General features: G+C 46.4%; 1 protein-coding gene across 2 annotated transcripts; it reads right to left on the bottom strand.

The window, feature by feature from the left end:
• Positions 1-8,515: 8,515 nt before the first annotated feature.
• HOOK2 (hook microtubule tethering protein 2) lies at positions 8,516-231,577 on the bottom strand. 2 transcript variants are annotated; one of them, XM_069231853.1, is made up of 23 exons: positions 231,303-231,577; positions 215,269-215,337; positions 175,719-175,804; positions 175,051-175,123; positions 174,310-174,360; positions 170,562-170,694; positions 161,452-161,519; positions 161,014-161,076; positions 159,992-160,072; positions 155,408-155,568; positions 117,930-118,070; positions 116,573-116,774; positions 115,260-115,370; positions 114,998-115,085; positions 91,776-91,845; positions 91,170-91,307; positions 90,895-90,982; positions 67,657-67,691; positions 67,211-67,293; positions 60,174-60,277; positions 59,450-59,554; positions 58,978-59,049; positions 8,516-13,254 (listed from the first exon to the last, which is right to left on the bottom strand). In XM_069231853.1, the coding sequence occupies exons 1-23, from the start codon at positions 231,345-231,347 to the stop codon at positions 13,081-13,083; spliced, it is 2,241 nt and encodes a 746-aa protein (XP_069087954.1). In that variant the 5' UTR covers positions 231,348-231,577; the 3' UTR covers positions 8,516-13,080. The 2 variants fall into 2 exon arrangements, with proteins under 2 accessions (XP_069087954.1, XP_069087955.1); XM_069231854.1 differs by lacking the exon at positions 215,269-215,337 and having other exon boundaries at positions 90,889-90,982.
• Positions 231,578-288,358: the final 56,781 nt, after the last annotated feature.

A 288,358-nucleotide genomic window follows, 5' to 3' on the forward strand; every position in this document is an offset into this window, starting at 1 on the left:
CATAACCTACCTCCTCCTATACAACCAGTATCGAGTATAGTCCACCCTCCTAACAAACTCTGTAATATGATTTTTATACCAAAATAAAAATCGAGGGGGGATTTTGACAAAATTAACAGAAGGACTATGTTTCATATGCTACAAGAAATCCCTTCATTGAGACACATTGTCATCTACCATTTATTCGGTCACCTTTATAAGTGCTTTAATTCCTGTGGGAAAGAATCGACCATCATTGCTCAGACAACTTATTTGCTCGCGGAACAGGTGTGGGCGGAGAAACAAGCTTTTGTCAAATGGGGAATTGAAATTTCCTTTGAGATAGAAGAAGCCTACCCCCAATATCTCTTGTCTTGTAGCCCTGGAAATGTTGCTCTTATCCAGGCCTTGTGGGGAGATGGTGTAGGTAAGTAGCCTCTTTCTAGCTTGGTTACCCCCACTTTTTGCCTGTTTGTCAGTGTGTTTGACTGTGTTCAATGGGATCCCCCTAACCAGGACCCGAGTGACTGTCCTCTCTCCCCTAAATATGGTTGCTGGTAACTTTTTCTTCCTACAATTGGCATAGTGGCCCCCCCATGTAAGTCCCTAGTATATGGTACCTAGGTACCCAGGGCATTGAGGTTCCAGGGGACCCCCTATGGGCTACAGAAGTTATTCTGCCACCCACGGGGAGCCCATGCAAAGGGTTATGCAGGCCTGCCATTGCAGCCTGTGTGAAACCGATGCATGCAACCGTTTTCACTATAGGTCACTACACCAGGTCACTATAAGTCACCCCTTTGGTAGGCCCTCTCAGCCCAGAGGGCAGGGTGCAGGTACCTGTGTGCGAGGGCACCCCTGCAAAAGCAGGGGTGCCCTCGCACACAGGTACCTGCCACCTGCCCCATTTTCCTGGACTTTGTGAGTGCTGGGACACCATTTTACACGTGTACTGGACGTAGGTACCTACCTATGTCCAGTTCCATAATGGTAACTCCGAACCTGGGCATGTTTGGTATCAAACATGTCAGAATCATACCTCAATACTGTTGCAAGTATTGGAAGGATGATTCCATGCACTCTAGGGGCTCCTTAAAGGACACCCAGAATTGCTACCACCAGTCTTGCAGGGTTTTCCAGGCAGCCCAGCTGCTGCCAACCCTCAGACAGGTTTCTGCCCTCTTGCTGCTTGATCTGACCAAGCCCAGGAAGGCTGAACAAAAGATTTCCTTTGGGAGAGGGAGGCAACACCTTCTCCCTTTGGAAATAGGTGTGACTGGCTTAGGAGGGGGTAGCCTCCCCAAGCCACTGGTTTCCTTTGAAGGGCACACTTGGTGCCCTCCATGCATAACCCAGACCACACCGGTTCAGGGAGCCCCCCAGTCCCTGCTCTGATGTGAAGCTGGACAATGGAAAGGGGAGTGTGACCACTCCCCTGTCCATCACCACCCCAGAAGTGGTGCCCAGAGCTCCGCCAGAGGGTCCCTGGGTTCTGCCATCTTGTTTCCAAGGTTGGCAGGGAACTCAGAGCATTTGAGTGGCCAGGCAGGTGACTTCAGAGCCCCCTTCTGACAGGTGCTTACCTGGTTAGGTGACCAATCCTCCCCTTTCAGGCTATTTAGGGTCTCTCTCTTGGGTGGGTCTTCAGATTCCGCCTGCAAGATTCCAGCAGGACTCCTCTGCAACCTCTACTTTTTGGAACCGCGACTGGACCCTCCAGGAACCAACAAACGCGGCTACAACAAAGAAGACTTCAGCAACTTTGTTTCCACGTCTCCTGCCAGTTTTGCAACATTTCTCCGGCCTTGAATCCTCAGAAGGCTGCAACTCTTCAGCCTGCACAAGAAGAAGGAATCTCCCTTGGCGTGAAGGAGTCACTTCCCTGCAACTGCAGGCACCTACAGCAAGAGACGACTGGCTGCGTGGATCTCCTCTCATCTTGAGCTGCGGGGACCCTGCATCACAGGAAGTGGTCCCGAGTAGTCCTCTTGGTCCTCTCTGCCAGCTGTCCTACTTTGGCGGAGGTAAGCCTTTGCCTTCCCACGCAGGACAGTACCCCGTGCGCTGGGTCTCATGCAGCTGCCAAGGCTTGTTTGCATCTCCTCGAAGGGCTCTTCAGGCGACGTGTAGTTCCAGCACTCCATTCTGCAAAGCACAGTTTCCTGCGTGGTTCTCCTGCAGAATGGGATCCTCTTTTGTAGTGCTGCGTGGGTTTCTTCTGCATCTCCTGTGTCCCCGTCCTGTGGGACGCCTGTGGGTGCTGCCGCTGCTCCTGGGGACTCTCTGCGATGCCGAGGGTCCCCTGTGACTCCCCCTCCTGGGTTTAGTCCTCCTGGGCCTTGCTGGTCCCTGGCAGCACCTAGTTTCCACCAACGGCGAGTTTGCCTTTGGCAAGGCTTGTTGGTGGAATTCCTGCAACAACACCCGTCTGCAATTTTCCTTCTGGCAAGGGACATCATTTGCATCCATCAGGAACTCTTCTACGGCTCCAGGGCTGCAGTGCTAACCTGTTCATCACTGTCAACAAACTTCTGCATCCACATCTGGGTGGGTAGTAGCTTCTACTCCTCCTGGACTCCACTGTGACTGTTGGACTTGGTCCCCCTCTCTCCACAGGTGGTCTTTCTTCAGGAGTCCACCGCTGGTTTTCTTGCCGTCTTGTCTGGGTGCCTTCTTTTTCTTCTTTTCCTCTTTTTGGGTGATTTGGGGAAAATCGAGTGTGTTACTCCTGCACTCCTGGTCACTGGGGAGGGGGGTACTATGTTACTTACCTCTGATTTTCTAGTACTCCCAGCTCCCCTCTACACATTTTACTTACCTAGGTTGGGGTACCTTATTCGCATTCAATTTTTTTTAAATATATGGTTTGTGCTCACCCTAGGGTCACTACTGGTTGCTATTTGCACTGTTTGCCAACTTTTGCTATGCCTGTTTCTGATTACTAGTGTATATATATATAATGCATTACTTACCTCCTAAGGGTAGGTTACTTTTCTAGCTTTTTGTGGTGATTTGTTCCCGTTAGACTTTCCATCCTTGGCATGGTCTCCCTTAACTTTGTGCCTCTGTTTCCCAGGTTTTTGATATGTGCTGGACTCTGTTTTTGTTACTCTGGGCACTTTGCCACTGCTAACCAGTGCTAAAGTGCAAGTGCTCCTATACAAAACGTGTCTGTAATTGGTTTATCCATCATTGGCATATTTGATTTACTAGTAAGTCCCTAGTAAAGTGCACTAGAGGTGCCCAGGGCCTGTGAGCGAATGCTACTAGTGTGCCACCCACCTAAGTAGCTCTGTAATTATGTCTCAGACCTGCCACTGCAGTGTCTGCAGTTTTAAATTGTAAATTCAACTTGGCAAGTGTACCCACTTGCCAGCCCTAAACCTTCCTTTTTCTTACATGTAAGACAGCCCTAAGGTAGGCCCTTTATAGCCCCAAGGGCAGGGTGCAGTGTATGGTTAAGGTAGGATATATAGTAATGTGTTTTATACGTCCTGACAGTGAAATACTGCTAAATTCGTTTTTCACTGTTGCAAGGCCTGTCCCTCTCATAGGTTAACATGGGGGCTACCTTTAAACACGATTCAAGTGTAGATTCCCTTTGGGAGCGGATAGACATGTGGAGTTTGGGGTCTCTGAGCTCACAATTTAAAAATACATCTTTTAGTAAAGTTGATTTTAAGATTGTGTATTTGAAAATGCCACTTTTGGAAAGTGAGCATTTTCTTGCTTAAACCATTTCTGTGACTCTGCCTGTTCGTGGATTCACTGTCTGGGTCAGTCTGACAGTTTGGCTGGTTGCACCTCTCACTAGACAGTGACACAAAGGGAGCTGGTGTGTAGTCTGCATTTCCTGATGAGCCATCTATGCTAGGAGGAAGGGGAGGAGTGGTCACTCACACCTGAAAGGACTGTGCCTGCACTCACACAATGCAGTCTCCAACCCCCTGGTGTGTGTCTGGGGCCTGGCCTGGGCAAGGCAGGATTTCACAATCAAGAGAGATTTTCCTTTGAAGTAAGCCTACTTCAAAGGGCAAAACTGGTATAAGAAGGGCACCCAAAATCACAGACTTTAGAACACTTCTGGAAAACAAGAGGAACCTCTGCCTGGAGAAGAGCTTAAGAGGTGAGGAAGAAGTGCTGCCCTGCCTGTGACTGTGCTTTTGGAGCTATCCTGCAGTTGCTACTTCTGCCTGTGCTAGAGGACAAAGACTGGAGTTTATGTTGCCTTCCTTTTTGTGAAGTTTTCCAAGGGCTTGATTTAGAGCTTGCCTCCTGTTTGAAGTCCCAGGGACAGCAAAGACTTTTCTCTGCCAGCACCTGGAGCCTCTGGAGAGACTCCTACTCTGCCAAGTGGTGCCCATCCAGATCCTGGGACCCTGAGAAGAGAAGCTGGCAGCCTAAGAGTGAGAAATCCACGCACAGACTGCTGTGTGGGGAAAAGATCGACGCAACTCCGATCTGCGTCTGAAAAATCAACAAGCCGCAGGCTTTGCAGCAGAAAATAGACGCTCGTCTGGAACGCACCCGGAAGATCGATGCCCGCGGCTGGAGAAACGACGCACAGCATCGCTGATGGAGGCTGGTGGGATCGCAACCCGCGCTGCGTGGTTTTCGGGCCATCGTGCAGCAGAATTTTGGACGCAAACACCGCTGGGTGTGTAAAAACGATGCAAGGCCTGCCCGGACCCGAGAGTGCTGACAGGATCAACGCATCGCTCTCCTGCGGAGAGAAGAAACGACGCACGCCGACCCGACTAAAGGAGAAACGACAAGGTCTCGCTTGTGAGTAAAATCGATGCATCGCAAGCCCTTTTTGACGCACACTCACCTGTGCGGGGTTATTTTTGATGCACCCATGGTACATTTTCATGCTAACAGCGTTCGCGTTATGTTTAAAATTACATGAAGACTCTTTCAAGTCCGTGACTGCTCGTTTCTGTCTAAAACACTCCCCCTTACATGAGGTGTCCCTCAGGGCTCCTCGCTGAGGCCTATACTTTTTAATATCTATCTCTCTTCTTTAGCCTGTCGTGGAACCCCATGGCCTTTCTGTGGTCTCATATGCTGATGACACAGTTAGTAGTGTCACTCTCTAACGCCGAGGGTCCCTCTCATACAAACATTTCACCCTGTTTGGCAGATGTAGCCAAATGGATGACTGAGTCCAAACTTAAACTTCATGATGGAAAGTCAGAATTAATGATTGTGGGTAATTGTGTCCCCTCCAACTTCCCTGCATTACTTCCTGAGGATTTTAATAATCTTCCACCCCCCCCCCCCCCCCAAGGATCATATAAAGAGTCTAGGCTTCTGGCTAGACCGTCACCTTACCATGGAGCAGCAATCTAAAAAGCCTGCCTCATCATGCTTTTGCCTCTTAAGAATCTTAAGGAAAATTATTAATCTCCTGCCTCCTCTTGCAAGGAGAATTCTTATCCAGGCCCTGATATTGTCACGACTGGACTATGGCAATTCCCTCTTCCTCACCTCCCCTGGCTATGTTATAAGGAGACTGCAGGTTGCGCAAAATGCGGCTGTGAGATTACTCATGAACATACCAAGACATCTATCAACTAAACCTGCTTTAGTCTCCCTTCACTGGCTACCCATAAGACATTGGATTAACGTTAAGGCCCTATGCATGACACACAAAGACCTTCATAATAAAGGCCCTAAATTTCTTAGGCAAAACACCTCATTTTACGTTCCTACAAGGCCTTTGAGATTTTTTTACTGCTTCAATTCTTAGAGGGGCCTGGAGCCAATCGATCACAGGAATAAGTGAACATGAGGTCAGTATAAATGGTCATGACTTTGCGGTCCAGCTTGAACATAAACTAGAACATGAAGCAATAGATTGGTCTTGGCTTCCAAGTGCCATTCTATCGGCTCCACACAGGAGTCTGACCAATTGACAGAATAATCAGCCCCTCAGTGGAGAGTCTTTTGCACTGTGTCTGGAACATTGAAGGATTACCAGGAAAAATTGAGGCTGAGGCCTTTCTAGCTTACGTTAAAACATTTCTTATGGTGATCCTACAAAAAACCTGGGCCCAAGTCATTACTGATCTTCCAGCTTATTTGAGTTTCAGCAAACCGGCAGTTAAAACTAATTCAATGGCCCGCCCTGGTGGCGTTCTTGCTGTATATGAAGCAGTTTAAACCTAATGCCAAAATAGAGGAGATTATTATTGACTATCCTAATTTGCAAGCAGTAACAATTTCGGAGTATTCTTCAACAAATGTATTACCCTTGCCAATAAATGCTTACATCCACCCCTCAACGGTAAAAAAGAAAGAATCCATCAACATTTTATTGGACTGACTGCCCAATTTACAGTAAATCTGGTGCCTCTTATCTGAATGACTGGTGATTTTAATATGAATTTGAGACAGGTGGTAACCAGGGATCAAATAGTGGAAACCTCTAAACCAGATCTGGCATATCCCCTTGTTTCATCCAAACAAGCAGAAGAAGAATGCAACTGGGGGACAATTTATAAGTAACGTGGAGCATCTGGGTTTAAGAGTCTTGAATGGTTGCATTGAACCTGATATACTGGCGCATCCAACTCATCTTTCAAGGACTTCCCATTCAATCATCAACTATACATTAGTGTCACTTCCTTAATTTCATGAGGTAGACTTACTATGCATTGGAAGCCGGCTGGAAAGTGATTATCAACCACAGATGTTTCAATTAAATTTGCATGTTTCCTTGCACGATCAAGTCAAACCAGATATTGGTACCACCCCCACGGCTAATTATAGAAAGCTGCAGTGGTCTATTTATTCCATTGCCAAAGTGGAATACCAAGCTAGACTCCAATGGGAAAAGTTAAGTGAAATAACTACTAACCCACTGGTACAGTGGGATCAATTCCCCAAGCAACTTCTGGAGCACCAGGATGGTGTCCACAAGGCGGTAACTGCCTTGGCCGTGATACAAACACAGCCCAGAAGAATCTCTGCTCAACCTTTAACAGTGGAAAAAAAGATGAATCCAGCTTTGAGTTCTTAAAAATAATTAAAATTTGAGCACACTGAGATACTCCCAAAATTAAGATTATTATTTTAAAAAACTGTATGAGATTCAGCTAAGTCGCAGACTGACCTATACTGGTGTAAAATTCAATTCTGCTACTTGACGAAATGATGCCAGGGATTTTAGGCGTTTGGAGACAAAGCTGCTGGGCCGAGGATGTCCCGTCAACTATGAATATTTCAGAAGCTTCCTGGTCAGCCTATTTAGAAGAAATGTATGGCAGTGCAGAAGCAACTAAGAGTTCTCCAAGAGCAGTGGCCCTAAAATTGGCTGGGGAAGCCTCATTAAAAGCAGTTTCGTTAGAAAAAGGGGAGAAAATAATTACCAGGAGTCGCTGAGATGGTGCATCTGGCCCTAATGGCTTTCCACAGGTGATATGTAAAAATAATCCATAATATTGGGGAAGAAACTGGTCACCTTATTTGATTACGTCCTTATTAACCAGGAAATTCCAGATAGTTGGTGTGGGTCTATACTGGCCCCAACCTATAAAGCAGGACAAACCACTTCCTTCCAATTCTAGGTTGACTGCTTTAACGGATGGATAAGCAAAATACTTTGCAAAATGTCTGCTGACCAGACAGATTGAGCTGATAAGTCAATTGGTGCCATTAAACCAGATGGTGTTTATCAAGAGAATTGGCACAACTACCAACGTTCAGGTCGTGGCCTTTTTAACTGAAAAGACGATAATATGATTGCTCCAGGGAAGACACCTTCCCATTTCTATTATACATTAACACCTCTTAAGGTAAATTACTGGGCTCACAAGACCTCACTCGGGTCATTTCCCTTTATGGAAGTAGAAGCCTCACACACCTCTTAGTGTCATCCTTCATCCTTGGCTTCTACTCCCCACCCTGGTAGGGCCAGTACCACCAGGGCGGACTTGACCGTCTGGCTCTGTTGAGCAGAAGGGAGTTCTTGATAAATACTAACTGGATAAAAGGACTGGGATCCAAACTTATAAAAATACCTTGTATCAAAAAGAATAGTTTTAATACGTAATTTAGTATATGTACATTTCTTTTTACCCTTTTGCACTAATTAGACTTTAATGGAAACAACGATATTAGTGGTATATCCTCATATGCTGCTAAATAATACTTGAATAAGATCCACTCCCTGCGAAAACCTGGTTTGCTAAAGCACCTTCATTTTGAATACGATTGGTCGGGCAATCTAACATGATTATAATTTATAGCTGCTGGTTTAAGAATCAGTTTATTACATTACTTATGATTAATGTCAAAGCCTTTTTGTTTCTTATACGGGTTCAGTTGTATGATGATAAGATGGGTATCCAACTAAATGATGACTGGATTTTATGATGTTATTAAATCGAGTGATGTTTTAACCAGTGATTTTATTGTATTAATATTGTACGTTTTAATTAACTGAATAAACTTACTTGCCATGCCCAACTCATGACCTTTATGGTCCAGGGGTAAAAAAAACATAAGCAGAAAAAAATAAAGACAAAGACAGTCCGAACAAATTTGGTGTTTTATTTGTAGTGCAGAAATTTGGAAAACACGTGTCACAGCCTTTCAACCCAACACAGATGTACAAATATAAAGATCTCAGCACAATGCAACCCTTGTACCAAACATTTAAGACCAATGAGGTTTTCCCATCATTTACAAACATAAATGAATCTTAATTGAGGTAACAAAGAAAAAACGTGGTTAAGACAAAATCAAAAGCAAAGGTTCAGGAGGCAACAGAATGTTGTTACACTTCAAACATCAGGCACATAAACGCCCCTCACCCTACATTAATAACGATTTTAAAAAAAACAAGAAAAATCAAGAAATGCTGACCATGACTTGTGCACAATGCACCTGGAGGGGAGTGTTTCTTCCTGGTGAGGGACATAGGGCTGTAGTAAAGAAGTCCCCACTCATTTGATCTCCTAAGTGATGGTTCCAATAAAAGACACCATAGACCCCCGTAGTCTGTGCATAATACCCACCAGCAATCCTCCAACACAGATGTTATAGGCAAATGAAGGCTCAGGGGTCCTGGTTCCCCCTGCCGCCAAAAAACCCAGAAGTTGTGAAGACCAGCCGAGCCCCTTGTGCTACACAGACTGGTCAATTGAATGATATGTATACCTACAGGTAAGTCTAACCCTTGTGCTACACTAACCTCCACTGTTGAATGATCATCCCCACTCTAAAATCAATGAGGATTCACATTCAAACGGGGAGGCTTACCCTCTTGTCTTTCAATGACCAGGACTGGTAAGTGGGGAGCTTCAGAGAACTAGTACTATACCTTTTCTGCACTATTGGATCGTGTAAATGTGAAATAGGTCAGTCTAGCTACCTGCTTGTGCCAGAGTAATTTCATAGAGTGAACTAGTACAAGTACCTGTGCATGGAGTAGTTTAGATTCCTGCATGATGCAATGTTCAAACCACTGAGAATGAGTTCCTGCATGATGCAATGTTCAAACCACTGAGGATGAGTCCCTAAATTCTGGGCTGGTCTCTAAAGCAGTCTCTGGGACCAGTGAACTAGGACCTGTAGTGGAACAGGCGAAGTTTAGCTCAGCGTGTAGCCATGCCTACAGTGGTCGGTACCTGAAAAGGCCAGTCCAGCTGCTTGCATAGTGCACTGACTCGGAGTAGTGTGAGATGCACTCTTTAGCAGATATTGAATAAAGTCAGCGAACAAATAACTTGTTCCTACAGAAGGCCCAGTCTGGCCTCTTGTGAAGCCGCGACCTGTAGTCTAATCTGCATGAAAATAATAGTGCTAAAAAAATACTAAAGTACATTGCAGACACATGCAAGTGTACCCCTGCTAAAAAGTACGCAATGTTAGCGGTTAGGGGAACTTGCCACAGGAAAATAAATTGATTTACGGACAGTACGAAGACAAGAATGCAGGTCATGCGATGAAACCCCATACTATATAAGCTCCTTTCATATTTCCAAGAGACTTGAATAGAAAGAATTTGTGCTTCCCTCAAGAGACTTGAATAGAAAGAACTTGTGCTTCCCTCAGCCTATTGCACCGAGGTTCAAGAGAGCGTGTGTGCGCAGAATGTACCACCACAAAAGAGCAAAGAGCGTGCTCTCAAGTCAAGTCAAACCGGAGTAACAAAACATGGAGAAAAAGTACCATACACAACAGGCGCATTACAGAAAGTAAATGAAATACATAAACATTCTGAATAAAATAAAAACTACTAAAAAAACTAAAAGCCCCGCAAAAAACCCAGGTTAAAAAGTGACTTGAAATTCTATATTAGGAAACTTTAAAAAAAAAAAGAAAAAAAGGGCCAGCACATGTAGGTTAGAGCGATTGATGAAAAGACAAATACAGCAGTGACAGGTGGATCCACGAGTGTCATTTATTCAGTACTCATTGGAGTGGCAGGGCTCTTTTTTGTAGTGCGCTACCTGCCCTTTCTCAATACAATTGGAGGCAGGCTAAATGTTGTGAAAATCTGTATCGTTGGACCACAACAGAAAAGACAGACTTCATACATACACGGACATGTCTATATTTGCTTATAGTAAGCTACCAAGAAGAGCAATCATTCGCTCTTATTTCCAAAGCACTTTGGAGCACAGCAGCCTGCTTTGTATGGTGCGAGAACAGGTCACCTAGACAATATGTACTCACTAGGCTCCTCTCATAAAAAAAAGCAAGTCCAATCAAATAAATACAACCATGGATTTCTTTAAAAGATTATATCTCCTTAATACATTTCATCTCAGACTAACACAAATAATCAAAAAAGGCTGCACTCATACAATACTCAGACGTGAATCCCCTTTAGATGCAGTAAAGTAACTTTACTGTCCCAGCATGCATAGTAAACCGTGGGTTCAAAAAAATGTGAACAAGTCTGTGAAATGCCACCTACACAACAACGGAGGACTACAGACCTGGATGAAGAACATGGCTTGCCAGAACTTCCCAAAATCATTCTGCGGACTGGATGTCAAATAAGCCAAAAATTATGTGGCTGTTTTTTGGGTGCGGAGGGAAAGGGTTAAACCAGCACATACTTGCCCTTTTTGTGGATGCACATAATTGTGCTTCTTGCCCTAGATAGAATGGCACCTAACAGAATTGGCCCCAAAAAGGGGGTAATCTGAGTTTATCCCTATCTGGCACCCAGGGGAAAAATGTTCACCAATTTATTTTGAAAAGGGAGAAAACGCATTTTTAAGAAGCCTTATTTTCAGATCTGTTTAAGTAAACAAACAATGCCTGTTAGAGTTTCTTCCTACTAAGGCTCATTTTGGACATTTCAGCTTCTTCATTTCCCAATTTCCACTGAAGCAATTCATCTTAAATTGGAAAGCTTGGAAACAGCCTGCCTTGAAGATTTCACAAGCTGTCAGTACCAGGAACTCGTATTGCACCAGCTGGCAGCATCAATAGTGATTATTAATTTTTAAAAAAAGTATACAGAATAACATTTCCAGAGTGTGCTTGTTGGATTTTTTTGCTACTTTTGGGCAACACTGGCAGCCTTCAGAAAATCCAATTATCAAATCACTCAAACAGCCCTTAATGAAGTCCTCGGCTTCTTGGTGTTTTAACTGGCACGACTCCCCTGGGGAGAGGACTGACAACAACATGTTGCAAGAAACTCGCCCTCTTCAATAGGAGCTTCAAAACAGATTCATTAAAATTGAAATTAAAAAAAATGAAACGACTTTTAAAAACAACTACAGGAGAAGCTGATCAGTAGTAGTTTAAAAATGTGCAAATTCCATGGAAGGCATGACAGAGTTTTGTAGTCTGTTACTCACAAACAAACCAGAACAAAGGTTACAGCCTCAACCATTTTGGCCGCAAACCACATAAGTGGGCGGAGGTCACGGGGAGGAGGTGGTTTTGGGGTAATCGCTCCCCAAACTGCAGACTTGAGAAGTGTGACCAAGTGGCACCCAGCCCTAGCTCTACAGGGTTAAGTAAAACCTAAAAAATAAAACCTACGACAGACACTCAAAGTAGACAACGGTGTTGCTCGGGGCGGCAGGCGCATGCACACCTTTAATATCCTGCAGTGCTCGCAGACTGAGTGAAGAATGGACGGCGAAAAATAGAACATTTGCAATGAATCTGCCTTCATAGAAAATTATCCAAGAGGTTACTAAAATAGCAGCGTTAAAACACTTACTCCCGCACTCCTTATCCCATTCAGTTAATTTGAATATGTTCAGATGAGCTTTTGCTTTAAGCAACAAAAGAAAACGTATTACGTATGACAAGGACGTCCATATTCCAGTCACATCAGGCTTTTTTAGTGTTAGTCAGGTGTCCAAGGGACTTTCCCAAAGATGACATCCCAAACCTGCCTGTCTGAGTTAAGCGGTTTCCCAACTTCTAGTTCTCCCACCCCCACCCCCACCCCCAAAACATACAAACATTACAATTTAGATAATGATAGACAATAAGCAACATTTTCATCTCTATAAGTCCCCCAACCTTCCTTTCCAACCGCAACAAAATGTACACACACAGGCACACCGAGCTCGTACGCACGCAAGGCACACCGAGCTCGTACGCACGCACAGAAGTACACACCATGCGCATCGTCGCACCAGCACCACCAACACGTAAAATAAACTGCTAAAAACCCAGAACGTTACGCTGTGGGGTGTAAAGATAGAAAAGTTAAAAACATTCTTTTTCAACAAAGAATTGATACTAGGAAACAAGACAAACTTGTCAGAGCAGTGACTTCGTTGTGTGCGTTCATGGCAGGACACCGAGGAGAAAGGAAACCCGTGTATTTGAGGCTTTGGTACAGGCTGCGAGAACACCATCATTGACTTTGTGCGCACAAGTCGCTATCCCGCGGGACTAGTTAGGGCACGAATGACCCTTCTTGGATGCACCAATACGTGAACTGTCTAGCATCACAGAACACTGGCTCAGTTGCCTCATTAAGATGTAGGGATGGCAGCATGAACCCCCATTTAACGCAGGAAATAGTCCCGGAGTCCGTCTGTCGCTTGCACTGGCACAAATGCCTGATGCGGGAGTCCCAGCGATGGTTGACAGTTCAATCTTGCTCCATCAGTGGGGCGCAGCTTGCTTCTCGCCAGGGGTGTACTTGAGCACCATGGACTGCGCCCGACTGAGGCGCCCGCGGCGGCCGTTGGTCGCTAGACGCTGCTGGGCAAGGAAGGACTGAGCAGGGCCGGGAGATGGTGTCCGTTCTTCGGTCGCTCGCTGGTGAAGGGCCATCCCCTGTGGAGGAAAGCGATAGGTTAGCAGGAGGTCAGGTAAAAAAGAAAGGAAAGATGCCACTCGGAAGTTAATTTTGGCTATCTTGACAGATTCCAGAGTGCTGCAGTGTGAATGCCAATGCCAGCAGGCAGAACACCCAAGCCATGGAAGGGTGAACACACTAATATAAGCAATACAAGCCTGAAGATTTGCTTCACATCCATCATTCACAAATCATATGGTACTCAAATCATAACACAATCATTATTAGTGTTCACTGTTCGAGGGAGAGTACTTTGTTATGGTTCAGTTGGTAAATATAAGCAGAAAATGCCAACCACAGACATCTTCTACAGCTGAGATTGATGCCAAACATAATACATTTTTGGGGGTATTTGCAAATGCGTAGTTGTTGAGATGGATAAGTCCCTTGTGTGATGACAGATGTACACTCCTGACCTGAGTGCCACAGCTGCTTTATTATCTGGATCAGTGGTATTGACGTTTGGACGCAGACGTACACAGAGAGAGTGTGTGTGTGTGTGAGTGAGAGTGAGTGTGTGAGTGTGATGACCTACGCTTGATTCATGGTAATTCAAACATTCGCCTGGGAGTGGCGCACCAGGCGCTACCCTGGCGCTACCCGGAAAGCGGTAGAGGGCTATTGGAGGAGTTAAGTACAATGCGCAGATACAAACCACAGACCGAGAGGGGTAGGGGTGGAGGTGGGTGCGTGTGTGTCTGTAAGGGGTGGTGGTGAGGGAGAGGGGGGGGAATCACCCCTGCCCTCCACCCCCCACAAATCAATGGTATCGGATTCCAGAAAAAGTTACCAGACTACCCCTTTGACAAAGGAAAGGGCACTTCAAAGTAGTCAACACCTACATTCTGAATTTCACCATGGATTTGGACTAAAAAGGTGGGAGGATGAGTCTTACAAGGGTTTTTAAGCACTATTCAATAGGAAAGAAGATAGTTGCTGGAACCAGGATCAGGGACTAAGGTCTGCTAGTCTACCTGTTGGGTGACGGACCGTCACCCAGGAAACCTTCTGCCTACCAAGATCAGCAAATCCTGCACAGAGGAAGAGAGTACCTGGAGGGAGAGAGGCCCAGTGGAGATCCTGCAGAAGGTATACTAGTAAGCGAGGTGTGAGGCGCCTTGGTCCGGTCAGGAATACTCCACAGAAGAAGTCAATGATTCCAGTCAGCCAGGAAAAGGGCACAGTGAGGAAAAAGACATTGGGGGTCATTCTGACCCTGGCGGCCGGTGACCGCCAGGGTCACCGACCACGGGAGCACCGCCAACAGGCTGGCGGTGCTCCCGAGGGCATTCTGACCGCGGCGGTTCAGCCGTGGTCAGAAAGGGTAAACCGGCGGTCTCCTGCCGGTTTACCGCTGCCCCATTGAATCCTCCATGGCGGCGGAGCGCGCTCCGCCGCCATGGGGATTCAGACACCCCCTACCGCCATCCTGTTCATGGCGGGAAACCCGCCATGAACAGGATGGCGGTAGGGGGTGCCGCGGGGCCCCTGGGGGCCCCTGCAGTGCCCATGCCAATGGCATGGGCACTGCAGGGGCCCCCGTAAGAGGGGCCCGCAAAGTATTTCAGTGTCTGCTTTGCAGACACTGAAATACGCGACGGGTGCAACTGCACCCGTCGCACCCCTGCAACTACGCCGGCTCAATTCTGAGCCGGCGTCCTCGTTGCAGGGGCATTTCTGCTGGGCCGGCGGGCGCTCTTTTGGAGAGCGCCCGCCGGCCCAGCGGAAATGTCTGAATGGCCGCCGCGGTCTTTTGACCGCGGTGCGGTCATTCGGCAGCGGAACCTTGGCGGACGGCCTCCGCCGTCCGCCAAGGTCTGAATCACCCCCATTGTGAAGTAAAGGCCATTGTCCTAATGCAGAAATGTTGGCGACCCGTATTAGCCAGGAAGGGGCCACTGTAAAGTTTAGACCATCATCCTTGTGCAGGTAAAATCAGTGACTCTTATGTGCCACAAGTGGGCCACTGTTAAAAAGGGCTGTTGCCCTGGATCATCGTCCCCAGGCTGCCATGAAGCACACTTACTGGTCATTGAGAAGCTGACGAGGAGGACGTCTGATACAGCCAGTCCAGAGACTGAGGAGGCCCGACATGCCGTTGGGGAAAGACCACAAGAGGTCGTGGACCCTCAGCATCTGGAGACCGGAGCTGACAGATATGCCTTGGTAGTCCCAAACTTGCCAGCTGCCATCACGTCAGGAAAGATTGTTCAAGGAAGTGAGCCTGACGACTACTCGCATGAATTTAACACACAGTGCTGCTGAAGTTGACTCTTAAGGCTACATTTAGATTTTGTCTAATGGCTGCATCTCAAAGTCACATACAGTATCGAATGGGGAATACCAGCCTCACTAGAAGTTATAGAGGGACTCTGGGATATTGTGCAGGAAAACATAAGCGCACCAACCATAATTAACTGTTGGTTTTATATAGTAAGTTCCCTCTACACTTTGTGTGCCTTGGTCAAAATACTACCTTTTCATAAAGGCAAGCAATTAACTAGACAAGGTGCCTTGAGACCGTACGGGTGATTAGCCTCGCTTTAGAAATCACTGATTGACAAAAAATACTGCGGTTACTGTTGGAACTTGGAGTCTTGTACCTGTGTATGCCTCACCCCTACGTCTCCATTCCTCAAGCAGCCCTGGGCTACTTGGCCTGCAGTACCATGAAGAGTCAAGTGCTCAACAGGGTAGTACTTGGCCCAGTTACTCTGGATCCATAGTAGGTCTGGCCCTGAGACAGGCCACAACCACCACAATTGGGCTCAGTAACCCCTGCTTGCCCTGTGGTCCTCTGAAGGGGGATCTGTCAGTAGTGATCTCGTTGATTATAGTAGTCTAAATAAAATGAGGGCACACTGAAATCACATATGTAATTAAGGGTTTGACAACAGTGGTGACCAAATGGTCTGGATTTCCAGAGAGAAAGAACACAACATACATGGAAGTTACCTAATGCCAGCATCATCCACCACATTGATATGTCCTCCTTACTCCAGTGGGGATGTTTTTTCTCTTTCTAGATGTTTAGTTCATTGCAAAATGTTTTTTAGCAGTAGCTGCGATCCTCTTAAGAGGATGCACATCTAACATGATCAATAAACAGAAACATCTCAGATACTCTAAGCCAACCAGAATTAAACAGGTCTGCAGACAGGTGCCCTGGTACGTACACTGAAGGACGCTAACCAATCAGATTTGGGAGCTCATCCATAGATCCTCACAATATGTAAACACAAACAATCCATCTGAGTACAAAATATGGCATTTTTCAAACTCTAAAATCTCCAAGCATACTGAACATAAGTACGCAAATCCAACCAAAAGGAGCAGTTGAGCTACATTCTGTCTTCATGCCAAGCTTGGTGTAAATCTGTCTAACTGTCTGAGTGAAGACTGAAAAATAACATGAGGAATTTGCATGCATATCTCCAAAAAAGATTATCTGGATTACCTTTTCAACCCATTTACTGATTTACAACTAATCTAAAACGAAAACAAAAATTACGAACTCGGGCAGATTTCCACGTCTACAAAGTTATTAAAGAAAAGGACATGGTCCAATCATATCTATACACTTCTGTAATATAAATCAACACCCTAATTCCCAACCCAGAGTTAGCTTTATAAAATCACACTAGTAAAACATTGAGTTCCAGACTTAACAGATATATATTAGAACAGATAAATAGTTGAGGAGGTGTATACTAGCATCCTTTAACAAAAACAGGCTTCAACAACTGATCTACCACACCACCGTATGATCTAATGTCTTCTCTATTTAGGTACCTCAATAAAACTCACCCATTTCACACAAACACAAAGAATATCTGTACACAAGGGGAAGGGAACACACTTCCTTTAATCCCAGCACAATTCACCCCACTGCTTTCTGGTAAATGTGGTATACTTACTTTAAAGTTGCTGTAGTTTTTCTACCAAAGTTGGGGCAGGTAGTGCTGTTATCTCTAGACTCTATCTGGGTTTAGCCCTTCATCAGTACAAAGCAGAAATAGCAGAGAAAAGTCATCTAGGGTTGCTGAAATGCAGTACAAGTCCTCACAGGTCACAGTACCACTCCACAGGCACACAGATGCATCCCATTTGAGCTTGACAGCTATTTGGCTCGAAAAGGCCTTTTGAAACACAAAGGAGAGGGGGCACACTGTCTCTCATTCCAGCACAGTTCACCACATTGCACCCTGGCAAATGCAGTACGCTTACTTCAAAGTTGCTATAGTTTTTCACCAAAGTTGGTGCAGGTAGCGCTGTCATCGTTAGACACGTGTTTCTAGTTTAGCTCCTCACCAGTAGAGAGCAGAAGTAGGAGAGAGCAAAGAAAATATATCTAGGGTTGCTGAAATGCTGCCCATATCCTCACAGGTCACAGTATCACTCCACAGGCACACAGGTGCCTCCCAAGTGAGCTTGTCAGCTATATGGCTCAAGGGAGCCTTTTAAACATAAGGTGGAGGTAGCACACTGCTTCTCATTCCAGCACAGTTCACCCCATTGCATCCCAGGAAATGCAGTACACTTACTTCAAAGTTGCTGTAGTTTTTCACCACAGTTTGTGCAGGCAGTGCTGCTATCTCTAGACACATGTTTATCCCTTCATCAGTAGAGAGCAGGAGTAGTTCATAGCAAGTAGATAGCCGAGAAAAGATAACTGCCTGGGTCATCAGGCTCTTATTCACATCCAACATATGGCCACAAGTAAAAAGTATCTAATAGCCAACATTGGACATACTATTGAGATACTGGGGGGGCGTGGCCAGCAAGATGGCCGATCGGCAGCACTAGAGGAGTGCGCTTGGCCCCGGATTCGGCATCCTGCACGATCCTGCCACCCCGGGCCCCTGCAGACCCAGCAGACAGGTCCTGGGGCAGAGAGGACGACACGAGGCGCACAAACATCCGGAGGCAAGTGCAGCGATCGTGCAGCAGGGGAGCGCGTGTGGAGAGCGCCTGACCTCAAGATGGTGGCCACGATTGCAAGTGTGATCCGAAAATCAGTCTAAGTCGACTGATTGAGGCTGTGGAGTGGCCCGACCTGGGGGGGGGAGGGTGGGGGGGAAGAGGGAGGCGACCCTGTCGAGGGGGACCTTTATGGTGTGGACACAGTTGTGCTTTGGTGCCGCACCCTCCCACATGGAGCTTGAGGTGGGCCCTCCCACAGGCCTGGAGGCCCATCAAGGTGAATTGGACGCAGCAAGGTGTAGTTGGCTGGCCTGCTGAGGTGGGCACCCGGGCTGCCGGAGACGTACGGAGCTGCACTTACAAGGTAGTTGGGGCCTGTCGCTGGACTAGTTCTGGGGGTGCACCCCCACCCCCATACAGCGGTGTTCTGACTGGGTGGCCCTGTATTGCCCAGCTCCTAGAGTGCAAGACTGGCTGGTTGTGGGACAGCTACATTGAGCTGAGAACGACGCCTGCGCTGCTCCTGCCTGAGCCGGTATTCGCCCTGGAGTGGTCCTGTGAGGGTGAGGCAGTTAGAGACTGAGCAGCAGTGCGTGGTGAGGGTATGGAGTTCGACCGCTTGCACTGTACCTGGAAGTGTGGTGCACGGCTTTGGGCTTATTCGTTTGTAGCAGGCGCTTCATCAAGTGTGCACCATGGGCAAGGACAGAGCTAATAAGGGAACACAGCAAATGCAGATGGACCAATACAAAGCGCAGAGTTCAGGAGCGAGTCTGCAAAAAGATCCCCCGGACTCCTTGGAGAAGGGAGCGGAGCCCACTGGGGCGCAAATCCTGGCTTCTATTGAGTCATCTAGTCTGGCAACGCAAACTCAGATTGTGGCCATAGCGGTCGATGTCAACCTACTGAGAGCCGATTTGAGGGTAATGGCGGAACAATCGGTGGCCACTGAGCAACAAGTGACATGCATGCAGTCTGATATGGACACACTGAAGGCCTCGGTGGCCATCCTTGAAGCTAAAAAGTGCAAACTGGAAGCACGTGTCGAGAATGCGGAGGCCAGGGCGAGGCATTGTAACCTCTGTATAGTGGGCTTCCCCGAAGGTGTAGAGGGGGCGAATGTTGAGGCCTTCCTAGAAGACTGGATCTGTAAATCGTTGGCTGATGCCCCCTTGTCGGCGGAGTTTGTGGTGGAGTGTGCACACAGGGCCTTAGCACCGCCGCCGGGGGCCCCTCCATGAACAGTCATAGCCAAGGTCCTTAACTATAGAGACCGTGACCCAATTTTGCAGGAGGTGCGCAAACATGGAGATCCTACATTTGAGAATCACACCATCCACTTTTTTCCTGATTACACCAGGGCGGTGCAGCTCCAAAGACAGTCATATGCTGGTGTTAAACGTAAGCTAAAAGAATTGGGCTAAACTTATATGTTTGTTGTATCCAGCCAAGGTGGAAGGTTCTTCATGCAGGCCACTCACATTTGTTTCAGTCTCCTGAAGCAGCGTGGGACTGGTTGGAGCAGAATGATGGGACAGGAACGTCGGAATCCCTGCATGAGGGTAGTGGCGCGAGACCCCGTGGGATTGCAGAAGTGCATACTGCAGCACGCAGAAGTACCAGACGTTATTGTGCCGGCCGTGGAAGCAGAGTGATTGTTCGCTCGGATGGTACTCAGTCTTGAGCGTAGGAGACAGGAGCGTGAGGAGGCTAAACTGCTGGTCCAAACTGTCACGTCGGAGGCATCCTCGCGCTCCGGATTCCCCTGTGTCATGGGTGGATTGTCTCCAGAAACGGAAAATGAGGACACCTGAGTGAGTCACTGGATCTTCAGTTGTGGTTTGAATCCAGTACTTTGGTTCTGGGTCTTCCCTCTGTTGGCTCTCCTCTGGCCTCTGACCCTCTCTCTCTCCTATCTACTGCTGCCTTTTGGTGCTGGGGATGCAGGGGTCTGGATTGGCGGCTGGACTGGGGCTGTGGCGGAGTGATAGGCCTGTAATACCCCCTGTTAGTTCACTTTTTGGGAACAGTGTGTGCGCAGGCTGGACGACTGGTGTGTGTGTTGCGAGTGTTGAAATGTAGTCCGGACCTGAATCTGGCTATCGAGCGCGAGCGGCGTTTGTTCCCCACTTCTGGGCACTAGAAGAGATAGCGGGGTACACACACACGATTGGGCAGACACTAGTTGTGGGACGTGTTTACCCCGGGTAGGATTGGGGAGTGTTATGTGGGTTCTAGTTGGAATTGGCATTCTGTTTTTGAAACTGTGAGCACTGTGGGCACTGTGGGCGTTCTCCTGTTGAGAAGGCATTGAATTATCGGGTTGTGTATGCACTGTGCCAGGAGGTGTTGTTTGGCGGGTAGGGGGGCTGCATGTGGGTGGGGAGGGAGCAGTTTAAGGGCTGTAGTGGAGCAGATGGAGTGGAACAGAATATGGTGGGTACCCTGACACGCATAGTTACATGGAATGTTAGAGGAGTGAATTCCTTTGTGAAGCGCTACAGAGTACATGCATATCTTAGGCAGCTTGGCGTACATATTGCACTCCTACAAGAGATTCATGTGGTATAAAATGAAGCACAAAATGTGCAGAAAATAAAGTGGTGGGGCAGTTTTATTCGGCAACCTATTCCTCCTATGCTGGGGGGAGGGCTCTGTTTGGGTTCCCCCCGGGACACCCTTTACGTTAAGAAGTCTAAAAGCGGATGTGCGAGGCTGATACATATTCCTACACAGCGTTTTAGATAGCCGAGAGCTCTGTTGTAGAAAGTTGGCTCTGTATCTGTATATACTATTTCAAAGTAAGAAATAGTGAGCACAGAGTCCAAGGGTTCCCCTTAGAGGTAAGATAGTGGCAAAAGCAGATAATTCTAATGCTCTATTTTGTGGTAGAGTGGTCGAGCAGTAGGCTTATCAGAGGGTAGTGTTAAGCATTTGTTGTACACACACAGGCAATAAATGAGGAACAAACACTCAAAGACTTAGTTTATTTTAAGAACCACAGGTTCAAGATTCACATTAAACACTTTAAATGTAAGGTACTCCACTTAGATACTTTAGGAACTTTGAATAAAAGCAATATCATATACAGTCTTTGTAAAAATGGCAATGAGCTATTGTCAAAGTGAACACAGTGCAAAAATCAACAGTTCCTGGGGAGGTAAGTAAAAGTTAGATTAGGAGGAAAGTAAAACACTTACAAGTCTCAGTTCTGGGGCATAGGCAGCCCACCGTTGGGGGTTCAAGGCAACCCCAAAGTTACCACACTAGCAGCTCAGGGCTGGTCAGGTGCAGAGGTCAAAGAGGTGCCCAAAACACATAGGCGCCTATGGAGAACAGGGGTGCTCCAGTTCCAGTCTGCCAGCAGGTAAGTACCTGCATCCTCGGGGGACAGACCAGGGGGGGGGTTTGTAGAGCACTGGGGGGTGGGGGAGATGGGGGACACAAGTAGGCACACAAAACACACCCTCAGCATCACAGGCGAGGCCGGGTGCAGTGTGCAAAGCAGGTGTCAGGTTTCAGGTAGGAAACAATGGAGGGACCCGGGGGTCACTCTAGAGGTGCAGGCAGGCACAGGGGGGGCTTCTCTGGACAGCCACCTGGGGGTCACTCCTGCGCTGAGGTTCGGTTCCTTCAGGTCCTGGGGGTGGGGGTGCAGTGCTGGTTCCAGGCATTGGGTCCTTTGTTACGGGCAGTTGCGGTCAGGGGGAACCTCTGGATTCTCTCTGCAGGCGTCGCTGTAGGGGTTCAGGGGGGTCGTCTCTGGCTACTCAAGGGCTCGCATTCACCGGGGAGTCCTCCCTGTGGTGTTGGTTCTCTGGATCTCGAGCCAGGGGCGTCGGGTGCAGAGTGTGAAGTCTCACGCTTCCGCCGGGAAACGTGCAGTCTTTGGAAGTTGCTTCTTTGTTGCAAAGAAGTAGCTGGTTTTGAACAGGGCCGCTGTTCACGGGAGTTTCTTGGTCCTTTAGTCCAGGGCAGTCCCCTGAGGCTTCAGAGGTCGCTGGTCCCTGTCTGATGCGTTGCTGGAGCAGGTTTTCAAAGTTGGAGACAGGTTGGTAGGGCTGGGGCCAAAGCAGTTGTCTTCCTCCTTCTCTGCAGGCTTGTAGGTCAGCAGACCACCTTGTTTCTTCAGGTTGCAGGAATCCGATTTCCTTAGTGAATTTAGGGGTGTGTTTAGGTCTGGGAGGGTAGTAGCCAATGGCTACTGTCCTTGAGGTTGGCTAAACCCTCTTTGTGCCTCCTCCCGGTGGGGAGGGGGGCACATCTCTAATCCTATTGGGGGAATCCTCCAAACTCAAGATGAAGGATTTATCAAGGCAGGGGTCACCTCAGCTCAGGACACCTTAGGAGCTGTCCTGACTGGTGGGTGACTCCTCCTTGTTTTTCCCATTATCTCCTCCAGCCTTGCCGCAAAAAGTGGGGGCAGTGGCTGGAGGGGCGGGCATCTCCACTAGCTGGGATACCCTGGGGCGCTGTAACAAAAGGGGTGAGCCTTTGAGGCTCACCGCCAGGTGTTACAGTTCCTGCAGGGGAGGTGAGAAGCACCTCCACCCAGTACAGGCTTTGTTCCTGGCCACAGAGTGACAAAGGCACTCTCCCCATGTGGCCAGCAACATGTCTGGTGTGTGGCTGGCTGGCAGAAACTGGTCAGCCTACACTAGAAGTCAGGTTGGTATTCAGGGGGCATCGCTAAGATGCCCTCTTGGTGTATGTAACAATAAATTGCACACTGGCATCAGTGTGCATTTATTGTGCTGAGAAGTATGATACCAAGCTTCCCAGTTTTCAGTGTAGCCATTATGGAACTGTGGAGTTTGTGTTTGACAGACTCCCAGACCATATACTCTCATGGCTACCCTGCACTTACAATGTCTAAGGTTTTGCTTAGACACTGTAGGGGCATAGTGCTCATGCACATATGCCCTCACCTGTGGTATAGTGCACCCTGCCTTAGGGCTGTAAGGCCTGCTAGAGGGGTGACTTACCTATGCCACAGGCAGTGTGAGGTTGGCATTTCACTCTGAGGGGAGTGCCATGTCGACTTAGTCATTTTCTCCCCACCAGCACACACAAGCTGTGAGGCAGTGTGCATGTGCTGAGTGAGAGGTCCCCAGGGTGACATAAGACATGCTGCAGCCCTTAGAGACTTTCCCTGGCATCAGGTGGCACCAGGGGTACAAGTTACAAGGGACTTACCTGAGTGCCAGGGTTGTGCCAATTGTGGAGACAAAGGTACAGTTTAGGGAAAGAACACTGGTGCTGGGGCCTGGTTAGCAGGGTCCCAGCACACTTTCAAATCATAACTTAGCATCAGCAAAGGCAAAAAGCTAGGGGGTAACCATGCCAAGGAGGCATTTCCTTACATCTGCCTTTTGAATATTTATGCCCCTAACACTGATGATGCGGGGTTCTATCATCAGCTCCAACATGAATTAATATCTTACACTGGGATGCCCATTCTGTGGGCTGGTGACTTTAATTGTGTCCTAGATGGAGTACTAGATAGGGACCCGCCAAAGATGAACACTAAGACAAATATGACTGCCAAATTGCGGAACGTTATGAGGAATTTACACTTTGTAGATGTGTGGAGAGAAATGTACCCCCCCTCTAAAATATTTGTGTGTTACACGCCCACCCATGGGGCTTACAGCCGCCTGGATAGATTTCTCCTTGCCAATGATGGATCACATGACATCCGCAGAGTGTTTTTCAGGTCCGGTTCTAATCGGACCATGCCCCTCTCCTTTTGGAATGTGAAACACACATACCCAAGCCTGCGATCCCCCTGTTGCTTTTGTGCCCTGACCTACTAGGTGATCCTGAATATAAAGAAGATCTTCAGGGTGTACTTAATGGATATTTTAGTGCAAAGTGGGGTACGGCTACAACCTGAGGCATAGAATGGGAGGCACTGAAAGTAGTTAGAGGGGAAAGCCTCAGTAAAACATATGGTATCAGGAAGCCCCTGGACCGGGAGCTCAAGCAGCAGGAAGACGTATTGACAGCCTTACAGTGCCAAGTAGATAATGGCAACACGTCGGAGTCGGATTGTCTTGAGGTGCGAGGCAGAATTGTGGACCTCTGGGATAGACTGGATAATTATGTCTGCCAGAATTATAGGCAGCGGCTGTTTCGGTAGGTGGACCGCTCGGGCGTATGTTGGCTTGGCTCCTCCAGCAGGGGTGTCCCATTCCCATCATCCAGATGCTCCACAGTCCTTCTGGAGAAAAGATTTTAGGACAGCTACGGGTGAATTTGCACCTGTGAGAGCACCTGGAGAATATTTATGCTACACCATGGAGTGTGGGTGTAACCCGGATACGGGAGTACTTGAATGGTCTCCGGGTGCCTCGCCATACGGAGGCCCAGACGGAGGAATTGGAGGGGGAGGCGTCTTTGGACGACCTCGTAGAGGTGCTGGGCGGTATGGCGTCCGGAAAAGCGCCTGGTCCTGACAGGCTACCAGTCGAATTTTACCGAACCTATCCCGCTGTGATTCTTCCGCGACTGTTGGAAATACTTCATGAGGCGCGTAGTGAGGGCCTTCTCCCAGAGAATATGCAGGAAGCATTGATAGTCATGCTACTGGAACCTGGGAAGGTGGTTGACGATCCGGGCTCCTATAGACCGTTATCCATGCTAAATGTTGATGTTAAATTATTAGCTAAAGTTTTGGCCTCTCGTTTGAGTCGAGTGGTGACACATTTAGTACAGGGAGATCAATGCTGATTTATACCGGGGAGGAGGACTCATGAATATACAGCACTTAACATATATACTACACGAGACTCGTGACTCTACGTTTCCCGCAGCTCTGGTGGCTCTGGATATGGAAAAAGCATTTGACACCTTACCCTGGGAATACTTATGGGAGGTGATGCGCAGGTTCGGCATAGGCCCCGTTTTTCTGTCCTGGGTGCGTCTTTTGTATACAGCGCCTCGGGCGAGAGTGCGTATGGGGGCGATAGTGTCAGAGTCCTTTGCTATCGAATGAGGCACACTGCAGGGGTGCCCCTTGTCGCCACTGCTGTTCGCGTTGGCTATGGAGCCTCTGGCCATACAACTATGGTCTGGTCTGGATAGGTGGGGCTGCCGTGTGGGGATGAGAACACATATAATATCACTATATGCAGATGATGCCCTGGTGTACGTCGCAGACCCGGAGCGAGCGGTCCCCTTCTTATTGGGTACAATGGACATTTTTGGGCAGGTGTCGGGCCTCAGCGTTAAATCGGCACAAAACTGAGTTATTCCTGGTGGCAGGTCTGTCGACTATGTCGGCGTCAGAGTTACCCCGTTTGGGTCTGTCCCGGGAGACTGAGTCCTTTTCATATTTAGGCATTCAAGTGACCCACTCCCCACAATTGCAATTTAACTCAAACATGGGAAGAGTACTGGAGGGCCTCCGTGCCTCTGTTCAATTCTGGACCTCTCTCCCATTATCGGTTATGGATAGAATCGCACTTAGTAAAATGATTGTTCTTCCACAGTTGCCTGTATGTTATGCAGAATTCACTCTGTGAGCTCCCTCTTTCACTATTCCGGCAGCTGGAAGACTGCTATTATCCCTAGTCTGGGCAGGCAAAAGATGTAGAGTTCGCATGGAACTCTTGAAGTTAGACCTGGTTAATGGGGGTCTGGGACTGCCAGACCTATATTTATATTACCTAGCTGGGTTACTACAGTATGCAGTCCGGTGGTGTGAAGATACCCCCAATTGGGAAACAGATTTGTTAGCTGGCTCTGTCTGTGCGGGGCGCCTCCCGCATATACTAATGGGTGGCTCTGGGGTTTTGCAGGGTGCCCCATACTTGGTGGAGCAGTTATCGAGAGCTTGGGAGAGTGCGGTTGTGTGGGTTCCGCCCAGGGCCCCGTACGCGCACCTGCTTCCACTTTGGTGGATCCGACCCGTTGCCATGGCAGCTGAGATGATATATTTTGCAAAGTGGCGCGCAAGGGGATGTAATAATGTAGGTGACTTATATCACAAGGGCACATTCATTACGAGGGAAGAAGCGGAGTTCCTGTCTGGAGTGGGTCAGGGGCAGTTCCTACAGTATGCAAACATTTCGCAGATGGCCAGAGAGATTTGGACGTCCTTTCCAGAGGAACCGGCGGAATCCTACCTCCTGGTGACAATTCTTGACCCTGGAGGTGACCGCGGTCTCCTGTCCCGAACTTATAAAGCTCTCAAGGGTGACAGGCTAACTGTTACGCAGGGGATCAGGGCCTGCTGGGAAGCCGACCTGGGTGGGGCACTCATGGATGGGGAATGGAATAGAGCCCGTTGATTGGTGCAGGATGCGACTAGCAATGCTAGATTTAAGTTGACGCACTTCTATTACTTGCGTCGAGCATACCAGACACCTCAACGCTTGCATAGAATAACCCCCTCAAGACCTAACAGCTGTGGCCGTTGTGGGGCGCCGTCGGTTTCATTTGATCATATGGCATGGGTCTGTGGCTCTGTCCAACCCTTTTGGAGTCAAGTAGTGAAAGCACTGAGGGAGGTGACGGCTGTGCTAGTGCAGGCGATGAAGAAACACTGTCTGCGGGGCCTGCTCCCATCCCTAAAAGGGTCATAAAATGGCATATAGATTTACACAGCTGGGACTTATTTTGGGAAAAAGGCGCATTGCGATCCGATGGGCTAGGCCGCAACCCCGCTGAACGTTGCCTGGCTGAGTGACTTGGTTGAATGGGCTACCGCAGAGGAATGTCACCTACGAAACGTTTGAGTACGCTGGCCGTGATTTGGAGCTCTGGTGTGCCATGATTAATGAGTTATCTGGTGTGCGAGAGAGCGAGGGGGAGGACCCCTTTAACAGACGCTTCTGCTAGCTGAGCTCTGGCCATAGTTAGGCCATTCAAGGAATGAGTTTGGGGGTTATAGAGGCATAGCTGTGAGTTTTGAGGTTTTATGGTGGCTGTGCTCCCTGGGTAGGCTTTTGGTGTGGGGATCGTCATGAGTGGGCCTCCTCCTCATCTTAGTCCCTGACTTGTTTATGGGATGTTGTCCAGTTGCCCCCTGGGCGTCCCCTTGGCCGCATGTGTGTAATGCCTTCGATGTCAGAAAGATATTCGTTGCAATGTCTTCTGATCTGTCAGTGCTCACTATATTCACAGTGTTCTTTTTGTTTGATAGTTAATGCATTGGAAATGTATTGCACTGAATTTGTAGGGGTTGGCGACTCTAATCAATGTGCCTGCTGAGTCTGTGGTGGTTGGGTCAACCTTGTCTAGTACCATAAATGTTTTATTTCTCTATGCTTGCTAGGTCAGAGCACAATATGTGAAATCGGTTTGGGGTCTCAAACTGAAATTGCCATCGGCCGGGCGGCTGGACTGTAACTTCCCCCTAAATGTAATCTGCTATAATGTAGTGCATAGTTGTATGTGTTCTTTTCTATGCATAAATAAACAATTAAAAAAACTATTGAGATATTGTGGAAAAGAACAATAGCTCATGCTGAAGCCTGCATAAAAAATATGCCCAAACAGTTGACCCAATCTGCATCTCTAAGATTGCTCCATATCACAGGACTGAGACAGGACATGCACCAAAATAATTTGGACAAAGATTCCGCTGCTAGCAAAAAAATTGGCTTTTGTTGGGTCTAAGTTTGGGCCAACAGAAATTCAAGCTGTATCCAAAGACAGATATGCACACTCCAAATAAAAAAAGAGAGACACATATGATCTAGATCCGTACGGAAGAAATGTTTTTAACTGCCTAAACAATGACACCTGAAACCAAAACTTCTTATAAACCTGACCAAGACTGTATCTTCAGTCACTAAGAACTAACCCTAAACCACTTAACGCCTGTGCTGTTGCTAAATTCTTGGGTAGGTTGTGGCTTGAGTAAGAAAGCCATGATAAGACAAACCTAGACGAATTACCTGCTTATAGGGAAGAAACCACTATAACCTCAATGCATCCCCTAGGATGCTTTAAGTGGTGAATTAATCTTATTGTTTACATAGCGGACCCGAAAAAAGTTTTTTGTTTAATGATTAGGTTTTGCCCTCTCTTGCAGTTCATCAGCTCTGGAGGCTGATTACAGGCCTTTAGAGAAAGTGGATGTTACATTCCTATTTGACTGATAATGAAAATGTCACTTACCCAGTGTACATCTGTTCGTGGCATCAGTCGCTGTAGATTCGCATGTTTTGCATAGCTCGCCATCTGGTGTTGGGTCGGAGTGTTACAAGTTGTTTTTCTTCGAAGAAGTCTTTCGAGTCACGGGACCGAGTGACTCCTCCTTTTGTCTCCATTGCGCATGGGCGTCGACTCCATCTTCGATTGTTTTTCCCCGCAGAGGGTGAGGTAGGAGTTGTATTGTAGTAATAGTGGCCATGCAATGGAGTGACTAAGTATGTACCTATTTAAGGTTAAAATAATATATATACAAATAGTTGAAGGTACCTTCCGAACTGCTACAGGCTCCCGGGGAGGCGGGTGGGCACATGCGAATCTACAGCGACTGATGCCACGAACAGATGTACACTGGGTAAGTGACATTTTCAGTTCGATGGCATCTGTCGCTGTAGATACGCATGTTTTGCATAGACTAGTAAGCAGTTATCTCCCCAAAGCGGTGGCTCAGCCTGTAGGAGTGGGAGTAGTCTGAAACAATGTTCTTAATACGGCTTGACCTACTGTGGCTTGTTGTGCGGATAACACGTCTACACAGTAGTGCTTGGTGAATGTGTGAGGCGTAGACCATGTGGCTGCCTTACATATTTCTTGCATTGGGATGTTTCCTAGAAAGGCCATGGTAGCACCTTTCTTTCTGGTTGAGTGTGCCCTTGGTGTAATGGGCAGTTGTCGTTTAGCTTAAAGGTAGCAGATTTGGATGCATTTAACTATCCATCTGGCTATACCTTGTTTTGATATTGGGTTTCCTGCATGAGGTTTTTGGAATGCAATAAATAGCTGTTTAGTTTTCCTGATGCTCTTTGTTCTGTCAATGTAATACATTAATGCTCTTTTGACATCTAAAGTATGTAGTGCCCTCTCAGCTACGGAATCTGGCTGTGGGAAGAACACTGGAAGTTCCACTGTTTGATTTAGATGGAACGGTGAAATAACTTTTGGTAGAAATTTAGGATTAGTCCTTAGGACGACCTTATTTTTGTGTAGTTGTATAAAAGGTTCTTGTATTGTAAACGCCTGAATCTCGCTTACTCTTCTTAGAGAGGTAATGGCGATGAGAAATGCAACCTTCCATGTTAGGAACTGTATTTCGCAGGAGTGCATGGGTTCAAAAGGTGGACCCATAAGTCTAGTTAAGACAACATTGAGGTTCCATGAAGGAACAGGTGGTGTTCTTGGTGGAATAATTCTTTTAAGGCCCTCCATGAATGCTTTAATGACTGGTATCCTATATAGGGAAGTTGAATAGGTAGGCTGCAGGTATGCAGATATTGCTGCAAGGTGTATTTTAATGGAAGAGAAAGCTAGGTTAGATTTTTGTAAGTGAAGCAAGTAACCCACTACATGTTTTGGGGTTGTGTGTAATGGTTGGATTTGATTAATATGGCAGTAGCAAACAAACCTCTTCCATTTACTGGCATAGCAGTGCCTGGTGGATGGCCTTCTGGCTTGCTTTATGACTTCCATACATTCTTGGGTAAGTTGTAAGTGTCCGAATTCTAGGATGTCAGGAGCCAGATTGCTAGATTCAGCGATGCTGGATCTGGGTGTCTGATCTTTTGGTTGTGTTGTGTTAACAGATCCGGCCTGTTGTGCAGTTTGATGTGGGGTACTACTGATAGGTCTAGCAGCGTTGTGTACCAGGGTTGCCTTGCCCAAGTTGGTGCTATTAATATGAGTTTGAGTTTGTTTTGACTGAGTTTGTTTACCAGATAAGGAAGGAGAGGGAGAGGGGGAAAAGCGTAGGCAAATATCCCTGACCAGTTCATCCATAGGGCATTGCCGTGGGACTGCCTGTGTGGGTATCTGGATGCGAAGTTTTGGCATTTTGCGTTCTCTTTTGTCGCAAACAAGTCTATTTGAGGTGTTCCCCAGAGCGTGAAGTAAGTGTTCAGAATTTGGGGGTGAATTTCCCATTCGTGGACCTGTTGGTGATCTCGAGAGAGATTGTCTGCGAGTTGATTCTGAATCCCTGGGATAAATTGTGCTATTAGGCGAATTTTGTTGTGAATTGCCCAACGCCATATCTTTTGTGCCAGCAGGCTCAATTGCGTTGAGTGCGTTCCCCCTTGTTTGTTTAGATAATACATTGTTGTCATGTTGTCTGTTTTGACGAGAATGTATTTGTGAACTATTATTGGTTGAAAAGCCTTTAGTGCTTGAAAAACTGCTAGCAGTTCTAGGTGATTTATATGCAGTTTTGTTTGATGTACGTTCCATTGTCCTTGTATGCTGTGTTGATCGAGGTGTGCTCCCCACCCTGTCATGGAAGCATCTGTTATTACGTATTGTGGCACTGGGTCTTGGAAAGGCCGCCCTTAGTTTAAATTTATATTGTTCCACCATAGAAGCGAGAGGTAAGTTTGGCGGTCTATTAACACCAGATCTAAAAGGTGACCCTGTGCTTGTGACCACTGTGATGCTAGGCACTGTTGTAAGGGCCTCATGTGCAGTCTTGCGTTTGGGACAATGGCTATGCATGAAGACATCATGCCTAGGAGTTGTAATATCATCTTTGCTTGTATTCTTTGTGTTGGATACATGCGTTGTATGATGTTGTTGAAATTTTGAATTCTTTGTGGACTTGGAGGGGCCACTCCTATTGTTGTGTTTATTATGGCTCCTAGGTATTGTTGTACCTTGCATGGCAGAATGTTGGATTTTGCGAAGTTGACTGTGAACCCTAGTTTGTAGAGGGTTTCTATGATTTGATTTGTGTGGTGTGAGCACGTTATTAACGAATGGGTCTTGATTAGCCAGTCGTCTAGATATGGGAATACATGTATTTGCTGCCTTCTGATGTGTGCAGCGACTACTGCTAGACATTTGGTAAAGACTCTTGGTGCGGTTGTTAAACCGAAAGGCAGTACCTTGAATTGGTAGTGTATTCCTTTGAATACAAACCTTAGGTATTTCCTGTGCGATGGATGTATTGGTATATGGAAATACGCGTCTTTGAGGTCTAATGTTGTCATGTAGTCGTGTAGTTTCAGCAATGGTAACACTTCTTGTAGTGTGACCATGTGAAAGTGGTCTGATTTGATGTATGTGTTTAGTATTCTTAGGTCTAGGATTGGTCTTAGCGTTTTGTCCTTCTTTGGTATTAAGAAGTACAGTGAATAAACTCCTGTGTTTATTTGTGTGTTTGGTACTAACTCGATTGCATTCTTTTGCAATAGTGCTTGAACTTCTATCTCCAGGAGCTCGGAATGATGTTTTGATAAATTTTGTGCTCTCGGTGGTATGTTTGGAGGGAATTGTAGAAATTCTATGCAATAACCATTTTGGATAATTGCTAGAACCCAAGTGTCTGTAGTGATCTCCTCCCATGCTTTGTAATAATGACCTATTCTTCCCCCCACTGGTGTTGTGTGGAGGGGGTGAGTGACATGTGAGTCACTGCTTAGTTGTAGGGGTTTTGGGGCTTTGAAATTTTCCCCTATTCCTAGGGAATTGCCCTCCTCTATATTGGCCCCGAAAGCCTCCCCTGTACTGTCCCTGGTAACTGGATGTTGTTGCCTGTGAGGTACTGGCTTGTGTGGCTTGACCCCGAAACCCCCCTCTAAAGGGTGTTTTGCGGAAGGTGCTGTAATTTCCTCTGCTCTGCGGGGAGTAGAGTGCGCCCATGGCTTTAGCAGTGTCCGTGTCTTTTTTAAGTTTCTCAATCGCCGTGTCCACTTCTGGACCGAACAGTTCTTTTTCGTTGAATGGCATATTGAGAACTGCCTGCTGAATCTCTGGTTTAAACCCAGACGTTCGTAGCCATGCATGCCTTCTGATGGTCAAAGATGTATTTATTGTTCTTGCAGCTGTGTCTGCTGCATCCATGGAGGAGCGTATCTGGTTGTTTGAAATGTTCTGTCCTTCATCGACCACTTGCTTTGCCCTCTTTTGTAGGTCTTTGGGTAGATGTTCAATGAGATGTTGCATCTCATCCCAATGGGCTCTGTCATAGCGCGCAAGTAGTGCCTGAGAGTTAGGGATGCGCCACTGGTTTGCAGCTTGTGCTGCGACTCTCTTTCCAGCTGCATCGAACTTGCGGCTTTCCTTATCTGGGGGTGGTGCATCCCCAGATGTGTGGGAGTTGGCCCTTTTCCTAGCTGCTCCTACAACGACAGAATCTGGTGGCAGCTGTGTAGTGATGAAAATAGGGTCTGTAGGAGGCGCTTTATACTTTTTTTCCACCCTTGGTGTGATTGCCCTACTTTTGACCGGCTCCTTAAAGATGTCTTTTGCGTGCCGAAGCATACCAGGGAGCATAGGCAGGGTTTGGTAGGAGCTGTGGGTGGCGGAGAGGGTGTTGAATAGAAAGTCATCCTCGACTTGTTCTGAGTGGAGGCTTACATTGTGGAATTGTGCTGCTCTAGCCACCACCTGAGAATATGCAGTACTGTCTTCTGGTGGTGATGGCTTTGTAGGGTATGCCTCCGGACTGTTATCTGACACAGGGGCGTCGTATAAGTCCCATGCGTCCTGATCCTGGTCACCTTGGCTCATGGTGGTGTGAGTCGGGGAATGTGATGGAGTTTGTGCTGGTGAGACGTGAATTATAGGTGGAGGAGAGGGTGGCGGAGTAACCTTTTTCACCATTTTTGTTTGTGGTGTTTGGTCAGTTTGAAATTCCAGTCTTCTCTTTCTCCTAATAGGGGGAAGGGTGCTTATCTTTCCTGTCCCCTGCTGTATAAAAATACATTTCTGCGTATGGTCTACATCGGTGGATTGCAGGTCTTCCTCAAACCTATGCTTTCGCATTTGGGAGGTCATTGATTGCTCTTCTGTATAAGAGCCTGAAACTGGGTCGGTTGCAGGTTGTTTTGGCACCGAAACCCTGTCTGCATCTTTTTTCGGCTCCGAGGTGACTTTTTTCTTTTTCAGAGTCGAAACATCTCGGCGTCGATCTTCGTCGGTGCCGCTGTCTCGGCGTCGAGCCGTGTCTACACCGCTATCTCGGTGTCGATGTATGTCTCCAGCACTTTCTCGGTCCCGAGAAGGCTGCGTGCCGGTGTCTCGACCGGAGTCGGACGGTCTCGGCACCGTTTGGGCCTTTTTCGGTGCCGACGGTCGGTCACCGAATTTATGGGTGGAGCCATGGCCTGGTGGCAGTGGCGTCCCCTGGGCCTTGACAATCTTCTTATGAGTGGTTTTCGACGTCTTACTCACGGTTCGTGGATCGTCGAATTCCTCGGAGTCCGATTCGTGTATCGAAAAGGTTTCTTCCTCTTCTTGTATCTCGAACTCTCGGTGGGCTGTCGGCGTGGACGCCATTTGAAGTCTTCTGGCTCGACGGTCTCGGAGTGTTTTTCGGGACCGGAACGCACGACAGGCCTCGCAAGTGTCTTCACTGTGCTCAGGTGACAGGCACAGGTTACAGAGTGTTGGTCTGTATAGGGGTATTTGTTGTGGCATTTGGGACAGAAACGGAACGGGGTCCGTTCCATCGGCGTTCTTCTACACGCGGTCGGGCCGAGCAGGCCCCGACGGGGGATCGAAAACTACCCCAAAGGGCTCCGGAGCTCTTCGATCTTCGATGCGGTGTTGATTCTAACTACGCCGATCCCGAACGCAACAATACCGACGAAAATCTTCCGAAATTTAGCTGTTTTTCCGTTCCGAAACTCGGAGCGACAGGAACACGTCCGAACCCGATGGCGGAAAAAAAACAACCGAAGATGGAGTCGACGCCCATGCGCAATGGAGACAAAAGGAGGAGTCACTCGGTCCCGTGACTCGAAAGACTTCTTCGAAGAAAAACAACTTGTAACACTCCGACCCAACACCAGATGGCGAGCTATGCAAAACATGCGTATCTACAGCGACAGATGCCATTGAACATATAATTAATTAGCAATGATGCAAGGACTCAATTGCTAATATGAACCGTGAATCAGCCAATGGCTTGACTATCACCCTTGACATCAATGCCCGATAAACTTTGTAGCATTTGATATTTTAACTATGGAACATCTGGCCAGTCTAAATCAACCTCAAACGCCATTTTGATACCAATGAACAGAAATCACTAACGCTACACTTCATATCTTATACACGGATTGTAACATTGCACTTTATACCCTATACATTGAATATGTGGAAATTACACTATTTATATTTGCCATCAGAAACTGACATACGTTGCTAAGAAATATTGGGAGTAACAGTAAAATGCAGCTACTGGTCTGGTGACTGAACTCACAATGCTTGACAACTAATGTAGTTGAACTTTAGATTGTATTTTTGTCTGAACTCTAAATGACACTTATGAAAGAGAAAAGGATATTACAAAATTGCATTCCGTACCCTATTTATGGACTGTAAGACCTGCTCATTTTTCCTAAACACCATTAGCAACAGACATACACGGACAGGAATCCTCTGGAGCATCAGCAAATCGGCAAGAGTACCACACACACATTTTAAGGCCCAAATGTAATGTATACATTTTGAGATTACTTGCGACTCAAAGTGCTAACTACAAAGCAAAGATATTAATAGAATAAAATAATTGAACTTCGGGCTACTGGGTCAAAACAGAATATAAGCTCAGTGGCACAAGATTTATAACTGGCCACTGTTCACTAATTGGTCCTGGATTCTATACATTTCATCCCAGATATTACCTTAAGGGCTACTACATTCTGAAATGTAACCTAAGAAATGTGTAGAATTACACAGCACCGCAGGATTATAAAGGTCTTGTAAACTCTTTGTTAACTTATGTTTTATATTATTTATATCCGTGATGTATTCTAATGCTTTATGTGTATTACAAAGTTGTGATTTTATTTGATCTGATTTGTTCCCAAATAAACACATTTATTAAGAAAAGGTAACTTCAGTGAAATACGTAAATTGTGACAGAGGAACGTTCGGAGACGACTTATCATCTGAAGTCGGGTTGTCAAACACTAGAGCTTCAAGGCAAGATCCAGGTCAGGTTTTCAGGATTAGCATCGCTTATGTAAAGGATTCTCATTTAGAACCATACCTCATAAAAGTATCGTTTATGCATATCTCGAACACCTGTTGTGGCTCACCAACTGTAGGCTATAAGGGGAAGATGGGAGGGTTCTCTGTTTGGTCGCAACCGCTGTCACACAATTAGAAATTCTCTAACTCTCCACTTAGCAAAATGTCTGAAGTGCTGGGTGATCAACGGATTTAAAAGTCAAGTACAGCCCAAATGATGTAGACACCATTCACACATCTCTCACACCGGGTCTAAATTCACCAATCTAAAGTGTCTAGGAAATGACTGGTCTCCTCGGAGGACTATGCCGGTACCTTTACGGCTTGTTAGGATTTGGGAAGGTAGTTATTAGAATCTACTAAATTCAGTGATGGTATTTTCAAAAGCTGAGTCACAATACTTTCTTTAAAGTGCACCGCAACTTCGCTGGATGCTGTGCAGAAGCAAAGGCTTAGCAAAAATGCATTTGGTTCTTGAAGACTTAGTTGGGCAGGGTTTTTGTGGAGAGTCGGAACATCTTTTCCAACTAATCTACTTAATAGAAAATGAGGTGACAACTGGAACCATGTAATGTTTGAATAACAAACAAAACCCAAAACTAACTGATGAATCCATTGTACTTCACAGGACATCAGTCACTTTATCTTGAAGGTGAGAGGCCAGAAACCTACTCTCAAGTGAAAGGAGTACTTGAAACTGCCTGTGATGCAAGGAGCACTGAAGGACAGGTGCATGTAGGAAATGTACTACATTGTTTTGAAAAGATACAACTTGGAAGGATTTTGTAGTCACATTATATCATGCAAAAAGCATTGCAACAAGTTACCTCTGGCGAGACAAGGTTCCACTTGTACTAAACCCCACCTTCCATCAACTGCCAAAAAATTCTAGTGACAGACTCCACTTACAAGAAGGCTGCCCCCATAAAGGACCAACCTTTAGTACAAAAATCCCAGTAATATTTACCACTTAGGGGGAATGGCCTAGAGCATCAAGATGGTGGTCGACCTCTAAGAACGCTCTGGACCGCTCTGTCATCCGCTGCCATCCACGTATCTCTGAGGGACACTTTCACCTCTTATAACAATGGGGTAAACCTCTAGAAGGTGTTTGCTGTGTGCGGCTGCCCCAACAGAGACCCCAGGGCCCTGCAGATGGTCAGTGTAGGACTGCGATCATCCCCCTGCAACATGGCAGCCAATGAAGAATTTAATTGCCCGAGTGTCTGACTGGTTATTGCGGTTGCAGAGCGGGGTGACAGACACTTCTGCAGACTCCCACTTCACCAGTGACCTCAAGCCTGTGCACAGCCTGCAAACACCCAGCGTGCCTCACCAGGGGTCTCTGCTACCCCTGACGCCATCCTCGTGGCTACCTGGTGCCGAGGTCAACATGGGTCCTAGTCTGCCTTCTGTGCCTTCAAATCTCCCACTGGAAACCCCTCTGTTCCTTATGGCGCTGGTGCCCGTCGTCTTCTGGACTGGACCTCAGCTCTTAGTCTATGTGAAATATGGAGGGTGGGGAATCCTCTCCAATGCCAATACACTCACACCTTCGCAGCACATCATACACATTCCCATTTAGACCATGTCCTTATGCTGGCCTCACAGTTGTGAAGTGTCTCAAATCCAAATTCTCCCACGCTGTTTCTCTGACCATGCTCCTCTTCTCCTTACTCTTATCTCCCCCGAGGATGGTTCTTACTCTCAGCTCCCCCGAGGATGGCCCTCACCCGATGTGGCGTCTCAACGCCTGGTACCTCCAGGATGAATCTTATACAAAAGCAATAGAGATAGACATACAAGTATACTTTCAAATGGATGATGGCACAGTCCGCTCAACTGTTACACTGTAGGTGGCAGGTAAAGCTGCCATTTGAGGCAGTGCCAAGAGCTGGATAAGAGCAATGGATAGAGCTGGGGGCCCAACACATCACTGATCTAGAAGCCCATGTCCTCCATTTGGAGTTGGATACAGCCAACACCCACCCAGACAAAACTGCCAGATGTTTAGACTTAAAGAGAGGAAATCCGCCTCTTATCCTGCAAGAGTGCAAAACAACTATGGCATGCATCCCCAGCCAGAGTTTACAGCTGAGGAGACAAAAATAGCAAACTACTCTACTGGCTGGCCTCCCACTCCCTAACAAATAGAATAATACTGGATATCAAAGACACTCAGGGTAGAGCCACCCATGCTCTTGGTGATATCGCACAAGCTTTTGCCCACTATTATCATTGGCTATACGCAGTAGGACCTAGTATGGACCCCGATACCAACCTGCACCTGCTACAGGCAATCCCCCTTCCTAAACTATCCCACATGGAGACTTTACTCCTAAAACAACCTTTTTCAGCAGAATAGATTGGGGAGACAATTCCGGCTTTAGCCACAGGAAGGACCCCTGACTCTGATGGGTTTCCCATCGAGTATTACACCAAGTTCTGAGACATCGTAACGCACCGGCTCCTCGCGCTCCATGAGCATGTTGTTATGTTAGGATTGTTTCCTACAGAGATGGATACAGCCACTATTGTGGTTATTCTGATAACATAACCCCTTTTGACCCCATGTGCCCACTATTGACTGATCTACCTTATAAATGAGGAAGTCAAGATTTATGCCATGAACCTAGCTACCAACTAAAATGGGTCATTCGCACACGCATACATCCTGACCAATTCGACTTCATGCTTGCCAGGAGCACACAGCACTGCCTTCGCCACCGCCACGTGGCTCTGGCCTACAGTCGTTTACTCCCACCTCATATAGCATTGCTTCTTCATTTTGAGAAGGAAGGCCTTTGGGCATGGTTGACTGAGACTACCTGGGGTGGATGCTGGCTAAGACCCTTATTTTTTCAGATTAGTTGGTGTAACTCTATTCCACCCCACCACCTGTGTCCAGGTCAACGTGGTCCTCTCCAAAGTATTTCCCTATTGAATGGGGATTTGGACAGGGATGCCACCCTGTCTAACCTCCTCTTAAGCTGCTAACGACTCTCGTTTGCTGCAACACTCCGATACAAAAATGGCAGTGGGAGGAGGGACAAGAAGACCAGATCGCACTCTATGTGGGTGATGTCCTGCTTTTCCTAACAGACCCTGCAGTGAGTGGCCTGCGATGTCTGAGGCTCCTTCAGCTTTTCAAGGAATCCTCAGGCCTCCTTGTTAACCCAGCTAAATCTGTATTAGTGCCTCTGGCCTCCACACAAGACTTGATATCCTGAAAAACTAATATCCCTTTGTGCCACCTCAGATTACAATACCCAGAGATGTGGGTGGCACTCCACCCCGAACTCACCTGGCTGCTGAACCACTTACCCCTGGTGCTGAAGGCAGAGGAAGACCTACGGAGGAGGCAGACTATGCTGCTTAATGTCAAGGGCAGAATCACCCTCTACAAAATGATGGTGCTACTGAGACTTCTCTACATCTTTCAAAATCTCCCCTTGCTCCTAACATGTCTGTGGTTCAGAGAAATGGACCAGCAGCATCGTCATTTCTCTGGCACAACTCTAGACCCTGACTGGCCCTCACCAACTGCCTACAAGCCCCATACGACACTGGCTTCGGAATGTCCAACCTCTATATATATTACTTAGCCTCTCATGTCCTAGTGATTAATGAATGGTTCAATGGGGGATGGTCGGACCCTGCATATCGACTGGAATTAACATGCATGGAATGCCCATTATTAGGATATACTATAGGGCTCTACGGCCCACATAACTATCGGTATAGTGACCAGGGTGCTCTTTCACGCTTAGAGAAGTGCCCTCCAATATAATCAGTGGGATCAACAAAACTCACATTTCAAACACTGCTAAGGCAGGGCACATGGCTGAGCGACATCAGCGCCCTGGCCAGCTTTCGGCACTGGGACCTCATCCGTATCTCACTATTTGGGGTCATATGGTTCGGGAACCACCTACGCTCCTTCCAAGAACTGCAAGACACTTACTCTCCCTCATCACAGTTTTACAGATACCTACAGTTGCGTCACACCTTAAAGTACAAGTTACTTACCTTCGGTAACTAAATATCTGGTAGACACATTCTAGTTGCAGATTCCTTACCTTAGAATTTCCCCCAGGCGTCAGACTGGATCCAGAGATTTTTCTTAGAGTAATACCCTTGCGCATTGGTAGGTGGCATCTGTCTACTCCGCAGGAGTCAATGGCGTCGTAGTCGCCGCAATTACATAGAGAGTAGAATATAGACGCCGCCCTTGCGCAGTGACGTCAGTTTCTTTTAACGACTTTCCACGCCAAAGTGCAGAGCTGCTAAGAACACTGAGATTGGTGCACCAGAGCTAAGGACCTGAAAGGGGGAATCGCTGTCCCTAGAAATCAGTTTGCAAGCGGAGAGGATGGGTGGGCGGTAAGGAATCTGCAACTAGAATATGTCTCTATCAGATATTTCGTTACCGGATGTAAGTAACCTGTACATCTGATAGAGACTAGTTGCAGATTCCTTACCTTAGAATAGCTACCCAAGCAATGCCATCCTCGGTGGTGGGCTGCGAACCAAGATCATACTAGGAAGTCCTGCAGGACCGAACGGCCAAAGTAGCCGTCCCGACGGACCAGACAGTCCAGGCAGTAGTGTTTAGCAAACGTGTGCAGGGACGCCCATGTAGCTGCCTGGCAGATATCCAGGACAGGAACTCTGTGTGCTAACGTAGTGGAAGCAGCAGTTGCTCTGGTGGAATGAGCATGCAAGCCCTCAGGAGGTTGCTTCTTGGCCAAAGCGTAGCACATTTTGATGCAAAGAAGCACCCATCGAGAGATGGTACGCTTTTACACTGCCTTCCCTTTTTTCGCACCCACATACCTAACGAAGAGTTGATTGTCCACCTGGAAATCTTTAGTACGAATGAGGTAGAACGCCAATGCTCTTTTTGGGTCCAGGCGGCGGAGTCTCTCCTCCTCATGGGAAGAATGTGGGGTTACGTAGAAAGTAGCAGCGTGATGGATTGGCCTACATGAAAAGGTGTGACCACCTTAGGAAGGGAGGAAGCCTTAGTGTGCAACACTACTTTGTCAGGGTGCACAGACAAGTATGGAGGTTTTGAGGAGAGAGGAAAGGAATGCTTTCAATGCAAGCCTGAACGCCTGGAGCTCCAGAAGACTTGATATGGAGCCCAGACTCTGGCGGAGACCAGAGCCCTCTGATCTCCGTCCCTCCCATGTGGCCGCCCCAACCCAGAAGTGACGCATCTGTCAATATAGAGAGATCTGGTTGGGGAAGGGAGAGGGATCTGCCGTGGACCCAATGTGGATTCGAAAGCCACCACTGCAGGTATTTCTCAGTCCCCTCCGAGATCTGGACCATGTCGGAGAGATTCCCCTGATGCTGCGCCAACTGAAACTTCAGGTCCCACCCACTGCAGAGCCAGCAAATGCCATCTGGCATGTGTTACTAGCAGGATGCAGGAGACCATGAGGCCCAGCTGGCTCAGAGTCAGTCTAACCAGAAACCCAAGACCGAGGCCGAAAGATCAGAATCATAGTCTGAATGTCTTGGACTCGCCTCTCGGGAGGATAAGCAAGAAACTGCACTGTGTCCAGAACAGCTCCGATGAAAGGGAGCGTCTGGGAGGAAGTCAGGTGTGACTTCGGCACATTTATAGTGAACCCCAGTGTGTGCAGGAGGTTTGCTGTAGTCTGAAGGTGGGAGACGAATTTCTGGGGCGAGTCTACCTTCAACAGCCAGTCGTCGAGGTAGGGGCAAGACTGAGACCCCTAACCTGCGCAAATGAACTGCAACCACTGCCATCACTTTTGTGAACACCCGAGAGGCGCTGGTAAGGCCGAAGGGGAGCACAGTAAACTGAAAGTGCTTATGACCTACCACGAATCGTAGGTAACGTCTGTGGGCAGGCAGGATGGGAATGTGTAAATAAGTGCCCTGCAAGTCCAATGCTACCATCCAGTCTCCTGGGTACAAGGCAGACAGAACCTGAGTCAGGGTGAGCATTTTGAATTTCTCCTTCTTGAGGAAGTAGTTTAGGTCCCAAAGGCCTAGGATAGGACGTAAGCCCTTGTCATTTTTTGGTATCAGAGAGTAGCGGGAATAACAACCACAAGCTACTTCGGGCACTTGGCCAAGAGAGCTGCGACTTCCTGGCGCAGAAGTGCCAAATGGTCCTCTGGAAGGTGACTGAGGGATGGCGGCATGGTTGGTGGTGATGTTTTCCCAGTGGGGCAGGTGATGGCGAATCCTGCCACCAACTGGACGGGAGTGAGGGGACAGACTAGGAGGGTTTGGAGGCTGCAGCGGGGGCAGGGGTGGACTGGGCAGACCTCTGGTTCCCTGTCCCACGGCCATGTGGGATTCCGCATCCCCAGCCACGCACAGGCTGAACAGCATGGGTGACACGGTGGTTGGGTAGAGGACGCGACAGGGAGCCCCTTCCATGGCCATGAAAGGGGGCAAAAAGCGGAATGTGGGGGGCAAGGGGCAGAGGAAAGACCAAGGGACCGAGCCGTAGCCCGGAAATCCTTGAATCTCTCCAAGGTTTGCTTTGTCTCCGAAGAGACATGAGCCATCAAGGGCCTGTCCATGAATGACTGTTGGACAACCCCAGAAAAAACATAAGTAGGCATGGTGTCGTAAGGCCACCGTCATAGCAACCAATCTCCCCAGAGTCGGTCGTGTCCAGCCCACAACGGATTGTGAGCTTTGCCACATCGCTCCCATCATTCACAGCGTGGGAGACGATAGCACGGGACTCCTCCGGTATCCGCGGCAGGACTTGCGCAACCGTATCCCACAAAGAGTGGGTATAGCAGCCCAAAAGGCATGCGGTGTTCACAGACCGCAGCGAGAGACTGGAGGAAGAAAATAACTTCTTGCAAAACTGTTCCAGCCTTTTGGATTTCCTGTCCGGGGGTGCACAAAGGGAATGCACCTGAAGAAGAGGAAGCCTGGATAAAAACTCTCTCAGGCGTGGGGTGTTGGGACAGGAATTATGGGTCGCTCGGAGCAGGCCGATGTCGACATGCGGTAGTCCTATTCACAGGAGTCCCTGTGTTGGGTTTGGACCAGGTAGCCAAAAGGACATCAGTGAAGGCTTCATTAAAACGGCAAAAGGGGTTCTGAAGTAGAAGCCCCAGGCTGAAGCACCTCCATCAAGAGATTAGACCTGACCTCAGCAGTGGGAAGCTCAAGAACAAGGACCCCAGCTGCCCTACTGACCACCATACCATAAGTCACTCCCTCCGCCATCACCACGGTAGGAGAAGACAGCAAGCCAGAGTCAGGAGAAGTATCCAGACCACTGGCGTCACCCAATTCCTGAACCCAGTCTATAGAAGGGTCATCCTGGTATTCATAAGGGTCCAGGGTCCCCTCCAATCCCTCTCCATATTCGTACCCATAAGAAAAAGGGTCAGAATCCGACCTGGGGCAAATAGGCCCCATCGAAGTCAACGCTCTGACTCAGTTATCGGGGATAAAAATCGGGTTGACGTAGATAGTGGGCCCTACAGACATCGGGAGCGTCAACGATCGAACCAGCGCTGGAGAAGGTCTCAAGGGTGCAACCGGTGCCGGTGCGGATCCGCACGCGAATACGGAGGAGACCTCAGTTGCCGGAGCCGAAGCCGCCGGCATGGAACCCGAAAGCCTCTCATCCGAACCCCTTGGGCCAGAAGGCGTCGTATCGGGGTCGGACCACCCAAAGATGAGGCGCATGGCCTCATAAAACTCTTTAAGCTGGGCAGGGGTCGCTCTGGCTCCGGGAAACTCAGAGAAGCACGGAGCCGACCCAGATGCAGGCTCAGAGGACGGAGGCCTTGTGCATGGACGCTCCTCCTGCGTCACGTCAGCCGCGTGACGGGCGAAGTCAGAGATCTATGGGATCTCTTTGACTTCTTCTTACCTTGACCCGGGGATTTGGAAGAAGACGAGTGGTGATGGTCTCAAGACCTTCCTCTCGATTGAGACCAGGACCTACGCGGAGTGGAGTGCCGGACCACCATGAGCTTTAGGGGCCGCTCCCTCAAAGACTTCGGGTGCATGGCCCGCCACTCGGAGCACAAATTTGGGTTGCGGTCGCATCGGGTTTGTCACCACAGACAAACCCGATGAGGATCCATCACCGACATCGTATGATGATAGTCCTCGCACAGCTTGAAACCGGTGTTTGGGGACATCCTCGATGCACCAAATTTCTCACAAAAACTCGACAAAACGGTCAAAGTTGGTCAAAAAGAGACCAGGGTAGCTCTTCTCCGGATCAGCGCGTGGCGCGGAAAGAAAAGAACTGACGTCACTGCACGAGAGCGGCGTCTATATACTACTCCTGATGTCATCATGGCCACTAAGACGCCAGGGGAGTTGACCGATGCCATCTACCAATGCGCAAGGGTATTGCTCGAAGAAAAATCTCCAGATCCAGTCTGACGTCTGGGGGAAATTCTAAGGTAAGGCATCTACAACTGGAAGTCTTTATCAGATCGTTCACATACCCTGCAACACCCCCTCCCTGCGTTCAGTCCCCTGTAAACTAAACTCCTCATGGGCGCACTGGGCAAGGGAGGAATATCACAAATATATGGCACCCTCATTATCAATGCCCCCGGTACACTGGACCACCTTATTAATGGAACTTGATGCTTGAACCAACGCAAACAAGTGGTAAACAAAAACTACAGTTTAGAATCATAACCCCTAATAAAGTTGACCAATTAGCAATTTGTGGGACAGACCGAGACCCTAATAAAAAGTCATGACACGAGAAGGGAAATCAGAGTGGAGAGGCGAAAGTTGATGACGTCAGGAGACGCTGGCCGAAGTGCTGAAATTTGGGCTTGCTCTCTGTGAGCCCGAGGCTTGCTGATGACTGATGACCCGGAGATGAAGACTGACTCATTGCTGATCTATCTCGGATAGGTAGCTATAAATGTTGACTGACTAATGTGTGCTTTTCCTCCTAGATACCAACTGCGCTGCTTAAAATGTTTTTCTCTCTTAGATTTTTCCCAAATTAATGATTTTTGACTAAATTGTTTTTCGCATGAAGACCCACATGCTGATGCTAATCTGAGATAGGCAGGCTGAGAAAGGGTGACTTTGACTTTGACTGAATGACTCGCATTGCTGAATTAATCAAGGTCTATGAATTTCCAAACTTAGATTGATGTCGTTTTGCTTACTAATAAAATCTTGATGAATTATTGCTCATGATGCTAATAAAGTTTGATTAACCATGGATTCATTGAAATAAAGGTTTTGATTAGACTTGTAACTAATAGGGAATAAAACAAATGAACCTTCTTGAGAGTGATGGTATTTTCTATTTAGACTAAGGGGGTCATTCTGACCCCTGGCAACGACCGCGGAAGCACCAACAGGCTGGCGGTGCTTCTGGGGCCATTCTGACCGCGGCGGTAAAGCCGCGGTCAGAAAAGGGAAACCGGCGGTTTCCCGCTGCCCCAGGGAATCCTCCACGGCGGCGCTGCAAGCAGCGCCGCCATGGGGATTCCGACCCGCCAGAAACAGGATGGCGGGAACGGGTGTCGAGGGGCCCCCTAACAGGGCCCCATTAAGATTTTCAGTGTCTGCTTGGCAGACACTGAAAATCGCGACGGGTGCAACTGCACCCGTCGCACACCAGCAACTCCGCCGGCTCCATTCGGAGCCGGCTTCATCGTTGCTGGGGCTTTCCCGCTGGGCGGGTGGGCAGCCTTTTGGCGGTCGCCCGCCAGCCCAGCGGGAAAGTCTGAATGACCGCGGTACGGTCTTCTGGCGGTTCCCGCCAGGCGGGCGGCTTCCGCCGCCCGCGGGGGTCAGAATGACCCCCTAAATCTTTTTGGTATTATACGTTTCATTGGAATTGTTGTAAATGTTTCTCTGGTTACCACTTAGCTAGGATACTCTATGCGATCCAAAAGATTCATCAACCTATACGCGTCCCCTTGTAAGTTTACTTACTAAGGACAAGGTGCACTAGCAAGAGTATATGGTCTGTGAGTTTGTCAAATACGAACTCCACAGTTCCATAATGGCTACACTGAAATCTGGGAAGTTTGGTATCAAACTTCTCAGCACAATAAATGCACACTGATGCCAGTGTGGGATTTATTGTAAAATGCACCCTGATGGCATCTTAGAGATGCCCCCTGAATACCAGTCCGACTCCTAGTGCTAGGCGGACCAGTTTCTGCCAGTCTGCCTTAACCAGTCGAGTTTCTGGCCACATGGGGAGTGCGCCTTTGTTACTCTGTGGCCAGGAACAAAGCCTTTACTGAGTGGAGGTGCTTCTCATCTCCCCCTGCAGGAACTGTAACACCTGGCGGTGAGCCTCAAAGGCTCATGCCTTTTGTTAGAGCACCCCAGCTAGTGAAGATGCCCACCCCTCCAGCCACTGCCCCCACTTTTTTGGCGGCAAGGCAGGAGAGGGGAATGAGAAAAACAAGGAGGAGTCACCCACCAGTCAGGACAGCCCCTAAGGTGCCCTGAGCTGAGGTGACCTCTGCCTTTAGAAATCCTCCATCTTGAGTTTGGAGGATTCCCCAACAGGATTAGGGATGTGGCCCCCTCCACTCAGGGAGGAGGCACAAAGATGGTGCAGCCACCCTTCCGGACATTAGCCATTGGCTACTGCCCTCCTGACCTAAACACACCCCTAAATTTAGTATTTAGGGGCACCCCAGAACCCAGGAATGCAGATTCCTGTAACCTACAACAAGGACTGGTGACCGGAAAGCCCTGCAAAGACGACGGAGACAACAACTACTTTGGCCCCAGCCCTACTGGCCTGTCTCCAGACTCAAAGAACCTGCACAGAAACGCATCCGACAGGGACCAGCGACTTCTGAAGCCTCAGAGGACTGCCTGAACCCGAAGGACCAAGAAACTCCCGTGAACAGGGGCACTGTACAAAAACAGCAACAACTTTGCAACTTTCTTGCAACTTTTAAAGACTTCACTCTTCCCGCCGGAAGCGTGAGACTTCACCCTCTGCACCCGACGCCCCCAGCTCAAGCTCCAGAGAACCAACACTACAGGAAGGACTCCCAGGTGACTGCGACCTCATGAGTAACCCGAGACGACCCCCCCTGGATCCCCACAGCAACGCATGCAGAGAGACTTCAGAGGCTCCCCCTGACTGCGACTGCCTGAAACAAGGAACCCGACACCTGGACCAAGCACTGCATCCGCAGCCCCCAGGACCATGAGGAACCGAACTCTAGTGCAGGAGTGACCATCAGGCGACCCTCTGCCTAGTCCAGTCGGTGGCTGGCCCGAGAAGCCCTCCTGTGCCCTGCCTGCACCGCTAGAGTGACCCCCGGGTCCCTCCATTGATTCCTATTGACAACCAGACGCCTGCTTTGCACACTGCACCTGACCGCCCCTGTGCCGCTGAGGGTGTATTTTGTGTGCCTACTTGTGAACCCCCCCACAGTGCTCTACAAAACCCCCCTGGTCAGCCCTCCGAAGACGCAGGTACCTACCTGTTGGCAGACTGGAACCGGAGCACCCCTGTTCTTCAGAAGGCACCTATGTGTTTTGGGCCCTCCTTTGACCTCTGCACCTGACTGGCCCCGTGTTTCTGGTGCGGTGACTTTGGGGTTGCCTTGAACCCCCAACAGTGGGCTGCCTATGCCCAGGAACTTGAAAGTGCCTTACTTACCTGAAAAACAAACCTTTACTTACCTCCCCAGGAACCGTTGATTTTTTCACTCTGTCCGCTTTTAAAATAGCTTATTGCCATTTTAACTAAAACTGTTAATGTTACTGCTCTAATTCAAAGTTCCTTACGTACCTGTGTGGAGTACCTTGCATTTTCTGTATTTACTTCAAATCTTGAATCTTGTGGTTCTAAAATAAAGAAAATATATTTTTCTATATAAAAACTATTGGCCTGGAGTTAAGTCTTCGAGTGTATGTTCCTCATTTTTTGCCTGTGTGTGTACAACAAATGCTTAACACTACCCTCTGATAAGCCTACTGCTCGACCACAATACCCCAAAATAGAGCATCAGAATTATCTAATTTTGCCACTATCGTACCCCTAAGGGGAACCCCTGGACTCTGTGCACACTATCTCCTACTTTGAGATAGTATATACAGAGCCAACGTCCTACAATAACCCCTTTTGTTCTGTATCCATGAGGCCGTTCTTGTTGAGGAGGTTCCCTCTGTGATACTGCATTGTCCTGTATGTTCTTCTCCACGCCTTAGTCGCTGAATTTGAACAGGCTGAATGCGCAATGTTGAAAAATCAATAAAGTTGGTTAGCAAAAAAAATTCAATACCACTTAATGGTCTTTTCTGAGGCGGCTAAAGAGAAAATTAAGTTCCTTTGATAACAATATTTCTGGTCGATATTACACCTTCCCACAGACTCCAGTCCTGACCTAATAAACAACCTCCAGAAGCCAGAATGGTTGTGGAAAACCTTTACTTCGCAATAGCTCTCCAGCGCTGCCAGTTGGTATCAAACAACTCAAACGATGGCTCCATCAGCCCAGGATGTGATGACTTTAGCCTACAAAAGGCACTGTTTGGCATGCTGGTGTCAGTTACTGTTTTCAGTGCTTTACTAATGAGGTTCCTAAGATCTTGGGAGTCAAATGAAATGCCTCACAATTTATTAGATTAGGTCAAATGTCACTTAAGGGCTCGGGGTTTAAATCCTGTAGACTATCTTGAAAGAAGATATTCTTGTCAGAAGTCCACAACACCCATATGTGGTGTTTCCAGCCTGACCACAATCCTTTGGCATGTGATTCCCACAACTTCAGGCACCCAAAGACCAGCAGAAACTGGGAAACCAAGGCAAACAGTTTTTTACTGTTGCGGCAGCGACATCTTGCCAGGCTAACCAACGCTGAATTTTGCAGGAAGAACACTATATAACAAACTTCTCCCAGTTTACCGCATAAACAGTTTTAGTAGAGGGACAGCCAGCTGTTAAGATGACACCCACCACTTCAGGAGGAAGATCAAAAGCCATCAACTATCACCGCTCAATAACCACGCATGGAGGAGTGGACTGTGCAAGGTTTGGATGCAGGAACCTGCCCTGTTGATGCGGCAGAAGGTCCTTCACACCAGGATTGTCCCCATTGCTGGAAGACGTCCTAGGCCACCTCTGAGTGCAACTGCCATTCGTGATAAGCTAAGTGACACCAGCTGAGTTTGTTTGCCCTGGCTTTTAAATATCCTGCCAGGTGCTACATGATCAGGGGCATGAACTGACGATCCAGCCTACTGGTGCATGGTCAATTAACCCACTTAGTCGTGTCTGTTGCAGCACAACATGACAGAAGTGTTGTCAGTAAGAACCTGTATGGGAAGAAAGCTTTCAGTGCCAAATCTAACTACTCCCAACAAATTGATGTGGAGGCGATGTTCCGTCAGAGATCAAAGTCCTCTGATCTCTACCTCTCCCCTGTCATCTTTGGAGAGGACATGTCCCTTGCAGGCTGCTAAAATTTGAGCAAACGTCTGTTAACCTGACAGAAATCTGAGCTGGAGCACCAGGTCCGCATAAGAAGGTGATGAAAGAAAGGAATCAGTGCATGGAAGTGGTGACTATGTAGGGGCCCCAATGTCACATCTGGAGCAGGATAGACCAGAAGCAGGGACACACAAGACACCATCTACAGACGTGCAAGGGGATTTCTGAAAAATATTCTCCAGATACAGTCTGACGCCTTCACAAGATGAGGAATCCGTAGTTAGAAGTATCCATCAGAAGGGCCCCTCACCACTCCTTCATGTAAGTCCCATAATAGGGAGTGGTCCCCAAAAGGCTCCTTCCATAGAAACACAAAAGGAGAAGTAATTTTCTTCCTCAAGTTCATGGCCCCTCTTCCATCATGCATCCTGGGCTGATGGTGCTCTTTCCCGATGGTCGTCTCTTCAGAGCTGACCCAAGTTCTAAAGAAACTTAATTCAGAGTCTTACGCTTAATTTGCTGACCCATCCCCAAATCAAGGCCTTTTGTTTAGTCATGCTGCATATTTCAGAACTGAAAGCATCCCTTTGGGCCAATCCCCAAGGGTTGGCCTAGTTCTGTTGTTGTGCACATCAATTGCACACCTCCACAAGGTCTGACCTTGGAGTTGCTTCCGGGGGGGGCTTTTGTCCACAAATGCACCAAAACAATTGCCCTCAATGCCAATTTTGATGTTCTTCCTGGCATCTCTCCGAGCGTTTTTTGGAGGCAATCTGTTGCTTGAATATTTATATAGCACATTTCAATAGAAGATCACCCAATATGCAAATATAGAAGATATTGCAAAAATCCCAATACCAAATACCTGGTACATATTCAACATACCAACACAAACTCCGGCTTTGGTGACTGTCTATATGACTGAAGATGAAACAGTGTTGCTTTCATGGAGTTATGCAGGTTTGTGCTATAAGAAATGAAAGATTACTGTTGCTTTCAACCAGTTTCTATAAGCTGATGAAAGCTAAGCAGTGGCAAAGTATCTCACTGCTCCTTTTGTGCACAAAGAAAAAGTTACTTACCTTTGGTAATGCTGTTTCTGGTAGATACAATATCTACACCAGCAGATTCCTCACCTTTTGAATAACACCTGCACCAAAATTCCACAGTCACTTCCTTGGTAGCTCTTCCATGTCAACAGTGGTGTTGGAATCCACATGTGTCTGCACACAGCACATGTGACGTCACTGGAGCCATAAGAAGCTCCTGTCATGGTGCCAATATCAGTTTCCACCCATTTTGTACACACCCTGGAGGCAAATGGATTAAACTAACATCACAAATCAAATTACAGTTTCAAAACTCTACATCAAAGATTTACATATGAAAACTTGTACGCATACAAAATACACAAACGGATTTCTTTTTGGTGCATGCAGACAAGCAAAGGGGGGTAAGAATTCCTCAGGTAGATAACTGTATCCACCAGAAAAAACAGTTACCGAAGGTAAGTAACTTGTTGATCAGATGGATACATCTACCATCGGACTCCTCACCTTTTGAAGAGAGTACCCAAGCAGTCCCACATTCTGAGGTGAGTGCTTGTGCAGCTATACCAAAAACTCATACAAAACAGAATGTGTGAAGTGACGGGTCAGCTTCACTTTGGAGTCTAAACAAAGGTGCTTTGCAAAAGTGTGAAGGCAGACCCAAGTCGCTGACAAATATCTGCCACAGGGACTCCTCTAGCTAAAGTAGAGGTGGAAGATTTAGCTCTAGTAGAATTAGCATAAATACCTTCTGGCGGTTGTGTGCTGCAGCGGAGCAGATCTTAATTTAAAAAAGATAATCCATCTTGACAAAGTCCTTTTAGGAAATTACTTTCTTTTGGCCAATGTACCCCACAAAAAGCTGGTCATCCAGACTGACATCACACGCCCTGTCCAAGTAAAAACGGACAGCCCTTTTGGGGTCCAAATATATAAAGTGCTCTCTCCTCCGATGGGTGGGGAGGAGAATAGAAAGTGGGAAGGGTGATGGACTGCCCCAAATGGAAGGGAGCAACCACCTTCAGCAGGAAGGCCGCCTTGGTTCTTAGAACCAACTTATCAGGGAAGAAAGTTGCGAAGGGAGGCTAAACACTTAAGGCCTGTAGCTCAACAAGCCGGCTTGCAAATGTCATAGGAATAAAAAAAAAAAATAAAAAAAAAAGGTCTTAAAAGTAAGAAATCTCTAGGGACAACTGTGTAACGGCTAGAATGGGGAACACATTAGGGAGGTAAGAACTAAATTAAGATCCCAATGAGGCATAACAAAAAAAGTGGGAGGGTATTTACTTGTAAGTTCCTTAATAAACCATAAAACTATAGGAGACATAAATAGAAAGGGTTGATCTGGTAAATAGAAACGCTTAAAGGTAAGACAAATAACCCCTAACTGTGACAACTGCATAGCCTTGCTGCACCAAAGAGCAAAACGTAAAATATCTGACAAATGGGCTCTTAAAGAATCTGTAGAATTATCACTACACCACCTAAGTTTAGAAAATCTGCCAGCATAAACCGATTTAGTGGAGTGTCTTCTGGACGATAAAATAACATGCACCACGTCAGGGAGAAGTAAAAAGGAACACAGGTTGCCCTGTTCAAACTCCAGGCATTTAGGCGCAGGCTCTGGAAGTGGGGGGTGCAGAACTTGCCATTGTGACTGAGAGGAGATCTGCCCTTAGAGGGAGATGGAGTGGAGGGCACGGCACAGAGAGAGGTGAAGATGGTCTGTGTACCACACCCTTTGCAGCCAATCCGGAGCTAATAATGTGACTTGGGTCCAGGGCATACCTTCCTCAACACCTGAGGAATAAAGGAAATGGTGGGTGTATGGGTAAAACATCTGGGAGCACCAGTCCAATTGAAACTCATCCCCTAGTACCCCCTGCACCCAATACTTACTGGAGGCTGCAGAATGACGGGCAGTGTGCAGTCTCTTAAGTGGCAAAAAGGTCTATCTAAGGAGTCACCCATAACCCAAAAACGTGTAGAACCACTTCCGGATGAAGACGCCACTTGTGTTCAGCTGAAAAATGCTGACAGACTCTCCACACACTTGTTGTGAACTCAAGTTTGATGATTCTGAGCTCAGGACCAGTCATAGAGCTTCTTTGCAGAGAGGATACAATCCTACTCCCTTCTTGCTTGTTGCTGTACCACATCACTGTAGTATTGTCTGTTAAGACTTGCACTGACAGACCACAAATGGAAATGAGAAAGACCTTGAAAGACAGTCGTATCACCCACAATTCCAACAGATTGATATGACACAACTGTTCTTCTGGAGACCAAAATTCTCTGATCTCCAGGTCAGGCATCTGTTATAACTATGGCAACAGAAGGAGGAGGGTGAAACGGCTTCCCTCGAGATAGATTGCCAGACACACCTCACCATTGACGATGCACTGCAGTGTGTCTGGAGATCTTGACAGATTGCTGGAGGTCTCTGTTGTGTTGAATCCACTGCCTGTGGAGGCACCACTGGTGGGCCCTCATGTGCCAGTGTGCATGGTTGACCAAGAGAATGCAGGAAGTTAACAGACCCAACAGACACAAGACATTCGGACTGGAACCATTGCTCCATTCTGAAACATCAGAATCATTGCCTGAATGTTCAAAATCTCCTGAGGAGGAGGGAAGTCTCGGCCTACTGTACTGTCCAGTACTGCCCCTATAAACATAGCGCACTGAGAGGGCTCTAGGTGAGATTTTACCTTGTTGAGGAACAACCAGAGTTGGCAACCAGAAGTGATGCAACACCAACTTTGGATATTTGGCTCTGATGAGCCAGTCGTCCAGGTATGGAAACACTGCTATTCCCAACCTTCTAAGATGAGCTGCGACCACTGCTATCACCTTTGTGAAGTCTTGAGGTGCAGAAGTAAGACCAAATGGGAAAACCACAACCTAAAAGTGTTGAAACCCCTTCATGAAGCAGAGGATACTTCCTGTGTGGTGCAGAATAGGGATGTAAAAGTAAGCATCCTGAGGATTAAAACTATCCAGCCTTTTTTTGCCAGCACAAGAAGCAACTGAGCTAGGTTCTGCATCTTAAACTTTTCCTGCTTGAAGAACCAGTTCAAAATCCTGAGGTCTACGTTCAGGCACAAATGACTGTTCTTGGGAATCAGGAAATAACATGAACAGCATCCCTGACCCAGTTCCTGCTCTGGAAACAACTCTACTGCAACCTTTTGAAGAAAGGATATGACCTCTTGTTTGGAGGAGCTGAAAATGGTCAGTGGAAAGCACATTTTGTTGCAGTGGAAAGAGTGGGGGGAAATTAGTGGAAGGGTAGGGCATATCCCTTTTCCACAATATTTAACACCCACTGATCCGATGGTATGGTTCTTGACTGTTGTAGAAACTAAGACACCCATCCTCCCTCCTGTAAAGCATGCTCCAAGATGAGAAAACTAGGGCTGCTTTCCTGCAACGTTGGCAGGGGAGAAGGAGAATGATGAGATAAGGAGAACAGCTTGTCGTCTACCCTTCCCCAGCACCCTCTAATTTCTATAGAGGGAGTTGAATGGCTGCTGCTGTCCATGAAAAGAAAAGCTATGGGTAAAACCCCAGAACCTCTTAAACTGTCTGTAGTCCTTGGGCTGAGACTGAAGACCCAGAGAACGAGCTGTCGCCTTGCTCTATTTAAACCGTTTCAGGGCAGAATCTGCTTTTGCACCAAAAAGCAGAGCTCCATCAAAGGACAGGCAGGTTGCGTCTGTGGACTTCAGTGCAATACTGTCTGATGAGAACACTTTTAGTGGGCTGCTCACCCTTTTTGGATTTCCTACCTGCTGGCGAAGATGGACACCGGAGTCAGACTCCATGAACACGAAGCCTGAACAACCAAACTCTCAGATGAAGGGTGATTAGATAGAAAGAGTGGATCCCCTGCAGATGGCTTGTACCTCCTTGCAACTGAACTGGAAATAGCAAGTGTCGTCGTAGGCTTCTAACATACTTCTTAAATTGGCTCGGTTAAAGCCTCATTAAAAGGCAACAAAGGTTCTGAAGCCAATGATGAAGAATGAAGCACCACAGTCAGCAAATTAGACTAAAGTTCCCTAGTAGGAAGAGGAAAATCAACACTTCTACTGACTTCCTAATAACTGTATGGTAGGAAGTGACTTTCAGAACCAAAATCACTTGCCTTTCCCAATCCTCTAAAGCTCGGGTCTTGTGTAGGCACAATCTCACCCTCTTCCAACTCTTTAGGATCCTTTTCCCCAGAGAAATACTGTCCTACTTAGAGAAGTAGTTGATCCACTCTTCTTGACTTATGATGCGATTTCGGTAATGGTGCCGGCAACAGTGGAGTCTGTAACTTTGCTGGACAGATGAGAAGAGGCACTGGAGTCGCAGCATGCAACACTGGCATCAAGCCAGGCAGTGATGCAGAAGGAATGATCGGTGCCGCGACACATCAACAGGAGGGGTGGCTAGAGGAGAAGGAATCTCTTTCCTCAACTGTGAGAAAGTAGCCCACTTTTAGCCTGTTGGTGAGTATATGTCAGGGTGTTTTCACTGTCTCACTGGGATCTCCTAGCCAGGGCCCAGTGCTCATAGTGAAAACCCTATGTTGTCAGTATGTTTTTTATGTGTCACTGGGATCCTGCTAGCCAGAACTCCAGTGCTCATAAGTTTGTTGCCTATATGTGCTCCCTGTGTGGTGCCAAACTGTCTCACTGAGGCTCTGCTAACCAGAACCTCAGCAGTTATGCTCTTTTTACTTCCACATTTGTCACTAACAGGCTAGTGACAAAATTTATCAATTCACATTGGCATACTGGTACACCCATATAATTCCCTAGTATATGGTACTGAGGTACCCAGGGTATTGGGGTTCCAGGAGATCCTTATGGGCTGCAGCATTTCTTTTGCCACCCATAGGGAGCTCTGACAATTCTTACACAGGCCTGCCAGTGCAGCCTGAGTGAAATAACGTCCACGTTATTTCACAGCCATTTACCACTGAACTTAAGTAACTTTTAAGTCACCTATATGTCTATCCTTCACCTGGTGAAGGTTGGGTGCAAAGTTACTTAGTGTGTGGGCACCCTGGCACTAGCCAAGGTGCCCCCACATCGTTCATTCCCCGGACTTTGTGAGTGCGGGGACACCATTACACGCGTGCACTACACATAGGTCACTACCTATGTGTAGAGTCACAATGGTAACTCCGAACATGGCCATGTAACATGTCTAAGGTCATGGAATTGTCCCCCAATACCATTCTGGTATTGGGTGACAATTCCATGATCCCACGGGTCTCTAGCACAGCACCCGGGTACTGCCAAAGTGTCTTTCCGGGGTCGCCACTGCAGCTGCTGCCAATCCCTCAGACATGTTTCTGCCCTCCTGAGGTCCAGGCAGCCCTGGCCCAGGAAGGCAGAACGAAGGACTTCCTCAGAGGACTTCCCTCTACCTTTGGAAATAGGTGTGAAGGCTGGGAAGAAGTAGCCTCCCCCAGCCTCTGGAAATGATTTGATGGGCACAGATGGTGCCCATCTCTGCATAAGCCAGTCTACACTGGTTCAGGGATCCCCCCCAGCCCTGCTCTGGCGCGAAACTGGACAAAGGAAAGGGGAGTGACTACTCCCCTGACCAGTACCTCCCAGGGGAGGTGTCCAGAGCTCCTCCAGTGTGTCCCAGACCTCTGCCATCTTGGAAACAGAGGTGTTGGGGGCACACTGGACTGCTCTGAGTGGCCAGTGCCAGCAGGTGACGTCAGAGGCTCCTTCTGATAGGCTCTTACCTCTCTTGGTAGAACAATCCTCCTAACCTGGTAGACAAACCTCCTTTTCTGGCTATTTAGGGTCTCTGCCTTTGGGAATTCTTCAGATAACGAATGCAAGAGCTCATCAGAGTTCCTCTGCATCTCCCTCTTCACCTTCTACCAAAGGATCGACCGATGACTGCTCAGGACGCCTGCAAAACCGCAACAAAGTAGCAAGACGACTACTAGCAACATTGTAGCGCCTCATCCTGCCGGCTTTCTCGACTGTTTCCAGGTGGTGCATTCTCTGGGGGTAGTCTGCCTTCACCCTGCACCAGAAGCTCCAAAGAAATCTCCCGTGGGTCGACGGAATCTTCCCCCTGCTAACGCAGGCACCAAAAGACTGCAACACTGGTCCTCTGGTTCTCCTCTCATCCTGACGAGCGTGGTCCCTGGAACTCAGCAACTCTGTCCAAGTGACTCTCACAGTCCAGTGACTCTTCAGTCCAAGTTTGGTGAAGGTACGTCCTTGCCTCCCCACGCTAGACTGCATTGTTGGGTACCGCGTGATTTGTAGTTGCTCCTGTGCACTCTTCCAGGATTTCCTTCGTGCACAGCCAAGCCTGGGTCCCCGGCACTCCTTCCTGCAGTGCACAACCTTCTGAGTTGTCCTCCGACGTCGTGGGACTCCCTTTTGTGACTTCGCATGGACTCCGGTTCACTCTCCTTCCAAGTGCCTGTTCCGGTACTTCTGCGGGTGCTGCCTGCTTCTGTGAGGGCTCCCTGACTTGCCGAGCGCCCCCTGTGTCTCCTCATCCAAGTGGCGACATCCTGGTCCCTCCTGGGCCACAGCAGCACCCAAAAACCTCTACTGCGACCCCTGCAGCTAGCAAGGCTTGTTTGCGGTCTTTCTGCGTGGGAACACATCTGCAAGCTTCATCGCGACGTGGGACACCCGTCCTCCAAAGGAGAAGTCCCTAGTTCTCTTGCAGAACTCCAAGCTTCTTCCAACAGGTGGCAGCTTCCTTGCACCCTCAGCTGGCATTTCCTGGGCTCCTGCCCACTCTCGACACTGTCGCAGCTATTTGACTTGGTCCCCTTGCCTTACAGGTACTCAGGTCCGGAAATCCACTGTTGTTGCATTGCTGGTGTTTGTTCTTCCTGCAGAATCCCCCTATCACGACTTCTGGGCTCTCTGGGGGTAGTAGGTGCACTTTACACCTACTTTTCAGGGTCTTGGGTGGGCTATTTTTCTAACCCTCACTGTTTTCTTACAGTCCCAGCGACCCTCTACAAGCTCACATAGGTTTGGGGTCCATTCGTAGTTTGCATTCCACTTTTGAAGTATATGGTTTGTGTTGCCCCTATACCTATGTGCTTCTATTGCAATCTATTGCGATTCTACATTGTTTGCATTACTTTTCTTGCTATTACTTACCCAATTTTGGTTTGTGTAAATATATATTGTGAATATAACTTACCCTCATACTGAGGGTACTCACTGAGATACCTTTGGCATATTGTCATAAAAATAAAGTACTTTTATTTTTAGTAACTCCGTGTATTGTGTTTTCTTATGATATTGTGCATATGACACCAGTGGTATAGTAGGAGCTTTACATGTCTCCTAGTTCAGCCTAAGCTGCTTTGCCATAGCTACCTTCTATCAGCCTAAGCTGCTAGAAACACCTTTTCTACACTAATAAGGGATAACTGGACCTGGCACAAGGTGTAAGTACCTCTGGTACCCACTACAAGCAAGGCCAGCCTCCTACATCAACACACACCTTGGCGCCAAAGTAGGCCAGAAACTCTGGTTCATCGGCATGAACTGCATAAAAGAAGCCTGTTGATAAGTCACTGGAAAGCCTCCCAAAGAAAACAGCAGACCATGGGGCCCGCAGACACGCCAGATGGAATGATCCCTCTACTGAAGATGCTAAACATAACATCCAAAATTGGGGAGGTTCTCCACCTGGTGCATGTAAGGTCTGGATACATTTGCTCCTGATGAGGCTAAGATGCTGTATCCAAGAGTGGTGTTGTATCTTGATGCCCAGGTGAAGTCGGGGGCAGCGCCGAAGGCGACGCCGGGAAAGGCACCATAGACGGCTCCAGAGTGACATCTTGTCGATCATGCTCTGAAGCCAGGTGCACAGAGTGACCTCAGTGACTCATCTTTGGAGAAACAATGTCGAGAACCATGACGCTGCTTCTACTTGTGCTTCTTCCTTGCCAACATTGATATATTGGGAGACGGTGACTTTGATTGAGGACAAGACTTTCAACATCTCTTCTCATGCCTCGCTCTAGCCATGAACAACTTCGTCTCCCTTTCTTTCAAGGCTTTCAGAGTCATCTTCTGACATGAAAAAAAGACATTAACTTCGTGATCCAACCCTAAACACCAAAGGCAAATATCATGAGGGGAACTGATTGATGTCGACCTTCACAGTCGTTGCAGGGATTGAACCCTGATTTAAGAGGTGGAGATATTGTTTCGAAAAACTATACCAAATTTAAAATATATTGAAAGACTTAGACCATTCCTTAACGGAGAGCCAACAAAAACGTTGTGTCGAAGACGTGGAAAAAAGGCAACTGATGTCAGCATGCTAACAGCTTCTTATGGTTCCAGTGAAGCCTTGCTGTGCTGCGTGCAGAGCCATGTGAGTTCTGACATCCCTGTCGACGTGGGAGCGTTGCCATGAATATTTCTGCAAAATGCAGGCACATGGGATAGTCAAAAGGTGAGGAATTTGTAGGTAAATGTATCAATCAGAATAATGGTTGTCTGAATATTAAAAGTAGTGCGAAAATGTGTGTTTATTCATATTTTGAGCCTTTATGTACAGCCAGTCTCTTGGCAGTAACTGAAGTAGTAGCAAACGGGTCCTTGCAGGTTGGTGAACCAGGGAAAGCGAAAGGAAGGAAAAAGCACCGAGTTGCCCAATATACAAGGGAAGTATTCACTCACCTAAATCTACCTTTCTTCACCCACTTTGTCCTCTCATCCAAACCAAAAGAGAAGTTTGCATCAGATTTTCAAAGATTTTTTGGAAAAAGTTTAGTTTTACGCAGTGTGTGCATACAGAACCTGGTTTCCCTTTTTTGCCAGAGACTACAGAAAGCCTGTTTCAAATGATCCCATCAGTTTTCAGATAAGCAACAACGAAAAGGGACAAAAAGTGAAGGGGATGAGGTGGTGGTATGACAGAGGGCTTCAGAAGGTGACAATTTACCCAACTTGACTAAAATGATTTTCACTAAGTAAATTATGTTATACACATCAGCTTCGAAAACATCAGTATAATCGTGATCTGGTAATTCTCTAAGAAGCAGATCAAGAGCCAACTATGCAGCCATTCCCCCACATCCCCACTCCTCCCTAACAAAACTTATCCCTTGTTTTCAACTGTCCTTCCAAGGACATAATGTTCACGATGGTCCCACGCACAGCAGCACCTACCATGTTATACCAAGCACTTATTATCAGCTTCTCCTCCTGCTCCCGCTGAGACTTTGTCTTCTCATAGTCATTCTACAAAACAAAAGAAACACAAAGTTAAAGAAGACTGCTACAAGGACACATTAACAAAACACTTCAGGACTTATTCACAAAGGCACTTTAGAATACATAAACTAGTACTACTTTCCATATTCTTATATGGCATTGTGTATTGTCCCCAAAACATATCAAATGTAAATAGTGTGGAATACTTATAGAATATTCATAAACAATTAGTAAAAATAGAAAGTACTGTGCCGTCTGCACTTTTACTAGTAGAGGGCCATTTTGGGGTAGATTCACAAAGGCATGTAAGAGTACGCAAGAGTATTCCTGTAGTACCACTTCTCCATACTCGTAAAAGCTTTTGTGACTTGGACCCTTGTTCTTCCAATTTTGTTTGGAGGCATGTGATATGTGCTGAACCGTTTACCTCCATGTACTGGATCCTCGTCTCCTTCTCATGGAGCTGGTTCTTAAGGGCCTGGATTTCTGGAGCAATCGTTGAGTGCTGTTTGGGATCCAGTGTCTTAATGACCTGTGAAAATAGAAATGCCTTGTGAAGGAGTCTGCTCAGACAGATCATTGGACACCATACATGCTTGAATCTCAGGATTAGGGTGGCAATACAGTGCAATAAAGATGGGCAACACCACATCAGCTGAAGCAAGAAACTGCCCAATATAGGTTTGTGGCACTACTGCTCCTACTCCTCACCAGGCCAATGGGACTCTAGTGCACTCATGGGAATCGAAGATGACTAGCACTAAATGTACAGGTCAATTAATGTACTTTTTTATTTTTACAAAAGGGGGCAAATAGCATAATTCTCCAATTTAAAATTAAAGTTAAACAAATAGTAACTCGAGCCCTTGTAGACCAAGGGCCAACAGCCACTCTTACATGAATTTCAGTGTGGTAACACCAAAAGTACATTGTGGTTAATGAAATCCAGCATAGACTCTTAACGGTTAGGACTGTGAGGCACACAATGCTAGCTTAAGGGCAGATTCTGAAGAAATGCACTGAAACCAAAAAAGGTAATTCTCTCTTCACCAGCACACAGGAAGGGGAGGCGGGCAGAGGCCACAAGTACTCACATATCTGGAATACCCATCCCCCCTACCAGCACCAAAGCCTGCCTGTGTACTACTGACCGTGCGGGCCTTCTCGACATATCGCTTGTAGCGTTCCTCCATCGCTCGCATGTCCTCATCCTTCTTCTTGAGAATCTGCTGCAGCTCATCAATTTTTTTAGAGGCTAGAAGGGGAGGTAGGGAAGAATGGGTGGTTGAAAATTAGTAAGGAGAAGGGGTGGGGGTAACTCAGAGATAAAGCATAAAGAAAGCAAGTTTCAGCAGAACTGAGCACTGTACATCTGGAGACAAAGGAACTTTAACTGCTGGACAACCTGAAATGTCATAACTAGTGGTTCTCAACCTGAGGTTCAGGGGATCTCTGATGGTCCACGACACCTACTCGAAGCCCATGAATGCTTCGAAAATTAACTAAAATTAACATATTTATAAGCTGTATATAAATACATAAGCAAAATGTTTAATTGAAAACATTAAAACATTGAGTAAAAGTGAACAAATTGGAAATAGTAGGCTGACAATTAAGTTGGTATACTCCGACTGATTCATGGAAGAACTGCCATTGCATTAAAATGAATATAGTATGTACAATAGGGGACCTCAACTGAATTTAGTAAAGCGCCTTTGAAATAATATGTGAATTAAACAAAACATTTCATCATTTACATGTTTGCTTGATGAATGCTTGTTTCTGTATTGTTGTGTACTGTTTTTCAGTTGAAATCATCAAAATTGCTTAAGCCGAACCCCCAAATTCCAATAATGATTCAGTGTGGATTCCCGCATTCCAATAATGATTCAGTGAGGGGCCCTGGATTCCAGTAATGATTAAGTGGGTGTCCACAGAAGTAGAAAGGTTGAAAACCACTGCTCTAGACATTGCAATGTTTGAACCAGTGAAGCTGGTGGCTGCTAACTCCAGCCCTCATTTAATTCCACATTTAAATTTTCAGAATGATCCGATTTGATAGTGATTACAGTGGAGCATTTAGGATGAGATATCTTTGGGGAACGTTGGGGGTGGTGAGGTTACTGTACACATTTCCTCCCTGATGCCACCCATGTTCATGGTAACCGCTTTATCTTACTGCTACTAGCAACTCTCTCTTTATTATCGAGGTGGTGCAATTTTACTATCAAGTGTTCAACTCTGTATCCTCCTCCCAGTTCATTAGATTCATTACAGCTGCAGGCTATGCTTCCTCTTCAATAGGTCGTACAATCTTTATTGCTGATGGCCACTTTCCTGTTACTGTCCCTGCATAGGGAATGACCGCAATCGATGGTGGTGGTGGTATAGTCTCTGCTGCTTCTGGGCAGCTACCCTCTTCTGTGAGCGAAATCCCTACTCCTGTGGAACAAGTTACTTACCTTTGCTAACGCCTTATCTGGTAGAGACACAGACTAGCCACAGATTCAGATCTTAGAATTCTCCACAGTCGTCAGACTGGATCCGGAAACTTTTCTTCAGCAGCACCTCTGCGCATCAGTAGAGGGCATTGAGCGTGGCATCACGTCAGTGGAGTCCATATATTCCCTCTTTTGACACGCTGACATCAGTTTCTTTGGTGACTTGAAGCTGCAGACCAACGTGGAGCCACAGAGAAACTGACAATGGAATAGAAAACAGTGGAATAGTGTATATGCCAACAAGAAGAAAAAGATGTCTTGAGACCTAGCAAAACAGAAAAACAACCAAAACCACTGTAAGCGAGGCTGAAGAGTACACAGTTCGTAAGCGGGGAGGATGGGTGGGTCAATAAGGAATCTGCGACTAGTCTGTCAGTTAAGCCGTTACCGAAGGTAAGTAACTTGTTCATCTGATAGAGACAATTAGCCGCAGATTCCTTATCTTAGAATAAGATACCCAAGCAATCCCAACCCATGGTGGAGGGACAGGAACAGACCACACCAGTCTCGCAAGAACAACCTGGTAACAGAGGAAGAACCAGGCTTGAGACAGAGAGGGGAGATAAAAACAGAAATTACTTATACCAGACAAGTGAACTGTAATTCCTCTTAAGAAAAGCTACGGTAAGGAAAAACTTCCACTAGAGGCTAGGCAGCAACCACCCCCTTAGGGGAGGTACACTATGAACAAACCAGCAGGATGAGTAAAGGAAACCCTGTAATGGGCACCAGAAAGACACACACACGTGAAATAAAACGTTTAAAAGACTCAAAGTAGAAAAACCAGCATAACTGTGACATACAACAATCTCACAGGCAGAAGGAGAAAGTACTCCAGTCAGAGAAGCGTATGAAGACCGGATGGTGGGCTGAGACAGAGAAGAGAAACAGCATCAGGCCCAAAAGTGAGAAGAAATTGGGAAAGACCAGGAAGGTCTTGCTCAAGTGCAAATTGTATAGACACACACCAGCAGGGTAATGAGAGAATAGGAAAGAGAGAGAGAGCACTGAAGAAGAACCAGAACGACAAGGTAAAGGGAGCAGACATTCCAGTATGAACTCAGAGTAAAAATGGAGGCCAGAAAACCAGCTGACAGGGAAAATGGAGGTAGAATAATCAAGACAAAGAACTGTGCAGTAGGAAGCTCAGAGTACAACGGAATGAGCCTACTAAAATGTAAGAGCGTTGGCGAGATGCAAACCCCTGGAGAGGGATAGCCTCTACAACAAAATAGTAGACCTAGCCACCAAGCTAGAGCTTCTTTAAATTACAAAGACACAAATTGATGGCACCCAGCAAGGAATATGAAGGGAGGAAGAAATGGCACCTGAAAGAGAAAGTGTCACCAGAAATGAAATCAGAGATTAAAGGATACCTCCGTGAAGGCGAAAAAGAGGACCGCACTGCCTCAAGAAAAGGGAGCAAGCGAAAAAAAAAAAAAGAAAAAAAAAAACACACACACATCCTGCGAAAAAGAAAGCAAGACCCCGTGAACAATAGCACGGGGAGGGCCTGGCGTAGGATGGGGACAGAGGGGGAAAAAGGGTACAGTACTAGTACAGTACGACAGTAGAAAATCAAAACGCTAGAGATTTTTCCCCCTCATAAAGTTAACTTGACGCCATAGGAGGGATATGTACCATTGATGTATAGGTGTTTGTGACACCAAGGGCACAGGACTTGACCCCTGAGCTACAGCTCCTGGATGAGATGGGGAACCAGTGCCTCAAAAGGCAGAAATCACAAGCAGTGACCTATAGCGAAATGGACCATGAAGAAACATAAGCAACAGCGAACACCAAATCCCTGCAGCCCCTAACAGCAGTGGCGGAAAAGGAACCCCTGTCTGGGGGAACCTGTGCCATCAGAGGCAGAAGACCTTGCCACCGAGCCATAGAGCTCTGATCCCAAAATACAGGGAGAGGAACCTGCAACAAGCACAATATGAGCCCAGAGCAGAGGAAAAACAGAAAATGGAATATGGAAAAGAAAACTTACAAGGAAGGGATCCAGAAGCAAAGAACATACCAAACGTAGGCAAGAATGGGCTCCAGAAGGAGTACAACAATATATGTTCACATGGGGAATAAAACAAGAGAAATGTGTAAAACAGTTTCCACTACCAAAAGCTCAAAGAGCCAATTTCCAACCCAATCTCTTAGCAACATAGATGAAGGGTAAAACGTCCAGGGTAAATTAAAGGAAAGGCAATGGGGCAGGTACCCCCAACAGAAAGATACCCACAAACCGTAGTAGTAAAAGTCCAAGCCAAGGCAGAAGTTCTGCCAGGAACCAGGCAAAACGAGAAAAGGGCACTCTGCTCGTCTCAAAAGTAGAGACACACCAATCATGGTGAAGCCTCCCCAAAGGTAAACAAAAGGGAGAGTTGAAACTCAACAAGAAACCATAGAGGACTGTAGGAAGCTGGCCTGGTGTGTGATGTGTACCTATGCTACTTACACCTTTTACCAGGTCCAGGTATCCCCGCTTAGTGAAGTGTAGGCAGTGTCCAGAAGCCAGGCTCTCTAGAGGAAGCTGTGAATGAGCAGCCAAAGGCCTATCTAGGAGACATGCAAAGCTCATGCAATACCACTGTAGTCACACATCACTTACACATATGGAAAAAAAACTCAGTTGAACAAAAATAAAGGTACTTTTTTTGGCACAGATTATCACAAATCATTAGACAAGTGACCTACCTTTACGAGGTAAGTAATACACTAAATATATACACTAGCTATCAGAAATAGGCAGAGAAAAGGTTAGAAAACAGTGAAAACAGTAATAACCAGTGGTGACCCTAGGGGGAGCACAAACCATATACTACAAAAATGGAATGCAAACAAGGTACCCCCACCTAGGTAGGTAAAATGTGTAGAGGGGAGCTAGGAGTATTAGAAAACCACAAAGGTAAGTAACACAGTACCCCCCAGCGACCAGGAATGCAAGAGTAAAACACTTTATTTTCCCCAAACCACCAAAAAGGAGGAAAAGAAGAAAAAGAAGACACCTAGAGAAGACTGCAAGAAAACCAGCAGTAGATTCCTGAAGAAAGAAGACCTGTGGAGAGAGGGGACCAAGTCCAAGAGTCACAATGTAGTCCAGGAGGGGTAGGAGGTACTACCCACCTAGCTGTGGATTCGGAAGTTGGTTGACGGTTCTGAAGAACAGGTCAGTACTGCAGCCCAGGAGCCAGTGAAGAGTTCCAAATGGATGCAGAAGATATCCCACGCCAGAAGGAAGATTGCAGACGGGTGTGGGTGCAGGATTTCCACCAACAAGCCTTGGCAAAGGCAAACTTGCAGTGAGTGGAAAAGAAGTGCTGCCGGGGACCAGCAAGGCCCAGGAGGACTCAACCCAAGAGGGGGGAGTCCACGGGGACCCTCAGTGTTGCAGAGAGTCCACAAGAGCAAACGCAGCACCCACAGGAGTCCCACAGAACAGGGACACCGAAGCCACAGAAGAAGCCCACGAAGCACTACAAAAGTGGATCCCACGCTCCAGGAGAACCACACAGAAGGCTGGGATTTGCAGGCAGGAGTGCTGGGGACTGGAGCTGCAAGTTGGCTGAAGATCCCTTGGAGGAGATGCAAATAAGCCTTGGCAGCTGCAAGAGACGCAGTGCACGGGGGTAATGTCCTGTGCAGGAAGGCAAAGGCTTACCTCCACCAAAGTTGGACAGCTGGCAGAGAGGACCCAGACGACTACTCCTGACCACCACCTTTGATGCAGGATCCACGGAGCTCAGCAGGAGAGGGGATCCACGCAGCCGGTCGTCGCTAGTTGTAGGTGCCTGCGGTTGCAGGAAGTGACTCCTTCACTCCAAGGGAGAATCCTTCTTCTTGCGCAGGATGAAGAGCTGCAGTCTTCTGAGGATGCACGGCGAAGAAACTGTTGCAAAGCTGGCAGGAACTCTAGATACAATGTTGCAGAAGAGTCTTCCTTGTGGATCTACAGCTTGTGGGTTCCTGGAGTGTTCAGTTGCAGTTCTGGAGGCCAGAAGTCAAAGTAAATGTTGCAGAGGAGTCCTGCTGGCATCTCACAAGCTGAATCGGAGGACCAACCCCAGAGGAAGACCCAAACTTCCTATATAGCCCAAACTACCCATCAGAGGTGCCTCTGACGTCACCTGCCTGGCCACTCAGATGCTGCCAGGGTTCCCTGCCAACCTTGGAATCTAGATGGCAGAACCCAGGGACCCTCTGGAGGAGCTCTAGGCACCACCCCTAGGGTGGTGATGGACAGGGAAGTGGTCACTCCCCTTCCCATTGTCCAGTTTCGCGCCAGACCAGGGACTGGTGGTCCCTGAACCGGCGTAGACTGGTTTATGTACGGAGGGCACCAAATGTGCCCTTCAAAGCAAACCAGTGGCCTGGGGAGGCTACCCTTCCCAAGCCAGTAACGCCTATTTCCAAAGGGAGAGGGTGTTACCTCCCTCTCCCAAAGGAAATCCTTTGTACCGCCTTCCTGGGCTTGATCAGATCAAGCAGCAGGAGGGCAGAAACCTGTTGGAGGGGTGGCAGCAGCTGGGCTGTCCGGAAAACCCTGTAAGACTGGTGGTAACAATGATGGGGGTCCCCTAAGAAGCCCCCAGAGTGCATGGAATCATACTTCCAATGCTTGCAACGGTATTGGGGAATGATTCCGACATGTTTGATATCAAACATGCCCAGGTTCGGAGTTACCAGTATGTAGCTGGACACAGGTAGTGATCTATGTCCAGTACATATATAAAATGGTGTCCCCGCACTCACGAAGATCATTAAAATGGTTCTGGAGTTCGTGGGGGCACATCTGCTAGAGCAGGGGTGCTCCCACACACAGGTATCTGCACCCTGCCCTCTGGGCTCAGAGAGCCTATTATAGGGGGGACTTACAGTGATCTTGTGCAGTGAACTGTAGTGAAACCGGGTGCATGCCCCCAGTTCATGCAGACTGCAATGGCAGGTCAGCATGACCCCTTTGCATGGGCTCCCTATGGGTGGAAGAATAACTGGTGCAGCCCATAAGGATCCCCTGGAACCCAAAAGCCCTGTCTACCTACGTACCATATACTCGGGACTTACATGTGGGTGCAGTATGCCAATTGTGGGGCTAAAAAGTTACCAGCAACCAAATTTAGAGGAGAGAGCACAGTCACTGGGGTCCTGGTTAGCAGGATCCCAGTGAACAGGCAAACACACTGACAAACAGGCCAAAAGTGGGGGTAACCAAGCTAGAAAGAGGCTACTTTCCTACAAGGACCATGACGTGCTGGCTGCGGAAGCAACCCCGTGAACGAAAGAGTCTGCACCAGCCGAAACACAAGACATGCTCTGGAGCCACTACTCCGGTGAATGGAGCAGCAGAAAAGGAGCTGAGCGCACCAAAGAAAGCGCAAAAAAAATCCACAGTGGATGACAAAGGCGCAACCAAATAGGAGTCCAAAACAACTTAACGAATGGAACAAACAACAGCACACTAGAGAAGGGGTAAGAATTCTCATACTTGAGACGAACATGACAGTTCCCAGAAAGTCGCAAGAGACAGGGACGTGTGATGGAAGAGGAGGGACAACCCTTCCAAATCGGACTCCCACTCACTCTGGTGACATCTTGCTGGCCAGCCTGCTACTCTTTGCCTCTACCCCTGTCTGCTAACTAGAGTGTGTCTGTACCACTGTGTCTCCACCACACTCCATACTTACTACTGTTATCCCCTTTTGGTTCCAGGTCATCAATGAATTCCTTCTTTTTCTGAAGCTCTGAGTGGGCTTCATGAAGCTTCTCTCTGAAAAACGGAGTCAGGAAGAAAAACACAAGTTAGCTGAGAAGAGAGGCGAAGGAATAAGCAGGAGAATCAAAGCACAGAGGCACAAAGCTGGTAGGAAAACATGTATCATGTAGATAGGGAGAGACAATGATTCCAGAAAGAAGAGAAAGTGAGGGACGAGGAGACCTAGACATAACATAAAAGACAGCGCGAAAATAAAATGAAGCAGTTGATGGAGGACAGGTACAGTATGATGTATGAAAGAGAATAGAAGAGAAGGCTTCAAAGTATGTCAAAGTTACACATAGGACAGCTAACAGATACGTTCCATTTCACACATTACAGTCTGATCAGAAATTAAGTAGCAAACCTAGAACTTACAAGTGCTCCTCCAGCTTACGTTTCAACAGTGATGACTGAAACAAAACAAATGAAAAAGAAAAAAAAATTGGTATGTATTATAGACATTATAGTCTGGCCTCGCTTAAAGGCATTCATTGTTTGGCAGGTTTTAGAAATTCGAAGTTCCCTTCCTGCTTGTTCATGGGTGGAACATCTCGCAAATGCCTCTTTTTTAAATATTTTTTTAGCTACAAACAATTTGGACAGCACTCACAGAATATAAGAACGTAGCATATAAATCTGTTGCAATGTTTCGAAAGTTCCGCCCGCTCCCGGAGCAACGGAACAAGATTCCATGCTTCTGCAGAGCGCATCATTCGGTATTATTGCTATTCCTAGAATCCTGAAGTAAGCTAAAAACTTTCAGTCCCTATTATTCTGGACCCTACAGAGTCACAAAGTACCATGTTCAGCCCTTTTCTATTTATAATGTATGCTCAATCGTTTGTACATGACATCCCTGTTGACTTTAGTTGTCATTGTGACTCACACAGAGAGATGGGAGTCCAAAAGGCCGTTCTGTCTCAAGGAACCCAATCTCTAGTATGGGAGGGTAGAAAACCTCTGCACTTTGCAAAATTTCACTCTTCTTGAACGGTAGCACATGACACAGTGTGTGTTATCACACTAATTGGTGGTTGAGAATTATGTTGTATTTTGTCTAACAACATCTTCTACCTTGTGTCTCTCACAGGTTCACCTACTTTGGCTATAAGTAGTATACCACTCTAAGTAAGCAGTATTTCTTCCATGAACCTGATTAGGGGATATTTTATAGCTTACGAGTTGTTGATTGTTTTTTCTTTTAGGTCCTGACGAAGCGCCACACGATCTGTAGAGACATCTAGGGCGCAAAACATGTCAACGGTATAAATGAGCTAAATTGGACATTGCCCTCATTAGCTTTGTTTTCGGTTTGGTGAGTGGTGGAACTTAATTTTCTTCTCCACTCCTGCGCGTTTTTAATATTGACCAAGGGGCCTCCACGCCAATGAAAACTTATTGTTCGGAGACTCTTGAGCCAATTTTAACCCTTTCTATCTCTCCTGCTCTCTTTTGAGGTGAGGTTTAAATCTGTTCCCACCCCCTTCAAGGCACACACTTCTGAACTCCGGCAAAGTGCCCCCCTGTGGGGCTTGTCAGACATTGCAGCGCCAGTCTGACGAGGAGCGGGCCCTATGACGAAGCATGACATCCACTGGATGTGCGAGGGCTCTTGCTTCTAAATTTAAATGTGTTTTAGTTTGAACCTGAGCCTGAATTGTTGTACTCTCCTTTTTCTTAGGAACTGTGTACTCTTTTTGACATGTTAATGATAAAGGGAGGTTTGTACACCGGACCTTGGTTAATCTCCCTGTCCCTCTTTGATTGTGATGTACTTCCTCCATGTGCCTACAAGAGATAAACATACAGGCTGCTTTGTCCCTCACACATGCATTTGTAAATACACTTTAAATGCTACATCTTATATGGAGGTGCATTTCAGCAACAGGTCTAAAAGATGCCATTTCCTTAAATCTCTGTTTGCCCAGAGCAACGATTTCTGCTTTTTCTCTAACTTCCCATCGTCCTCCTCCTCCCTTTTTCCACTCACTCTGGAATCTAACCACAGCTCTTGAATAGGAGATAACCAGGTTGTAGGAGTCGGATAAATTCATCTTCATGATGAGTCAGTTAGTCCTAGTCCGTAGGCCATTTGACATTCTCAATACCTTTTCCAGTTCTGCCATCACATCCACAACCACGAAAGGTCACATTAAACTTAAATAAAAACAACAAATGGAAAAGTTGTGCACGCGCTACCCTGGAGGGGGCTAAGTTGTTGTTGCTGCTTATACGTGCCCAAGCATGCTGTGTGAACCCATGAAATGCTGTTCCATCACTAGGCGCAGGATTGCATTGAAGTCAGAGAAGTAATTTTACCCTTTCTTTTTGATAACCTATTCCCTTTTATTGTCTATTGAGGAATTTATGGAATTTCCCATTTTGTGATTTTAAAACGTAACTTCAAATCAATGTTTCTACACGTCCCACCTGTGAGATGACGCCATAAAGCCATATCATGGAATAAGAATGTCCAGCAAAGTTTACCTTGGCAGGCACTGAAACCTGACCAATTTCCTAGAGATTTGTTTTTGTGCGCATGATGCAGTGTGAATTATTACGTTTGCACAGATGATGGATGAAATGAAACAGGTGAAAGGACTGTTTTTTAACCAATCATGGGCACAGGAAATGAAAGGAATATTCTACTTACCCTGTAGGCATCCTTTCGTGGTATGTAGTGGTGTAGATTCACCTGCGATGCATACTCCTGCCATCTAGTGTTGGGTCTGGAGTGGCGCAGGTTGTTTTTCTTCGAAGAAGTGTCTTGAGTCTCAGGATCGAGTAACTCCTCCTCTCGGTAATATTGCACATGGGCATCAACTTTTGTTAGATTGTTTTCCCACAGGCGCGTGAGAGGAGTGGCAGAAAGAAAAGAATAGAAAAAAAGATGTCCATGCAATGTATGAATACATATGTACAAATATATACAAGAGTATAGTAACTGCAACAGCCACAGGCATTAAGGCAGGAGGGAGGGTGCATGTGAATCTACAGCTCTACATGCCGCAAACCGATGTCTACAAGGTAAGTAGCATATTTCATTCAATGGCATGTGTGATTGTAGATACATATGCTCTGCATAGACTGTAAAGCAGTCCCCTCCATAAAGCGGTGGCTAGCCTGTAGGAGCTGCAGTTGACAGAGCTTGCGTAGCGCAGCTTGACCTACATTGGCTTGTTCATGTGCTCGCACATCTACACAGTAGTGCTTTGTGAAAGTACATGGTGTTGACAATGTAGCTGCTTTACAGATGTCAGCTATAGTAATGTTTCAGAGAAAAGCCGTAGTAGCACACTTTTTCCTAGTGGAATGTGCTGTAAGGGTAATGGATAATATTCTTTTGGCTTTAGCATAACATGTTGGGATACATTTAACTACACACGCCAAGGATTTGCCGGGAGTACCAGCTGACTGAGGGGGCAGGGACCCAGGCCCCTTTAATCTTCAACGCGCACCCGCTTCGCGGGACGTGCCCGGGCAAATTGAAGAAGTGGAGTTAATCCTCAATGATAAAGAGAGTAATGCTCGGAAGAGGCTGAAACCAGGAACTTTACTGCCGTTTTTAACATCTGGACCCAATCCTTCTATTGATGTCAAGCCCCTGAGAATTCCAGCTCAAGCCCTGGCCCCCACAAGCCTGCTTTGTAGAGTTAACTCTTGATCTTTACCTGTTTCTGCGTCTAATTTGGAAGCTATAGCCACCGACGCTATCCTCCATGGGATTACCTGTTCAAATCGTTTTTCTGTTTTGGACCATTTAGATGTGGCCACTGCTAAACAGACTTCTCCGACCCCTGTGCTTCCCAACTGTGATCCCCTTAGAGAAGATCTTCCAGCATTAGTCTAGCTTAAAGCGTGAAGTAGGGGAGATGAAGTGCTTAATGCTCGAAGTTCTTATGCTTCTTAAAAAACCTGAACCCTCTCCTCTGTGTGCTCTGAACCTAGCGCCATTGCAATGCAATTATCCCACGGTTTCTGTTCCTTTGCCAGCAGATCCATCAACGACCTTGGAGGCTGCACAGAGGTCCAGTTACAGGCCTCATTTTGGTAAACATACCGCTCCACTTTTGGCAAAACCCACACTCTCTCTCCTTCCATTATCGATTGGAATCCGGATTTTACATCAGTCTCTGGCCATTCCACCATCACGTCTAATCGTAATTGCATTTATATGTGTAATGCTCCCCCTCTTCCAGCTCAATCGAGGGAAGATAAATTTTCTTTAATCAACAAGGCTTCGCATTGGATCCGCCATGTTACAGGTTGTGGCTCAATTATCCAGGCAGATATTCTATCTGCTTCATGGTTGGGTGGTCGTTCCGGCGGGCAGGATATTATTAAACTCAATCTTGCAAGCCCCTCCTTAGTTATGGGCCTCCTGCAGATGGAGGCATGTAAGCTTACAAAGAGGGAACTTGATATATTTCTTAGCAACAGGATGCCCGCTTTGGGAAATAGGAGTTCGTCCACTCGACCAAGTATGGATAAGCCGATACCACCCAATACAACTGGCCTTGTTGCTTCTTTTGGCCCGCCATCTACTTCTGTTGTTGAGCCCGACAGGTTCCTTGTTTCGAAATGTGTTAGTGCATGTGATCCTGTGCTTCAGGGGGGTACTTCTGATGTTGATTGACTATGTCCTCCCAGTCTTTGTAAATCTTGTGTCGGTCTTGACTCCCAGACCTTGCCCCTACAAAGAACCTTGCCAAGTCTGGGTGCCTACATCCTATGGGATCCCCCTATTGCTTCTACTGTATTGTGAATTCCAACCCAGTACTGGATGTTGATTTTTGTGAAGACACTTGCAGTACTATACATGTCCCAGGGACATTTTTGTCCTGGAATGTGGCTGGTATTAAGAGCAAACTAGCTGATCCCGAGTGGGGCGGGACTTATATTGAACCCTTTTGTATTTGCACGTTCCAGGAAACGTGGGCCACGGAAAGTGTGTATAGGCAAGGTTTCTGCTCCTTCACAAAAAATGCTACGCAGTCTTCTATGGGTGGGGCAATAGGGGGTTTATGCACTTGGGACAAGATGATTGAGGTGGGCAAAGTAAAGGAGATCCCTGTAGATTCCTGTGATATTTTGGCAATAGCAATAATGCCAAACCCAGGTACTCCGGTCTTATGTATTAATATCTACAATAGACTAGGCCCTTCCAATCACCGGTCTGCTACTATAGATCTCCTGTATAATCTCATATCTGACTTCCGTTCCAAATATAGTATTATTATTATTGTAGGTGATCTTAACGTGCAAATTGAACTTGACTCGGCTTATGCCGAGAAAACACAGGTCGAAGACGAAGTGTGGAATATTCCCCCTCCTTTAACTCAATCAGCGTTGTTTACTGCCTCCTGCAGGGCGACGCAGATAATAGATCTCACAGTAATCCATGGCCTTCGTTTCGGAAATGGCCTGTTCCCTGCTGATGCTCCTGCTAGACCAACTTTTTTTTGGGGCCTCTATAGCAGCATTCTGGATTATGTTATCTTTGATTTACGGGTTTGGCATTCCATAATTAATGTGGAAGTGGGTCCACGGTACACTAGCGATCATGCTTCTTTACAAATTGTATTTAACAGATCTCTTTTTGCAGGACCTCCGTCTCTCTCTGCTTCTAATGCTCACGAACCTTTAAAATTGTCCAGCAATAGGCGCGCTGTGAGATGGGGTTTGTTTCAGAAGTCCAACTTGTCAAGGGATAAACTGTGCGCCTTAGTCTCTAGACACCAGCTTTTTGATGTTAATCTTGTATTAACCCCACTGGAAGTTATGTCTTCCCATGTAGTCCTTTTTGCGGCCCTTAAGGAACTTTTCACTAAATCTGCTATGAATCGAAGGAACTCCTCTCTTCCACCTAGCTGTAAATGGTTTGATAAGAGGTGTTGTGAGGCCAAGAGCCTTTTGACTAAAGCATTAAAATCAAAGAATCGGGAAGTCATTGTGAGAGCGAGAAGAACTTATGTCTCCACTTGCAAATTATGCAAACTTAAGCATGAGGAAAGTCTATGGGGAGATCTAGCTGAGGCGGCCAGGACCCGCAATGTTAAACTTTTTTGGCTTCTGGTTTCACATACAGACACAGATCTTTCACTTGTTCCAGAATGCCATATTGCTGCTGACACCTGGCTCACTCATTTTAGGGAATTGTACGGCTCTACGCCGGAAATTGTTGCCACCAGCCTTGCAGAGCCTCTAACATGTTTCTCTGTGGTGTCTCCTTTTACTCTAAAAGAAACGGAGTTGGCAATTTGTGCCCAAAAATCAGGGAAGGCTCCTGGATCAGATGGCATTACCTCAGACTTGTATAAATCAGATTTGCCCACATGGACTCAGTATATTAATAGGATATCGAACATTGCCTTGTCCACCAGGTCTTATCCGGATTCCTGGAAGGAGGCAATAATTGTGCCCATTCATAAGAAAGGAGAGAAAAGTCTTCCAGGAAATTACAGACATATTAGTTTATTAGACAATTTGCAAAAAATATTCTGCTTTCAGTTGCTAAGTAGGTTGAAACATTGGATAGTGGAAAATCAGGTATTAAGCCATCTTCAGGCAGGTTTCAGGGATAAGGTCAGTACCATCGATCAGGTCTTCCGCTTTATTACTATAAAGTGGAAGACCGTTGATGTGGAACACGGCCACCTTTTTGTGGCCTTTGTTGGCCTGAAATCCGCTTTTGCCCTCGTCCCACGTCCCAAGTTGTGGGAGGTTATGAGCAAAGCTGGAGTCCCCAGCTCCATGCTTAACACAATTAAAGATCTTTACTTTGGAAATTGTGCCAAAGTACGATGGGGCCCGGCAGGTGATCTGACCCCAGCATTCCCCACTGTCCGCGGTGTGAGGCAGGGTTACGTTCTTGCACCCACCCTGTTTCTCCCATTTATCAATGCTTGAATTCCGTACCTTTTGGATTGTCCTGGTGATGCCCCCAGTTTGGGTGGGCAGAAGTTCCCATGTCTTCTGTTTGCCGATGATACCTTGCTACTTTCCCGAACAGCCAAGGGCCTCTCAATCCTGCTTGCAAGGTTCTTGGAGTTCAGCAAGGATCATGGTTTGGAAATCAATTCAGCAAAAACGAAATACACGGTGTTTGGGGACAAAAAGCAGAAAGTGAAGAGACCTGATATTTAGATGGTACTTCCCTGGAAAGAGTGGGCACCTTTGATTACCTAGGTATAAAATTAGAAGATTCACATTTTTGGCATGCCCATCGCCAGAAATCACTAATGTGCTTGAAGCAAAGGGCGGGTGGGCATGGTGAGATTCGCTACCAGATCCCCTAGTTTTGCCATGACTCCTGCTCTTGAAATATATAAATCACAAGGCGGGGGGGCTCTGTATGGTGCTGAGCTTTGGGGCCATTGCAAGCTGGAGAATCTGGTCAGGATGGAAAACCAGTTCTTGAAGATGTTGTTAAAAGTTCCTTCTAGCACTCCATCTTTGCCTATCCGAATGGATTTAAATCTTTTTCCAATCAACAAGATTGCTGCCTTAAGGCCTCTCCTGTTTTGGGTCCGGCTATGGTCATCAAATGCCCTCATTCCATTCAGATGTGGGCTGCTCAATCTGGTGGGCCCCAACACCAATACCAAAATCAATTGGTCTGTCTACGTCGAATAGCCTCTAATGCTTCTTGGTCTGGGGTCCTATTGGAAGGATCCATCGTCTATTCCTAAAAATGCTATTCAGCCATTGAAGAATGCTTTTTGGCTTAAAGTTCAAACTGCCCAATTGGCTGAGGTTGTGCCATTTTCCATGTCTGATAGCTATTTGCAATTCAAATGTCACTAGGAGTTTGAGCTTATATGGATGCAGCACTTTCTCCATCTTCGTGTGCACTTTTTGTAAGATTTAGACTAGGGTCCCTCCCTCTGCGTTCTTTAACTTATAATTGGTCCAATTCCATCAATAAGTCTAAGTTATGCCCGACATGTTCTTTTCCAATGTCGTGCATATGATAAACAGAGGGCCTCCTGGATCAGTCCCCTATGCAAACAAATGGGTTTTAGGAACTGTTTATTTGCCGAGAGAATTTTCAAATCTGATTCATCTGTCTATATAGTTTATCCGGTGGCAAAACATTTTGAATCAATATGGCGTTTTAGACAGACTAGCGACTTTAAAGAATAAGATTGGGTAGCTGCTTTTTAGATTTAGATCTTTTTACGCATATTTATCGTATTTTGGCTTATGATATTAGCTGATATTTTCTGGGACTAGAGGTGCTGTCTTTTACATTATCGGACACAAATGGGTTTTAGGAACTGTTTATTTGCAGAGAGAATTTTTTAAAAACTTGATTTATCTGTCTATATAGTCTATCCTGTGGCAAAATCTTTGGAACCAATATGGCGTTTTAGACTAGCGACAAAGAATAACATTGGGTAGCTGCTTTTTAGATTTAGATTTCTTTTATGCATATTTATTGTACTTTGGTGTATGATATTAGCTGACATTTTCCGGGACTAGAGGTGTTGCTTTTTATATCATTGGAGAAAGTAATTATTTTATGTTTACTCTTCCATGGTTTTAATTTTTTTTCCTTTTATTGTCTCCTACTCATTTTACTGTGTATTTTTTTTTTCTTACAATTTCTTTTTCATATTGCTATGCATTGCACTTTTATTGTATGTTTTTTTCTTACCGAAATAAAGTAAATGATGATGATGAACTATCCATCTAGCTATGACAGATTTGGATATTGGGTTGTCTCTATATGGTGGTGAGAAGGCAACACAAAGTTGTTTCGTGTTTCTAAAGTCTTTGGTCCTATCTATGTAAAACAGGAGTGCTCTTTTGACATCTAAGTTGTGGAGAGCTCTTTCTGTAACCGAGACGGGCTGTAGAAAGAAGACTGTTAGCTCAATGGATTGGTTTATATGGAAATGGCAAACCACTTGGGGAAGGACATTTAGGTTTGTGCAAAGGACTACCTTGTCTTTATGAATCTGGAAGAAAGGTTCTTCAAATTTAGGGCCTGTAGCTCACTGACATGCCTGAGTGACGGGATAGCAGCTAAGAAGGATACCTTCCAAGAAAGGTATTGAAGAGCAAATTTATGAAGTGGCACAAAAGGAGGACCCATGAGCCTAGTGAGCTCCTTGTTGAGGTTCCAGGAAGGTGCAGAAGGCATACTTGGTAGAATGACCTTTTTAGGGCATTCAATGAAAGCCTTAATGAGTGTAATTCTGAACAAAGAAATATGTTGCCTCTTCTGTAGCTATGCAGCAATGGCCGCTAGATGAAGGCGAATGGAAGTGTAGGCTGGATTTGTCTTCTGTAAGTGATGCAAATAACAGACTATCTCCTAACCAGTAGCTTTAAAGGGGTCAATACGTTTTGGTCGGTAATAGCAATCAAAATGTTTCCATTTAGCAGCATAACAGGCTCTGGTTGTGGGTCTACGAGCTTCCTTAAGAATATCCATATATTCCTGAGGCAAACCCAAATAACCAAAATATCACTTCAGGAGCCATATCACAAGACAGAGAATTGGGACCAGGATGTCTGATCTGTTCTTGATTTTCAGTGAGATGATCCACCTGTTGGGAATCTTCTTGCGGGGAACTACCGAGAGGTCTAGGAGTGTTGCGAACCAGGACTGATGCGCACAAGTGGGAGCTACAAGATCATAGTGAGTTGTTTGCCTGATTCTCTGAACCAGAAATGGAATGAGCGGAGAGTTAGAAAAGAATAAGCAAATATCTGACCTGTTCATCCATAGAGCACTGCCACTGGATAGAGGGTGAGGATATCTGGTGGCGAAGTTTTGGCACTTTGCGTGTCCTGATGTGGGGAAAAGATCTATTACAGGAGTTCCCCACTATGCAAAATATGTTTGAAGGACTTGTGGGCAGAGTTCCCACTCGTGGACTTGTTGCTGCATTCTGCTGAGCAGGTCTGCAAAGTCATTGTCCATCCCTTGGAGATACTCAGCCACCAGGTGGATGTGGTGGTGGAGAGCACACTTCCATATCCTCAGAGAGTTGTGACAACTGAAACAAGTGTTTATTCCTCCTACCCAGTTTCTGTAGATAATACATGGCTATCATGTGGCCTGTGCGGACTAAGACAACCTTGTGAGATAGGTGATGAAGAAATGTTTCAGGGCTAGAAACACTGTCTGAAGTTTGAAGTAACTGATGTTTAGAGGTTGGTGGCTGAGATACCAGAGACCCTGTACTGCGAGGTCTTGAAGATGAGCGTCCCAACCCATCTGTGATGCATCTGTGGTCAGTACAACTTTAGGCACAGGGTCCAGAAAAGGACGCCCTTTCAACAGGTTGGTGGTATTCCACCATTGCAAAGAGCAGCAAGCATGGTGGTCTAACAACAATAAATCTTCCAGGTGACCCTGTGACTGAGACCACAGATGCGATAGACACTGCTGTAGCGGACGCATGTGCAGTCTGGCATGAGGAACAATGGAAATGCAGGATTCCATCATTCCCAACAGGTGCATAATAGTCCTCATTGCGTATGTGCGATTCTCTTGAAACTAGGGGAGAAGAGACGCAGGACAGGTTGGGGTATGCTATTCCCAACTCCGCAGTGACAATAGCTCTTAGATAAGGCATTATGTGTTGCAGGTGGGATTTGGAAAAGTTGAGTGTGAAGCCCAGAGTGTGAAGGAAATCCACTGTCAATTGGGTGTGATAAGGTACTGGCTTTGAAGCGCTAGTCCTCTGGGTAAGAAAACATGTAGATATTCTGTCTTCCGAGGTGTGCGGCAACTACTGCTAAACACTTTGTGAAGACTCTGGGAGCAGTAGTACCCAAGAAAGGCAGGACTTTGAACTGATAATGTTTGCATGCAGTAACCTTATTTTCGGGGTCCAGGGTGTATGGGAATATGAAAGAAGGCGTCCTTTAGATCTAGAGCCGTCAAAAAGTCACATTGTTGGAGAAGTGGAATAACATCTTGAAGAGTAACCATGTGAAAGTGTTCTGACAGATTGTATTGGTTTAGTGGCCTGAGGTCGAGAATAGGCCTGAGAGCCATCCTTTTTGGGAATGAGGAAGTAAAGGGAATATCCCCCTAATGTTGTAAGGGAACAGGCTTGATTGCTCCTTTGAGAATAAGGGACTGGGCCTCTTGTTTGGGAAGGGCGAGGTGTTTGTGGGATAAGCCTGTGAGGGGGAATATTTGGAAGAGTGGTAATGAACTCCTGACAATAACCATGTTGGATAATGGAAAGGACCAACTGGTTCGTGGTGATGTTGACCTATTCTGAATGAAAGTTTTGGAGCCGTTCCCCAACAGGTGTGGAGTGAGAAGGGCAATTTGAGGGGGAGGGAGGGGTTGATGAGGTAGTCACTATGCAGTGGAGGTACAGCCCCGGGAGGCAGCGTTCTTACCTTGCCCTTTATTATTGTTGTTTCTGCAGGACCCCCTACAGAAACCCCTAGAATAGGCTTGAGGCTTTCTGGACTGAAGTGGACGCTTCCAAGGATGTGGATTTACAGGAATCTCAGAAACTGGGGCGACAAAAAGTGCCCCTCTGAGCTAGGGATTGGAGGGCACCTAGGGCCTTTGCCATATGCGTCCTTCTTTAGCATCTCGAGGGTACTATTCACTTGAGGGACAAAAAGATACTCCTTGTCATAGAGCATATTAAGGACTGCTTGCTGAACTTCTGGTTTGGACCAGAGCAGCGGAACCAAGCGTGCCTTCTGAGGACACCACTTGTGTTAATGCTACATGTAGCTGTACCTGCAATGTCCAGGGCACAGCGGGTGTAATTATTTGACATTGTTTGCCCCTCAGCAACAATTTGTTGCCATATTTACCGGTGCTCATCTGGTAGAAACTGGAGGAGTGCCTTCATTTCGTCCCTGTGAGCCTGGTCATATCTGGTTAGTAATGCCAGGGAATTGGCGATACACCAATGGTTAGTTGCTTGCAACTCTTTTGCCAGCAGCATCAATTTTCTTGTTCTCCTCCTCAAGAGGGGAGTCCCCAGTGGCCCGACTGTTGGCATGTTTTCGTGCTGTGGTGGTGACAATGGAGCCAGGCAGGACCTAGAGACCGAATGTAAATTGGGTGAGAGGAAGCCAGCTTATATTTTTTTGTCTACTCCAGTGGTGCTAACCCTAGAATGGACACGCTCCTAGAAGATTGTCAGCATGACGAAGCATGGCAGGGAGCATTGGGAGAAATTGAATATCCCTGTGTGTAGATATCAGTGTGTCAAACAGGAAGTCCTGTTCAATGGGGTCACTGTGTAGCTCTACATTATGAAATTCAGCTCCTCGTCACTACTTGTTGGTAGGAAGTAGTGTCTTCTGGTGATGTGGAGTGTGAAGGGTATAGTTCAGGCTCACTGGAAAGATGAGGTCAGCATCAGAAGTGTCCCAAGGATCTTGGTCATGTTGTGGCCCACCCAAATCTTCCCCAAAAAATAAAGGGGATCCTTGAGGGGTGTAATTTCCAGGTTGTAAGTGAGGCAGGAGAATGAGGAGGGGATGTAGGTGGAGGAGAAAAAGGAGTGGGGTGATGGTGGAACAGAAGGAAGAGGGGGTGGAGAAGACCTGTTTGATGGTCTGGTGGTCTTGTTCTTACTACTTTTCTTTTGAGGTGGAGGATTGTCTAGGGTTTCCGGAAAGGACAGCTTCCACTGGCAGCACAAGAGAAGAAGCAACAATGCGTCCTGTGCCCTCCTGAATATGAAGGTGGCGCTTACGCGAGTCCAAGGTCTCCAGTATAGGCTCCACAGGAGAAGGAGTAGCAGAAGACTGACTAGAGTCTCTGTGTTCCAAAGTTTTCAGTTTTGGTCAGTGCAATTTCATCAGCTCCGACGTGGAGGCTGCAGGAGGATTCCTCGGAACCAAGTTTCGGACTGAAATGGAGACAATGTCTCAGTCCGAACTGCTGGAGGTCAAAGTCGAACACAATGGTTTGATCTTGGCTGTTTTTGGAGCTGGGCTGGAAGGCAGGGCAGGCGAAAACAGATTTTTGGTTCAAACCATGGCCTGGTGGAAGTGGTGGACCGGTGACCTCTTGAAGGGCCTTTTTCAGAGTCTTGGGGTGGGGAGGAACGGCCACAGTAATCACGGCTTGTGTTGATGTTATCTTGTGCATTCAAAGTCTGACTGCATATCAGAAGAGTTCTGGATGGAGAGGGCCTCTTCTTGTGCAGGTTCCTCCTGAGCATGTTCCTCCCCAAAGATGTCTGGGGTATCGTCTGGAGTCTTGTGCGCCATTTCCAGTTGACATGCCCTTTGGTCTCGAAGTATTTTCTTTGACCGGAAAGATCTGCAGGGGGATCACAAGTAGCCTCTTGGTGATCAGGGGAGGGGCACAGGTTACACACCAGTTGGGTGTTGGTGGGGGAAATTTAGCAACGGTGGGAGGAAATTTAACAAGGACAGAAGTGAAATGGCGCTTGTTCCATCAGGTTGGCATATCGTTCACTGCTGCGTGGTAAGGTAGGCGAGGACACCCTGAACGGCAGGTGCCCAGACCGACGATTCGAGGCTAGTGATTAGATGGAAAAGCACAAACGGAAACAACACCATTGAAAAAGGTAAGAAAGATTTCGAACCGGAGCAAGTCAAAAGACTGAGCGAAGACGCACACATCCAAACTTGACAGCAGAGGGAAAACAATCTAACAAAGGAGTAGATGCCAATGCGCAGTATCACCGATATCACCAAGAGGAGGAGTCAACCTAACTTGTGCCTCGAGACACTTCTTTGAAGAAAAACAACTTGCACTACTCCGGACCCAACACTAGATGGCAGGAGTATGCAGAGTATGTGTATCTACAGATACACATGCCAACGAACTTAAGGTCTACAAGGCTCGCAGAAAGGGTCTCTGCACATATGCAATATGTTCTTTCAACTTTTGTGAGCATACATGACAAACATAAGCAAAAAAAATCATTACAGTGAAACATTCACCAATAAACAATCAGGGAGAAGAAAATTTCAATTGGTAGAAAGCACAGGAAAAACAGGAAAAGGCTGAATAAAGTTACTTACAATTGCCTTGGCAGACAAGTGAAATCACCAGTCACAGAAAGGGAGAAAGAGAGAAGTGACATTAGTGAGGAAGACTCCTGATTCTGGAGCAGAAACAATAAGATCTGATTTGGCATTGTGTTAATCACTTTGATTATAAAAAAAAATAAACACAGTAAAAACTTAAGTACGTCTGTGTGTTTATGATGGATAGAGTTCTGCTGCAGGGAAGGTGCAACTGCAGGAAAGCCTATTTGGGAGTTCAAAAATCGTTAGCAGACAACCCCATATAATCTCTCAAAGGTATACTTTTAAAGAACGATTGCAATTAGAGAATATATTCTAATCAGTCCACATGAATTAGGATATTATTTGCTAACTCAGTACATGAAACATGGCTTCAGAGTAATGCAGTCATCTGGTGGTCTATCTTCCTTATAGCCAAGCAACTGCTGGTGATTCTTTCATATTTATGAGTCCTCTGCTAAGTACTGTGTAGCTTCCAGGCTTTTTAGGTAGGAGCTGTAAAAAATTGCTCTGCATTAAACTGTGCCACGAGGATATCTTTGTTAGGCCTAGCTTGACAGCGCAGCTATTTGACAGAAGTACTGTTAACTCAAATAATAAATCAGACTTTCGATTCTCAACTCATGCTATTTGGAGTATTATTCCACCCGTCACAATATATAAACAAGGTACTATATATTATATCTGAAAGGTACACTCAATCAGGACACTGTTTGTCACATTCAATTCTATATCTTCTGAACATGTTTTCTATATAAAAGGATTGTTGCTGTTTTTCCCCAGCATTGGCAAAGTCATCAGGGCAGGCTTTGTGCAAGGGACGTATGTAAACAACATTTGTGCAGGACTGTTTACATGCATTAGCACAACTGAAGCCAGACCTACTTACCTACTTCTCCTATATCTAAGCTCTGTAAAGTACATGTGTTACTATTAAGCAGTTTATTTTTACTCAATTTACAGACTTTGGAAGGGTGGAAGACTGATTGGCTCTGTCGGAAATTGAACTTGTGACCCACAGAACACTGCATCCATCTGCGGCAAGCAGTTAAGTCGCTGAATCGTCCTGCAGGCTGACATTTCTTGACACATTACATCCTATGCCTGTCATCTAGTGGCTCATCAGTAATATTTGTGGGCACCAGGAGTGTTTAAATTGGACCCCTTGTAAAGTAGTCAGAACCTTAGACTGCCCATTCGGTTTTAAAATTGTTTTGTTGAGCCATCACAGAAGATATGAGCTACCCATCTCCCTTTACCAGAACGTTTTATTAAGCAGCAGGTGGTGCAACTACAGGAGCTGAGCCAGACATCCAGTGTCTGTGCCGATAACATTCTTATCCTACTTGGGCATCTTGATTATCAGATTCAAAACAGTTAAGTTGTGTATTAAGTGACATGCAGCCGCCTTTCTTATGTCAAGACAATGTATTTGTGGGTGCCCCTTGAATTATGAGAGTCTGCTTTACCTGGAATTATGAAGTAAGATTGGATACCGGATCTTACTGTTCAGTTGTATAACAACGGTACACCAGAATCTTGGGTGTTCTAAATCTTCGGCACTTAGTGCACATGCATACTGCATCAACTGCACTTGGTAAAGATGCCCTTGCATCACAAGCCAAAGGAATTTTCTGAGAAGGCAATGGATGGATGTGATACACATATCTGCTTGAGTTCACTTTTTGGGCAATATTGGTTCCTTTCAGAGAAGGCATAATTTCCTACAAGGAGAGAATGCAGAACTCTACAACACATTTGTACAATGACAGAGGCTCAACGTGGTCAGATTAAAAATGGAGGAAGCAAAGTTCTTTATTTTGACCTTTGAGAGATTCTCATCCACCAGCTGCGATCACCAAATGGGGGTATGCTATTAGCTTATTAACCTTGAAGATGTACTTCTCTTCTAAACACAAACATCGTGAGCAATAAAAGTCTATAGAGGGCATCTCGGGTCACTAACCTCTGTCTCTTCAACTGTTCAAATCTGAACTTGTGCAACTTTAGGATACATTCCCATCATAAGAATCTGTGGGAGCTTATTGCTCTGTCATGTCTAGGGTGAATGCCATGCCTTCACAGACTGAACACTTCCCAGCTTTCTCATCGTACATTAGGAGTGGAGGTAAAGGGTTGGTCTCAGTTCTATTTCCCTTGGTGTGGAGGTACAGGCTATTGAGTCAGCACTATGGACAGGCACACTTTTCATCCCTTCACATATATACACTTGCTCCTTTTTGGAGTTTGAGGCAGTGGGTGACAACCAAGAGAAGGTTTAGAGAACGCCCACAGCTGTGCATACAACTGAGCCCCAACTGAAAATACACAATTAAAAAGGAAAATGTTACTTACCCGGTAAGCTTCTGTTCGTAGCATTTAGTGCTGTAGATTAATATGATCTGCATTCTCCTTCCATCTAGTGTTGGGCTTCGACGTTTGCAAGTTATTTTGCTCCAGAGAAGTCTTTTGAGTCATGAGGTGTAGTGAATCCTCCCTTAGTATGCAACACTCAAGGGCATAGGCTCCATGTTAGACTGATTTCCGCACAGCAGGTGAGAATAGTATGGAGTGGTGAGGGAACAATGTATGATGTACATCTGTACTGCACAAAGGCAAAGAGGGTAGAACTGAAAGGGAAGAGAGATCTATTATCCAAGCCGCACTTGTCCTGGGAGAGTGGGCGCATATTAATCTACAGCATTGCTTGTCAGAAACAGATGCTTATAGGGTAAGTAACATTTTCCATTCATAGCATGTGTTGCTGTTTGTATACATGTTCCCAACAGAGTGTAAAGCAGTACCCAACAAGCGGTGGCTAGTGTAGGGGGGAATGCAGAAGTTTAGAACAAGGTCCTTAGGACATCTTGCCAACCATTGCCTTTTCTCTGGTTAGAATAACCATACAATTATGCTCAGGAAACGTGTTGGTTGACCATGTAATCGCTTTGCGTGTGTTAGCTGAGGGAAAGCTCCCTAAGAAGGCCATGGTTGCAGCCTTCTTGCAAGTGGAGTGAGCCCGTGGGGTAACGACGAGGGCTCTCTTGGCTTTTTAAAGGCAAGTCTGAATACCCATATTGATCCATTTAGCAATCCCTGCTTTACATATTGGTTGTTTCTTAAGAGGCTTTGCAAATGCCACAAATCGTTGATCTGTGTGAAAAGTTTTAGTTCTGTCTATGTAGTACTTAAGAGTACACTTTACATCTAAGTTATGAAATGTTCTCTCTGCTACAAACTCTAGTTAGGGAAAGAAGACTGGGAACTCTATGGTCTGGTTGAGATGGAAGGGGAAAACCAACCTGGGAAGGAACTTACGGTTTGTCCTGAACACTACCCCGTCCTTGTGAATTTGAATGAAGGGTCGTTGCAGTGAGAGGACTTGCACCTCACTAATGTAGCATAAAGAGGTTACTGCAATCTGGAAGGCTACTACCTTCCAGCAGTTACTGGAGTGGGGGTGGGTGGAATGACTCTTACTAGCACTTCATGAATGCCTTGATTACGTGGATTCAGAAGAGGGAGGAATGTTTCCTGTTTTGCATGTATGCGGCTGAAGCCACTAAGTGAATGCATAATAAAATGTAAGGTGGGCCTGACTTCTGGAGGTGGAGCAGGGAAGTTAATTATGTCCTGGACTGCAGGTGTGAGAGGCTCTATCATTTTGGTTATGCTGCAGAGGATACATCTTTTCCACGTTGCAGTATAGCATGTCGACCAAGGTTGTGGGTACCTGCAGGTGAAGTTTGGGCATTTTGCATTCTCTGGGGTGGCAACCAGCGATACTTCGGGAGTGTGAGGTTCTGGTGCAGGACCTGTGGGTGGAGTTCCCACTCGTAGACTTGTTTATGTATCCTGCTTAACAGGGCTGCCATGTTGTTCTCCAACTTCGAAATGTACTCCAACATCAAGTGAATACAATGGTGATGGGCCTAATGCCAGATTCTGAGTCAGCAGGGAAAGGGAGAGCGAGTGAGTTCCCGCCTCCTCCCCTTCCCACGCTTCTGTAAGTAGTACATGGTGGTCATGTGGTCTGTCCCGGCCAGGACTACTTTGCCACGAATAAGCAGTAGGAAGGAACGGCAGAAGCTAGAGGCAACTGATATGGTGACCCTGATGTTAGTGAGTCCACAAACTCTGGACTGTGTTGTGTTCTAGGTGATCTCCCTTATCCAGCTTGGGAGGCATCCGTGGTAATGGAGACTTGTTGAAAGGAGTATAGGGAAGGCCTGCAGCTCAGATACGTTGTGGCTGTACCACCACTGCAGAGAGCGATGGACACTGGCAGTTACCAAGATTAGACCTTCATTCTGGCCTTCTGCATGTGCCCACTGTGCTGCAAGGCACAGTAGCAAATGATGTGTGTGTAGCCAGGCTTTGGGGTACAATAGCCACACACAAGGTCATCATGCCCAACAGACATATTATAGTTATTACTGTGAAGTCGCTTGGATGAAAAAGAAATATCAGTTTGCCAAAATCTGCAAACTTTTGAAGGCTTTGTAGGCTTTGCCCGTGACCAAATGTAGGATCGCTCCCAGAAAGGGTTTGAAAGGGCTGGGGATGGGACTTTGGCACATGGTAACCCCAAACTGTGAAGAAATGTGATGCCACTTGTGGGTCTTGTAGGCAGTGGTGGCTGCTTGTGCTCCTGATCAGCAACTGTTGACATAGTGGAAAACGTGGATGCTTCCCTCTCGCTAAGTGGGTGGCCATCGCTGTAAGGCACTAGGTAAAGATCCTTGGGACACTGGTGACACTGAAAAGTAGTACCTTGAACTTGTGGCCACTCAACACGAAACACAGGGAGTGTCAGTTGGCGGGATGGATGGGGATGTGGAAGTGGGCGTCCTTGACATCTAATGCGGCCATTAAGTCGCCTTGCTAAAGCAGCGGTATCGCGTCCTGCAGTCACCATGTGGAAATATTCCAAGAGAATAGAACTGTTGAGGGGCACAGGCCCAGAAAGGGTCTGAAGGAGCTGCCCTTTTTCGGGATAAGGAAATAAAGTGAGAAAACCATGCCTCCCTTGGCAGATAGGCACTGGCTTGTGGTGCCCTTTTTGAAACAGCGCTTTGTCCCCTTCCTCTAACAGGTGGAGATGTTCTTAACCAAGTATGTGCTCGCACGAAAAAACGTTGGTTGGGGTGTGACGATCTAGGCACCAGTTGTGCTGAACTACTGCCAATTCCCACTTGCCTCGTGTGATTTCCCGCCAGTGTGAGGAAATCCTGAAGACTTACCTCAACAGCTCTTGTGATCGGGAGTGGCGAGAAGGGGACACCCGGATGTGGAGGCCCATCTGTCAGAGCCTCCTCTGACCCTACCCATTATTGGTGTTTCTAAAGGCCCCTCAGGAAAGGTAGGCATGCTGCTGTCTGATAAGATGAAGGGGTATCTGGGGAGGTGGTCTTGCTGTCTTGCCCAATACTGCTGCCTATGAAACGACTCCACTCAGAATGGATTTTGGAGGGCACTCATAACCTTTGCAGTGTCCGTGACCTCCTTCAGCTTTTTGAGCATCTCGTCAACCTGCAGGCTTAAGAATTGTTTGCCATCAAAAGTCAGGTTGAGCAGATGTTACTGCACCTCTGTTTTAAACCCAGAGATAAGGAGCCAGGTGTGACTTCTCACTAAGATGCTGGTGTTAAACCCAGGAGCCACAGTGTCCTGGGGCATCCATGGCCCAGCAAATTATGACGTTGGAAATGTTTTTTTTATTTTGCCACCATTTCTTCCCACCCCTGCATAGACTGCTTAGGGAAGTGCTTAAGGAGGTCTTGCATCTCATCCTAATACACTCTTTCATACCAGGAGAGCCGGCCAACAGAGTGTGGACCATCAGGGAACCAGGGATGCCTGCCCACTTATATAGGTTAAGCCAGTGGTTCCGAACCTGTGGTCCGGGGACCCCTGGGGGTCAGCGAAGCCTCCTTAGGGGGTCTGCGACTGCATAGAAAATTAAATATTATTACATGATTAGGTCCCCAGCTTTCAGTAATGACTCAGTAGGGGGTCCCTGGGTTCCAATAATGATTCAGTGGCAGTCCCCGGGTTCCAGTAAAGATAAAGTGGGGGTCCACAGATGTCAAAAGATTGGGAACCACTGGGTAAGTCATTAAGAGAGGGTTTACATTTCTGGTCCAACCGGGGTGTCAACACATGCTTTAACAGGATTCTTGTTTGTAGTGTTCTTTAGGATATCCTTGACCAAAGAAAGGAATTGCACTGTGTGTTGGGTCTCGAGTAGCAAATCTACCGGGAAGTCATAGTCTTCCTGTAGGCGTGAATGTCCACCTTATGGTAAGTAGCTTCCCTCACAATCACTTTGTAGCAGGCTGTAGTGTCATCTGGTGTGGTGGCCTTGCTGGGTACAGATCTGGGTCTGTCTCTCCCAGGGGCTCAACACTGCAATCGTCCTATGGGTAGTCAGTAGGCATTGGGCTGTACAGTGCGTCAGAGGGTGGCAGGGTGAAATGGGCTGCTTTCCTCTTAAGATGACTAGAATAAACCCTCTGCTGAGTAAGGCAAAGGAGAAGTGTGCAGTGCAGACAGTAATGGTGGAGGAGATGTTGGAGTTGTAGGTGGAGGAGATGTTGGAGTTGTAGGTGGAACAGTAAGAAGGCTCGTATCCCGGTCCTTGAGCATCTTGATCTTAGGAGAGAGAAGCGGCTCCAAAGCTTTCCTCTTTCCTGGCAAAGTCTCTTGTTGGCTTTGAAGGTAGTTTGAATGGATCTTGCCTGTCTGAGAATGGAATAACAGGCGTTTCTGGGGAGTACAGAGCTCTTCATGCAACCACTGTAGGGTGGGTTGCTCGGACTCCTCGAAGCCAGTCAGAGAGGGCGCTTTTGGTGCAGAATCAACATGGGTTTCGGTGCCAGCACTGAAGGTCCTTCCAGCTTCAAAGGTCTTTGTAAAATGTTCAAGCTGGAAGGATGCGCCAGTTTGGCACCTGAACGAAGGAGCGTTGTCAGCTCCTAAGACTTGATTCATGCTGACATGGGCCTGAAGGCAGTAGTGGACCAGGTGTTTTTTTTTTAAAAATATACCGGGCTAGACACCCTACCCCCTCGGGGTGGAATCCCTTTCCTTGAGTCAGGGCAGTTAAGCTACCCTTACTTGTGTTCCAGAGTCTTCACCAGTGTCTGAGAGACACCGGGGTCCTGCTGTTCTTTCTCCTCGGACTCTGAGGAAAAGACCACCTCTAGGCTGGGAGATGAACGGTTGCGCTGTGCCCCTGAGGGGCAGGCTACTTCTTCGGTCTTGATGTAGTGTAGCCCGAAGAAGTCAGGTGTGTCATCTGACTCCTTCCTCTGCACTGTCCAATGGGCTCATCTCAGCTCTCGTTGGTACCCAAGGGTCTTCATGTAACAGAAAGTGAGGCAGGCCTCACACCAGGTGTTGTCGTGGTCAATGAAAGGCAGAGATTGCAGCCCTGATGATGGGTGGTCCGCGGAAATTTAGAGGGGCAGTGAGGGCAGTACTGGAGGGGCATCCTTTCCATCACTGCTTACGCATTCTGGGTGACAAAGTCCTTGAGGCAAAGGGTACAATGCCCTGAAGAGCGTCCAAGGCACAGACACTAAAGGGTCGAAGGAAACCGGTGTCCGCTGAACGTAGTAGCAGGAAAGCTAAGCAACTGGTGAGTAGAGTTTCTTCCAGGGCCATAGGAGTGGAAAATGAACCAAATGGAACTGAAGACGAGTGCTTCAAGGGCCTAAACACTAAGCCTTTTTGGTACACTTCTGAACCAGATCACGGAAGAAAACAATCTAACATGGAGCCAGTAACCATGTGTATTGCCGATAAGGGAGGAGTCACTACACATCTTTGAAGAAAAACTTACAAACTTCCAAGCCCAACACTAGATGGCAGGAGTATGCAGAGAACATGTAGCAACAGCAACACTTGCTACGAACAAATATATATATTTCAAAATGAAAAGGTCCTGCTAAGACCTCGATTATCAAAATGTATTGCAAATTCAATTCATAATGCCTACATAGCCTTTCACATTCAGCCACAGTCCTATGAGCTCCCCAGTGACCTCTATGTTCATTGTTCTGTTCCCTCTGACCAATCAAGACATGTTGAAATCACACTCCAAAGAGACGGCAATTCCTAGACTAAGCACCACAGACCGAAGAACACAAACAGGTCAATGAATAAGAGCAGACTAGGACACTTCCATTTGCATACCATACTCATGCAATTTCTAAATGAAATGCGCAGTAACCAATAATCGGTGCTTATTTGTGCCTGTGTTTACTAGTGCTCAGCACTGCACTTACTTTTAGACACCAGCGCATATTTATGAGAGCACGGCATACCGTGGCACTCTTGGCCCATGTTTTGATCTCCGGAAGCGTGATTAGCAACTTAATGTATTAAAAAAATTAAACTCTGACTTCTAGGGCTTCCCCACAGCATGAGGGTCCTGCAATACCCCAAAACATCACTTTTTTTATTTTTATTTTTTAAGAGCGATTGTTTGTATGTAGTGGTTGCAGTGCCATTAGGCAGCACTGGGAGGTGTGGGTGATGCTGGCTCTAGTGGAAAACTATTGGACTTGGCACTTACATGTTTACAAATTAAGCACTGCCAATAATGCAAAATCAAAACACTATCACTCTGTCGAAAGTGATCGGCAACTTTTTGCTGATGTTAATCACTATCCAGAAAAACAACTTAACATTTTTTAAGATGGTGGAAGAGGTACAAGCCCGTCCACTCACCCACCACCCAGTCCACTTTGATCCACTAGTCTGCCACATCAGCAACCGACACTAGGGATGGAGTGCCAGAAACTCTGTGGAAGAGAGCGTCATAGGGGGCAGCATCCTCATCTTCCCTTTGACACCTTAACAGTCTCAAGTGAGCGTAGAGTCCACTCTGAGGGACACCTTGGAGCAGGCTTTCCTGCAGGTACTGAATACTGCATATCACAATTTGTCAACCACTATATCCTGCAGTGATGTGACCCGATGAATAGCTTCCTCTAGCAGGGAGGACTGGCCTGTTCTATGTGCACCTGCTGCTCCATTGAATCCAAGATGCTGAGCAGTTAACACTGCTCATATACGGGAACTCATCCTCTCTTCCAAACAGACGGAGTTTAGGAAACAACCGCAACCCAGACCTAAACAAACTAAATATGGAAAAGGGAATGCCCCCAAACATTTCATACAGAGTCTTACTCAGAGCGACTGGATTCAAAGTTCCCCTCCATCCGGTCACATAGCTATTTTTCCATCTATTAAACTCTCTGAAGTAACCCCCAAGAACTACGTAGCGCTTTATCAAATGATTTAATAACAGCAATGGTGCATTCGATTACTACTGTCCAAGTCTGAAATATTCTAGTTTTTACCACTAGATGGCAGGCAAGCGCAAGGATTGATTTAGGCAGCAGACCCTGTCACCTCGACAAACACTGCACACGTGTGGGGCGTAGGATCTAGAGGGGTAGTACTTGCTCTAAGACAGTTGGCGTTTTGGAAGTCTTAAGCAGGTACTTGTGTTTCACTTCAGAAACGCTATTTTCGGTGGGGGCGAGGGAAAATGGGATGAAGCATGTATGAGGAATGATTATGAAGAACACTTACATCCTCTGCCTTGCTTCCTTGTTCCTGAAGGGTCCTCTGGAGTTCCTCGACCTGTGCCCTCAGCTCTACGAGCTGCTGCTGATTCAACCTATGTACAACGGGTAGAAAGATAAATAAAAAAAATAAAAAAAAAGTATTAGGTGCCGTCGAACTCTAATCAATTCTCTAAACCCCAGGTCCTTGCCACCACCTGCCTGCAGGATGTACCGGTCAATCCAATCCAGGCCCAACCTGGCCTGCAGCAACCAGTCAGCCAGCCACCCACCCACGCTCACCTGTTCTCAGTCTCTAGGCGGTTCTTGGCCCGGTTAGACTCCTCCAACAGGCCCTGCAGCTCCGTCAGGCGATCCCGGTACGTCGCTTCCTGCACACAAAGCATCTTGTTCTCGTGCTGCATCCGGACGATGGTCTCTCTGAAAGGAGAGTTGTTGCCCTGGTGAACATACAGTTCGTGGATGACAGAACCACTCCCGGCCTTCCCCGCAACTCAGGCATTCCTGGCAGATGCACAAACACACCCGCAGCTAAAACGTCCAAGACAGGAGCACACCTACTATACTTATCGGAACAGACTCGCCAAATAAAAAGCTAATACTCGTCAAAACTGTACAGAGGACTGGTTTGCCAGAGGACGCACTCTGTCTTATTCACAGTCTCTAGGCTAAACAAAGGAAGCCATTGGTATCACCTTCTCAAAAGTTTTAAGAGTCAACCGGTTCAGGGCAAAATAAGCACCTGTGACACAGTACTGGGCACCACAACATAGAGAGACCATTTTAATTCACATCAGCCACACCATGACCTATTCATCAAGCTATGTTGTCAGCAGCACGTACTGTAAGTTATAACTCAATCACTCATACTTAAGGACACAAGGTTACCTGAGCTCGGCAGGGACAATCTCGGATGCCAGATTTTCGACAGGAGAGGTGGTCACTTCGTGCACTGCATCTGCAAGAAGTTAAATGGAAACATCAACCAGAGGTGTTCATGTCCCAGGCCCAGCATACATACCTTCAAATACTTGTGGTTCACACACAAGGAATGGAGGGTAGCTGAGAGTGCCATGTCTGAAACTAGTGACTGATCAGTACCATTAGCAGAAAGTGATGGAGAATGTGTCCTACCCGGGGTTGCATGCTTCTCCTATGCAAGACTAGCACAGAAAATGCCATACCATCCGCACACCCATCCTAGCGTCTGACACCACTCCAAAAGGGACCCTCCGTTCAACAGATGTCCAACAAAACGGCGACTACCAAGGAGCAGTGTCAGAAGGCATTGCAAATGCAATTACAGACCAGTTAAGAAAATTATCTGTAAGCAGTTTAAGATTCCTTTGCATCTGGGGTTGGGAGGTTAATTTACAGACTGCACCATCATCTTTGCGGAGGATGCAGGCGGAGCCGCACTAAAGGCTTCTAGCACCCCAGCCCGTGGTCGTACACTCAAACATCTAAGCCTGCTTGTACGAAGATCTGAGGTTCCTGGAGTAGACCATAAACCCTAACAGTCAAACTCTTCTCGCCCTGGCTGCAGACTCCACTAAAACTGGAGGCCTATCCACGTTCTGCACTCGCGTGCTTACAGGTAAATAGATAAACCTGCGTTCATGTGCTCGTGACACTGGTTACAACACTGGCCTACTGGTGTGAGCACAAGGTCTTCAGCTCTACCTAATGACACCAGCGTTATTTAACTGGTGAATAACACTCAGACCGCTCCTGCGCAACAGAGCAATGCTTTTAACACAAACTGGAGATGTGAACTGGACATAAATGCTAAATTGCCAACATTAATATTTCCTGCCATTCTGTAGTGTTGGCTCTTGTTAGCAACAGGGTTGATAAAAACCTACTGGCCAATATATATCAATGCCCATGCGCAATGGAGCCTAAGAGGAGGTGCCACTGGATCCTGTGACTCGAAAACACTTCTTTGAAGAAAAACAACTTGTAGCACTCCGAGCCCAACACTAGATGGCAGAATATGCATAGCATGTGTATCTGCAGCTACACACGTCATCAAACACACATATATATATATTAAAAAACAGAAGTATAGATTCAGATCTTCCTGATGGAAAAGAATAACCTGATGAAATTTGAAAAGCATGTGTAACCTTCAGGCTCTGGCACACATCTGGCAATACTGCGCTTCCAAAACTTAGGCGGTCATAAAATAGTAATTAAAAAGTACCCAACCCTCAGCCACATTAATAACCGCCTTGGACTGCCTCGCCTTTCACCGAGTGGAAAGCACAGAGGCAGTTACATGCAAAGGACTCTTTCCAGTAAAAGGTCGACTTGAGAGCCTTTATATCTCGGATTTTTCCAAAAAAGGCAGGTTGGCATCAGTCCTTTGTTCAGACTGGCAGCAGGATGGGTTTGATAGATTCATGCCCACCTTTTTGAGGCTACTCAGTGTGGCCTGCTACCTTATACGAGATTTCTTTTAAGTACAAGGTGACGGACAACATAGAGAGGAGCTCTTGCTCAAAAGGCAGGCACCTGCTCTTGGAATTACAGAAAATACAAGCCTTCCAGCTTATCGAGAGCGATTCTCACCAGAAACCGGTGAGGTAACGGTACTATAGAAGTGACAGTTACGTCATAGGTGTGCGTCAGGCTAATGAAATTGGCCAAACAAAGTACACATTTCCTTTATGAAGTGTTCTGCTGTGAGCAACTTACTGAAGAAATACAGGAACCTAAAGATTCGTTCTCTAGTGAGGAAAAATAAGCATGTCCTACTCGGTCAAAGTGCTTGTTGGCCTGAAGATGTCTTAGTTGGTCCTCGGAGCGCTTCAATTTACTCCTGAGAGTGAAGGGCTATGCCTACTGCTTTGCCCTATTATCCTGCTGAGGAAGGCTCAAATTCCTGGTTTGCTGCGGACTTTTTGGCTATAGGAGTCAATGAGAGAGAGAGAGAGAGAGAGAGAGAGAGAGACGAAAGACTGCAGTGGACATTTCTGAAACAAGAGAATGTGTGAACTGTGACTAGTAATGTTCAATGAGCAGCAAGAAGCAAGATGTATGCCTGAACGTTGAGGAATCAGGAGAATTTCCTCAAGCAGTAACCAGTATCATGGCAAAGCAAACCCTCCATTTAGCGATGAAGATTCGGATCTTCATCAGTTTCACAGAGATCTCGCTAGCGTGTTTCAAAGCAATTCTACAAGCAGAAAGCCTTCCTGGTGGCCACTTTGGTTTCAAGCTCCCGTAAGCTCTATTTGAGGATGCAGAACCCTGCCCAGCCTAAGCTTGTTGGCACCTTCACATAAATGGCATAAAACCACCCAACATTACCAATGACCTTGTATCCCAGCACTTATCAAGGCACAACCTTCTGTTACCTCGAGATTGACTACTGATTTCTAATTTACTGTGTTGATGCACAAAAATATCAGGCTTCGTGGGGGCCTGTGTACGTTGAAGTCTTGTAGCCCCATCTGGCTGGTGAGAAAAGACTACAACCAAACGGTTACTGGGCATTACCCACCTTTCCAATCATACAATGTGCACCCAAGAGTACAATTCCTTCACGCAAGTTCCACTGAATAGCCCCACAGATACATTTTTTTCTAAAATGTGCTCTCCTTCTTCCTCACAGAGAGAGATGGATTTTGAATGTTTTGTAGCCATTACATTTCTGTTTTTTATAAGCCTTGCTTGGTCTTTCTGCTTTTGCTATTCATCAGTTCAGTTGCCTTGTATCACGTCCCGAGGGCAAGGCCTGAAATGGGTCTATGCTGCTGAAGGCACAATAGTTTCAACAAGTCTTTGATTAACTTCTTAAGGGTCTTGTGATTCAGTTGTTGTGGGAGTTTACCCACATCGTCACCCACTTATGGTTGCCTGGCAGGTATATTACATAACAAGTGGCTCAAAATGATACTTGAAAAATGACAGAGCATTGTTCCTGCCAATACACATCCCAGCACTTCATTATAGTGAGGTGTGTGATCTTTACTCCCGTGCACAAATATAAACGCAAGTAAATTATAGACAATACAAAAACAGACCTGTACGAGTATCTGTACAGGAGGAAACATTTTTCTGGAGAAACTATAGATTCATAAATAGGCATTAACAGGACAATAATGTTGCTGTAGCCCAGTGTCTGCCAGGCGTGTGGCTTCCAGGTTTCAAAGCACTTATCGACTGCAACATCAACAGAAAGAGCACCACGTGAACTGTGGCCTGGGTAAGGCATCGTAGGGAACTGCATCACGATAGGTGATCCAGAGCAGCGGAAATGACTGCGCTTTTTGACCCTGATGATATTACTAGAAACATGTAACAAATACTAGGGATGGTTAAAATAAAATAAAAAAAAGAAACAAATGTCAGCAATTGGAAGGTTTGGAAAACCTAGCTATCATGGTCTACAATGAATTTCTCACCAAAAGCAACTTAACATTACCCACAAGGTCGGGGATGCAGATTGTGCAAAATAGGAATCTTTAAATCTGACAGTGTGTGAAGGTAAATGTATATGATTGTTACTTCTCCAAATATGCTTTGGTGAATATTTTGCTTTTACATTTATTAAGCAAAAAGGATAACGCCACTCACAAGATTTATAAAACAGTTTAATGAAATGGGAAACCTAAATCTAAAAAAATACTCGTAAGCATACTTAAAAAGAAAATTAGATTGGCTGGTTTTGTGTTTCTGAAGCTTAAAAGCATTACAGTAATTTTTTTGCTGCAAGCTTCTTTTAGCTGGTTTCAAACTAATTCGAGCCAACAGCCTACATCAGAGGTCTCCAAACTTTTCATTATGATGACCACATCGCATCTTTTACAAATATTCCGATGCCGAAAAAAAAAATGTTTTACATGAATAAAGTTTAAAAAGCTGAATACGTTTCTTTGATTTTTTTTTGTAATCAGCATACTATATAATTCACAACAAAAGAGAAATGTGACAATTAAAAATAAGCAATACTGTGCTTAAACTGAGAAATGATATACAATGAGTAAAAATGTCAAACATCAGCAAATGCGCTGACAAAATAATCACACCAGAAAAGCAGGCTATTCATTTTTAATGAGTTTTAAATACTGAAAATGTACAATATAAATTTTTACATGAAGTGAGAATTTGTCCAATTTTGTGGCACGCAATATAAAAATAAACACTTCAAGAATGAACTTCAATAAAACAAAGCAAATTAATTCATAATAAACTTGAGCCAGTAGTAAAGGTCAACCAAACAAATTCAGTCTGCACCTTTCTACATGATTATGGCGACTGGAGTTTTCAACCATAAGCAATAAAAACACAAGCTTTATGGGGATGATGGAACTGATGTTTTAATTGAAAAATATACTGAAGTTTCAAGCTTGAGGAAAACATTTTTAGAAAGGACTTCAAATGCTCGATATTAGGTCCTGACATACTTCATTCTGTAAAATGTTTGCTCACACAGGTATGTTGTACCAAAAACTGATACAAATCCACAGGCAAATCGCTTCAAATGTGGAAACTGCTCAGGCTGCAAAGATTTATAAAATTGGATCAGATTTCCTCCTTTCTACTTCTCTTTCAGCAAGTCATCTGATTGGAGATCAATAATTTCCCGCTGTAACTGTTTTGGGGGTGTTTCAACATTGCAGTCAAATGGATTTTGAAACATCTTAATTTCTTCTGTTTTACCATCAAGATCCGAAAAAATCGTTCCTGAAATTGCTTTTGAAAGTCTTTAATAATTTCCGTTGCAAGTGAAAAACGAAATTCTGCTTCACTTTCTTCATTAAACTTTTCACAATATGGGAAATTATGAACTTTCACCTGTCCTTCATATAGCATCTGTTTTGTCCTGAATTCATTTACATGCACAAATAGACCAGAAATTAAATTGGTTTCAGCTTGGAACTTCAAATTCAATTGATTTGTATGGCCTGTCAAGTCTGCAAACGTGCCAATTTTCGAAACTAGTCAGTGTTTGATAAAAGTGGTTTGTTCTGGATGATGATTCTCTGCGAGAAATGAATCGATTTCTTCTAGGAGCAGAAAGAACAGTGATAGAATTTTTCCACAACTAAGCCATCAAACAGCTGTATAATAAGACAACCAACGCAGAATCAGCTCTTTTCAGAAAATCACAAAACTGGTGATGATAAAGTCTGTGACAGCGAATTAAATTCTCAGCTGAAACAATAGGTTTCTTAACGTAAGCCATATCCACATATTTTCCACACAAAGCTTGTTGATGGATAATGCAATACGCAAACATGGGCTTTGAGAATCCACCAACCTCACAAGCTTTTGCGATTTGTCCAACCAGACCTTTCTTCACCTCACACGTTTTTTCCTCCATCAGTTGTCACACACTGCAGTTTATTCCACTCCAGGTTATATTCTAATAGTTGTTTTTTTTTGGCAATTCTTTGAAGGGGCCTTCTCCAGTTACTCTACTGTGCATGGAATGCACTGATGCCAATTATTGTGTGGCATTAAATTTACTATCGACGTCACGGATGAATATTAGGAGTTGTGATGTGTCATACACATCTGCCGATTCATCAAGAGCATTAGAACAGAAAATGTATTTCTTTGTCTGCAATTTGATGAACTATATTGATTCCTGTATCCTCAATTCTATGAACAACAAAATTTGGTGCAAGACTGATATTTTTAACAGACTTGCCTTTTCAGGGCATAACTCTTCCATTGCTTCCATCATACACTCTTTGATGAGTTCTTCGTCAGTGAATGGCGTCCCTCTTTTAGCCAATGCATAAGGATTTGTAAATTGCACTGGTTAAAGCTTCATTTTCACACGTCTTCCGTGCTAATAAAAAAGCTTGTTGGGAAAGCAAACTGCATCGCATTGATTAAAAGTTTTTGGAATGCTGTGATCATGTGAATAACTGTTTGTGTTTGGTCTTATAGTGCCGATGCACACTGTACTCCTTGAAAACTGCAACAGTTTTGCTGAAGGCAAGACACAAAGATTTATCACCTGCTTGTACAAAGAAGTACTTTATGCTCCATTCTTCATTAAACAGGTGGCAGTCGCTGTCCACACATTCTTTTTGCTTTCTATTACTGAAGCCGCTTATTTAGGGTGGAGGTGAGCGGCGCAGGGCACAGTGTCACAAAAGTCTCCCTCTTTTTTTTTTTTTTTTTTTTAATAAAGCTTCTTTGCTGGGTCCACCTGTTGTCTCCTTTTTCTCGGAGACCCTTTTATATCTCAGTATATAAACTGATGAAATAAAAAGAAAGAAAAAAATATATACCTCAAAACTAAGGTATCAGAACATAAAAAATCAATTAAAAAGGGAGAATAATTTGAGGGTTAATTCTACAACCTCCTCAATTATCAGTAGGGGGGAAATAACCGCGAGTAAATACACGAGAAGTCCTCGCCCCACTTCCTGCCATCAGTTTACAACTTACTTTACACAAATCAGAGCACTAGTCCTAAAGGTATCATTAATAGATTCTCATAATACATTTAGTGCCATAATGTATTGTATGTTGCCATAGGATATGCCGGGTATAATGCACTATCCCCGAATCACTGCATATGAGAGCTACCACCTACAGATACCAAGAGGATAAAAAAGCTCTTAGATCACATAGTTATAACTACGTACCTGAACATGGCAGATGTGTAGCGACTTGTATCTCAAGGCTACTAGGATTTATTTATGATGTCAAAAAAAATACGTCATGATTACTTGCATCATACTAGTTTATAGAAGAGGTGCCCTGTATTGCTACATGGGGCAAAATGTTATTGTTTCTGGGTTTTAATGAAGTGTTCGATGTTATTCCTTCACAAGCACATTTAAGCATCAAAGTCATCTGGTTGGCAAAGCAATGCTTTTCAAGCAACACCCCCTGCCAGTAAAATCATGCCTGATTGGTCAGAACTTCAACCACTCTTAAGTATGCAGCATCAAACCATAAACATCTCACTGCCAACGAGTGGCCTAGTCACAAATCCCGCAAATGAAGGATGGATGCTGCTCACTGAAGATCATGATCAGCCTAACCCACACCATCTCCTAAAGAAGCTACTTTGCTGGCAATATGTAATGCCTGTGCCCTCCTGGCTAAGAAGATTGAAGCCCTGCATGCCTACAGGGAGTGTTTAATCAACAAAAGCAGTCCAGGAGAGTCACTCAAAGATTCCTAGCCCCCCCCCCCCCCCCCCAATCACCAGAAATGGAGGACAGACGAAACTGTTGTAACACTAACTGCAAGCAGGCTATCCTTTAAACCAGCAAGCAGCTGGGCTGCAGCACGCTGTGTGAATATACATACGCGGAGTTAGGATAAAGTTAGGGTGGCTGCCATTTTGGGACTCAGCCAGTTGCAGCATTCAGGGAGGCCAAACGCAATCATGTCTGTTCACGGACGTCTGTGCCGATGACCTCAAAAGTCGTAGCAGGGACCAACCATGTTGGCCTAAACGAAGGGCTCCCCAATGAAAGATTCCCTGAATAATAAGACAGAGGGGACCCTTCTACTCCTGTGGCATCCCTGGTTAACACGAGTCCTCCGTCTGCTGTTTATGAGCACAAAACCATCACCACAATGGTGCCATACTTGAGGCCTCCTGATACTGCAAGCTGTAAACTGGTGAACGAACCATCAAGTTATCTTCTGTGCCTGCCAGAGCTCACTTTTGGAAGTGTGCCCCTTCGTGCATCACTTTTGCCACTTGGAGGTCAGGATGTAACTCAACCCCGTGCTTTTAGCCAGTCCTGGCAGCTTTCAGTGATAATGACTCCTCTGTTGACTAAACGAGCACGGAAAAAGCACTGGCAGCACAACTGTACCAAAGGGAATTACAGACCTACCGTTCAGCTTCGCTCTGGAAATGGATGATGGCGACTCCACTATAACAGTTTAACAACGTGCTCACAGCTCCTCCCCAGGCCACGGTACTCTCCCCTGTCCTTCTCCTCTTTTATTTACAATGTAAACCTAAGAGTCTGGGTGTTTTTGTATTGCAGGTGAAGCTGTGGTTGGAGACCAGTGGCATATTGGCAAGTAACACTTCTACAGCCAGGCTGACATCACTCTGCTGGCTGGGTAAAATCTTGTAGATGACCGGGGGTGGCCTGCAGGCCGCAGATTGTAGACCACTGCCCTAGATAATGCAGAATAATTAACAACCCTCCAAGTTTCTACACGAAAGCTCTTTAGTGTCTTGCAGACACTTCCCTGTGCAGAGGCCAAATGTCAGGCTTAGTCGCATTCATCTCAGTTTTGCTGAAGGATAAAGGCTCCGTCTGCAGACACTCTGCAGCTACGGGGCAAGTATTATTGCTCATATCACCAAAGGACAACTCAAACAGAGGGTTCAAACTAACAAATAAAAGGGTTAACACAACTTTGGAGAATAACTAGTAAAAGGGGTCAGGGTGAGTAAGGCAAAAATGAAAATTAATGTACATGCCAACACCAAATGTATGTCTGCCACGGACAACATAGCCATAAAGGCCCAGGCACTCTGACGGCCAGTACTCCGGCCACTGTTATAATGCCATGAACTCAAGCCTCTTACAAAGAGTTCTTGAGGAGCGATTCCAGAATAGTATGTTAGTTAGCTTTGGGAGTTTTCTTACTAATGGATACTCCATTGTCATGCAGATTCATCATCTCTGAATATGCTCCAGGTTCCAGACTGGATCTTTAAATGTTTTTTTCCACAGCTGTAGCTCCCCAGAGGCACTAGATAGTCCCAGAGCAGCTCAGCTCTTTTCATTGCTCTACTCCATCAGATATGACGACACAGTATCATAAACAACCTCACCCTGTGCGCGGACATTAGTTCTCCATCCTCCTTCCGTGCCCCTCCGAAATAAGACAAAAGTATAGGAACAGATCTACTAACTTCTAACTTGGGAGTCCAAACATGCTTTGTAAGTAAAAAATTGCTTTACTTCCTACCTCCTGTTCTCTAGCATGGACACATTTTATACAATCACATGCTTGAATTATTCCCAGTCATCAGACTTGGAACTCTTTGTAACAATGTTAATACAGCAGTGTACATTTACACTCAATAACATTGAACATAAAACTAAATGTTTTCTTCCTAGCCACGCCATCGTAAATGATGCAAACTATAGTTATATAGCATCTAGGCTGTAGACCTCTCTAATTAACTATAGCCAAATACAGGCCTGGACTCTTCTCCTGACAGACATCCAACTGCCAGACTATTCTCAGAGTTGATATCAGAAAAATTAAGCCTTATGACAAGGGAAGACAGGTGGGTTGCACATGAAAGAGTCCAATGCTGGAGAACCTGAGTTATAGTAGGCAACTTTTTTCCTTCTCTGGCATTGGATCGTTCACAGATGTACATGTCTGAATCAGAATACCAGAGCAGTACAATACAGAGTCAAATTCAAGAATGAGGCTCACAAATATGTTAAGAACAGCTTGTCCCACTGCAGTCTCTCTGCTGATTTGTAATAAATGCAGTAATGCTTAACAAAAGCATGCAATCTTCTACGGGTTGATTCTTTAAAAATGTCTCTCACAGTAATCTATTCAAACAGGTCAGTAGTCACTATGGCCTGTGTGGAATGTTCTGACTGTCATGGTCAATGAACTGGTCATTGATACATGAGCTGCCATGATAATGCTTTGCCTTTATTTAATTAACCAAAAGCCATGAGTTGTCGACCTATTCTACGGAATTCTTTCAAGCACATAGAATTTAAGACATCTCTTTATATCCAATTAATGTACGGACCTCACAGCCACTGTGCTTGGGTTTGCAAAGAACGTTGGCAACTACAATTCATGTTTCATGGGAAGAGAGATAGGAACCTTAGAAATGGAGTTTGGGTTTATTGCAAGAGTCACCTTATCCTTTGAAAAACACAAAAAGGCCCCTTTTCACGAGAGGGCTTGGAGCTCACTTGGCCTTTTTGCACACATAATGGCTAAAAATGAATGCTGACTTGCAAAGCAAATGCTAAATCAAAGCTTTGTAATTAGGTTGAAACGCTGCTTGCATTAAAGCTGATAAAGTGTTCAGCTCCCATTTTAAGCCAATTGGGTAGAGATAGTCTGAATATCCCCTTCTACTTTTTTGGAATACAATGTCAACTTGTTAGGAATTCTTCGGAATCTAGATCTTGCTGCTAGATGAACCTTTATTGACATATACAACAACCCAAATCACCCAAAAGTAAGAGAAGATAAATACTGATGTAGCGACATCGTTAGTAGATTTAATTTTTCGTTTCCAGTTTTAAGGTTTTATAACTGCCAGAGGTTTGGCTGCTTCAAATTTAGTTTACACAAAGCAGAAATGTAGCATATGGACACATTCTAAGTCTTGCTGAGCCAGTCAGTTAAATGAAGGGACTTCTGGGTTGCAGTGAAGTAGTTTTTCTCTGTTCCTTGAAAGCAGTTGCACATCTAGCTTGAATTGGTTCTCCAAGCACAACTTTGTATACCAATGATCACTTGCCCATGCCAGGGATGGAAGGATTACTTTGCCTTGTTCCCTCTTTATTCTGCAGACCACAGAATAGCACTCTGGAATTCGCTAACCTGACCGCCCTCCACCCCAGAAGGTTTATGCGCAATTGAAATTCCATCTTAGACCATATGCTTGCGAATTTCAGGGTTGTGCCTGTTGTCAAGAAGAGATGAGACTTAATTGGTTCCAGTGGCTGGCCTTTGAAAATGTTTTCTTTTTTGATCCAACACTGAAAAGTTTTTGTAAGTTGAGGAGTTATCTGAATTATGTTGTCTCAACTCCACAAATTTGTTTCCACTGCTCGTTTAGTTGCTCGAGTATCCTTCTCATATGAAGATGAGTTATTGGCGAAATGCATGATGAAATTGCACTTAGCACTGCTGTGAGTACACTTACTGAAGCTCCTTTCCTGACATTAGATATGTTGATTGACTTATTCATTTGTTGCCTCGTTCTCGAGATATGAAACACTGGTTCATTGGATGTGTATATTTTTGTTCCTAAAAATATTAAACCCTTGCATTGCAATAGGTTTGATTTCTTCTAGTTGATTGCCAGTCCTAGGTTTGAAAGCACTTTCACTGTTCAAGTCGGTTAAGTGCGGGCCTTCCCATTGACTTTTTGTTCTTATCCCGTCGCCGAACCATGGGTGAACCAATACCGCCTCTTCTCCTCAGAAAGGCTGCAATTGGAGACATGCATTTGGTAAAAACGCAAAGCACCAGCTTCAGTCCCAATGAAAGCGCCTTGAACTGATAACGACTACTATCACTCCAAACTTAAACAAAACTGCTGTGTTTCATGTAAATCGAGATACTGAAGTAGTTTTTTTTTGGGTGCATAAAACACCCAGAATGCCCTTTGATAAGTATATACAGCCATGGTATGATGGGGCCTTGGGTTGTCAGACATAGAATTGCTATATTGGGCAGCACAATTAATAGTACTAAATGATAAGCCATTTAGAAAGAGAATCAACATACATGGCTACAGCTGTAATGTAATGGATAGGCGACTGTTGTCTGAGACAACTCGTGGCACGAGGCATGGCCGAAACATGTCAATAATTAAAAAGGATTTAAGGGATAGGGTACAACTGGGATTTCAAAGATCGGGCATGCCTGGGTCATATTAAACCCTATCAGAACACAGCCAAGTGCTCGGAGTGAAGTAAAACTCAATAATAAATACCTAAAACTAAGACAAGCATTAGAGGTCTATTGGGAAGCACCTAGGTTCAATCCACTGGAAGCCAGAATAAATAAGTCCATTTTTGCGGGAAAAAGATTTAGCAAGTGTGCAGCTGTTTGATAAACAATGCCCTGGAAGGGCTAAAAAACCTATGGTTGGCTTGGGAGGCCAATGTGATCCACTTGGGGGATAATTGGATAAACCAAGCTTCGGATCATGTAATTAAAATATATGCATAGAGTCTACTTTACACTTTTGCATCTTTGGCACATGGAGAGACTTCCCTCCCCCAGTTGGTTTAGATGTGGGGTTGAAAAAGGAGGCTTCTTCCATGTATCATGGGCCTGTCGATCAGTGCATAGGTATTGGTCCACAACAATGTACACTTGTCCGCCGTTTTATAAATCCTGAACGCCTTTTGCCCTTAAACCCAGCAAAATCACTTTTGGGGAGAGGAGGCTTCCTGAGATATGCTACTTTAATAATTGGATTGAGGTTTTTGCTGCCCAAGCAAGCTACAGCTAAACACTGGCTTTCACCACAGTCCTAATCCACAAGTGAGGGGCATGGATAGATGTGTTATGGAAAAGTCAATTTGGCATGAGGATTTCCGAGACCTGGGTCACTCACTTCATTCTGTGTATATGAGACCAATAAAAAGTGGTTTAATAGTATTTACCAGGTTATAGCGAGATTGTATTTATATGCCCTTAGGAGTAAAACAAGTGTCATATATATGTGTTGCAGTTGGTTTGCTCTGGATTGAAAAATGCTGATGAAAAGATTACAAAAGAAAAAGAAAAATCAGCAGCCTTTAAGATGAAACAAAAGTGGTTTTGTATGGGTGGCTGCAGTAGAAGAAAAGGATGACTGCTGTTGCAGTATTCTCTCCTGCTTCATTATTGCTGCATCCTGTCTTAAACGTTCTTACTTATGCCTATTATCCCTCCTGGGGGTATAGGCCATCAACCAGGACTCTTCAGCCACCTCTGTCCGGAGCTTTTCTTGCAATTTGACTCTAGATGTAACCTATTTCCTTGCAGTTAGCCTTGAGGCCTTGTCGCCAGGTGTTTCCTCACCTTCCTTTTCTCAGGTCAGGACTTACCTGGTGGTGTTCAATGCTGGCTTGCATAAGGTGCGACTTATCCAGTCCCAGCACCTTTTCATGATTTCTTCAAGAGCGGGGAGATGGAAAGTCTGCTGCTATAGGTTGTTGTTGCTGATGGTGTTTGGCCAGCGGATTGGGAGGATTTTCCTTAGGCAGGTGTTGATGAAGGTCTGGACTTTATTGGGGAAGCTACTGTTGTCCTCTACGTTTCTGCTCCATACATAAGGGCCAATTTTAACTTGAATTTACAAGCCTGACCTTTATTTGCACTGTTAGGTCCTTGGAGCTCCAGATCTTCTTTAGCTGAATGAAGGCAGCCCTTGCTTTTCTGATTCTTGCCTTGACGTCAGCGTCTTTGCCGCCCGGTTAATCTATGACACTGGCCTGGTAGGTGAAGGCCTTCCAGTGCATTGCCTGCAGGAGTGACTGTAGTTGTGTTGGCAGTGTTAGCCTTCAGGATTTTGTTTTTTCCGCTGTGAATGTTGAGGCAAAGATGTGCTGAATTTGGCTGGCATCTTCTCTGTCTGTTCGCAGAGATGGGAGGATGGAATATGCAATTAGACACAGTCTGTACCAGATAAAGCGTTACTGAAGGTAAATAACTTGTTTATCTGATAGAGGCTTCTAGCCGCTGATTCCTTACCTTAGAATAGATACCAAACCAATACCTCCCCAGAGGTGGGTCTGCAAAACAATTTCACACCAAAAAGTCCTTCAGGACTGAATGGCCAAAGTGCCCTCCCAACGGACCCGACTGTCCAGGCAGTAGTGCTTAGGTAATGTGTGCAGAGAGGCCCACATTGCTATCTGGTAGATATCCAGGACCGGAACTGCGTGCGCTAACGCGGTGGATGCGCCCTGCCTCTGGTGGCATGAGCATGCAAACCCTCAGAGGGTTGAATCTTGGCCAATGCGTAGCAGATTTTGAGGCAGGTCCAATGGGAGATGGTCTCCTCTGTGCAGCCTTTCCCTTCTATGCTCCGGCATACCCACAAAGCATTGGTCGTGTTAGATGTGTCAGTTTTAGGGTGGTTTTCCCCCCAATTTGTTTACTTGCTAGACTCAATTTTTCAGGATTTTTGCTGTTGGCCTTAGGACTGCTGCCCAGTGCTAAAGTGCTTGTGCTCACTACCCAAAACACGGTATGATCTGCATATTTAATTTACTTAAAGCCCCTTGTAGAGGGGTATACCATGTACCAGGGCCTGTACATTAAATGCTACTAGTGGGCCTGCAGCATCTATTGTGCCACCCACTCAAATAGCACTTCAAAACATGCCACAGGTCTGCCATTGCAGTCTGAATTCAGTGTCCTACTACCACTTCAACTTGACTTTGAAAAAACCCGTTGCCAAACCTTAAACTCCCCTCTTATTACATAAGTCACTCCTAAGGTAGGCCTTAGGTAGCCCATGGAGCAGGGTGCTGTGTATTTCGAAAGGTACAACAAGTACTTTTACGTTTTACACGTCCTGATTATAAAAAAACTCCTAAGTTGTTTTTTCACTACTGCAAGACCTACCCCTTCCATAGGATAACACTGGGGTTTATTTATACATTTAATAAGCTGTAACTCCTAGATGAGAGGAGGTAGATATATCATGTTTGGTATCTATGAACTTGCAATGATAAACCTTCTTTAATGACAAAGAAAAATTTATCACTACAATTTTGAAAATGCCACTTTTAGAAAGTTGGCATTTTCCTACCCTTAGCCCTTTGTGTCTGCAGTCTGTCCTGGGTCACATGAGTGTGTGTAGCTCAGAGTTAGGACTTTGTGAATTCCTCCCAGGCAGTCACACAAAAGTGGGATTGGCAGAGCCTGAATGGGCCATCAACTGTCAGTGTTGGGGGAGGGGCTCCCACCATCTTGAAATCACACCTGGACCCAGCCTGAGTGAATCCTGGACCCACAACAGGTCTTAGTCAACACTTGAACCCTTCCTTGTGGTGCTACATTGCCCAGATGGCCAATTTCCAAACTTAGGACTCAGACAAAATTTGGCCAAAAAGTCCTCTGAAAACCAGGGGGACACCGGGACCAACCTGCTTGCCTATCTGCCTGAGGTGCATAGCTGGTCAGATCGACTTTGGGGCTTCTCACACGACATTCTTCACTGTAGCAGCAAATCCACTTCAGCAGCCCTTTGCCAAAGAGGTATCCAAGTCCGCTGACCGGGCCTAATCCACTTTGTGTGTCCGAACCATGCTCCATCATGGTCAGCATTAACTTTTGACTTTGCCCTGGTCTAGCACGACCAATGTTCGTGGTTGGCCATTTTCTCTTTTAAGTGCTATTTCAAACCTTTATCTTTAAAAATTCATAACTTCAGTTCTACTGATTGTATTGTTGTCCTTTTGGTGTCAAATAATTTATAAAAATGTACTCTATTGTTCTAAATTGGTTTTGGCCTTTCTTGTGTTTTCACTTTATTACTGCTGGTGTGCTGCAAAAATACTTTACACATTGTCTTTACGTTAAGACTGACAGCTTTTTGTTTCAAGCTACCCATGGTTAAACACAGGTTAATTTAGTGACTTTGTGGTTCACCCTGCAGGGGACTGTGGCTTTTGTTTGAATAGAGCTCACACCCCAGTCAACCAACAACCTAATTTCTCACAGTCCTCCGAGAACTCTTCTGTGAGGTCAAAGTAGAATGACAATGCTCTTTTTGGGCCAGACAGTGGAGTCTCTCCTCTTCTTTAGGAGCGTGGCAGAGCGAAAAAAGTAGACAAGGTTGTGGAGAGGCCTACATAATAGGGAGTGACAACTTTCAGTAGAAAGGAAGCTCTAGTTAGCAGAACCAGCTTGTCTGGGTAGATGTTTAGGTATGGAGACTTAGATGACAAAGCCTGAAGCTCATTGACCCTCCAGCAGATGTTACTGCCATCAGGAAGACCATTTTGATGGAAAGGAGCCTGAGAAGATAGTTGTGCAAGGGCTCAAATGGAGCGCACATCAGGGGCGTCTGGACTAGATTATGGTCCCACTGTGGCATGAAAAAGGGAGAAGGAGGAAACCTATGCTGCAAACCTTTTAAGAACCTATGTACAATAGGGGAGTTGAAAAGGGATGGCTGGTCAGGCAACCGCAGAAAAGCAGATACAGTAGAAAGATAACCCTTCACAGTGCCCACAGCAGAGCCCTCAGAGCAAGATAAAGAATAAATAGAAGAACTTTAGAAAGGGGGTCAACCTGTTTGTATGCTCACCATGCCACAAACTTGCTCCAATGGAAGCGCATACCATTTTGGTGGAGGGATGCCTGACTGCAAAAATAACAATGCAGACTTAGGGCTGAAGGTCAAAAACTGTCAACTGTCGCTGCTCAATCTTCTAGCAAGAAGGCAGAGCGCTGGTAGATTCGGGTGGAGAAACCTCCCCGGCTGTTGCAACAGAAAATCCTCCCGAAAGTGCAGTCTGATTGGAGGACTGTTAGCTATGCTCAACAACTCAGGGTATTAAACTCTCCAAGCCCAGTCTGAAGCCACACAGATTACTTCAAAAGCCTGGGCTCAATGACTTGGGCTCAATCGTTTCTCATCCTCTTGAGAACTCTGGGCATGGGTGCTATGGGTAGAAAAGTGAACAGGAGGGCTGAGGTCCACTCGAGATGAAAAGCATCTCCAAACCAGAGCCGCCTTGGAAACTCCAGCACACGGAAATGCAGAGACTGCGCTTTTTAAGCAGAGGTAAACCGATCTAACCAAGGCTCTCCCCCCTGCCGAAAGAGACCTTACACCCCCCCTCCCCCCCACACAATGGGAATCTCATTTGCGATTTGGTAGGCATTTTTGGCTAAGTTGATCCACCCTGGCTGTCAGAGAGCCCACCAGGTGGTGAATTACCAGGTAAAAGCCCTGACGTTCCATCCACATCCAGAGATGCAGTGCCTCTTGACAGAGTCCACAACCCACCTTGCTGCTTTTGTTGCAGTACCATATGGCGGTGGTGTTGTCCATGAACACCTGCACTATTCTTCCCTTGATGGAGCATAGAAAGGCTTTGAATGTCAACCGGATCGCCCGGAGCTCCAGAAGTTGCTGTAGAGTCCAGATTCCACCGGAGACCATAGGTCTTTGATCTCCACCTCTCACAGATAGCCAATCCATCCAAGGAGAGACGCATCTGTCACCGCTGTTACCTCTGGCTGGGGAAAGGAAAGGGGTGTACCGCTAATCCAATCGCAGTTCGTTAACCACCACAGCAGATCTTTTCCAGTTTCCTCCGAGATCTGAACCATGTCAGAAAGATTCCCCTGATGCTGCAGCAACTAGAACTTCAGGTCCTACTGCAGAGCCCGCATATGCCAGCGGGCATGTGTCATAAGCAAGATGCAAGAGGCCATGAAACCCAGCAGCAGATATCCAGGATAGAGGCTAAAACATTGGTATCATAGCCTAAAAATCCTGAACTCGCTGTTCGGGAGGTTAAGCCTGAAACTGCAGCATGTCAAGAACAGCTCAGATGAAAGGGAGCATCTGAGAGGGAGTCAGCGGTGACTTCATCTTATTTATAGTGAACCCCAGTGAGTGCAGGAGGTCCGCCGTAGTGTGGAGGTGGGAGACAACAGTCTGGGACAGCCTGTCTCCAACAGCCAGTCGGCGAAATAGGAAGACTGGTACTCCTGATCTCCGCAGATGAGCTGCAACCACTGCCATCACCTTAGTGAACAACTGAGGGGCGTTGGCAAAGGCCAAAAGGGAGCACTGAAAACTGAAAGTGCTCGTGGCCGACTGTGAACCATGGATAACACCCGTAGACTGGCAGGATCGAAATGTGGAAATGTGTTATACAAGTCAAACGCTACCATCCGGTCTCCCAGGTGTAGGGCAGACAGGACTTGAGTAAGCATGAGCATTCTGAACTTCTTGAGGAAGAAATTGAGAGGGCGCAGGTCTAGGTTAGGACGAAGGCCTCCGTCCTTCTTGGGCACCAGAAATCAGAGGCAATAGCAGCCACTGTCTACTTCTGGCGGCGGCACTCTTGCTATGGCTGTCTTGGCAAAGAGAGCTGCTCCTTCATGGCAGAGAGATGGTCCTCCATTAGCCTGTCGCAAGCAGGTAGCATGGGTGGAGGGGTAGACATGAAGGGGAGGAAGTATCTCCTCCGGACAATTAAGATTACCCATCAGTCTTCCATGACAGACCTCCAGTAGGGCAGGTGATGGCATATCCTGCCTCCTACTGGGTGCCCTTGATGGTAAAAAGGGAAGACTTTAAGAGTTAGGAGGCTGTGGCTGCCGGGGAGGTGGTGGACTGGCCTGACCTCTGGCTGCCAGACCCACTGGATCTTAAGGTACCATGTCCTCAGCCACGCAAAGGCTTGGAAGCTTGCGCACAGCGGTGACTGGGAGAGTATAGACGCAGCTGGAAGTCCCTTCCGTGGCCACAAAAGAAGCGAAAGGCGGACTGTGGTGGCAAAGGGCCATGGAAAGGCCCAAGGTCTTGGCTGTAGCCCTGCCGTCCCTAAACCCGCCAGTGCTGGATCTGCCTGGTCTCCGAAGAGAGGAAACTATCAATTGACATGTTCATAATTGATGCTTGGAAATCCAGAGAAATGCCAGTTATCCTTAACCAGGCTTCGTGCTGTAAGGCCACCATTGATTTAACCAGTGGGTTGGTAGTATCCAGTCCACATCTGATCCTAAATGCAGTTGCTTCTCTCCCATCAGCAATAGCCTGGGCGAGTATGGCTCGAGTCTCCTCCAAGACCATGGGCAGCACTTGTGCCATCGAATCCCATACAGCATGGGAGTAACGGCCCAAAAGGCAGCACACTGTGTTCACAGACCACAGCGTCAGGCTGGTGGAAGAAAATATCTTCTTCCCTAAGGTGTCCAACCTCTTGTAATTCCCTATCCAGTGGTGTGTGTCATAATTTACGTGGAAGACAGAAGCTTGGACCACCAACCTCTCAGGGTAGGGTTTTGTGCAAGGAAGTTGGGGTCCCCTTGGGAGAGCAGAGGCTGCGGGCAATCATCCTGTTCACGGGGGCCCCTGTGCTGGGCTTCCACCAGGTCCCAAGCAGGACATCTGTAAGAACTTCAATAAATGGGAGAAGCGTTTGTGAGGGGGGGTGGGTCACTCCTGGCTGAAGCACCTCAGTCAAGACGTTCATCTTGACTGTCACAGAGGGCAGGCTAAGGTCCAGGACCCTGGCCACCCTTCTCAACACCATTCCAAATGATGCTCTCGCCTCCGTAGCCACGGTAGGGGGAGAAAGCATGCCAGTATCTGGAGAGGTGTCCAGTCCGTTGGCTTCCACCAAATCCTCACTCCAGTCCATGTTTCGGTCAAAAGGCTGGTATTCTTCAGGGCCCAGCGATCCTTCCCATTCCTCCCCTAGTCCTAGCCCATAGGAATAGGGCTCATGCTGTGGCCTGGAAGGCATGGCTCCAGTTGGTGCAGGAGTTGGCATCGGGTGAACCCCTCCGGCTCAGTGTCAGAGTAGGGGATGAGAATGAGGATGGCACCTCTGATGGGCGTTAACGTTGCCAGCAGCGTCTGCATCCGGAGCAGCACCGGGGAAGGTCAAGGTGGTATGACCAGCACCAGTCCAGATCCATCTGTGGATTCAAGGGGGCCAACCGGTGCTAGGGCCGAAGCCACAGAATCAGCAGGGCCCCTCCTGAACTTGCATGGCGTGGAAGTATGCCAGCGAGAGGAGGTCACTCAAATATGAGGTGTATGGCCTCAAAACCCCAGACGATGATTGTGGGTCGCTCTGGCTCCCGGAAACTCAGGGAGGCATGGAGATGGCTCAGGCGCTGGCTCAACAGTGGAGCTAGGCCTCTAATGTCAACACCGTCTGGTCGGCCGACAGACAAGGTGGAGTCGAAGACCTCTTCGACTTACTGCTCTTCTTCTCACGGTGGGACTTACCCCGATGATCCAACGACTTCAAGTGCAACGAAGATCTTGGGCTCTGCGACCAATCCCGGGACCTTCTTTTCAACCAGGATAGAGACAGTCGCGGCAAAGCACTTCGAGCCGCCAGGAGCTTGAGGGACCGCTCCCTCAAAGCCTTCGGGCTCATCATGCGACAGTCGATGCAGATCTTCACGTCGTGGTCGCGTTCGAGGCATCGGAGAAACAAGCTGCGGGACCATCACAGACATCGAGCTGTGATTGGTGCTTAAAGGCTTGAAGCCTGCCTTCCAAGATGACCTCCACCTGCCACAGTAGGAGAAAAATTCTCTCACAAAAGCTGAAAAAATGTTAGGGAAAAAAAGTACATAATGAGTAGCTCTCTCAGGATCTGCTCTGACTGGCGGGGAAAGAAAAGATGTGATGTCAGTACACTGGGATGGCACCTATATATGTACTGTACACGTCACTTCTGGAGCAGAAAATGCCATGCTGAGCCGATCGTTGTCACCTACCGGCGCAGGAGGGTTCGGCTCATGAAAAAGTCTGGCTCAAGTCTGAAGGCTGGTGATAATTCTAAGGTAAGGAATCTGCTAGAAGTCTCCATCAGACACTATCCTACTGAAGACAGCCACCAAAAAAGGTTTTTTTCCTAGGCCACTATAATGAGGGTGGGGGGGTCCAACAGTGCCTCATTAAGTGGAAGTAACAGATCAGTAGTGGTCACTATACATTGGGGATCTCAAAGCAATTTAGATTTTACCTCCAATTCCAGCTAAGAAATCCAGAACCTCTTTCATCTTTCTAGAATAAAGGAAAAAGCAACAACGCACCTCTCTAATGCTCTGAAGAAGTATCAATGCCACTTGTATTCTGGAGGTCAACTATATAATCCTACATCAGTATACTCAGTATGCAGCTAATAGTTCGCTTTCTTGACATCATTCACAAGCAACAGGCTGATCCTCAGAAGAGGCCAATCTCTTTACAGCTGGGGGATAGTATCTGTTCTGTTATGGGCAGACAGATGCGTTGAAATATGTCAGCTCCTTTGGGCTTCAGGTAGTGTCACATGCTGATTAGGCCTGGGCGGAGTTTGTAGAGTCCTGCTATGCAAAACTCTGAAGTGCTGATAAACATAGTCGCCCTCTGAGGAGTTCTGCGAGCGACAGAGTGCGGTAAGTTGCACAAATCAAACAGATTTTTACCACTTAGAGTTTGCCCCAAGCTGTAAAATCAGCGCAAACAGTAAAACACACAGTACAAGAGGGCGCTGCTTCTTTCTGCCGCTAGAGTAGATTTTCTACTTGAGCGGCAGCTTCCTCAACATGAGCCACAGGTTTCTCAACACGAGCGGTAGCGTTGAGAAATGTACCCCGGAGGTGGTCTAGTGTGATTTTTCTAGCTGGCGCTCGCCAACCTAACATTGGTAAGTTGCGAGAGAGTAAAAACTCTGCTCCGCTGACTTTTTCGGAACTCCACACTCTGTACGGAGTGGGCAAAACTGCCGGAGTAGCAGAATTCATATCCCACCCCCAATACTGATGACACTCAAATAGTCCCCATTCCAAAGGATGCTTTCGCCACAGCAGTTTATTTCAAGAACTGTATGATAGCTATGGCCTCATGGATGAACAAAAACTGCCTTACACTCAAATGGGGGAAAAACAGGAGGTACTGATCTTTGAAAGTCTCTCACCCATTTGGAGTCAGTTGGTAGTCCGACTGCTTAAGGATACTGCCCAGACACACAAAGTCAGCTAAAAACCTAAGAGTTATTATGGACAGTGATCTGTCCTTTGACCATCAGATTATCTGCATTGCATCCACCCGCTTCTGGATCATCAGATCTTGGCCAAAGATATTTCCTTATATCCGCATAACAGCTCGAAAAAATGTGGCCCTTGCCTTAACTTCATCCAGAATGGCTTACTGCAATGCCCTCCTCTTAGAAGCTAATATGAACTCTCTAGCCAAACTCCAGCTGGTATAAAATGCAACAGCAAGGCTGGTAGAAGATATTCCTAAATAGAGGTCTGCCACCAACAGATTACGGCAACTTCACCGGCTCCAGATTCAGAAATGGGTTACCTTCAAAGCTATGTGTATTGTGCACAAAGCAATTTACAGGGTCACCCCAGAGGAGATTAAAACTATGTTCCAACCGAACAGATCGGGTAGGTCTCTCAGATCAGCATCTCTCGAATCAGCATCTCAGAATTTTGTTATCATCCCCACAGTGTGCAAGAAGAGATGTGGAGGAAAAGTGTTTTCAGTGGCTGCGGCAAAAATTTGGAACTTCCTTCCCTGTCACCTCTTCAAAATTGAACTGCACCTTCCTTTTAGGAAAACATTAAAAATCTGTTTTTTTCTTCATAACTATTACTTTATCAGGCCCTCTTGATAGTTTTTAGTCTTCCTGGGAGATAGCCCTACTACCTTGGACACACACTCAGCTCCTTGACGCATTTGGGTATAGCTGCAATCTATACATTTTTAACTTATCTATCTTATCTTTGAGAAACATCGAGGCAGTGCCAGAGAGAAAACTCAATCAGTACTGCTGGCTCCATGTGTTTCTCATTCTTGGGAGGCCTGATCTGAGGAATAGACGCAGGTGCTGCCTGCCATTACAGGGCTTGGCCGCTGCTTAAGCCTTCAGTGAGCAGCGTTGGGGAATCCAAAGTCAAAGGTTCTGCACTCACCCTCAAGGCAGCAAAAGAGCAGCCTTAAATGTCCTCAGTATGGATTACCTAAATAATGTAATCTAGGTCAACCATCTGAAGAAGGGGTGGGTCAGGGAAGCGCATCTCTAGCTCAGGTACTATTGTTGGGAAGAGGATCTCTTGTTCTTGTGCTGCACTTTGCGATGTGAAAATCTGTCCTTAGATCGTTCTTGTAAAGGTTTATCTGACATGAGCAGCAACACTTGACAGGCTGGCACCTGTTCATACGCTCTGCCTCCCTTTTCCTAATTTTTGAGGGTGCAGGAAAGCAAACTTAGCACACTTGGTAGGATTATGTGGTAAAGTGAAGCACCACATATTATCCCTATAGCGTGTCAAATGAAGAACGGCAATGCAGAAGAGGACAATGTAAACACTGACCAGTCTCATCAGTGTAGCAAAGAAGTTCATGACAAATATGTCTCGTACTCGGAACTAAAAGAAAAAAGTAATTTTTGGGAACACCGAGTGAACTCCGAATCCATGTTTGAAGGGATTAAAAATAATAATAATTAAAACGACACCAGCATAGAGAGTAGTATCTTTATTTTCCAGTACTGGAAGAGCGGAGTCAAGGCCAGAGCTACTCTCGTCTAACTGGCTATTAGAGACTGCCATGAAAAAGGTTTCTGGATTCCCTCTGTAGTCTGGAGGTTATTCAAAGAATAGCTATTTACAGGAAAAAGTGTCAAACAGAAGTCCGGACGGACTAAAATTCTCCTCATAGCACCATCACTTACCAGCCTGGGACAGGCACGTTTGCTGCACCTGGGCGCATCGTAATTCATTATTGGCCTCTCGCAGGGCATCACGTTCTAGGATTAGACGCTGCAACGAGAGGAGGGTAAGAATTGTGAATTAGAAGCTTGCTCCCAGTACTGCAGGAAGTCCAGGAAACAGCATCACATTCACTAAAGATGTCTTTGTTTCTTCTCCACAAACCTAACTAATTATTTCCACCCACTCCCACTCCCATTCACCCTCAACCACAACCAAGCTCACCTCCTTTTCCTTCTGCAAAGCCTCAAACTTCTCCCGCTGATTCAGGAATTCAAACTGCCACTTCTCAGCTTTCATGGCCTCATCTGAACGTTGCGAAAGTAGCTCCTGCACCTGCAGGCGGGAGACGAAATCACAAATGGACATTTGCACTGACTCAAATCCTACATACAACTGCAACCCCCAGACAGTGGTTCCAATACACTTCATTTGTGAGAGGCAAACCTACACCATTTTACTACAAGCAGTATGACAAGCCTGAAACAGTTCCGACAATGCATGTTCTGCCTGCAGCATGGACTGCTTCTCCAACACTGGGAGCCCGACGCAGCCCAAACCTAACCCCTAACATTCTGCAATTTTGTGTACTTATATGGAGCTCACAGTGCTGAAGACTACCAGAAGAATCAAAAGAAGAAAACCAACAAGGGGTAAAAGATGGTGGGCCACAGATGCTTATTCAGCACTTGTCTGAACTACATAAACTAAAGATTTGGGGAGTGACCGAACCAAGCACATAATGTAGCATGCAAATGGTACATTTTAGACACTCTTCTGAACTTTACACTGTAACGTTCGAGACAACAATTGATGGTAAGGGAATTCCAGGTGATGAAGGTAAGGTATGGCTTTCCCACCCACTTTTTCCCCAAATGTTTGTAATTTGACCTCAAATAGTCAGAAGGCTTTTCTAGACTTACATGTCTGGTCAGGGGTATAGCAGGAACACTCATCTAAGGTAAAAGGAAGCCCATGAGAATAAAGCTTTGTGGATAAATAAATTGATTTCTTATCTACCTGGGCAGTAATGTGGACTTTCCACAAGTGGGGCAGCATAATTTTTAGCAAGTTGTCTCTTGTTTTATCAGGCCACAAGCTAGAGACATCTCCCTAGAAATAATCAAACCGTGACATGGTGCCTGTGAGAGCAGTATAATTCTTAGTGGTGGTAGTAGAAGGCAAGATTCCCAAAACCTCTTGCTTAGATGGCTGAAAAGCCAACTTTGAATCCATATTCATTTGGGGTACCTAGATAGCTTAGTTGGACTAGAAGAAAAAAATAACTCTGAGGTACATATTGCTCTGAGAGAAGGACATGGAATAATTTCTTATTACGCAACACTTGATTTGGTACTTGCCTCAAACTGAAGCAAAGTAGTCAGATATGCCAATGTGTCTAGGCAGGGGTGTGGAATATTGTATTATTGTGAAGGGAAGATGCCACCAATTGGTACTGTAGCAGAACTGTAATCCACACAGTTCTACCCCCATGCACCTCCACCAGGACAGCTTATTCCAAGACTAATTTCCCTCACCTGTCTTTTGTGAGTCTCCAGCTGATTTCGCACAGTATTGGCCTTCCGCAGTTCCTCCTCCAGTTCACATGTCCTTTGCATGTATACAGTATTTCGCTCCTCCAGCAGCTTCACTTGCCTTCGCAGATCTCCAAGGTCCTCTAGCCTCTTCTTGTAGGAATCCACCATGGCCTCCAGCTTGCTCACCTTGTCGGAGGAGTGGCTGCAAGGTCAAGAACAGAAGATGGGAAACTTAGGGCCAACCACAGATGAAAAGAAATGCCCATAAGTCAACATCAGAGGGAAAAGGTAAACCATATTTTTCTTAACTACTAAACACAAACTCTATCTCAATTACGTAATATTGGTACCACACTAGATACTTTGGTTAGGTCACACTTAATATTTAGCAATTTTCTCCTGATCTAATTTTACTGTACAAATATTTCACCACAAAGAATGAGCTCGAAAGCAGCAGATCTTATCCTGTTTTAGAGTGCTTACTAAGATCTCTCAAGAATTAGGATCGCTGTGCCTTAAGTGCTAGAGTCACTCATCTCCTCTTCCTCAAAAATGGCAATTTCCCTTTTCATGGCCAAGCCCTTTTAAGTCTATCAAGCACAAGTTTTAGCAGAGCTTTCAGGTTTAATTATGCTACACACAGCTCTTTAGCTCAAGCATGGCACCAAATTTCGGAAACCGCGACACTGCTTGCAGATTTTTACCATATGGACACCTGGTGTACAGACTGCCTTTCCACCATCTGTTTCTGAACTTAAAATATGCAGTAATTTAACCACTCAGGCGTCTGGCTTATTCAAAACCATGGGCTCATCAAAAGTCCCCAATAAGATATATTTTCTCCCCAGAGAACGCTTTGATCACAAGCTCTCCCAACAAATGCAGTTTCTCACAAGTACGTTAGTGATCCCAGCTATTTCCCATCAGGTTCTTGAGACATCTTGTCATTATCCAAAAATACCTTCACTCAAAGTGGCCCCTATCTTCATCTAAGTCCCCTGTACCTGAAATAAGCTACCCCACCCTTGGCTTAGTCTCATGCCATAACAAGACCATTCCTCAGAACCTAGAATAGTAAAAGAGGTACACATACCTAGTGAATGGTACATCCTTTTCCTAACATGGCAAAAAAACTCTTCAACATCTTGACACAATTCCCACTACTCCTTGGAAGGAACTGCATACTCCAGTGCAGTAGCAGACTTGTTTTAAAATGCACATTTTTACTAAGGAGCCACTGTGCTCCAGACAGCATCTTAAAGTTATGTCCCCTTCCTCCTCCAAGGCCCGAGCTTCCAGCAGCTGATGTTCTCCAATAGATGCCCACAGCGCTCAAAGCTCAACACTGTTTTCTTACCGCATGATGTCCATTTCGTCCTTCAGAGACTGTGCTTCTTCGGCTAGGCTAGTCAGGTCCTCATTTCGACGCTGGAGTTCTAGGACCTCACGCTCAAGCTCATCACACCGAATGCGGTAGTCGTCCTTGCCACTCTCCAGCCTATAGGAAAAAGTTTAACAGTGGCATGATTACCAACTCTAACGGGTGTTCGTGATGAACGTGGAGCTTTCAACACTCAAAGCACCATGGGAGGCAGCAGGGTTGTCTTAAGACAGACGGAAAGGTTTGTGATCTGGATCTATGCCCTGGTGACTAAATGGGGTGAGTGAAGGTAATAGCGGAATTCTGCAATATCCATTAGGGACACAAAGCCACGACATTCATTCATTCAGAAAGAAAAAAAAAAAAAAACTATACACTGGTCGATGGACTCCATTTCACAGAAACACTCCAGCTAGTTTACTATAGTGAAAATTACTACAGGGTGGTTGATGCTTAAATATCGCACATCTGAGACGAAAAGCAAACAAAGTTCATGTAGAAGGCGTAGAGTCATGAGGAGGGTGCCACCTGGTGTAGATACCCAACCACCATGGGTATCGAAATGCACTGAACAGAGAAGGATATCCAAATGCCTCCTATGTTTCGTGCTGTAAATACAAAGTGGAGACAAAAACATTGATTTGGTATTTCTCAACATAAGGAAATAAAGAAATCTGCATCTTTCTTCATCGTGGACTTATTACTCGCAGTGCCCTGGTTGTGTTTTTGTCTCCACTTTGTAGTTTACTATAGTATATAAATCTACAGAATGCACTAATTAATAGACTCAAAAACACATTTCTATGTAGAGTTTGGCCAGGCCTATATGTGCGCATTAAACAACTATCTACAATGCAGTCTGTGAGGTGGTAATGTTCCCCTGGCTATAGGTCAGCACAGAAAGACATTCACTCCAAACTACTTCTGTAGAAAAATACTAGAAGGTGCAAAACAAATGTTTTTCTCCAGTTCACCAAGTGCTTCAGAGGAGAACATACACATGTGTAAGAGAAAATGCATTAATAAGGAGACCACTACAGCCTGAAAACTGAAGAAGTTCACTGCACGAACCTTCATGTGTAGGAGGGCATAAGAGTACTAAGAAAAATGTTATCCAAGTGGGAGGGCCGTACATAGTTTAGAGGAGTCCTCACCCCTAGCTATTGTAGCCTAAACCAGTGCATTGCTCAGAGAACTACTCGGTTTCACAAGAGAGAATGCTACTGCTAAGAGAGAAAACTCTTACTCCAGCTGTACACTATGGCACTTCTCAGACAACTACTTCAGCCCCTTACATCAGAAAAATAGACATTTCAACCCAAGCTATGGCACTACTCACACAACTACTTTAGCACTTCAATGCAACACAGAACGCATCACTACAAGATAATCATTCTATCCTAAACCACTGTGGCGTATTTGTCAAGCTTTTCCTGGTAACACACATTACATACAAATCAGACCTACCTGTATGGCAAACGTGAGGCACTGACTCTTTAAGAGTGTGTATGTGCAAGGCTTAAGGACTAGAGAACTAATGTTCTGAATGGTGAAAACAAAGTACAGAGTGTAGAAGATTGCACAACTGTTGCTAAAATATGGCAAACAAAAATAACAAACATAACGGACAGGAATCTTCCGTTCTGCTGTCCAGGGAGCAACGTGTAGCAAGTATCCGGCCTGGCATAGAACAAATCTAGGAGAATGAAGATTTAGATACATTTGCTTGCCTTTCAAATGATTCTACGACAGATGTATTGTTTGGTTTATACATTACAGATGCAAAAATACTGCACAACAACTCATCCTCCTCTCTCAATAGACAATCATTAGGGACAAGGAAACGAGCCAGAGTGCTATTAACCGACTGAAGATCCAACAGCTTCCAAAAGGTAGGCAATCCAGCTAGGGAGACTACTGAACACTCAGCCAATACAATAACTAGAAGGCTAATAGACACAAGCACTGGGGAGAGATTAGACTACTATGTTACAGTTAGTAGGGAAGTGGCACACTTATGCATGGCATGAACCTCAAAGGCCCTTGAGAGCTTGGGACCCTTAAATAAGTCACGCACACACATTTTCACCTGAATCATCCAGAGGCATTTTATAATCCATCTCAGATATGAGGAGTTTCCCCCAAACCTGCTGGAGTTTGATAAGCACTTAACAGACAGGAAGGATTGAAACTTAACATTGTTTCAGGGTAAGTTTCCCAGGTCTAATGCAAAGGGTATGGGCAGGACCACTCACAAAGCCAGGGCAAACTTGTCCAGCACCTGCCACTTACATACCACATCTAGAACTAGACTGCCTCCATACAGCAGAAACTAGAGAGATGCTCACTGAGATTTTAAGTTTATATAATCAGTTGAGACAAAACATACAACATCAAGGTACTGAGATAGTAGCAACTATTAACACAGAGACCAACTACATGTATAAAATAGATTTAGGAATGAAGCATCTAGGTACCAGACACAGAAACTTATATTTCTTGGTAATATTAAAAGTGAGGGCGAAATCTTGGCTATTTACCAAAGATATGCTGCTACATCACAAGATGGGAAACAAGTGGAGTGCGAAAAGTAATACCTCAAGTCTATGTCTCCATGCAGAGAGACAGTTTAGGGGTAAAACCGCAAAAACTACAACTAAAAAGCTAGGTCAGGAAAATATATATATATATATATATATATATATATATATATATATATATATATATATATATATATATATATATATATATATATATATATATATATTTTTTTTTTTTTTTTTTAAGGAAGCTAGAACTACAATGATCCCCAGGGGTGAGTACAAAGATCCGAGGCTTATCTAAGAAGTAGCCACAATTTTATTGTAATGATGATGAAAGGGGAGGATATACCCTGAGAAATAGGAGAAACGTAAAAGCCTCCAAGAGGTATCAATCTTCTGATGAGCACTGGTTTCATTCTTTGAGGGATGCTGGGGATAAGAAGGCACAGTCAAGCAAAGGGGCCAGTTCTTCCCAAGCTTCTCACAAAGGACAAACCTTTTAGGAAGGAAGAGGAGACATCCAAGGCTCAGGGTTGTCAAAATCACCTTTTCAGAAGAAAACAATAGCTGTAGGAAGAAAATAGGATGCTTCACAGAAAGTTCGACTGAGGAACAAAACATGGGCAGTGGCAGTGCTAGACAGAGAAGCTGAAATAACCATAGCCCACTAGAAACTCAAACTCCATTGGGGAGGACGTGATAAAGGGAACATTTTGTTTGCTGGTTCCACAGCCACTTAACCCCTCTGGGGCCGGTGTCAACCAGTGGCTGACACCCACACACCCTCCCCAGTGGGTCTACCAGCCACTGGCCGACACTAGAGAGGGCTAAAAAGGATACTCTGGTGCTTGCACCGGAGGATTCCTTTTTTCAAAATAAAGCGCGGGGGAGACACGGAATTGCTATTGCATCAGCCACTGCCCGACTCCCAGCCATTTGTGACTTAAGCGTGCTGCGAGCTGAACAATTTCTGAGGGAGCACAGAGGCACTTCAGGGCCTCATTCTAGAACACATCAGTGGACTCCCACTTCATTTGAGGAGTTGAAGATGTTAAGCCTCACACTCAAAAAGGGGTTAGCGAACAAACCAAGCTTGCAGTTTCAGTGGTCTACTCGCAGTTAGTGTGACTCCCATCTCTGCACCATACATGAGCAGAAATATTGTTTTTGCTATTGCAGCGTATGCCCCATTTCAATGACAATTCTGCTGCATTGCCCCAGGACCATCCAGACAATGAGGTTGTTCGAAAGTCAGCCTGTTGTGGAACCTTTGTCTGACAGGTTTCCAGAGATTCACACTCCTGGAAAGAATATAGGCATTGATGAGTCCTTGGCCCTGTACAAAGGTTGGCTGCTGTGCAGGCAGTACACTGCGACCAAAAGAGCTCGCTAAGGCATCAAGTTGTACATTCAGTGTGAGAGCTCTACTGACTATGTGTACAGCTTTCAAGTGTATAAAGGGAAGGACTTCACTCTAAACCATGTAGGTTGCCCTCCCATGCTCTGAGTCATCGGAAAGATTGCATGGGTGCTTGCCCAACCACTCTTTCACAAAGGTTACAACTTTTATGTGGACAATTGCTATATTGGAGTAGGGTTCAGTGAGCTGTACAAAACTGGCACTGTGACAAGCAGCACAATTTGTTGCTGCTGCAAAAGATTCCAACAGGAGCTTGTTTGTAAGAAGCTCCAGAAATTCCAGAGCACTGCGTGGAGTTCCAACAATTCGCTTACAGTCAGGTTCTCGGATAGGTGTGATGTGCACGTGCTCACTACAATTCATGATGAGCACCTCCCCCCTCATGGTTTGGGGTCAGGTGGCCAAAGTTCGAAAGCCCACTGTATACTTGATTACAACAAGTATATGGGAGGAGTGGAAAAGAACTACCAGGTTCTTCGGCCATACATTGTGAGTTGTAAAACTAGCACTTGATATAAGAAACTGTTTACCCAACTGATTCAGATGGCAACATACAATGCATATGTTGTTTATTATAAGACCACCACAGAAAGATTCATGTCTTTCTGTTGACCGTAAATGGAAGTCTTTCTGTTACACTGAATTGCATATCTGTTTGAAGTTGCGTTCCTAACTCAAGTTTTTCTTCAGAGGATATGACGTAAATCCTGCAGTCTCTGTAACCACTGTCTAGCAGCGTATTTGGGATGTGGCGAACAAAAGGGTCTATTGAATGTGGACAGAAGGAAAAGCGGGATGATACATTAACATACATTTAGAAGTACGTGAAAGGAGAAGAAACCAATCAGTGTCCTGCTAACGCTTTAGTGTAACTTTCCTAATGCATTGCTAATATCTATTGTTTTTGTAATTAGATGTTCTTTCTTTGCCTGATGTTTCTGACCAATAGCACCTATGACCTAATGTTATTCCGTTGCTGAACAAACGTATGTAATTTCTCTTGCTCAGATACTGTTGCTATTACTTTGAATGTTCTCTATTGAAATATTGGACTTGTTGCTTTAAGCTAAGATTCTTTAGGTGATTTGGACATCCTGTATTGTTTCTTTACACGTACCACTTGGTTTTGAGATTAACTTTCGTGACTTTAGCATTGTTATTATAGGGAAATAAGGATTTTAATTGCTAATCAAACTGTGATTATTCATGGCCAAATAGGTCATGGTGCATTCTTTACTGTCGCGCTAATGAAATGTATTGTGTTTGATATTGTCATGCTAAATCTCATACTAGCGACACAGTGCAATTTAAAGCAGAGTAAAAGGTTTATTAACCTTAGAGATGCACCCGCTTTCTAGTTATCATAACTATAGATAGCCGAGACGCGCTCCAGCAGAGTCCAAGGTTGTATATGATTTTATATCAAACAAACATAAGCAGAAGTCTTATTTGTTCATATATGGCATCTCCTGGCGAATCATGACCTGTTTTAAAGGCACCTTAGTGAGGGGATGTTAACTATTCGACCTGTAGTTGGTCTTCAGGTCTCTACAGGACATAAGTAGTCTGATTGAAGTTCGCTAGAAACCGTGGAATCTTGGGACCATCAATTAGTCATCCTGTTAGCAATATGTACAAGAAAATTCAAGGCAGTCTCTACAATATATACCGGGCCGCTCAGTTAGTCGGAAAGTTGTGGTGGGACAAACACATTTTTCAAAAGTACATCTTTGCATTGTAAGGCGAAAGTGGTCACGTCTACACATACAGGGGTACTCCTAGACAAAGCCAACAATGCAAAATGGGACTCTTGGTTCCGTAGAGTAACTGTTTACTAGGGAAAAGCACATCTTTCCATTATGTCATGACGCCAACACAATTGCAGATCATGCAGTGGCATGAGACAATGCAAATGTGTGCTTTTCCCCAGCAATCTATTTAACTCTATAGGACCTTGTAAGGAACCGAGCAGCACAATTTTGTAGATTCCCGTGGATTCTGGAAGTTTCCATCAAAGAAATGTAAAGAAAAAGCATTGTTTTAGGTAAAGTTTGAGGTTTGCAGAGCATTGTGGGTAAGAAAAACTTGTGGGATCCATGTAAGGCACACTATTATGGACTCCCCTAGTTGTCTAGTTTTCACAAATTTCTGTGGTTCGTAGGCTTGCATGGTTGGCACTACAGAATGGCCCAAAATACAGCATCAATCCCTATTCCTTAACCTCAATGTAGCACTTTAGGGGCTTTTGTGCCGGGGCCTCCTGGCCCACCACCACAACAGGGGTACTGTTCTTTTTGGGAGACACACTGGAACTCAGGATGGTAGAACATTTGCAGCTCCCCTGAGATTCCAGAACTTTCTGTCACAGAAATGTGAGAAATCTGTATTTCTTAACAAAGTTTGACTTTTGCAAGGGCTTCTGGGCAAAATTACCTAGTGAGACTGATGCAGGTCATGCACCCCTGGACTCCCCTTCTTGTCTAGTTCAAAAATGCTCATAATTGCTAACTTTCCTTAAGTGCCGGCTGAGCTACGGTCCAAAATCTACAGCTACTTACATTATAAAAAAAGATCAGATTTCAATGGAAAAATGTGATGCATCCATGTTGTGTTTTGGACCATTTCCTGTCGTGGGCACTATATCTACCCACACAACTGAGGTACAATTTTTACTGGGAGACTTGGAGGAATGCCAGGTGGAAGTAAGCTTGTAGCGCCTTACTGATTCCAGAACCTTTTGTCACAGAAATGTGAGGATTTTTTTTTAAAAAATTTTTATTCACAATTTGAGGTTCGAAAGGGGTTCTGGGTCTAAATTAAGAAAAAAAGACAACAAAAAAAAAAAAAAAAAAAAAAAAAAAAAGAAACAGTCAGAGCTACAAAAGTCACCCCAACCTTGATTCCCCCAGATGTCTAGTTTTAAAAATGTACAGGTTTGCTAGGTACTCCTAGGTGCCGGCTGAGCTAGTTTCAAAATCTACAGCTTCCCACACTGGAAAATTGGGTCAGCTTTCAGTTGGAAAATGTAATGAATTTATGTTGTATTTTGGGCTGTTTTCTGTCGCGGACACTAGGCCTACCCATACAAGTGAGGTACCATTTTGTCTAGGACATGTGGGAGCACAGAATAGTAGAACACTTGTTATCAACAAGTGGATTTTGCTGCATTTGTGGCTTTCAAATGTAAGCCAGTGTACAAGAAAGACATTTTGAACAATACCATCAAAATCATACTCTAGTACTGTAACCACAAATTCAGAGGCGCACAAATGAGCACTGCTCCTAAACTGCATATCTTGTGCCCATTTCAGAAACACACAGGTTTCCATGATACCCATTTTTCACTCTATATATTTCACCATGGGAATAGGTCTATACTCAGCTCAGTTATTGGCTCCGAATACCTTGGGTTCTTGGAGAACATACAAACACTGAATATCTACGCAACCAGAAGGATGTAATGGATGTAATGGCATATTGCTTTCGTAAATCAGCCATTGTGACAAAAATTTACATATGAAAACGTCACAAGTGGCCGTTCTTTTTCCTACTCAGTTTCAATATATCTTTATTTCAGCAGTTCTTTTCTTTGGGAACACCTTGAGGGATCTACACCTATGACACCTTGTTGAATTCGAAATTTTGTCTATGTTTCAGAAATGTATAGCTTTCCTGGAGCACCCATGGATTTCACACTGGTTTGCACCACAAACTGGATTTAAGTTGACAGCACACAAAAAAAAAATTGAATAATGTACTTCCTCTTTGAAAAACGATAATATTGTGGTACAAAGATATTTTTTTTCATTCAGTTCTGCGTGATCCTGACAGTTGGGAAGATGGTGACTTTAGCACAGAAAACCGTTTGTTGATGCCATTTTTAGGGAACAAAAAAAAAAAAAAAAAGACACTTGCTGCAGATTCACATGCTGTGCACTATCCTGACATCTAGTGTTGGGCTCAGAGTGTTACAAGTTGTTTTTCTTCCAAGAAGTGTTTGAGTCACAGGATCGAGTGACTCCTCCTCTTCGGTTCCATTGCGCATGGGCATTAACTCCATTGTTAGATTGTTTTCCCGCAGAGGGTAAAGGAAGGAGTGATAGAGTATACAGATACAAAGTAAGAGATGTCCATGCTAATGTAAGTGTATACACATATGTACAAATGTTTATAACTTCAATGACTACAGGCTTCCGGGGAGGAGGGAGGGTGCATGTGAATCTGTAGCGGAACATGCTACGAACAGATGTACAATGGGTAAGCGACATTTTCCGTTCATTGCCATGTGTAGCTGCAGATACACATGCTGTGCATAGACTACAAAGCAGTTTGCCCTCCCCAAAAAATGAGTGGTGGTTAACATGTAGGAGTTTAAGTTGTTTGAAATAATGTTTAGTACAACTTGGCCTACTGTGGCTTGTTGTCGTGATAACACGTCTACGCAGTAGTGTTTCATGAATGTATGTGGTGTTGACCAAGTGGCAGCTTTACATATCTCAGCCATTGGTATATTCCCTAAAAAAGCCATTGTAGAACCTTTTTTCCTTGTAGAGTGTGCTTTAGGAGTAACTAAAAGCTGTATTTTTGCTTTAATATAGCATGTTTGGATGCATCTTACAATCCATCTTGCTAAACCTGGTTTTGATATGGGAATGCCTGTATGAGGTTTTTGGAAAGCGACAAATAGTTGTTTAGTCTTTCTAAACGGTTTATTTCTATCTATATAGCACATTAAAGCTCTTTTGATGTCTAATGTATGTAGAGCTCTTTCTGCCACAGAATCTGGCTGTGGGAAGAAGACTGGCAGTTCCACTGTTTGATTTATATGAAATGGTGATACAACTTTTGGGAGAAATTTTGGGTTTGTTCTTAGTATAACTTTATGCTTGTGTACTTAGAAGAAAGGTTCTTCAAGAGTAAAGGCTTGGATTTCACTTACTCTTCTTAAAGAAGTAATTGCCACTAGGAAGGCAACCTTCTATGTTAGAAATTGAATTTGGCACAAGTGCATAGGCTCAAATGGTGGTCCCGTAAGTCGTGTAAGCACTATATTTAGATTCAAAGAAAGAACTGGTGGTGTTCTGGGTGGAATGATGCATTTTAAACCTTCCATGAAAGCTTTAATGACAGGAACTCTAAATAAAGAGCTATGTTGTATATTTTGTAAATATGCTGAAATTGCAGTAAGATGAATTTTTATTGTTGAAGAGAATGCTAAATTAGATTTTTGTAAATGACATAAATAACATACAATATCTTGTACTGATGCTGTAAGAGGGTCTATATTTTTGGTTTGACAGTAACATACAAATATTTTCCATTTGTTTGCATAGCACTGTCTAGTAGTGGGTTTTCTTGCTTGCTTAATAACTTCCATACGTTCTTATGGGAGTTGTAAATATCCAAACTCTGACCTCAGGAGCCAAATTGCTAGATTGAGTGTGTTGGGATTTGGATGCCTGATTTGACCTCTGTTTTGTGTCAACAGGTCTGGTCGGGAGTTTGGAGTGTAGTACTACTAACAGGTCTAATAATATTGTGTACCACTGTTGACATGCCCATGTTGGTGCTGTGAGTATCATGTTGAGTGAAGTTTGACGCAACTTGTTGACTAGAAACGGAAGGAGTGGGAGAGGGGGGGGAAAAGCGTATGCAAATATCCCTGACCAATTGATCCATATAGCATTGCCCTTGGATAGGGGATGTGGGTGTCTGGATGCGAAGTTTTGCCATTTTGTGTTTTCGCTTGTTGAGAACAGGTCTATGTTTGGTGTTCCCCACTTTTTAAAGTATTTTTGAAGTACTTGAGGATGAATCTCCCATTTGTGAGCCTGTTGGTGATTTCTGCTGAGGATATCTGCCAATTGACTGTCTATCCCTGGAATGTATTGTGCTAATAGATACATTTGGTTGTGGATTGCCAATTTCCAAATTTACCAGGCTAGAAAGGACAGTTGGAATGAATGTGTCCCTCCCTGTTTGTGGAGATAATACATGGTTGTCATGTTGTCTGTTTTGATAAGAACATTCTTCTGTGTGAGAAGAGGTTGAAAAGCTTTAAGTGCTAGAAACACAGCTAATAACTCCAAGTGGTTTATGTGTAGCTGTTTGTGTTTGACATCCCATTGCCTTTGAATGTTGTGATTGTTTAGATGAGCTCCCCAACCAATTATTGATGCATCTGTTGTGATTATGGTCTGAGGCACAGGGTCTTGAAATGGCCGACCTTTTTTTTTATTTGTGGAATTCCACCACTGAAGGGACGTGTACGTTTGGCGGTCTACCAACACTGGATCTTGAAGTTGACCGTGTGCCTGTGACCATTGTTGTGCAAGGCACTGTTGTAAGGACCGCATGTTTAATCTTGCGTGTGGCACAATTGTATGCATGATGCCATCAATCCTAAAATTTTCATGACAAATCTGACAGTGTATTGTTGATTTGTTTGTATTTGTGTGATTATATTTTGGAAAGCGTGTATCCTTTGTGTATTTGGATATACTAGAGCTTGCTGAGTGTCTAATATTGCGCCAAATATTGTTGTATTTGTGCTTGTTGAAGGTGTGATGTTTGGTAGTTTAATGCGTATGATTTTGGCATTGCGTATGACTGTTCGATTTTATTAGCCAATCGTCTAGATATGGAAAGACATGTATATGTTGTCTTAGGTAGGCTGCCACTACTGCTAAGCACTTTGTGAATACCCTTGGAGCTGTTGTTATTCCAAAGAGCAACACTTTGAACTTGTAGTGTTTGCCCTGAATGACGAACCTGAGATATTTTCTGTGTGCAGGATGGATGGGTATATGAAAATACGCATCTTTGAGGTCTAAGGCTATCATGAAATCTTGTTTTTGTAGTAGTGGGATGACATCTTGTAAAGTTACCATGTGAAAATGTTCTGACAGGATGTAAAGAATGAGGGGGGCCTGAGGTCTAATATTGGTCTGAGGGTGCCATCTTTTTTGGGAATTAGAAAATGTAGTGAGTAAACTCCTGTCCCTATTCGAGACTGTGGCACCAATTCTATTGCTTGTTTGAGTAGTAAAGGTTGGACCATTTCTTGTAACAGAATGGTGTGTTCTGTGGATAGTTTGTGTGACCTTGGTGGGATATTTGGAGGAGTGTGTATTAATTCTAGGCAATAGCCATTGCGGATAATTGATAACATTGAATTGTCTGTGGTAATATTTTGCCAATTTGTGTGGAACTGTTCTAGTCTTCCCCCAACAGGAGAGGTGTGGAGTGGAAGGGAATGAGAGAAGTCACTGTTTTGGGTACTGTGGAGGCTGCGTAGAGGCCTGAAAGTTTCCTCTATTTCTGGGGTACTGTCCTCTATAAGTGCCCCTAAAACCACCCTGTTGGTACTGCGGTTGGTAGGTTGGCTTTGCCTGTGAGGTGGATGCTTTAGTGGGCTCTGGTCTGAATCCACCTCGAAACTGAGATTTTCGAAAGGACCCTCTGTATGGTGCAAAGTAGAGTGCACCCATTGCTTTTGCTGTGTCAGAGTCCTTTCTCAAGTTTTCTATGGCTGTATCTACTTCTGACCCAAAAAGATGTTTTTTTATTTTTATTAATCGAACAGCATATTTAATACAGCCTGCTGTATTTCGGGCTTGAATCCAGGAGATCTGAGCCATGCATGCCTGCGTATAGTGACCACAGTATTGACACTTCTAGCAGCTGTATCTGCTGCATCTAGGGCAGATTGTATTTGATTGTTAGTAATGGCTTGCCCTTCCTCCACTACTTGTTGTGCCCTTTTTTGGTGTTCTTTGGGGAGATGCTGGATTATATCTTGCATCTCTTCCCAATGTGCTCTGTCATAGCAAGCTAATAGTGCTTGCGAGTTGGCTATTCTCCACTGATTTGCTGCCTGGGATGCAACTCTTTTCAAGGCAGCATCGAATTTCCTGCTCTCTTTATCAGGAGGAGGTGCATCCACTGATGACTGACTATTTGCCCTCTTCCTGGCAGCGCTAACTACCACCGAATCAGGAGGTACCTGATGGGTGATATAATCAGGGTCAGAGGGTGCAGGTTTATATTTTTTCCCTATCTTAGGTGTTATGATACTGCTTTAACAGGTTCACTAAGCATGTTTTACCATGCCTGGGAGCATCGGAAGACATTGATTTCTAGAATGTGTTGGGGATAGAGTGTTAAATAAGAAATCCTCTTCTAGGGGGTTCTGTATGCATGGGGACACCATGATATGCTGCAGCCCTAGCTATAACTTTGTTATAGACAGTACTATCCTCAGGTAGTGATGGTTTAGAGGGATAGCTATCTGGATCGTTACTAGGAATGGGATCTGGGTCATAAAGGTCCCATGGATCCACATTGTCTTGTTGTGAATCATAAGAGTGAGTGGGTGACTGCACTGGTGTAGGACTAGTAGGAGGAGAGGTAGGTAGGTAGGTGTGGAGAATGAGAGGGAGAAGATTGAGGAGGTGGGGGTTTCTTCTGCTTTGGCACTTTTGCTGGAGGCTGCATAGTGTCCAATTGCTCCTGAAAAGCTAGCTTCCTCTTTGTTTTTAAAGGAGGTGCTGTCAGAATTCTTCCTGTTTCCTTATGGATGTGGATCCTGGATTGCCTTTCATCCATAACCTCTAGTATTGGTTGTATCTCTAAGTCCTCTTCAGAGGTTTTGTGGCTTTCCTGAAGTCTCTTTGAAAGTCCATGTTCCTCTCTGTAAGTTGGCCTTTTCCGCTCCAAAGCATGCTTTTTCGGGATCGAAAAAGATGATGAGGACGAAGGTTTAGACTCCGAAAGTGGTTTTCTAATTTTCAACTCCGAAAAATGGTGTCTACTTGATTCGGACACTGAGCTTTTTGTTGTCTCCGATGTTTTCGGAGGAGTGGCCTTTTTCGGTGCCGAACTGGTACGTTAGTCACCGCTAGTTTTTTTTCAGGCCGAGCCATGGCCTTTCGGCAGTGGTGTACCCAAGGCCTTGTGTTTTTTCTTCACTAGGGATGGTTTTTAACGGAATTCTGTAGATTTAGCAGATCCTTGACCTTCTAGTGCAGTGGTTCCCAAACTGTGTGCCACAGCACCCTTGTGTTTTGTCAAAACGAGCCAGGGACGCCATGCACAGAGTTCGGGAACCACTGGGCCATAAACAGAAAAATTTCACATAGTTAAGAACTTTAGGATATTCATGTTTGTCAAATGTTTCTAGTATTAAAAGATTTTACAGTGTGATGAGAGCTGCTTCAAGGATTTCTTGAGAAAGGTAGTGGCAGATGCTGCATTTATCAGCAAAATAAGCTGCTCTTATTTTCCAAAACACTGCTGGGTTTTAAAGATAAAGTTACATAAGGAGACAGGAGTTCTACTGAGAGGATTTGCTTTCAAATGCTCCTTCATACTGTACATTTGCAAGCACATTAGACAGGTTTTGTTTTAAAACATTAGGTTTAAGGTTTTCGAAGGGATAAAAACACCCACAGGCTATAACTGCTAATACAATTGATGCTGCTGGGGTCTATCAGAGGTTCTTGGACTTGGCTGTTGCAGGCACAAGCTGCAATATTTTGCAACTTGAATCTGGAGTAACATGCACACTTCTTAATGACACCTTGTGAGGAGCTGCAGCACTGCACATACTTTATGGGAATGCAGCCTCGAAAATGCCCTGGTCCTTGCAAGTGGGGAGGCAGGCTACTCATCAGTGTGCCCTCTTATCTGGTCGCTGGAAGTAACACGCACAGACTGCTTACACAATAAAGGTGCACCTGCATATGCTGTACTGCCCCCAGTGAACGGAGCACACACACACAGTAAGGGTGCTGAAAGTAGTGGTGTGGCAGGAAGATGCTGCAGCACCTTCAAATGCCCTAATGTCACAGATGAAACAGAATGTAGGGGGAAGAAACCAAACGAATCAAAGTCCAAAAATGTACCCATAACAAGGTGACTGAAAAAGCACTGGTAAAAGCAAAGTGTGTGGTGGGAGCGTCTGAGAGTCCAGGGAAGGGCTGGCACAGCACTGATGTAATGGTCATCTCAGAGCTGAGAGAGGTGCAGGCAGCACACTATAGACACCTCTGACCCCAGAATGATGCTGAAGGTGCATTACTGGCAATCAGGAGTGGTTTGTGGTGTATTATTGAGAGCCTGATCTCTCCTGGCAGGTACTAGGCTCTTCCCACACACCCTCAGCTCAGGGGGCAAAGTCCATCCGAGACAAAGCGACACTGCTCCCTGATGCAGCAGCACCAAGTCTCCTGTTATTGAGGCACCAGGCAACGAGACATGCAGACAGGAGGCACCGACAGGAGACTTTAGATGCACAGATAGGCGGCTTGGTGGCACCCAGGCTGGAAGATAAAGACAGGACGCGTGGGTAGTCTGAGTCGTGGGGGTGGAACAGTCAGGGAGCTCGAGAACTTAAACACCGGGGGCAGGAGAGAGCAGACAGAAGATTCATAGACAGACTAGACAAGGCGTGTACGCAGAGACATGAGGTGTGACTGTCCATGCATGAGGCCTGAGGGCGCAGGCAGGAGGCCTGAGGGCGCAGGCAGGAGGCCTGAGGGCGCAGGCAGGAGGCCTGAGGGCGCAGGCAGGAGGCCTGAGGGCGCAGGCAGGAGGCCTGAGGGCACAGGCAAGAGACCTCAGGGCACAGGCAAGAGACCTCAGGGCACAGGCAAGAGACCTCAGGGCACAGGCAAGAGACCTCAGGGCACAGGCAAGAGGTATGAGGGCACAGGCAAGAGGTATGAGGGCACAGGCAAGAGGTATGAGGGCTGTTAGAAATGGGGTCTCTAGTTGTCAGTGGTTTTCACCCTGTCCAAGTAGGGACCCTCACTCTTGTCAGGGTAAGGGAGTCACACAGCTAAGATAACCACTGCTCACCCCCTTGGTAGCTTAGCTCAAACAGTCAGGCTTACCTCAGAAGCAATGTGTAAAGTATTTGTACGTGCACACAAAGTAACAGTGAAGACACTACTAAAGGACTCAACACCAGTTTAGAAAAATAGCCAATATTTATCTGAATAAAAAAAAAAATCCAACATACACAAGATATTGCTTTTTAAAGATTTCAATGAGTCTTAATCTACAGGAGTCAAATGTTGCATTTTTTTTTTTTTTTTAGCACAAAGTGCCTGGGATGCGTCAAACAAACAGACGATGCGGGCTGCAGAGGTGAGTCAAGGAGCCAAAAAGCAAGGCGATGCATCGGTTCCTTACTGCGCAGGGGAGGTGATGCATCAATTCTTTCCTCGCAGGAGATGCGATGTCTCGGTTCTTTAGATGCAGAGGAGGTGATGTGTTGATTCTTTCTTTGCAGGAAAGGAGATGCATTGATTTCTGGACACACAGCCTCTGTTTCTTACTGCAATGCAGGGTCGATGAGAAACTGACACCCTGCGGGTGATGCATGGAAAATCCAAACCTGCTGTGTTGATGGAGCAGGGGAGAAAAAGGCACTGCGTCAATTCTGCCGCCGTGAGACAGGCACTGCGTCTATTCTCCAGCCGCGGGAGAGACGCTGCATCAGTTTTTCAGATGTAGCACAGTGTGTGGATTTTCTCTTTCAGGTCACCAGCTTACACTTCCAGGAGCCCAGAGACTGGAGTTGGCAACCACTTGTCAAGTCAGGCTATAAGCAGAAAAGCACAGGCACTGCCAGGTGAAGTCTTTGATGTCCCGGAGGCTTCTTATCAGGAGTTAAGCTCAGTTCAAGGCCTTGGAGAACCTTGGAAAGCAGGATGTAGAAAACGAAGTCCAGTCCTTTCGCTCCCAGGACTGAAGCAGCAGGACAGCACAACAAAGCAACAGGGAGAATGGCAGTCCCTCCTATAGCATCCAGCTCTACATCTTGGCAGAATGTCCTCAGTCCAGTAGTGTTTAACTTTGTGGGGTCAGACGTCCAGTACTTCTACCCATTCCTGCCTTTAAATTAGGCAAACTTCAAAGAAAAGGCTTTGTATGCACAAGACCCTGCCTTTCCTGCCTTGGCCCAGACACACCATAGGGGGGGTTGGAGACTGCTTTGTGTAAGGACAGGCACAGCCTTATTCAGGTGCAAGTTCTGCTCCTCCCACCACTCTAGCTCAGGAAGACCCATCAGGAAACTCAGGGAACACCTCAGCTCCCTTTATGTCACGGTCTAGAGTTAACTCACAAACAGCCAACTGTCTTCCTGACCCAGACGTGTATTCCACAGACACACAGCAGCACAGAATGCTTAAGCAAGAAAATTCCCACTTTCTAAAAGTGGCATGTTCAAACTTACAATTTAAAAACCAACTTCAGCTGATGATGTATTTTTTAATTGTGAGTTCAGAGACCCCAAACTCCACATCTCTAGCTGCTCCAAATGGAAAATTACTCTCAAGATATTTCAAGGCAATCCCCATGTACCCTATGGATGGGAGGGATCGTGAAATACTGCTAAATTCTGTTTAAACTATTGAAAGGACTATCAGGACATGTGAAACACACCAGTACATGTCCAACCTTTGAAATACACTGCACCCTACCCAGGGGGCTGCCTTGGTCCTACCTTAGGGGTGATTTACATGTAGTAAAAGGGAAGGTTTGGGCCTGGCAAGTGGGTGCACTTGCCAGGTTGAATGGCAGTTTGAAACTTCCCACACAGACACTGCAGTGGCAGGTCTGAGACATGTTTACAGTGCTACTCATGTGGGTGGAACAATCAGTACTGCAGGCCCACTAGTAGCATTTGATTTACAGGACCTGAGCACACCTGGTGCACTATTCTAGGGACTTGCTAGTAAATCAAATAAACCAATCGCCAATACAAGTTAGACAGAAAGTAATTGCACTTTAGTACTGGTCAGCAGTGGTAAAGTGCCCAGATTGCTAAAGCCAGCAAAAACAGTTTGGGGATAACCCAGCAAAAAGGGCCATTTCCAAAAAGGGCACAGACAAGAGGCGTGAAGACACAGAAAAGAAGCCAGAGGAGGCAGAATGCACAGTCAAGAGGCATGAACAAACACACACACACACACACGGCATGAGAGCACAGACAGGATGCATGAGGACATAGGAGGCACCAGGACACAAACAGGAGGCAATGACACAAACAGGAGGCACGAGGGTACAGACAAGATATAAGAACACATATGCAGGATACAGAAGGACACGGACTGGAGGCATGAGGACACAGACAGTAAGGCATGGACACGCAGACAGTAAGGCATGGACACGCAGACAGTAAGGCAAGGACACGCAGACAGTAAGGCAAGGACACGCAGACAGTAAGGCAAGGACACGCAGACAGTAAGGCAAGGACACGCAGACAGTAAGGCAAGGACACGCAGACAGTAAGGCAAGGACACGCAGACAGTAAGGCATGGACACGCAGACAGTAAGGCATGGACACGCAGACAGTAAGGCAAGGACACGCAGACAGTAAGGCAAGGACACACAAAGGAGCATTGGGGCACAGACAAGATGCAAGAAAATACATACAGGAAGCATGAGGACTTAGTCAAGAGCCAAGAACACACAGACAGGAGGGCATGAGGAAGAAAGTATGCATGAGAATGCAAAGTCTGGAGTTAGAAAGGAGCCGACAGGAGAGGTGCACAAAAACAAACTTGTAAAAAGGACAGAGTTAAAAGGGAGCAAGCCAGACAAAAGTTTACCTGGTACCATCAGAATGGAGTCAATAATGTGAAAAAAAGAAAAAAACTAGACGGCAGACGTAGACCTTCTCCATCAATGCACCCAGGATCTGAAACAACATTCCTGTATCTATCAGATCCTCACAAAGCCTGATCAGAAACGAGCTGAAGACACAGCTCTTTAAACAACACTACATCGCAATGCAGTAACAGTTCACTTCTCCGAGAACCCCATGCCCCCCAATTGTTCGTTGACACTGCATGAGGCTCCGCAATGGATAGGATAAGACTACACTTATGATTATGATACCTTCATCGACTTCATACCAATTATTTTCAGGGAGAAAAATGAAAGTACTCCTGAGGTTGGGCTTACATCCCCCACACCAGCCAAACAAAAGTAACAGAATGAGGAGCCGCGGGTCGAAAAAGTTTGGGAACCACTGTTCTAGGGTACTGGAAGGTATCGGTCTATAGGCAGAAAATGGGGAATCGTAAATTCTTTGTTGGATAACATTGGGAATAACCATGTCTTAGGCGTCCTTCTGAACCCTAAGTGATTCTCAATAGTTCAGATTTTTGCAGGTAGAAAATTCCAAAGATTTGCAGATTGAACAGAGAAATTAGGGATACCAAAGTTTATCTTCCTGTAAGCAGAATTATTAGGCACAGCACCTGTCTGCAGCACAAGTTCATAGATTGGGAGTATTTTGTGATTTTTGATCTACTGAACTTTGGTCTCTTGAATTAAGATCGGTGTGTGTGATGTACAGGTAAGTGTAAAAGAGTATCTTCTTGTCATTGCAACCCAGTATACAGCCTTCAGAATTGGAGATGTGGGTTTACATATTTACATCTAGAAGTCGTCTTGCTGCTGATCTTGCATTATTAGTAGCCTTCTGACAGTTGAGAGTGGAACACTGTGGTAGAGTGCGTTAGCATAGTCAAGAATGGATAGGAAGAATGGTGCTTGGAACTTTTGAAGAAATCCAAAAATGGGGAAAGTGAGTGTAAGAGTGTTTTTGTGTAGAAAGCTTATTGGGACAACCGGTCCACTTGAGTATTCACAGAAAGTGGGGAGTCAATGACGATTGCAGGATTGCTCTATCCAGGTCAAGAATTATCTGTGTGTCATCTGCTTAGTTGTGGTATCAGGTGAATTTGAAACATGATAAGATTTAATAGTTGTTTTGTGTATACATCAGTAAATGGAGATGAAATTATGGATCCTTGTGAAGTTCTTGTTTTTATGCAGTAATGATTTGAAGAGAAACGTGGCATGGGAAACTGGTAGGATTTGTTTAGGTAAAGGGAAATCCAATTGAGAGGGATTACAGCAATACAAATTTCTTTAAGTCTAAGAAGTAATATGTCATGGTGTAATGGGTCAAAAGCTGTTGAACAGTCCAAGAGTAGTAATGCAGTCACGCCATTTTTTCTGTTTTGTAGGTCGTCCCAAATTGCAAGGAAGGTAGCTTTAGGTCCTCACCCAGGGCAAATGCCTGCTTGCCAGCTTGAGACACGTTTTCCTTCTTTGTATTCTAAGATATGGAAAAAGGCTGCTCTTTCTATAGTTTTGCTCAGAAAAGTTAACTTGGAGATTAGTCAGTAGCTGTTGTGGTCTTGGTCCAAGAGGTTCTTCTGAAGGGGCTTATGTATACCTTCTTTAATATCTCCAGGAAAGTTCCTATTTTTAAAGAGTTATCTGTTAATCTCTTTCACTGGGCTAGATTGCAATGTTGACAGAGGACAGTTTTGAAATTGTGTGTCAGGCTAGGGTCAGACAAGATTGCCGGCTAGGTTGCTGACTTTTAGTAGGTCATCAAATTCTGAGGTTGTAATTTTTTGAAAGGCTGATCTAGATTGTGTACCTGCGCTGATTGTTTTTGTCTGTATTACAGGGGAGCTGTTGTTTCTCTTGGTTGGTAGATAAGAGTGTCTGCTTATTTGAGATAACAGGCTGCTAGCGTTTTGCAGAAAGCTTGTCAAAGGATGGTGGAGGTTTGACAGCTTGAAGAATTTCAAAATTCTCATAGAATAGTTTTTGAAGTTCCTTGATTGGGCACTGTTGATCCTGCTAGAATAGCTTCTTTATGAATGATCTATACATCCTATTGTGTCTGTGTAGGCACATTATCTTGAGCGTTGTTGTACTTCAGTCATCTGTGTTGAAGTGCTGAGAATGGCCTGCTAATGTTTTTCAGTACTTCATTCATCTAAGGGGCCACCTTCAGTTTGTCTTTTATGCACTTATTTTGGGGATTAATAAATCAAAGGCAGAGGAAATGTATTCATACAGATTTTCTACTGAGTTTGTTTTCAGGTGAGTATATATTAGGTGTGGTTCCAACTACTGCACATTTAGTCTGTCCCACTGTCTGGAGGCTGTATTAGGATGCTAGGATTGAAGTGATAATTTGAGATATTGATTGAGGCAGTTCTGACTGGAACATGTAATAGGTGATTTTTTATTTTAAATATTGGTTCAGTCTAGGTTTGAATAAATGACATCCAATGTAGGACCTATCTTGGTGTGTCCAGAGTTGGTCTGTTGTAAGTTGTGTGTATTTAGTCCACACAGGATAGCATGCGGTTGAGGCTTATTTGGTTTATCAGGCCAAATGTTCAGGTCACCAAGTACAGATATGTTGGCCAGTTTTGTTGATCTGAGACTGGCCAAGAAAGCATCCATAAAATTTAAATTGTTTTGTGCAGGTCTAGAGAGCAAAAGGAAGTGGCAGGTGAAAGTGGGGATGGTTTGGCATCAATCAAGAAGGGCTTCTCAACTATGCAGTCACCTCTTCCAAGTTGGCAACTATTATGCTGTCCTTAAATAAAGTACCAAGTCGGTCACCTTTTCTTCCCTTCTTGGGTATGGGTAGATAAAGGAGGATAGCTTCATGTAGTACTGGCGGCATGTCTTTTGCCAACCAGATTTCAGTTTAAAGTTTTAGCATTTCTAGTTCTGTAACTGCTAGTAGATCAAAGATGTTGTATTTATTTTTGCTCATCGAATGGTCATTCATAAACAAGCTACTTAGACGAGGTAGTTTTGCTTTGTGGAAGGAAGTATATATCTCTGGGCTGTTGCTGGTCTTATCCATTGATCTCTTTATGTATATGTGGTTACTTTTGGTTAAGCTATGTTCTTTGAGAGAACTGGAAGGTGAGAAGGTGTGATCTTCTGCTGAATTCTGGAGGAATTGTTGGAGTAATGGTGCTGGGATTGTGGCATTCCTTGCTCACTGTCCTGCTCAAGTAGGTTTATCAGAGTATAAATGGAGTTTTATGGGAGAGAGAGAAAGATTCAGATTGCCTTGGTGAAATAGTTGTTGGTACAGGATTAGGTTGTGCTGCTGTGTTAAAACAGAGTTGAGTTTTGTTGTGGTGCAGTATGGATGATGCAAAGTTTGCGAGATTGGTGTTTTTTCCTTTTTGTTTGCTGAGAGTGGAATAGGGTGTAAGCAAGGAGTTAATGGAACATGGAGGTCTAGTTTTAGCAGACCTTGAAAAAGCATAAACATTTTAGCAGACCTGCTGACCTGAATAATCTATTCGACTTGACTGTAATGCACTTGACCCGTAAACTTGTCTCAGACTGTGTGGTCCTAGGCAAATATTTTATTTCACCAAGTCACTTTTACATAATTATCACATATGAGAGCACCTTCAAATAAGGGTGTTTGGTACGTCTGCTGTACAAACAAAAGCTTTTCTGTTTGATTTATAAGGTTAAACTTTTGTTGTATGTACTATACAATACTAGCCCACGTGTAGGGTACATGTGAACCCCTGACTTGCCTCTTAGTTCACTAATAGCATTGTCATCAGGAAGAGGCAGGAATTATTCTCAGTTCAAGTTCAAAACTCTCCTTTTTAATGAATAAAATACTAAAGCATGATGTGGTAGAACGGTGTGACAGCATATTTTCCAATGCAAATGCCACAACTTTTACACGGACACTCAATTTTACTGATAAAACGATATAGCATACAAAAGATAATGTGTGTACAGTGAGTTTAAAGTAAAGTCTTTTGATTTGCTTTGATCCTATTAAAATATTTGTTCTCATCACGTTTCAGAATTACAGTGCTTCCCTAACTGCTAATATATTCTGAAGTATTTGCACAGGTCAGTTACAAGCTATTTAAAAGTGTTAGGAGAAAAACGGTCATCCTACAGCCTTTCATGTCACACTGCCTGTGTTCCAGCATGATTGTCACATAGTTCACTTTACAAAATTCACTAACTTTGCAGTCACAGAAAAAAGTAAACGCCAATCTCCAGTATTAAATAAGCAAACAGTTTGTAAACCGGTGTAAGCGGACATCTGCCGTCCATTTTTTAACCACAGCAAATATTAGAAGATAAAAACAAGATGTAAAGGCATCTGCATAGCTTAGTCACTTTCTGAATGAACAGAGCACCTGTTATTTGCCAGCTGGAGCTCCCTCGCAAGAACAGGTCAGTAGGCCCCAAAATAGCTTGCCCTGATAAAATCGGACTCACAATTGGGAGTGGGTGACTAAGTTTGTCCAGGCCTGTTTAATGATCCAAAAATCAACAATTGAGTCGTTGTTGGGTGGGTATGAGAGACATGAATTGGGTGGGTTTGTGTACTATTGAGGTGAGCTGAGTGATTAGTGTTAGATGAAGAAGGAAAGTGTGAAAGGTCAAGGTGGGAAGGTCTGATCTTTTCTGGCGGTAGGATTGGTTATGGTGTTAGATGAGGATTGGTGGCACGTGGTATTATGTGTCGAATGTGTTTGTGAAGGGGAAATTGTGTTTGTGGACCATGAGGGAATACTAATAGCTGAAATATTCTTGTATATCATATTTGTTATAGGAATTGCAAGTAGCAAGTGGAGGGAGAATTTGGATCAGTTAGGATTGGGAGCTTTGGCATGCTGCAATAGGTGAGATAGGTGCAGGGAGTGTGGTTGTCAAAAGGTGGGGGTTTAGCCTGCTGTGTTGGTTGTAAATCTGGTGTGAATGGGTGACAGAAGGAGACATAGTAGGAAATGGCTTTTGAGTAGAGAAGGGAGGTGATCGGTGGCAGTGATCTAGTAGATAAGAGGAGACAAAAGTGGACAGGAGGCGAGTGAGCTATGCCGTAGAAATAACAGTAGTTAACAGGGGTAGGAGTATGATAGGCTACAAGATTAATTTCATAAAAGTCGAAGTATGCTTTCTGAATGTAATAATTCTAGGATGTAAATTATTCGGTGAAGGAAAATAACCTGCATACACCTGGGTTATTAGAGAAAGCCGGATGCTTGAAACCCCCTCCATCGCAATTATTTAAGGGAATGAGATCATTTTAACTGGATCCCTAAATTTACGCTTAACATATTTGTCACATTATACTGACTGAGGTCCTTACATCGGCTGATCCGTTCTTTTCTTAAAAATAAAGGTGTGAAGCACGAATGTATGCAAATACTCAATAGACTTAAAAAGAAAAAACACTTAATTTAGTGATCTGAAAAGTACACCCAGTCAATCTGGATACACATTTATTATTTATAATAAGGGACAAACAATACCTTTAATATTTTTCTTTACTGATTTGTAATGAAGGGAAAACAATACTGTGAGAAGGTAGCCTCTTGCTAGCATGGTTACCTCCACTTTTAGCCTGTTTGTGAGTATATGCCAGTGTGTTTTATCTGTCTCACTGGGATCCTGCTAGCCAGGACCCCAGTGCTCATAGTTTGTGTCCTGAATGTGTATACCTGTGTAGTGCCTAACTGTGTCACAGAGGCTCTGCTAATCAGAACAAAGTTACTAAGTGTGAGGGCACCCTTGCACTAGCAAAGGTGCCCCCACAGTTTCAGGGCCATTTCCCCGGACTTTGTGAGTGCGGGGACACTATTACACGTGTGCACTACATATAGGTCAATACCTATATGTAGCTTCACAATGGTAACTCCGAATATGGCCATGTAATGGCCATGTAACATGTCTAGGATCATGGAATTGTCCACCCCCCATTTCAAATATGGTATTGGGGTGCCAATTCCATGCATGCCCGGGGCTCCAATATGGAATCCGGGTACTGCCAAACCAGCTCTCTGGGGTTTTCTCTTCAGCTATCACTGCTGCCACCCCACAGACAGGGTTCTGCCCTTCTGGGGTCTGGGCAGCCCAGTCCCAGGAAGCAGAAACAAAGAATTTCCTCAGAGAGAGCGTTACAACCTCTCCCTTTGGAAATCGGTGTTAAAGGCTGGGGAGGGGTAGTCTCTCCCAGCCTCTGGCAATGCTTTAAAGGGCACAGATGGTGCCCTCCTTGCATAAGCCAGTCTACACCGGTTTAGGGAACCCCCCAGTCCCTGCTCTGGCGTGAAACTGGACAAAGGAAAGGTGAGTGACCACACCCCTGTCCATCACCACCCAGGGGTGGTGCCCAGAGCTCCTCCAGTGTGTCCCAGACCTCTGCCATCTTGGATCCAGAGGAGTGAGGGCACTCTGGAGGCCTCTGAGTGGCCAGTGCCAGCAGGTGATGTCAGAGACCCCTCCTGATAGGTGCTTACCTGACTAGGTGGCCAATCTTTCTCTGAGGGCTATTTAGGGTCTCTCCAGTGGGCCTTTCCTCAGATAACGACTTGCAAGAATTCACCAGAGTTCCTCTGCACCTCTCTCTTCGACTTCTGCTAAGGATCAACCGCGGACTGCTCCAGGACGCCTGCAAAACTGCAACAAAGTAGCAAAAACACTACCAGCGACATTGGAGTGCCTAATCCTGCCGGCTTTCTCGACTGTTTCCTGGTGGTGCATGCATTGGGGGTTGCCTGCCTTCATACTGCACTGGAAGCCACGAAGAAATCTCCAGTGGGTCGACGGAATCTTCCCCCTGCTTCAGCAGGCACCAAACTTCAGCATCACCATTACTCTGGGACCCCTCTCATCCTGACGAGCGTGGCCCCTGGAACACAGGTGGTGGACCCAAGTGACCCAGACTGTCCAGTGGTCCAACTGTCCAAATTTGGAGGAGGTAAGTCCTTGCCTCTCCTCTCCAGACAGTAATCCTGTGCACCGCGTAAACTGCAGCTACAAGGGCGTCTGTGCACATTTCCACGAAATCCTGCATGCAGAGCCAAGCCTAGGTCCCCAGCACTCTGTTCTGCGATGCTCAGCTCCCCGAGTTGATCTCCGGTGTCGTGGGACCCTCTTTTGCAGTGTTGAGACGACCACCGTGTTCAGACTTCTTGAACCTGTGTTCAAGGTCTTCTGCGGGTGCTCTCTATGTTGCCGAGGGCCCCTCTGTCTCCTCTTCCAAGTGGCGACATCCTGGTCCTTCCTGGGCCCGGGCAGCACCCTTTTTCTTCAACCGCGAATCTTGCAGCTAGCAAGGTTTGTTTGCGGTATTTTGCCAAGGAAACAACTCTACATCCTCCAGCACTCCGTGGGATATTTTCTGCACATAGGAGAAGTTCATAGCACCTTTCGTTGTTGCAAAATCTTCAGCTTCTTCCATCCGGAGGCAGCCATTTTGCACCTTCATCTGGGGTTTAGTGGGCTTCTGCCCCCCTGGACACTTTCCCGACTCTTGGACTTGGTCCCCTTCCTTTGCAGGTCCTCAGGTCCAGGAATCCGTCTTCAGTGCTTTGCAGTCAGTTGTGGTCTTTGCAAAATCCTCTGTCACCACTTTAGTGTGTTTCTGGAGAAATAGTAGTGCTTTCCAGGGCCTTGGGGTTGGGTATCTTGGACACCCTTAGTGTTTTCCTACACGCCCAGTACCCCCTACACACTACACTAGCCTAGGGGTCCATTCGTCGTTCGCATTTCACTTTCTTAGTTAATGGTTTCTGTTGCCCCTAGGCCTATTGCATCCTATTGTATTCTACAGTGTTTGCACTAATTTCTGACTGTTTTACTTACCTCATTTTGGTTTGTGTGTATATTTTGTGTATTTTACTTACCTCCTAAGGGAGTATATCCTCTGAGATATTTCTGGCATATTGTCACTAAAATAAAGTATCTTTATTTTTAGTAACTCTGAGTATTGACTTTCTTATGATATAGTACCTATATGATTTAAGTGGTATAGTAGGAGCTTTGCAAGTCTCCTAGTTCAGCCTACGCTGCTCTGCTATAGCTACCTCTATCAGCCTAAGCCTAAGGGATAACTGGACCTGGCACAAGGTGTAAGTACCATTGGTGCCCACTATAAGCCAGGCCAGCCTCCTACAAATACCCATTACATATAAATCCTCAGCGAATGAGAGCTATGCTCTAATAGCCAAAACATTTGCTGCAGTGCAGACTGCAATTATCACAAGGAAGGAAACCAATTATAGTAATACCAATACTATTTTGGGTGCTGCTACTGAAGTAAGCATTACAAATGTATGATTATTAAGCGTTTCCTGTGTGCAATCAGCTGTGAGTCAAGCAAGTACTGACGTAGAACTTGAGCATGATCGTACATTGAAGACACAATAGTTCATCCCATATCAACAGGTTATTCCTTCCCATCCATCTGCAAGAACTCCATGAATACCACGAAATATTTTTAACTGATGGACCAGTACAGTCTAAAACAAGCACAAAGCAGCTGTACTCCTTGGTATGGGCAGCAGAAATTTGAGGGTTCAGAATTTATAAATCAAAAAGATGCATGTGAAGCTCTTACTGAACTCACCTGCACTAATTGCAGAACTAAATGCATCCCACTTAGCCTTGCAAACTGACAAATCAGTTCCTACTTTAATCATTTTGGATTCATAATTCGGTGTGGAGGGATGGAATTTTGAATTGAAGCACCTGGGGGCCAAAGATTACAAAGACCCACGTGGAAAGATGATAAAAGTTAAATCGCTCTGAGTTCGAAATAAATGCTCTCTAGCAACAGCTTCATTTGTGATGTCTAGCACAAGTTGGCACACCAGAGTGAGGGAGTTAAGTCTAAAGGAAATTCTGTCCAAGATGAGCCTGCAAAATCAACAGAACAGGTTTGTAAAGAAATTATCTGGTCAAAAACCAGATGGGTGCAGAGAGACACTAAACTAAGCAGTCCAATCATATAATAAGAAACTCACCTGTATCAAGATGTGCTCTCTACTGTAAACATACCTAAAGTAGGAGAACTCTATATACCAAATTAATCTAACCACTTAACTTAAAAGCCGATCATGAAGGAATACGGTTTGTGTATGCCATGTTTACTTCAACAATACGCATCCTACAAGAGTGTCAATGGTGGCTGTTTCCAAGACAAACTAAACAACATGTACTACAATGCAAGATTCGTCAAAATAGTAAAAAAACATTCTACAACTGCTTGGCCCCCTCCCCCAACTCTATTGTAGAAAGCAATGCATATAACTTCTTGTGCACCTCGATCATGCCTGCCCGATTCAGTCAGTAGACTTCAAAGCCACGGTACAGATCGAGGAATCTTATTAAGCTAGGAAGATAAGGGTAGACTTCATATATTTCATTCTGATCAAGTGCCAGCCTTTGACATTACCAGAGGTAACTGCTAAGGTGAGTGAAAGTGCCCAATCCCAGCATGCCTTTAGACCTAGTTCAAATGTGATTTTCAAGACAGCCAGCAGTATATTACAACAACCCTCTAGTAAAATGGTCTTAGGCAATGGTGGGTCATTGGGTCAGAACCTGTTAGGTGCACAAGAACAATAAATAATATGCCAAGATGTGTGCTATCCAACCACTTCCCTTACTAGATGCCTGAAATGTATGCACCGGATGGGAGGATCTGCATGATCGATCAAGTTTTACTCTCTTGCAAGATTTGTACCATATCTAGGATAGGCTAAGTCAGACTGCAATTCCAGCATTATATTGTGTGTCCGACTTATTACCAAAGTTGGTGAGCTCATGGTAAAGGGATTGTGATTTGAAGGAAGAGTTCAGTTAAACCCATCAAATTTCAATACCAGTGATGAGAACGAAAGGAACAAGAATGGGAATACTATCACCATTAGCTGGAAGAATGTAAGTGCACAAAATATATTCATATTGTGTGGGCCATCATGTATAGCAGACCAGTGAAATTTCCGAAACCACTGAAGACTGTGCGTAAGGCAATTCTTTCACAGACCATGTCGCAGTCAAATTTCCATTACAGAATTAAAGAGTAATCAGTCCAGGTTACAGGATGACCCACTGGTAAGTCCTGAAAAAAAGTGTTGCTAATGTGACCCTTCCAAACGCACTCTCTCTACGATCAGTAAATTAGTCGGATGAAAGTTTGCATATGCTGATTTTGGGACGTGTAGTTCCTGCCAACAAACCTTTTGCTGCCTGCAATGCAGCGCCTAATTAAACAAAGCAGCAGTTGTAGGTAAGAAATGTCTGATAGTAGATTGGGACGGAGAACAAATTAACAATACTAACGGTACAGGGAGCAGCCGAGTTAAAGAAAGAAAAACAAATGGCAATCACTGCGGGGGAAACACCAGTGTTGAGTGTGAGTCACGGTCGCCATGTGATGAAATGTCTATGAATCAAAAATGGTAATTCTCCAGTAACTTTAGCTCTCAACATTCAAATACCGAATTATAAGACTATTAATCAGAATGACAAAATTGGGGAGTCTACTTAGTCAAAGCAAAGACACCAACGAAAAGCCTTCTTTACAAAATAAATGGAAAAAGCTTAAAGAGAGCATGAAAGAACATAGGTGGCCACCCTGAAATTACGACTGGCTTACACTAACATCAATGTCATTAAGAATTTGGATGAAAGTTAAGTTTTTTCTGTTATCAACAGTGTATGGAGAATATGTTCCAAGTGAGGAGAATCCAGTTACACCACTTAAAAGATAAACAACTGAAGTGAAAAACACAGAGTTACCAAACAGCAGTACCCGAGAATAGCAGTCACCCTGCTGCAAGATGCTGTCTATTGGAAATAATTAGATTATCACGTTTTAGGGCCAGCAGAGACTGTCCAAGTTCCACACACACTTCATCTCGACTTAGATTACATCTGGACTCCAAGACCCTTCCTCAGTGAAGAAAACGGAGACAAATATTTGCTTAGGGAATTAAAGACACACGATTCAATGTACAACACTGATCCTCATTTCACTGTAGAACATTAACAGGCAGACGGCTTGCTACACCAAGTATGCAGACTGGTATCTACATATATAAATGCAATAACAACAATTTACTGACACAACAACAGGAACAAGTCCAAGTTCCAAACAGGGAGTAAGTAGAGTTTGCAGCAAACGACCCCCATTTTAAATCTCAATCGAAATACTATAATGAGGATGTACAGAATGTGTCAATACTCACTCATGTTTTTTTCTAGGCATCAATTGAGCTATTCATTTGTATTACCTGATTAATATATTCAGCTAGGTTATTTACCTTAGAATGTAACTATACCAATAAAAATCAGCACGAGGGAACAGAAAGATGGCAGAGTCGTGGGTCAGATGTTTTGCATCTAGCATGCAATTTTCCATAACAGTTTATATTTTTGAATGATATTATTCAACAAATAACGTGCATACTTTGCTAGTGTTAATGAATTGCAAACATTTAATAAAAGTTATTAAACACATAACTGCACTGCATGAAAACAAATTTGTAGCAAGGAATTAGATATGATTTAACTGCATGAACTGCTATTGCTATAATGCATAAGTCTGCTGCAAAAGCTCTTTGAAAAACAAGAGAACGAGATACCGAAAATATTCAAGGGATATTTAATATCCCAGTTAACGATTCAAAAATGACTAAATATATGATATATTACATTTTTGAAGGAGTCCAATTATTTTGATGCTGTGACAAAAACACTGGAAATTTTTAACAGCTATGAACATAAACTGTTACACACTAGATTTACACTGCAGTCTTCTTAACAAGAACTCAGGCGCCATAGAGCTCCATGGAACCTAGTTAATATCAACATTTTATTTCTATAATTTGAGCAATCATCAAAAGATGCTAAGAAAGTGAGAATGAAATATAATTTAATTTCAGTACAGGCAAATTATTACCTTGTACTCCTTATGAAAAACAGATTATTGCATGGTTAATGTAGTAAGCTGGCTCTTTATATAGTACATCAAAATGAGATATACTGTGCAAAGAGTCCAGGGGTTCCCTTACTAGTGGATGGGGGCTTGCTCAAGCAATTCCACGGTGCTCTCTTAGGGGGTAGTGTGGTCGAGCTGCCTTAGGCTTATCAGAGAGGAGTGTTAGACATTTACCATAGGCACAGTCAATAAGTGAGACACGACTCAATAAGGCAATCACACCTATTTACAAAAAGTATCAAGTATCTTGATATATATATTTAGGCGCCAGAATCAATGTGATCAGGTAAGTACGTTTTGCAATAGAAATTATCACGGGTTTGAAAAATCGAGAGTTTGTGCGTTTTTCTGAAGCTGCAATGTTACCCTATGGCAGAGAAAACATATGCAGTAAACAGGTACACCACAACAACTTACAGGACCGTTGTTCTAGATTTAAGCTAAGTATAGGGTGGGGTCCTAGGCAACACCAACAGGTCACCTCGGGTGGCACTGGGGCAGCCAGGTGCAGTTCAGCGTTGGGTGCCCCACTGAAGTCAATGAGTATCGGTCCAGTCAGAAAGATGCTGAATGTGGGGACCGAGGGACCAGTCCGGTTGAACCACCTAGTAGGCTCAATTCTTGCCATGCTCTGGGACGTGGGGACACCAGCAGTGCTCTTCTCCTCGGTCCAGGGTGGCTGGGTACAGGGGTTTCTTGGACTGTCAGCTTTCGGTCGCCAGGGGGAGTCGCAGTAAAGGGGGGCCTGCAGAAAGAGGCTACAGTCGTGGAACTGGGGTCCCAATCCGACTGAACCAAGTGGGCTCAGGTCTCACAAAGCCTTGAGAAGTAGGGACCCCAGTGGTCCTCTTCACCTCAGTATGTGGCATTAGGGTGTAGAGGTGCAGTGGACTGTCACGTTTCTGTCAGAAGAGGTCCTGCACAAAGATGCTGCAGGTGTGAACTTGAAGGTCGCAGTGGGAAGACCAAAGATGGACTTTGTCTCTGGAGGGTCTGGGGACCACGCTGGCGCCCTTGGCCCACTTCAACTCAGGCTAGGGGGCACGGGTGCAGTGCTGCTGTCCGGCGTCAAGTTTTGACGGGCTGGAGCCCTCTCAGGGTCTTTTGGGGCACCTGTAAGATGCACGGAAGCAGCTCCACAGGAGTGCCTTGATCTTAGGTGAAGGCTGGCAGTTCTACAGGACTTTTGGAGGCAAAAGAAGCTGCAAGACAAGGTATCTTTGGCAGGATTGTCGAAGTCAGCAGGCAGGCTGGCAGGGTTGGCGCAGAGTCCGTCACTGGTCTTCAGTTCTCACTTCTGCGTCTCTGAAGTGTCCTTCTTCAGGTCCGCAGGATCTGTTTTTCTGATCCCAGTGGTTCCCCCAAATACTGAATTTAGGGGTGCTTAGAGGAGTGTAGGGTAGTAGCCAATGGCTACTTACCCGTGGGGTCAATACACCCCCTAAGTTTGAAACTTTGTGTCCACATCAGGCAGCTCACCCTTGGGGTGTAACTGACCTGAGGGGTGGACACGTCTGACTAATTTTTTCCACCCGTCCAGGTGCCAAATGGGAAAGGGGGGGTGTGAGTCAGCATTCCTTCTGAGAGAAGCCAGACCTGCTCTTTAAAGCCCCCTGCACAGGAATGCAGTTGTGCAGCTCATCCTGTTGGGAAGGGTGTGTTTACATCCCTGCCAGAGAAGGCTTTGTTCCTGACCACCTGAGAGTGGAGGCTCTCACCCCTGGGGGTCAGAAACATGTCTGTTGGTGGCAGGCTAGCTAAAACTAGTGAGCCAATACACCAGCAGTTGGAAGGGCTTTCAGGGGGGCACCTCTAAGGTGAGCTTTTAGTGTACGTATTATAAAACCATCACTGGAATCAGTGAGTTTATTAATACAAGATGTTTGATACCAAACATCCCTAGTTTCAGTGAAGCCATCATGCAACCCAGGAATTCTCACTGACCAGTGTCCAGCACATGTACGTAAAATGGCTTTCCTGATCACTCACTATGTCCAAGAATCGACAAATATATAGCATGGGCATATCTGCTCTGGCAGATATGTACACACATATAATATATTGCACCCTGCCTTAGGCTGAAAGGCCTGCTGTAGGGGTGACTTGCATATATTGCATGCAGTGTTAGTGGGCATGGCAAACAGGCTGTGTGCCATGTCGTGGTTTCCCCTTTTAGCTGCAGGGACCCCTCACCTAGCACATGAAATGGCAGTGTGCATGTCCTAGGTGAGGTGTCCTTGAGAGTGGCACAAATCATGCTGCAGCCCTTAGGCACCCTCTTTGGTACCCCTGCCCTAGGTACCAAGGGTACCATTTACTAGGGATTGACAGGGGGGAGAAGGTATTGCCTATTGGAGAACAGTTGTACAGTTTTAGGAAAGAGATCTGGCACTGGGGACCTGGACAGCAGGAACCCAGTGCACTTTCAGCCAAAATTACATCCAGGCAAAAAGAGGGGGTGGCCACGTCAAAAAGGGGCACTTTCTTATTAACACATGGATTAATTACAATAACCAATATTGAATTACAATTTGAAAGCTGTCTCATTAGGAAAAGCATTGGATGGTAAAGACAAGTAGGGAACTCATTCTTAAAATATGTTTGGGAAATTCTGTATTCAATGCATTGTTTACTGAAAGAACAATCGGTATTTAGGATGCAAAACAATGATCAAAACAGTCGGAAACTTCACTTGTATGCTAAAAAACTTTTTTTCATTAATGCAACATAACTACAGCTAAAATGTGTGTAAAGGTATCACCAAACACAGCAATTTGACTGTCATATACTGGAAGATAAAAAGAAAACAGTTCTGCACTTAAAAGATTCACCTATTTAGTGAGTTGAGTGAGCCAACAATATTGTTGTTATAAATTATGCCGACCAATACAAGAAGTGATAATTAAGTCCATTGTCAAATACTAAGAAGCTATTTTATGCAAACCTTGGCAACAAGAATAACCTCACCGATATTTAACCAAGATTTAGCATTCAAATAAGTGAGTGATTATTAAGATGTGCAGTTAGAATGAAGCCATTGTTACAGAGGACATAGTCATGTTCATTTACTGAAGGAACAGAAATCGTGTTTCATGTGTTTAACACAACAGGCATAACATACTAAATCAGCAGGAATAAAAATATTAGAGTTATTCAAGAAATATTAGCATCAGCTTCACATACACTAGGGTGCGTTTCTATATACACATATATTCACTGGAAAAAAACAAAGATTAATGTTACAATACAGTTAGGTGAAAATGTCAGTATTAACATAATATTTCAAAACTAAAAAGCCAGTCAACTGAAGTAACTATAACTCATGCCATTGCCGTGCCCAGTGTTCTCATCAATTATGTCATTTCCAGAGGTCATCAGTGATGTCAAAGAAAGTCATTAGTGATGTAATGTGTGAGGCCATAAGCAGAGCACAATGCTAAATTCAGTGAATTTCTAAGGAGCTTTCTCTATGAAGTAAGATATCATCACCATACCCAACTATAATATTTGTTTAACCTTTTTTTTTTTTTTAATCAGTGAATATCTATTTTTTTTAATTTTTATGTAAAGTAATATTTTATCACCATGAGTCACTATAGCAACCCCATGCTTATAGCCATGCCCTGTGTCCACACCCCTCCATGAATGGCCACGCTCTGCACCCAACCACCGCCACCTGCCAGCAGACAATCCTAACCCCAGCTGTGCCTGCGCTGAACTCCCACAGTTGGCCACCCCACCTGCCTCGCACGTCCTTTGACGTTCATGTTATGGGTTAGTTACAGGGTCAACCGCCAGTATGTGGTCAGCCCACCAGACTCACACCCTCATCCTGTTTTTGTTATAATGGTTTTCCGATCCTCCGTGAATCTCATGGAATCACAATAAGCCAAAATAAAAAATAAAAATGTTTAAATTGGGCTGCGGGGGAGGAAAGGCATGGGGGCTTCACCCAACACACACACAAGGTCCAGGAATTGAGGACACCCCTTCCCACTTATACCTTATTGGTTTTACATTTTCAGGACGCAGAGACAATCCTACTTTCCTGTAAAGGTGGCCACAACATGAGTCAGTCATAGCATCCTCATTGGTTAATTCGATCACTCTATGTTTTGAAGTCACATCTCCGTTTGGCCCTGGGTACCACCATGCTCCAAACCAAGGTGGGGTAAGAGAGGCATCAGCAAATCTGAGACCGCTCCCTTTGTATGAATCAAACATCTTCCATATGGTAAAGAAACAGGTGTCAACACTCAAGGGCTGCGTGTACAGAAAATTTACTTTATTGGCAGATTGCCAGAATGCGCTTTGACTGTGCAAGCGGCCATGCTCACACAATGCCATTCTCCTTTCAGTTTTTATGTGCTCACATTATTAGACAACTCAAACATAGAAACCAAACTGTTATAGTGGAATTTATTATATTCATACAGTGCTTAAATACAATACTTTCTGATGCCTGCAACTTATGAGAACTTATTTTTCGACACATGCATATAAATTTAATTTATTACACAATTTCATTCAGCAAAGTGTCTATTGGCTAAATAAGTAATTGGCACTTTGATACATATTATCACAAACACTATTTATAATAAGTTGTATTTCCCAAGTGGAATATCAGTTTGAAACCTATTATTACAATAATGTCCTATAAGTTATCAGTGCACCAAGAAATGAAATATTAAATATTAAGCACTTGTGGGTCTACAACCATCAGCCACTAACAATATGGCATCAGATTCTGAAGATACCTAAACCTTATAGATGCGTGTACAAATCTCATAAGTATTGAGTCCCCCAGGGGTTTGACTATTGAGCTCTACAATATACTTAGACTTCGGCTTCTTCAAGTTCTATTCTCCGTTATCGCAATAAGTTCTTACGAATTACATTAATCTGCAGAGACTTGTATGAGTTGTCTAGTCAAATCAGTACATTAAAGCTGAAAGGAGAATGACATCCAGTTGTGTGAGCAGGGTCGTTTGCATGGCTGAAACACATTACGGCAGTCTGCCGTTCCGGTACATGCAGCTCTCGTGTGCTTGTTTGTTTCAGACTGTAATTGTCTCATAAGAGCAGTCGCCACTAGGTAGTTAAAGTTAGGTGCTAGTTTCTACAGAAAAAGCGCTTTTTGTTTTTCTGATAACAATTGGTACCGTTTGATGAATCTTCACAAAATGTACCAAAAAATATATGGCGCTCACTTAAGCTGCTGTCTGGAAAGTTTTGGGGTGATCCGTCAAGTGGGGGGGCCGGAAAAAAGTGGGTGTCCTGAAACGCTTTTTCCCCCCATGCATTTTTCCATAGGGATATTTAACAGGAATAGCAGGAGAACCACTGGACGCATTTACAACAAGTTTGGCAGAAAGGTAGCTCTTGGTCCAGAAAGCGACTTTGTTATTTGGTGTGAATGCATTCAGTAGTTCCTGAGAAATTAACCAAAAACTAAATATGTATACATAGGGACGCGAAAGCTCTGAACTCTCCCGATCTCATACTGAGATCTGATTGGCTGCCAACACATCTTTGGACTCCGCTCAAGCAGAGTCCCTGAAAAAAGGTAAAAAATTTAAGGGGCAGGGACACCCTGATCCCTTAGCTGTGGTGCTGAGCAAAAAAGCATTTTTTTTTCTTCTTACCCCCCTACCACCCCACAGAGTGTCATGGCAGATTTGGTGAAAATTAGAAAATTAAAAACAAAAAAAAATACTCAAGCTCGGCCTCCCACATTTGTTTTAATGAAGCCCCCAGGTAGATCAGCTCCTTGAAAAAGGAGGGGGAGCATGTAGCCACCATCCTAGGGCTATGATTAGCCCCGGGGACCACCACCTCCCAGGGCTATCTTTGAATGAATTGTGGGGGGGGGTGGTTGTTGGATGCCACACACTCAGGCAGCCCCAGGGACCAACACGTCCCGGGGTCTATCTTTGAATTGAATGCTGGGGGTGGGGGGCCGCACAGCACCCCTTCCCCCAGCCCCAGGGAGTGCCACCTCCCCAGGGCTTTCTTTGAATTAAACATGTGGAGGGCCATGACCCTTTCTACTCCCCCCCCCCCCCCCTCGCAGCCCTGGAAACGCCCCCTCCTACAGGCTATATTTGAATAATATGTGTGTGTGTGTGTGTGTGTGTGTGTGTGTGGGGGGAGAGGGGCTGGGGGCTATGCAGCCCCATGGACCGCCACCTTCCCAGGGCAAATATTTAATGAAATGCAGGGGCAAATTCTAATGTTGGGGGGGGGGGGGGGGGGGGGGGGGCGCAGCTTCCTGCTAGGTTCCGGGTTGCCCACTTCGGGACACAGCTGCTTGCTCTGACAGCTCTGCCAGGTCAGAGTAAACACTCTGCTCGTAGCAAGTGAGACCTGTCAAACAGCTCCCACTTGCTGCGAGCGGAGGTTTCCTCAGTTTCCCTGCCTGCAGACATGCAGACAGGGAAACAGAGGAAACTATTGCTCACACAGAGAGGGAGCTGCATCTTTAGCAGCTCCCTCACTGTGACAGGAATGCCAGCTCCCGCAGGAGGCAGGGAGCCGGCTGTGACAGCAGGGGCTTCAGGCCCTCCCTGAGGTCCTACTGCACACTGGAGGACACCCTGGAGAGATGGCTGGGCCCTGGAGGATGGGGTCCCCGGGGCCGAAATCCGCTGGGGGAGAGGGGGCAACGTAGCCACCCTCCCCCACAATGGACATGAACCCAACGAGGTAGAACTTACTAATGAACCCGTGGAAAGTGCCCCATGTGGGAAGACATTTTATGCAAAACTGTGGACGCTTGCTGGATAAACAAGCAGGTGACCTTCCATTCTGGCTATGATCCTTATTTCACAGAAATTAAACCTCAAAAGGACGCACTTAAAAATATATAAATGTAGCAGGTGTACCAGTTGAAACTCCACTTCTGGAAAGGACAAATGATCCTAACTCCTGGGCAAAGGAAAAGCAAGTGTGCTTACTCAGTATTTCCATATTGAAAAATAATCTGAAATCCTTTGTAGAGATGAATGCATCTTTCATCTGTTAGAGCGCAATCAGACACACTCACACCCACATAGACTCTCACACAACCAGAGACACCCTCTCTAATCTATTCTCACACCCAGAGAGACAGACCCAGTGCCCAACTCCCACTGCGCACAGCCAAAGGTCGTGCATAGTGTGGGGTTGGAGGGTTTGCTGCCGGGACTGGCCGCAGGCCGTGTGCAGAGGTGGTTGGATTAACATTTAGTAATGAAAACTACTTTACGTTAAAATAAAAATTAAAAAAAATAGAATTTCACTGGGAAAAAAAAACAAAGGTTACAGGGACGTTCTTGTTAGGTTCTGAATTTACTTGCACAAAACCATAGAAATTCAGCAGTTTTAGTTATTTCAAGTAACTATAACTCGCTGACTAAGGTAACTGTAACTCGTGCCCTTGCCATGCACAGCTAATTACCCCAGATATTACAGCACTCATGACAACTTTTATAACGTCAATAAAGATATCATTGAAACATTAGAAGTCAAATTATTGAGAAAAAAAAACGACTGTGCATGGCGGGCACGAGTCACCATTCGCCATCACATCACCAGATATCACCTTTGCAGCCCATGCTATGGCACTGCTCATAGCCACTATAACTCCACTTCTCCAGGATATTCTCCTTCCCTAGAAGGAGAAACTGGGCAGCAGAAATAATTAAGAGGAGAAATAAAGGGAGTGGCACAGTGCTGCTTCTCTAGCCAGTGTCTTGCTCTTTACCAACAGTAAAATAAAGGCTTCTTAAAAAAAAAAAAAAAAAAAAAAAAAAAAAAAAGCAGAAATGCACGTTCCCAACCTGCCTCCAACCATTTTGGTCCCTCTCTACCTCTCTAAGTTACGTACCTGAAGTTCTCTTCCTGAAGCTGCTCGACCTGGCTCTGCATTAGGAGCAGCTTCTTGCCTGTGACTCCGGTGCTCTCAAAAGGATCAAGGCTGCTCTGTCGCTCTTTCAAAGTTCTGTTCTCAGTGGCCAAGATATTCTTCTCCTCGAGGATGATCGAGATCTAAATGAAGGAGGTTAACAATAGAGTTGGTGCAACAAACTCATAGCAGTAGAGTAGCAACAGAAGAGTTAACCAAGAGTTGATACCACAAATTCCTATTGTGGGTAGGAGTTACCGTAAAAGGAGAAGGGCAAGCTTCACCTGCAGCATCTAGTCCTGTCAAACATATAAGAGACATCTGAGGGCTTCCTGGAGGTCACTGACACAGCATGTGGCAAGTGAGAAGCACGGCTGTCATGGTCCTTGGCAAAGACCATCCTGAAGGTATTGAGAGGCACAGACTCTGGAGGAACCCCACCCGCCACTCCCGAACACTTGGGAATCCAAGGCTGCTCAAATAACAAACATAAGACATTTCCCCAGGATTCACTTAAAAGGAGTATACTAGTACTTAACTCATTTAAGTAAATGTTGCCCAACAAAAAGAGGAACAGACTGCAGTCATGCAATCTTAACTGAAGAGACCAGTGTAAGTAAAAGCATAGGTTTTCATTTATATCAATTACCAGTTACAAGTACTAGAGTGCTGCCAAGTTTGAGAGACACATTCACCCAGCCCCAACTTTAGAGTCAACAAACCGTTAATGTGGGAGCTTGAAGTTCTATATTTATGTTGTACACTGCGGACCTAAATATCGTAGCATGCAAAGAGCTACTGGAAAACAAGTATTAGCAAGATCAACATGTCTTGCTTTTTTGACCTATTAGCTTTGCAATAAGCAAGATGACTTCTGTGGAGCATTGAGTGAGAGAAAAAGAAAAAAAGAATAAAGGCGTGATCACAGCCATAACCGTCGGCAGTGTCACCGAGTATGCATGTTATCTGTGATCGAGAAATGCGTTTGTATGGCATATGATGGACTCCGAGCTTTTTTCAGGGTTGAAGAATTTTTTACTCGGTTTCAAAAGATGAAAACAGAAAGCAACTTGGTTTAAGCATATAATCCCAAGTGCTATGCAGAGGAAAAAAATTAACAGGGTGCATATCATTGGTCCTCTGACTTGCACCTCTGCATGACCGCTCCACAAAATCTACATTCCTTCTGGTACTATACTAAAATTCATCTGCAAACAAGTGATGAAGTTGTATCACATAGAGGCCACCGTCTGCTGGTGCTGGCTTAATGGTGGATATCTTGGAATAAGGCAAGGGGGCAACCATGGGAAATGACAGGCCCCTGTATGCCGGAGGTAACTATTGGTTTAGGGGGATAGCAGACACCCATGACGAAGTGCTGGCCCTGGTCTCTTTCAGGCTATCATTATCGTATTAGAGAACAGCCATGTCAGATTTGTGGTGGGAAGCAACTTGCAACTATGACAGATCTCTGGCTGTGACTTCCTAGAAGTAATTTCTGACATAGGTCACCAATGGTATGCGGGCTGCACCACAGACAAAATGCTGGCCCTGGCACTTCTGATATAAAGAATGTGATTGGCACCAATAATAAATGTTTTTTTTTAATGGGGTAAACTACTCACAAAAGTAAGGCTCACTGGCACATCATGAAAGTGCTATATTTCAGGAGTGGCATTTCAGAGCCTATGGCTTTTTACAGGAGCTATATAAAAACTGGGTTCTAAAATGTACTATTTAACACCACATATTTCAAAATGGTCTGGAGAGCAGAACAACCGTTCCCACCGAACCCCAAAACCCACCAAGAAGTTCGGGTCACACATTTGAATTTAGGGTAAGTTGTACGCCCCACCATTTTCAAATATCACCAGCCAACACGGACTTCAATCAACCAGGCTGAATGATGGGCCATTTATCTGGATTTATATTAACCTATTCATTTTTTTCCTGATCCTAGACTCCAAACAAAAAGGGAATTTCTTCATTCCCTTCCTTCAACTTATTTCTTCTACTTTTATAACGTATCCCCTCTACAAGCTCTCTTTATTCGTAACATACTGGCTACGAACAACCTGTGCATTTATTATGTTTCCACCATTGGCTAAGGGAAATAAACTGTACCTTCCACATGTCAGAAGAAAAGGGGAGTTACCACAAGGAAATCAATTCCACATAATAAGTACATAGTAAATATGAAAAAAGTGCTAATGAAAAATACTCTTACATACAGGGTTTATACGTTGACACCTGGAATATGAAACTATTAGTACCAACTGCAAGACCGGTTGGAGGGTCTTCTAGGACCTTCCCGAATTCACGGTAGACATGTCCTAGATGTCGCAGTAAACAAAACGCTCTCAACCAAAATAAAATTTTAAAAAATCTATATATATATATATATATATATATATATATATATATATATATATATATATATATATATATATATATATATTTTAGTCTCAGAGAACTTTACGGTATTTGGCAGATGGCTTTGTTCAGAGAACAACTAGTTCAATTACACATCATAATTCATTTCCTAAACCTGCTAATTTTTCAGGAAAAGGGCTCGTTTTCTACGTTCATCTTGCTATCTTGACTCATGTCAAACGTCCCAGCAACCAAGGCTGAATTCGCAGTGCAAGGTACAAAAACTAATACACTTAAAGATAAGCATGACATTTTTCCTGACCTCACTTTAGCACACTCTACAATGTGTAGAGGGAGGTATTATAGTTTATGAAACCAAGAAAGAGTTGTTAAGAATGAAACAAACTACTTTGTCGGCCCCTTCAACTTATAAGATAACATCATGAAAGCATCAGTGTCTCCATAGGCAAAACTGAGAATGTTATAGTGTGTGACTTGAAAGGGCAAGCAGAATGCCAGTAGCAGTGTCAATCTTGGACATTGAGTCAGCTGAAGTTTGGACTTTAACGTAATTAAAAGTGAGGAATCGTTCATGTCAAACATGCTTTTAGGTACACAGATCCTTCAATTTTAATCTCCTTCAATATCTGGCACCACCCTGACACCTCTTTACATATCCTGAAGCTCGAGATCAGAGGGTTTCTTCTGCACCACTCCTTAACTCATCATGGCTCCACACTGTCAGTCAATTCAAGTTGCGTCACACTGCTGCAGTTGTTCTGCTTGCCCCTGTAGCTAGTGTGTCTCTTCTTTTGAAGAAAGAGGATTGTCACAAGAACACATGGCCAACGGTTATTACCTTTTCATAGTTAAATTTATATGGTTGGAACCCACCAAATCGCTTGCTACAGAAAAAAAGTCTCCCCTCCCCCAAACACAGGTTGTGCCTTAAATCGACTGCCCTGGTTCTTTGTGTCCATGTGTTCTTATTAGAGTTCAGCAGCAAAGTGTTCTGGAGAACAAGTGACAGGAATGGACTAATCTGTGTGGAAAGATAACCATTAATTCAGGAAGGAGCGAGAAAGAGGAAAGAAAAGCAGTTATTAGGTTTCCTCAAAGTCATGCCCATGCACGATAAGGATGCAGCATGTTGTAAAGGACGGGACAGGTTGCGCAGGCCTCCATCCCTGGCAGAGACTGGCTGTTAGGAGGCAGGCTAGAAAAAAAAACATCAGTTACAAGATGAGGCGAGTAGCAGCTGGAGTTGTACAACTCACCCAATATCCAGAATCCTTTCTCCAGGCCTTGAGTTAAACTAGACTAGAAGTAAATATTTGAAAAACCTTTTGCCAAGATGTTATAATGCAAATACCGTCACCTAGTAAACAAGCTTTTCTAAAGCACTGTACTAGATAGATCCCAGGGGTAGGTTGATGGCACAATGTCTCTCAAGCGCTGGAAACCGGAACTGCAAACGCACCAATGCACACGTGTGTATGTACCAACACAAATAAAGACACACATGGACATATGATGCACAAACAAATACAATACATCCACACTTTGGTATACAAGTACACACAAACATTTCTGGTTAAAAAGGTTTGAATGGGAAGAAAACCCTGACCCTTCAAAGAGAGGGTTTCAAAGACAGATGGGGTGGAACCAACTGGGCCTATCTAGTACAGGGGTCTTAGAAATGGTGCTTCCCAATAAAGGCACGAGTACAAAATTCACACCCAGAAGTTAAGGCATGCATTGAAGATTTTAGAATTACAAACCACCACATTACCAATCACTAAAGAGGTATGCAACGATAAACTGCAGTTGAAAGAAGAAAACAAAAAAAACAAAAAACACAGCTACAGTGGAAAATCTCCAGGGTGGACACTAGCTCCCTTTGTGTTTTTTATCCACCGCAGTCACACCCAGGGACCCAGCAGGATTGTTGTAAATTAATATAGGTATAGATAGTCACTTGTCATAAAATTCTTGAATAGAACTCAGTGTGGATTTTTTGGTAACAGGGCAGTCAGACCAACATTAGTACTCCCTCTAAACGACTGAATGTGTGAATCAACGTCCAAAGGACAGGACAGGATACAGTCCATAACAAAAGACCACCATTTTCCAGCAAACACTTCCAGTTAATACGTCTGACCCACCCACATATATAATCGGTCTGAAACGTACCTGTTGCTCCAGGTCGTGACAACGCTGCATCACATCCTCTTTCTCTTCCACGTCATCACTCAGAAAGTAATACTTTCGAGACTGGGGAAAGGATCAAACAAAGGTTTTGTGAGCGTTGAAAACCCACATGTTAAAAAGGCCCTTTCCTATGGAAACACTGTTTGGACTAAACGATAAAAGTGCTCTCCAGGAATTTCTTCTCCCTATTGGATCTGGGGGTATCAGTCATACAACATACAAGAAAATCCCCTGAGAGAGTAGAAGAACATAAAATAAGAAAAAGCAACAGGAACTACTCTTCCCATGGAGGCACCACTGGAATTAAGGGAGCAAAGTCCCTTGAAGTAATTAAAGCTCCTGGGTTGCCATGTTTTTAGAGTACACTAATAGATATTTATTTACATTGAATGCGTCATTCAAATCAGAAGGCAAGCACCCTACTGAGTCAGCTCTATTGTAGCCACTGCCGGCATTATGTGAGCAAAGGCCCCTCCATTAATTGCATTACTGCAGCAAGTACAAGAGGTCCTGGAAAAACCTTCCATAGTTTTGGACCTCCTTGGCAGAAAATACCTTAAAGGTTCACTAATGGTTGTGCAATTGGTACTGGGCATCGTGCTAAAAGTTTGGATTAGTCCAGACTGACTTTTGAAGGTAACCCCTTTAGGAATGTATTCTCCATTACGGCAATGCCAACCATTTCTGGACAGCACCCACCACTGAGACATACTCTCTGGGACAGGGTGACATCCATCACATGATCTATACCCACGCCTGGTCTTTTCCAGATTCGACACCTGCAGAGCCATCAAAGGCCACGGAACTGCAAAGCCTCCCCCTCCCCCTGGCAGCAGTAACACCACAATTTGCTATGTTGACAACCTGCAGGCACGTTCTCAGTTAACAACATGTAAGCCACTTATTAGCTCACTAAGCCTATCCAGTACTGCTCCCCTCTTACACCACAAGACTTTCTTTTCCTCAAATGCTAAACCCCACCCTCTTGGAGTTTGGATATTTACCTGACAATCAAAGTTGCCGTAGGTTTCTGCGGTCAGTGTGTCAGAGGTATCCTTCGTCATAAGCTGTATTCAAATAAAACAATTGTAAAACTGAGCAGAGGGGAACTGAAGCAGCTATCGAGGCCGAAGCACAGTTCTAGTTTAGAGTGGTTCCGTGACATTTTTAAAATTCTGAATCTTAAATAACCTGCTTGCACTGTGCTAAACAGCAGTCAGGTAAGATCAGTTTAAAACAGAGCCCGACTACAGAATAGCAAAGAACTGGGCAGCAAAAAATGCTATGGGTGAAGCCTTGATAATGGGAGGGCGCGTAGCTCATTCCTCAAAGCACAATACTAACACAAAAAAAATTTACAACAATAATTAATAACGGGGTGGGGACGGGACACGTGAAGGGACACAGAGGAACGAATGACCACAAAGATATGACTGGCTTACCTCTTGGATGGCGGTCATGACCATGTGCTGGACCGATTCCTCCAATGTCATTATCTGTTGGATGTGTTCTAGGGAGGCAGTGATAGGGAAGAGTCAGACCATAGATGGCAAGAGGAGGTCCCCTCTGCAGCATGAGCCCTATAAGGGTCTGCTCCTACAAGTTCTGAGAGTCGTTGCCTCATTAAGATCTCGGAGTACACTAAAATACTCCTGAAGCATGCACAGACGGTGCAGCACAATGTACTCTGCTCTTGCAGGACATATAAATCACAAATGGCTTACACGCCCCATTCACAAAAGGTACAGGTCCCATTCAAAACTCTGCAACTGCATGAAATTGTAACCTGAATCACACCCTTCTTTTCCAGTACTCTGAAGTAAACGCACTGAGAGCTGAGAGTCAATCTCAAACACACAGCTCTGTTAGTGCACCCCAATCCTTAACTGAAGCAAAAACCTCCAGTTCAGAGCTGGGACTTACATGCAGCTTTTCCAAGCACACAAATCCAGACATGCCGGGCCAACACTGAAATCTGTACACAGTAAATACTTATACCCTCTGTCTTCCTACACCACTCACATAACAAGCATTGGCAAAGCCAATAGGTCCGCCAATATGTTTAGCCATGTTGTATAAAAGTGTGGCTACTATTCAGCATGGATAAATGGTAGTGAGGTAAAGGTGAGTGGCATGTTGTGTCGGAGAGTGCAGTACAGTGTTATGGAGTGGTGCAGAGTTGAGTGGCATGAAGTGTTGTGGAGGGAGTAGAGTGGAGTGGCACTGAGTGCCGTGTAGAGTGGAGTGGCCTAGAGGGTGTTGCGTAGAGCGGAGTAGATTGCCATTCCACTTCCCTACACTACTCCACTCTGCCACTCCACTCTATGACAGAGTGGAGTACAGTATTGTAAAGTCAAGCGTGGAGTGGAGTGGCACAGAGTACAGTAGTGTGTTGTAGAAAAGTGGAGTGTCTTGTAGAATGGAGTGGCCTAGAATGGAGTAGTGTCTGAGTGGAGTAGAGTTTAATGGAGTACATCATCACCGAGTGGAGTATCATAGATTGCAGTGTCAAAGTGGAGTAGAGTGGCCTAGAGTGAAGTGGAGTAAAGTACAGTGGTGCAGAGTAGATTGGCGTAGAGTGTATTGGTTTTAAGTAAAGTGGTATTTAGTTCATTAGCATAGAGTGCGGTGGTTTAGGGTACAGCAGCGTAGTGGGCAGTGATTTAGAGTTGTGCAGAGTAGAGTGACATAGGGTGGTGCAGAGTAGAGTTCAGTGGCAAAGTGCAGTGGTATATAGTAGAGTGGTGCAGAGTAAAATAGAATGAAGTAGACTGGTTCAGAGTGGAGTACTGTGGTACAGAGTAGAACAGAGTGGCAAAGAGTGCAAATGAGTAGAATGCAGAGGCGTGAAGTGTTGCATGGTAATCTATACTGGCATAAAGTGCAGGGGTGCAGAGTAGATTAGAATAGAGTGCTTTGGTGTAGAGTGCTGTGATGTCTAGTAGTGTGGAGTGGTGCCAACTGCAGTGGCACAGAGTAGACTGTCAGAGTGGAGTGGTGCACGGTACAGCAGGGTGGTGCAGAGCAGACTAGAGTGGCGTGGTGTAGAATGGCATGGCGCAAAGTGGCATGGCGCAAAGTGGTGTAGAGAAGTGTAGAGTGCCACAGAGTAGATTAGAGTAGTGTAGAGTGGCACACAGTGGTGCAGAGTAGAATGGCACAGCGGAAAATAGGGCGGCGCAGAGGAAAATAGGGCGGCGCAGAGGAAAATAGGGCGGCGCAGAGGAAAATAGGGCGGCGCAGAGGAAAACAGAATGTTGCAGGGTAGAATAAAGTGACCTAGAGTGCAATGGTGTAGAGTGCAGAGGTGTAAAGTGGTGCAGAGTAGAGTATAATGGCGTACAGTGCAGTGGTGCACAGTAGACTCGCACAGAGTGCAGTGGCATACAGTGCATTGGTTTTGAGTAAAGTGGTGCAGAGTGCGGTGGCACAGAGTGGAGTGCGGTGATGTGGAGCAGAGTAGATCTTATCATAGTAGAGTGAGTGGTGCCCGGTAGAGTATAGGGGCATATGGTGGCATAAGGTGCAGAGCAGATTAGAGTGGCATAGAGTGGAGTGGTACAGAGTGCACTGGTATAAAGTGAAGTGGTTTAGAGTAGAGTGGTATAGAGTGCAGTGTTGCAGAGTAGAGTGGTGCAGAGTGCGGCAGCGAAGAGTGCATTGGTGCATTTCAGAGAAGTGTGGGATAGAGTACATTGGCATAAATGGTAGATTGGTGTACAGAGGAACAGTGCAGTGGCGTACAGTGGAGTGTTGCAGAGTAGAGTGCAGTGACAGTTTCGCATGGCATAGTGTTGAGTGAGTGGAATATGCATGTGTGGTAGCACACTGACAATACAGATAACACATCCTCAATTGAAATGATCATTACATTTTCATAGACAGTTTCACTGATAAAAGTATACAGTGCACGAATAATAATGTGTGGAAATGTCTTCACCTAGTATATTGATTTGTTTTGATCCTATTTAAATAATTGTTTACACCACACTTCACAATTACCAAAAATATTTGCTTCATTTGTGGTTTATGAACTCTGATATATACTGAAATATCTGCATAGTTAATTTAGATATTTAAATTTTGTTGTGTGCTAGAAATAAACAACATTGTACAGCATTCCTCCAGCACTTCCCCAGTAGCCAGCAGGATTGCCAAATAAATCCTCTCACTCCGAAGTCAGAGAAAGAAAAGTAAACACCAAGCTCCCTGGAGACAGACCCTGACATTTGGCCACTGTCTTTGAATGCACACCTGAAGTGACAAGATAAGAACAATATTTAAAGGCCTGTTTACAGAAATTCAGTACTGGTGGAAGAATTCAGTACATAGGGTAATAGGGAAAAAAGGGCGAGAGAAGGGACAAACAAAAGCTGGACAGTCTAAAACAAATACAGACAACAAATAGAAAGCAGGCAAATGTGAGTTACAAACCACAAAGCCAATGGAAAGCAATGGGCTGAGCGAGTTATCATGGAAGCTTATCCCACGTCCCCAGGATGTCATAGGGCAAGCCACACAGTAGCACTGTCCGGTAGGCGTCCAGCTAAAAAAACAGTCATATCAGGGAAAAAAAATTGCATTTCTTTATTATAAGAACTGGCTTAAATAAGTGAAGGTCCCTGAACTGTAAAGGGAAGGCGGTTCCTTGGACAGTGCTGATGGACTTTTCTGTAATATGTCAATTATCACACAAAGGACCTAGTTTAAAATAAATTTGAACATTATAAACAAAATGGTCTTTGGACGCTTGGGAATTAGTTTCCAAATCAAGAGTTGGAGGGGATTCAAGTCCTTATCATCCGGGTCACATATGCAGCTATGCAGCAGGCTCTCATCCCACTGAACTACCTTACCAGATTTCGGCTCCTGTCACCCCTCTGATTTCTGGAGGAACACATGTCAGGAATGGGGAAGGGTGACACTGTGGAACCCCATTTCTCCCCAAGGCCTAGGCTTCCCAGGCATCTGCATGTCAGGCCGCATTATAGCACGCCTCTGACTGCTGATGTAACAAAGGTCCCTCAGAATGTTCTGGCCTGCCTGGACACTGATTGGTCAAAGACAGATGATAGGTCATAATACTGATTACAACCCCCACAGGCCTTGGAAAAAGTAAAGGAATCACGCCAAGAAAAAGGAGAAAAGGAACATTAGAGAAATCAGCTGTTTGAGCTACGAACACAAGTAGCTGAGCATGCTTTTACACAGTAAGGGAAAATGGTAACAGGACAGTAATGTATAGTAAAACCACCTGTGGCTACAGTAACCAAACTTAAATAACTGGATATTTACACTAGCCACATACGAGCCTGAAAAGTATAATTAAGGCGCATGGTTATCAGTTTTAAATTATTTTTGTATATACAGAGATAAAAATTTGCATTTTCCCAGCAATATTTACTGTTAAAAATATCAAACATTGTGAGGCCAAGATGGCGGGTGCATTCTAGTAACACTCCTGGACCTCCTCCACCATCCGCCGTAATCTCGCTGCACTCACTGGCCGACTGCGGCCCAACCAGTGCTCTAGAGTTGCTGCGGGTCCCTGTCATGGCTGGTGGCTCTTTGCATGCCCACCTGCCGCTGGTGTGGAGGAGGGAGCGGCCGTCGACATGATGGGCAGCATGGCGCCCGCCCGGAGGGGGTGACAAGGCCTGCTCGTGAAGTCCTGGAGGCTGGCGCTGCAGGGAACAGAGGACAGTGCACACTCAACAGAGCGTGAAGCAGACCACTAGGAAGAAGTTGAGGAGTAGCTCGTGAGCTCGCTGATGCATTCCCTGGCGTGAGAGTCCTTGGGCCAGGCCTGGGACCCAGTCGGTCTTAGGCGGGCCGTGCAGGTAAGGAAGTACGCAGCAGTAGGAGAACACAACATGCAGATCTCCTGGGTTCCTAAACTAGCCTTAACATTCATCTGCATTGGTCCTGTGACTCAGCGGGACCTTCTTTCACTGCCGGCCAGGCCCCCAGCCTCAACTTACTTGGCCCAAGCTGCTTGGGCTCCCCCATGCGAAGGGTATAGGGGTGGGCGGGCCAGGGGGCCATTCATTTTTCTCCTCATCCTGGGCCCCTCCTCTGGACAGGTGGTGGTGCTGCTCGGTCCTCCTGGCAAGGGCCATCTCACATGGCCTACGTTGACACTGAGTGCTCCTCCGGAGGATGATGATGATGATGATGATTCGACATTTCCTGTGGGATCTCTAGGCAGTCCAGCTCCCTGGGAAGGGACCTGCAGCGGTGGTGGCTGGACCCGCACTGCCCACCTGAGGTCTGGTTGGCCCACCTCTCCCTGACACTGCTGTTCGAGCCTGCGCTCATACTGTTCGCAGCTGCCATGGAGAAAGCTAAAGGCCCACCAGAAATGTAACACTACCTGCCCCCTCCCCCCTGAGGCTACCAGGCACCAAGCCACTGGCCCCCTGGCCTCCAAGCCCCCAGCACCTACAGAGGTGGCAATTCAAACTTCATGCAAATTGTTTGAGACTAAAATTGGTGAGGTGGGGTAGATGTTGCCCTCCTCCATCAAGACCTACGCAATGTGGCCGGGAGGGTTACTGAGGTGAAGGGTAGAGGCTCTACGACAGAGGATGATACTGCAGATCTCAAGGCGGGGTGACTGCGCTGATTTCCACTACCCCCATCCTGGAGGCAAGGGCAGAAGATGCAGCAAACCACTCTCGGCACAATAAGCGTCTCTTTGTGGTGTTCTCTGAGAATGCAGAATTTCCCCAGCCAAAACTATATAGAAAAAAATGGATTAAGTCTTGGATTCCAAAGAGGGTTCTCTCCCTATGGTTTGTGGCAGAGTGAGCATACTAAGCCATAACCGAGCAGGTCCCTGCTGGATGTACCCCCATCATCGTTAAAATTCTGAATTAGAGACAGGAACGTTATCCTGCACTATGCACACACCCAGAACAAGCTCATCTATCGATCGATCGATTGATTGATTGATTCCTATGATGATCTTTCCTGATTATACATCAGCTGTCCAAAGACAGTGATAGATCGTTTGAGGCAGTGAAGGTAAAGCTGAAGGAAATGGCCCAGCAATATGTTGCTTTTTCCTGGCAAACTAAAGATTGTCTACAAGTCCTGCATCTACTTTTTCGATACACCGGAAGCAACTTGTGAGTGGGAGACAGAAAAGAGAGCACACAAATGTCATGAACCTCGAGGTACTGCCTCCGGGGGTCGCTGGGCAGAACCTGCTGCCGCTCCTACCCCTGCCCGTGATGCACTAGCAGACCAGATCTCGACGAAGATGTGGATCATGCAAGCTCTCGCCTGACTCCTCGGACTCTGAATTTGGGGGCTCCCAGTTGGGGAGAGAGTGATCCCCTGTTGCCCTGCTAGCCTGTGCACTTCCGGACTCCCAGCGTGCAGAGGGCTCTGGCTCAGGGGGATTCACAGAAAGACAGGAGCAACAACCATGAGACAATTCCAGTCCTGTCCTGGAACTGTTTTTAGGTCCTGCACCTAGGGCGCTCAGTGAAAGTAGACCTGAGATCCTGGTTCCGGAGGATGTCCACCTCGAATACCCCGCAATGTATTCTGATTTTGTGGTTATTGGGGACTTTAGGGCGACAGATGCTTCTGGTGTGGAAGCATGGGGGTTGATGATGGAGGGGGAGGGGGAGCCAGGATTGTTTCCAGTTCGTGTTATTTACCATTTGTTTAGTCAGTTGGTACTCACACACAATAGACACCACATGCCTTGTCTCTCTCTGTACTACTGAGGCAGACATTATTCAACTTCACTGATAAGCCATACGGCTGATTTTCACCTCCTTTCTTGGAACCTCAATGGGCTCCTCAATCGCATCAAGCGCACAGCTGTCCCCTGCTTTATCAAGCGGCATCTGTTGGGTGTTGGCCTGTTGCAGGAGACCCACCTACTGGACTACTGCAGCCTTTTTTGGCGCAGGTTTGGATATGACCAGGTCTTCAATTCTAGATTTAGCGTGAGTTCCAGGGGGGTTGGCTGTATTGCTCCACAGACGGTTTCGACTAGTAGTTACACAGGTCATCCATGACCCTTGGGGCTGCTATAAAGGTGTAGTGGGGACACTTGAAGCAAAACCATATAATGTTCTTTGCATATACATACTCTCACAAGATCACAGAGGTTATAGTTAACCTGCTGCCAGTGGGGGTGATTCTCAGGGGCAAATGGGTCCAACATGGAATATTCACAGAGACACAAACACCAAGTGCATATACAAAGCATGTACGCACTGCACGGCATTGTATCCTCCATATAATGTACTACTTATAGGCACACATAGACTTAGCTTATGCATTTAACATACACGCAATGCACCTTTCATGCATTGCACCACTCATAGGTATACATAAACACAGCACATGCATTTTTCCTGCACGCACTGCATCCTTCAGGTACTGTACCATTCATAGGCTCATATACACCAATCACATGCATTAACTATGCGTCCAATTCTCAGTCCTTCATTATCCCGGTATTGTACCCTTCCCAAGCATAGATACACCAGATACACTACTTCTGTGCTGCACAGCACTTCACACCAAACCAATGTACGCTAAGGGCGAGTTAAGCACAAATTAGCGAAAATTTAAAAAATAAGTGATCCTGTAAGCCTCACTCGAGTGACAGGTTATATTATTTAAAAAAAAAAAAAAGGACCTGTTTAATCTTGTTGATAGGTACATGATATGCTGCCTCCACTGCATTTGTGCTGCTTAACTCCTTGTAGCAGCAGTAGCCTTCCACAACTATGAGGATAGCACTTTGGACGTCCCTCTCAGTCCAACAAAATTGGAATCTGTGAGACAGGCCTAGGTCAAGGCGCACAGTTTAACCCATATTTGCCTACGTCAACATAAATCAGCATTGGGGATCCAGACATCAGTACAGTTGGGCATGCAGGGCAGAGGTGCAGGTCTATTATATAGTAGAGGACTTTTCCGTCTCAACACCTGTTCAGCCAGTAATTGTACTTAGTCTGGTTTTCTGCAGGAGACGATGTTCAACAACTCAGAAAATCTTTCCTAGGGACAAAGCTCAGCAGTTTCCTAGCTGCTCTGTCTTCCACTCCTTTTCACGGCTAGGACCAGGCAAGGCTAGAAACCCCACACACTCTTCAGCCTGCCTTGCAAAAAGAGGTAGCTGTACTGCGCTGTGTGTAGAGAGTCAGGCTGCTCATCAGGAGGACAAGAAGCAAAGTAAGAGCTGCCTAGGTACCATAAGACCCTTATGCCAAGAAACGAACCATTAAGAATCTCTTGAATAAAAAGGATGAGGATCATCAAAGAAAATTCTAGGATTGAAAGTGTGGCGAGCCTGCATCATCCGCAAATGCCTAATACAAACTACTGCAAAGCCAAAGCGATGTTTCTCTTCAACCTGAGTATTACAGAGTGTTCCACTGACTGTGGTCAGTCACCCTGAAACCAGACGAGTTAGAAATATTCCTCTAAAGAATACAGTTCTGGATACTTGGCCCCCAAAAACAGATCTTCATTCACCAATCTCAAATGTTGACCAGTGGGAAAAGCTGTAACCTCAACCAATGGAAAAGTTTGGACAAGGAGCATTTTAATTTTTTTCTGGGGGGGATGAGTAACTGATCAGTTTTACAGAACAGAGGACGGTAAAGCAAGGACATGGAGTGGGTAGAACACAGGCAATGAAAGGGTGTCTGAGACTACTAATTCCATAATTAATGAGGGACACTCCATTTTAGACTGGCCGAGGCAGGCGAGGTTTTCCTACCTGTGTTCTAAACATTCAAAAATATTTGACAGGACAGATGAAATCGAGAGCCTTCCTCACAAGATTAATGTGCTGTCATTTCCATGCATTTCTAGTTTTAGGATGTGCAAAGAGTGATCAGAGGTCCACCTTAGGATTCACGATTGGTACATCTACTGTTATGGTGCATTGGGAGTGTTCAAATTTAAGAAACGTTTACAGCTTATTCCAAATACAGACATAATGCTCTGTTGGCAGATATCCTCTGGCTCAGTGGCTCCCAAACTGTGGTCTGGGGACCCCTAGGGGACCGCAAAGCCTTCTCAGGGAGTCCGCGACTGCTTAGAAAATTAAAAAAATATTAACACATAAGGTCCCCAGCTTTCAATAATGACTCAGTGGAGGAGGGGTGAGAAGGGGGGGGTCCCCAGGATTCAATAATGAATCTGTGGGGGTCCCCAGGTTCCAGTAATGATAAAGTGGGGGTCCATAGAAGTAAAAAGGTTGGGTACCACTGCTCTGGCTCACCTAAGTGGAAAAAGGTATGGGGAGGAGTACAGCAGGAAGTAGTGCAGCCCAAACAGTTTATATCTCCCTGCTCACCACGAAGCAAAATACATACCAATTATGAGAATCAAGTGGGGCTGTAAAATAAAACAAGGTATGGCATTTCTGCAACAAAAAAAATAATAACGAAACTGCAGAAGCAGTTGTGTAAAGAAACCGTAAATAGGTTAAAAAAAAAAAAAAAGTCATGGAACTCGGTTCCCATTAGTCAATCCTCACCGAGACCCCATACATTTGATAGATTACACTCACCTTGCTTCTTCTCACAGCTAATGGCGCAACCTAGGACCAGCTGCAGCAGCTTTCCCAGCTCTACTGTGTTGGAGAACTCGCCAATAAGGTTTACATCCGGCAGGTGGTGATCGGACACTGGGTGACCCAACACCTATGAAGAAGGGAGAGAGAACTTATTAAAACCATGCCATGTGTGAGGAGGGGCCTTGATTTTGACGCACATGGATGGAAACGCAAGGGGATCAGTCTGGAGGAGAAGTATGTCATTCCGTGTTACTAAACTTTAGCAACAAAAAAACAAAAACAAAAAAAGAGAGACTACTTCTACACTGATACATTTTTTTTCTGAGCTGCAAAATGCACAACTACAGAATGTATGAGAACTTGGCATTTTCATCCTCCCAAATGCTGTCATCAAGAAAACCTGAATCGAATGCTTCCAAGCCGAATACATGGAGTTACTAGGAACTATGTAGCAGGAAACTGTGCCGTTCAACCTTCCCGATACATTTAGGGTGCACCCAAAAACTACACCTCATGTGATGCATTGCAGTCTGGCATCTGTTTCTCCAAAGACTTGCAGAAGAAGTACGAGGCATCACAAAATCAGACCTATGCGTGGTAGCTGGAGCTAGGCTGAGGACACAAGTAATCTCATTTGGTCTGTTAGGGTGTGTGAACTTAGAGCCACAATGCATACATTAGATATCACTAATGAAAATGCCCTACTGCAGAAGCCTGATGCAACTTTCTGCTTTTTGTTCCAACCATTTCTTATACCATTTACCTTTGACAATTGTGTATCAGTTTATTGACCAAGAAAGTGTGCATCTGTATTCTGGACCTTCGTGAAACTGCATAACCTGTTACCTACCCACAGTGCTGAAGTTAGCTCCTCAACTTTTTCCCCATTGTTCTCGGCTAGTGGAGTTTTGGGCATCAGGCTGCAATCAGTTTTTCAAAACAGCACAATCTTACTTACCTGTACTGTAAACCTGCACAATTGAATGCAGTTTGCCCTCGGCGACATCTACTGGACTTTTCTTCCCAAGCAGCCCTCCCTTCTTTCAGTTCCAGTTTAATATCTGCTGTGCTTAGAAAGTACTCTGCATTAAGTATAGGTTCCCGCAAGTCGCCTTGCACAGTTATTTTATCCTAATGACCCTATAGTTTTTAGCACTGTCTTTCTTTAGAATAGGTTTTTCATTATAAACATGGTTCATGTAATCTTGCTAGCTAGGTTTCTTGCTTGTTCACAGTGGTGGTGTTATGTTTGCATTTCGCAGTTATGTTTCATGGCAGCACTTAAACCAGTCAGTGAGGTCGCCACCAGTAGCTGCTCAGGATCTCATGCTCAGCTGTAAATGCAGAGGAATTAGTCATGAATCTCAAAGTACTATTTTTATTTATTTATTTTCTGCATTTTATTTCTTGATTGATAGATGTGGACAATAGCTTTGAGTACTCTTCTCTCAGAGTGAACATGGTAGGCACTTAAACTTGCTAGATCACTGAGCAAGGGTAATTCCACAGAAGAAATCTGTTTTTCCCCCCAACCAGTTTGATGTCTATCAATACTTGAGGTATCAAGCCTATGCCAGCCTTAGTGCTGACACTGTGCCTGCAAAGTGATCTCCCAATTCCATTTACTAAGTTCTGGGTGAAAGTCCTGGCCCATGCCATAAAAGACCTTACATTCTCTCTGGGAAGAATATACAACAGTATGTGCAGCACCACCAAATGTTCACCAACCAGGCCCACTTTGTTGACACTGCTGGCGGAGACAGACTGCTTCAACAAAATGTACTCCACACTTTATATGTGTCTGAAGGTGTGGTCTATGAACCCATGCAGTCATCACCATGTGATGGACATCTTACTGCATGAGGTAGGTGCAGTCATGTCTCGCCCGACTGCGGCACAACTCTCTTAATAACAAGCATTGGCAAAGCCAATAGGTTTTTGCCTATGGAAGAACTATTGGCTTTGCAAATATCCAGTTGCAGGGTCGGTGGCAATAGTCAATGGAGCACTAGCAGATGGTCTGGGCTATAAATATGCTAGAATTTCTAAGTCTACAATAAGGTTTGCCCTCACAAGCTTAGCTCATGCTGACGGCCCTCGAAGAAAGATGTGTTGTCTTGATAACGCAGAGTGTTACAAAAAATGATGTGCGGACGCCACTGATAGCAACCTTCCCAAGGCAGCTAAGCAAACTAAGCAAACAAAAGGATCCATCACCCCTGCATTCCTTGGCACCAGAAGCCCCCAGCATGTCGACAGTCGAGAATATCAATCGACCAATTACGTTCCTTCAAAACGGACAGGCTACAGAAAGCGGAGGGGAGAGGATCTGGCGTAATGGTTAGAGCTGCCGACCTTGGACATGGGTAACCAGGTTCGAGCCTCTGTGTCGGCTCAACATCCTGTGACTCTGCACAAATCACTTCAACTCCTCTTGACTACCAAAAAATGAATGTGTCCTTGGGTAACATAACTGGTGCTCGTGTAAAGCGCTCCAATACGTTCAGGTTGAGATTGCGCTATATAAAACCGGGAAAAAAAAGCACAGCGGGATTTTCAACATTAACAAGAAGGCATGTTTAAAGCTACCTCAAGCCTGAAAATCCAGCGTTTCCTAATAAATTATCCACTTCTTCTAACTCTTGAGAAAACAGAGGTGGCGCATTAAGGTTTATGCATGTTTGAACCAACTGAAAGCAACCAAGACGTAAAATGCCACACTCCTTTCTGAACGCAGTCACTCTAGTGAGAATTCTCACTTTCACAAACCGTGTTGTGCTCTCAGTGCCAAGAACAGCCTAGCACTCTAAAACACATGTTCCATAAATTTAGCAGAAATGAATAAGAGGTGCGAAATTATGATATTAGGATTTACATCTGTGCATTTCCTCAAAAACAAAAAAAACAACAAAAAAAAAAAACAAACAGATGTCTGCGTAGTAGAAAATCAAGAGAAATTCGGCAATCTGAGGGGGTGCAGCATTCCGGCAGGGCCAGCAGCTCAGCTGACCATAGAAACTAAAACAAGTGGAAGGAGACAGGTAGCAGAGGCATTACTTGGGCCCGGGGCTAGTCTTCACTGCACGACGACAGAGGCAAGGAGGAGGTGCTGACCAGCAAAGAGCCACCTGGGAGCCAGCCAATGATAAGTAGAGTGATGTGGAGACCACGTGGAAGCCAGCCAATTGTAAGTCACAGTAAGTAATGGGTGGGCTCTAAGCCCCCTTTAAGATTACTTTTTTTTTTTTTTCTTAACATAAAGGATTTCGCAAGCGCTGTGCAGGCAAACCTAAAAAGGTCTGGCCCGTTTTCTCACAGCTGTGAGCTGCATCCCTAGAGATAATGCTGAAGTGGGTATCTTCACAAATTGCTAGGCAGTGCCAACAAGAAGGGCGGAGAGGAGGCTGCATCTGGAAATGTAGAGGTCATCACAATTAAGAAGTCTCCTTCTGAAGTCAGAAGCTGCTCAGGATTTCACCACTGCAGAAAACCTCCTCCACATCCTCCTGGGCTCAAGAAGTAGAACCTCTTAGTGCCCGTAGGCATCAAGACTTTTCATTTTCCCTTAAGACTTCAAGAGTGTACAGTCCTTCCTCGTGTTACGGAAACGTAACTATCCCTAAAGTGACCCATGTCTATGAATATAATCAGTTCCCATGCCCCCGCTCCTCTGCAAAATACCCCTTCCCAGTGTAACCCAAGGTCCGTTCTTGAAGAACGGAACGAGTGGCCGGAAACTCACGTCCTGGTAGTACTCCAGCATGCTCTGCAGGACTTTCTTTAGGTTGCTTATCTGCAAGGCAAGAAGAGAAAGTAAACGTGGCAGCACTGACCAGGCAGGAAATGAAACTTTCAGTTTATTGTAACAGTTTAGAGTCCGAGTACAGCCACTGGGATCTCATTCTACCGCACTGTTTAATCAAATTCTGCAAACACCATGCTAGGGACGGTGGTATATCATTAAATATTAGCCCCCACAGGAAACCCCACCATGTTGTTACACAATCTGTGGAAAAGGCAATCTAAAGTGAATGCAACATGCTGGCGGACAAAGAAAAACTGATTAAGTCCTGCATCCCCCAGAAACAAATGTATGGAACATTGACAGTTTAGTTGCTCTTCGGTGCTCTGGTAAAGAGGGAAGATGGAAAACCTAGAGACAAGCTGTGTTTTCAGTGCTCTGCATGGGAAGCCTTAGAGGGGCACTCAACTCTAGAGGACAGAATACCTTACTGAAGAGTTCAATCTTCAGCGTATTACAAGGGAAGGCCTTACCCGGAGACAGTACTAAATTAAATAGGATCCACCCAGAAAACACAGCCAGTTCAATTTGTCAGAAGCCACTGGAGAAACGATTGGTCTGAAAACCCTACCTGGAGGCAGGGTAAACTGCAATACTGCTATATGGTACTCATAACTGCAACAAAACAGAAGGGGTATTCATGTGAAATATCTATTTGTAAGTGTACAATAGCGCAATTACTTTGAGTCTCCAGTTGTCTCCAGCGTCCTCTTTAATTCGCAGCAACCACGCCTCATTGAACCACACTGGATCTCTGAAAACAAAGAAAAGACAGACTGCTGAGTTACCCTATCCTATGTGAATTTTGTTATACTAAAAAAAAAAACAAAAAAAAAAACATGTCTGCTACTTCAGTCTGGTGATTACCCATCCTAATACAGCTGGGATAGTCACAATACCATCTGACATGTTCCCAGTGCTCATAATTCGTAAAGTAGCATTTGAGTTCACACACAGTGCAGACATGCGACAACCAGCGACAATGAACAACAACCTGCAATAATGCGCCCCACAATGAAGAAGCCTAAACACACTTCTAATATCAATTGCACACCACTTTTTTTTGGCACACGACCACAACCAGTGCAGATCTGCCAGGCCCTCTCCTGGAAAGCCCTGTGCATATTTGCCCTCCCCATGCATATGTTGCCTATGTAGATCTTCGCACTTGGAGGGATACTGCAGCTTGTGACATATCTGTTCTCAGGTGAAGCAGTACCGCCTATAGAAACTGGTGTCATGTTCACACTGTCCCAGGGGAAAACTGTTTCTTTCACCTAGGAAGATGACCTGTCATTGTCTCTCATGCCAGAAAAGAATGCCCGCCTTAAAAACAGCTGGAGCCTTACATTTTGTGGAGCACATGTGCTATGGTGACCCCTCCAGTCAAGTCCTGGTAAGTGGCACATGGGCAGGGAACTTGAAATGTCTGCAGCTGCAAAAAAAAAGGAGGAAAACGTTAACACGTTTGGAATATGAGCAATACAGAAGAATTGTACACACATGTAACACACTATTTTCACCATTCTCTGTGCCCCCCTCCAATTAATACTCCATATTCAAATATTCCCTTCAGACCCTGCTAAGGCCACAGGAAGCACGAGAGACTGCTACTACTGATAGGACCAGAAAGTTGCAGCTTCTGAATCTGATCGCTTTAAGTCTGGAGTGCAATCTCCTACTAAGCATCCTGGGGACCGGGAGGGGTAGCTCAAGGGGTTAACAACTCAGCAGCATTTATATGCCAGTGCATACATTTGAATTCTGGCAGTTGCATGGACCAACACGGAGTTTGGTAATGGGTACTGTCATTTACAGTGCTTGGATAGCCAGATAGTGACCTACGTACAATACCTTTGTGAAGCTCAAACTCAGGCACTGTTACAGTTTAGTAGTGGTCCTGGGCCCGGGTTTGTTAGTAAAGTCCTTGTTAAGATTCATGTCCAGTTCACCTGCTCTTCAGTCAGGAGTTCTTACTGTTGCTCGGGGCTCTCTGCACACTCCTGCTTCAGGCCCGCACTTAGCACGTAATGTGGATAATGTAACAGGTGCTTTTGGTACCTCTTTAACAGATAGTCTAATTCTCTACCCCATGGTGCTCCCGTTTCTGAAGTATTCACTCTTCGTTCAAACTCTATTTAAAATGAAGTGAGAGGGTCTTGCTAGATGCATATAATTGGCTCAAAAGCCAATGCAATGTTCAAGAGGAGCATGTCCATGCCGAACCCTGATAGATGAAGCCGATCCTCAGAATAGCCAGGGGCCTTAAAGCTGATAAGCCTGTGTGTGGTATGCAAATTCACAACACATGCCCCTGCAGAATATGCTCAAGGAGATGTAAAGATTTCTCCTGGATCTTTCAATCACGCCATGGCTCAGTGCTCCTTTCTACTCAAAATGGGCTGTGATTTCTGACCACATCTGCTGGACGTACCAGCCTAGCCACCTCTGTTAAACCACTCCTTATATCTTCTGGAAGCTTGTGTCTGCCCAGCATTGCCAGGTCATTGCCATTCCACCCTTCAACTGGATCACAATTGCATTTGGCTTCGGACCAGACTCTAGAAAGTCACGCACTGTTGGCAGCAGGTGTACCCATCTCATTCCTGGCTTTCCAGGGCATACTAGTCTTGCCAGACCACATGCCCTTGTATTGCATCTGGGTGCTTGACCAATACTGGGTCCTCATGACGCAGAAGTGCCCATGCAGCCAAACCGTCCATGTGTGCTTGGCTCCCTCTGTGACGAAAGAATGCTGAGCCTCAACACATAATAGTTCTAATGAATGCCTAGAAGGCATTGGACTTTTCTCCTGCCCACCGTCCTAATGGTGTCCCCACCTATTCTGTACTTCTCTGCTGACGTGGCAGCCCCTGTGCAGAAATAATGGGTACAAAAACACTCAGCTGGAAAGCCAACTTTATCCAGGGCCGTTCTCATGTATGCTGAAAACAAACCTGCTTAGAAAGAACCAATCCTGAAGTATGAATAATGGTGACTCGCCTGGCTGTCTCAACTATACATATTCCTGCATCAAGCACGCTAATCAGCTTGCTGCCAAGGCCAAGCAATCTATCAGGACAATACTCCTTTGGCCTCTTGATTGGTTTTTGACCGGCGAAGTCTTATCTCCATGTAAGCATTATCCATGTGGAGGTCGCACCAGCATAGGCAAGCCTTGCCTGCTTTCCTTCTGGTGGGGGCTACTATTTTGCGATCTCTGTAGGCCCCGAAGAAAGCAACTATGAAGGCCGCTCTGAATGGCGCCATTTCAAATGGGTCTGTGCATAGCCTTGGTAGCCACTTCTCAATCACTTTTAGCGTGTCACAAGTCTATACATAGCCTGTTATCCTCAACTCTGCCCTGCATGTGGGCCCTGGCCCTTCATCGCTGCTTTCCAGCAGATGGGACTTGTTGGATCACACTCAGTTTAAAGTTTCATGAAATAGGCTACTGACAGGAGGCATGTCTGCACCCGAATCTTTGTCTTATTATTGCGGAATGCCCACAGAACCAAACTTACTACCACCTCCGCTGAATGCCGACCCCGAGCTTTGTTAAGTCTATCACCTACTGGAAAACCTCATTACACTTCCGATACTTGCTACTTGTTGTGGTTGCTAAAGCTGTATCTAGCGGTAGGTCTAAGCTTATTCAATTATCTGCCGATGCTCCATTGGGAATGGTGTCATCTTGTCCTGCCTATAGCGCCAGCTCAAGAAACCTGGACCACTGCAAACAAGAGAGGGCATCAGCCATGGGGTCATTGCAGCAGGGTAGAGTCCTAGCTCTCTGCACTTAATTCGCAGCAAACCAGGTGAGACAGCAAGCTTAATACCCTTGGGCAAAACCCAGTGCTTTAGTTCACTAGCTGGACCACTGTGTGATTGTCGGACCACAATGTCACCTGTCTATTTGCTAGCCTTTCCTGCCAGAATGAGAATGCGACTACTATGGTGGGCACCATGCCACACGCCTTCAAGTACCCATTATCGTGCCCAACCCTCAACACTCAGCTGCGTCCATGAACAGTTCCAGTTGCACCGTATTCACCCAATGCTCCCTCCAGATAACCATAACCATTGAATTAAGCTAGAAAACATAGCCAAGTTCGAGGTTCAGTTTCACTCTTGCTGTCACTGTAAACCACCTCTGTTTCTTACTCAAGCCCATTGTTAGCCACGTCAGAATCTCTGCAAAAGTTTGCTGGGATCACTCTTACTGCATTATTCAACGTGCTTTGCTGCTGATGCAGCTGGTTCAAAGTGGTATTTTTTCTGTCTACCATACTCTGGATCTCGTTTAACAGCACACCCGACTGAGTCCAGCTCCATGCCCAAAAAGGTGGTTCTTGTGGTCGACCTGCTGTCTTCTTGTGTGGCACCACACTCCTAACTCTTCTGTCAACTGCTCAAAGCAGTCCAGGAATGCTTGGCACTGGCTGGAACCAGTCTTCCCTTCGAACAAGTCGTTGTCTAAGTAATGCAGCTTGCTGCCCCTTGGGTGTATATCATGGAGTGCTCATTCAATTAACATGCTGAATGCCTCAAAATAAAAACAACAAGTGATGGACGGAATGCTGAACATTGTCAAACACTCACCCCCAGTCATAGATCTGGGTTTAATCCATCGTTCTTTTGCTCACCATGCCACCCCAGTTTGGACCCAGCCATATGCAAATCAGACTTGACCCTGGTCCTCATGGGAACAGTCCAGACCGAACTGCCAAGCCAGGTCCTCACTGGACCGGAAACAAGCATCCTGGGACAGGTTTCGGGGTTTCACCCCTCATCAGCCAGGCTAGCTTGAATCCAGTGGCATGGGAAGCACGGGACCCACATCTGGGCATACCCTTCCCACTTAGGGCGACAAAGCAAAAACAAGTGATGGACGGAATGTTGAACATTGTCAAACACTCACCCCCAGTCATAGATCTGGGTTTAATCCATCGTTCTTTTGCTTTAAAAACGATGGATTTAGGCCCAGATCACTGTACTGGGGGTGAATGTTTGACAATGTTCAGCATTCCGTCCATCACTTGTTGTGTTGCTTTGTCGCCCTAAGTGGGAAGGGTATGCCCAGACGTGGGTCCCGTGCTTCCCATGCCACTGGATTCAAGCTAGCATGGCTGATGAGGGGTGAAACCCCGAAACCGGTCCCAGGATGCTTGTTTCCAGTCCAGGGAAGACCTGGCCTAGCAGTTCGGGCTGGACTGTTCCCATGGGGAACAGGGTCAAGACTGATTTGCATATGGCTGGGTCCAAACTGGAATGGCATGGTGAGCAAAAAAACGATGGATTAAACCCAGATCAATGACTGGGGGTGAGTGTTTGACAATGTTCAGCATTCCGTCCATCACTTGTTGTGTTTGCTTTGGAATGCCTCAAAATAGGCGCAAGAGACTGCACAGCCCATGGGCAAGCATTTGTGGAAGTAATAAACCCCATCAAACTTAAAGCCCACTAAATAGTAATTTTAGGGTAACTGGAGGCAACCTGAATGTTGATTCTATACCCGCTTTTGACATTAGGGCACCCTCACTGCCGCTCTCACCAGGTCAATTCCATAACCTACAGATGCATAAGTGGCTGAGCAAAGGTTTTGCTCCAGCCCATCGTGGACTGAGGCCCCTTTGGGGTAGGACAAATGGCTTATCAATCTGAACTTGCCCTCTTCTTTCTTGTGGATCAGACCTAGATGGGAATACCATGAAGTGCTCTAGCAGAGGATTCCAAAACGGGCCTGCCTAGCTGAATCTCTTCGGCTATTTTTGTCTCTGTGCTGTGCTCTTCTACTAACTTGAGTTCCTTACTCAGGCACTCGCTTGGAGGGTCACTGTAGGGTATGATGGAGCCCTTCTCGAAGCCTCTAACTAACAGTGGTGCATCCTCTGCTTGTTTTGTGGCAACCTTTTAGCAGCTACTGTAAGCATGGTAAGTGAAGGGGTGTCGGTGTCATGAGCCAATTGGTCTCCCCTTCCTAATTCCCCAATTGCTCATTTGTGTTGCTATTTTCTTCTCTGATGTGTTTTTTTTCTTCTTTTCAGCACTCACTTGCAGTGTGTGCCCCTGCACAGGTTCCACAGGCATGCTGGAAACTTAGAGGATCTCCTGCCCCGACGTTCAATTTAGAACCTCCCTGCTCAAACTTCCAGAAAACTGCCAGCCCCTCTGTCTGTCTTGCTTCATGTGTATGTACTTGACCTCAAACCCTGTTAGAACCAGTACTGCTTTGGTTCAGCCCAGGTGCCTGAAAAGTATGATCTACCTTGCCTGCACCTTTCCTTGCCGCCACCATTATGTGCATAGAACCTGCTACAACCTGGAAATCCTATTCTATAGTAGGCTAGGTTTACATCTTTTTCTTGTAATAATCATATTTAAGACAAGCATTGCCTTGGTAACTGAGCCTCGTGAATTTTATGCTCATACTGCCAGAGAGCCACTGTGCTTTGTGGAAATTTCTCTATTAGTACACAAGCCTTAGTTTTAAAAGCATGTAGACCGTTTTCTACAGTGCACTCTGCTCTAACCTTCTGCCTTTCTTTATAGTTCTTTATCATAATTCACCAGTCCAGCCCTGCCTGCTTAGTTTCCAGGAGCGAGAATATGTTGTTGGATTCCTTCCTTAGCAACACAAAAAGATGGATGGAGTGTTGAAACTTTTCAAACACTCACCCCTAGTCACAGATCTGGGTTTAATCCATCATTCTTTTGCTCACCGTGCCACCTCAGTTCAGACCCAGCCATATGCAAATCAGTCTTGACCCTGTTCCCCATGGGAAGAGTACAGCCTGAACTGCCAGCTGGATTCATTCCTCTATATTTCCTCTTTCACCACCATGGGACCAGGCTTGCTAGTCCTGACTCCCAAGCTATCATTGGTGGGTCTCATGGTGAGGCCCTCATAGTTTTGCTAGCTGGTTTGCCTAGTGCTGCAGGCTGCTTAGTGCCACCTCACCATAGTGCTGTAAGGCCACTCGCTACTGTCAGTTTTCCCGGACTACCTTTACGCCCAGCCCCTGCTGCTTGCTCCTGCGAGCTTTGACCTATGGCACTCCTAGTTGCCTCCTCACTATGCAGCTGCAGCCCTGATGCATTCTTCTGCCGAGCCTCAAGCCGGGTGCGCTCTTGGCTCAGATCTTTGTGCTCCCTGCTCTTTAGCTTCGCTACCCCTCTGACCCCTTTTTACGTCGAGCCTCGCCAGCGCATGCGCTGTCCCTGTCAGACATGCTGTATTCCGTATAGGGGCTTTAACCATGCCCACTCTTGCCATTCATTCTTTGTTGTGCTTGTCTTAAATTCTTCACTTTTATTGGTGCATTGTGCTAAATGTCCCTCCTTCATGTGCTAAGTTCCCACCCAGGGAGCTTTTTGAGAAATACCCTGTAATTCACATGCTAGTCTGGGTACCCCGGAATACAGAGATGTGCAAATAACCACAGCTTCTCAACACCTTATCTTGTGGCATTTTGGAAATACAAAGGTTTTATTGATACCTATTTTTCACTCCTTATATTTCATCAAATGAATTTTGTCTACTTTTCAGAAATGTTGAGCTTGCTGGGATCCAGCATTGGTTTCACACCCATTTCTGTCACTAACTGGAAGGAGGCTGAAAGCACACACACAAAAAAAAATAGTAAAAATGGGGTCTGTCCCAGTAAAATGCCAAGATTGTGTTGAACAATTGGGTTTTCTGATTTAAGTCTGCCTGTTCCTGAAAGCTGGGAAGATTGTGATTTTAACACCACAAACCCTTTGTTGATGGCGTTTTCAGGGGAAAAAAAAACACACACACACACAAGCCTTCTTCTGCAGCACTTTTTCCCCCATTTTTGTTAAAAAAAAAAAAAAATTACAAAAAAAATAATACATTTTCGATGTATTTTGGCTAATTTCTTGGCCTCCTTCAGGGGAACCCACTAAGTCTGGGTACCTCTAGAATCCGTAGGATGTTGGAAAAAAAAAGGACGCAAATTTGGCGCGGGTAGCTTATGTGGACAAAAAGTTATAAGGGCCTAGGCACGAACTACCCCAAATAGCCCAAAAAAGGCCTGGCACTGGAGGGGGAAAGGCCTGGCAGCGGAGGGGTTAATGTAAAAATCTTGAACAGCTGCTGCTTGCTCTCCATGTTGTGTGTAAGGGAAGCATGGATGCACTGCGGCCACCAGATTGGAGTGTGCTTTGTGAAGGAAACGTGGACTGCTGCAGTTTTGCAGACAAGTCACTAACCGGAGCGTTTTCTCTTAAATACCTTCATTCATGAACAACCTCAAAATATTCCCTGGAGGCATTTTCTTAACGCTCCCTTTCAGTCTCCCCCAATGGGGGCAGTTGAGGTTTTTTTTGGGCAATGCTCGGTCCTGAGCTCATGCACACGGAATGTTTAGTCATGTTCCATTTATAATTCCTTTCCAAACACTTTCAGTCCCTCTGGTCTTTATCAGAGGCCTGCGGACATGCGGTCTTGCAAGAAAGTGGACTTTCTTCAAGAGATCCCATGGAGCTCCCTTGTGTGCTCACCACATCCCTGGCTGAATCACCTGCCTTGCTTATCATCCTTACTGCCAACCCTTGGCAGTCTCTCCCAGCGCCACGCGGGGGCGTGACGTCACGAGACACGCAGAACCGATGCGGAAGACAACGCAGACCCTAGCCAAGGACCCCCGGCAGCTCTCATTCCTACACACAGGCGTCAGCTGCGGTGGAGCCATCTGTGTGGAATGGAACCAGCTCCAAAATATCACACCGTGACAGCACATTCATGCATTTTAAATTCCAACAGCCGCAATTCGCGGTATGGCAGTTCACTTAACAGAAAAACGTTAGATTAAATACGTGTGGGAAGGAGAAACACTACATAGATGACGTGGAATTTCGATAAGTTTGGGACTTCACCAAGAGACTTTAACTACTTATTTTCAGGAATCTTGGCAGCCACTGGGAAAAGAGATTTGATAAATGAAAGTGACAAAGTTAAAATAACGCTCGTTAATAAAAACATGGCAAAGGAACACCTACCGCTGGAATTTTAAGATGGCGGGGAGACATTTCGCAGTTTATGACACCTGACACAGCAGGTCGTCGTGCAAAGCTAACCGTATACACAGCGTACCTGACAAACCGAAACGTTATCTAGGCGTTTTTTAAAACTGGAGATTTTAACACAATGGAACTTATGCTGCTAAGTCTGAAGGATGAATGGCAAAGACAGTCCTGGCAGGGTTCAACATTAGCGGCACAGAAGTCCAATTACGGCACTCAAATCATCGGGCTACCTCACTGCCAACCAACAGCACCAAGTCCTGCTCTCACCACACCAAACCTCTGTTTCAGTGGCCTATGTGCAGGGGCAGGACGGGGCAGAAGGATTGGGGTCTAAAAGGGCAGAAACTAATGTTAGGGACTGGCTTCAGGATGAGTATCTCTATTAACACAAACATTTTCCATCTGTCATCAACCCCTCCTCGAGGTACCACTATAAAATCAAATGTCTGCAGTTTTCCGAGAACCAAGAAGCAAGCCAAGTGCGCCGATAATGTACTTCACAAAGAGCAGAAAAACACGTCCAAGCTGAGAAGCAATGAAGCCCAGGATATTAATAGGGAAGATTAGGAGGGGTGGGGGAAATCACAAAATCGTGTAAATAAAGAGGGTATTTTACGTAAATCATTTACAATTTCACATATTTACCACTGGGTTTCTTTAACATTTTACAATTTTAGACACAAGGTCATTTGCAGAATAACAATTTCAGTCAAGAGCCGAAGCCGGAGTTAGAATTTTAGGCCCCTTATATATATGAGATATCAAAAAGTGGTCGTAAAGCGAGAAATGAATTTTAGCGAAGGGAAATTACTTTTGCGAACAGACCTATGAGCAAATAGATTGGTTTACCGTTGTTGTGTCACATTCAGACCTACCGCAAACCAACTTTTTTTTGACTGAACTGCAAAAGGGGTTTAATACATTTAAAAAGTCAGTTAGCGGTCACAAACCTAGTGATTCCTGGAATCACAGACCATGCGACCGCAAAATGTTTTTTTAACATCAGCATCAGGGAGCTAGATTTCAAAGGCGCACCAGTGGAAGCAGGCAGGACAAAGGATAAAATGCGATAAGATTAAAGGGCTCTATTTTTCACGAGGGAGCCCACGACCAGGTCTGCACGCGTCAAGAATTGCAGCCAACTGACTTGCATCCCAACGGACCCGAAGGACCTGGTGTAGGAAAGTACCATCTTGCCTGGCATGTTACACTAAAACAACATATATACAGTGCAATATTAGGGTATGTGTCACTGGGACCCTGCCAGCCAGGGCCCCAGTGCTCATAAGTGTGCCCTGTATGTGTTCCCTGTGTGATGACTAACTGAGGCTCTGCTAATCAGAACCTCAGTGGTTATGCTCTCTCTGCTTTCTAAATTGTCACTAACAGGCTAGTGACCAATTTCACCAATTCACATTGGCATACTGGAACACCCTTATAATTCCCTAGTATATGGTACTGAGGTTCCCAGGGTATTGGGGTTCCAGGAGATCCCTATGGGCTGCAGCATTTCTTTTGCCACCCATAGGGAGCTCTGACAATTCTTACACAGGCCTGCCACTGCAGCCTGAGTGAAATAACGTCCACGTTATTTCACAGCCATTTACCACTGCACTTAAGTAACTTATAAGTCACCTATATGTCTAACCTTCACCTGGTGAAGGTTGGGTACAAAGTTACTTAGTGTGTGGGCACCCTGGCACTAGCCAAGGTGCCCCCACATTGTTCATGGCAAATTCCCCGGACTTTGTGAGTGCGGGGACACCATTTCACGCGTGCACTATACATAGGTCACTATCTATGTATAGCGTCACAATGGTAACTCCGAACATGAACATGTAACATGTCTAAGATCATGGAATTGTCACCCCAATGCCATTCTGGCATTGGGGATACAATTACATGATCCCCCGAGTCTCTAGCACTGTCCCGGGTACTGCCAAACTGCCTTTCCCGGGGTTTCACTGCAGCTGCCAAGCCCTCAGACAGGTTTCTGCCCTCCTGGGGTCCAGCCAGGCCTGGCCCAGGAAGGCAGAACAAAGGACTTCCTCAGAGAGAGGGCGTTACACCCTCTCCCTTTGGAAAAAGGTGTCAGGGTTGGGGAGAAGTAGCCTCCCCCAGCCTCTGGAAATGCTTTGATGGGCACAGATGGTGTCCATCTCTGCATAAGCCAGTCTACACCGGTTCAGGGATCCCCCAGCCCTGCTCTGGCGCGAAACTGGACAAAAGAAAGGGGAGTGACCACTCCCCTGACCTGCACCTCCCAGGGGAGGTGCCCAGAGCTCCTCCAGTGTGCTCCAGACCTCTGCTATCTTGGAAACAGAGGTGTTGCTGGCACACTGGACTGCTCTGAGTGGCCAGTGCCATCAGGCGACGTCAGAGACTCCTTCTGCTAGGCTCTTACCTTTCTTACTAGCCTATCCTCCTTCCTAGGTAGCCAAACCTCCTTTTCTGGCTATTTAGGGTCTCTGCTTTGGGGAATTCTTCAGATACCGAATGCAAGAGCTCACCAGAGTTCCTCTGCATCTCTCTCTTCACCTTCTGCCAAAGGATCGACCGCTGACTGCTCAGGACGCCTGCAAAACCGCAAAACAAAGTAGCAAAGACTACTACTGCAACCTTGTATCGCTTATCCTGCCGCCTTCTCGGCTGTTTCCTGGTGGTGCATGCTCTGGGGGTAGCCTGCCTCCTTCTTGCACCAGGAACTCTGAAGAAATCTCCCATGGGACGACGGAATCTTCCCCCTGCAACCGCAGGCACCAAAAGACTGCATCACCAGTCCTCTGGGTCCCCTCTCAGCACTACGAGCGTGGTCCCTGGAACTCAGCAACTCTGTCCAAGTGACTCCCACAGTCCAGTGACTCTTCAGTCCAAGTTTGGTGGAGGTAAGTCCTTGCCTCCCCACGCTAGACTACATTGCTGGGTACCGCATGATTTGCAGCTGCTCCGGCTCCTGTGCACTCTTCCAGGATTTCCTTCATGCACAGCCAAGCCTGGGTCCCTGACACACTAACCTGCAGTGCACAACCTTCAGAGTTGTCCTCCGGCGTCGTGGGACTCCCTTTTGTGTCTTCGGGTGGACTCCGGTTCACTCCTCTTCCAAGTGCCTGTTCCGGTACTTCTGCGGGTGCTGCCTGCTTCTGTGAGGGCTCCCTGACTTGCTGGGCGCCCCCTCTGCCTCCTCATCCAAGTGGCGACATCCTAGTCCCTCCTGGGCCACAGCAGCATCCAAAAACCCTAACCGCGGCCCTTGCAGCTAGCAAGGCTTGTTTGCGGTCTTTCTGCGTGGGAACACCTCTGCAAGCTTCTTCACGACGTGGGACATCCATCCTCCAAAGGGGAAGTTCCTAGTCCTCTTCGTTCTTGCAGAATCCACAGCTTGTACCATCCGGTGGCAGCTTCTTTGCACCCTCAGCTGGCATTTCCTGGGCATCTGCCCACTCTCGACATTATCGCGACTCTTGGACTTGGTCTCCTTGTTTCACAGGTACTCAGGTCCGGAAATCCACTGTTGTTGCTTTGCTGGTGTTGGTCTTCCTTGCAGAAACCCCCTATCACAACTTCTGTGCTCTCTGGGGGTTATAGGTGCACTTTACACCTACTTTTCAGGGTCTTGGGGTGGGCTATTTTTCCAACCCTCACTGTTTTCTAACAGTACCAGCGACCCTCTACAAGCTCACATAGGTTTGGGGTCCATTCTTGGTTCGCATTCCACTTTTGGAGTATATGGTTTGTGTTGCCCCTATACCTATGTGCTCCTATTGCAATCTACTGTAACTTTACATTGCTTGCATTACTTCCTTTTGCTATTACTGCATATTTTTGGTATTGTGTACATATATATCTTGTGTATATTTGGCATCCTCATACTGAGGGTACTCACTGAGATACTTTTGGCATATTGTAATAAAAATAAAGTACCTTTATTTTTAGTGTATCTGTGTATTGTGTTTTCTTATGATATTGTGCATATGACACCAGTGGTATAGTGGGAGCTTTGCATGTCTCCTAGTTCAGCCTAAGATGCTCTGCTATAGCTACCTTCTATCAGCCTAAGCTGCTAGAAACACCTCTTCTACACTAATAAGGGATAACTGGACCTGGTACAGAGTGTAAGTACCCCTTGGTACGCACTACAAGCCAGGCCAGCCTCCTACACCTGGGACGCCAGCTCAGGATTGCACAATACTGCAATACAATCTGCATAGCGTATACATCTTATGATGTCTCGTGTGCATGCTGATGTCACAAGACATCAATCCCTCTCACACTACATCACCATTCCCTTTATACAAAAGAAAGTAATCAACTTACAATTATTTAAAAACACGAGAAGCAAAAAATCAAACTATTGCATATAATAATCTTTGAATCGAACAGGTGCAGCAACATTATAAGATCTTCTGCAAGTGTTCTCTGCAATGTTGCTACAAGGTGAAGTCACATGCTTGGCACAGGCATTGCTTTTTGATCAATACTGTGGGAGTAGGCATTAAAAGAAACTGCAGACTGATCATTAATATTGTTGGCATTGTTTTCAGAAACATTGCTATCATTGTAAATAATAGCTACTGCAATAGGACCGTTACCTGAATTCCTCAAGGTAGTAAGTATTTTTTCAGTAACAGAGTCAAACCAACATGAACTATCATTTTGATCATCGGCCTTTTCTATACCTTTTCCTTTAGTTCTACAATTTTTTTGAGCTTGTTCACATGAGGCTTTAATCAGACTCCTTCTACTCCTCCATCCCTTATTATTTAACAAAATACCTCCCTTGGACACTTTAACGATCATAGTTGGGTGAGTGAACTTAGATTCCCCCTTTCTCACTCTATTGAGTTTTTTTTAATCATCACCCAATCTCCAACTTTAAAGTCAACATCCTCCACATTTTGTTTGCGGTTTAAGAAATCCTCCATACCACTTTGCTTCTTTCGAACAATTTCCTTAATGCTTTCTTTGTCATTGTGTGTTACTACATCTTTCATCCAACCAGAACAGAGAGAACATCTTGGAATGCAATTGTGTAGTAGTCTGAAATGGGGATACCCCTGTAATACTATGTGGGGGTAACCAAATAATTCCAAGTTTTCTTCTTCAGAAATTCGACTATATTAACCCCAGAATAAAAGCGCAGTTTGAACAACTTCATTTACAAATGTATTAATGTGGCATAGTCTGGCCACGGGAGAAGATGGCCGCCTAGACAGGGAGCTCCGCGAGGCGGTGGGCTTTGGTCAGGGGAAGGGGCATTACAGCTCCCATACACTCTTTCACCAGAGCCCGAGAAGCTCCCTCATACCAGACTCTGCTTGGGGTGCCGAGAGAAGGGTGCTTCACACAGCGCCGAGAGGGAGGCACGAAGAAGAGGCCTGCTGGGCGGCACGGAGCCGCGACCCACAGTGAAGATGGCACATGACTACGTAGGCAAGACGGCGGCATCACATCACAGCGCAGTGGAGCTAATCCCGGCGCTGCCCCCAGCTCCTCTGCCTGGACAGGGAGCTCCTTGAGGCAGAGAGCTTAGATCGAAAGTGAGGGGGATACAGATACCTTGCATCCTCTCACCCAAGCCCTAGGGAGCCTCCTAAAACCAGAATCCGCCTGGGGGACCACGAGAGGGACACGCCACACAGCATCGGGAGAGAGGCGCGGAGAGGAGACTGGCTGGACTACATGAGACTAAGATTCACAGTAGAGGCAACTCGTGATTGCGGAGGCTAGACGGCAGCATCGCGCCACCGGAGAGCTGGTACTGGCGCTGCCCCCCCTCTGACAATAGCCTACAATCAAGGAAGGAGGGTATCCTCGCCCTCATCTATATTAGGGACCCCTCTGCCCACTGGCCTTTTCCCTCTGTTTAGCTGCTGCTACTGGTTGTTTCGGCCTAAAGCAGCATCGTTGGTTCTCTTTTACGTACCATGCTACTCTAGGATGTGGCTCCGGTGAAGGGGGACGCAGCCATAGTGAGAGGAGTCGCCTTAGCTCTACTACTGCTACGGATGGCGGCAAATGGTCACTCTTACCCACTTCCTCCTCCTGCGCTTCCGGAGGTTCTGAGGCAACAAACTTGCGTGGCAGACCAGATGAGGAGTGAGGCCCATAGGGATACCAGCACCAGGTATTTAGTCACCCCATAACGCTCTACTTCGCCTCACCCTGCATCTCATTGCGGCCTCGGCACCAGCGGTGCGCCTCTCCTTCCTACCCACAATGGGGATGCCTGCCCTTTACCTGTGCAGTTCGGCGGTAATGACAGTCTTGGGGAGAGGCTTCATATCTGATTCTCCCTTGAGCGCTATTATTGCCCCAGATAGCCTTGGTCCATAGACAGTGTTGGATCTACCTCGGAGGGTAACAAGAGGGCCACCTCTCGCCTTACCTATACACTGTCTACCCCTGTCGACACTGCAACACGGAGAAGTTGGGATGGGGCAGCCCCTCCCCCGGACCTTAGACCTCAGATGCTCGTCGTTCTGAGAGGAGTCCAAGGGTACAGGTCGTCGTCTTGGAAGGTGCCTGCTTGGAGCAGGGGAGTGATTCCATCACTCCACAGGAGATTCTTTTGGTTCTTCTGGTGCAAGATGAAGACAGAGTCCCCAGAGCGAGCACACCGTGGAAACTGTGGGAGTTGCTGACTTGGAGCTGAGGTTGCTGAAGAGGAGTGTCTCTTGTAGACACTTTGTTGCAGTTACAGAGTTTCTTGGAGCAGGCTGCGGTTGATCCGAGGTCAGAAGAGTCTTAAGTTGTTGTAGAGGATTTCTGAAGGAAACTTGCAAGCAGAATATGAGGAGAACCCAGAGGAGAGACCCTAAATAGCCCTGAGAGGGGTATTAGCTACCTTATCAGATATGGACCTATCAGGAGGGGTCTCCAACGTCAACTGCTGGCACTGGCCACTCAGAGCCCTCCAGAATGCCCCCACACCTTGCAAAGCAAGATGGCTGAAGTCTGGGACACACTGGAGGAGCTCTGGGCACCAGCCCTGGGGTGGTGATGGACAGGGGAGTGTTCACTCCCCTTTCCTTTGTCCAGTTTCCCGCCAGAGCGCACGAGAACGGGTCCCTGAACCAGTGTAGACCGGTTTATGCAAGGATGGCACCATCCTTGCCCTTCAAAGCATTTCCAGAGGCTGGGGGAGGCTACCCCTCCCAGCCTGTAACACGTATTTCCAAAGGGAGATGGTGTAACACCCTGCTCTCAGAGGAAATGCTTTGTTCTGCCTTTCTGGAACTGGGCTGACCAGACCCCAGGAGGGCAGAACCCTGTCTGTAGGTGGTAGCATCATAGAGCTGGTTTGGCAGTACTGGGGGTTCCATGGTGGAGCCCCCGGGATGCATGAAATTGGCTCCCCGAAACTAGATTTGGAATGGGGGGCAATTCCATGATCTTAGACAGGTTACATGGCCATACTCAGAGTTACCATTGTGAAGCTACATATAGGTATTGACCTATATGTAGTGCACGCGTGTAATGGCATCCCAACACTCACAAAGTCTGTGGAAATGGCCCTGAACTATGTAGAGGCACCTTTGCTAGTGAGAGTGCCCTCACACTTAGTAACTTTGCACCTAACCTTCAGCAAGTGACGGTTAGACATATAGGTGACTTCTAAGTTACTTAAGTGCAGTGAAAATGGCTGTGAAATAGTGTGTGCACTATTTCACACAGGCTGCAATGGAAGTCCTGTGTAAGGGTTTTTCTGAGCTCCCTATGGGTGGCAAAAGAAATGCTGCAGCTCATATGGATCTCCTGGAACCCCAATGCCCTGGGTACCATATACTAGGGACTTATAAGGGGGGTCCAGTATGCCAATTGAAATTGGTAAATTAAGTCACTGGCCTACAGTGACACATTTAAAAGCAGAGAGAGCATAAGCACTGCGGCTCTGGTTAGCAGAGCCTCAGTGACAGTTAGGCACTACACAGGCATTCACATTAGGCCATAATTTATGAGCACGGGGGTCCAGCCCAGCAGGATGCCAGTGAGACATGCAAAAACATACTGATATACATGTGAAAAATGGGGGTAACATGCCAAGGAAGATGGTACTCTCATACAAATCCTAATTGGACTACTTTCTAGTGTCGCACAATATAGTGGCCCAAATACAAGACACTCGCATAATGGAATGTGGTCTCTCTGACCACTCTCCTCTTCATCTATTAATCCAAATGGGTCTAACGTATCCAGGCCGCAAACCCTGGCACTTTGCCGTTCAACGCTACCGATCTCCCCAGGGCAAGCTGCAGCCCCACATGTCTACTTACATGTGTCACAATGTCTGCACTGTCGCCTCCAAGAGGGTCCTATGGGCTGCAGCAAAAGTGACCCTAAGAGGCCAAATGATGCGCGATGCGGCACTAGCCAATAGTGACAGGAAAGCCTGTCAGAAGACCCTTGAGGATGACCTATAATATCTCACGCGACAGTACACCATCCAGCCATCTCTTCCTACGTACGCTCCCTGGAACTCGCTCGTATGGCACACAACAAGCTCTACACATCTCAGGCCGACTATGCGCTACAACGCCTGCAAGGACGGCACTATTAGCAAGGAGAGAAGGCTGGACGATTGTTAGCGGCGCAGCTCTGTCAAAAAGAGGCTGTCCTAGCCATTCCGGCTATAACATCTTCTAATGGGGAGTTACTCACACGCCCGCAGGACATTGTTAATGAATTTGCGACTTTTTATCAACATCTATATACCCTGGAATCGGTGTCCGACTCTGCCCAAACAGAGCAACACCAAAGGATGATGGACGGAGTGCTGACAATGCCCTATGCCGGTGGTTCCCAACCTGTGGTCCGGGGACCCCTGGGGGTCCGCGAAGCCTTCTCAGGGGGTCCGCGAGAGCCTAGAAAATAAAACATATTAACAAATATTGACAAATTCAGTCCCCCAGCTTCCAGTAATGACTCAGGGGGAGGTCCCCGGATTCCAATGATGACTCAGTGGGGGTCCCTGGGTTCCATTAATGTTAAGGTGGGGGTCCACAGAAATCAAAAGGTTGGGAACCATTGACATATGCAAATCAGTCTTGACCCTGTTCCTCATGGGAACAGGCCAGCCCGAGCTGCCAGGCCAGGTCCTCCCTGGACCGGAAACAAGCATCCTGGGGCCGATATTAAGGGTATCACCCTTCTTCAGCCAGGCTAGCTTGATTCCAGTGGCACAGTGAGCAAGGGACCCACATCTGGGCATACCCTTCCCACTTGGGTTAACTTTAGCAACACAAAAGGGGAACAGGGTCAAGACTGATTTGCATATGGCTGGGTCCAAACTGGAACGGCATGGGCAGCAAAAAAAACAATGGATTTAGGCCTAGATCTCTGTACTGGGGGGTGAATGTTTGACATTGTTCAGCATTCGGTCCATCACTTGTTCTTTTTGCATTTGTCGCCCTAAGTGGGAAGGGTATGCCCAGACGTGGGTCCCGTGCTTCCCATGCCACTGGATTCAAGCTAGCCTGGCTGATGAGGAGTGAAACCCCGAAACCGGTCCCAGGATGCTTGTTTCCAGTCCAGGGAAGACCTGGCCTGGCAGTTCAGGCTGGACTGTTCCCATGGGCAACAGGGTCAAGACTGATTCGCATATGGCTGGGTCGAAACTGGAATGGCATGGGAAGCAAAAAAACATTGGATTTAGGCCCAGATCTCTGTACTGGGGGTGAATGTTTGACAATGTTCAGCATTCCGTCCATCACTTGTTATTTTTGCATTTGTCACCCAAACAGAGGCCTTCCACAATTACACTAACCTGCCCCGCCTCTCAGCTGACGGCCGCGCCCTCCTTGACGGAGAGATAAGTAGAGCAGAACTAGTGCAAGCCATCTCCAATCTTCCCTACCATAAATCGCCAGATGAAGATGGTTTCCCTGTGGAATTTGATACGTGGGCCGGCTAAAAAGTGGTTAGCGCCGTACACAAGGCACTCAGTGAGGCATGTCAAGAAGGCTCTCTAGGTGCGATATCCAATAAAGCAAAGATAGCGGTCATACCAAAACCAGGACGGAACCCTCTAATCTGCGGCAGTTATCTGCCCATATCTATTGGCTAGCATCTTGGCGGCCCTCCTGCGTAAAGTTATGCCATCCTTGATCCACTACACTCAAGTGGGGTTTGAACTGGGACGAACTTCTAGGAATCACTTGCGTACTCTTTGCCAAACTCTGTGGGAATCCAGGTACATACTGGAAGAAGCTCTTGCCTTGTCCCTAGACGCTGAGAAGACGTTTGACCGTATTGAATGGCCCTATCTGTTCGCCATTCTGGCAAAATTCGGACTGGGAGAACAATTAATTTCCTAAGTTGCCTGCTCTATGACCACTTCACGGCACAGGTCAACTGCGGGGGCTTTTTATCAGACCCCTTTCCAATTTGTAGGGTGACACGGCATAGTTGCCCCCGTCGCCGCTTGTTTTTGCTAGCGATGGAGCCTCTCGCGGCTACTATCCGCCACTCCCAGCAGATTACAGGAATACCCCTGACGGGAGGGACCTAAAAAATTTACCTATACGCCAATGACTTATTACTTACCCTAACTGATCTGACGAGATCCCTGCCAGCTCTACTAAAGATCATAGATGGGTTTGCGATTCTATCCGGCTATGGGGAGAACTGGGACAAAAGCGAATCGCTGCCCCTCTCGCCAATGACAAAGAGTCGCAATACATGGATTTCCGTTCCGTTGGACCCTGAACTGCCTCAAGTATCTAGGTATTCTTGTCAACCGGTGTTTAGAATGTATGGTAGCAGGTAACCTGGACTCTCTCGTAGCTCGCATGAAACTGGACTTCGCGAAGTGGTCACTCTTCGGTCTCTCCATGTGGGGTAGAGTACAGGCGGTGAGAATGGTCACACTCCCGCGTTTTACCTACGTTCTTGGTATGCTTCTCCTTCAGGTGCCCCTCTCAACCCTCCGGCCGATAGATGAGGGCGCGGAGAGCCTTAGTGTGGGGCTCTACATGCCCACGACTGATGCCGGCAAAGATAACTGCAAGCCGCTCCTGCGGGGGCCTAAGACTTCCCTCGGTGGAACATTACTCCCTTGCACTCCATCTATCCCAACTGACATAAATGTTACCCGGGTCCCCGGAACAACCGCAATGGGTGACCACATAGAAACTGCTGCTCTTCCATTGTGGCGGTATTAGTGGCCTGTACTGTAATGGCTCCACACAGATCAACCCAGCCAACCTGATCCTAACGGCGATGCATGCAGCATGGCGTAGGGCTCACCGCTTACTAGGAATACACCCCTTTTTACATGCACAGGCCCCTATAATGGGAAATAACAGTCTACGGATAGGGGGAACTGCCCTCAGTTGGCCACAATGGAGCCTGGCTGGTATTGACTACATAGCCCAGGTTATAGAAGAGGGGATACCCAAGCCATTTGAGAAACTACTCGAGGAATACAATCTCCATTAAAGGCAAGAATGGAGTTACTTGCAACTCAAACACTGTCTCCAACAATTTATGGGTGCCACCCCCTGGGAGCTCAAGACGTCGCCTGTGGTTACCCATCTCCATACTTGGGGCTGTCACAAAGGCGTAATGGCAGGCCTAAATGAAGTACTTACACAACATCTCTATTCACAACCCCTCCTTGAAACGCTACGCTCTAAATGGCAGGCCTGGCTGCAGACAGACTATACCGTGGGAGACTGGTCAGAAATCATAGACGCCCTAGACAGAGGCACTCATGAAGCCCAACTGAAATTCTGTCTCTAAGTTAATCCATGACTGGTAATGGACTCCTCTTAAATTGCACAGGGCAGGACTTCTACCACATGCGAATTGCTGGCGATGTCCGGAGACCCGATGCTACTTACGCCACATCATATGTGAATGTCAATCGATTCAGCCCCTATAGGAAGCAGTGAGCTCCACCATAAAAGACTACTTACCGCTCCAGTCACTGCTTACCCCTTCGCTCACACTCTTACATGATACAGGGCCTCTCCCCACCTAGTCACGACCGCAATAGAGACTGCTACATATGGCGCTGGCAACAGCAAAGATCTACATCCTTCGGCATTGGAGGTCAACTGTTTCCCCTACCCCAGAAGAGTGAACTGCAGCAATGGTCCAAATAGCCGCACATGAATGCGTCATCTATAACTTACAGGACCAGGCAACCCTGTTTAATCAGGTATGGGCCTCCTTCCTCACAGGGGCATCATAACTCGCTTATCGTTGAACACCTTTACTCTTCACTCTTCCCTGCCACTGGTGGGACATCAGCATTCCTCCCCCTCTTCAAGTCCATATCCTCTCACCCCCTTTCTTCCAACTCTTCCCACTGACCCCTCCCCCATTTCCCCGAGTGCTCTATGGTCCGGCTCACCATCACTGCACTCCTCCGCCACACTGACTTTCCTTCCTCCCCTCCCCTCCATCACCCTCACAGCCATTTTCCCTCCCCACCATGTAAGCATACCTCTCCAGTGAAACAAACAACTCTATTCTGCAGCCATTAAGCCCCCATACACATCCCATTCAATGTACTATAGAATTTCAGCCACAGCCTCATTACACCCCACGCATTCTGACCTACGAATGTGTCCCCCTTACTTACTCACCTACCTATTATCCTTTTACCTCTTCCCTCCCTTCTTTTTCCTTGCTCTCCCTCGTCCCCTCGCAACCTATCAAGTGTCCTACATCAGCCCCTCTGCAGACTATCTGTCCTGCAAGCCAGAGGGCACTCCCCGCCGATACATTCTAGTGTGGACTGTTACTTTCAGTGCCCTACGTTCTCTCTTGAGTCTTAACTTGACTGCCAGCATTTAGCATTTGAAACATTAGATAGTTCGAACAACCCACACACTGCCTAATAGTACGTGGATACACTGCCAGGCGTAATGATTATCGTCCTTGTCGTCATGAAACAACATGTCAGGACTGATTAGAACACTCAGGCACGACAGTCTCCAGGATGTTATACACCAAACGGCAGCGCACGCTTCCCTCAGCCCACAATTACATACCCTCAATCTTCAGCCCCCTCCTTAACTCTGTAATTTTATATCACTCTCACTCTCCTCCCCCTCTCCCGTTCCCAAGCATGGTTTCTCCCCAAAGGTTTGAAAAGTTATAAGTCTCACTTAGTGTTCATTACAACCATTGTGGTGCATCTCAATTAGTGCTGAAATCTGTACAGCCTTCCTTTGTACTATTTCAACCCCATAATAAAGAATTACACAAGAATAAACAAAAACAATAAAAAAACTGGATCAATAGCAAATTACTTTCAGTAATAAAAAGCTAAATCTGTTACGTTTGACAAATAAAACAAATAATGTATTAACACACTCAACAATGCCGCTGGATGAAGAAGAATGCAAGGCCACGTGCAAATGGCTGATTTTAAAACTTAACAAATTATTTCATTAGTATAGATGTAAACTGTGTTCCATTGTCTAACGATTTCTCTGGGGATTCCCTCAATTTCAAATATCTTAGTGAGAAATGATATAATAGTTCTGGTGTCAGACGAGGAAACAAAATCATAATACCATTTTGAAAAATTATCAATTATTATAACTCATATCTCATGTTACTAGATAGCAGTTCTAAAAGGTCCAGAAAAATCAAAAGAAATCTTTTCTCAGGGACCACCTGGTAGAGGTACAGCATGCAACCTGGATTCCACAGGCTTCCAGTGCTTTTCCAAGACTAAACACTTCTCATCAATCCATTTACTAACTTAAGTATCCAAATCTGACCACCAATAAATTGTCTATTGTTACACGATGTAGCTGAAACACCCAAATGACACTCTTGAGACACCTCAAATAGATACTGTCTGTTCTACAGGTGGTATTAGTAGACCATGTCTGGTTGAAAACCCACCAAACAACAACATTTGAGAGACCCGAGTAAAATGCTTGAGACTAGATTCCAGATTTCTTCCTGTAGTAACACATCTCTTTCTAGAGCATCCAACCATTCCTTCTTTGACACACCAAAATGTTGTACCTCACAGCCATCTCCAACAAGCGCCGAAGCACATCCAACATCGTCCGACAGAATAATTTCATCCCAGACATTCAAAGGCATATGTGGTAGACAGCCTGGTCTGGAATTTTTCCCCACTAGGAAGATGCTTGAAGCCAAAGTTGGATTCTTGGAGTTTTGAGAAAATCCTCACCAATCTTGCAGATGCTTTTCCCGTCCCATTGCCATTGGGCATATATAATAATGGGATATAATCCGTGAAAATATCAAATCATGTGCCCCTGAGGTATGTGTTGAACTTGACCAATGCTCCACGCTCCATTGTGCTGTAATTTGTTTTTGTGATACTAAGAGACGTGAAGCAAATGCAATGGTTTGTTCCTTATGATTGAACCACTGGGAAAGCACAGCACTTAAACCTACTTGGCTGGCATCAGCCATCAAAAACATGGTTTCCCCAGATGTAAGCGCTGACAGTATGGGTGCAGTGGTTATTAAAGATTTAATTTTCAAAATGGCTCTATGAGCTTTTTCAGACCAAATACATTGTTGTCCCTTTTTTTTTTTCAGAATTGATCTTAATGGTTGCATTACAATTGCGTACAAATGAATAAAATGTGAATAATATTGACAGAGGCCAAGAAATGAACTTAGGGTATCCTTGTTAACTGGTGGAGTAGCCTGCACCTGCACTAGGGACAATTTGGGTTTAATTCCCAAATCAGAAATGTTATGACCCACGTAAGTGACCAACCAAAAATGTGCATTTCTCTTTCCCTGTTTGGAACACACTTGCTGCAGAGGCCAAACCAAAAGGCATTCTTAAAAACATGTATGCACCAAATGGAGTGATGAAAGTGGTAAGGTGTTGGCTCTCTGCAGCAAGTGGGATCTGATGATATGCCGATTTTAGATCTAGTAATGAGAAAACTTTAGACCTCCCTCCCCGCTCCCAAAAAAATTGGCAAGTAACTCCTTTACTTTGGGTAGGGGATGGCAATTAATTATTATGTCTTTGTTTAATGTGCATAGGTCAATGCCTAAGCACATCTCACCAGTTTTTCTTCCTAGCAATGACCACTGGGCTAACCCACTCGGACGATTCAGTGGCTTCTTCTGAACATAGCTTCTCTAATATTGTTCAGTTCTGACATTATGCTCATGGGAACCGGTCTCACTTTCTGCACAATGGGTTTAGCATTCTCTTTGAGATTTATACAGTGTTCAAAATAAGTAGTGTTGCCTATTTTGTCAGAAAAAAAACTTGTGAAAATTTAGAAATCATCTTGTCCACTGAAAAGTCATCCTCAGTTTCAATAAATGACACAAGCAGAAAGTACAAAAGGAGTGTCAGAAGCTTGGACTAGCATTATACCCAGTCTTGCTTGGTCCTTCCATCCAATAATGTTTCTTCCCTTTACTGCCACATATATCTTTGTAGTAACATTCCTTCCCAAACAAGTTAGAGATCCAACAAAGTAACCTAGCACTTGTATATCTTGTTCCCAAATGCCTTGAAACTGGCATCAGAGATAGTTAAAGGAACGTTGTTCCATACTTATTTGTACAGTAGATCTGAAATGATGGTAATTGTGGCTCCTAAATCAGCCATCATCGTTAAACAGTAATCACCTATTTTGGCTTGACACAACGGTCCTTTCACTATGTCTGAATTTTTCTCAGTAGAGACTGTCAAAAGAATCTCAGATAGATCACTGGTGCACTGTTTAGAGTCTAACTCAATACTATTGATCCTAGATTGTGCTCTAACATTTCTGCATACTGTTTGGAAATGTCAGATTTTAGTACATTTATTGCATCTTTTGTTGATGACGACATGTGGTGTTGTTACCTAAATGTGTTTTAGACCCACAACAATAACGTGCTCGCATTCTTCCGAAATTTATTGTTCTTTGCATGAACAGCAGCTATGTATTCGGTTCCTCCAGAAATATCTATAGTTGATACACTTGTGGTGTGACTTCATTGGTGAGCAGTTTGCTGGAGACAATGGTTCGTTTAATTCCTTTAGCGATATCCACAACTTTTTTTTTTTTAAACTGATTTTATTGAAATTTGGTTCAAATACATTCTGCTTCTAAAATTGGCATACTTCTACAATCGTATAATTCTTGTCATATCAACCAGCGTTTTTAAGAAAACACTCAATAATTGCAACTGTCGTATGGTATACAAACATTGGTGTCGACCCAGTAGGAACAAATCATCCGCCACACAGTTCTTGGCCAGGTAGCCTATGTGATGTTTCTGTCCACGGATATTTTGGATTCTCTGCCCTCTGTTTAGGCCGAGCCCCCATGTGGCTTCATGGGGCTGTAGTGTTAAGCTATGCCTTCCTCTTATTGGAGAACTAGAATGGTATGTAGAGTGATGCCTTTCAACTCACTCTTGCCCCCCGCTGCTCCACCTCCCCGAACAATGGTCCAATCGATTCTAGATGTGCCCATGCATATGTTGGGCCACTATGGTCTTCAGGGTTCCTGAGTTTTAGAGCACATATGCGGCTCATCCCATGGTCTGCCTGCTTTCCCTGTGGTGTGTGTAATGTCTCATGCAGTGGGTGATGTGGCCCCATTAGCTTCCATAAAGGGTGTCCTAGTCTCTTCCTGTAATGTTGCAACTATCTGTTCCCAAGCACCAGTTATCTCCGGGGAGCCACTGCCTTGTCCGAGTTCCCGTATTAACACTAGGCTTTCGTATTCTGCCCAGCGCTCCAGTTCCCTCTTCCAGCATTGGAGATTGGGACCTATCAGTCTCTTCCAGTTCTTTGGCATCTCTCTCTTGGCCAGAGTATATGCGAGGTCTTGAAATTTATTAGTTGCTTTGTTCTTGCGAGTGTGAGGGAACCAATGCAGCAGACAATGGGCTGGTGTACAAAAGGTCTCGTGCTCTATGATCTCCGCCACATAGGACTTTACCGCCCTCCAGCGAGTGGCTAAGTGCGGGCAGGCCCTAACATGTGGATAAAGTCCGCTGCTTCTTCCCCACAGCAGGGACACTGCACATCTGTTACCCGGCGGTGGTCGAGAAGACGTTTGAGTGAGATATGCTCTGTGTATTACATAAAAATGTATAAGTTGAAACCTAGAGTTTCTGGAGACCTTTGGCGCCCTCTCCAGTATCTGTTCCCAGGCCCTTTCTGGTATTGGGATCCCAAAGTCAGTTTCCCAGTTTTCCTTGCAGGTCGTTCAGGGGGCGCATTACTCCTTACAGATTGCCCTATATAGGCCGGTTATGGCTCTATGTGTGCCATCTGAGGTCAGTATATAGTTGCTGGGCTCGTGAGGCCCGGCTCCGCACCTCCCATTTGCCAATTCCACGCCAATGGCGTGGGTGACTGCTCGGTACAGCAGGAGGTGACCCCGCGGCAGTTCATACTCCTGCCGAAGTCTTCAAATGGCATCAGGTTGCCATGTCTGTACAGGTCCCCCATTTGCGTGGCCTGCGACTCCTCCCAAATTGCCAAATTCCTCAACTCGCCTGGATGAGGCAGCCATATCATTGGTATGTAGGGCATGCTCGTGCCGGTCTTCTAGAGGCACTGTTTGCAACATCGGCGAAGGACCCAGATCTCTGGGGCAGTTAATAGGTCCGCCCCAGAGAACCCAAAGGAGGGGAGACCAGCCAGCTCGGTGAGGGAAGTAGTCGCAGTGACCCCCCCACCCGTTTGGACTCTGCGTTCTGCTGTCCACCGGGTTAGCCACTGCAACTGGGCCGCCAGGTAATATGATTCGAAGTCTGGGACCGCTAGGCCCCCCCCTTTGCGCACGGTGTTTTCAGAGTGGCAAGTGCCACCCGGCATCTCCCAGCTCCCCATATGAACACCGTAATCAAGGAGTCCAATTCCCTGAAAAGCACGATAGGGACCCAAATCGGTAATACCGCAAAATAGTACAAGAGTCTTGGCAGCGCCACCATCTTAATAAATGCTATTCTCCCGGCAACAATAGTGGAAGTGACTTCCAGAAGCCCAGATTGGATTTCAATGCCCTAATGGCGCTCCCTATATTACCTTCCAGGATATCCGCCCTAGTATTGTAAACCTTGACTTCCAGGTGTGGCATGCATCAGAGCTGCCAGGGGACATGCCCTTGCCCCTCGGGTGGGTCCCTGTCCGCAGAAAGCGGGAACAGAAACAAATTCTGCCAGTTCACCAGTAGCCCTGCTAATTGGCAGAATTGTGCCAAAAGTGCTTGGGCTCCCTGTAAGGATATGGCTCCCTGTTGCAATTACCCCCCACTTTTTGCCTAATACTGATGCTGACTTGACTGATAAGTGTGCTGGGACCCTGCTAACCAGGCCCCAGCACCAGTGTTCTTTCACCTAAAATGTACGATTGTCTCCACAATTGGCACAACCCTGGCACCCAGGTAAGTCCCTTGTAACTGGTACCCCTGGTACCAAGGGCCCTGATGCCAGGGAAGGTCTCTAAGGCCTGCAGCATGTCTTATGCCACCCTAGGGACCCCTCACTCAGCACAGACACACTGCTTGCCAGCTTGTGTGTGCTGGTGGGGAGAAAATGACTAAGTCGACATGGCACTCCCCTCAGGGTGCCATGCCAACCTCACACTGCCTGTGGCATAGGTAAGTCACCCCTCTAGCAGGCCTTACAGCCCTAAGGCAGGGTGCACTATACCACAGGTGAGGGCATAGGTGCATGAGCACTATGCCCCTACAGTGTCTAAGCAAAACCTTAGACATTGTAAGTGCAGGGTAGCCATAAGAGTATATGGTCTGGGAGTCTGTCAAAAACGAACTCCACAGCTCCATAATGGCTACACTGAATAATGGGAAGTTTGGTACCAAACTTCTCAGAATAATAAACCCACACTGATGCCAGTGTTGGATTTATTAAAAAATGCACAAAGAGGGCATCTTAGAGATGCCCCCTGTATTTTACCCAATTGTTCAGTACAGGACTGACTGGTCTGTGCCAGCCTGCTGCTGAGAGACGAGTTTCTGACCCCATGTGGCGAGGGCCTTTGTGCTCGGAGGACAGAAACAAAAGCCTGCTCTGGGTGGAGGTGCTTCACACTCCCCCTGCAGGAACTGTAACACCTAGCAGTGAGCCTCAAAGGCTCAGGCTTCGTTTTACAATGCCCCAGGGCACTCCAGCTAGTGGAGATGCCCGCCCCCTGGACACAGCCCCCACTTTTGGCGACAAGTCCAGAGGAGATAATGAGAAAAACAAGGAGGAGTCACCCACCAGTCAGGACAGCCCCTAAGGTGTCCTGAGGTGACCCCTGCCTTTAGAAATCCTCCATCTTGATTTTGGAGGATTCCCCCAATAGGAATAGGGATGTGCCCCCCTCCCCTCAGGGAGGCGGCACAAAGAGGGTGTAGCCACCCTCAAGGACAGTAGCCATTGGCTACTGCCCTCCCAGACCTAAACACACCCCTAAATTCAGTATTTCGGGGCACCCCAGAACCTAGGAAAATAGATTCCTGCAACCTAAGAAGAAGAGGACTGCTGAACTGAAAAACCTGCAGAAGAAGAAGGAGACACCAACTGCTTTGGCCCCAGCTCTACCGGCCTGTCTCCCCACTTCTAAAGACACTGCTCCAGCGACGCGTTCCCCAAGGTCCAGCAACCTCTGAAGCCTCAGAGGACTAACCTGCATCTAGAAGGACCAAGAACTCCCGAGGACAGCGGCTCTGTTCCACAAAGACTGCAACTTTGCAACAAAGAAGCAACTTTGAAACAACACACGTTTCCCGCCGGAAGCGTGAGACTTTGCACTCTGCACCCGACGCCCCCGGCTCGACTTGTGGAGAACAAACACCACAGGGAGGACTCTCCGGCGACTACGAAACCGTGAGTAGCCAGAGTTGACCCCCCCCCCCCGACCCCCCACAGCGACACCTGCAGAGGAAATCCCGAGGCTTCCCCGACCGCAACTGCCTGCTTCAAAGATCCGACGCCTGGTACAGACTCTGCACCCGCAGCCCCCAGGACCTGAAGGATCCGACCACCAGTGTAGGAGCGACCCCCAGGTGGCCCTCTCCCTTGCCCAGGTGGTGGCTACCCCGAGGAGCCCCCCCCTTGCCTGCATCGCTGAAGAGACCCCTTGGTCTCCCATTGATTTCTATTGTGAACCCGACGCTTGTTGCACACTGCACCCGGCCGCCCCCGTGCCGCTGAGGGTGTACTTTCTGTGTGGACTTGTGTCCCCACCGGTGCCCTACAAAACCCCACTGGTCAGCCCTCCGAAGTCGCGGGTACTTACCTGCTGGCAGACTGGAACCGGGGCACCCCCTTCTCCTTTGAAGCCTATGTGTTTTGGGCACCACTTTGACCTCTGCATCTGACCGGCCCTAAGCTGCTGGTGTGGTAACTTTGGGGTTGCTCTGAACCCCCAACGGTGGGCTACTTTGGACCCAAACTTGAACCCCGTAGGTGGTTTACTTACCTGCAAAAACTAACAAACACTTACCTCCCCAGGAACTGTTGAAAATTGCAGTCTAGTTTTAAAATAGCTATATGTCATTTATGTGAAAACTGTATATGCTATTTTGCTAATTCAAAGTTCCTAAAGTTCCTACTTGAAATACCTTTCATTTGAAGTATTACCTGTAAATCTTGAACCTGTGGTTCTTAAAATAAACTAAGAAAATATATTTTTCTATACAAAAACCTATTGGCTTGGAATTCTCTCGGAGTGTGTGTTCCACATTTTTTGCTTGTGTGTGTACCACAAATGCTTAACACTACTCCTTTGATAAGCCTACTGCTCGACCACACTACCACAAAATAGAGCATTAGAATTATCTCTTTTTGCCACTATCTTACCTCTAAGGGGAACCCTTGGACTCTGTGCATACTATTCCTTTCTTTGAAATAGTGCATACAGAGCCAACTTCCTACACTCCCTCTAGCTGGCATCTCGTAAGAACAGAAGTAGATTGTCCGTGTACAGCGCTATTTTGTGGTGCAGATCCTTGTACTTAATCCCTGATACCAAGTAGCGTTTCATGCTTGGATAGCTAATGGTTCCATTGCCAATGCAAATAATAAATGGTAAGAGTGGACAACCATGGCTGGTGCCCCTTTCTACCAAGTATTGCTCTGAGATTGTGACCCCGGTTCTGACTTGTGCTGTAGGGTCTGTATATAGTAGTTTCGTCCAATTAATAAATCCCTTGCCCAGTCCCGTATGCTCTAGGTCTGTGTATAAGTAATCCCACTCTAAACTGTTGAATGCCTTTTCTATATCTACTGCTAGAATAGTCTCAGTTCTTTTGTGTGGAATGTCGGTTTCCAGTATACGGATAGCTTGTCGTATATTATGAGCTGGGTTCCGGGTGGGGATGAACCCTGCCTGGTCTGTATGAACCAAGCGGATCATATATGGGAGCAACCTTGTCACTAGTATGCAACTTAGGATCTTGTAGTCTGAATTCAGCATGGACAGGGGCCTGTTGACTGTGCTATCATTTGCTGGCTTGCCAGGTTTTAGCAGTGGAATTATCAGAGCTTCCCTTGAGGTACCTGGGAGGCATTTCACCTCTTGTACCTTGCCATATAACTGCACCAGTTTAGGGGCCAGTTCTTCTATGTATGCGGCATAGAATTCTATTGGGAATCAGTCTGTGTCCAGGCCCTTAATGGCTTCTCTGATTTCGGTGTTCTTTATTTCACCCCCCAAAGCGACCTTCTCTTCTTCATCAAGGCACTGGAGTGGAAGATGCCTGAGGAATGCTCATATGTCCTCTCCCTCCCCATGTGTGAACGCTTGTGTGGAGTGTGGTGTAATATTCAAGGAAATGACGATTAATCTCATCCTGCTGATATAATCTGCACCCTGTGAGGATAATTATCTCTACCATGGGGGTCCCTCTTTTAGCAGGATTGGCCAGGCACGCCAACAGTGCACCCGTTTTATCCCTCTCCACGTGAGCCCTTATGTAATTTTTATAGTCAAAACACTGCAGCTTCTCAGTGTGCTCTGCTACCCTTTCTCCGGCCTCGCTCATCTCCCCCTATTACTCAGGGTGTTCCGGTCTGTTTTTCGAATGTACATAGCTCAGCTTCTGCCATCTCTATTTCTCGCAGGAGTGTCTTTTGAATTCCCATTGATGCAGCAAAGCATCTTCCTCGAATTACTACTTTAAATGCGTCCCACATTATTTGGGGAAATGGGGCAGCAGCCGCGTTCTCCTTGAAATAGTGTTTGATGTGTCCCCTTATTTGGTCTTGGAAGGCAGGGTCTTCTAGGGACTCAGGTTGGTATACGCGTGTTAGTTTTTTTTCCAGGTCAAATAGAGACCAAGATGGGGGTCAGAAACTGTTCTTCCCAAGTACTTTACATCTCTGACCTGAGTATGTACCTCGGGTGTGCAGAGAAAGGTGTCCAAGCATACATGCAAATCGTGCACCGCAGAGGAGTAATGCCTGGTGCTCGGATTAAGGTCTCTCCAGGAGTCCAGCAGTCGCCATTCAGTCTGCCACTCCTGGAGTTTGTTTTAGCCATGGAGTTCACTGGTGAGTCCATTAACAGGGGGTGGGACCTGTCTAGTTCGGGGTTGCCCACACAATTGAAATCACCCCCCTCCCCCAAATGAACACTGCATGAAGCAGGTGAGGGGCCAGGGCGCTCGAGAGGTGATCTAGAAAAATGTGCTCCGATCTGTGTTCGGTGCATATACGTTTATAAGCGCGATGTCTTATTCCCCCCCCCGCCAAACCGGCCAGTGACCACAAAATAGCACCCATTAGGATCTAGAAGTGTGCTGGTAATTTGAAATGATACTCCCGCCCTAATTCATATCAGGGTGCCCTGTGCATACGCAGAGTAGGTTGTGTACTATACTTGACCCCTTCACCTCCTCTGCAGCGCCACCCCCTCCGCTGCTGTCAAGTGCGTCTCCTGCAGCATCATTATTTGGGCCCCGCTCATCTGCAGGTAGGAGTATACCTTATATTGTTTAGTCACATATGGATACCTCTGACGTTCCAGAAGGCCACTTCATAATGCTGCAAGTCCCCCATGAGGAATTAATGGTACAAGTTTGTCCTTGTGCACCCACTTGCTGTGCGTGGGACTTATAAATGCAGCGTTTTCCTTCAAGATTTCTTGGCGGGTGGTGTGGGCGGTGTGGTTGCCTTAAAACTTCAAATAAACTCCCCAACTCCCCTAACCCAGGGCAGGTGACAGAACAACCCCTCCATCCAAACTAGTGTAAACAAATTTTGTTTCTTATGTGGTGTGTGAGATTAGATCTACAGCCGCGTGGAGCTCTCAGCACCAGGCCCCACCCCGTCCTGTTTCTTCAGGCCTCAGAGTCCCATGCCTCATCTCGTCTCAGACTCTTTGCAGCCAGTCCCTCATGTAGGTGCCAGTTCCTTGCCATGGTATCAAATAATATCGTCAGACGTCCCTGGTGTCACCACCGGCATTTTCACACTCAGGGCTGCCGAACTTTCGGATTCCGCGTCCGAATCAGATCCCTGTGTTTCTCTCGCTGTCGCCCCTGATTGGGGACTGGCCTCGCCTCTGCTTAATTACGCCATGGCAGCAGTGGTGCATTGCCTTTCCTTTTGGGCTTCCTCCAAGGAGGGTGCCACTCCTCTACACTGGGGTTCTGTGGATCGCTGTCGCCTGCTCTTGGGTCTAGTTCTTCGAGGCACGCTTGTGCCTGCAGGTCCTTCTCGCTCATCTAGCCATTCTCTTGCGGTGTTCGAAAGACTCTTGCCCCTCGACACTCCGCCACCCTCAGTGTGGCAGGAAATAGCATGGCATATGGAAGGTTTGATGTTCACAACAGTTTTTGGATCTCCAGGAAAGTGGGTCTCTGCTTTTGCAGCTCACGGGAGAAGTTATGAAAAATTCTGACTATATTGTTCTCTACTCTTAATGCTTCACTTTTTCTAGCTTGGGCAAGGATGTGGTCGCGGTCTTTATAGTGCAGTAGACGGGCCACTACCAGCCGCGGCAAGGCACAGGAGGAGGCGACTTTGCTAGTACTCTATGCTCTCTCTCTAAAGCGAAAAATCGCGGCAGGCCCTCTGGCGCGCCTTCAGTACCTATCCAATTCTCCAAGTATTTAAGCAAGTCTTTAAGTTCAACTTTCTCAGGAAGCCCAACTATGCAGATAGTGTTTCTTCTTAATCCATTTTCGGCATCTTCTGCGTGGGCCATTAGGGTTTCCACCTGCTTCTCCAGGGTGGACACCCGGTCTCCCGCTGCTGATACTGCTGGTTTGAGCTCCTCCATGTCCCGCCCCCATCGTGGTGACCCTCCCTGCCAGGGGTCTTTGGTCCTCTCATAGCAAGCCCAAGTCTGTTGCCAGTGTATCGATCTTAGACTCCAAAATTTCCTTGGAGCCATGATGGCTTGTAGTATGTCCTCAAGAGAGGGGCTCCCCGCCAGGTCGCTCAAAGGCGCCGACTGCACAGTGCTAGTGTGTGATGAGGTAGGGCAACCGGGCTGCAATCTGGTGTCTTCAGCCATGTCCCTTTTCTTATTGTGTTTACCCATTTTTAGCAGCTCTCTTCTACCCCGCCGCAGTGCTGGGCTACCTTGCGCTCGGTGCTTATGAGGTTCTCTTGCTGAGGTGGTGCATGTCGTCGCCCCCTCAGGCCCAGCCGGCTCACTTCCGCAGTGACCCCACCAGGGTCCCCGCAGGTGGGGGGAGGGTCTTCCCAGGTCACACCACTCACTGCGCTCTCTCCTCTTCTGGGGTTGGGGCAGGGCCACCAATGCTCCTGTTTCCACCATCAGCCTTCCCCCTGCAGTCAGGCCACGTTTTGCCTCCGCCGATGTGGGGAAGGAGGGGTTGCTCGTCTTGCCCCCCTCCGCATCCTCTGCGAGACAGGGGCCACAAGCTTGGCAGCCCTGTTCAGCAGCCCCCCACCCTGCTCTTCCTCGCAGGACCTTTCTGCCGGTCGCGTTCCAGAGGGGGCGGGGTCAGCAGTCGACTCCACCAGGGCCCAGTGTACCTTCAGTGGTGTGGGGTTACCTCTCCGAGGTGTCGCCCATCTGGTTCACGGGCCGTGCTCCCCAGTCCGGTACCGCATCGCAAGCTCCTTTGCCTCATCGGCGGGCAGGGACCGCGCTTAATCCTCGCTCTGCAGCTCTGGTCGCGCCCATCTTGCGAGCCGGCAGCTCCAGATTCCTCTTCTCTACGGACTGCTTCTGGGACCCGCCTCTACGCCTTATCCCTCGATCCCTCCACCCTCCTGGACCTATGGGTTATGGCTACTTGGGCTCCAGGGCTATTTTGCCACGATTAATGCGGACGGGAGGTCCCGGGCCGGAGCTCATTACTTTTGCTGCTCACTCCATGAGTTCTCAGCCACGCCCCAGCTTCACAATCTCCACAACTTCTTCATGAGTGGGATCCCTACAGTTTAATAGGCATTCTTGCATCTTTTTTATGCACAGCTGTAAACAAATTGATCCCTGATGTAGGTGTCAAGAGTAAATCCGAAATTGCAAGAAGCAGCTAATTTTCTAAGTGCTGATAAGTACTCTCCATTAAACACCTGGTTCCTGAGAATTTGTTTGTTAGGCTTGCCACTCCCTCCGCATACTCATTCCATATGCCAAATGAATCTGATTGTGCATCAAGTTCAGGCAAATTATCAGTTGCCCCTCATGTCCTAAATTGCTAAATAGAATTGCCATTTTTCGTTTGGGTTCAAACTCTGTAACATCAATTACAATTAAATGTTTTTCAAAACTGCAAAATCAATGTTTCCTTTCAAGAGTTGGTTTTCCTGGATTCTGTAAGAATGGTGTTAATTGAGAATACTGTGTCATATTTGGAGTCGTAATGGATTGAAAATAGGCAAGAAAACTTTGTTGAGACGACCAAAAACTGTTTTTCAGTAATATTTTGATAGAGAAATAAAGTACAATAACAAATAAATTGTTCAAAATGCAGTACCGTAAAATTGCTGAGTATAAATGATGTAACCGGGTGCATATACTAAGGTGTGCCGCTCACCGAAATGATCATTCCTCAGGAATGAATGCTGCGGCGTTTGATCAACAAATCCCGATATGGATCAGCTCCTGAAGAATGGTTACATAGAATGGCCGCCTCAACATAATACCATGTGTTACACGGTCTTCCGAATTTCTTTTTTATGGCAAGTTGGTCATTTAAAATGATGTTACATGCATGCGCAAGCATTAAGGGCATGCACCCAAAAAAGCAACAGCCCCACACACTTTCCATAAAAACGGTCTAAAAGCTCTCCAATAAGCAGCCGCCACACCAATACCAGACAACCTGCTCGGAAGGTGAAGTAATCACATTACGCAGAATGGCAGCTGGTGGATATGCAACGAAAACACAGAATTTAACTCATGCCAGGGGCCTCCTTCAGCCTTTTCTTCCTCCTTTGTCGCCGATTTATGTGGAAGCAGACAGACACAGGATAAAATGCAGTAAGACGAAAGGGGTTTATTTTTCATGTACAGTGAGAGGGAGTCCACGACCAGGTCCGCACCCAACAAGAACTGCAGCCAACTGACTTGCAGACCAACGGACCTGAACCTGGAACACCGGCTCAGGATTGAACAATGCTGCAATACATTCTGCATAGCAAATATATCTTGTGACGTCTTGTGTGCATGCTGATGCCACAAGACATCAATCCCTGTATACTACAGCAGCTTTCCCGAAAGTGAGAGCTGCCAGAGATGTCCTATTCTAGCAGATATGGTTTCCAGTCTGGTCCGTGCGATTGGCTGTCTCACTTTCAACACACAAATAACCTTGGCAGGGCCAGAGTCGAGGAAACACCCAGTTAGAGAGCGTCTAGCCACTTTTCACAGGGTGGATGCTGTCTACCCTGCCAAGAGACTGGGCCCCACAGAAATATTCTGAATTTGCCCCAGTGTAAACTGGGACATATTAAGCAAGCCAGCACATTGTCTGCTTTTGTTTAGAGCAGCAACATGCAGGTGGAGAAAGGGCTTGTCAGATTCCTGCTGGGCCTATAAGAAAGGCCGAAGTTATCAGAAGCCTCATACCTAAATGCAATGGAAGGGAAACATAAGGCATGCAGCTTATCACTTCACCAGTACTTGAGAGGCACGATTTTGACTCTGTTCAGTCCCTGTATATAAGAGATATGCATGCACTGTAAGAATGTTAGATGTGTTGGTCTTTTCCAGTATTTACACAAACAGAAATGTAAATACCACTATTTTGTATTATTTCTTTTATAGCACTATAGTGCTACTCATCACAAAGCAGGGTGCCAGAACACTTTCCAACACACATAAGAATTATACATTGACAATAGGTCATGTGTGTGTGTAAATCAATGTACAGGATGTGTTACATCAGACAGCAAGGGCTACAAAGGTGGAAGCCACATGGCCGTCATAGCTCACTCTGATATATTAGAAGGATTACATTTAATGAACTGCCAATGACAAAAGTATCTCCATGCAGTAACTGACTTACCCAGTTACATAAAATAAAAATCTGTCACCTGCGTGTTACATAATGTGCTTTGAGGGAGAACTATTAACCCTCTATGAGACTTTGATGCAAAACTGAGACTAGTCAAACACACAGGTCTCTCCAGCAAATATGTTAATCTCCAGAGTTTTCTTATTATTTCCTGCAAGTTAGTTGGCACACAAAAAGATCTCTGCAGCAGGTGGCTTAACCACAGAAGATATTTTAAAATACTGACTTTGCAACCAATTAAGCAGAACAGATTTACTGCCACCTTATTCCTTGTTGCCAATTTCTTAGGGGAGGGGTTTTAAAAATAAATGTGGAATTTAAGGCCCGCTCAGGGTTGTGTCACTTTTTTTCTGGCACAACCCCAATGCAAAATCTCATTTACTAAATATTACAATGTACTAAAATGTGTTAATGATAGACGTGCAAAACATATTTGTGCGGTCTTAAGATCTGATGTCACTTCTTTTAATGTTCTCAAGAACAAGGCAACCCAAGCAGAAATAAGGACCTTGGGAAGGAGTACATTACAAGGAACAGGGGCACCTAAGCAAACAATTAGTAGTCACATGGGGGATATAAATATAACACAGAAAGAGTAAATTTAACATCCTTAAAACATTTTTCTTTTTATTAGAATGAGAAATATTAAAGTAAGGGAAGTACCCTTGTAGGGGCGAATGTATCCAAGTACAAAACATGTTACAGGCAAACTAAAAGTGACGAAAAACATCAAACAAATATAGTCAGAATTTTCCTGAGCACACTTCTGCACCTACTAACTGCTTATGTATACACTAGGGTTGGAGTGCTTTCGTCGACAACATTTCGATCCATATAAATGAAAAGATCATCTGAAGGGCGACATAATAGTTGCCTGGAGCCGCCTAACTAGACCACAGAAAAATCGGTTAAGCTGTAACCTGTAGAATAACAAAAGGAGAGGAAAGGAGAGAAAAAAAGAATCTTAGACATTTCAATGTAATATGTTGCCTACAAGAAGTGAAGAGCCATGCAAATGACCCCCATGCACAGATCGTAGTACAGCACGCAAGTGACATAAAAAATAAAAAGTAGAAAAATTGGAGTGGCCATGACAATACTGATCTCATGTTAAAATTAAATCTTAACAATGACTCAACCATCTTTGTGACAGAGCTATGTAACTCAAGCGCTTTCTAAAATTATGAAGGTCAGTAGTATAAAACGATAATACAAACCAACAGCACATCCCAACTTCTGAGTGCCCAAGTGAGTGAAGCCCAGGCCATGGTCAATCTATTCAATTTTGCCAATTCACTTATAATGGTAGTAGGCGCTATCGAAAATCCACAAAGGAATAATTCATTTTTTAACTTAATGAATACTGAGAATAGCTGTGACATACCCAATCAGCCCTGTTATTTTTTTTCTGGCCTTCTTTTCTTATTCTACAGATTACTGCTTAACCGATTCTCTGTGGTATAGTTAGGCGGCTCCAGGCAACTATTATGTCGTCCTCCAGATGATCCTTGCATTTATATGGATAAAAACGGCGAATACGATGGCACACTGACCCTAGTGCACACATAAGTGGTTATGAGGTGCAGTACCGTGCTTAAGAAAATTGTGAATACATTTGTTTGATGGTTTTTGTCACTATTGGTTTGCCTATAAAAAGTTTTGTACTTGTATATGTGCGCCCCTACAAGGGTACTTCCCTTACTTTAATATTTCACATTATAATAATAAGGAAAATGTTTTAAGGATGTTAATTTAACGCTTACTGGGCTATACTTATATCCCCAGTGTATTGGTGTCTATTGTTTGCTAAGAAGAGGCTTTTGTTCCTTGTAATATACTTCTTGTGATGTCACTTCCTGTGAGGTCACGGGTTGTGATGTCATTTGTAACTTGGTTAGTTTCCCCCCCCCCCCCCACTTCTTTATTTAGGACTTGTGTCCTGAACCCTGGCAATTAAAGGCATGCCTACTATTGCCAAAGATAGGAGGGAAAAATAGAGGGTTTCAAGAAGAAGTGGAATACAGAGCTAGCAGCCCCATCTCATCTAAATCGTTACCTAAAGAGATAAAACTACTCACTGGGACAGAGCAGAAAATACTTACCCACCATTAGGGCTGCACAAAAGGAGTTTATGTCCATAATATTCTCTAAAAGGCAGGCCTCATCACCAACAAAACTAGAATTGTGACCTAAAAATGCTGAAACCATTATTCGAGCCCCGAGTGCTTTTGGCCTTTCTTGTGGTCTTTAGAACTCTTAGTTCTCCCTGTCCTCAGAACTGACCGTCTTTGCCTGGTTGGAGAATCAAAAAAAAAAAAAAAAAACACCACTCATGCTGCTGGTCTTGCTAGCTTGATCGGAGAACATTTGATTGCTTTTACTACAAGGCCTTTTCTCTGAGGGAAGTCACTGTTTACGGGGAAATTCTTCATTGAGTGGTTGCGGTTTATAAATGGTACGTCAGGCCTAGCATAATACTGCACTTCTGAAAAGTGACAAAAACTTCTAACTGGGTGTAGGTTCTCACGGGCAGTACCACTGCGCAGTCACCGCATAATCTAGGAGGTGTAATGGCCAAAGAATACTCAGTCTCTTTTGCTGGCTTGGGAAGGTTGAATGTGACTCTGCCCTTAGAACTCTTTGCCCATTTCTATGCCCTGAATGGAGAAACCGCCGTACATTTTCCTGCTCTGAGCACAACTCGTGCTTTATGATATAATGGGATCATTCTAAACAGAACAATACAAACCGAGGAAGATTGGTAGCCCAACCCCTCCTTTCTTCCAGGTAATTTGCACCTGGGCCTAAGCATTTTCAAGTAATAGTAGCTGCTTTAGTAAACTCCATGTGATGCTGCACTGTGTTGCTGAACAAGAAGAGACTGTAACTTACCCATATCTTAAACTTGCATGTGCCAGTTTTTCACTTCAGCATTACTCTGTACTTTTATCAATCAGAGGTCTGGTCTCATGCCCAGAAACTGCCTTTTCTTTGCTATGGAATGGGTTAGCCATTTGGTATCGCTCCAGCAGTATTTCTGTCTTTGCTGTGGAACAATTTAGACACAATTTGGGAAACGTAACTGTATTTGGAATCTTTCTATGGATTTAAAGCATTCAAAATGAAGCTGTAAAATGGGAAGGCTCTCAGAAAGTAAATGAGGTGTGGGCAAGACCAGTGCAAAAGAACACACCCCAATTGTTGAAGTAATATTTTGCCTCCCCATATGTATTGAAGGTGTGGTCAAGATAACTGCCGGAGCCAATTCACACAAAAAAGAAAAACAGTAGTCAATCTGGAGTGCAACCAATAAGGTTAAAATATGTGGTATGTCTTAGAAGCAGTGCAAATCAGCAAGAATTACACCCTTTGGGGGCTACAACAAAATAAAGCTAGAGTTCAAGTAATCATAAGATATAATAACAATGCATATTGCATTAGGCCCGATGCAACCAAGCGTAGCTTATCTTCGTTGCACTACCCTCAAGTGTTTTTTTTTTGTTTTGTTTTACATACATGTATTCATGAAAGTATTAGCTGAAGAAAAGCATGTTTAAAAATTTTACTGGGTTCAATCTGCATTAAATACACAGAGTATGCAGTTCCTACATTTGTCTCACATGCAACACCATTAGTGTATTTCCATGATAAAAGTGGTTGGTGGAATGTGACTGTTCAGGAAAAAAAGCGCTTGCCCACAAAAAGTGGTAGCATGCTTCATCATCAGGCAGCTCTTCAGCGGGCCGGCATTGCAATGTCCAATCGGCCCTTCAAGGGAGCTCTTAGCTGGAGATCTTTTGAAATGATTCACTTGTGTAGGCCTACAGTGAGGGTGCTTGAAGTGCAGATTGGATGAAAAATGGGTGAAATGCTAAACATGACTAACGACCACCTTGACACTACTTCACTGTAATGGTGGTTCTTGTCAAGATTAAAAATAGGGTGAAACTAGACAGCAAAATAATGTTCCTTCTTGTTTGCCTCAAAGGATAGAGATAAATATGGGACAACATGTTTCTTGCCATAAAAAGGAGTCAAAAACGATTGTCGACAATTCATCACGACCGTTGAATATCCTAATTTACAGGGAACTGGGGCAGATGTCCAACTAGGCAAAGTGCCAAATCCAATGAACCACCTGGAAAGTCTATTAAAGTTTAGTAGAACCAATATCTCTTACTGAAATGGTCATAAAAAGAGAACAAGTTCAAGGCTGGAAGAAAAATGTACGAAAAGAGGCAAAGTAAAACAGTGAACTGGCATTCAACATGTATGCAGATCACGGTGAGAACGGTAGGCACCCCCTGAGCACGGTGCAATCAATGATGATTCACTGGACAAGGACACATACACACAGACCACGACATCCCACACAGCAGCATCAAGCATTATGAAGGTCAGCAAGCATGCATTTAGTGTACCTTACCCTACTGGAGCAATGTTCAGGCCCCTTAGGTATTGCAGGGATAACCGTTCTGTGTGCTGACTCTGTAAACTGAGAAGTATATTATAGTCAACATAGAGCCCATCTGAGGATGCCCAAAAAGGAAGTGTGTGTATATATATATATATATATATATATATATATATATATATATATATATAAAAAAAAAAAAAAACCACACACACAGCCTCTTATGTGGCTATTACCGGACAACCTACCCCATCACTGAAATCCTTGAATTGCCCAGGGAGAGGAGGTCTCAGCTTAAATTGCTGCTGTTCACGCCTCAGCATCCCGTACCAGTAGTGCGTCCTGGCCATTGGGCATGCCACATGCAAGCATCTCTATGAACCAGTGCGTCACTGCAGTAAGGGATTTTGGGGGAGGTGGCGGGGGGGGGGGGTTATGGAGTCACCATATTGGAGCAGTACAGCCTGAGTGGTTCAACAGCGTGGAATAAAAATAGCCACGGTATAAGGTATAAAAATAAAACACAATGGGCCTGATTACAACTTTGGAGGAAGGTGTTAATCCGTCCCAAATGGGACGGGTATACCACCAGCCGTATTACGAGTCCATTATATCCTATGGAACTCGTAATACGGCTGGCGGTATATCCGTCTCATTTGGGACGGATTAACACCTTCCTCCAAAGTTGTAATCAGGCCCAATGTGCCATACTGCACATAATTCTTAAAAAGAATGTGAAAACACTTAAAACAAGAGCAGAAGGTCATAAGTTCACAAGGTTTAGAAAAAGAAAAAAAAAAGTCTAAAAACAGTACTGAAAAAAGATTTTGAAAAAGAAAAAAAAAAAAAAAAAAAAGAAGAAAACGTGCCAATCAAGCTCAGACAAATCCTCATGGAACCCCTTATCTGAAAAAGAAGGGCGGAATTCAGAATAAGAAGCGAGGTGCAAGGTTGTATAGACTCTCCTAACCACTACATAAAATGATCTGCATGGTTCTAAGAGGTAGTCAAGTATATATAGTAAACTTGGCCAAAAAGGCAGGAAACTCTGGAGTAAATAATGCTGGTCAAATTTACTGTATGGAATAGCATGGTTAAGGCCTGTGAGATGGGTCTGAAGGTGAAACACCCAATATTATTCTCTGTAAAGCAAAGTGCTTTTATTTGCATTATGCCACACCTCCAGAATTGTTCAATCAATATTATTGGGAATGTGGTTCATGTCCAAGATATGTGCGCTCATTTCAGTGGAGATCCTTCTGCATCTAATACTGTGTTTGTGTATTCATGTTTTTATGGGTCTTGTGGTCATCCCTATGTACCTGCATGGACATATGATCATGTAGGCACAGTTTTTTATATTGCAATTTGTGTGACTCGTCAGTATGTGTACCGTTCAGAATTCTCTTTAGTTGGATTTGTCAGATGGGAGACCGTAGTTTCCACATGGGTGATGCCCCGTAAATGGTGGCAAATCCCATAGTCTTCGCCGTTTTCTCCATGATGTGGATTTTGGTCTGGTATGAACCAGCATCTCTCCCAAATTACTGGTCCATTTAAAAGCAAACCGAGAGATGGAGATATCAAGGAAGCCAGTTTTCAGAATGCCCCTGTAGTTTTTGGATTCTCTTATTCATTTTATTAGAGATGGGAGTGTAGGTGGTGACAGATGTTGTTAGACTCTTTAATTTTGGTCTCAAGCACTGCTTCACAGTGGTTATGCATGTCCCTTTTGCGAGCCACATTAATATGTTGTGGATAATTCCTCACCCTCAAGTCATGGCTTGATTATCAAAATCTTTGATCGCACTGCAATAACAGCGGATCCTTAAAAATTGTCCAAACCAGAGTGTGCCACCGAGGGTCTTGGGATGATGGCTATTATATAGTAGAAGACTGTTACAATCAGTGGGTTTTTGAAAGTCTTGGTAGTAAGCCTTCACTTGTCAACTGTAATGGTCAACTCCAAACTTTCAAAAACATTTTTATATGTAACAGGTATGAGATGTTTAATGAAATCATCACTGGAGAAGTTACATTATTTTGATCTTGAGGAAGCCATGATCAATGACACACTGGTCGTTCAATATATGAAACATGGATACATAGAAACCCAGTGATGCATTGAGTAGATGTTTATATCCATAAAGACTAAGGGTGTTATTACAACTTTGGAGGAGGTGTTAATCCGTCCCAAATGTGACGGATATACCACCAGCCGTATTACAAGTTTCATAGGATATAATGGACTCGTAATACGGCTGGTGGTATATCCGTCACTTTACCATCACTTTTGGGACGGATTAACACCTCCTCCAAAGTTGTAATAACCCCCCAAGTGTTTGGTCTATAAATATTTCCCTGTATGATTTATGCTCACTGTTTATTTTAGTGTTTTATACGTGATGCTTTTATGTGGAGAAGAATTGTTTCAAAAATACACAATATAATGTATTAAAAACGATGTATATTTTTTTCTAAAACCCCTGTGGTAGAAGATTGTATTGTTTTAACATTGACTTGTGGTTGATTGAGTTTGATGTATCTTAGCAGAGTCTTTTTGAAACCGAGTCACCTACGGGAAATTTTAGTTTTCCTGTTATGCAGAGTACTGTCAGCATAGACTTGCTGATTCTTTCATTTAAAAATCACTAAATGATTGCATTCTGCTGTCTCTAGGTGGCACGCTCCAACTAATCAAAATTGTTAACCCCAGATTGTTATCGTCTTGTAAGATTTTTTCATCCAATTGCCATTAGAAGTGGGTGACCCAACAAATTAACAGGCAGAGCCGAGCCAAGGGTCTGGCTGGGCTTGTACAGCACAACCACGAGCCGAGCCTTAAGAATATTTGCTGTGTAAATCATACAACTTCACAAAATATGATTAAGCCTCTTCAGAACTCAAAAACGTCTATTTTTTCCACATATGGAATGTTTGACATTAGTATGTCAACTCTACAGAACTGCAGTGAAAAGTACTTATAAAAAATTAACGTTTTTAAACATGAACTTTGAACTATTGCTGCCCCTGGCTCCAACCTGGTGACAGTGCCACTAGAGAACCAAGAGGCAAGAGAGTTGTCAAGAGAACCCTGTAAGTGGCCAAGATTATTACAGAGCAACATTCTCACAACAGGTTTTTGTACAGCTGATATTTTGAACTCGCATAGTTGAAAGTGCATACGCAAATGTGAAGAAAGGAGATATGGAGAAAAATATATATATATTTGCCTAAGTCACACAATTTAAGGGGAAGCCACGATTTATCCTGATTTTCTAGTTTACCTTTGTACAAATCAGACACTAAATGGGTAGCCATTTGTCTCTCTTTTTTATGTTAATCTTTATTTTGTAATCTTTGCGCATTTTCTGCAACTTTTATAGAATGCAAACTCACCCAGAAGCTATTGGAGCAGTTTACATGAATGCCAGTTACATTACGCAAGGTCATATTCATTTTTTAAGACACAGAAAAATTAAGAGATTTGCCAGAAACTGAGGCTGTTGAGCAGACAACTAAACTCAGACCAGGTTCCTCAGCATTTCAAAGTCAGCGGCTTTAGCCAAAATGCCACATCCTGAATAGAGCCAAGGTGGCAGACAGAAACCACATGAAAGATCAGCTCGTTAAGGGCTTGAGGTTCCAACTGGACTTCAAGCTGAGCCAGAAGCCATGCTTCAGGCTCGAGCTTTCAGTGGGGCACCCACCTCTAATTGCCTTTGTGCTGCTTTACAGACTGCAGGCTCTTATCAACTTCAGTTCCACTGGTGTGTAACTTAGTGAATACTGTTAGGGGGTTGGGAGTGTGAGATTTCCCGAAAAAGCAACAAGGTGTACCCAACTAAAAAGGATAGGGCAGACTGGGGCCAGTGGTAATGGACAGAGTACAGGTATTAGTTTTCAGTTATCTGGAAAAGTAAGGTTGGTCAGTGAAGGGCCTCAAGGACAGTCTGAACTATTTTGTCCTCTCTAGCCAGATACACTAGCCTCCTCAGGAAAAAAAATGCTGAGTTTTAAACAACTGCTATTTAAGTACCACCTCCTGGCACTTCCATACCCTCAGAATATATAGAAATGTCCAGTAATTTTCTAGGTAGAGGTAGAGGGATGCAAAACCTCCTGTGTATCTTCAAAGACGGGGACACTCACTCAATGCTCCCAATCATTGTTAGAATCTATAAGCAGATGCACTCCTTTGGAACCAACAGAAAGGTACACAACATTGGGTGTGATCAATGACCGTGACGCTTGGCTGCTCCCCTTGTGCAACTGCCAAGCTGCAAAAAGGGGCTAATGTCTTTGAAGGGCACGGACATCAATCTGCTTGGCAACGAAGCAAGTTGAATCTCTGTGATGGGAGGGAAGCACTGATACCGAATCTCATCAAGAAACCTAATACCACGCTACATAACTTGATCACTGCTGGCTGTGAGAAAAGCTCACAATACAAAGAATATCAATAAGCCTGGTCAGAATGATGTATAATATGGTGTTGATGGGTACATTCCAATTCTATGGTCACATACCCAAAATGTACTCCAGCAATGAGTTAACCATGTGACCCGATTTATCACAAAATTATTTATTTACAAAGCTTCAGAACAACACATCATGAAGCGCTTTAAGAACTAATCACTGGAATGCTAATGAACTGCCAGTAAGTGTAATTGTGTGTGCCGCTATTCTGAGGGTGGAAATGGAAACACCGTAAGCACTGGCCCTGTGACCCACTGCAGAGACAGGTAGGTAACAGTGTTCTTAGAGCCCCAGGGAAACAAGTAGTACAGTGCTGGGGGCCTGTGAAGACCTGACTTGATATGCCGATCCTATGTCTGATACTTCTCATATACACAAGGGGACTCGGAGGAAACATGGTGCTGCAGTGGGCAACATATAATTTAAGAGCTACCTTCAGTTGCTGAAGCACCCTGTCTAAAGGGGCCAAGAACCACACTGGTCATCTCAGGCAGCAAGTATGTTAAGTGGAAAGAAAAAGGTGGCAGCGTCTCTAAAAGGGGACACTGGCTAAGTGTAACTAGGAATACTTTCCAAGAAGCATGGTCGATGTGATGAAGGGTGTGGCTTCAAATATCAAAAATAAATCCCTATTCTGTTTCAAAACTTAGAATTAACAAAAATTGCTAAGATCTGTGAAAGGGGACGTGTCTCAATCACTTATTTTCCACTTCCTCCCACTTTATACAGTTATCCCTCACTATGTTGGATCCGTACTCTTTTTTTTCCCTCCCTAAATCTTTCTGAAATCCTCCATCCACACATCACACACATTTATTTTACTCTTCATATCATCTTGTCATCTCTTCTTTTACACATACTTCTGTTGATTTTCTCACGTGAACATGATACACAACTAACCGCTCAACCCAGCTTTCAGCACAGCACTGTATTTCCCTTTAGTGGTGCCAATATTTTGACAGCTGTGTACCATCTACTCATTCTTTCTCATAAAAAAAAAAAAAACACAAATTGCACTATATGCTGTGCAGACACCAAGGATTGCATGAAGTATAAACACCTTCGTAAGCCACTGTGAGACGTTAACATTATCCTCAGAACCCTCTCTAGAAGTCTCACTTGTGCCCCAATATAAACCTTCACCCATAACCGTAACACATCCAGGCAGCTGGATGTGACTCAGTTAACATAAAAGAATCACATTTCATGAAAAATTCAAGAAATACAACACATGTAAAAAAAAAATTTAAGGGAATGCGAGATGAAGTTCAAATGAAAAGTAAACAGGGATGCATCGCTGTTATAGATTACCTCAAATCTTTGTAAAATCGTTGGGAATACAAGCATTGTTTTTGCCTGAAAAGCTCTTAGGACTCAATAGGGACCCACTTCAAACGCAGTTAATAATTACTGCTGAATATGAGGCAAGGCCCGACCCAACACACTTAAAACTAGCAGCACCCTGATGTGGAGTGAATGACAGCCAAGCGCCCAATCAAAAACCATGCCATTGGCCCAGCCTGCATATCACACATCTTCATAGGTCATTTTGCCATCACAGGCCAAGTCTTCGAAGTGGGCGAGCCTCTGAAAGCTCGTGTCAGATGCCTGGATCATCGAGGTTCTCTCCATGCGACTTCTGCCTGTCACCCCATTATAATCTCACGTGCCAAGAAATAAAGACAGAATAGATGAAAGAAAGAGATAGTCATCTGGCAGCTGAACTGCACAAAGTGAAACTAGAAAATATAGGATGAAACCAACTTCAGCAGACTGTGTAATCCTGAGCAAAATATTTTATTTCACAGGCTTCCTGTTACTTTGTTATCACATATGGAAGTACCTTAAAATGTGAAGTGTGCTGTATAACCCTGTGTGTTTTATCTAACATACTATAATGTTAATCCACCTGTAAGATTAGCCTAAGCACACATACGGGGCACATAACAACTGGCTTGCCTCGGAGATGCACTGTAGTGGGGAGGGGGCATGGCTGTTTCCAAGTTCATGTTTTAAAATTATCACTTTTAAAACATCTCCCCCAGTGCAGTGACTTATTCTGATGTATGGGGTGAAACGCTTCTAGACGCTAAAGAAATGCACTTTTTGGCTATTAGGAAGCAACTTTAACACATTTCTATAATAGGCTTGCTGCATGATTTACATGCTAAATATTGTCAAGGTGCTTCTTATGTCAGGCCTCTTACAGCCAAGCCAGGCCCCTGAGTTGGTTCTGGCTCAGATCTCATTGTTGGTGTGTTGCCTCGCCCCCCTACTTAGTCTGCAACAAAAGTTAATTAAATTTCTCTGTTGCTGCAGACAACCGATCCAACTGAAAGTGCAAGGCAATGCATGGCCCAAATATGAAATAATTAAGAGGGTATTCCAGCCCATACATCCCCCTGAAGCTACATCCTGCAGTTCTATCAGAGAGCAGAAGAGTTTAAATTTTCTCTCATGTAAAATAAAAACCTCAGGACTCTACTATTCTGAGCAATTAATGACCGATTTCATAGCTTCCTTTTCTAAATAAGGCAGTGGAAAAGTAAAATCACAGCTTTCTACCTTTATCAGTTTTACAGCTATCCTCAAGCTGGTGCAAACAGGCTTTCGTCCAGCACATACGGAAGTGGCATTGGCTGCAGTACAACATTAGCTCTGCATGATTCTCGATCAGGGAGGTGTGCCCGCCCTCACGCTCGTCGAACTCACTGCAGCTTTTGACATGATTCCCTGCAGCACGGATTTTAAAGCTGCATGGGTTAATGATCAGGGGCTGAATGTTTCACTGTAGAGGGTGTTCTGTTGCCTCCCTTCCAGTCATGGGAATTAAAACTGGCTTCTGGATTCCCTAGGGCTCCTCACTCAGTCCCAACATTTTTAGTCTTTAAATGGCCATTCTAGCCAATCTCATTTCCTCAATGTGTTATTCAGGAGGCATTTACCTAATTTTAGGACTAGATTGGATTCCTGAGGTGGCCTGGTTCAACTTCATTTTCTGCCTTAATTCAGTGGCAGCTTTGATCAGGGCCAGCTTTAGCACTGGTGGTGCCCGGTGCGACAACCTTTTTTGGTACCCTCTCCATGACTACCTCCTCCGATTCCCTCACTACCACCTGGTAAAAGTGCCCCTCATCTCTTCATAGCCCCTCTCTCACATACATTTCATTTGTTTTAAAGCACAGGTAAAGGATAGCTTTACTAATCCACACAGCTATCCACATAAAACACAGATCCTGTTTAGCAGGTATGTTAACCCTCTACGCTACTTTATGGTGAGCCAAAACTGCAACTAAACAAAACTCTGATCTGTCTCTGTAGCAGGAACATTAAACACAAGAGGTATCTTGAAATTGCTGCCTGAACGCCCAAGGAACTCTACAGCAGGTGTTTTAAAATCATAAGTCATTGCTCAACACAGCGAAAAGAAACACAAAGTCAGTATTTAAAAAGTATGTGGGGTTGGGGTAGTCTGTATTAACAAGCCTATAGTAACCCTTGTTAACAACCTTAGAACAATGAAAAATTAAGGGGAAAAACAATGTTGTTCTTGCAGTCTGCATGCAGCTCCTTGATGGAAGTTAATAAATCATTGTGCAATTCTGCAAGGATTGCAGCTTATGACTTGCAGGTTACAAAGGGATCTCTGCTACAAAAGCACTGAGCTAGAACACATAACACAAATCAGTGACCAGTATGTTACATGCTGCGGATTGAAAGAGGCACATTAACAACTATTTTATGATGAGCGAAACCTACGAACATAGTTTTTTTTTTTTTTTAAAGAACCTCTTGGGAGAAGTGATTTAATACTTCTCTTCTTGTGTCCTCCACTGCTTCTCTCCACTTGAGCCCCTTTGTATTGCTGCCTTCAACTTGGATTGAAATTCACCCATATTTGGATATTATCCTGCCACATGCAAATCAAGGACACTAAAGCTTCTCTGTTTGTTGAACGTCAGGCCACAACCGACGTCGACCGAGCTGTCACACTGAGCTGAAGCATTAACTCCATCTCTTTTTCTGAGCAAAACTCTACGTCCCCCCCAACCTTCACACAGAGAGCTTTAGAGTGTGCTCTGAGTTTTTTGAAGAAGGGACAGAAACACCCTAGCATGCCTGGCCATAACAGATAAACATTGGTGCTAGCAGGAATTTTAAACAAACAGCATATCATTACTCCCTTTGCTTAATATCTTCACCAAAGCATCAATCTGTTTCCTTTTTTAGAGGCATTGCTGCTGACTTGTTTTTTTTTTTTTTTTTTAATGCTAAGACAGAGCACCAAAGCTCTCTCTGGCGAGCTGCCACTACTCCATTGTGACAGTCCTTCCTTTCGTCAACATCTTTTAACTCACCATATTCCCTCACCTTCTGTGTTTTCCTGTTGTGCGAGTCTAGAATAAGGAAATCTCGCAAGGTAGTTGTACTTTCATTTTCAAGACAGCCTCTCCATAGAAATCCCTTTCCACTGAAGCACATTCCCTAATCTGTTATAAGTAGCTTAGTAAGGCATTGAAAACTTGGCCATTTCATCTTTAATGTGTTTCCTTTCCACCCCCCCAATTCTTCATCACTGTGTTTAGCACCTGGATGACTCTGGCTACCAGGAAGCTCTAGAATACTTAAACATAAATAAATAAATAAATAAAAAGTAAAAATGGGAAAGAGTAACGTTCACATAGGCAGATGCAACTCCCAGCTGCGTCTCTAGGAGCAGGTTTTCACTTGTGCTTGTCCTATTCTGTGGTCCGAAAAATTATGCTTTCCAGGCACTTGATTTACCTGTTACTGACAAACCATGCCAGGTAAACTGGGCCAGCTTTGAGGTAAATTTCCTCCCAGAAATTCAACAAAATCAATTACAGTGGTGCGGAGTTTTAAAAGAACTTTAAAAGTTATACGTCTGCTAATTGTTCTAAGCTGTAAACTATCACCATTGTGTGCTAGTTTTGATGCTACTGTTTAAACAGACTGCAATGTCAAATAAAGTTAATTTATAATTGTTAGACCTGGCATCCTTGGTGTGGTTTCTCCTGCTTTTTGCCCTTTAACCTCCTGTTTTTCTGATTCATTTTTGCTGGCTTTTAGGATTCTGTGCACTGACTAGTGCTAAAGTGCAGGTGTTCTGTACTCTAAACTTGATAATGTTAGCTTATCCACAATTGGCATATTTAATTTACTTGTAAATTCCCCGTAAAGTGCACTTAATGTGCCCAGTGCCTGTAAATTAAATGCTACTAGTTGGCCTGCAGCACTGATTGTGCCACCCACTACATTAGCCCCGTAAACATGGCTCAGGCCTGCCACTGCAGAGTCTGTGTATGCAGTTTGAAACTGCCATTTCGACCTGGAAAGTGTACTCACTTGCCAGGCCCAAACCTTCCTTTTTAGGTTGAGTGTAAGCGTACAACTTTTTGTATACTTTTAAGTACACTTTTTCAGTGGGCTTCCAGCTATTTAATTTGTTAGTTTCAGTGTCATTTAAAAATCCTTGCTTACTAGTGGTCAGTCATGCCTCTTTGTCAACCTTCTTCTGTGAGGGAGCTGAGACCAACTACTGTATAGTTACACTTTGTCGTGTTTATCTTGTCTGCAGGGTACTTTAAAAAAACAAACAAAAAAATATATATATATTCTTCCTGCTCCTGTTTAGGGAAGCATTCTTGCTCGGAGCTTAGCTGTAAACAAGGCTATAAATCAGGCTGTTATTTTGGTCACAGTTGGTCTTTGTGGGCTCTCTGCACTCTCTCTCACCTGCCTGGCTCCTGTCCTTCTTTGGCTTGAATTTTCTTTACCAACTGTACCAGAGCTCCGCAATGCTTAGAGACAGGGCCCACTTTTGCTCCATACTGCGATCCAACTCGCAGCTCCATCAGTGCACCTCAGTTCACACACTCCTAACCCTCAGGCGTGCCAGTAACCACAGACACACTGTCTGCCAGAGTTCCTCAGTTCTTCCAGTCCGTACTCTCTGCTGCTCCAGTACTGGGACCTTGGGCGCAGTTCCATCAGTGCACCTCAGTTCACACACTGCAAGTCCTCAGCCGTGCCAATCAATGCCTGGACCCCCACACACGCCATCTGCCAGAGCACCTCAGTTCATGCAGTCAGTACTCTCTGCTGCTCCAGTACTGGGACCTCGGGCACAGCTCCTTCACTGCACCTCAGTTCACACACTCCAAACCCTCAGCCGTGCCAGGAACCCCAAAAACTCCGGGGCACTGCCAGAGCTCCTCAGTTCTTCCAGCCAGTACTCTCTGCTGCTCCAGTAATCTATTCTTAGCTGCCATCTTTATTTGAGAGGGTCTGTTTCACTTATCTCATTCCGTTCTTTCCTTTACTCTATTTACTCTCAATGTTTTCTTTCTCCCCCTCTTTTATCTTTGCCACACTTAATATCCAAATGTTAACAGTTTGGCTCATTCTTCCAACTGTTTACTTCTCTTCTTCCTTTACATTCCCTCTTTCTCTTGCTACCTCGTCTTTCAAACTCGTAAAAACTTGGTTATTTCTTTCCTTGTTTCATCCCTTTCTTTTTTCTTCATCAGGCATTCATTTCTTCGCTATTTTTTTCCCTCCTCTTCATTCTTTCTTTGTCTTTTTTATTTGCTCTTTTCTTTGACTTGGTATGCATCCTTTCACTTTTTTTTTTTTTTTTTTAGATCTTTCTTCCTTCCTTTCTCTAATGTTTTTCTTATCCTTATCTGTCAATTCAAGTTTTACTATAAAACCCTCTTTGTCCTGTCTATATGTGGAAGCCACAAGTTACTTGTTAGGACCCAAAGTTTTAAAGTGGTTTTCCCATTCTGTGTCTCTAAGAAACATGTCAGTACATACATGCCCCAGTTCTTTCGCTGCTTGTTTCTCTCACCATCTCTAATGTTCATTGTTCTCTTTCTTTTCACACATCTTTCATTATTTTTTCCTCTTTATCTTTTTTTCTCTAGCTTCCTTTCCTTTTTTCTTTTGTCTTACATGTTTGCTCTATTTCTTAGTTGTGCTTTCATTTTCTCATTCTTTTTCTCCCTTCTTTGTTTTATTTCTTTGTGACCCCTTCTTTTTCTTCCTTTCTGCATTCATTTTGCTTCTCTTTTTCTGCCCCATCCACTTTCTCTTCAGAGGCCTAGTTATCAATGGAGCAACAGGTGCAGTGGCACCAGGGCCCAGAGACCTATGGACCTCACTCAACTCTAATTACTGCTCTGTTTTCCTACCAAAATTCCAGTCAACTATTTTCCTTTCTTACTCCAAGACCTATGGCACCATTACTAGGCCACTTGTCCTCTCCATCTTTACTCCTGACTCACTCTTTTCTTTCAGCCTCCAAGGTGTCCCAAATTATATTTTTGTTATAGTCTTTTGAGCATTATACTCTAATGCCAAACGTTTATTTCTGATAAAAGTTTATATGATAATTGCATATGTTTTAAGATAGAGAAAGAAGATAAATGGAGTGCTTTAGTTAAATGCTAGGCCACTGAAATTATATGCAGGAAAAGACGAAACTATGAGGCAGGGTTGACCAATTTATGCTGCAAAAACATTCCAGTTATGAATTTACAATGCCAATAGCTCTAACTCAAGAAAATGCTAGACCTATTGTACTGCAAATGCTTGTTATTATATGTAAGTCTTCCCTAAAGTAGGCCTTAGTTAGCCTCAAGGGGGCAGGGGGGGGGGGGAGGGGGGCAAGTGTAATTAAAAAGTTGGACATGTATTTTTAAGCTTAACATGTCCAGGTAGTCAAAAACTCTTAAATTCATTTTTCACTACTGCAGACCTATCTCTCCCATAGGTTAACATTGGGAGTGCCTTAAAAAAGCTTTTAAGTGTAAATCCAAGTGGGATAAGATAGAAACATGGAGGTTGGTGAAATCAACAAATTAAAATCACAACTCATGGTGAAGTCAGATGTAAAATTTTAAGTCTGAAAATGCCAGCTTTAGAATGTTGACAACTTCTTATGTTAACCATTCTGTGGTTCTGCCTGTCTCCAAGTACACATCTGGGTGGACAGCAGCTGGGCTTTCTGCATTCCCTTTAGACAGTGGCACACAAAAGGAGCAGAGGTGTGACATTTGCATTCTGATGGGCCATCAGAAAGCTGATGGGACTTCTTGGGCTAGACGGGGTGGAGGAGCGGACCCAGCTGAATAGGGTTGTGCCTCTCCTCACAAAAAGAGCTGCATAACCCCCTGTAGAGTGTCTGGAGCCAGGGAAGTAAAAGTAGGAACCTTGTACTCTTCAAAGGCCTCTTTGAAATCTTCCCCACTTCAAAGGCACATTTGGGTATATGTTCTGGACCCCAAATCAGAACTCTACTGGAATCAAGGACATTCTGCCAGGAAGGAGGACAGGGAGCACTGGAACTCTGCTTACTGCATTGTGGTGCTGACATACTGCTTGCTGTAGGAGGGACTGACACTTTGCTACTTGCTTTGTTGTGTAGGCCTTCTGCTTCTTGCCTGGAGTTAGAAGGACTGGACCTGTTTTCTACATTCTCAAACCAAAGTACTCCAGGGGCTTGTTGGTTTGCCCCTGTTGTTGGAGGTCTCAAAGCCATCAGCGATTTCCCCTGCCTACCCCAGCCTTAGGACTCAGCAACTGGCGAGTCCAGCAGGAAAGCTTTTGTAATGATCAGCAAATGTCTGATCTTGGAAGACAGCGCTCTTTGTTCCAGGAGGTCACAAGCACTGTCTTCCCCCAAACAATGCAGCACTCTCACTTCATAGTGCCCAGGCCATGCAGGCCAGTAAAACCTCACTAATGTGTGTTGAAGCAGGAGCAGCAGTTATCCAATGACGTATTGCGCAGCAACCAAGGGCAAGTCAGGAACACAAGGCTCGTCAGCCCAGCTCTGCCCTCAGATCAGCGCAGTGTGTGCAACGTGCAGGATACCTCAGGATTCCCCAACGTGAACCCCGCTTCTGAGGTCCGCAGACACTTCTGCAGCCCCACTCCATCAGCGACACTCTGCGGGTTTCATTTTTGGTTGCAGATTCTCTTAAATTTGGTTCCTAGCCCCCTAAGGTACTGTGGGTGAGCAGGACCTGTAGAAGCAGTTAAGCCGTCCTGAGCTCCTTTGCAAGCGGCTCTGGTTTCACCAGGAGTTGCAGTCCGAGTGGCCCAGAAGGCTTCAGACTCTCTAGTGACTGGGGGCATTACTTGTCCTGGGTAAGAAACAATCGTGGAGTGCCCCAGAGAGAAGTGGGCTATGCTCCATCTTTCTAGTGTGACCGTAACGAGAAAAACTAATCTACCCAGACCATTCCTGACGTTATTCATCGATGTGCCAAGAGTTTCTGATGTCAATCCCCAACCGGGATCATTGCAATCACACTAGCAGGACTATTGTAAGGCCCCTAATAGACAGGAAGGTGTTTTACCTGCCGTTAGCACAAATACTTACAGCTTGGAAAGTATTCATGGTATTTTTATCATTTTGGTATTGTTTTCTTGTAATATAGAAATCTATTTTTATAAACCTGTGTGGAGTCTTTTTTCTGGTGTATTCATTGTGTTACCGTGTGCATGCATTGCACAAATACTTCACATATTGCCTCTTAAGTTAAACCTGACTGCTCTGTGCCAAGCTACCAGGTGAGCAAAAGTTAATTTAGGGTGTGTATCTGACCTACCCTGACTAGGATTGTGATCCCTACTTGGACAAGGTGCATACCCCTGCCAACTAAAGACCCAATTTCTAACGATTATTTAAAAGATAAATCAAAAAGAATGATTGATTGCAGACCGATTAATTACTGGTGACTGAGATAAATGGATGGATTGCCTTACATCACTTTTCTTTTCAGTCACTGGTAGATTCCCATAGCACAACTATAGGCCCCCTTCAGTGGGAATTTCTAAATACAGATTGTAGAGTCCTCCTACAACCAATTCAGTCAATGTAATTATTCACTGCTCCACGCAAAGTAGTAGTGATTGACAAGCTGCCTTACGAGGCTAAGGGGGAAGGTTACATTGCATAATACACAGGTGGCTACTATATTATCACTTAAAGTCAGTGCTCTATATGGTAATGCGGATGTAACCGTGAGCATGAGTGCAGACTTAAGTGAACTAAAAAAGGGGAGGGAAGAACCTCCTCAACTGCCAATTAAAACATTTTAACTCAAGTGTAGGTTGCAATATTTTTTGTTCCAAAACTGTAATTTATTGGTCCTAATTTAGGGTGAAATATAATGTTACCCTCAAGTAGATCCAGGACTGAATTGCAGAACATCAGCCATCGTAAACCCAGAAGTAAGTTTTCCCACGGCCAGAAAAAAATCATAAGGATAGCCTTCTTTGTGTTTAATGAAAGGAAGTCTGCTTGTCATGCCTAACTGTGCCAACAACAGCTACTGAAGGCAGAAGGTGATTTGCAAAGTAGGAGATATCAGAATATACTGTCCAGTTTCAGAACATTCTCAGGCTTGATTTTCAAGGAGTGAGTGGCACCTGCTAAGACTTCAGCTAGATATTTGCATGAGGCGTACATGCTAAACTGAGGGGAAAAAGCCACAGACTTCCATGTGGTCTAATGTAACATTTAGAAGACCACCATCAACTGGGCATAAAGCTTCAAAAGTATCCATAACGTATTTTAATAACTAGAATTAGAGTTTTCCTGGCCAGCGTATACTCTATATGTGTTGTTTTAGTCAGTCCTCTATGCTCAAGGGGAAGATTACTTTTGCAACACTCCAAAATACCAACTTTTTTAGAAGATTTATATTAACCTTTTTACTTTCAGGAATAGAGCTATAAGTCGGAAAGCCTAAATATCACTCTTTGAGCCTTGACAAGTACCCGAGAGAAAGGAATTAGCTCACACATATCTGTCAATTGGCGCCATGTAAATGGCACCTCCAACCAGTCCTTACGTTATAGATAACAGCATTGCTGCTTCACATTTTCCACTTTAAGAGCATAGCTTTGAATACTCCAGCATGCAAAGTGTTGCTGCCAAAAACCAGCAGGGGTTAAAAACGTCACATACTGGTACCATTTGACCCACGCCCCTTAAAATGTGCCCCAAGGGCAGGTTATGTACTCGTCCTGTAACAAAGATACACAAAAAGAAGATTTTATCCCCCATCCAAACCGCCCGCCCACCACAACAGACACTCCATAGGCTAGTCTTCCACTCTGTGGCCCCATGTCATGTCTGACACCTTCAACCGGTTCAGGTACTGAAGCAAAGAGCACGTCACATTCTGAGATTTATTTTTACTGTAGTTCACTGAAGAGTAACTGGATGAATATCTTAGGTGAAGACGATCCTATTAGAGTGGCTGGTATTATAGTCCCTCCCTTCAAAAGACACCTGCAAGTATGTATTGAGGGTACACTCAATACATACTACACTGTGCCAGGTTGTGGTCTTAGCTCAATTTAAACGAAACAACATACCAAAATCAATGTTTTGAAACAGAAATGCCCAACACACGCTGCTTCTACAGCTCTTGGGTCAGATGGGCAGTTATACTTAACTCAGTAAACATACAGGTGCCCCGACGCCCCTCCCAGCTACACAGGTTACTCTCGAAGTCAACACTCACCCAGGTCAGCAGGGACTCACAAAGCTCGTTCTTATCCATGCTCATGACGGCACCGGAGGGCTATCCCTGCCCCAGGTCCAAAAAACGCGCTACGACAAGAACCTACTCAACGTGTCCCTCTGCACTTTCCGTAATGCCAGCTGTAAACCAACGAGCTGTAGACTCTATGGACAGAGCGGCGCGAGTCAGGTTAATCCGCGAGGACCGCAGACAGGTGTCTTTCTAGTTGCCGGATCGGACGCAGCTCAGCGAGCTTGCGCTCTCACATGAATAAATGAACATAGAAGAAGGTCTACGGCGGTCATTTTGATTGAGATCGTTTTATCCGCTGATCAAGTCACGCCTAGAGAACTTTGTGACGGAAATGTGCGTTACTACAATCTAGCATTGGTTTTTAAAAAGTAGGTGTCGGATCTATCGTTATTTCAAATTGCGATTACCTAATCGCAATTCGAATGTACTAAAACTCCATGAATTTCATTTAGCATTTCCAATGGGTCACAAGTAGACCTATTCTGTTAATATTAATGAGGCAGGTTGCAATTCCGTGTCAGGACTGGAGGCGAGGATTATGCAGTTCTTTCTTCACTTTATCAAATACCGCAAATTCAAAGTTCAAACAAGAAAAACATTATCGAAACTCCAACTCCCATGATGCCCATGATTGTAACCATAACAACCAGTAAACCAATCATGTCTCCTTCCCACTGTCCATATAAATATCAAACATGAGCAGTCCTTCCTCTTTCTTAACTGCTGCCTGTCAGTTAAGTCCTTGCTTCCTTAATGTTCCTTAATGTTCCTTAACAAAGGGTTGTCGGTTTCAATCGCGCATTGTGCTGAGCGCATTCAGTTTATTTGTGTTGTTCTGACATTAACTTGCACTTTCAGTGGAGAGAGACGCGCGGTAGGCTATGGCCCGAGCCCACAGTGTGGTGACTTCCAGAGCCAATAGTAGCGCACTTTCACACTGTTATTGCACTCTGGCAAACGCTTGACAGGTCGCACTGCAGCACTTAGTTTAGCGAGTACGCAAGCTGCCGGCATGTGTGGGAACCGATCAGACCCTCCCCTGGGGTTTTTAATCAGTTTTGTTCCCCCCCCAACCCTTACAACACCATGCTCGCGGTAGGTGTAGGTTAGGCCTGCTGAATATTTACCCAGTGGGAAACACAGTAGTGTCAATTACAGCCACCAATTAAATTGTGGAGCACAGAGAGGGGGCTGCCCTTAATTAATTTTAGTACTGGGCAAAATCTGGTGCCTTCACCCCAGAATTATATTCCCTAAGGGGAGTAAGGCGTATATTTTTCTGTACCTACACTCCTTGAGGCAGATTCTGAGTCCTTTCAGGACCACTCCTACGTACCTTACCCGCTAGGGTGGACAAACTCTTTTCGCAGGCGGTAGCTAAGGCCTTAGCACCCCTGCAGGATAGAGTATACAAATTAACGGCACAGGTTTCTAACGCCCCAGGCATTTTTTGGGACTCAGGGACTGAGGCCAGTGGCTCTAGTAGTAGCTTCTCCTCCTCTAGGCCACATAAGCGTGACATGGGGCACCTGGAAGGTTTCGACAAATTGAGAGAGACCTGCCGTTAGAGTGTGCAAACGCTGAAAAACATACCCTGCCGGGAGGATGCAACACCTACAGAGCATTGCGGCGCAGCTTCCCTAGAGATGCATCCCTTCCTGGGATCGTCCAATTCGGGGGGGGTGAAAAAGATGATGCGGGCTCATCACATGAGGGGTGTGTTTTGGGCAGACCTTGGCGCCCATCAGCGACCACCTCAAGCCTTAAGGAGGAGGGGCCAGATGATTACAAAATGTTTGATCCTGAGGATATCTGCCATCCAAGGTCCTCAGAATGGTTCCCAGATCCCAAGGTGGCAGATTAGAAGAGGTGAGAACCCATCTTCGCGCCGAGTGCCCCTGACCCACGCTGGAAGACAAAGTGGCAGCCACTCCGTCTATCGACCACAAGTTATGCTCCTTCTTTGCTAAATACATGTGCAACCCCAAGAAAGGAATCAATCGCTCCTGGCGAGCTTGCCAGGATAAACTTCTGAACGTCCTGGGTCCACTGACAACAATAATTGAATTGGCAGAGTCGGCTGGAGAAAACGGAGTGCCCAGGCAAACCAACGTCATCGCGGGGTGGACACAACGGGCAGTCAGCACTCCCCTTTTTTCCCCTCAATATCTGGGAGGGAGAATAAGCCTATGCTTAGAGAACTGGAAGCGGATTACATCCGATGCTTGGTGGTTGGAGACGGTGAGAGGTTTCCACATAGAGTTCTGTGGGACCTGGATTCAACACGTGAGGCCTCGCCCATCCAATTCTATTTGCAGGAATCTCAAATGATGGATGCGGAAGTACAACAGCTTCTTTGCAAAGAGGCCATTATCCAAACAAGCCTTCATCCGAGGGGTTTCTTGAGCAATATCTTCCTGGTTGAGAAGAAGGACAAAGGCTTCCGACCCATGATAAAGCTCAAGTAATTCAACGAGTAGGTAGTTTACCGCCACTTCAAGATGGAGGGTATCCATCTTCTCAGGGACCTTCTAATCAAAGGAGACTGGCTGGTTTGTCTGGACCTCAAAGATGCTTACCTCACAGCCACGATTGTCCCGCCTCACCGACGTTTTCTGAAATTTCAGTGGCAGAACCTAGTTTACGAATTTCAGTGTCTACCCATCGGCCTATCGTCAGCACCTTGGTGCTTCACGAAGTTTCTGAAACCAGTGGTGGAGTCCCTGAGGACTCAGGGTGTCAGATTGATAAGCTATCTAGATGATATACTTCTGATAGACCAATCACGTACTCAATTCCTGAATTATGTGAACATGACTATTGCCTTGCTTCAGGATCTCGGATTCTTTATCAACGGGGAGAAGTCTATGCTCCTTCCATCACATTCCACAACCTTCCTGGGATTTATAGTGATCACTACGTCAGCTAGGCTGAAACTCCAAGAGGCCATGATCTCCAAAATCAAAAAAGAACTCTCCAAAGTGACCAGGAGGGACAGGATCTCCCTCCGGCAGATAGCCAGGATAGTGGTCCTCCTGTCTTCATCAATACAGGCTATCGTCCGGGGTCCACTTCATTACATGGCCTTCCAGTGATAGAAAGCATCACACCTCATTTTTTACATTTACCTCAGGAAAGGGCTCATGTACTCAGAACTGGTGGGATTATCATCAGAAGCCAGATCCGAGATGCAATGGCGGCTGGATCACATGGACGCTTTGAACGGGAGAGCAATCTTTGTGTTCCTTCTCGACATGGTGATAAAGTCAGACGTCAGCAGACTAGGCTGGGGGGCCAGGTGTGGACAGATATTCATGGGGGTTCAATGGACTCCAGAGGAGCTGAACCTGCACATCAACTGCCTGGAACTCCTAGCGGGTTTGTTCGCAATCCGATCGCTGACACAAGACAAGGTATCCTGTTGTATCCTGCTGAGACTAGACAATATGTCGGCGGTACAATACATCAACAGACTAGGGGGCACTCGCTCCAGACCCCTTGCGGAACTGGCAAAGGACTTCTGGCATTATTGCCTTCAGAAACAGATCTTGGTGACGGCAGAGTACCTCCCGGGAACGCAGAACAGTGTGGCGGATTGGAACTCCCGATATCTCAAGCACTCCAGTGACTGGCAACTTGAGCCTGCTATTTTTCGATCTCTGATGGATCAATGGGGACTCTGTGGGGTGGATATCTTTGCATCCAGACTGAATACTCAGCTCCCCAAGTACCTCAGTTGGAGACCGATCCGTGAGCGGTGGCCGTGGATGCCTTTCTGCAGGACTGGTCGGGGGCCCAAGGATATGCATTCCTCCCATTCCTGTTGATTCCCAGGGTGGTAGCCCAAGTCAGACGACAGAGAGCATCCTTGAATTTGATCACACCTACTTGAAATGCTCATGCGTGGTTCCCTACTCCTCTGGAACTTTCCTGTATGGCACCCCTCAAACTTCCAGCTTCCATGGGGATCCTTCGGGACCCAGCTGGACGCCCACACCCGTTGGTGACTCAGGAACATCTCAGCCTCATGGCATTGAGGATTTCAGGGGATGTTGGAAGGACATCCAACTTTCACAAGAGGCTAATGCACTTACCAGAAAGTAGTGGGCACCAGGCACAATTAAGCAATATAAATCATCCTGGAATTGATGGGCTCGTTGGTGTGTGGAGAGGAAGGTGGATCTCGTGGGGGCACCCATCACTCTCATAGTCAATTTTCTTGCAGAATTGTACATTTCTGGTTTGGCATATTGCACTAAATTCCTTCCGATCGGCCATTTCTGCAGGCCGCAGCCAAATCAATAATTTACCGGTCGGCGAACACCCATGGGTGAGTAAACTACTCAAGGGAGTTAGATTGTCTAGACCCCCAGAACCCAGATACTCAGGATTATGGGACATCAATAAGGTACTCAACCTCATTTCTTCGTGGCAGGATAATCAGTTTCTGTCCAGAAAGCAAATCTCGACGAAATTGGCGATGCTGTTGTGCCTGGTATTTTGCAAAAGGACTTCAGATGTATGCTCCCTGGATATCTCGGCAAGGGTTTACACCCTGAGGTGGTTACATTTACCATTTCCAGGAGAACTAAGGTGAGTACCAGGTCAGTATCTTATATCAGTTTTGATTCCTATCAAAACTATGGGGGTCATTACAACATTGGCGGTAAAAGCCGCTTACTGTAGTGCAGAAGACCACCAATACACAGCCGCGGCCGCGGAATTCCACCACAGCTATTATGACCCACTGCTCGGAATCCGCCGAAATTCAGACACCCACACAAGTCCGCCACACCAAAGGTCAGTGATAAACCCGCGATAACAAATCCTCCACCGTCACGCCAACAGAAACACGCCCATGCTATTACGACCCACGAATCCACGCAGCGGTATTTCAACCGCGGTATTCCATTGGCGGTACACACCGCCGTGCTCAAAATACACACACATCTCCAAAACACCGCCACATTGGACAATTCAAAATACACACACCTGATACACATACAAACAACACTCCCACACACTCAACACAATATAAAACACACACCCACATCACCCACAAACCCCTACGACCCAAAATCAGAGACGAAAGTGACAGAGAGAGAGCACAGCAATAGAGAACCCCACCACAGAGAGGCACAAAACACCATCACCCACACAACATCCACGCACAAAACACCCCACACCACTACACATCACCACATACACCACCCCACACATCACCTACACCACCCCATGGCACGCCAAAGACACCCCAGGTTTTCCGAGGAGGAGCTCAGGGTTATGGTGGAGGAAATCGTACGGGTAGAGCCACAGCTATTTGGATCACAGGTGCAGCACACCTCTATAGCCAGGAAGATGGAGCTATGGCGAAGAATCGTCGACAGGGTAAACGCAGTGGGACAGCACCCAAGAAATCGGGAGGACATCAGGAAGAGGTGGAACGACCTACGGGGGAAGGTGCGTTCAGTGGTCTCTAGGCACAACATCGCAATTCAGCGGACTGGCGGCAGACCCCCACCTCCTCCCCCACAACTAACAACATGGGAGGAGCAGGTTTTGACCATTATGCATCCAGAGGGCCTCAGAGGAGTCGGTGGAGGAATGGACACTGGTAAGTCAAATCTCAACTATCATATCCTGCACCCTACCTGCATGCTATCACACACCCCCACCCTCACCCCCTCCCCTATCACACCAACTCCTCACTAATGTACTAATAACACAAACCACCCATCCCAACACCAAGCCCTGCATGACACAACTAAGCATGGACACCCATCACTAAAGCATGCCCACTGCACATACCCATAACACCCCCGAACCATCATCACACAAGCCCCCACACAGGAATGCTTGCACTGGGGTACACGCACACCCACCCATTGCACACCATGACACACACAGATGCAATAATCATGCTTTTATACCCCTGCAGGACCACTACGTAACATCACCAGACAGGAGGGTCCAGACATGTCCACTCCACCCCCAGAAGAGGCCCACAGTGATGACAGCAGCTCTGGGCAACTGGATCCAGATGACCAGCCCAGACCATTGTGGGCCTCAGGACAGTCGGTTCCCCTCGCACAGGCACAGCCCAACACTGACCTTCCACCCTCTGGTAACACCAGCACAGCACCCACCCAGCGGGTCCATACCTCCATCCCCAGGACACGTCAATCAGCTGTGTGTCCACCACTACAGGGAACCCAGGATAACCCACCACCCCAACAACAACAGGGACCTGGGGGCAGTGGTAGTGGGCACACGGTCCAGGGGACGGAGGCACAGGAACACAGGGGAACTGGGAGGGCTGCCGTGCGACACAGGGCGGACAGGCCAAGGGAACCCACTCTCCACGAGGCCCTCTCCTCCATCATGGGAGCATACCACCACTCCCAGGAGACGATGACTACGGTCCTGGCCAAGTTTCAGGAGACCCAGCGCATGCAGGAGGAACAGTATTTGGGGTTCAGGGAGGAGCTCAGAACCATCAGCTCCGCCCTGGGCACCATCGTAGGGGTGCTGAAGGACATACAAAAGACCATGAGGGACACCGTGGCACTCCAAGGGGCCCCTGACACTAGCCTGGACGATGAACTGCCCACCACCTCCGCCGGCGCTAGTTGACAGGACGCCACGCCACAAGACCACCACACCAGCACCCCACCCCCTGCAGACGGAGAACCACCCGCAAGCGGTCCCTGGGATCCAGGAACAGGACAGAGCAAGATGGCAAGACCCCCGCCAGGAAATGAGACCACCCTGATTGTCCTCCCACTGTCCCACTTTGTTACCCTGTCCAGATTGGAACTGCCCCAGCTGCACTTCCTATGCCCATATGGGCAATGCACCTGTGAGACTAATAGACTGGACTCTGCCATGGACATTCCTCCACCATCACCCATCACCATTTTGCCACCCCCTCAAATAATTAGCACTTCAATAAATACCCTTGAACCACAAAACAATCTGGAGTCAGTCTGTGATTTTGAAAATGTGTATTAGCTATGACAGTGACAAAATCCGTTCTCAATAGTAATGTCAACATACCTATGTCACACATCACAAGTCCATGAAGGATGCAAGCAGATGACACACATTGGTAACCACACCTGTGAAACTGTAATGGAAATGTATCACTCAGTTAGCAGATACTACTTCAAATTGACAGACAGGATAGAGGTAGAAGTGTGAAAGTGAATGTAATAGTAAAAAAATTGTTCTCACCTGTGTGTCACTGGAAATATTGCTGAATGACAGAGTCCCTGTTGTCAATGTCTTCTTCCTCTGCTTCCTCCTCATCACTGTCCACAGGCTCCACAGCTGCCACAACACCGTCATCTGGACCATCCTCCTGCAGAAAAGGTACCTGGCATCGCAAAGCAAGATTGTGAAGCATCGAGCAGGCGATGATGATCTGGCACACCTTCCTTGGTGAGTAGAATAGGAAACCACCTGTCATATGGAGGCACCTGAACCTGGCCTTCAGGAGGCCGAAGGTGCGTTCGATCACCCTCCTAGTCCGCCCATGGGCCTCATTGTAGCGTTCCTCTGCCCTGGTCCTGCGATTCCTCACTGGGGTCAATAGCCATGACAGGTTGGGGTAACCAGAGTCCCCTAATAGCCACACACAGTGCCTCTGGAGTTGACCCATCACATACGGGATGCTGCTATTCCGCAGGATGTAGGCGTCATGCACTGAGCCAGGGAACATAGCATTTACCTGCGAGATGTACTGGTCTGCCAAACATACCATCTGTATATTCATCGAATGATAACTCTTCCGGTTCCTGTACACCTGTTCACTCCTGTGGGGAGGGACCAAAGCCACATGGGTCCCATCAATGGCACCTATGATGTTAGGGATATGTCCCAGGGCATAGAAGTCACCTTTAACTGTAGCCAAATCCTCCACCTGAGGGAAAACGATGTAGCTCCTCACGTGTTTCAGCAGGGCAGACAACACTCTGGACAACACGTTGGAAAACATAGGCTGGGACATCCCTGATGCCTTGGCCACTGTTGTTTGAAATGACCCACTTGCTAGGAAATGGAGCACTGATAGCACCTGCACTTGAGGGGGGATTCCTGTGGGATGGCGGATTGGTGACATGAGGTCTGACTCCAACTGGGTACACAGTTCCTGGATTGTGGCACGGTCAAACCTGTAGGTGATGATTAAATGTCGCTCCTCCATTGTTAACAGGTCCACCAGCGGTCGGTACACCGGAGGATTCCGCCATCTCTTCACATGTCCCAGCTGACGGTGCCTAGGAAGGACAACAGCGACCACAGAGTCAACCAATTCTGAGGTATGTACCCACAGCTACACAGAACACAACACTAAATACAAAATTCTTCCTGTATGTGTGTTGAGTCAAGGCCTAGGTATGTGTGACGCAGTTGTAAATGAAGCCATGTGGGCCCCTGAAATGGCGGCTGCCTGACCTCTAAAGTGGGACAATGGGATGTGAGGTAACTGCGCTGGCGTTGTACACCGTCGCGGTAGGCGGTCAAAGACCGCGGCGCAATGCTGCATTGGTTAACATTGGACCATATGGGTCCTGGGAGCCAATGACGAAGTGTGCGGCGGTGATGATACGCACCGCCGCGGACGTGACCGCCATTTTCTATCTGTTCAATCACTCGATACCTGATCTTCGACAGGAGAGGACCTACACTGCAAGTGCTGCTGTGACCTCGGTCTGGAAGAGACAATGGCTGGTGCGTCTGGGTAAAGGGCCCCTGCCTTCACTGCACAGGAGTTGGAGAAGCCCGTGGACAGGATCCTCCCCCAGTACACGCTACTCTACGGTCCTCCAGACCAACAGGTAAGTACACAGGGAGCACGTTGTATGTGCTATGCCTGGGTGGAGAGAGCTGGATGTCAGTAGGAAGGGGGCAGAGTTCCGCGAGCATGAAGAAGTGTGATTGCATGTGCCACATGGCAAGGGCAGGGATGTGGGCCACTCACTTCGACGGTGCTGTTGCTAATGACTTCTCTTCTTCCCCTGTACATGTCATGTAGGTCAGCGCCCACCAGAAGAAGGATATTTGGCGTGCCATCGCCAAGGACATCCAGACCCTGGGGGTCCACCAGACACGGAGCACCCACTGCCGTAAAAGATGGGAGGACATTTGCCGCTGGAGCAAGAAGACGGTGGAGGCTCAGCTGGGGATGGCCTCCCAACGTGGGAGGGGTGCCCGTCGCACCATGACCCCCCTGATGTTCCGGATCCTGGCGGTGGCCTACCCTGAGTTGGATGGGCGCATGAGGAAATCACAGCAGACACAAGGGGGTGAGTACACTCACATTCTCATGACTTTGCGCGCAGTGGAGGGGTCTGGGAGGGGGAAGAGGGCTGTGGGTTCCCTAGGCCAGGGCGAGTTCCGTAGGCTAGGCCCCTCCAGAATGCAGGCCATGTGCCACTCCACCCCACCTCTGTAGAGTGCCAAGTACAGGTATACATGCCCCTGTGTCATCTATGTGGGTAGATGACACTCATAGCCATGTAGGCCATATCCCAGGAACTGCATCTGTAGAGGCCAAGAGCACGGCGTAGTGCAGTGGGCTGCTGTGTCTGTATTGTCTGCCAACGGTAGCGGTAAGCCATGCACTCAACCTGTCTTTCTTCTGTTTCCCCACCACTTTTTGTGCTCTCCCTGTTCTTTTGTGCATCAGCATCATCAGGCGGAGGTACAGTGGCACCGGAGCATGAGGGGGCTGCATCCCACATGGCCATGGAGGGCCACACCACGGACACAGAATACACCAGTGGGACGGACGAGAGCTTCACGTCGGTCACCGGATCAGCAAACAGCAACACGGACTCGTCCTCCGATGGGAGCTCCCTTGTGGTGGCGGCACCATCTGTGCCCTCCACTTCTACAGGTACAGCCGCCACCCCCCCCTACCAGCACCGACCCCCCCAGCAGCCCCTCAGCCTTCGCTACGTGCCCGCTCATACAGGAGTGTGGGCAACACCTTCGCCCCAGGCACCTCAGGCCCTGCCCCAGTCACCCCTGCTGCCCTCAGTGAGGAGGCCATTGGCCTCCTCAGGTCACTCACTGTTGGGCAGTCTACCATTGTGAATGCCATCCAGGGTGTAGAAAGGGAGTTGCAACACACTAATGCATTCCTGGAGGGCATTCATTCTGGTCAGGATGCCCATCATCAAACCCTGCAATCTCTGGCCTCAGCACTGATGGCAGCCATTGTCCCTGTGTCTAGCCTCCCCCCTCCAACTTCCTCCACCCAGATCCAATCCCCTGTACCCCAGCCTATCCCAAGCACACCATCAGACCAGCCTGCACACACCTCAACACACAAGGGCAGCTCAGGCAAACATAGGCACCACACATCCCACAGGCACTCACACAAGCATCACCCACATACAGACACAGCAACATCCACTGCCTCCACTGTGTCCCCCTCCTCGTCGTCTCCCTCCTCCCTCCCAGTGTCGTCTGCACTCTCACCTGCATGCACTACCACTACAGCCATTAGGACCCGCACCAGAACACCCAGCACCACACCCCGCTCACCTGCACTCACCACCCCCACTACCATTTACACGTCCCCTGTGTCCTCTCCCAGTGTGTCTGTGACGCCCCCTCCCAAAGTACACAAACGCGGACACCCGCACACCCAACATCCATCCACCTCACATAGGCACCACACGTCCCACAGGCACTCACACAAGCATCACCCACATACAGACACAGCAACATCCACTGCCTCCACTGTGTTTCCCTTTCTCGTCGTCTCCCTCCTCCCTCCCAGTGTCGTCTACACTCTCACCTGCATGCACTACCACTACAGCCACTAGGCCTCGCACCAGAACACCCAGCACCACACCCTGCTCACCTGCACTCACCACCCCCACTACCATTTACACGTCCCCTGTGTCCTCTCCCAGTGTGTCTGTGACGCCCCCTCCCAAAGTACACAAACGTGGACACCCACACACCCAACATCCATCCACCTCACAACAGCCTCCAGAACCTGCACCTGCACCCAAATCATCTAAAGTTACACCTCCTACAACCACCTCCTCTTCCTCCACTCCCAGACCCCCTCCAGCTACCCATCCCAGTGTTCGTCAGAAACTTTTCCTGAGCAACCTTGACCTCTGTCCCACCTCCCCCACCCCTCCAATTCATAGGTCCCGTACTAGCACCTCAGCCAAAAAAAGTCCGGTACCAGTGGTGCGTGTTAGAGGTATGTGGAGTGCACTGGCCACCAGGGCAGCCAGTGTGACACGGAGCCAAAGCACTGCCAGTCCACCCCCTGTAAAGCACCAGAAGTTGGACAGTGCCCGACGGGAGAGGGGGAAGACTCCTGCCGGCAAAGCCGCTCACAAGGGTCCCGGGAGGAGTGTCGAGTCAGCTGTGACCCCTCCCAAGGTGGTGAAGGGGCAGAAGAAGTCTCCAAAGTCTGGTAAGAGCAGCACGGCGGAGAAGGCCGCCATCCTCCCCGCTGGCCAGGACGCCACCGCCAGCCCCATCGTCACTGGTCCGGAGACCACTGCCAGAGTCAGTGCCCTGGAGGGCAGCACTATAGTCACTGGTCCGGAGACCACTGCCAGAGTCAGTGCCCTGGAGGGCAGCACTATCATCACTGGTCCGGAGACCACCGCCAGAGTCAGTGCCCTGGAGGGCAGCACTATCGTCACTGGTCCGGAGGCCAGCGTCAGTGCCCTGGAGGGCCCCGGCAGGCACAGCCCCGCTGGGCACTGAGGGACCGTCATGCCACACACCGCTGCACAGGTCACAGACAGCAAAGTCATGCACCGCTGAACATGGCAAGCACCGCTGAACAGGGCAAAGACCGCCATGGCAAGCACCGCTGAACAGGGCAAGCACCGCTGAACAGGACAAGCACCGCTGAACAGGGCAAAGACTGCCATGGCAAGCACCGCTGAATGGGGCAAGCACCGCAGAACAGGGCAAAGACCGCCATGGCAAGCACCGCCAACTCAAGCATCGTTAGCCCATGTGCGGCTGGGACAGTGACGGAACTGGGACCGTCACGGGGAGCCAGAACCAGTGGAGAACTGCATCCACTACCTGAATCCTTCACAGGATGAAGCACTCTGGGCACCAGTCCCCCTCCAGAACCAGTAGAGAACTGCATCCACTACCTGACTCCTTCACAGGATGAAGCACTCTGGGCACCAGTCCCCCTCCAGAACCAGTGGAGAACTGCATCCACTACCTGAATCCTTCACAGGATGAAGCACTCTGGGCACCAGTCCCCCTCCAGAACCAGTGGAGAACTGCATCCACTACCTGACTCCTTAACAGGATGAAGCACTCTGGGCACCAGTCCCCCTCCAGAACCAGTGGAGAACTGCATCCACTACCTGAATCCTACAGGATGAAGCACTCTGGGCACCAGTCCCCCTCCAGAACCAGTGGAGACTGTTATCCACTTGAGAGACTGTGGCTTTGCACTCCCCAGTATGGTACAGTGGGCAACCCACCCACCGTGAAGACTTGAGAGACTGTGGCTTTGCACTCCCCAGGATGGTACAGTGGGCAAACCACCCACTGGAGAGACTTGAGAGACTGTGGCTTTGCACTCCCCAGGACCAAGCAGTGGGCAAACCACCCACTGGAGAGACTTGAGAGACTGTATCTTTGCACTCCCCAGGATGGTACAGTGGGCAAACCACCCACTTGAGAGACTTGAGAGACTGTGGCTTTGCACTCCCCAGGATAAAGCAGTGGGCAAACCACCCACTGGAGAGACTTGAGAGACTGTGGCTTTGCACTCCCCAGGATGGTACAGTGGGCAAACCACCCACTGTACAGTGAAGAAGAGGAAGGACTGCTCCCGTTTGGCACTGGTGTACAACGGAAGATATAGGATTCTTACGATATCTATATGGTTCCCTCATCTTCTTTCCTTGATTTTACTTGCAAGAAAGTGTCACTCATAGTCGTTGAAATGTCACTCATAATTACACTGAAATGTTGAAAATGTCACACATAGCAATTTGAAACTGTGGCAGCTATGCTTAAAGGAAAACTGGATGCATTTAAAAAAGAAAAATGAAGAGTTTTCTTTTTATTATTTAAGAGTAGGCAGTGGTCCGTGGGATCACTGCCTGCTCTTAAGAAATGTTTTCGCTACCATTCACAAAGGGGGGACCCCTTCCTGTTTGCAAATGGGTTACCACTTACTTAAAGTAGGTGGTAAAATGCAAATCTTTTGCAACGCATTTCGGTCACAAAATATTTCTACATACCACTGCGATTCGGTATTGGGAAGGGATGCCCTTGACACACACCTTCCCTATTACCAAATCGGGATATGTATGCACAATTCCAAATTGAGATTCCGTAATATGTTACGGAAGCGCAAATTGGAATTCATACATACCAAAATGAATTTTTGTGGTTGCAAACAGCCTGATTGGACCGTTTCCGATCGCAAAAACACATGATATATATGGCCCCTAGTATTTTGTCAAATCCCTCATGCCTTTAGGGTAAATCGTACACTGCTTCCATTTCGGAATTGGATTTGGAAGTTTTGTTGCTAAGCTTCGGTTTAGTCTGTCATGTTGGTTTGGATTGAACTCTTTGGCCTGTCCTGACAGAAAAGTTCCATCCTTTTCACACCATGCTCGTACAATTTTGGAGGTCCTGTTGTATGTTTTGCAGTCCAACAAGATGGCCAACTTCACTATGGACCTGGGAAAGTTGGCAGGGTTACACTAAAGGTGGTCGAGGGTGAGTGACTCGCAAAGCAAAGTCTCAGGCAGATCATTTTACCATGGCACTTCTTAAAAAGATCTCTGGCAAAGAGCCCTTTGGTTGATGCCCGTTAGGCGTTGCAGTGCCAGCCTAACAAGGAGCTGCTCAATGATGAAGCATGCCACCCAAATGGGTTGGTGAGGGCTCTTGCTCCTGATTTTTCAATATCCTTCCAACCTGTTTTATGTCAAGGATTGACAATGTGTTTCTGCCTCTGTTATTTTAGTAGCTGCATACCCCCATTTTTATTGATTTATGTTAGGGAGCACGTATGCTGGCCCTTGATTGCTCCAAGTCCCCCTCTTTTGTTTCATATCCTTACTAGAGCCTGAGGGGCAGAAGGTTCCAACAATCTTGAACCCAGCACCTTTACTCTGCTATCTATGAGTCATTTCCTGCCCTGTAATGTAGGCCCTTGGAGATAGGCCTGAAGGTTCTCTGGCAGCTCATATGTGGACCCAGCAGTATCAGCGCATCTCCTCTGTGGCGCAAACCCAAGCAGAACCCACACATTGCCTCTGCTGCAAGGGTTCTCCCAGCCCAAGGACTCCGCATCAACCATGCAGCCCCATTAGAATGCCCGTTGTGTGAAAACATTCCAGACGCAGACCCTCACATCACTAATCCCTCAACTATGGCAGCGTCTACAATGTTGCAGATTCTCGCATCGTAGCCTCACAGCTACTCAGAACCAATGCATCGCCTCGACTGTGCATTGCATCTTTACCATCGGACTTCTCACCGCAAGCGCTCATCGATGTGATCCTCGATGATGACGCAGGGCCTCGCATCGCAGCTCCACAGAGCTGACATATGGCATCGGCTGCAGGGCACATCCTTGGCACAGGACCTCACAATGCTCCACAAACCAGGGTTTAAAGTACTTTCTTTCAGCAGTCCTAACTAAGTATCTGCAGCTGACCCGAGCTCCATTGCGGTCGGCCCAAACTTGTGAATTTGTTCCGGTCTGGCGCAACCACACATGCACAGTTGTCACTTTGTGTTTTTTTAGCACACTTTTCACTGAAATCTTAAAAATTGCATATCTCGGGTTCTACTAATTGGACTTTTGTTGTTTTAGTCTTGTTTATTTATAAAAATATACTTAGAGGTAAGATAGTGGCAAAAAGAGATAATTCTAATGCTCTATTTTGTTGTAGTGTGGTCGAGCAGTAGGCTTATCAGAGGGTAGTGTTAAGCATTTGTTGTACACACACAGACAATAAATGAGGAACACACACTCAGAGACAATTCCAGGCCAATAAGTTCTTGTATAGAAAAATATATTTTCTTAGTTTATTGTAAGAACCACAGATTCAAGATTTACATGTAATACTTCAAATGAAAGATATTGCAGGTAGGTACTTTAGGAACTTTGAATTAGTAAAATAGCATATACAGTTTTCACATAAATCACATCTAGCTATTTTAAAACTAGACAGTGCAATTTTTAACAGTTCACGGGGGAGTAAGAGTTTGTTAGTTTTTGTAGGTAAGTAAACCACCTACGGGGTTCAAGTTTGGGTCCAAGGTAGCCCACCGTTGGGGGTTCAGAGCAACCCCAAAGTTACCACACCAGCAGCTCAGGGCCGGTCAGGTGCAGAGGTCAAAGTCGTGCCCAAAACGCATAGGCTTCAATAGAGAAGGGGGTGCCCCGGTTCCAGTCTGCCAGCAGGTAAATACCTGCATCTTCGGAGGGCAGACCAGGGGGATTTTGTAGGGCACCGGGGGGACACAAGTCCACACAGAAAGTACTCTCTCAGCGGCACGGGGGCAGCCGGGTGCAGTGTGCAAACAAGCATCGGGTTTGTAATAGAAATCAATGGGAGGCCAAGGGGTCTCTTCAGCGATGCAGGCAGGCAAGGGGGGGGGGGGCTCCTCGGGGTAGCCACCACCTGGGCAAGGGAGAGGGCCACCTGGGGGTCGCTCCTGCACTGGAGGTCGGATCCTTCAGGTCCTGGGGGCTGCGGGTGCAGGGTCTTTACCAGGCGTCGGGTCTTTGAAGTAGGCAGTCGCGGTCAGGGGGAGCCTCGGGATTCCCTCTACAGGCGTCGCTGTGGGAGTTCAGGGGGGTCAACTCTGGCGACTCACGGTCAGTGACTCCTCCTTGTTTTTCTCATTATCTCCTCCGGCCTTGCCGCCAAAAGTGGGGCCGTGGCCGGAGGGGGCGGGCAACTCCACTAGCTGGAGTGCCCTGGGGTGCTGTAACAAAGGGGGTGAGCCTTTGAGGCTCACCGCCAGGTGTTACAGTTCCTGCAGGGGGAGGTGTGAAGCACCTCCACCCAGTACAGGCTTTGTTACTAGCCACAGAGTGACAAAGGCACTCTCCCCATGTGGCCAGCAACATGTCTGGAGTGTGGCAGGCTGCTAAAACCAGTCAGCCTACACGGGTAGTCGGGTAAGGTTTCAGGGGGCACCTCTAAGGTGCCCTCTGGGGTGTATGTTACAATAAAATGTACACTGGCATCAGTGTGCATTTATTATGCTGAGAAGTTTGATACCAAACGTCACAGTTTTCAGTGTAGCCATTATGGTGCTGTGGAGTTTGTGCATGACAGACTCCCAGACCAGACAATGTCTAAGGTTTTGCTTAGACACTGTAGGTGCATAGTGCTCATGCACTTATGCCCTCACCTATGGTATAGTGCACCCTGCCTTAGGGCTGTAAGGCCTGCTAGAGGGGTGACTTATCTATACCTGTAGGCAGTGTGAGGTTGGCATGGCACCCTGAAGGGAGTGCCATGTCGACTTAGTCGTTTTATCCCCACTAGCACACACAAGCTGGCAAGCAGTGTGTCTGTGCTGAGTGAGGGGTCCCCAGGGTGGCATAAGATATGCTGCAGCCCTTAGAGACCTTCCCTGGCATCAGGGCCCTTGGTACCAGGGGTACCAGTTACAAGGGACTTACCTGGATGCCCGGGTGTGCCAATTGTGGAAACAAAAGTACAGGTTTAGGGAAAGAACACTGGTGCTGGGGCCTGGTTAGCAGGCCTCAGCACACTTTCAAATCAAAACTTAGCATCAGCAAAGGCAATAAGTCAGGGGGTAACCATGCCAAGGAGGCATTTCCTTACACAACCCCCCCCCCCCAAACGAAAGAGGATGAGACTAACCTTTCCCAAGAGAGTCTTCATTTTCTAAGTGGAAGAACCTGGAAAGGCCATCTGCATTGGCATTGGCAGTCCCAAATCTGTGTTCCACTATAAAGTCCATTCCCTGTAGGGAGATGGACCACCTCAACAGTTTTGGATTTTCACCTTTCATTTGCATCAGCCATCTGAGAGGTCTGTGGTCAGTTTGAACTACAAAGTGAGTACCAAAGAGGTATGGTCTCAGCTTCTTCAGGGACCAAACCACAGCAAAGGCCTCCCTCTCAATGGCACTCCAACGCTGCTCCCTGGGGAGTAACCTCCTGCTAATGAAAGCAACAGGCTGGTCAAGGCCATCATCATTTGTTTGGGACAAAACTGCCCCTATCCCATGTTCAGAGGCATCTGTCTGCACAATGAACTGATTGGAGTAATCTGGAGCTTTTAGAACTGGTGCTGTGCACATTGCTTGTTTCAGGGTGTCAAAGGCCTGTTGGCATTCTACAGTCCAGTTTACTTTCTTGGGCATTTTCCTGGAGGTAAGTTCTGTGAGGGCTGTCACTATGGATCCATACCCCTTCACAAACCTCCTGTAATACCCAGTCAAGCCAAGGAATGCCCTGACTTGAGTCTGGGTTTTTGGAGCTGCCCAGTCCAGAATAGTCTGGATCTTAGGCTGGAGTGGCTGAACTTGGCCTCCACCTACAAGGTGACCCAAGTAAACCACAGTTCCCTGCCCTATCTGGCATTTGGATGCCTTGATAGAGAGGCCTGCTGATTGCAGAGCCTTCAAAACCTTCTTCAGGTGGACCAGGTGATCCTGCCAGCTGGAGCTAAATACAGCAATATCGTCAAGATAAGCTGCACTAAAGGACTCCAAGCCAGCAAGGACTTGATTCACCAACCTTTGGAAGGTGGCAGGGGCATTCTTTAAACCAAAGGGCATAACAGTAAACTGATAATGCCCATCAGGTGTGGAGAATGCTGTCTTTTCTTTTGCTCCTGGTGCCATTTTGATTCGCCAGTACCCTGCTGTTAAGTCAAAGGTACTTAAGAATTTGGCAGCACCCAATTTGGCAATCAGTTCATCAGCCCTTGGAATGGGATGGGCATCTGTCTTGGTGACAGAATTAAGTCCTCTGTAGTCCACACAAAACCTCATCTCTCTCTTTCCATCTTTGGTGTGAGGTTTGGGGACTAAGACCACTGGGCTAGCCCAGGGGCTGTCAGAGTGCTCAATGACTCCCAATTCCAGCATCTTGTGGACTTCCACCTTGATGCTTTCCTTAACTTGGTCAGACTGTCTAAAAATTTTGTTTTTGACAGGCATGCTGTCTCCTGTGTCCACATCATGGGTACACATGTGTGTCTGACCAGAGGTTAGGGAAAAGAGCTCAGCAAACTGTTGCAGGACCTTCCTACAGTCAGATTGCTGTTGGCCAGAGAGGGTGTCTGAATAGATCACTCCATCTACTGAGCCATCTTTAGGGTCTGTGGAGAGGAGATCAGGGAGAGGTTCACTCTCAGCTTCCTGGTCCTCATCTGTTACCATCAACAGATTCACATCAGCCCTGTGATGGAAGAGCTTAAGGCGGTTCACATGGATCACCCTCTTGGGGGTCCTGCTAGTGCCTAGGTCTACCAGGTAGGTGACCTGACTCTTCTTTTCTAGCACTGGGTAAGAGTCACTCCATCTGTCCTGAAGTGCCCTGGGAGCCACAGGTTCCAAAGCCCAGACTTTCTGCCCTGGTTGAAATTAAACCATTGCAGCCTTTTGGTCATACTAAAACTTCTGGAGCTGTTGGCTGGCCTCAAGGTTTTTGCTTGCCTTTTCCATGTACTCTGCCATCCTTGAACGTAGGCCAAGTACATAGTCCACTATATCTTGCTTAGGCTCATGAAGAGGTCTCTCCCAGCCTTCTTTCACAAGAGCTAGTGGTCCCCTTACAGGGTGGCCAAACAGAAGTTCAAAGGGCGAAAACCCTACTCCCTTCTGAGGCAACTCTCTGTAAGCGAAAAGCAGACATGGCAAGAGGACATCCCATCTCCTTTTGAGTTTTTCAGGGAGTCCCATGATCATGCCTTGCAATGTTTTGTTGAATCTCTCAACAAGACCATTGGTTTGTGGATGGTATGGTGTGGTGAATTTGTAAGTCACCCCACACTCACCCCACATGTGTTTCAGGTATGCTGACATAAAGTTGGTACCTCTGTCAGACACCACCTCCTTAGGAAAACCCACTCTGGTAAAAATACCAATGAGTGCTTTGGCTACTGCAGGGGCAGTAGTCGACCTAAGGGGAATTGCTTCAGGGTATCTAGTAGCATGATCCACTACTACTAGTATGTATAGGTTCCCTGAGGCTGTGGGAGGTTCAAGTGGACCCACTATGTCCACACCCACTCTTTCAAAGGGGACCCCCAACACTGGAAGTGGAATGAGGGGGGCCTTTGGGTGTCCACCTGTCTTACCACTGGCTTGACAGGTGGCACAGGAGACACAAAACTCCTTGATCTTCTGGGACATGTTGGGCCAATAGAAGTGGTTGGCTAGTCTCTCCCACGTCTTGGTCTGTCCCAAATGCCCAGCAAGAGGAATATCATGGGCTAAGGTCAGAATGAACTCCCTAAACTCCTGAGGCACTACCACTCTCCTGGTGGCACCAGGTTTGGGATCTCTTGCCTCAGTTTAAAGGAGTCCATCTTCCCAATAGACCCTATGTGTTCCTGTTTTCTTTCCATTGGACTCTTCAGCAGCTTGCTGCCTAAGGCCTTCAAGAGAGGGACAGGTTTCTTGTCCCTTACACAACTGTTCCCTTGAGGGTCCCCCTGGGCCTAGGAAGGTAAGATAAGGTCCTAACTCCACAGGCTCAGTTCCCTCAGAGGGCAGAACTTCTTCCTGAGAAGAGAGGTTCTCTTTTTCTTGTTGTGTTGCAACTGGTTCCCCAGTTGTCCTTCCTTTTCTCTTGGTAGGTTGGGCCCTTTTTCCAGGCTCAAACACCACTTTTTCACCCTGAGCCTTGCACTGTGCCCTTGTCTTGACACACACCAGTTCAGGGATACCAAGCATGGCTGTATGGGTTTTCAGTTCTACCTCAGCCCAAGCTGAGGACTCCAGGTCATTTCCAAGCAAACAGTCTACAGGGATATTTGAGGAGACCACCACCTGTTTCAGGCCATTGACCCCTCCCCACTCTAAAGTTACCATAGCCATGGGATGTGCTTTAGTCTGATTGTCAGCGTTGGTGACTGGATAAGTTTGTCCAGCCAGGTATTGACCAGGGGAAACCAGTTTCTCTGTCACCATGGTGACACTAGCACCTGTATCCCTCAGGCCTTCTACACTTGTCCCATTAATTAAGAGCTGCTGCCTGTATTTTTGCATGTTAGGGGGCCAGACAGCCAGTGTGGCTAAATCCACCCCACCCTAAGAGACTAATGTAGCTTCAGTGTGACACCTGATTTGCTCTGGGCACACTGTTGATCCCACTTTGAGACTGGCCATTCCAGTGTTAGCTGGAGTAGAGTTTGAAGTGGAACCTTTCTTGGGACAGGCCTTGTCTCCAGTTTGGTGTCCAGGCTGATTACAGCTACGACACCAGGCCTTTTTGGGATCAAAGTTTTTACCCTTGTACCCAAAATTGGATTGTGAAGAGGCTCTGGGCCCACCCTCCTTGCAGGTTTTTGGGGGCCTGTAGAACACTCTTTACTATTTTTCCCTTTGGATGTCTCAACACTCTTCCCCTGGGGAGGCTTTGTGACCCCTTTCTTTTGGTCACCCCCTGTGGAAGTCTTGGCCACCCTAGTCTTGACCCAATGGTCTGCCTTCTTTCCCAATTCTTGGGGAGAAATTGGTCCTAGGTCTACCAGATGCTGATGCAGTTTATCATTTGAACAATTACTTAATAGGTGTTCTTTCACAAATAAATTGTACAGCCCATCATAATCATTTACACCACTGCCTTGAATCCAACCATCCAGTGTTTTCACTGAGTAGTCCACAAAATCAACCCAAATCAAATCAAATCAAATCATTAACATTTAACATTTATAATTAACATTTATAAAGCGCGCTACTCACCCGTGCGGGTCTCAAGGTCTGGCTCGAGGATTTTTGAGCCCCCCTGAACCTAATTCTATACTCCTCAGTGGAGAATCCAAAGCCCTCAATCAGGGTAGCCTTCATGAGGTCATAGGATTCTGCATCTTTTCCAGAGTGTGAGGAGTCTATCCCTACACTTCCCAGTGAACATTTCCCAAAGGAGAGCACCCCAGTGAGATCTGTTTACTTTTCTGGTTGCACAAGCCCTCTCAAAAGCTGTGAACCATTTGGTGATGTCATCACCATCTTCATATTTAGTTACAATCCCTTTAGGGATTTTCAACATGTCAGGAGAATCTCTGACCCTATTTATGTTGCTGCCACCATGGATGGGACCAAAACCCATCTCTTGTCTTTCCCTTTCTATGGTTAGGAGCTGTCTCTCTAAAGCCAATCTTTTGGCCATCCTGGCTAGCAGGAGGTCATCTTCATTGAGGCTGTCCTCAATGTTTCCAGAGCTGCTGGGCTCTCCTGTGAGAGAACCAGCATCTCTGACTAACACATTTGGAATCAGGGTTTGAGGAGCCCTGATTGCCCTAACTAGGACTGGAGGTGGGACTTCCTCCACATCACTAGTTTCTTCCTCTAGGAGGTCATCCTCAGAGGGGTTGTCTTTGGCAAACTCTGCCAACAGCTCCTGGAGCTGTAGTTTGGTAGGGTTTAAACCAGCTTTAATATTTTTTAATTTGTAGAGAGACCTTAACTCCCTCATTCTAAGATGGAGGTAAGGTGTGAGGTCGAGTTCCATCACACTGTCTTCTGCATTAGACATTATGGGGGTCATTACAACATTGGCGGTATAAGGCGCTTACAGCCGTGCAGAAGACCGCCAATACACCGCCGCGGCCGTGGTAGACCGCCACAGCTATAATGACACACATCACGGAATCCGCCGAAATTCAGACACCCACACAATACCGCCACACCAAAGGTCAGCGAGAAACTGGCGGAAACACATCCTCCACCTCCACGCCAACGGAAAAACGCCCATGCCATTACGACCCACGAATCCACGCGGCGGTCTTTCAACCGCGGTATTCCATTGGCGGTACACACCGCCGCGCTCAAAATACACACACATCTCCAAAACACCGCCACATTGGTCAATTTGAAATACACACACCTGACACACATACACACACCACTCCCACACAACCAATACTATATAAAACACAGACCCACATCACCCACAAACCCCTACTACCAAAAATTCAGAGAGAAGGCCAGAGAGACAGCACAGAACAGACAACCCCATCACACAGAGGCACACAACACCATCATCCACGCAACATCTAAGCACAAAACACCACGTACCACTACACTCAGCACACTCATCAACACATACACCACCCCACACATCACCTACACCACCCCATGTCACACCAAAGACACCCCCGCTTCTCCGAGGAGGAGCTCAGGGTCATGGTGGAGGAAATCATCCAAGTAGAGCCACAGCTATTTGGCTCACAGGTACAGCACACATCCATAGCCAGGAAGATGGAGCTATGGCAAAGAATAGTGGACAGGGTCAATGCTGTGGGACAGCACCCAAGAAATAGGGAGGACATCAAGAAGAGGTGGAACGACCTACGGGGGAAGGTGCGTTCCACGGTATCCAGGCACCACATCGCGGTACAGCGGACGGGTGGCAGACCCCCACCTCCTCCCCCACAACTAACAACATGGGAGGAGCAAGTGTTGTCCATCTTGCATCCTGAGGGCCTCGAAGGAGTCGTTGGAGGAACGGACACTGGTAAGTCTAATCTTAACCATCATAACCCCCACCCTACCTGCATGATATCACACACCCCCACCATCACACCCTCCCCTATCACCCCAAATCCTCACCTATCTACCCATGACACCAACCACTCATCTCAACCCCAAGACCTGCATGACATAACTAAGCATGGACACCCATCACCAAAGCATGCCCACTGCACAGACCCACAACACCCCCCAACCATCAGCACACAAGCCCCCACACAGGAATGCCTGCACTGGGGTTCACGAACACCCAACCATTGCACTCCATGAAACACATACATGCAATAATCATGTACTTATACCCCCGCAGGAACCCGAAGGAACGTCACCACACCAGAGGGTCCAGACAACACCACTCCATCCCCAGAAGAGGCCCACAGTGACGACAGCAGCTCTGCCCCACTGGATCTTGATGACCAGCCCGGACCATCGTGGGCCTCAGGACAGTCGGTTCCCCTTGCCCAGCCACAGCCCATCACCAAGCTTACACCCTCTGGTAACACCAGCACAGCACCCACCCAGCGGGCCCAAACCTCCCTACCCAGGACAGGTCAATCAGCGGTGTGTCCACTACTACAGGGCACCTAGGCGAACCCACCACCCCAACAACAACAGGGACAACAGGGACCTGGGGGCAGTGGTAGTGGGCACACGGTCCAGGGGACGGAGGCACAGGAACACAGGGGAACTGGGAGGGCTGCTATGCAACAGAGGGAGGACAGGCCAAGGGAACCAACTCTCAACGAGGCCCTCTCCTCTATCATGGGAGCATACCACCACTCCCAGGAGACGATGGCCACGGTCCTGGACAAGTTGCAGGAGACCCTGCATCTGCAGGGGGAACAATATTTGGGGTTCAGGGAGGAGCTCAGGACCATCGGCTCCGCCCTGGGCACCATCGTAGGGGTGCTGACGGACATCCAAAAGACCTTGAGGGACACCGTGGCACTCCAAGGGGCCCCTGACACTAGCCAGGACGATGAAATGCCCACCACCTCCGCCGGCGCTAGTGGACAGGACGCCCCGCCACAGGACCAACACACCAGCACCCCATCCCCTGCAGACGGACAACCACCACGCAAGCGGGCCCTGAGATCCAGGAACAGGACAGAGCAAGATGGCAAGACCCCCGCCAGGAAATAAGACCACCCTGATTGTCCCCCCACTGTCCCACTTTGTTACCCTGTCCAAATCGGAACTGACCTAGCTCCACTTCCAATGGCCAGATGTGCAATGTACCTGTGAGACTAATAGACTGGACTCTGCCACGGACGTTCCTCCACCATCACCCATCACCAGTTTACAACCCCCCTTAATTTTTTGAGCACTTAAATAAACACCCTTGAAACACTAAAAACAAATGGAGTCAGTCTATGATTTGTAAATTACAGTTTCATAATGGGTTACCCATTGGAAGGCTAACATAACTATGTCACACATCACAAGCCCTTCAAGGATGCAAACAGTTGACACGTAGGTTACCACACTTGTGAAACTGAAATGGAAGGGTACAACTCGATTAACAAATAGTGAGTGAAATGTAGGTACAGGATAGAGGTAGATGTGTGAAAGTTAATGTAATGGTAAAAATGAAAATGTTCTAACCTGTGTCTCACTGGAAATATTGCTGTATGACTGACTCCCTGTTGTCGTTTTCGTCTTCCTCAGCTTCATCCTCATCACTGTCCACAGGCTCCACAGACTCCACTGCTGCCACTACACCGTCATCTGGATCATCCTGCTGCAGAAAAGGCACCTGGCGTCGCAATGCCAAGTTATGGAGCATGGAGCAGGCGATGATGATGTCGCACACCTTCTTCGGTGAGTAGAATAGGGACCCACCTGTCATATGGAGGCACCGGAACCTGGCCTTAAGGAGGCTGAAGGTGCGTTCGATAACCCTCCTAGTCCACACATGGGCCTCATTGTAGCGTTCCTCTGCCCTGGTCCTGGGATTCCTCACTGGGGTCAATAGCCAGGACAGGTTGGGGTAACCAGAGTCCCCCAATAGCCATACACGTGCCTCTGGAGTTCACCCATCATAACAGGGATGCTGCTATTCCGCAGGATGTATGCGTTTTGCACTGAGCCAGGGAACATAGCATTTACCTGCGAGATGTACTTGTCTGCCAAACAGACCATCTGGACATTCATTGAATGATAACTCTTCCTGTTCCTATACACCTGTTCAGTCCTGCGGGGGGGACCAGAGCTACATGGGTCCCATCAATGGCACCTATGACGTTGGGGATATGTCCAAGGGCATAGAAGTCACCTTTCACTGTAGGCAATTCCTCCACCTGAGGGAATATGATGTATCTCCTTACGTGTTTCAGCAGGGCAGACAACACTCTGGACAACAGGTTGGAAAACATAGGCTGGGACATCCCTGATGCCATGGCCACTGTTGTTTGAAATGACCCACTTGCAAGGAAATGGAGCACTGACAGCACCTGCACGTCAGGGGGGATTCCAGTCGAATGGCAGATTGGTGACATCAGGTCTGGCTCCAACTGGGTACATAGTTCCTGGATTGTAGCACGGTCAAACCGGTAGGTCACGATTAAATGTCTCTCTTCCATTGTCAACAGGTCCACCAGCGGTCGGTACACCGGAGGATTCCGCCATCTTCTTATATGTCCCAGCTGACGGTGCCTAAGAGGGACAATAGCGAAGAACCAGTCACTATTCCTCCAGGTATGTACCCACAGTTACACACAAGACTACACCAGACACAAAACCCTTCCTGTATGTGTGTTGAGTGTAGGCCTCAGTATGTGTGACGCAGTTGAAAATGAATCCATGTGGGCCCCTGAAATGGCGGCTGCCTGACCTCTAAACTGGGACAATGGGATTGTGGGGTAACAGCGCTGGCGTTGCACACCGTCGCGGTAGGCGGTCGTAGACCGCGGCGCAATGCAGCATTGGTTAACATTGGACCCTATGGGTCCCAGGAGCCAATGAACAGGTGCGCCGGCGGTGATGATGCGCCCCGCCGCGGACGTCACCACCATTTTCTATCTGTTCAATCACTAGATACCTGACCTTCGACAGGAGAGGACCTACACTGCTAGTGCTGCTGTGACCTCGGTCTGGAAGCGACGATGGCTGCTGCGTCTGGGGAAAGGGCCCCTGCCTTCACTGCACAAGAGTTGGAGAAACTTGTGGATGGGGTCCTCCCCCAGTACATGCTACTCTACGGTCCTCCAGACCAACAGGTTAGTACACAGGGAGCACGTTGTAGGGGCTAGGCCTGGGTGGACAGGGCTGGGTGGAAGAGTGAAGGGGGCAGAAGTCATACTACAGTAAAGCATGAGAATAAATGGGCCACATGGTCAGAGTAGGGAGGGGGCCACTCACATTGATGGTGCAGTTGGTAATGACTGTTCCTCTTTCCTTGTGCATGTCATGTAGGTCAGCGTCCACCAGAAGAGGGACATTTGGCGTGCCATCGCCAAGGAGGTCCGAACCCTGGGGGCCCACCAGAGACGGGGCACCCACTGCCGGAAGAGTTGGGAGGACATTCGCCGCTGCAGCAAGAAGACGGCGGAGGCTCAGCTGGGGATGGCCTCCCAACGTGGGAGGGGTGCCCGTCGTACCATGACCCCCTTGATGTTCCGGATCCTGGCGGTGGCCTACCCGGAGTTGGATGGGCGCTTAAGGACATCACAGCAGACACAAGGGGGTGAGTACACTCTCCTTCTGCGGACTTTGCGTGCAGTGGAGGTGTCTGGGTGGGGGAGGTGGGCTCTGGGTGTCCCTAGGCCAGGGCGAGTTAGGTAGGCAAGGCCCCTCCGTAATGTAGGCCATGTGGCACTCTACCCCACCTCAGTAAATTATCAAGTTGAGGTATAGTTGCCCCTGTGGCATCCATGTGCGCAGATTTTCACCAATGCCATGTAGGCCATATCCCAGAAATTGCATGTGCAGAGGGCAGGAGCGCGGCGTTGTGCATGGGGCTGCTGTGTCTGTCTTGTCCGCCAACGGGAGCGGTATGCCATGCACTAAAACTCTCTTTGTTCTGTCTCCCCCCCTTTTCCTGTTCTCCCTGTCCTTTTGTACATCAGCATCAACAGGCGGAGGTACAGTGGCACCGGAGCACGAGGGAGCTGCATCCCACATGGCCATGGAGGGCCACACCACAGACTCTGAATACACCAGTGGGACGGAGGGCGAGGGGAGCTTCACGTCGGCAACCGGATCACCAACCAGCGACACAGACTCGTCCGCCGATGTGAGCACCCCTGTGGTGGCGGCACCATCTGTGCGCCCCACTTCTACAGGTACAGCCGCCACCCCCCTACCAGCACCACCCTCCCAGCAGCCCCTCAGCAGCCCCTCAGCGTTCGCCCCGTGCCCGCTCACCCAGGAGGGTGGGCATCACCTTCGCCCCAGGCACCTCAGGCCCTGCCTCAGTCACCCCTGCTGCCCTAAGTGAGGAGGCCATTGACCTCCTCAGGTCACTGACTGTTGGGCAGTCTACCATTGTGAATGCCATCCAGGGTGTAGAAAGGGTGTTGCAACACTGTAATGCATTCCTGGAGGGCATTCATTCTGGTCAGGCTGTCCTTCAGCGAACCCTGCAATCTCTGGCCTCAGCACTGATGGCAGCAATTGTCCCTGTGTCCAGCCTCCCCCCTCCAACTTCCTCCACCCAGACCCAATCCCCTGTACCCCAGCCCATCCCAAGCACACCTACAGACCAGCATGCACACAAGTCAACACCCAAAAGTAGCTCAGGCAAACATAGGCACCACACATCCCACAGGCACTCACACAAGCATCACACCCATACAGACACAGCAACATCCACTGTCTCCACTGTGTCCCCCTCCTCCTCTTCTCCCTCCTCCCTCCCAGTCTCGTCTACACACACACCTGCATGCACCACATCTACAGGCACGAGGACTCGCACCAGGACACCCAGCACCACACGCCGCTCACCTGCACTCACCACCTCCACTGCCATTTACACGTCCCCTGTGTCCTCTCCCAGTGTGTCTGTGACGCCCCCTTCCCGAAGTACCCAAACGCCAGCAATCACTCACCCAACATCCATCCACCTCACGACAGCCTCCAGTACCTGCACCCAAAACAGCTAAAGTGACACCTCCTACAACCACCTCCTCTTCCTCCACTCCCAGACCCCCTCCAGCTCCCCATCCCAGTGTTCGTCAGAAACTGTCCCTCTGTCAAATTGACCTTTTTGCCCCCACCCCCCCTCCAATTCATCAGTCCCGTCGTAGCACCTCAGCCAAAAAGCCACCAGTACCAGTGGTGCGTGTTCCAGGTTTTTGGAGTGCACCGTCTACCAGGGCAGGCAGTAGGACCCGGAGCCAAGGCACTGGCAGCCGACCCCCTGTAAAGGCTCCGAAATTGGAGAGTGAACGACGGAACGTGTCAAGACTCCTGGTGGGACAACAAGTGAAATGGGATCGAAGGCGATTGGTGAGTCAGCTGTGACTCCAAAAAAGGTGGGGAAGGTCCTGAGGAAGTCTGCCCAGCCTGTTGTGAGTGTCACGGCGGAGAAGTGCGCCATCATTTCCGGCGGTCCAGACACAACCGCCAGCACCGTCGTCACTGGTCCAGAGCCCACCGCCAGAGTCAGTGCCCAGGAGGGCCCAAGTATCGTAATGGGTCCAGAGCCCACCGCCAGAGTCAGTGCTCAGGAGGGCCCAAGTATCGTAATGGGTCCAGAGCCCACCGCCAGAGTCAGTGCCCAGGAGGGCCCAAGTATCGTAACGGGTCCAGAGACCACCGCCAGAGTCAGTGCCCAGGAGGGCCCAAGTATCGTCACTGGTCCAGAGGCACAAGACACAGCCCAGGAGGGCCCAAGTATCGTCACTGGTCAGGAGACCACCGCCACCGCTGGAGTCACAGACCAGGAGGGCCCAAGTATCGTCACTGGTCAGGAGACCACCGCCACCGCCGGAGTCACAGCCCAGGAGGGCCCAAGTATCGTCACTGGTCCAGAGACCACCGCACACGACACAGACCAGAAGGGCCCAAGGATCGTCACTGGTCCAGAGACCACCGCACAAGACACAGCCCAGGCGGGGCCAGGATGCCATAGCCCCGCTGGGCAATGATGGGACATCATGCCACACACCAATGTCCAGTGTGGAGATCATCATGCCACACACCAATGTCCATTATGGAGATCGTCATGCCACACACCAATGTCCAGTATGGAGATCGTCAAGCCACACACCAATGTCCAGTGTGGAGATCGTCATGCCACACACCAATGTCCAGTGTGGAGATCGTCATGCCACACACCAATGTCCGTATCAGAACCGCCATGGCAAAGCACCGCTGAACAGGGCAAAGACCACCATGGCAAAGCACCGCTGAACAGTCCAGAACCGCCATGGCAAAGCACCGCTGAACAGGGCAAAGACCACCATGGCAAAGCACCGCTGAACAGTCCAGAACCGCCATGGCAAAGCACTGCTGAACAGTCCAGAACCGCCATGTCAAAGCACCGCTGAACAGGGCAAAGACCACCATGGCAAAGCACCGCTGAACAGTCCAGAACCGCCATGTCAAAGCACCGCTGAACAGGGCAAAGACCGCCATGGCAAAGCACCGCTGAACAGGGCAAAGACCGCCATGTCAAAGCACCGCTGAACAGGGCAAAGACCGCCATGGCAATGCACCGGGTAGGAATGAATGGCCCACCACATCAGGCATCCTTATCCCATGTGCAGCTGGGACAGTGACAAGACACTACCTTTCACGGGGAGACTCATCCAGTCTGGGCACCAGTCACCCCCCAGTACCAGTATGGACCTGCATCGACTTGAGAGACTGTGGCTTTGCACTCCCCAGGATGGTACAGTGGGCAAGCCACCCACTGTAGAGACTTGAGAGACTGTGGCTTTGCACTCCCCAGGATTGAACAGTGGGCAACCCACCCACTGTAGAGACTTGAGAGACTGTGGCTTTGCACTCCCCAGGATTGAACAGTGGGCAAGCCACCCACTGTAGAGACTTGAGAGACTGTGGCTTTGCACTCCCCAGGATTGAACAGTGGGCAAGCCACCCACTGTGAAGACTTGAGAGACTGTGGCTTTGCACTCCCCAGGATTGAACAGTGGGCAAGCCACCCACTGTAGAGACTTGAGAGACTGTGGCTTTGCACTCCCCAGGATACATCAATGGGCATGGAGCCCCGTCGTGGATCTGGCTTTGCATCCATCTGGCTGAGGTGCCCCCCCTTCCCTTCCCCATGAGGTGCCTGTAGTGTTTCTATCTGATGCCCCGGCAGTGTTCTCTCGGATTTTGGTCAGGTATCTATTGTGGGCCTCGCCCATGCATTTTTGGACTGTTTGTGCACGGACATTGTTGTGTACATATCTGCAATACTTCTCGGACTATTTATGTAAATATGAGTGATTTTGGAATACATATATTTGTATATTTTTGTATGACATGTATATTGGCACATTATAATGTTTGCCCGAAATTCGCATTGTCTTTGCATTCTTCCGGGGGGATTGTGGGTTGTTACTGTGATATTTGTGACTGCATTGGTGTGTATGTTGAGATATGCGAGGGTGGGGGTGGGGGTGTTTGGTGGGTGTCCCCCTAACTTTTGCCTCCCCCGTGTCGTAGGTGCAGTACTCACCGGTATCTTCTGTGCCTACGTCGCTGTTGGTCGTGAAGGAGCAGAAAGACAAGGGCAGGTAGTATTTGGAGTTCCGGCTCCATGGAGTCGTCGTTCCTCGTGGGATGTGTAGAAGGTGAGCGTTTTCCCATAGCAAAAGCTGTTTCCGCCGTGTTTTTATCCACGGTGAATCCGCCCCGGAAAAGGTGGTGGATTGGCCTGTTGTGATACTGTGGGCGGTACATTGTCTCCCGCCTGTCTGTTGGCGGTGACCGCCGCGCTGCTTGTCTGTACCGCCGTGGCGGGCGGTGTGTTAAAGTGGCTGTCTTTGTTGGCGGTTTCCGCCAGGGTCATAATTCCCTTTTTTTGTCCGTCTGACTGTTTGCGGTATTACCGCATCTTTAACACCGTCCGCCAGGGTTGTAATGACCACCTATGTTTCTAAAAGTTGGAATACTTTTTAAGAATCTAAAACTATCTCTAGAACTTAATTCAAACTTTTACAAAACTTTTAAACTCTAAAAGAAATGTTAACAGGGACTAACACAAGGCCCTGGCAGGACTTTAAAATTTTTAGAAAAATAGCTCAAATTTCTAAAATCAGTTTCTAATGACAATTTTTGGATTTTAGTCGTGTGATCAGGTATTGGCTGAGTAGTCCAGCAAATGCAAAGTCTTGTACGCCACCGCTGATCCACAATGTAGGAAGTTGGCTCTGTATGCACTATTTCAGTATGCACAGAGTCCAAGGGTTCGCCTTAGAGGTAAGATAGTGGCAAAAAGAGATAATTCTAATGCTCTATTTTGTGGTAGTGTGGTCGAGCAGTAGGCTTATCAGAGGGTAGTGTTAAGCATTTGTTGTACACACACAGACAATAAATGAGGAACACAAACTCAGAGACAATTCCAGGCCAATAGGTTTTTGTATAGAAAAATATATTTTCTTAGTTTATTTTAAGAACCACAGGTTCAAGATTTACATGTAATACTTCAAATGAAAGATATTGCAGATAGGTACTTTAGGAACTTTGAATTAGTAAAATAGCATATACAGTTTTCACATAAATCACATATAGCTATTTTAAAACTAGACAGTGCAATTTTTAACAGTTCCTGGGGGGAGTAAGAGTTTGTTAGTTTTTGCAGGTAAGTAAACCACCTACTGGGTTCAAGTTTGGGTTCAAGGTAGCCCACCGTTGGGGGTTCAGAGCAACCCCAAAGTTACCACACCAGCAGCTCAGGGCCGGTCAGGTGTAGAGGTCAAAGTGGTGCCCAAAACGCATAGGCTTCAATGGAGAAGGGGGTGCCCTGGTTCCAGTCTGCCAGCAGGTAAGTACCCGTGTCTTCGGAGGGCAGACCAGGGGGATTTTGTAGGGCACCGGGGGGGGGGGACACAAGTCCACACAGAAAGTACACCCTCAGCGGCACGGGGGCGGCCGTGTGCAGTGTGCAAACAAGAGTCGGCTTTGTAATAGAAATCAATGGGAGACCAAGGGGTCTCTTCAGCGATGCAGGCAGGCAAGGGGGGGGGCTCCTCGGGGTAGCCATCACCTGGGCAAGGGAGAGGGCCACCTGGGGGTCTCTCCTGCACTGGAGGTCGGATCCTTCAGGTCCTGGGGGCTGCGGGTGCAGAGTCTTTACCAGGTGTTGGGTCTTTGAAGCAGGCAGTCGCTGTCAGGGGGAGCCTCGGGATTCCCTCTGCAGGCGTCGCTGTGGGGACTCAGGAGGGTCAACTCTGGCTACTCACGGTCTCATAGTCGCCGGGGAGTCCTAACTGAAGTGGTTGTTCTCCACAATTCGAGCCGGGGGTGTGGGGTGCACAGTGTCAAGTCTCACGCTTCCGGTGGGAAACGCAAGTTGTTTCAAAGTTGCTTCTTTGTTGCAAAGTTGCAGTCTTTGGTGAACAGAGCCGCTGTCCTCGGGAGTTCGTGGTCCTTCTAGATGCAGGGCAGTCCTCTGAGGTTTCAGAGGTCGCTGGTCCCTGTGGAAAGCGTCGCTGGAGCAGTGTCTTTAGAAGGGGGGAGACAGGCCGGTAGAGCTGGGGCCAAAGCAGTTGGTGTCTCCGTCTTCTCTGCAGGGTTTTTCAGCTCAGCAGTCCTCTTCTTCTTAGGTTGCAGGAATCTGAGTTCCTAGGTTCTGGGGAGCCCTTAAATACAAAATTTAAGGGCGTGTTTAGGTCTCGGGGGTTAGTAGCCAATGGCTACTAGCCCTGAGGGTGGGTACACCCTCTTTGTGCCTCCTCCCTGAGGGGAGGGGGGCACAGCCCTAATCCTATTGGGGGAATCCTCCATCTGCAAGATGGAGGATTTCTAAAAGTTAGAGTCACCTCAGCTCAGGACACCTTAGGGGCTGTCCTGACTAGCCAGTGACTCCTCCTTGTTTTTCTCATTATCTCCTCCGGCCTTGCCGCCAAAAGTGGGGACGTGGCCGGAGGGGGCGGGCAACTCCACTAGCTGAAGTGCCCTGGGGTGCTGTAACAAAGGGGGTGAGCCTTTGAGGCTCACCGCCAGGTGTTACTGTTCCTGCAGGGGGAGGTGTGAAGCACCTCCACCCAGTACAGGCTTTGTTACTAGCCACAGAGTGACAAAGGCACTCTCCCCATGTGGCCAGCAACATGTCTGGAGTGTGGCAGGCTGCTAAAACCAGTCAGCCTACACGGGTAGTCGGTTAAGGTTTCAGGGGGCACCTCTAAGGTGACCTCTGGGGTGTATGTTACAATAAAATGTACAGTGGCATCAGTGTGCATTTATTGTGCTGAGAAGTTTGATACCAAACTTAACAGTTTTCAGTGTAGCCATTATGGTGCTGTGGAGTTCGTGCATGACAGACTCCGAGACCATATACTCTTATGGCTACCCTGCACTAACAATGTCTAAGGTTTTGCTTAGACACTGTAGGGGCATAGTGCTCATGCACTTATGCCCTCACCTATGGTATAGTGCACCCTGCCTTAGGGCTGTAAGGCCTGCTAGAGGGGTGACCTGTAGGCAGTGTGAGGTTGGCGTGGCACCCTGAAGGGAGTGCCATGTCGACTTAGCCGTTTTATCCCCACTAGCACACACAAGCTGGCAAGCAGTGTGTCTGTGCTGAATGAGGGGTCCCCAGGGTGGCATAAGATATGCTGCAGCCCTTAGAGACCTTCCCTGGCATCAGGGCCCTTGGTACCAGGGGTACCAGTTACAAGGGACTTACCTGGATGCCAGGGTGTGCCAATTGTGGAAACAAAAGTACAGGTTTAGGGAAAGAACACTGGTGCTGGGGCCTGGTTAGCAGGCCTCAGCACACTTTCAAATCAAAACTTAGCATCAGCAAAGGCAAAAAGTCAGGGGGTAACCATGCCAAGGAGGCATTTCCTTACACAACCCTCCCCCCCCAAACGAAAGAGGATGAGACTAACCTTTCCCAAGAGAGTCTTCATTTTCTAAGTGGAAGAACCTGGAAAGGCCATCTGCATTGGCATGGTCAGTCCCAGGTCTGTGTTCCACTATAAAGTCCATTCCCTGTAGGGAGATGGACCACCTCAACAGTTTGGGATTTTCACCTTTCATTTGCATCAGCCATCTGAGAGGTCTGTGGTCAGTTTGAACTACAAAATGAGTGACAAAGAGGTATGGTCTCAGCTTCTTCAGGGACCAAACCACAGCAAAGGCCGCCCTCTCAATGGCACTCCACGCTGCTCCGTGGGGAGTAACCTCCTGCTAATGAAAGCAACAGGCTGGTCAAGGCCATCATCATTTGTTTGGGACAAAACTGCCTCTATCCCATGTTCAGAGGCATCTGTCTGCACAATGAACTGCTTGGAGTAATCTGGAGCTTTTAGAACTGGTGCTGTGCACATTGCTTGTTTCAGGGTGTCAAGGGCCTGTTGGCATTCTACAGTCCAGTTTACTTTCTTGGGCATTTTCTTGGAGGTAAGTTCTGTGAGGGCTGTCACTATGGATCCCTTCACAAACCCCCTGTAATACCCAGTCAAGCCAAGGAATGTCCTGACTTGAGTCTGGGTTTTGGGAGCTGCCCAGTCCAGAAGAGTCTGGATCTTAGGCTGGAGTGGCTGAACTTTGCCTCCACCTACAAGGTGACCCAAGTAAACCACAGTTCCCTGCCCTATCTGGCATTTGGATGCCTTGATAGAGAGGCCTGCTGATTGCAGTGCCTTCAAAACCTTCTTCAGGTGGACCAGGTGATCCTGCCAGCTGGAGCTAAAGACAGCAATATCATCAAGATAAGCTGCACTAAAGGACTCCAAGCCAGGAAGGACTTGATTCACCAACCTTTGGAAGGTGGCAGGGGCATTCTTTAAACCAAAGGGCATAATAGTAAACTGATAATGCCCATCAGGTGTGGAGAATGCTGTCTTTTCTTTTGCTCCTGGTGCCATTTTGATTCGCCAGTACCCTGCTGTTAAGTCAAAGGTACTTAAGAATTTGGCAGCACCCAATTTGGCAATCAGTTCATCAGCCCTTGGAATGGGATGGGCATCTGTCTTGGTGACAGAATTAAGTCCTCTGTAGTCCACACAAAACCTCATCTCTCTCTTTCCATCTTTGGTGTGAGGTTTGGGGACTAAGACCACTCGGCTAGCCCAGGGGCTGTCAGAGTGCTCGATGACTCCCAATTCCAGCATCTTGTGGACTTCCACCTTGATGCTTTCCTTAACTTGGTCAGACTGTCTGAAAATTTTGTTTTTGACAGGCATGCTGTCTCCTGTGTCCACATCATGGGTACACAGGTGTGTCTGACCAGGGGTTAGGGAAAAGAGCTCAGCAAACTGTTGCAGGACCTTCCTACAGTCAGATTGCTGTTGGCCAGAGAGGGTGTCTGAATAGATCACTCCATCTACTGAGCCATCTTTAGGGTCTGTGGAAAGGAGATCAGGGAGAGGTTCACTCTCAGCTTCCTGGTCCTCATCTGTTACCATCAACAGATTCACATGAGCCCTGTCATGGAAGAGCTTAAGGCGGTTCACATGGATCACCCTCTTGGGGGTCCTGCTAGTGCCTAGGTCCACCAGGTAGGTGACCTGACTCTTCTTTTCTAGCACTGGGTAAGGGCCACTCCATCTGTCCTGAAGTGCCCTGGGAGCCACAGGTTCCAAAACCCAGACTTTCTGCCCTGGTTGAAATTAAACCATTGCAGCCTTTTGCTCATACCAAAACTTCTGGAGCTGTTGGCTGGCCTCAAGGTTTTTGCTTGCCTTTTCTATGTACTCTGCCATCCTTGAACGTAGGCCAAGTACATAGTCCACTATATCTTGCTTAGGCTCATGAAGAGGTCTCTCCCAGCCTTCTTTCACAAGAGCTAGTGGTCCCCTTACAGGGTGGCCAAACAGAAGTTCAAAGGGTGAAAACCCTACTCCCTTCTGAGGCACCTCTCTGTAAGCGAAAAGCAGACATGGCAAGAGGACATCCCATCTCCTTTTGAGTTTTTCAGGGAGCCCCATGATCATGCCTTTCAATGTTCTGTTGAATCTCTCAACAAGACCATTTGTTTGTGGATGGTATGGTGTGGTGAATTTGTAAGTCACCCCACACTCATTCCACATGTGTTTCAGGTATGCTGACATAAAGTTGGTACCTCTGTCAGACACCACCTCCTTAGGAAACCCCACTCTGGTAAAAATACCAATGAGTGCTTTGGCTACTGCAGGGGCAGTAGTCGACCTAAGGGGAATTGCTTCAGGGTATCTAGTAGCATGATCCCCTACTACTAGTATGTATAGGTTCCCTGAGGCTGTGGGAGGTTCAAGTGGACCCACTATGTCCACACCCACTCTTTCAAAAGGGACCCCCACCACTGGAAGTGGAATGAGGGGGGCCTTTGGGTGTCCACCTGTCTTACCACTGGCTTGACAGGTGGCACAGGAGACACAAAACTCCTTGACCTTCTGGGACATGTTGGGCCAATAGAAGTGGTTGGCTAGTCTCTCCCACGTCTTGGTCTGTCCCAAATGCCCAGCAAGAGGAATATCATGGGCTAAGGTCAGAATGAACTCTCTAAACTCGTGAGGCACTACCACTCTCCTAGTGGCACCAGGTTTGGGATCTCTTGCCTCAGTGTAAAGGAGTCCATCTTCCCAATAGACCCTATGTGTTCCTGTTTTCTTTCCATTGGACTCTTCAGCAGCTTGCTGCCTAAGGCCTTCAAGAGAGGGACAGGTTTCTTGTCCCTTACACAACTGTTCGCTTGAGGGTCCCCCATGGGCCTAGGAGCTCAACCTGATAAGGTCCTAACTCCATAGGCTCAGTTCCCTCAGAGGGCAGAACTTCTTCCTGAGAAGAGAGGTTCTCTTTTTCTTGTTGTGTTGCAACTGGTTCCCCAGTTGTCTTTCCTTTTCTCTTGGTAGGTTGGACCCTTTTTCCAGGCTCAAACACCACTTTTTCACCCTGAGCCTTGCACTGTGCCCTTGTCTTGACACACACCAATTCAGGGATACCCAGCATGGCTGCATGGGTTTTCAGTTCTACCTCAGCCCAAGCTGAGGACTCCAGGTCATTTCCAAGCATACAGTCTACAGGGATATTTGAGGAGACCACCACCTGTTTCAGGCCATTGACCCCTCCCCACTCTAAAGTTACCATAGCCATGGGATGTACTTTAGTCTGATTGTCAGCGTTGGTGACTGGATACGTTGGTCCAGCCAGGTATTGACCAGGGGAAACCAGTTTCTCTGTCACCATGGTGACACTGGCACCTGTATCCCTCAGGCCTTCTACACTTGTCCCATTAATTAAGAGCTGCTGCCTGTATTTTTGCATGTTAGGGGGCCAGGCAGCCAGTGTGGCTAAATCCACCCCACCCTCAGAGACTAATGTAGCTTCAGTGTGACACCTGATTTGTTCTGGGCACACTGTTGATCCCACTTGGAGACTGGCCATTCCAGTGTTAGCTGGAGTAGAGTTTGAAGTGGAACCTTTCTTGGGACAGGCCTTGTCTCCAGTTTGGTATCCAGGCTGATTACAGCTACGACACCAGGCCTTTTTGGGATCAAAGTTTTTACCCTTGTACCCAAAATTGGATTGTGAAGAGGCTCTGGGCCCACCCTCCTGTGCAGGTTTTTGGGGGCCTGTAGAAGACTCTTTACTATTTTTCCCTTTGGATGTCTCAACACTCTTCCCCTGGGGAGGCTTTGTGACCCCTTTCTTTTGGTCACCCCCTGTGGAAGTCTTGGTCACCCTAGTCTTGACCCAATGGTCCGCCTTCTTTCCCAATTCTTGGGGAGAAATTGGTCCTAGGTCTACCAGATGCTGATGCAGTTTATCATTTGAACAATTACTTAATAGGTGTTCTTTCACAAATAAATTGTACAGCCCATCATAATCATTTACACCACTGCCTTGAATCCAACCATCCAGTGTTTTCACTGAGTAGTCCACAAAATCAACCCAGGTCTGGCTCGAGGATTTTTGAGCCCCCCTGAACCTAATTCTATACTCCTCAGTGGAGAATCCAAAGCCCTCAATCATGGTAGCCTTCATGAGGTCATAGGATTCTGCATCTTTTCCAGAGAGTGTGAGGAGTCTATCCCTACACTTCCCAGTGAACATTTCCCAAAGTACAGCACCCCAGTGAGATCTGTTTACTTTTCTGGTTGCACAAGCCCTCTCAAAAGCTGTGAACCATTTGGTGATGTCATCACCATCTTCATATTTAGTTACAATCCCTTTAGGGATTTTCAAAATGTCAGGAGAATCTCTGACCCTATTTATGTTGCTGCCACCATGGATGGGACCAAAACCCATCTCTTGTCTTTCCCTTTCTATGGCTAGGAGCTGTCTCTCTAAAGCCAATCTTTTGGGCATCCTGGCTAGCAGGAGGTCATCTTCATTGAGGCTGTCCTCAATGTTTCCAGAGCTGCTGGACTCTCCTGTGAGAGAACCAGCATCTCTGACTAACACATTTGGAATCAGGGTTTGAGGAGCCCTGATTGCCCTAACTAGGACTGGAGGTGGGACTTCCTCCACATCACTAGTTTCTTCCTCTAGGAGGTCATCCTCAGAGGGGGTGCCTTTGGCAAGCTCTGCCAACAGCTCCTGGAGCTGTAGTTTGGTAGGGTTTAAACCAGTTTTAATATTTTTTAATTTGCAGAGAGACCTTAACTCCCTCATTCTAAGATGGAGGTAAGGTGTGAGGTCGAGTTCCATCACACTCTCTTCTGCATTAGAGAATATGTTTCTAAAAGTTGGAATACTTTTTAAGAATCTAAAACTATCTCTAGAACTGAATTCAAACTTTTACAAAACTTTTAAACTCTAAAAGAAATGCTAACAGGGACTAACACAAGGCCCTAGCAGGACTTTAAAAGTTTTAGAAAAATAGCTCAAATTTCAAAAATCAGTTCCTAATGACAATTTTTTTAATTTAGTCGTGTGATCAGGTATTGGCTGAGTAGTCCAGCAAATGCAAAGTCTTGTACCCCACCGCTGATCCACCAATGTAGGAAGTTGGCTCTGTATGCACTATTTCAAAGTAAGGAATAATATGCACAGAGTCCAAGGGTTCGCCTTAGAGGTAAGATAGTGGCAAAAAGAGATAATTCTAATGCTCTATTTTGTGGTAGTGTGGTTGAGCAGTAGGCTTATCAGAGGGTAGTGTTAAGCATTTGTTGTACACACACAGGCAATAAATGAGGAACACACACTCAGAGACAATTCCAGGCCAATAGGTTTTTGTATAGAAAAATATATTTTCTTACTTTATTTTAAGAACCACAGGTTCAAGATTTACATGTAATACTTCAAATGAAAGATATTGCAGGTAGGTACTTTAGGAACTTTGAATTAGTAAAATAGCATATACAGTTTTCACATAAATCACATATAGCTATTTTAAAACTAGACAGTGCAATTTTTAACAGTTCCTGGGGGAGTAAGAGTTTGTTAGTTTTTGCAGGTAAGTAAACCACCTACGGGGTTCAAGTTTGGGTCCAAGGTAGCCCACCGTTGGGGGTTCAGAGCAACCCCAAAGTTACCTCACCAGCAGCTCAGGGCCGGTCAGGTGTAGAGGTCAAAGTGGTGCCCAAAACGCATAGGCTTCAATGGAGAAGGGGAGCCCAGGTTCCAGTCTGCCAGCAGGTAAGTACCCGCGTCTTCGGAGGGCAGACCAGGGGGATTTTGTAGGGCACCGGGGGGGGGGACACATGTTCACACAGAAAGTACACCCTCAGCGGCACGGGGGCAGCCGAGTGCAGTGTGCAAACAAGCATCGGGTTTGTAATAGAAATCAATGGGAGACCAAGGGGTCTCTTCAGCGATGCAGGCAGGCAAGGGGGGGGGGCTCCTCAGGGTAGCCATCACCTGGGCAAGGGAGAGGGCCACCTGGGGGTCGCTCCTGCACTGGAGGTCGGATCCTTCAGGTCCTGGAGGCTGCGGGTGCGGAGTCTTTACCAGGCGTCGGGTCTTTGAAGCAGGCAGTCGCGGTCAGGGGGAGCCTCGGGATTCCCTCTGCAGGCGTCGCTGTGGGGGCTCAGGGGGGTCAACTCTGGCTACTCACGGTCTCGTAGTCACTGGGGAGTCCTAACTGAAGTGGTTGTTCTCCACAAGTCGAGCCGGGGGCGTCGGGTGCCGAGTGTCAAGTCTCACGCTTCCGGCGGGAAACGCAAGTTGTTTCAAAGTTGCTTCTTTGTTGCAAAGTTGCAGTCTTTGGTGAACAGAGCCGCTGTCCTCAGGAGTTCTTGGTCCTTCTAGATGCAGGGCAGTCCTCTGAGGTTTCAGAGGTCGCTGGTCCCTGTGGAAAGCGTCGCTGGAGCAGTGTCTTTACAAGGGGGGAGACAGGCCGGTAGAGCTGGGGCCAAAGCAGTTGGTGTCTCCGTCTTCTCTGCAGGGTTTTTCAGCTCAGCAGTCCTCTTGTTCTTAGGTTGCAGGAATCTGAGTTCCTAGGTTCTGGGGAGCCCTTAAATACTAAATTTAAGGGCGTGTTTAGGTCTGGGGGGGTTAGTAGCCAATGGCTACTAGCCCTGAGGGTGGGTACACCCTCTTTGTGCCTCCTCCCTGAGGGGAGGGGGGCACAGCCCTAATCCTATTGGGGGAATCCTCCATCTGCAAGATGGAGGATTTCTAAAAGTTAGAGTCATCTCAGCTCAGGACACCTTAGGGGCTGTCCTGACTGGCCAGTGACTCCTCCTTGTTTTCTCATTATCTCCTCCGGCCTTGCCGCCAAAAGTGGGGCCGTGGCCGGAGGGGGCGGGCAACTCCACTAGCTGGAGTGCCCTGGGGTGCTGTAACAAAGGGGGTGAGCCTTTGAGGCTCACCGCCAGGTGTTACTGTTCCTGCAGGGGGAGGTGTGAAGCACCTCCACCCAGTACAGGCTTTGTTACTAGCCACAGAGTGACAAAGGCACTCTCCCCATGTGGCCAGCAACATGTGTGGAGTGTGGCAGGCTGCTAAAACCAGTCAGCCTACACGGGTAGTCGGTTAAGGTTTCAGGGGGCACCTCTAAGGTGCCCTCTGGGGTGTATGTTACAATAAAATGTACACTGGCATCAGTGTGCATTTATTGTGCTGAGAAGTTTGATACCAAGCTTCACAGTTTTCAGTGTAGCCATTATGGTGCTGTGGAGTTCGTGCATGACAGACTCCGAGACCATATACTCTTATGGCTACCCTGCACTTACAATGTCTAAGGTTTTGCTTAGACACTGTAGGGGCATAGTGCTCATGCACTTATGCCCTCACCTATGGTATAGTGCACCCTGCCTTAGGGCTGTAAGGCCTGCTAGAGGGGTGACCTGTAGGCAGTGTGAGGTTGGCATGGCACCCTGAAGGGAGTGCCATGTTGACTTAGTCATTTTATCCCCACTAGCACACACAAGCTGGCAAGCAGTGTGTCTGTGCTGAGTGAGGGGTCCCCAGGGTGGCATAAGATATGCTGCAGCCCTTAGAGACCTTCCCTGGCATCAGGGCCCTTGGTACCAGGGGTACCAGTTACAGGGGACTTACCTGGATGCCAGGGTGTGCCAATTGTGGAAACAAAAGTACAGGTTTAGGAAAAGAACACTGGTGCTGGGGCCTGGTTAGCAGGCCTCAGCACACTTTCAAATCAAAACTTAACATCAGCAAAGGCAAAAAGTCAGGGGGTAACCATGCCAAGGAGGCATTTCCTTACACAACCCCCCCCTCCCCCCAAACGAAAGAGGATGAGACTAACCTTTCCCAAGAGAGTCTTCATTTTCTAAGTGGAAGAACCTGGAAAGGCCATCTGCATTGGCATGGGCAGTCCCAGGTCTGTGTTCCACTATAAAGTCCATTCCCTGTAGGGAGATGGACCACCTCAACAGTTTTGGATTTTCACCTTTCATTTGCATCAGCCATCTGAGAGGTCTGTCGTCATTTCGAACTACAAAATGAGTACCAAAGAGGTATGGTCTCAGCTTCTTCAGTGACCAAACCACAGCAAAGGCCTCCCTCTCAATGGCACTCCAACGCTGCTCCCTGGGGAGTAACCTCCTGCTAATGAAAGCAACAGGCTGGTCAAGGCCATCATCATTTGTTTGGGACAAAACTGCCTCTATCCCATGTTCAGAGGCATCTGTCTGCACAATGAACTGCTTGGAGTAATCTGGAGCTTTTAGAACTGGTGCTGTGCACATTGCTTGTTTCAGGGTGTCAAAGGCCTGTTGGCATTCTACAGTCCAGTTTACTTTCTTGGGCATTTTCTTGGAGGTAAGTTCTGTGAGGGCTGTCACTATGGATCCATACCCCTTCACAAACCTCCTATAATACCCAGTCAAGCCAAGGAATGCCCTGACTTGAGTCTGGGTTTTTGGAGCTGCCCAGTCAAGAATAGTCTGGATCTTAGGCTGGAGTGGCTGAACTTGGCCTCCACCTACAAGGTGACCCAAGTAAACCACAGTTCCCTGCCCTATCTGGCATTTGGATGCCTTGATAGAGGGGCCTGCTGATTGCAGAGCCTTCAAAACCTTCTTCAGGTGGACCAGGTGATCCTGCCAGCTGGAGCTAAAGACAGCAATATCGTCAAGATAAGCTGCACTAAAGGACTCCAAGCCAGCAAGGACTTGATTCACCAACCTTTGGAAGGTGGCAGGGGCATTCTTTAAACCAAAGGGCATAACAGTAAACTGATAATGCCCATCAGGTGTGGAGAATGCTGCTTTTTCTTTTGCTCCTGGTGCCATTTTGATTCGCCAGTACCCTGCTGTTAAGTCAAAGGTACTTAAGAATTTGGCAGCACCCAATTTGGCAATCAGTTCATCAGCCCTTGGAATGGGATGGGCATCTGTCTTGGTGACAGAATTACGTCCTCTGTAGTCCACACAAAACCTCATCTCTCTCTTTCCATCTTTGGTGTGAGGTTTGGGGACTAAGACCACCGGGCTAGCCCAGGGGCTGTCAGAGTGCTCAATGACTGCCAATTCCAGCATCTTGTGGACTTCCACCTTGATGCTTTCCTTAACTTGGTCAGACTGTCTGAAAATTTTGTTTTTGACAGGCATGCTGTCTCCTGTGTCCACATCATGGGTACACAGGTGTGTCTGAACAGGGGTTAGGGAAAAGAGCTCAGCAAACTGTTGCAGGACCTTCCTACAGTCAGATTACTGTTGGCCAGAGAGGGTGTCTGAATAGATCACTCCATCTACTGAGCCATCTTTAGGGTCTGTGGAGAGGAGATCAGGGAGAGGTTCACTCTCAGCTTCCTGGTCCTCAACTGTTACCATCAACAGATTCACATCATCCCTGTCATGGAAGAGCTTAAGGCGGTTCACATGGATCACCCTCTTGGGGGTCCTGCTAGTGCCTAGGTCCACCAGGTAGGTGACCTGACTTTTCTTTTCTAGCACTGGGTAAGGGCCACTCCATCTGTCCTGAAGTGCCCTGGGAGCCACAGGTTCCAAAACCCAGACTTTCTGCCCTGGTTGAAATTCAACCATTGCAGCCTTTTGGTCATACCAAAACCTCTGGAGATGTTGGCTGGCCTCAAGGTTTTTGCTTGCCTTTTCCATGTACTCTGCCATCCTTGAACGTAGGCCAATTACATAGTCCACTAAATCTTGCTTAGGCTCATGAAGAGGTCTCTCCCAGCCTTCTTTCACAAGAGCTAGTGGTCCCCTTACAGGGTGGCCAAACAGAAGTTCAAAGGGTGAAAACCCTACTCCCTTCTGAGGCACCTCTCTGTAAGCGAAAAACAGACATGGCAAGAGGACATCCTATCTCCTTTTGAGTTTTTCAGGGAGCTCCATGTTCATGCCTTTCAATGTTTTGTTGAATCTCTCAACAAGACCATTGGTTTGTGGATGGTATGGTGTGGTGAATTTGTAAGTCACCCGACACTCATTCCACATGTGTTTCAGGTATGCTGACATAAAGTTGGTACCTCTGTCAGATACCACCTCCTTAGGAAACCCCACTCTGGTAAAAATACCAATGAGTGCTTTGGCTACTGCAGGGGCAGTAGTCGACCTAAGGGGAATTGCTTCAGGGTATCTAGTAGCATGATCCACTACTACTAGTATGTATAGGTTCCCTGAGGCTGTGGGAGGTTCAAGTGGACCCACTATGTCCACACCCACTCTTTCAAAGGGGACCCCCACCACTGGAAGTGGAATGAGGGGGGCCTTTGGGTGTCCACCTGTCTTACCACTGGCTTGACAGGTGGCACAGGAGACACAAAACTCCTTGACCTTCTGAGACATGTTGGGCCAATAGAAGTGGTTGACTTGTCTCACCCACGTCTTGGTCTGTCCCAAATGCACAGCAAGGGGAATATCATGGGCTAAGGTCAGAATGAACTCCCTAAACTCCTGAGGCACTACCACTCTCCTAGTGGCACCAGGTTTGGGATCTCTTGCCTCAGTGTAAAGGAGTCCATCTTCCCAATAGACCCTATTAGTCTGATTGTCAGCGTTGGTGACTGGATAAGTTTGTCCAGCCAGGTATTGACCAGGGGAAACCAGTTTCTCTGTCACCATGGTGACACTGGCACCTGTTTCCCTCAGGCCTTCTACACTTGTCCCATTAATTAAGAGCTGCTGCCTGTATTTTTGCATGTTAGGGGGCCAGGCAGCCAGTGTGGCTAAATCCACCCCACCCTCAGAGACTAATGTAGCTTCAGTGTGACACCTGATTTGCTCTGGGCACACTGTTGATCCCACTTGGAGACTGGCCATTCCAGTGTTAGCTGGAGTAGAGTTTGAAGTGGAACCTTTCTTGGGACAGGCCTTGTCTCCAGTTTGGTGTCCAGGCTGATTACAGCTACGACACCAGGCCTTTTTGGGATCAGAGTTTTTAACCTTGTACCAAAAATTGGATTGTGAAGAGGCTCTGGGCCCACCCTCCTGTGCAGGTTTTTGGGGGCCTGTAGAAGACTCTTTACTATTTTTCCCTTTGGATGTCTCAACACTCTTCCCCTGGGGAGGCTTTGTGACCCCTTTCTTTTGGCCACCCCCTGTGGAAGTTTTGGTCACCCTAGTCTTGACCCAATGGTCCGCCTTCTTTCCCAATTCTTGGGGAGAAATTGGTCCTAGGTCTACCAGATGCTGATGCAGTTTATCATTTGAACAATTACTTAATAGGTGTTCTTTCACAAATAAATTGTACAGCCCATCATAATCATTTACACCACTGCCTTGAATCCAACCATCCAGTGTTTTCACTGAGTAGTCCACAAAATCAACCCAGGTCTGGCTCGAGGATTTTTGAGCCCCCCTGAACCTAATTCTATACTCCTCAGTGGAGAATCCAAAGCCCTCAATCAGGGTAGTCTTCATGAGGTCATAGGATTCTGCATCTTTTCCAGAGAGTGTGAGGAGTCTATCCCTACACTTCCCAGTGAACATTTCCCAAAGGAGAGCACCCCAGTGAGATCTGTTTACTTTTGTGGTTGCACAAGCCCTCTCAAAAGCTGTGAACCATTTGGTGATGTCATCACCATCTTCATATTTAGTTACAATCCCTTTAGGGATTTTCAACATGTCAGGAGAATCTCTGACCCTATTTATGTTGCTGCCACCATGGATGGGACCAAAACCCATCTCTTGTCTTTCCCTTTCTATGGCTAGGAGCTGTCTCTCTAAAGCCAATCTTTTGGCCATCCTGGCTAGCAGGAGGTCATCTTCATTGAGGCTGTCCTCAATTTTTCCAGAGCTGCTGGACTCTCCTGTGAGAGAACCAGCATCTCTGACTAACACATTTGGAATCAGGGTTTGAGGAGCCCTGATTGCCCTAACTAGGACTGGAGGTGGGACTTCCTCCACATCATTAGTTTCTTCCTCTAGGAGGTCATCCTCAGAGGGGTTGTCTTTGGCAAACTCTGCCAACAGCTCCTGGAGCTGTAGTTTGGTAGGGTTTAAACCAGCTTTAATATTTTTTAATTTGCAGAGAGACCTTAATTCCCTCATTCTAAGATGGAGGTAAGGTGTGAGGTCGAGTTCCATCACACTCTCTTCTGCATTAGACATTATGTTTCTAAAAGTTGGATGGCTGGTGGCAGTGTTTGTGCAGAGGTACAGGTCATGTGTGTGCTTGATGAGGGACAAATGCAGTATGTGAGCCATTTCTTTGACGGGCTGGATTGTATGGTTAATGGTGTCCTTCTGTCTGTGTTTCCTCTGCAGGTCAGCGCCCATCAGAAGAAGGGGTTGTGTTGTGCCATCGCCAAGGACGTGCGGGGGTCCATAGCCAGCAGAACACATACTGCAGGAAACTGTGGGAGGACCTGAGATGCTGGGCCCGGAAGACCGCAGAAGCCAAGGTGGGGACGGCCTCCCAACAAGGGAGGGGTGCCTGTCTGAACCTGACCCCCCTCATGCTGGCGGTGGGCTACCCAGAGCTGGATAGGCGCTTGAGGGCATCACAGCAGCCACAAGGGGGTGAGTACAGTGTGTGTGACAACCATCTATGTTTCCTGTCATGGGATTTTGGGGCAGGGTTCTAGTCAGTGGATGCCCCAGTATGCCAGCTTAGACATTGCAGCGTGGTCCAGCTTAGGTATATGGGGTGTAATGCATATTTTAGATTGCTAGGTAGAAGGCTTTCCATGTCAGACAGGGCTTAGTTGGTTCTAATTGATGTGCAAATGGCAGTGTCTGTCTCCTGCCTGCTGTGGTACCTAGCCAATGGTTTGCCATTGTGGTCATACTGCCCATTCTTAGTCCCTGTGTGTGATGGTGATGCGAATGCCATCTTTGCTGTTGTTGCTGTGATTGACCCTGTGCCCCCTTTCTGTCTCCCCCACCCTCCTCTCATTTGTCGTCCTGTCCATGTGTGCATTAGCATTTTCTGGAGAAGGAGCAGGGGCACCAGTGAGTGAGGGAGCTGCAGCCCACAGGACCCAGGAGGCAGAGTCCACTGACGCCGAGGGGTCCAGTGGGACGGAGGGTGCGGGGAGCACCAAGGGGGGGGGGCAGGAGCTGATTTAACTGACTCTGATACCTCCTCTGATGGGAGCTCCCTGGGGTGGTGGACCCCTCTGGGACGACCCCAGCTACAGGTTCAACCGCCACCCCCATACCAGCACTGCCCTCCCAGTAGCCCCCCCCCCACCAAGTTGCCTGTGCCCTCTCACCCAGGAGGGTGGGCGTGTCCTTCGCCCCAGCCACCTCAGGCCCTGCCCCTGTCAACCCTGCTGCCCTCAGTGAGGAGACTATTGACCATCTGAGATTCATCTCTGTAGGGCAGTCAACCATAGTGAATGCTATCCAGGGGCCGGCATCCCCAATGCAGCAATGCAGTGCCTTCCTGGAGGGCACTCACGTTGGCTTGGTGGCCCTTCAGAGATCGTTTTAGGCTCGGGCCTCTTCCCTGATGGTAGCCAGAGTCCCAGTTTCTTCCATCTCCCCTCCAAATACCACTTCCTGGTCCCAGTCCCCTCACCCCAAGCCCTTCCCGCGCACACATTCTGACAAGCATGCACACAAATAAAAGACAAGACTCACACAGAAAAACACAGGCAGCACACTTCAGTCTACAAGCACTCACACAGCCAACACACAGAAGCATACACAACATCATCCACTGCCTCCACTATCTCCCTCTCCTCCTCGTCCCTCACAGTCACATCCACGCTCACTCCTGCATGCACTGCATCAACAGTCCCTGAACCTGCCACCTGCACAGCCTTGTCCACAGTCACCACAACAGCAGATCCGAAAGCATGCACCCCATACACCACATGCGCAGTCACCACCACCACCATCACCACCTCTTACTGCACACCCACCTCACATGCAGACACCACCACAACATCCATCCACATGTCCTGTTTGACCTCCATCACTGTGTCTGCCCCCCTCCAAGGACACACAAACCTTCGCACTCAGACCCCCAACAGCCATCCACATCACACACGCACACTGTCCATGCACCTGCATCCAAGTCCAGCACAACCTCCTCCTCCTAAAACCACTCCCTCTACCTCCACTCCCATCCCTCCTCCCACAACCCGCCCCATTGGCCCTAAGAAGCTATTCCTTTCCTGCCTTGACCTCTTCCCTCTCCCTACCCCCTTACCGTCCTGCCTGTAAGAGATAGGTCCCATCCCTCCAGCCCAGTACCTCCACCCCCAAAGACTTCAGCTGCTTCTAAAGGGCACATGAGTGCGACTTCAGCCCCCCACCCCAAGCCCACTCCTCTGTTTCCAAAACGGAAGGTACTCACCGTCATCATCTTCGTCGATGTTGCTGCTCCAGGACGGCCATGGTGTGGTACAGCATCGGGAAGACTTGCAATTCATGTTCCATGGCGAAGTGAGTGTCTCCTTTTATATGATGTGTTTCTGCCAGGCTTTTGGTGGCGTTGCTACCGCCCCTGAAATCCTGGTGCTGTGCTACGTCATAATATGGTGGGCAGATCCTTGTCTTTCGCCTGTCTGGAGATTGCTACTGCCGTGTTCAGTGTTCAGTGTTCATACCGCACTGGTGGTTGGTATGGTGAATTGACTGTCTATTGGAGGGATCACCACCACGGTCGTTATTTGGCGGTCATTACCGTGGGCCTAGCGATGGTACTACCAAGGTCATAATGAGGGCCTATGTCTCTCCACTCTACCACACTTTAATTCACTTCATGACCCTCCACTCTACAACCCGACACTCTATGACCTGACACATTACGCCACTCTATGCCACTGCATTCCACTTCACGCCACTCCATGCCACTCTACTCCACTCTTCTGCACTCCAAGCGATTCTATTGTACTACTCTACTCCATTCTACAACACTACACAATACTACTCTACTCTGACACTTTACTCCACAACACTTTACTGAACTCTACACTATGCCACTCCACTCTACTCCGTCCACTCCACACTACGACACTCCACTCCCCAACACTCCACTTTATTCCACTCCACTCTATTTTGTGGCACTCTACTCTATGCCACTCCACTCTGTTATAATCTACCCCACTCTCCTCTACTCTATTCCAGTCTGTTCCACTGTACTCCACTATGTGCCACTCTACAACAGTTTACTTAACTGTACAACACTTTACTCCACTTAGCACTCCATGAAACCCCACTGTATCCCACTCCATTGTACTTTATAACTCCACTCCATGACACTCCACTCTGACACTGCACGACACTTCACTCCACAACATCCCACTCCACTCTACAACACTCTACTCCTCCCTGTACCATGACACATTACGAAACTCTATACCCTGCAATTCAATGTCATTCAACTCTATGACACTCCACTCTACCCACTCTATTTCACTCTATGACACTTTACTCCGCTCTACAACACTTTACTCGACTCTGCTATGCCACTCCACTCGTCAACACTCCACTTCAGAACACTCCACTCTGTGCACTCTATTCCACTCTACTCTTTGGCACTCCACTCTACTGTACTCCACGATACTCTACTCTATCCCACTCCACTGCACTTTATGACACTCCACTCTGACACTCCACTCTATGACACTGCACTCTACAAGACTCTATTCCACTCCACTCCATGCCACTCCACTTTACGACACTACACCATTCCATGCCATGACACTCCACAACACTCTCCTCCCTCAACTCTATGCCATTCCACTCTACGACACCCCACTCTGCACCACTCTGCTCCACTCTGACACTCCACTCTACTGCACTCCACTCTACGACAGTTTATTCCACCCTAAAACATTTTACTCCACTCTACTCTACTGACTAGTATTTACTAAATCCATGACAGTGGTGTCCAGACATTCAGGAGAACTGCCTGGGCCTCTGGTGGGAATCCAAGTAGCTCCGTGAGTCTCCACTGGTAGTTAGCAAGCGCCCGAAGACATATATATTGATGAAGCAGGAGAAGCAGCCTGACATTTTCTGACATTCCATTAGCTTCTGTGTTATCAAACTATAAAAAGCTACACTTTTCTTTAGATTATAGACATGGCAATTATAATAGTAATTTTATTTAATATAGCATTTGTGCTCAGGAGGCCTGATTCACAAGCTGCATTTTGTAGTGCATATTGTAGTAGTGGTACAAAATCTACTACAAAATGTAAGTTTTGCCTATACTTATATGTGCAGAATTTCACCCCTCCCCCGACTGTCGAGTCTTCGCATATGTTAACATAGTTTTTAATAGTAGATTGGAAGGGACACAGGCGAGTGGGAGGAATAGGGGAATACTTACTACTGCAGAGGTAGGGGTTAAGGAGGAGTGAGAGGGATTAAGGCAGGGTCAGCATACTGTTTAGGGAGGGACGTCCCTGGCACACACAAGAGTAAGCCAATTGCAATATCTGGGGGTGGACACACGTAACAACACTTTGTAGTAAATTTTGACTTGGAGTTTGTAGTGTTCTAGTGTTGTGTGTGAATGGCAGAGGGTGCACTGGCACAGAGTGTAGCTGCTCCTACACATAGGTGTGGGTAGGAGAAAGTATAATCACAAACTCAGCCAATCCGACGTATACCTCTTGTTGCCTGGCAGCACTGGGCTTTACACAACTGATACTAGTTAGTACAGGAATGGGCAATGGGTATTTTCATGAGAAGATTGGGCTGAAGTGGCGGTCCTCGAGAAGGCTTGTCAAGAGTGCCCATGAAGGACATGATAGTCCCAGCAATTCTGTTATCTGGCATGTTGTATCCCATGACCCTTCAATATAACGAGGTCTAAACTGGATTAAATGTAAGGATAGGCAATTACATTGGAGGTGGTCTTCATCCAGATGCGGGCAAGTGTAGAATACATTTCCTCTCAGGTTGGTCATGGGCAGTCCACCCATGTGCAGCACAGTTGTAATGCACAAGTAATGCCTACTGTATGGCCAGTCTTTCTGTTTTGAAGGTTAGTTCAGAAATGGTGGATGAGCACTTGAAGGGACCAGTGTTGCCACAGGTTTGGTGTGCCAACGGAGAACCCGCTACTCCTAGTAGTACTTCACATAGCACATCACCCCAGCGGCGCTACATACATTGAGCATGGGCAGTTACACAACATGGGGTGGCTCAGTTGACACAAACAGGTCGCTCTGTTTAGAAATTGGTATATTACTACATCTCAGCTCAACTAACCTGTAGTATTACATTTCACACAAATGAGAGGGGTTGAGTCATGTTCGTTTCAGATGAACATTCATAGTGTATGTATGTATGTATGTATATATCAGGGGTGTGGAATTTAATACAATATCTACTTGTCCATGGGACAGGTTGCTTCTTAAATCTACTTGTCCTGTAAAAAAATCTACTTGTCCCTTTGGTGCCATGTAGTGTGGTGACAAATTATGGCAGCAATCTCATTATGTAAGAGCTCTGATAATAGCATCTCTGATTATGCCTGGGCTACCACTACAGTAGAGCTTGAAAACTTGCAATTTCAATCCCTACTAACCATAATTTCCTTATGTTGCCACCTTTCTGCAGAGCTAAATACTGGGGATAAAGGAAGCAGTAAGCAATAGTTTAGGACTAGAATGCCGTTGAGTCTGCAAACCTACTAACTTTTATGTTTTAAGGATTTTCACCAGCGCTTCCCTAATCTTTTCCCATAATGAGAAAGGTTGGAAATGTACTCCTGACAATTGCAGAAGTAGAAGTTCTTCCAGGGTGGCAAAAAAGTGGTTGGAGGGAAAGTGAAATGTTCAATAGATTTTCACATGAGCAAATCTACACATGCATATTTGCTTGTGCTAAAATACAGTTCACCATTTTTTTCTAGGAGTACGATTTCCTGGTCTACTTTTGTAAGTTCTTGTAAATTCATGAAAGCCACTAATTCAAAGACATATACCATGGGTGCACTTTTGTGACTTGCTTTAAGAACTGGGTACCTAATTAGGTCTGGGGTTAACAAAGACAGTTTTTATTAAACTTCTATTTCTCTCTCTCTCTATCTATCGGCTGCTTTTACTGTGAGTGATCACATTCTTCTCTTCCACAAGGAGCATATTGGCACACAAAGTAGTTTTGTTCAGTGTCAGGAACTACTGTGGCAAAAAGTGGCACAACGAAACTGCAGCTCCCCCCGCAAAAAACATGGAGAACCACCCCTCAGACTCACTCAGGGCAGATGCTGTGCTGAGGGGCCCCCAGGAAGGGGGCTGCGGGGTCTTTGTTGCACCACTGGTGGCAAGGTGTGCTTTTTGAGACCAAAACGTATTTTTTTTGCTTTTTGCCAGTGTTTGCTACAGTGGTGAGTGCCTGGCAGCTACCACAACAATAAAGTGTTATAAAAGCCATGTCGAAACAAGACACACATTGGCCAAACCAAAAGACTCACAAAAAATGTTGGATCGGTTGGCTTTACCAGTGCTTGTTTATTATCATGCTTCCCATAATCTTGTTGAAAATGGTTACACTGATATTTTTTGGAAATACTAGCATACATCAACACATTTTACTAAATGACGCTTCAAAGAAATAGCACCTAAAATTTCATAGAAGCGTTTTTTTTCTGACTTGCTTTTTTCTGAACATTTTATTTTGAAAGCAAAGAATCATCACTCTTGCTTACAAGCTTTGCAAACATTTGCATCTAATAAAAGAGCATTCTGTGAGCATTATAATGAGCCTCATGTTGCTAAACTTTTCAAACATGTTTGTACACTTTTTTTTTTTTGGAACCACTGTCAGTAGTGCAGTGTGACCTTAAAACGTTTATTTACAGCGCTTGCCCCAACAGGCCTCCCCTACACAATTCACGCATTTTGTCCCAGGGAGGTGGTAGTCCCCAGGGCGTGGGTTTGTGACCCTGTTGCGATTCTGCTGTAAAAAAAAAATTAAATGCTTTTTAGCTCTGGAGGGGTCCCTTCTGGACCACAGCAACAAGCTAAGAGGTCAGGGTGTTCATACCCTGGCCCCTTTTGTATTTTTTATTCTTTTTTTTGGGACTCAGCTGACTCGGCCGCCAACACTTCCTTGTTAAAGTGTCGGCTGCCAATCAGATCTCAGCACGAGATCGAGAGGGGTCTTGAATCTTTTGCGTCCCTAGATATACAAATTTGGATTTCCTTGAATTTCTCAAAACCTACTGAATGGATTTACACCTAATAACAAAAAGGGCTCTTTCTGGACCAAGAGCTATGTTTCTATCAAATTGGGTGTAATTATATCCAGTGGTTTTTGTGTTCTCGCTGTTCAATTTTAACTATGGGAATTAACATTGAAAATGCTCTAAATTCCCCCCCCCCCTTATTTCAGCCCCCGCTTGACGGATCACGCCAAAACTTTCCAGACAGCGGCTCACATGACTGTAAAAAAAATTCTGGAAATTTTGTGAAGATTCGTCAAGCGGCGCCACAGATGTAGGCAAGCAAAAAACTGCTTTTTCTATAGAAACTAGGGCCCGTATTTATACTCCGTTTGCGCCGAATTAGCGTCGTTTTTTTCGACGCAAATTCGGCGCAAAACTAACGCCATATTTATACTTCGGCGTTAGACGCGTCTAGCGCCAAAGTATGGGCAAATAGCGTCATTATTTGGCGTGAACGCCTTCCTTGCGTTAATGAGATGCAAGGAAGGCGTTCCCGTCTAAAAAAATGACGGCGACGCAAATGCGTCGTATTTATACTCCCGGGCAAAAATCACGCCCGGGAGGTGGCGGGTCAAAAAACCCCGCATTTGCGCCACTATTTAACGCCTGGGTCAGGGTAGGCGTTAAGGGGCCTGTGGGCTCAAAATGAGCCCACAGGTGCCCTCCCCTGCCCCCAGGGACCCCCCCTGCCACCCCTGCCCACCCCAGGAGGACACCCAAGGATGGAGGGACCCACCCCAGGGACATTCAGGTAAGTTCAGGTAAGTATAATTTTTTATATTTTTTAATTTTTTTTGGGTGGCATAGGGGGGCCTTATTTGTGCCCCCCTACATGCCACTATGCCCAATGACCATGCCCAGGGGACATAAGTCCCCTGGGCATGGCCATTGGGCAAGGGGGCATGACTCCTGTCTTTACTAAGACAGGAGTCATTTAAATGGCGTCTGGGCGTCGAAAATAATGGCGCAAATCGGGTTGAGGCGATTTTTTTGCCTCAACCTGACTTGCCCCATTTTAAGACGCCCTAACGCCATTTTCCCCCTACGCCGACGCTGCCTGGTCTACGTGGTTTTTTTCCACGCACACCAGGCAGCGCCGGTCTGCTAGCGCCGGCTAACGCCATTCCATAAATACGGCGCCCGCATGGCGCTTCAGAATGGCGTTAGACGGCACTAAATTTTTTGACGCTAAACTGCGTTAGCGCAGTTTAGCGTCAAAAAGTATAAATATGGGCCTAGGTTTTAACTATAACTACCTAGTGGCAACTGCCACTAGGGTTATATGTATGTGTGTGTATATATATATATATATATATATATATATATATATATATATATATACACATATATATATATATATATATATATATATATATATATATATATATATATATATGTATATATATATATATATATGTCTTTATTTATTTATTTCAGGGAATATTGAGGGATAAAACACACACAGTCCACGCACGCATTTCAGTTAAGGTACAGTTGTAGATGTACAGCCAGATGAACTTTATGCCAGTGGAGCTGTTCACCCAGGGATAAGTGTCCCAGACAAACTAACTTTTGATTTTGTGGGGTTTAAACAGATTAGATAGTGTGATAGCTGCTGCACCAAAGTTACATATTCTACATTTTACTCTTTATAGATTGCCATGTCGTCAGAGACTTCCAGGTGTTTTTTGGCGGTTTTCATGGCCAGAAGAGAGTTCCTAAGCTTAGTTGCTTGCATACAGAAGATGAGACCACCAATGCTTGTGTTAATGTGTGCAAGCAAGGCCTAGCCATATGCCAGGCTGAAGAGGTGCATGCTTCTGCGAACCTCTTTGAGATTTCCTTGGATAAAAGATTGTCCTTTGTCAATGGTGGCAGAGGCGGGCACGATCTCATGGTCACTGAGGGCGCTGGGTGCCTTGCAGTAGCTACACTCTATGCCAGGCAGAGTTCACCCACAGCAGGACGGACATCCTAGTGTATTCTTTCTCCTTATGTTCGATGGTTAGCTTCAGTCTCTGTGCCATCCTTCTGGGAACAGCCAGGCATTGCCATCCTTCCTGGAATGGCCGAGGTGGTTGATGATTCTTAGGCCCGTATTTATACTCCGTTTGCGCCGAATTAGCGTCGTTTTTTTCGACGCAAATTCGGCGCAAAACTAACGCCATATTTATACTTTGGCGTTAGACACGTCTAGCGCCAAAGTATTGGCAAATAGCGTCATTTTTTTGCGTGAACGCCTTCCTTGCGTTAATGAGATGCAAGGAAGGCGTTCCCGTCTAAAAAAATGACGGCGACGCAAATGCGTCGTATTTATACTCCTGGGCAAAAATCATGCCCGGGAGTTGGCGGGTCAAAAAACCCCGCATTTGCGCCACTATTTAACGCCTGGGTCAGGGTAGGCGTTAAGGGGCCTGTGGGCTCAAAATGAGCCCACAGGTGCCCTCCCCTGCCCCCAGGGACCCCCCCTGCCGCCCCTGCCCACCCCAGGAGGACACCCAAGGATGGAGGGACCCACCCCAGGGACATTCAGGTAAGTTCAGGTAAGTATAATTTTTTATATATTTTTTTTTTTTTTGGGTGGCATAGGGGGGCCTTATTTGTGCCCCCCTACATGCCACTATGCCCAATGACCATGCCCAGGGGACACAAGTCCCCTGGGCATGGCCATTGGGCAAGGGGGCATGACTCCTGTCTTTACTAAGACAGGAGTCATGAAATGGCGTCTGGGCGTCGTAAAAAAATGGCGCAAATCGGGTTGAGGCGATTTTTTTGCCTCAACCTGACTTGCCCCATTTTAAGACGCCCTAACGTCATTTTTTCCCAACGCCGGCGCTGCCTGGTCTACGTGGTTTTTTTCCACGCACACCAGGCAGCGCCGGTCTGCTTGCGCCGGCTAACGCCATTCCATAAATACGGCGCCCGCATGGCGCTTCAGAATGGCGTTAGACGGCGCAACATTTTTTGACGCTAAACTGCGTTAGCGCAGTTTAGCGTCAAAAAGTATAAATATGGGCCTTAGTCACCTTAGAAGAGAGTGATGTAGTTTAGCCGCTGATAGGGACAAGATGGTGGGGTGCTTGCCTGGAGCAGAGTATTCTTTTCTGTGACTATGTTTTCAGCTTCAATTGGATGAATGCTGGGCTTGATGTTTTAATCCCTACAACAAATACAGGTACTGGTATTACTTAGCGTACTCAATAATTCTCATTGTAATGCCTTTGGAATGATATGGGGCTAATTCACAGGGAATTTAACCTGTGGTGTGCTGGCTCTACACATATCTAGCACACATATGTCTGCAGCCTGTGCATTTACCCCCTCAGCTGTCTTTGAGTAGGTCAAGTCTTGTACCCATCGCAGTACTCAATGCACAACACCGTAATTCGCATTTTGAGAATGTAAAATCCTTCGTGGCAGTGTGACCCAACACCTGCAACTACCAGGGTATGTTGCTGCTTCGAAGGTGACTGGAACCACAAACACTGTGTCACGCTAGCCCTTTCCCCCTCCTCGAGACGTGTGGAGCATCCATGAGTGAGGGACCGTCCCCTGACACCCGGGGCCCACCCTGTGGTTGAAAGTGATGCTTAGTGTGGCACCCGGGGTCTTCCTGGTGATTTTGGGTCTTCTGCGTGAAGGGCGTTTCGCCATCTGAGAAAGGGGAAGAGGTGTTGGGCCGTCAGTCTCTGGGTGTGGAGGGTGCTCTATGTGTCAGTGACTCACAACACATGCTGTGGGTTGTGGTTTTTCTAGGTAGTAGCGCTACAGCCTGCCTTTTGGTTTCGTGCCTTTATAGGGTGCGGTCCAGGCTCTCTGCTGGAGGCCTCCGTTAGGCACCCACTTGGATAGTTCTGGTGGCAGTGAAATAGTTTTTAATTAAACGTGACCCAAACAGGGCTATTCTGAGCTTTCTCTAGGCCTGGACAGCGGACACATTGTTAGCTCTGACTTGACGTCAGAAAAGTTTTCCGTCATTAAGCTTTCTTTAGCTGCTCATCTACTTTAAGGCTGCCACAGACAAGGATTCCTTCTGCTGACCTAAATGAACCTATTGATCCAAATACAATGCTGGCTGTCTTAGGAAAGGTGTTTTTCCTCTGAGCCAAAAAGGAAGATGAGGGTTTCCTCCGGAGGTGCTCTGCATGGTAGGAGCATCATAGAACGGTTTTGCAACTTTCTAGTGCAACTTGTTTTTAATGTTAACTTCCTTTTGAGTTATCCTGGCAAGGCACTCTGTAGAAGAAATT

Source organism: Pleurodeles waltl, chromosome 4_2, assembly GCF_031143425.1.
Source record: "Pleurodeles waltl isolate 20211129_DDA chromosome 4_2, aPleWal1.hap1.20221129, whole genome shotgun sequence".
Classification (NCBI taxonomy): Eukaryota; Metazoa; Chordata; class Amphibia; order Caudata; family Salamandridae; genus Pleurodeles; species Pleurodeles waltl.

Bases quoted from the DNA above. Each gene is read 5' to 3' on its own strand.
- HOOK2 (XM_069231853.1), bottom strand. From the start codon at position 231,347: ATGAGCATGGATAAGAACGAGCTTTGTGAGTCCCTGCTGACCTGG. The intron at 170,695-174,309 runs GTGAGTTTCCGG...CCTTCTTCATAG, and splicing joins TGCTGGAGTACTACCAGGAC to GTGTTGGGTCACCCAGTGTC. The intron at 155,569-159,991 runs GTACGTTTCAGA...TCCTTCATTTAG, and splicing joins GTCACGACCTGGAGCAACAG to ATCTCGATCATCCTCGAGGA.